Here is a 288,358-nt window from a genome sequence, read left to right as displayed (position 1 = left end):
CTCAGGTTGTGCCCTCCAGTACGTCTCCCTTTCTCTTTCTCTAGCCTCTCACCCAGATGAAGCCTAGTTCATTAAAGGAATCTCAGGTTGTGCCCTCCAGTACGTCTCCCTTTCTCTTTCTCTAGCCTCTCACCCAGATGATGCCTAGTTCATTAAAGGAATCTCAGGTTGTGCCCTCCAGTACGTCTCCCTTTCTCTTTCTCTAGCCTCTCACCCAGATGATGCCTAGTTCATTAAAGGAATCTCAGGTTGTGCCCTCCAGTACGTCTCCCTTTCTCTTTCTCTAGCCTCTCACCCAGATGAAGCCTAGTTCATTAAAGGAATCTTAGGTTGTGCCCTCCAGTACGTCTCCCTTTCTCTTTCTCTAGCCTCTCACCCAGATGATGCCTAGTTCATTAAAGGAATCTCAGGTTGTGCCCTCCAGTACGTCTCCCTTTCTCTTTCTCTAGCCTCTCACCCAGATGATGCCTAGTTCATTAAAGGAATCTCAGGTTGTGCCCTCCAGTACGTCTCCCTTTCTCTTTCTCTAGCCTCTCACCCAGATGATGCCTAGTTCATTAAAGGAATCTCAGGTTGTGCCCTCCAGTACGTCTCCCTTTCTCTTTCTCTAGCCTCTCACCCAGATGATGCCTAGTTCATTAAAGGAATCTCAGGTTGTGCCCTCCAGTACGTCTCCCTTTCTCTTTCTCTAGCCTCTCACCCAGATGATGCCTAGTTCATTAAAGGAATCTCAGGTTGTGCCCTCCAGTACGTCTCCCTTTCTCTTTCTCTAGCCTCTCACCCAGATGATGCCTAGTTCATTAAAGGAATCTCAGGTTGTGCCCTCCAGTACGTCTCCCTTTCTCTTTCTCTAGCCTCTCACCCAGATGATGCCTAGTTCATTAAAGGAATCTCAGGTTGTGCCCTCCAGTACGTCTCCCTTTCTCTTTCTCTAGCCTCTCACCCAGATGAAGCCTAGTTCATTAAAGGAATCTTAGGTTGTGCCCTCCAGTACGTCTCCCTTTCTCTTTCTCTAGCCTCTCACCCAGATGATGCCTAGTTCATTAAAGGAATCTCAGGTTGTGCCCTCCAGTACGTCTCCCTTTCTCTTTCTCTAGCCTCTCACCCAGATGATGCCTAGTTCATTAAAGGAATCTCAGGTTGTGCCCTCCAGTACGTCTCCCTTTCTCTTTCTCTAGCCTCTCACCCAGATGATGCCTAGTTCATTAAAGGAATCTCAGGTTGTGCCCTCCAGTACGTCTCCCTTTCTCTTTCTCTAGCCTCTCACCCAGATGATGCCTAGTTCATTAAAGGAATCTCAGGTTGTGCCCTCCAGTACGTCTCCCTTTCTCTTTCTCTAGCCTCTCACCCAGATGATGCCTAGTTCATTAAAGGAATCTCAGGTTGTGCCCTCCAGTACGTCTCCCTTTCTCTTTCTCTAGCCTCTCACCCAGATGATGCCTAGTTCATTAAAGGAATCTCAGGTTGTGCCCTCCAGTACGTCTCCCTTTCTCTTTCTCTAGCCTCTCACCCAGATGATGCCTAGTTCATTAAAGGAATCTCAGGTTGTGCCCTCCAGTACGTCTCCCTTTCTCTTTCTCTAGCCTCTCACCCAGATGAAGCCTAGTTCATTAAAGGAATCTCAGGTTGTGCCCTCCAGTACGTCTCCCTTTCTCTTTCTCTAGCCTCTCACCCAGATGATGCCTAGTTCATTAAAGGAATCTCAGGTTGTGCCCTCCAGTACGTCTCCCTTTCTCTTTCTCTAGCCTCTCACCCAGATGATGCCTAGTTCATTAAAGGAATCTCAGGTTGTGCCCTCCAGTACGTCTCCCTTTCTCTTTCTCTAGCCTCTCACCCAGATGATGCCTAGTTCATTAAAGGAATCTCAGGTTGTGCCCTCCAGTACGTCTCCCTTTCTCTTTCTCTAGCCTCTCACCCAGATGATGCCTAGTTCATTAAAGGAATCTCAGGTTGTGCCCTCCAGTACGTCTCCCTTTCTCTTTCTCTAGCCTCTCACCCAGATGATGCCTAGTTCATTAAAGGAATCTCAGGTTGTGCCCTCCAGTACGTCTCCCTTTCTCTTTCTCTAGCCTCTCACCCAGATGATGCCTAGTTCATTAAAGGAATCTCAGGTTGTGCCCTCCAGTACGTCTCCCTTTCTCTTTCTCTAGCCTCTCACCCAGATGATGCCTAGTTCATTAAAGGAATCTCAGGTTGTGCCCTCCAGTACGTCTCCCTTTCTCTTTCTCTAGCCTCTCACCCAGATGAAGCCTAGTTCATTAAAGGAATCTTAGGTTGTGCCCTCCAGTACGTCTCCCTTTCTCTTTCTCTAGCCTCTCACCCAGATGATGCCTAGTTCATTAAAGGAATCTCAGGTTGTGCCCTCCAGTACGTCTCCCTTTCTCTTTCTCTAGCCTCTCACCCAGATGATGCCTAGTTCATTAAAGGAATCTCAGGTTGTGCCCTCCAGTACGTCTCCCTTTCTCTTTCTCTAGCCTCTCACCCAGATGATGCCTAGTTCATTAAAGGAATCTCAGGTTGTGCCCTCCAGTACGTCTCCCTTTCTCTTTCTCTAGCCTCTCACCCAGATGAAGCCTAGTTCATTAAAGGAATCTCAGGTTGTGCCCTCCAGTACGTCTCCCTTTCTCTTTCTCTAGCCTCTCACCCAGATGATGCCTAGTTCATTAAAGGAATCTCAGGTTGTGCCCTCCAGTACGTCTCCCTTTCTCTTTCTCTAGCCTCTCACCCAGATGATGCCTAGTTCATTAAAGGAATCTCAGGTTGTGCCCTCCAGTACGTCTCCCTTTCTCTTTCTCTAGCCTCTCACCCAGATGATGCCTAGTTCATTAAAGGAATCTCAGGTTGTGCCCTCCAGTACGTCTCCCTTTCTCTTTCTCTAGCCTCTCACCCAGATGAAGCCTAGTTCATTAAAGGAATCTCAGGTTGTGCCCTCCAGTACGTCTCCCTTTCTCTTTCTCTAGCCTCTCACCCAGATGATGCCTAGTTCATTAAAGGAATCTCAGGTTGTGCCCTCCAGTACGTCTCCCTTTCTCTTTCTCTAGCCTCTCACCCAGATGATGCCTAGTTCATTAAAGGAATCTCAGGTTGTGCCCTCCAGTACGTCTCCCTTTCTCTTTCTCTAGCCTCTCACCCAGATGATGCCTAGTTCATTAAAGGAATCTCAGGTTGTGCCCTCCAGTACGTCTCCCTTTCTCTTTCTCTAGCCTCTCACCCAGATGATGCCTAGTTCATTAAAGGAATCTCAGGTTGTGCCCTCCAGTACGTCTCCCTTTCTCTTTCTCTAGCCTCTCACCCAGATGAAGCCTAGTTCATTAAAGGAATCTCAGGTTGTGCCCTCCAGTACGTCTCCCTTTCTCTTTCTCTAGCCTCTCACCCAGATGATGCCTAGTTCATTAAAGGAATCTCAGGTTGTGCCCTCCAGTACGTCTCCCTTTCTCTTTCTCTAGCCTCTCACCCAGATGATGCCTAGTTCATTAAAGGAATCTCAGGTTGTGCCCTCCAGTACGTCTCCCTTTCTCTTTCTCTAGCCTCTCACCCAGATGATGCCTAGTTCATTAAAGGAATCTCAGGTTGTGCCCTCCAGTACGTCTCCCTTTCTCTTTCTCTAGCCTCTCACCCAGATGAAGCCTAGTTCATTAAAGGAATCTCAGGTTGTGCCCTCCAGTACGTCTCCCTTTCTCTTTCTCTAGCCTCTCACCCAGATGATGCCTAGTTCATTAAAGGAATCTCAGGTTGTGCCCTCCAGTACGTCTCCCTTTCTCTTTCTCTAGCCTCTCACCCAGATGATGCCTAGTTCATTAAAGGAATCTCAGGTTGTGCCCTCCAGTACGTCTCCCTTTCTCTTTCTCTAGCCTCTCACCCAGATGATGCCTAGTTCATTAAAGGAATCTCAGGTTGTGCCCTCCAGTACGTCTCCCTTTCTCTTTCTCTAGCCTCTCACCCAGATGAAGCCTAGTTCATTAAAGGAATCTCAGGTTGTGCCCTCCAGTACGTCTCCCTTTCTCTTTCTCTAGCCTCTCACCCAGATGATGCCTAGTTCATTAAAGGAATCTCAGGTTGTGCCCTCCAGTACGTCTCCCTTTCTCTTTCTCTAGCCTCTCACCCAGATGATGCCTAGTTCATTAAAGGAATCTCAGGTTGTGCCCTCCAGTACGTCTCCCTTTCTCTTTCTCTAGCCTCTCACCCAGATGATGCCTAGTTCATTAAAGGAATCTCAGGTTGTGCCCTCCAGTACGTCTCCCTTTCTCTTTCTCTAGCCTCTCACCCAGATGATGCCTAGTTCATTAAAGGAATCTCAGGTTGTGCCCTCCAGTACGTCTCCCTTTCTCTTTCTCTAGCCTCTCACCCAGATGATGCCTAGTTCATTAAAGGAATCTCAGGTTGTGCCCTCCAGTACGTCTCCCTTTCTCTTTCTCTAGCCTCTCACCCAGATGATGCCTAGTTCATTAAAGGAATCTCAGGTTGTGCCCTCCAGTACGTCTCCCTTTCTCTTTCTCTAGCCTCTCACCCAGATGATGCCTAGTTCATTAAAGGAATCTCAGGTTGTGCCCTCCAGTACGTCTCCCTTTCTCTTTCTCTAGCCTCTCACCCAGATGATGCCTAGTTCATTAAAGGAATCTCAGGTTGTGCCCTCCAGTACGTCTCCCTTTCTCTTTCTCTAGCCTCTCACCCAGATGATGCCTAGTTCATTAAAGGAATCTCAGGTTGTGCCCTCCAGTACGTCTCCCTTTCTCTTTCTCTAGCCTCTCACCCAGATGAAGCCTAGTTCATTAAAGGAATCTTAGGTTGTGCCCTCCAGTACGTCTCCCTTTCTCTTTCTCTAGCCTCTCACCCAGATGATGCCTAGTTCATTAAAGGAATCTCAGGTTGTGCCCTCCAGTACGTCTCCCTTTCTCTTTCTCTAGCCTCTCACCCAGATGATGCCTAGTTCATTAAAGGAATCTCAGGTTGTGCCCTCCAGTACGTCTCCCTTTCTCTTTCTCTAGCCTCTCACCCAGATGATGCCTAGTTCATTAAAGGAATCTCAGGTTGTGCCCTCCAGTACGTCTCCCTTTCTCTTTCTCTAGCCTCTCACCCAGATGATGCCTAGTTCATTAAAGGAATCTCAGGTTGTGCCCTCCAGTACGTCTCCCTTTCTCTTTCTCTAGCCTCTCACCCAGATGATGCCTAGTTCATTAAAGGAATCTCAGGTTGTGCCCTCCAGTACGTCTCCCTTTCTCTTTCTCTAGCCTCTCACCCAGATGAATGCCTAGTTCATTAAAGGAATCTCAGGTTGTGCCCTCCAGTACGTCTCCCTTTCTCTTTCTCTAGCCTCTCACCCAGATGATGCCTAGTTCATTAAAGGAATCTCAGGTTGTGCCCTCCAGTACGTCTCCCTTTCTCTTTCTCTAGCCTCTCACCCAGATGATGCCTAGTTCATTAAAGGAATCTCAGGTTGTGCCCTCCAGTACGTCTCCCTTTCTCTTTCTCTAGCCTCTCACCCAGATGAAGCCTAGTTCATTAAAGGAATCTTAGGTTGTGCCCTCCAGTACGTCTCCCTTTCCCTTTCTTAAATCTTAACATCATATTGCAAAGTCTTAGTAGACCTCCGTATCAGCCCTTACAGCAGGCATCCCTTCTGGATCTTACAGTCAAAAAGGTGTTTCTTGTGGCAATTACATTGGCTAAATGAGTCTCCAAGTTGCAAGTTTTATCCTATAGGGAGCTATTTCTTAAGTTTACGGAAGCAGGGCTCTCATGCACAGTTCTGTCTTTCTTATCAAAAGTAGTCTCGGCCTTCAGTTTCAATCAGGAAGTCCGTTTGTCTGCTTTTCTCCCTACGGGGTCAAAGAATATTGAATGTCAAGTGAGTGCTTCTTCAGTACCTCGAAGTTACCAATGAGTTTCACGTCTCAGATCATCTTTTTGTTCTTCGAGGGAGAAACAGGCAGATACACAAGGACTTTCAGAAGGCGTTTGACAAGGTTCCGCATGAACAACTACTTTGGAAAATTGCGAGCCATGGAATTCGAGGGTGAAATACTCACGTGGATTAAAAACTGGCTGGAGCATAGGAAACAGAGAGTGGGGGGTAAATGGACAATACTTGGACTGGAAGAGCGTCACCAGTGGGGAGCCACAGGGCTCGGTGTTTGAACCCGTGCCCTTCAACATATTTATAAATGATCTGGACATAAGTACGACAAGCGAGGTGATTAAATTTGCGGACGATACAAAGTTATTCAGAGTAGTAAAGACGCAGGGGGATTGCGAAGATCTACAACGTGACATAATCAGACATCGACATGGCAAATGAGGTTCAATGTGGATAAGTGTAAAGTGATGCATGTCGGTAACAAAAATCTCATGCACAAATACAGGATGTCCGGGGCGGTACTTGGAGAGACCTCCCAGGAAAGGGACTTGGGAGTTCTGATCGACAAGTCGATGAAGCCGTCCACGCAATGTGCGGTGGCGGCAAAAAGGGCGAACAGAATGCTAGGGATGATAAAGAAGGGGATCACAAATAGATCGGAGATGGTTATTATGCCACTGTACCGGGCCTTGGTGCGCCCTCACTTGGAGTACTGCATACAGCACTTGTCACCATATATGAAGAAGGACACGGTACTACTCAAAAGGGTCCAAAGAGCGACTAAGATGGTTAAGCGGTTGGAGGAGCTGCCGTACAGCAAAAGATTAGAGAAACTGGGCCTCTTCTCCCTCGAACAGAGGAGATTGAGAGGGGACATGATCAAAACATTCAAGGTGCTGAAGGGGATAGACTTAGTAGATAAGGACAGGTTGTTCACCCTCTCCAAGGTAGGGAGAACAAAATGGCATTCTCTAAAGTTGAAAGGGGATAGATTCCGTACAAATGTAAGGAAGTTATTCTTCACCCAGAGAGTGATGGAAAACTGGAACGCTATTCCGGAGTCTGTCATAGGGGAAAACACCCTCCAGGGATTCAAGACAAAGTTAGACAAGTTCCTGCTGAACAAGAACATGCACTGGTAGGGCTAGTCTCAGTTAGGGCGCTGGTCTTTGACCAGAGGGCCGCCGCATGAGCGGACTGCTGGTTATGATGGACCACTGGTCTGACCAACAGCAGCGGCAATTCTTATGTTCTAATCCAGTCATGCCATAAAAGGGAGGCTGGCATCTAAGGCCTAGATTTCCAGATGGATTAAAATGGCCATCTCTGCAAATGTGGGCTGTGGTAAGCAACTACCAATTGCATTGAAAGTGCACTCCACCAGAGAAGTTGCTGCCTCTTGGACGGAGACTTGGGTGGTTTTGCTTGAGGAAATCTGTAGAGCAGCTTCATAGTCTACACTTCATACTTTTACCAGACGTAGCAGCCAGGAAAGTTGCTGCTTTTGAGTCTTCCATATTGAAGGCAGGCTCGGGGGGCCCACCCTAGACTCGGGACTCCTTAGGCACATCCTTATTGTTCAGGACCCCTAGACACATTGCACTATATGTATATGTAATGAAAAACAATCCTAAATACTGCAACTAACTAGCAGTGCACTTTAGTGTTAATAGCCCTGAAGATTGAAGGGGCTATGGCCTCAGAATCGGAGCCTACGCATCGCAATAGCAGTCACAGGTTAAGACTAGTCTGCGTAGTATACTCGCTCCTGCTCCAATCATCGGCCAACACCAATGCAAAAATTTTTTAAAGAATTTTCAAAAGCATATAAATCTACCACCCCATATGTTTATATGAAGTAAGTGCAAGCCATAATGTAAAGAAACAAAGACCAAAAAAGCAACTTAGCTTTATAGCTGATTTGTCTTTACAGGAAGTAACGGTCACTAGTGTTCGTATGCCTGTATATGTATATGTGTCTGGTGGTCCTGAAGCCCTGCCCTGTAACTGAGCTTCGCTTGCCTTGTGCCTTACAGTCTGGATTTGGAGAATGCTCAGTCTCTCAGATGAGCTGAAGAAAAAAAGAAGAGGAAAACACTGCAGAACATAATGGCTGGTTTAAGTTTCTGCTTGATAGCAGGGCATGCGAGTAGCTATGAGCTCTATATAAAATTAGTGCTAGTTGCATGTGTTTTTGTATCTTGTTTTCAACAGTTAATTGAATGTTATAATGTTAATTGATGTTGATAACAGAGAAGAAGAGCAGTGTGGTGCCGGGGATTTTCCCCATTTCCCTCCTTCTGGTTATGTCTTTCATTACAGTGCTACTTGATTGCTTTTGTACAAATTGAGAGGGCAGGAGCAGCTCCATGAGAAGGCACCACTAGACACATCCACAAGAAAGATTACTGAGGTAAGAACCTAATCTTTCTATATTTTGAAGTTAAAAAAAAAACAACATCTGGAAATGTTCTGGTTTTAGAGGTCAAAATAACATTACTGTTTCAAATAAATTTTTTTAAAAAACCAAATACGGTACGTTAGAACTTCTAAGGCTGAAATGTTTGTGTTTTAACCCTGCCTCCTTCTTACATATTTTTGTCCATTTATTTCTAAAACCAGAAATATCTGTGTTTTTCCATGCAAGAAAGAGAACCAGTATTTTTCCTTTCTCATTTGAGCAAGACCTCTAGTAAAACAGGACATTGGCTTTTATGTGAACTACAGAATCCTGGGGCTAAAACTGGCAGGGCTTGAGCCATAGCTTGGCGTAAAATGGATGACAGACTGCAACATCTCCATAAGAACATAAGAATTGCCGCTGCTGGGTCAGACCAGTGGTCCATCGTGCCCAGCAGTCTGCTCACGGGGGCGGCCCTTAGATCAAAGACCAGTGTCCTATTTGAGTATAGCCTCACCTGCGTACGTTCTGGTTCAGCAAGAACTTATCTAACCCTTTCTTGATTTCCTGGATGTGCTTTCCCCTATAACAGCCTCTGGATGAGTGTTCCAGATTTCTACCACTCTCTGGGTGAAGAAGAACTTCCTTACGTTTGTATGGAATCTGTCCCCTTTTAAATTTAGAGAGTGCCCTCTCGTTCTCTTCACCTGGGAGAGGGTGACCAATCTCTCATTCTCTGCAGGACTCCATAGGAATAAGACCAACTATTTGAAATAAATCCGGATTTAGAAACAAGTTGTGGTGTTTCAAAACTTGGGAAAATCAAGACAGCACATTCCCTGTTATTACAAAGGAATCCAGTTTAAATAAAAGCAGCTCATGATTGACTAAATCAAAAGCCGACAAAAGGTCTAACTGCATTAAGATAGAGGGAATATTCTTATCCAACAAATATTTTTAAAACAGAGTAACAGTAAATGAGTAAAACAGAGTAACAGTAAATGTCACTGCTTTTCCTTCTTCATTGAGGCCTACTTCACTATGAAGCTTAGCATGCATTTTTCTATGCTGAGATGGTCCTGTGCACACAAAAGCTTAGTGCACAAATAAATGCATATACATCATTATTTATTTATGTTTAGTATTTATAGACTAAGTGGTTTACATTAGAGAATGACACGGTGACAAAATTCATCACCGTTCCCGTCCCCGCGGATAACCGCAGGAAACCATCTTCACGTCATTCTTTAAGGAGAGAGGGAAGAATCAGAATTTGAATGGCCACAACCACTGACCCGCAAGCTTTGCTTTGAAGAATGCTGGTGTAGAAGGACTGAGATTGAAATAGACACTAGAAAATGACATGGGATTATTTCCCGCGGGGACGGGAACGGTGATGAATTTTGTCACCGTGTCATTCTCTAGTTTACATTCAGGTACTCAAGTATTGTTCCCTATCTGTCCTGGTGGGCTCACAATCTGACTAATGTACCTGGAGCAATAGAGTATTAAGTAATTTGCCCAGGGTCACACTGCTCATTTAAATCCATTGGTGGCATTCAGTGGCTTACCTAGCCTATGTGACAGCTGGGGCTCATCATTTTTTGACACACACCCCCATCTGTATGAAAAACATGATTTTTAGTAACAATTCACATGTCACAGAGTGTACCTAGGAGCAGTGAGCAGTACATCAATACACCCATTGTAAAACTAAACAAGCCAGACTAGTACAGATCAATCCTACACAGTAAATCCTAACAGAAAACCATGTCTTTCAAACACACAGAACACAGAAAACACCTTTGTCTAGAATGGAATATGTCATGGAATATGTCATCACAAACTAACCCCTCCCCCTTTTACAAAACTGTAGTGTGGATTTTAGCCACAGTGGTAACAGCTCTGACGCTCATAGAATTCATAGCATCAGACCTGTTACCGCCACGGCTAGCGCTAAAAAACACACTACAGTTTTGTAAAAGGGGGGATAAAATAGAAATACGTAGACAAAGGTTAAGTTGAACTACCAAGAAGCTGGACTCTGCATACAATGCAACACCACAGAAACAGCGATGCATCTCCCCTAAAGCAAATAAATAAATATAATTTTTTTCTACTTTGTCTTCTCTGATTTCTGCTTTCCTTGTCTTCTCTGATTTCTGCTTTCATCTTCTTCTCACTCTCTTCCTTTCATCCACTATCTACACTCTCTCTGCCCCTTCTATATGGTATCTTTTCTCCTTCCAGAAACTTTATGCCTCTCCCTTCCATTTCTCCCTTCACCCCATTGGTCTGGCATCTATCTTCTTCCCTTCCCTCCTCCAATAGTCTGGCATCTCTCTCCTCTTCCCTTACCTCTCCCACACCCCTATGGTCTGGCATTTCACTCTCTTCTCTCCCTTCTCCCCACTTCCATCAGCATCTGCCCCCTTTCTTTTCCTCCAACCCAATTCCATCCAGTATCCTTCCCCCTTATGTCTCTCATTTCCCTGTACACCAATTCCATCAGCATCTGCCCCCTTTCTTTCCTTCCATCACCCTTCCATACCACCATGCCCCTTTCTCTCCCTCCACCACCCTTCCATACCAACCTGACCCCCTTTCTCTCCTTCCATACCACCCTGGCCCCTATTCTCTCCCTCCACCACTCTGACCCCCTTTCTCTCCTTCCACTACCTTTCTATGCTCCTCTTTCCCTCCAAACCAGCAAGGTCCCGCGATGACTGCTTCTGCTGCCTCTGCTCCGGAAGAGATAACATCGGAAGGGGTGGGCCAGCAGACGCAGGACGTTGCGCAAAGGTCCCATGATGACTGCAGCTGCCGGTCCACCCCCTCCGACGTCACTTATGTCTTCTGGAGTACTGGCGGCAGACATCACAGGACCTTCCTGCACTTCAGCGCGGCTGCTGACTCTGCTTCAGAATAAGTATGGCAACTGCACTGAGGTGAAGGTGCCATTTAGAGCAGCACAGAAGGTTCCGGACCCGACCGGCCAGCTGTGCACCCTCCTAGGGCTGGCACCTGGGGTGATCCACACACCCTGCCCCGCCCATGGTATGCCACTGGTGGCACTAGCTCTAAAACCTGGATGCAAATAAATGCACAAAAGACCTAAAAGGCTTAATGCATGGATTTCTGGGAGGAAGTTTAGCTTGTGGCAAGAGGAGTAAAAATTAGCTTGTTTTTCTTTGTCCAGAGTTAGTGATACTTTACTGCCAGTTTCTTCTCTTACACCAGCTTGAACTACCCATAACTGCCTTTACTGGAAGAGCTAGAGGAGAAGAAAAAACAGATAACAGAGACCAGGGCATGAAAATAAGAGGACAGAGGCCTGGGCAGCATTAAGAACATAAGAACATAAGAAGTTGCCTCCACTGGGTCAGACCAGAGGTCCATCTTGCCCAGCAGTCCTCTCCCGTGGCAGCCCATCAGGTCTATGACCTGTGAAGTGGTTCCTGACTACTTCTATAACCTACCTCTACTTCTATCTGTACCCCTCAATCCCCTTAAAACATCATCAAATTTTTAATGGATTAGCACAGTGTATCGCAAACTATGTTCCTCCTGAGATTTCAAGTGTGCCGCGACACACTGGAAAGGAGAGGTACCGGCGCCAGCGTCTCTCCTCTCTGGCCCTCTTCCTTGCTGGCACCCCCCACTGGCGGCTCAGGGACCGTCTGGAGGGCCTTCGTGCATGCACAGACATCATCAGCATGATGACATCACGCAGACATGTGATGTCATCATGATGACATCCATGCACTTCCGGATGCCTCTCGACAAAGTTTACGGAACACTGGATTAGCATTTATGATATGCACATAGTGTAATACCTACTGTACATAACTGTACAGTATCTGCCCCTCAGTCCAGTGATTTTCTATTTTTGTTCTCTCGGAAGAATACATAACGAAAAAAGTGGAAAGTTGCTGGACAGACCTTGATGACTGCCCCAACTTTGTTGGTTGGGTTGAGAACTTTTCGGGGCTCCTGTATAGAATCAGTACCTGAGAGGTTGCCCTTTTAACACTGGATAGCTGGCTTCCAGCTTCTTTTTCTTCCCCCTCTGTTTTAACATATGCACACTAAAAGCTGATGAAATTAAAGATCCAGAGCAACACTGTTAGAATTTTTTATTTTTTAAAATCTTTATTGATTTTCAAACTTTGACAGTGCAATATAATTAATTGAACATAAAATGCACTATTAACTACACAAGTAATACATAAAACAATCATTTTCCCCACCCTCCTCCCTATTATTAATACAATATGACATATGATGTGATTACAATATTATAATTAAGTAATTTTAATCCTCAAAATACTTTTCCCTCCCTCCACTCAGCCACCCTGGATGTGTAAAGAAATCTAAGAAAAGGAGAGATATATGACCCTTATTGCAAGGTAACAAATGTAGCCAATGGGTTCTACACGTTAGAATATTATTGTGATATATCAGATTTGAAAAAGAAACGATCAACGGGTTAATTTCTTGAAGCAGAAATCTATAACCGTCTGATCAGAAGCCTATCCCCCCCCCCCCCCCCCTTCCATAATAGTAATTCTCAACCTTACAAGTGCATTAGATGCTATGCCGGTGTCTTTTTTTTTAAGCGAACTTGTGGTTCCTGCTGTCCAGCCAGCCCACAAAGAAAAGAGACCGAGCTCATACGCCAAATACCCTGGCTTAGGAAAGAGGCTCGAGAGTTCCAGGACATGCGCAAAACTAGCGCGCCTGAAATGTCTTCTTTAGAATTTCTGCAGACGAGTTAATCGCCCCTCCCCCAGCCCAATCCTTTCCCTTCCCCCAGCAAAATCCAAGCGCCCTTATCCCCACCCCCATCTCCCATGTGCGGCTTAGTAACGTTTTTAAAGGGTGATCCGATGGTCTGACCCTCTTGTACAGAAGAGGCTTGGGGCCTGGCACGTCTCTTTGCCATTCAAAAGAGCCCGACGTGTTTAGGCTTTCTGTTGTTTTCTCGAACTATCTGGTACACTCCGTGCTGAAGTGCTTACGCAGGTGCTTCGCTCACAGCCTCTACTGGGGCGTTAGGTCACAGTTTCTCCCGTTGGCGCCGTTGGGTCCTAGCGCCTCCAGTAAACGTTCAGACTCGCTGCATAGCGCTACAGACAGACTTACAGAGTCCTATGACGGAGTCTCGCGGTCATTAACCCCTGTTGCACTGCAGTGAATATCAATAGTGGAAAATCCAATCTATTGATTCGATAGATATGGAAAGATTTCCTAAGAATTCAGGGCATGCAGGAGGAGAAAGTATCAATGCCTTCCATTGTGTCCATAAAATAGTCTATGCCAAAAATTATAGGGAGTGAGGAAAATGCTCTCAAAAATATACAGAAGTGAGAGGTCAAAGTCAATAACAAAAATATAACTAGGAACAAGTCTTGTTCCTAGTTATATTTTTTTCATAAAATAGTCTATGCCATACACCTAAAAAAATATTTGTCACCCTGAAGTTCTTAACTGTGTGTATATAAATATGCCTTTTTGTTTTTGTTTGTTTCACCTCCCTGATGAACATATTTAGAAGGCCTCTTGCTGCAGCCAGGCAGCTTTAATTTTAGTCTACTGGAACACATCTGGCCCCTTTTATTTTCATTTCCTTTTATGTCCCAAACCGGTAAACCTAGTTCATAACATCTGTGCCCTTTATTCAATTGTGCATGCTATAATGGGAAAAGGAAATAAAACTTTCTGCTGTGAAATAAACCTCTTGACTGTTCAGTCTTAACGTTGTTACTAAAATAGGTTATAGACAATGTTCTTTTCTTTTGCAGTACAGTAAAACCTTGGAGCATAATTCGTTCCGAAAACATGTTTGCAGTGGCGTACCAAGGGCAGGGGGGGGAGGGGGTCGGACCGCTCCGAGTGCATGCCCTAGGGGGGTGCACAGCCAGCTGGATCTGGAACCTCCTGGGACCTGCACTTCGGCAGGGCTGCTGGTCCACCCCCATGGCTAAGAAAAAGGCTAAGAAGCTGGCGGGAGCAGCGAAAGCGTCCTTTAAGGAACATCCTCCCGATCTGGCTCTATCCCGCCCCCTTCGCGACGCCACCGAACAGCGTTCTCAGCCAATGGTCGACCTTGCCTGGGCGCTGTGACTCAGGCATGGTCGATCAATGGTTGAGAACGCTATCCGGTGGCGTCAGCCAGATCAGGAGGATGTTACTTAAAGGATGTTTTTGCTGCTCCCGCCGGCTTTTTAGCCTTTTTTGAACCGTAGCAGTGGCTAGCAAGGGCATGGGGGGGAGGGGTTAAAAAAATGATGGGCCGGGGGTGTGTGTAAAAAATGATGGGCCCCGGATGTCACATACCCTAGGTACGCCACTGCATGCTTGTAATCCAAAACACTCATATATCAAAGCGAATTACCCCTTAACAAATATGGAAACTCCACAACCCAAAAAGATTAATACAAAATACGGTATGTACTCATATTGCAAGATCTTGCTTGTTTAGAACAGTCACTACACTCCTGCAGTGTCAGAGAGAGAGAGAGAGAGAAGAACCATCAGCTCAGTTGTGATGATGTGATGTGTTTATACTGTATGTACTTGCATTGCAAGATCTTGCTTGTATATCAAGTTAAAATTTAATAAAGTGTTTTGCTTGTCTTGCAAAACACTTGCATGTTACTTGCAATCCAAGGGTTTACTGTATATCATACCACACCATACCAACTCTTGTATCCTGCAAATGTCAGCTAGGAATTATTGCAGCTTCACAATATTTGAATTGCTACAGAGACATAAATATTATATGGAATGCATGGGGGTAATGGTGGATACTTGGGGGTAATGGTGGACATGACAATGAAACCGACGGCACAGTGCTCAGTGGCCGCTAAGAGAGTGAATAGAATGCTAAGTATAATCAAGAAAGGTATTACTACCAGAACGAAAGAAGTTATCCTGCCGTTGTATCGGGCGATGGTGCGTCCGCATCTGGAGTACTGCGTCCAATATTGGTCGCCGTACCTTAAGAAGGATATGGAGTTACTCAAGAGGGTTCAGAGGAGAGCGACACGTCTGATAAAAGGGATGGAAAACCTTTCATACGCTGAGAGATTGGAGAAACTGGGACTCTTTTCCCTGGAGAAGAGGAGACTTAGAGGGGATATGATAGAGACGTACAAGATCTTGAAGGGCATAGAGAGAGTGGAGAGGGACAGATTCTTCAAACTTTTGAAAAATAAAAGAACAAGAGGGCATTCGGAGAAGTTGAAAGGGGACAGATTCAAAACGAATGCTAGGAAGTTCTTCTTTACCCAATGTGTGGTGGACACCTGGAATGCGTTTCCAGAGGGCGTAATAGGACAGCGTACGGTACTGGGGTTCAAGAAAGGATTGGACAATTTCCTGCTGGAAAAGGGGATAGAGGGGTATAGATAGAGGATTACTGCACAGGTCCTGGACCTGTTGGGCCGCCACATGTGCAGACTGCTGGGCACGATGGACCTCAGGTCTGACCCAGCGGAGGCATTGCTTATGTTCTTATGACTGCATGGGAATGGGTCAATACATTGAGAAAAAAAGGTGAGTTTTCAGCAGTGGCGTACCTAGGGTATGTGGCACCCGGGGCCCATCATTTTTTGACACCCCCCCCCCCCATGTAAAAAATTTTTTTTTTTTTTTTTTTTTTTTGCAATAACCATGAAATGGAATAAATGGTCAGAATAGAAACAGGCAGTGAAAATTTTCTTTTATTGAACCTCATATATGTAACCATTATTCCAAACATAACATAACATAAATTATGTCTAAATTGTCATGACATTAGAAGTACATATGGAGTAGTTGCAGGTGATGCTTGGGACAGTTCTGATTGTGTTAGTTCGGTTTTATGTGTTTTTTGAATAGAAGGGTTTTTATTTCTTTTTGAAGGTTTTGCAGTCTGTGGTTGATATCAATTGGTTGTAGAGTTGGGGGTCGAGTGTTGCAGCTCGAATGGCTAGGAGGTTGTCGAACAGTTTTTTTCTTTTGACGTTTTTGGTTGGAGGGTGTGTGAATGGTGCACAAGTTCTCCTATGTCTGTTTGAAGTGGATTGAATTATTTAGCTGAAGAAATTAGTTACCCCCCATTCCACACACATTAATTCTCTTCCATTTTTGTTCTCATTATAAAAAAACACTGATAAGTTCCCAGAAAAAAAATACATTAAAATAAGAAGTGAAAACAAAGGCCCCTACAGATGAGAACATAACATAAGAATAGCCTAACTGGGTCAGACCAATGGTCCATCATGCCCAGTAGCCCATTCTCATGGTAGCCAATCCAGGACACTAATATCTGGTCAAAACCCAAAGAGTAGCAACATTCCATGCTACCGATCGAGGGCAAGCAGACACTTCCCCCATGTCTTAATAACAGATTATGGACTTTTCCTCCAGGAATTTGTCCAAATCTTTCTTAAAACCAGCTACACTATCTGCTTTTACCATAACTTCTGGCCACTTCATTTTTAAGTTTAGATCTTTCCTTTCAAACAGAGACCTTGCTAGATGTCAAATACAGCACAAGGTAACTTCACATGGACTTAGCTGTGCAGGAAATGTGAATCTCCTCATACACCCACCATATAGTGCAAAAATGTGCAAAGGACTGTTTTTTTCTTTCGATCACTACATAGCCTAATGCCACACAAGCAGCGCTGTTACAAACATATTCTGTAGGTCAATGCTAAGGATAACAAAGTTTCCTTCCTTGGACCAGAAGGAGATAAACCACTGGAAGAGATCCCAAAACAACACCCAAAGACCCACTCAGTGTGTGAATCAGTTGAGTGGAGTGGACTAACTGGGGGGTGGAAATGGGCCCGGAGTTTGCTCAGCAGAATTTCCCAGACCACCTCTTCCTCTCAACACATTGACACGCTGCCACCATCACCACTAGGAACACCTCACTGGGTAGGCCAGCTATGCTATAAACTTTATAAAACACATTATTATATTTTCTTATAAAGCACATATTTTAACTGACCTCTCTGACATCCTCAGCCTTTCCATTCACAAAAATAGAAGGAAGAAAAGTTCCCATTTCCTGCTGTCTCATGTCTCCGGCCTATACAATATTTTTTTTCTGCAGACCCTTCAAAAGTCTGACCAAATCCTCGTTTCACTTGCATTATAAAGTACTGAGAATGCCATCTCTCCCCAATCCCAGGTCCTAAAGTCTAAGACAGTAGCGCAAACTAATGCTGCCAGATACAGGAAAAAAAAATTTTGATTCGATTCAGCCCTATTGAATTGGTTTTTCAATTCGATTTTCCTGCCCAGTTGGGTGATTTTTTTCAAAACTCCTGGTGGGTTTTATAGCTTTTTCACCCCCTTTGGCTTCTCCTAACCACACTGGCGCTGTGGTGTAAATAAAATAAAGAAACAAAAAGGACTTTTCCTCTTTCTGTTAAATCCTAGCTCACGTTTGCAGTCCAACACCAGCTCTGGCAGGATACACATTTCAAATCTGACATGTTATAATCACAAAACAGAAAATAAAATTAATTTTTCTACCTTTTGTTGTCTGGTTATATTTCAAATCTTGTTGGTCCAAGGCTCTGGTTTTCTTCTGATAACTTGCTTGCCAGGGTCTCCTTCTTTCTGCATGCTAACCATCCATCTGCCAACTCTGTCCTCCCTTTCCATTTCCCTTCCCTTCCCAGGAAGTCTGGTATCTTTCCTTTTTTTCATCTCCCTCTACAGATCCACCTTTTCTTAAATACCCTTTCATCCGGCATCTCTCCCTCCTTCCCCACCATCCCAGAGTCCACCATCTCTCCGTTTCTTTTCCTAATTACCCTCCTATCCAGTATCTCTATCCCTCCTCCACACCATCCCTTGTGTCCAATTTCTCTCCCTTTCTGTTCCTTCCCTCCCTAAATCCCATGGTCCATCATCTCTCTCCCTCTCCTCTATTTTCAGACCCATTATTTCTTCCCCCCCCAAAGTTTGGCATATGCATGTCTCTTTGAACACCCCCTTCCCTCCGTGTACTTCTAAATCATGGTCCCCCCCCCAAAGGCCTGTCCCCCCTTAAAGGTCTGCCTGTCCCACCTTGAAGGCCTGCACCCCCCTTGAAGGCCTGTCCCTTCCCCTTGTAGGCCTGTCCCCCCCTTGAAGGCCTGCCTGCCTGTCCCCCCCTTGAAGGTCTGCACCCCCCGAAGGCCTGCACCCCCCCGAAGGCCTGTCCCCCACTTGAAGGCCTGTCCCACCCCCTTGTAGCTTCTCCCCCCCCCTTGTAGGCCTGTCCCCCCTTGAAGGCCTGCCTGCCTGCCTTTCCCCCCTTGAAGGCCTGTCCCCCCTTGAAGGCCTGCACCCCCTTGAAGGCCTGCACCACCCCCCTCGAAGGCCTGCACTCCCTTGAAGGTCTGCACCCCCCCCCCCCCCGAAGGCCTGTCCCCCACTTGAAGGCTTGTACTTTTCAGTGCTTTCTAGAATTGGAAGTATGTGGGTGTTTGTCAAAGACTGCCTTGGAGGTTGTTCCAGTTTCTGGGTCCCTGAAACTCAAAGGTCTCAAAGAGAGCCTTCGAACATAGCGAGCAGAGGGGTGGGGTAGTTTCCATCGTTGGATTGTCCTTGAGTTGTAGAAGGATTGTGTGATTTGGATGGCGGATGTGAGACTCATCGTAAACTCATGTTAAAAAACACAAAGAAAAGCCCCAATCTAGGAAGCGGTACCAACTCTTAGTGCACTCTTACTTGAGAAATGAGGCAACAATGTCAGTTGGGTTCTATTATCAAATACAACAACTTGTAATCAAGAAAATGCTGATTCAAGTGCAACAAACCACATCTTTCCATCATTTCATTTACCAGAGATAAACGATTTCAATTAACAAATTGTTGTATCTGATAAATAGAACCCAACTGACATTGTTGCCTCATTTCTCAAGTAAGCGTGCACTAAGACTTGGTACCTCTTCTTTTTTGCCAATTAGTGCCAATAACCGATTGCACCCAATTGTTGGTGCTAATTGGCTCGTTACTCAAATTGCATGCACACATTGGGCACAAGCCCAAATTTGTGCACATAATTTTGAGCACCATATATAGCAAATGAACCATCTTTCTGAGCCTATTTGTGACTGTGCTTTCAAACTGTAGGCACCATTAGTTGTTTGTTTGTTTTTTCTAATATTCTTTATTCATTTTTAAAACTTACAATAAGTGCAATGGAATATAACATCAATTTATATTTAAATATAACACTTAATATCCTATTAAAATTTAATTCAGATCCCATAACCCTCCCTCCCCCATATACAATGATTTTCATCAAACATAAGAAGACATATAATAACCTTCCCCTCTCCACATTATTTGCACTTATAAGAAGACCAAAATACCCCCCACCCTTCTCCCCCCACCTTGGATGTGCATATTTAAGGGGGAAAAATGATATTCATTCATTACAATATTTTGTTAATGGTTCCCAAATATCCTGAAATTTCCTAAAATTCCCCTGCTGCATGAAAATTACTTTCCATTTTAAATGCGTCAGGACCCAGCAATCATCCACGCTTTCAGTATTCTTCAGCTAAGTCCTTTTTGAATATTTGCATATTTTGAAGTTGTTACATATTGAAATTCATTCAAAGACTGGACATTCATACAGTATTTCTAAAGACTCTGAGCATACTATAAGTTCACCTTGTGAGCACTTTAAAACATCTTTTTCATACGGTGCAATGATAGATACCTTAAGAGTTTTCATAGGGGTTTGGTCCCCATACTGAACTCTTTATTTCCATCTTGGAATCTGAGCACCACCTAATGAAAAGAATTTTGAAGTAGCTAGCGGGCTCCTTTACTAGTTTGTTTCTTGATACGGTTCATTTAGGAACCCATTTGCTTTTTGAATTTACCCAGTTGTTTATATTGGCATTTTAAATATATGACATAGGGAGTTAGTTCCACCAAAAGCTATAATTCAATCTATCCCAATTTTTCCAATTTCTCATGATCTGTTGTATGGCAACCCCTGTCATGATGAGTAATAGCTTGTTATTGTTTGACGATAATTGGCTCTTGGCCCTCATTGATGTGCCAAATAACACAGTATCATAAGTTAATGCAACCGGATTTTCCAGCAAATTATTTATTTGCCCCCAAATTAACTTCCAAAAAGAAATAATCAATGGACAATAGAATAGTAAATGATCTAATGTTCCAGCTTCAAGGTGACAGTACCAGCATCTATTAGATTTAGAGCAGTGGTCTCAAACTCAAACCCTTTGCAGGGCCACATTTTGGATTTGTAGGTACTTGGAGGGCTTCAGAAAAAAATAGTTAATGTCTTATTAAAAAAATGACAATTTTGCATGAGGTAAAACTCTTTATAGTTCATAAATATTTCCTTTTGGCTAAGTCTTAATAATAATATTGTCATTTATAGCTAAAGAGACATATGATCAAGAAACTGTTTTATTTTACTTTAGTGATTATGATAAACATACCGAGGGCCTCAAAATAGTACCTGGCGGGCCGCATGTGGTCCCCAGGCCGTGAGTTTGAGACCACTGATTTAGAGCTATCTAACTTCTGTAAACGAATTGGAGTCCAAAAAGCTCTATGCAAAAGAAAAAAACAAGTTTGTCTCATAGACGCAGACACTGTACATCTCATCCTCCAAGCCCAAATTCGTGGCCATTGAGAGGCAGTAATCTGGTGCTTAATTTCAATGCTCCAAATGTCTCTTAGACCTGTTTTCGGTTTCTTATTTAAAAATCCAGATATTAATTTATACCACTGGGCTGCCTGATGTCCCAGGAAGACCACTTGAAAACATAAGAACGGCAAACTATACTGACTACTAAGATTTTTCCATTCAGGGAACCCTACCTGAATGTCCTGCTTCAACTGCAATCATCTATAATTTTGTAATTTATTAAGACCAAATTTGTATTGCAATTGTGAAAATTCAAGCAGCTTACCATCAGAAATAACATCATCCAGAGTACGTATACCTGCCTTCATCCAATATTTCCAGATGACTTTAAGTCCGCCAATTTGAATCTTGGAGTTCAGCCCTATGGTTTGATAAGTTGATTTATTAATTGGAATAGGTGTTAAATTATTCACACATTTTAATGTTTTCCATGTATCAACTAGTATTCTATTGTCCTTGTATAACCTGGGCATCTTGATACTTAACACATGACTCAATCTCAATGGTGACATGAGTTGCCATTCCAACCTTAACCAATCTGGGAGATGTTCCATGAGTTCTGGGAGGATCAATACAAGTTTCAAGTTTTATTTTAATTTGATGAGTCGCATAATATAGGATGAGACGCATAATATAGGATTGAGGGTACCTATAAAAATTAGGAAAATTTATCCCACCCTCCACAATTGGTCTTTGTAAAGATACTAAAGCAATTCTTGCAATTTTATCCTGCCAAATAAATTTTGTCAGCATACTATTCAATTTTTTATAAAGGGACCCCTGAAAAAGATTAGTAACACATCTATTAGTTATTTATTTTAGGTATTTATATACCAACTATCAAAGTTACCTAAGCAGTTTACAATCAAGTACTTAAGCAATTTACCTCGATCTGTCCCAGTGGGCTCATAATCTGTCTAATGTACCTGGGGAAGTGGAGGATTAAATGGCTTGCCCAGGGTCACAGGGAGCTACACTCAGGTCACCCCTCTCCTTATGTCACTTCACTGGCTCCCTCTCTGCCATCGTATACAGTAGAGAATGACACAGGAAAAATATTTATCACTGTTCCCGCCCTGTACCCATGAGCTCGTCCCTGTCCCCGCGAACTCAATCCCTGTCCCATCCCCACCCTGCAAACTGTCAGATCCCATCCGCACAAGCCTCGAATAGTTATGATTTTATACTGAACTTATTTTATAAAAGTATAAAAAGAGACTTGTACAATTGTCATTTTATAAACAGAAATAATACAGAGCAAGAATCAACAAAACCCCAGTCTCCCCTCCCTTTCACAAATATCCACTCTACTATTGTGAAAACTGAACAAACCAAATTACTACAGCATGCTACATAGAAAAATCAAGTTAACAGAATACTTCAGTCACACATGGCAGGAATAGTGTTAGAGGAGTGCAACTAAGACAACTGCCCACTGGTCAGAGAGAGACCTAAGCCAGCTGGAAGCTGAAGAAGCACAGCCTGGGCTTTGCGGCCCCCAGTTATGTCTCATAATACCAGCTCTAGTAGGATACATATTTCAAATCTGAAATATTCTAATCACAAAATATAAAATAATTTTTTTTCTACCTTTTCTTGTCTAGTAATTTTATTCTTCAAATCACATTGGTCTCAGGCTTTGGTTTTGGGTTCCTTCTGTTTTCATTGTGGCATGGCTGGCTCCTGAAGGTAAAATAGGCCCAAGAGGAGCTGGGGAAGTGATGCCGAGTCGGACATGGGCGGAATTTTTTTTTACCACAGGAGCAAGACTTTTCACCCCTTCCATGGGGCGGTGAAAGGTCTTGTCCCCATTCCTGCAGTAAACCAGTTGCAAATGTCCCCATTACTGTGGATTTACTGCGGTGACCACGGTTTACCGCAGTAAACGATCCCCGTGTCATTCTCTAGTGCACAGTTCAAGATCTTATTGCTGACCTACAAGTGTGTTCATTCTGCAGGCCTTCAATATCTCTCCTCACTTCTCTCTCCTTATACACCTCCGTTCCTCAGATAAGTCACTCTTAAAGCTACCCTTCTCCTCCACTGCCAATTCCATACTTCGTTCCTTTCATCTAGCTGCCCCTATGCCTGGAATAAATTACCCAAGTTTGTCCGTCAAGCCCCTTCCCTTGTTTAAAAGCAGACTGAAACCCCACCTTTTTCATATAGCTTTCAATCCTTAACCCTACTCCTCTGCCTTCCAACCCAGCCAGCTGATTAACTGTTCCCCTTAACTGTATCCATAACATCTTGTTTGTCTGTCTTGCCTGTTTAGATTGTAAGCTCTTTCGAGCAGGGACTGTTTTCTTACTCTTTGTGACTCTGTTCAGCGCTGCGTGCATCTGGTAGCGCTATAGAAATAATTAATAATAGTAGTGTGGAATTTGAATGCACAACCACAGGGTGCTGAGGTTAGCTCTAACCACTACACCACTCCTTCCTTAATGTTATACTGAAGGGGATTAATTGTACAGTATAGAAGATGATGTAGTTCTGTGCATGAAAGAACAGCACGGATGGGGGAAGGGGATTAATAACATCTGATGATCTTATGGTGACAAAACCTGTAATTAAAGCAATGGCAAAAGCCAGAAGGATTCATGGGTAGACACAGGTAGGAATGCCTCTGTATAAGTCTCTAGTGAGACCTCGTTTGGAGTACTGTTTGCAATTCTGGAGGCTGTATCTTCAAATGGATATGAACAGGATTGAGTTGGTCCAAAAGCACAGTTCATCATAAAGCATATGGGGATAGACAAGATCTAAATTTGTATACCCTGGAGAAATGAAGGGAGAGGGGAGATACATATGATGGAGACATTTAAATACCTCCATGGTATAAATGCACAGGAGATAGGCCTCTTTCAGCCATAAGATGAAGTTGAAAAGGGATAGAGGGCATAATTAAAAAAAAACCGTCTAAGTCCCCTTTTGGCCTAGGCGCTAAACGCTGAAAGTAGAAGCAGGGAAAATGTTCTAGGCAAAGGAGGGGCCAGTCCTTCGCCTAAAAGCTGGATTCTGTAACCGGTGTCTGTCAAAAAGAAAACCGGTTACAGAATCCACACACACACCCCAGCAACGATTGCGGCAGGAGAAATAGTTCATCCCTGCCACAATGGTGATCGCCAGAACTGCCGCGAACAGCAGCACTTCAGGGTGAGGATCGCAGCAGGAGAGATGAGGCATCTCCCCTGCCATGATTCTCACCCCGAAGTGCCATGGTTCACGGCAGTTCGGGGGATCGCTATCACAACAGGAGAGATAGCCAATCTCTCCAGCAGAGACACAACCCCCCCCCCCCCCACACACACACACTAAAATACTGGCAGGAGGGAGCTCTACTAAGATCTTTATTTGAATGGCAGTACAGTGTTCAATTACTCCTGTTAAACGCTTTCCTCTATGCATATGTCCATATGGATACCAGAAAGCATAAACTACCTTTTCTGTCCTACAATTACTAGAATGTCTCAGGTTAAATTCTTTCCCATTGACTAGATTTTTAAGGATTTATGTTTAAATGATTTTTATTATTCCAGCAGTAAGAAGCAAATACAAACAGTAGTACCATTCAGGAAATAACATTTTCAACAATATAATCAGTTCCCCTCCCATCCCCCCTCCCCTCCCCTCCCTAAGAATCCATGGCCAGTCCAACAGCTGAGAGTGGGAATAAAATCTTAAAGATTCAAAAGTCTACTGCGAGCACGTGGTGTGAGGTCCTGCCAGAAGTGCTCCCACACCTGACAAAATTTGCGACCCGGGCCAAGAGTCAAGTCTCCCACCATGCGTCTCTCCAGTGTTGCATGCACTATCATTAGGGATCTCCATTGTGCATATGACGGGGGATCACGGGAGAGCCAGTTGGTGAGGATGGCTTTTTTTCCCATCAAAAGGGCTCTGGAGATAAATACTGACATTCCCCTGGGTTTGGGCGAGGCTATATTATAAAATCCAAATAACGCCCTCGGTTGCGGAAGCCATCGCCTTCCCCAAAGCGATGTGGTATATAGGCCAAGATGTCTCCAAAACTGTTGGATTGCGGGGCAGGCCCAAAACATGTGACTCAAAGATGCGTGAGCCTGATTGCATTTCGGGCAAGAATGTGACACAGTAATCCCCATCCTGGCTGCACGTTCCGGTGGAATGTAAAGTCTAAGAACAATTTTCAATTGCATTTTCCAGTGAGTAATATTGGGTGACACCTTCTGAATGTTCTTCAGGACCCGTTGTAACTGTTGAGCAGTCAACTGGCAATGCAAGTCCTCAGCCCACGCTGTCGCTAATATATCCAGATTCTTACTTGGTTGGCAATCCCGGATCCCCACAATATGAAATCGTAGAGGAATCCTCTGTTGAGCTGAAAGGCTGAAGAGTTCCGAAAGCGCCTCCCTGCAGACTTCAGTAAGGGCAGCCACTGGGAGGGACTGAACATAGTGACGGATCTGGTAATAGGCGAAGAGATCATTAGCCTGTAGGTCAAAAGTCCGTTGCAGCTCGGCAAATGTGACCAGGCTCCCCTCCTCCGGAAACAGGTGAAAAAGATATTGTAGACCTTGTGCTTGCCACCTAAGAAAGGTGGCATTTTGCATGCCCGGCTGGAAAGCTCCATTGCCCTGTATAGGCAAATATAAAGACACCCTAGAAGACAATTTGGCTGTTTTACAGACCCATCTCCATGTCCTTCTGGCCGGCGTAAAAATGGGGTAGTGAGACACCAAAGGACGCATCCTCGGATCCGCCACATGTAGAAAATAGCTCACATGGAACGGAGCCAGCAAAGATAACTCCAGTGGTGTAGCAGAAAAATCAGATGTTCCTCTAAACCAATCATTAATATGTCTCATCTGACAAGCCATAGCATAACAACGTACATTTAATAAACCATAGCCCCCCCTATGCCTGGGCAGACACATCCGTAGCAAGGGCATACGTGGTCACTTACCACCCCATAGAAAACGCTGTAGCTCTTTCGTTAAACGAATGTTATGGGCATGGGACAGCAGCAGAGGTAAAACCTGAAAGCGATATAACCATTTGGGAAAGAGCACCATATTAAAAAGGGCTACCCGGCCCGCCACCGATTAAGGGAAAAGTGGACCAATTCTGTAGATGTTGTGAGGTGTCTTGAAGCAATGGGGTGATATTGCTGGTGTACAGGGTCGTAAGGTCTCGGGGGATCTGTACCCCCAAATAGCGAATTGAAGTCTGAGCCCACGTAAATGGGAAGTGACCGCTCCATGTCTGTTGTAGTGTCATGGGGCTAGCTAGGGCCATAGATTTCTGGTAGTTCAACGTAAATCCCGAATAAAATTTGAATTCGTCAAGCGCTTGCAATAAATATCGAACAGAGTGAGCGGGGTCAGTTAGCAAAAATAATAGGTCATCTGCAAAGGCCAACACTTTGAGTGAATGAATCCCAAAGTCCACACCCACTATGTCGGGGTCCTGAGACACTGTGCGAAGAAAGGGTTCGAGGTACAATAGAAATAAGAGGGGTGACAGGGGACAGCCCTGTCGAGTTCCCCTCTCAATAGGTATTGGGTCAGTTTTTGAAGGATTTAATAATAATATTAACACTGCATACTGAACATCGGCCACAAGGAAAATGTCCATGAGTATAGTTTTCCTTAATGTTCATAATAGGCCTACTGAAATCTGAAGATACAAGTAAATCCTTAAGATTTTTCCCACATTTTTCCACAAACTAATATTTCTCTTCCTGAAAAGGTTGTTAGTCTCTTATAGAATTCAATTTAAAGCCTTGACTCTTACACACAGAGCATTATTTCATCAACCACCTAATTATTTGCTTAATTTGAATCCCTTATATGACTTCAAGAACCTTAAGATCACTTCAAGATAATAGACTCGTTCTTCCTCCAGCAAATAGAGCAAGATGGGCGTTAACTAGAAATAAAGTATTTTATTTCATAGCCCCACAATTGTGGAATCATTTACCACAAGAATTGAGGCTACAGGGAAATATCAAGGCATTTAAAACAATGCTGAAAACCTATTTTTGTGAAGCATTTGGGGAAGGGGCTGTATTGTCTGAAATAGTACATATATATTAGTGGAAATGGGTCTTTCAGTAGGGTTCCCGTGATATAGAATGGATATAAAAACAAGTTCATTTAATTGTTGTCCTTCGGAATGTATGAATGAATTTGTGTATCTCTTTGTTTTTTATATAGGTCTGTCCTATTTTAAAATGAAGTGCTTTTCCTTTAAATATTTTGTATTTGTAAACCGCTTGGACCTGTGGTAAGAACAAGCAGTATAACAAGTTTTAATAAAACATAAAACATTAGGGGCTCTTTTTACTAAGGTGCACTAGCGCTTTTAGCGCGTGCTAGCTGAAAAATTACCACCTGCTTAAAAGGAGGCGGTTGCGGCTAGTGCGCGTGGCATTTTAGCGTGCGCTATTCCGCGCTTAGGGCCCTAACGCACCTTTGTAAAAGGAGCCCTAGATGTCAATCTTTCTTTAACATCTTTATAATCTCCTTGGATAGGCCAATAAACTCTAAAGCAGTGTTCTTCAACCACCAGTCCATGGACCAGTGCCGGTCCACAGAAATTTCCTGCCGGTCCACAGGGCCAGCACGTGCATCAGGCCCCAAACAGTGTTCTTCAACCGCCGGTCCACGGTGCAATCGATGCGGCGTTGTCTTCGAGCCAGCTCCCTCTTCCTCACTGATTCAGTGCACAAAGCCACGGGCAGTGGCTCCTACGGGCATCCTGCGCCTGAATCGGAAGCCTTCTCTCTGACGTTGAGATGAGGCACGGGATGTGCAAGGTGCAATTAGTACTATTATGGGGGCGGTGTCTGGGGAGGAGATTGGGTAGAGATGGGCGGAGTCTGGCCCACGACAGCCCAGTGTTCCTCAACCACCGGTCCACGGACCGATGCCGGTCCACAGAATAATTCTTTTATTTCTGCCGGTCCATAGGTGTAAAAAGGTTGAAAAACACTGCTCTAAAGTGCACACAACTTTATTACTAGTATTTTTCTCTGATTTTTTAAACAGTTCTGTATGATTCTTATCATTCGTTCTCCTATATCCTTCATTTACCACATAAAGTAGATCACCTCTTCTCTTGGAATATACACATGAGATCAGTAGATTGTTTTTCGAATGCCGAATTCTCTGTACACAATCGTTTCGTCCTTAATCATTTATTTATTTCTAAAAATTCTAAACCGCCTATACCTAAGCGGTTCACATTTAAGATAGTCATAATAGTTCAAAAGACAGTACTTTACATAAATGCATTCAATTACATTACAAATCACATTCCCCCTCTTATACTAAGGCGTGCTAAATGCTAACACATCCATGGAATATAATGAGCGCAGTTTAGCACACTAAATTGGCTAGCACACCTTAGTAAAAGGACTCTGTAGTCATTTATCCCACTTATGTACAAACTGTTTATTGAATTTTCAAAACCAAACAGAAGTATCAGAAACATGTACAGATCAAAGAAAGCAGGGAGAGCCGGAGCAAATGTCAAGAAATTGTCCATCATCGCTTAGCCAAAAACAGATATGCGTCTAACATCAGCAGAATCAAAGCAAGGAAACACAAGAAAGGCACTGGCGATGCGTCAAATAGATATCAACTCTCCAAACTCTCCCCTTCCCGCCCCCCTCCCACCCCATTCCCCCCTCCACCCAACCCAACACCCCTCCAGAAGAAGAGAAAATAAAAAAGAGAAGAAAAAGAAAGAAAAAAAAAAAAAAAAAAAAGAGAAGAGGGGGGGACGGAGAAGCATGAATATGTGCAGCTGATAGCAGAGAACTGTAAGCGCTAACCTATGGAAAGGCATAGACAATATATACAAAGATACCCTGCAAACAGAGCCCTGAACTCTTATGAGCCCTGAGAAGAAATGCCAAACCTCTCCCCTCCCCGTCCCCGAACTAAAATTATAAGAAAGAGAAGTAAAAGAATAGGAGGTCCTTGGCCAAGGAGGGGCACCCCAGAGCAACAACGCCCACCGCTCCAGCAGATCAAAGCCTCAAAGTGTTAAGAATCGAACTCCGAATTCTAGGAGACAGAGAATAAATATAGGGTCTCCAGACCCGCAGAAAAATCTTGGATTGACGAAGGGAAGTACGCACCTGACCTCTCTCTAGTAACATCAATGCATGCAGCCGATTACGCCAGGCCCAATACGCAGGAGGGTCAGCCGACACCCACTCGGTCAAGATAATCTTCTTGGCCACCAAGCCCGCCTTCCGCAGGAATAAACAACCTACTCCAGGCGATAAATGAAAAGCCTCAAATCTGTCTAGGAGAAACCCCACTGGAGTGAGAGGAACAGGACAGCCCATCAGAGCCTCCAAAAAGCGAACCACCCTCTTCCAGAAGGACTGAACAATCGGACAACTCCAAAAAGCGTGAAAGAAGGAGTTTGGGGCAGCATTACATTTCTCACATTGATCAGAGTCGGTCAAAGCAGAGTGGAACAGCTGAACCTTCGTGAAATAAGCCCTATGGAGCACCCGAAACTGACATTCCCTAAGTTCAGCAGAAACAGAGACTGTGGGGATGCGCCGAATAAGACCTCCCACATCCAAGTCCGCCGGGAGAAGGTCCAAATCCCTGGCCCACCGTGCACACAAAGAGTCCCAAGAGCGAGGCGGGGTCAACAAACAAAGAGCTTTATGCAACGCGGAAACCGAAAGCCCCCCATCAGCAAAACTAGCGAAAAATGAGCGAAGTCGGCCACCCAAACCCAGCTGCAAATCCTCCACCCTCAAGGAATGAACGTAATGGTCTAATTGTAGATACGCAAAAAAGTCAGTTTCCCTGATCCCCGTCCGTAGTCGTAGTGCCGGCCAAGAGCAGAGAGTCCCAGCCTCGGTGAGGACATGCTCCAAAGTAGTCAATCCAAGTAGGCCCCAACTCCGAAAGGAAGCCGAAGAAGTACCGGGTAAGAACTGAAGATTCCCCTGCAGAGGCAACTGGTCAGAGGCCCCCGGCCTCCCTCCTAAAAGCAACACCAAACTTTTCCATATATCACGCAAAGATCCCAACAACAAGCTGGAGCGTAAGGAAGAAGGCACGGAAGATCGAGGCGCATGTAATAGGGAGGATAAATGCCAAGGAGAATAGTACGCCCGTTCATAAGCAAAGCAAGTATAGACGTTCTGGTCCAGTATCCAATCCCCCAGATAACGGAGCAGGCAAGCCTGATTATATTTCTGCAAATCAGGGACGCCCATGCCCCCCCTCGACCAAGACCCCAGCAAAAAACGGAGCTGCATCCGCGGTTTTTTCCCATTCCAAAGAAACTTAGAAAGAAGTCTATAAAATGCCCGGAGATCCTTCTGCAATAAGCGTATAGGTAGTAACTGTAGGACATACAGCCATTTGGGAAATATAAGCATATTAAAAAGGTGAATACGACCATGCACCGAAAGGGGAAAAAATTTCCATCGGTCCAGCTGTTGACGAGTATAATCCAAAAGCAAGCGTAGGTTGGTCTGCTTAAGAGTAGCGACCGAAGAGGTCAACTGGATCCCCAAGTAACGAAAAGCACCGGTCGCCCAACGCAATGGGAACATCCCCGGCCAGGAATCCCGAACCTCCGGGGCCGTCGGAAGGGCTAAAGACTTGTCTAGATTCAACCGAAAACCGGAGAAATCCCCATATTCAGCTATCGCCATCAGTAGAGCAGGCAATGAGGTAGCTGGATTAGTAAGATGTACAAGGAGGTCATCCGCAAATGCAGAAACCACGAAAGACTCCCGACCAATACGAACCCCACTAATGTCAGGGTTCTGCAGCACTTCCCGAATCAACGGATCCAACGTAAGAACAAACAACAAGGGAGACAACGGATATCCCTGCCGCGTGCCCTTCCGGATATCAAAAGACTCAGAAAGGATACCATTCACCCAAAGTGCCGCCGACGGGGAAGCATAAAGGGCATTAATGGCCTCGAGAAAGAACCCAGCAAAACCATAATGTCGAAGCGTGGCAAACATGAAGGGCCAAGAGACCCTATCAAAGGCCTTCTCTGCATCAAAACTGACCAACAGAGAAGGCACGCGACGAGAAGCGACAAACTCCAAAGAAGTCAAAAGACGGCGGATGTTTCTGGAGCTCTGACGGGTCCGAACAAATCCAACCTGAGAATCATCGACCAGGTCAGGGAGGACACCAGCCAATCGGTTGGCCAAAATTTTCGCAAAAAACTTGGCCTCCAAGTTAAGGAGGGAAATCGGACGATAGGAACCCGCCAATGTGGGATCACGTCCCGGTTTCAAGAGTAGTACTATGTGAGCATCGCGTAAAGACAGTGGCAGAGATCCCTGTGTAACGTAAACAGTAAAGGTGGATGCCAAAAGAGGAGCTATCTCCATTGAAAGTAATTTATAGAATTCAGCTCGAAAGCCATCCGGTCCCGGCGCCTTCCACAACTGACTAGATTGAATTGCCAGGGCCACTTCATCAGTGGAGATAGGCGCATTCAACCGCTGGAGTTGAAGAGCAGTCACTTTAGGCACAGAAACATTATCTAAATAAAGATCACTAGGTAAGTCCGGCTCGTCAGGCCGGGAATATAGCTTCTGATAAAAGGTGCGAAAAACCGACACTATCTCAGCATCCGAGCCCACCAAGCCGCCCCCCTCCCCCACCACCCGCAGCACTCGACGAGGACCGTCCGCCGTCCGAACCAGATTAGCTAACAGCCTACCCCCCTTATTGCCATGCAAATGGAATTGATGTTTAAAATATAGCATCGAGCGAGCAGAGCGAGCCTGCAGCAACTCATTCAGCGAGGCCTGAGACGCCAATAGATTACTACGTCGCCAATGCGTCGGAGCACAAGCATACCACATCCGAGCAGCCCTCACCTGTTTTTCTAAGCGTAAGATCTCCCGATCCCGTGCCTTCCTCTTGAAACTAGCATACGCGATTATTTCCCCCCGGAGCACAGCCTTGGCTGCGTCCCAGAACAGGACCGGATCATCCATATGACCTGCATTATGAAGTTGATACTCCTTCCACTTCTGAAGCAGATGATCAGGAAACCCTGGGTCTTTGTACAACGCGGGCGGGAAACGCCATCTCCGGGAGCCCACACTGCCCGTCCCCATATCCAAAGTACTCCAAACAAAAGCATGATCAGAAACGCAATATGGGCCAATCCCCGCATCTCTCACCGAAGAAAAAAGGCTAGAAGAGAAGAGCCAATAATCAATCCGGGATTGGGTACCGTGAGCCCGGGACAAATGCGTATAATCACGTTCCCCGGGATGCAATACGCGCCAAATGTCCACCAGATCTAAAGAAGAACACAGCAGGGGGATTCCCCTAGACGAATCCCTGCGCTCATGGGGACGGGGATCAGACTTATCTAAACAAGGCTCATGAACAATATTAAAATCACCACCCATTACCAAGGGTACCCCAGGAAACCCGGTCAGCGCTTTAAACAGGCGAGTGTAAAATACTTTATCATAGACATTCGGTGCGTAAATATTACAAAGGAGAAGAGACTTTCTAGCCAACGTGACATGAGCCAGCACAAACCTTCCTAGTGGGTCCTCATAAACCCCGTGTACTACAGCGTCCAACGTCTTGCGCAAAAGAATCAATACTCCAGACTTACGGTGTACAGCGGCTGCTCCCACCACCCTCCCCACCCACCAGCGAGCAAATTTATCATGTTCCGAAGAGGTCAGGTGCGTCTCCTGTAAGAAGGCAACATCCGCCTTGTGTCTGTTTAGGGTCTGCAATATTTTCTGTCTCTTAACAGGTGAAGTAACCCCGTTAACATTCCAAGATATGAATTTAACCATCAGAAGCCATAAAGGCCCAGAACATAGGACAACCCAGCAACGGAGTATAAGGATGGTGAGGCCGCCCCAGCCTACAGACCCACCAAATCCTCAACTCTATCTCAGCGGTGAGCAAACTCCCAAAATGCTTACTGAGACCTTGAGCCCCGGGAGAGACCCCCCCCCAGCCAGACCTCCAGGCAACTAGAAGAAGAATTTTACTGAAACCAAAAATACCTGAACAAGCAGAAGAAAAAAAAAGAAGGAAAGAGATCCGACCCCAGCAACCCCCCCACTCCCAACAATCCCCCTGTCCCCTAATCCCCATTGGGATAGCCCCCCTGCCCCCCCCGTGAAACATCTGCGTCCCTGAGGACAACCAGGGTCGCCTCGAGCCCCCAGAGCCCCCCTCGTTCTGTCCAATCCCAGCAACAAATGCACAAACCCTCCACATCCCAACCCAAGAACCCTACTAAGAAGCCCCTACTGAAGGGGAAGGGGAAAAAGGGGCTAATCCGCTGCAAAAGAATCTCCCCCCACAGCAAACCCCCCCCTCTCCAAACCCCGAGCAGCCGGAACCAGAGTCAAGGGAAATAGTGGCCGCTAGTCCCCACCATAGAGCAGAAAAAGGTATAGTCATCCGTAGCCCAATTCTACACGTCCCATCAAGCATCCAGTCCCAGAAAGATAAAGAAACAACCTCAGAACTCCCACTCCCACCCTCACAGTTCCACCAGTACACCTAGCACCCTAATACATCCACTACACATACACACCCCGCCCCCACAAGCAAACACCCCGCCAGACACCATTGCGTTCAACAAAAGGGTCCCAAATAAAATAAATTAAAATGTAACAAAGGTAAGGCACAGCAGCCCAAATTGCATAACAGAGAATCATAAGCTGGTCGCAAGTTCCCCAGGCCAGGAACAGCAGGCCCCATCCAAGGGAGCTCCCAAGGAAGAAGGAGGGGAATCCCCTCCCACACCCGGGGTAACCAGCAAAGTCAACAGGGCGGCTGGCAGGGGTGGCAGATTGTAACAAGTCCAAAAGTCACAAAGTCATAGATCCAGCGCATAGGTCAAACACATTAGCTGCCCTCAGCATGGACCCATCAGCTCTATGGGGTAGCAGAGCTGGTAGAGGGGATCGCCATCTGGGCCACAAAGTGTGATGCGGCCTGCAGGGTGTCGAAGAAGTGAGGTTTACCCTCATAAAAGATCTTAAGCTTTGCAGGATATAGCAATGCGAACTGCACGTGCTTGCGGTGCAGATCCGCGCAGAGGGAGGCATAGGCTCGCCGCTGACTGGAGACCCGAGGAGAGTAATCCTGGAAACATAGGACGCGGTGATTTTCATAAAGAAGTGGCCCCTTCTGTCGGATGGCGCGGAGGATCTCCATTTTGTGCACATAGTTAAGGAGCTTAAAGATCACCACCCGCGGCTTTTCAGAAGGGGCCCGCCGAGGTCCAAGCCGGCATTTATCCCACTTAAAAGCAACGTCAGAAAACTCAACGAGTCCACATTAACGATACATACTAAGTAAAGTGCAGTAATCAAAATTCAGAATTCCTATTAAATATGCCTACCATTAACCAACGCAATTTCAAAGAAAGGTCTCAACAAACAATTGCGTCTTCAACATCTTTTTAAACTGTAGTCTATATGGTAGATTTCCTGTGGGCATCAGAGTAGCATTGCAGCATTTAGCGCCCTGGGCTGTGGTAGAAACTAGAGAATGACACAGTGACAAAATTCATCACCGTTCCCGTCCCCACGGATAACCGCGGGAAATAATCCCATGTCATTTTCTAGTGTCTATTTCAACCTCGGTCCTTCTACACCAGCATTCTTCAAAGCAAAGCTTGTGGGCCAGTGGTTGTGGCCATTCATTCTCTGATTCTTATGTGAGCCAAGGATAATGAAGCCATTGTGACATCACTGATGTGATTGGCTCTTAGGCACTGGTGGAATGAGGCATTATGACATCACAATATCTGCTCTGGATACCAGAAACTGTCATTCTGTAGTGTCTATCTCAACCTCAGTCCTTCTACACCGGCATTCTTCAAAGCAAAGCTTTCGGGTCAGTGGTTGTGGCCATTCATACTCTGATTCTTCCCTCTCTCCTTAAAGAATGACATGAAGATGGTTTCCCGCGGTTATCTGCGGGGACGGGAACAGTGATGAATTTTGTCACCGTGTCATTCTCTACCGCGGCTTAGTAAAAAGAGGGGCTTATTTACAGAAGGCTTGTTCAAAATTATGGGCCCCTTTTATAAAGCCGGGATAGTGATTCTTCCACGGCAAATGCACTGAAGCCCCTAGGTATGGCTTTGATGCATTTTCTACTGAAGAATCTCTACCGCGGCTTTGTAAAAGAAGCCCTACTTGTATGTGCTCTAAGTCGGTGTTTTTCAACCACCGGTCCATCTGTGAACCAGCGCCGGTCCACAAAGATTTCCTGCCGGTCTGTGAAAAATTAGTGTCCCCTACAAGCGCTTGTCCATCTTCCTTCTGGCTTGGCTGCTCCTTATCTTAAGCGCCAGCTGCACTTGTTTTGCTGGGACAGCGCACAATGGCTCTTGCACACTGCACGTGGCTGACCCGGGATGGAGACGGGGACCAAGTTCATGGGGACGGGATGGGGACTGAGCTGTGGGGATGGGGCGGAGATGGGGGGGGGGTTATTTCAGTCTTAGTAGTTTGCCAGCCCACAAAATAATTATTTTATTTCCGCCGGTCCATAGGTGTAAAAAGGTTGAAGAACAGTGCTTTAAGTAGTTTTCGAAACATCAAATAAGATGAAATGTTCCATAAAGTATCTAGCAGAGTATTCCACAGAATTGGCCCAGAGATTCTAAATAAAGACTCACAACCTGTATTAAGTTTTATCAACTTGTATTTACCTTAATCGGCAAGATCACAATGAGTGCTGAGGTGTTTAAATTTTCAGAAGAGAGACAATACAAGGTGGAACATCAACATGAAAAGCCTTACATATGAGGGTAAGAATCTTAAATGTTATTCTAAACTGAATTAGTAAACAATGAAGTTGAGATAATATGGGCCTAATATGTAGAATGAGAAATATTGCAAATTAGATGCATGGTGGCATTTTGCACTACTTGCAATGTGCATAAAGATTTTTGGGCAACATGCCATGCCATTCCACTTTCATGAGAATTTAGGCTCAAGGCATCTTTAACATGTCCCTGAATTGATCCTTTTTTCATGAGGATCTGATTTTATATCGAGATGCTTTTATAAGAATTAAGGTGGATATTTTGATTAGAGAATGACACGGGGACCGTTTACCATGTAAACCGTGGGTCACCACCAATGTTCCCTCTAAGGATTGATGAGGTGTGTGCAAAAAAAAAAATGCATGAGCGACAAGTTACATACTCCACAAATTTATGAGCAGGCGCGGAGGACGCATTTTTAAACAAATGTAGTTTATCCTTGTACTCCTTATGTAATTTTAATCATTTATGGATATGTTTGTATGTTTATTGTTCAAATGGTTTTATTTATTTCCCAAAATTTATTTTTGTTATACGCATTGAAAATATTTGATATTGCGTTTAAATCAAAATCTCAATAAACTTGAAACTTGAAACGAGTGCCCGTGAGATTGTGGGAGGGTTAAATACTCAAAGCTTAGAAGAATAACAATTTACTTAAAGTTTTTGCTACGCCAGCTTTCTGGTATCTTTACATACAGTGGCGTACCTAGCATATGTAACACCCGGGGCCCATCATTTTTTGGCACCCCCCCCCCCCCCATCTATAAGAAAAACATGATTTTTAGTAACAAACCACATGTCACACATGAGTACCTAGGAAAAGGCAGCATCTTACATATTGCAGTGAGCAGTACATCAATACACCCATTGTAAAACTAAACAAGCCAGACCAGCACAGATCAATCCTACACCATCAATCCTAACAGAAAACCATGTCTTTCGAACACACAGAATACAGAAAACACCTTCGCCTAGTATGGAATATGTCATCACAAACTAACCCCTCACCCTTTTACAAAACTGTAGTGTGGATTTTAGCCACAGTGGTAACAGCCCTGACGCTCATAGAATTCTGAGCATCAGAGCTGCTACCACCACGGCTGGCGCTAAAAACTGCTCCACAGTTTTGTAAAAGGGGGGATAAAATAGAAATACACAGCTTCAATGCTCTAGCTCAGAGGTGCCCAAACTTTTTGGGCTTGCGAGCTACTTTAAAATGACCAAGTCAAAATGATCTACCAACAATAAAATTAAAAAACACAAAGCACACTATACGCTGAGAAAATGTTAATTATCATTCCTATTCTGGGTTTTTTTCAAAGAGGTCAAGGCAGATGACTCTATGCATTGTCACCTCAGTAACAACCATACAAACATAGACAAATATACCCCCCATCCTTTTTATTAAACCACAATAGCAGTTTTTAGCGCAGGGAACTGCGCTAAATGCCCAGCGCTGCTCTCGACGCTCATAGGCTCCCTGCGCTAAAAAACACTATTGCGATTTAGTAAAAAGGGGGCCATAGTGCAAAATATAGACAGCAGATATAAATTCAGATACATTTTGATCACTAAATTTAAAATAAAATCATTTTTCCTACCTTGTCTGGTGATTTCATGAGTCTCTGGTTGCACTTTCATCTTCTGACTGTGCATCCAATCTTTCTTCCCTTCTTTCAGCCTGTATACTTCCTCTCATCCACACCTCATTCCCTCCCCTAACTTTTTCTTCCTCTCTCCTTGCCCTTTCTTTCTTTTTTTTCCTCGATGCCCCCTTTCTTTTTTTCTGTTTTCCTTCTGTTTCCCTTCTGTCTGCCCCCTTTCTTTCTCCCTACCCTCCACAAAGCCACTGGTGCCACCATCGGGGGAAACAGGCCCCAAAGCCATCTCCGCGGCTGCCCGAAGCTCTCTGCTTCACACCGGGCCGACCAGCTTCCCCCGACGTCAATTCTGCCGTCGGAGAGGAAGTTCCGCCCAGCCAGGCAGCGATTGGCTGGCCCGAACTTCCTCTCCAACTGCAGCCTTAGGGCGGGTGCACAGCCGGGGCGGACTGCCCCCCCCCTTGGTAGGACACTGAAGACGTGGCAGCGGCTCCTCTCACGAATCCCCACCTGCATCGGAAGTCCGATGCAGTCGGGGATCTTGAGAGGAGCCGCCGCTTCCTCTCACCTCCTCCCGCCCTCGAGTGAGCGACAGAGGAAAGCGTATGAGCGACGCCACTGAAAATAGTGAGCGATCGCTCTTGCGCTCACCTTAGAGGGAACACTGGTCACCACAGTAAATCTGCAGGAATGGAGACATTTGTAACTGGTTTTCTACAGGAATGGGGACAAGACCTTTCACTGCCCCGCAGGAATGGGGACAAGACCTTTTACCGCCCCATGGGAGCGGTGAAAAGTCTTACTCCTTTGGTAAAAAAAAAATTGTGCCCATGTCACACTCCGCATCTTCTCCCCAGATCCTCTTGCGCCTATTTTACTTTCAGGAGCTAGCCATGCCACGATGAAGACAGAAGGAACCTAAAATCAAAGCCTGAAACCTATGTGATTTGAAGAATAAAATTACCAGACAACAAAAAGAAAAAGAATAAATTTATTTTTAATTTTGTTTTTTTTTTTTAATTTTTTTATTTATTTAAAGATTTTCACATTATTTAACAAGCATATCATCTTGTACAGAAAGTGCAATTAAGAAAACATAATATTTTATTTTATATTTTGTGATTAGAATATTTCAGATTTGAAATATGTATCCTGCTAGAGCTGGTATTAGGCATAACTGGGGACCACAAAGTCCAGTCTGTGCTTCTTTAACTGGCTTAGGGCTCTCTCTCTGACCAGGGGGCAGTTGCCCTAGTTGCACTCCCCTAACATTATTCTTGCCATGTGTGACTAAAATATTCTGTTAGCTTGATTTTTCTATGTAGCATTCTGTAGTAATTTGGTTTGTTCAGTTTTCACAATAGTGGAGGGGATATTTGTGAAAGGGAGGGGAGATGGGTTTTGTTGAACCTTGCTCTGTTTTATTTGTGTTTATAAAATGACAATTGTCAGAGGAGAAGCTTCCATCCGCACATACGCGACTGCAGGGTGGCACAAGCAGGTTTCGCCGGCATCAGATTCTTTTCTAAAGCGTCGCGAAGGTAAGGGGGAGAGAGGGAGGGAGGGAGATAGATTTGGCCAGAGATGGGGAGGATGGGAGGGAAGTGGCCGCACGCGCGATTGATGACCGCGCGCCTTCCCTCCCTTAAGTTTCTTTACACCGCGAAGGTAAGGGGGAGGAGATTCTCGGGCCGCTGAAGGGCGGTGAGGTGGCGAAAGGGAAGGGTGGATGCTGAGGGGACGGGGCGGTGAAGGGGACGGCGGGGACAGAGCGGTGAAGGGGACAGCGGTCCGGTGACGGGGCAGTGACGGGGACAGATTTTTTCCCCGTGTCATTCTCTAATTTTGATCTTATTTTATAAAGGCAACATCAATAGCTGGAGCAGAGGAGTGTCCTAATGATTAGTACTGTGGCCTAAGAACCAGGGAAACTGAGTTCAATTCCCAGCTACTATATTATAAGGAGAGATGTCCACTCTCTCATGTCACCTCATGCTGACTCTGATTGGCTCAGACACTGAAGGCTCCTTTCCTGGGAGGTGCCTTAGATGGGCTCAAATGATTTTTTTTTTTTTTTTTTTAGGGAAGGGAAAGATTATTGGGGGGGTCATTAGTGTGTGGGGGGGTCACAGTGGCAGGGGGGACCGTCTTTTTTTTTTTTAAATGAGGCAGATATTGTGCGTAACACACACACAACATATTTGCCATTAAAAAGAAAAGAAAAAAGCCCCAACAGCTGAGTGGCAGGAGGCTGCTTTGGGGCTTCCACAAACTGGCTCTGTGCATGTGTCAAAGTTGCTCTCACAGCACTGATCAGATGGGATTACGGCGAACCTTATTGGAACATCGATCATTGTTCCAGAATTGTCCCAACAGGGACTTGCACAGTCTTAACAACTGTGTTTTGTGCATATAGCCCACTGTCTCTCTTACAGGCGCCTAAGGCCCCGCCCATAGGAGGGGCCTTAGGCGCCTGGACCAACCGGAATTGGCCCAGTTGCCTTAGGCCCCTCCTGTGGGCAGGGCCTTAGGCACATGGGCTGAGTTGGCCCCATGTGCCTAAGGCTCCGCCCACAGGAAGGGCCTAAGGCAACTGGAATATTTCCAGTTGGCCCAGGTGCCTAAGGCCCCTCCTGTTGGCGGGGCCTTAGGTGCTTGGCCCAATCAGGCCCTAAGACCCGCCATTCGACAGATGGCGGGCCTGCCGGGCGGATGGGCTTGGGACTCGTCCATCCAACTGATTTTAGGTAAGGGGGGTGTCGCAGGGTCGTCGGTTGGGGGGTGTCGCGGGGGTTCAAACTTTTGGTTATACCTGCTATAGGACTAAGTCTAGGTCGTCCCACTTCCCGCCCTTTCCCCTCCTCTAAAAACACCTCTTTAGAGGCAGGGGGAAATCTGAGCCCACAATGAACAGGGACAGTAGATTAGGGATTTGTTTCTTGGTGATCGGGAGTCCTATTGTATTCCATAGTCACTAGTGGGCTAGTTCTATAAACTGTAACTTGCTTTTGAAACATACTTTTCAACAAGAAGGAGCACGAGAGCTAGTCTCAAAGGGCGGAGTTTAACACGGGGCTGGGAGGCCCTGGGGTTGTATGCAGGCAAGGTAGGAAAGGGGGGGGGGATGAGAACCGTTAGAAGGAGAAGGGTATCGAAGAAGGGGAGGAGTTCGCGCCAAAAGGAGAGGCAGGGGTAGGGTAGTGTAGAGAAAGGGGGCGTTTCTGAAGAGTGTTTTTAGATACGAGCCTTGGAGGACTAAGTTCGTTGCAGGTCCTCCAAGGCAGAATTTGGCTCTTACCGGACGTTTTTTCCCTTACTTGTGCTTTTATGGCGTCTTCCAGTCGGGCGGAGGTCTGTGGGGAGGAGGAGGAGGCAGAATTGTCGTTCTTGGCCGGGGACTCGTTCGCGGAAGAGACGCTGGAGCAGGTGGGTGTCAGCTCAGTAGAGGAGCGTGTTCAACCGGCACGGCGTTCAAAAGTGGAGGCGCTGACAGCATTAGCCATTGCCGGTTCGGGAGGCAATAGGGGGACTTGTTCGGGGTTCCTTCCTGGGGGGGGAAGGCCCGCCGTAAGTCTAAGGCGTCGGGCAGTGTGCAGGGAGCTGTTCCGGCTGGCCGCAGTTCGTTGGATTCGTCGGGGGGCGGGGCTTCAGCGGCGGTTGCCAGTGCTGAGTGTGTTAGCAGGAATGTGCCGGTTAGCAGGGAGGTGGTTGGAGATATTGCTGCGGTGAGTGGGCCGAGTATGGGGGGCAGGGTAGGGTCTATTGCAACAGGAGTATCTGAGCCTCCTTGCTCTGGGGTTTCGGGTGCTAGAGAGCTTTTCTCGGGTTTGTTGGCGGGTGGACCTGGTGATTCATGTGGGTCGCCGGGGGCTTTAGGTTTGGGTAGGGGTATGAGTGCTCCCGGTTTTATGTCCGGTGCCGGGGGGGTACCTGCTGGTCCGTTCCCTGGTCTTTTTTCAGGTAGTTGGTCTCCGGGTTGGGGGGCGGGTTCCTGGGGTGCTACCTCCTCGGGTGGGGGTTTGATGCCTTCAGTTTCTCACTGGGGAGGGGGTGTTCCGGGTAATATGGGCTTGGGGATGATGCCAGGGTGTAGTTATGGGTCTGGATGGGGAGTCCCTGTTGGTATGCCGGGGTTTTGTTTTCCTGGTCCTGCCTCTGTTTCTTGGTCTCCACAGGTGGCGTGTATCCTTCCGGGAGGACAGATGGTGCAGACGGATGGATTGGGAGCAGTAGGCAGTCCCGGAGTTGCTGAGCGACCTGGAGGTTCTGGTGCGGAGTGCGGATCGGCGCTGACTGCTGGTGCAGTTGCTGGCGGAGGCGCTGCGGTTGCTGGCCCCAGTTCATCCCTGATGCCTGAGGTTGCTGTTCGTGGCGGCTCGGTTCAAGCTTCTGATGTCTCTTCCTTGGTTGGGACTGCTGGCCAAGGCGTCTCTGGAGTGTCTGCAGGAGTGTCGGGAGCTTCTACTACTGGTAACAAGGCGCCTGCTCAGGTTGCTGGTGGGGGGAGGGCGCGGCGTAAGAAGCGCAGGCGTCGGCGTCGGGGTTCCTCTTCGTCCTCGTCTGGGTCTTCCTCCTCGGGTTCTACGTCTTCTTCTTCGGTGGAAGCCGGTCCTTCGGGTGGTGTTGAAGCTGCTGGGGTAGGTAGTGGTGAAGCTTCTACAGGGGAAGTTCGGGGTGCCCCGGCTTTAGTAGCACTTACCGAGTTGTGGGAAAAGGTTCCCCGGGATTTGCGGCGGAAAATTCGGCGGCGATCCTGCTTGGATATTTTTCGCCTCATGGAGGGTAGAGCCCATAGGAAGCGGCATAGGAAATCCAAGCGTGACGGGAAGGAGGTTAAAGTTTTTCCGGTGGCTCGTTCCATTATTAATTGGATTCGGGCTTTTTTGCGATTAGCGAGTGTGTGGGGACGCGCTAATCCACAGGATGCTGGTTTATTATTGTCATATGCGGATTCGATTTTGGATTCCTATCAGCGTTTCGGCGGGTGGGCTTGGTTGAATTACGACGAAGCCTTCAGAGACAAAATGGAAGAAAATAGTTTCATGTCTTGGGGTTCTCAGGATGTGAATCTATGGCTTACGCATATGGCTTCCAAATCCGTATCGGGTACGCCAGGGCGGTCTTTTGGGAGTCCTGGGAGCGTCCGGCCCTTTCGCGGAGGGTCGGGGGGGAGTCCTTCAGCAGGGTCCGACGTGTGTTGGAAATTTAATAAATCCAACTGTCCCTTCTCTGACTGTAAATTTCGTCATGCCTGCTCCGTCTGTGGTCAATCGCATTCGGCTATTAAATGTCCCAAACGTGTCGGTGGAGCAGCTGCGGGGGTCGGCAAGTGATGTTGTGGTTGATGTGCCTACTCCGATTCGGGTAGGCGCTTTGCGCCCGTGGCTGCATAGCTATAGTCGGCGGAGGGTGGCGGGTATTTTGGAGGCCGGGTTTACAGAGGGTTTTGATATTCCTTTTTTGGGGGAGGTGACGGCGGTGCGTGTGCAGAACTCATCTTCGGTGTCTGTTTTACGTGGTGTAGTGTGGGATAAGTTGTCTGCGGAGATACAACTGGGGCGTATTGCGGGACCTTTTCGTGTTCCACCTTTTTCCCGCATGAAGATTTCACCTTTGGCGGTGATCCCTAAGAAAGTGCCTGGGGAGTATCGTCTCATTCATAACTTGTCTCGGCCTTTGGGTCGGTCGGTTAATGATGGTATTCCAAAGGATCTTTGTACTGTGCGTTATGCCTCTTTGGATAGTGCATTGAGGCTTATCGTATCGGTCGGACGTGGTGCTTTGTTAGCAAAGGTGGATATCGAATCGGCCTTCCGATTGCTCCCTATTCATCCGCGGGCTTACCCGTTATTGGGTTTTCGTTTCGAGGGTTTGTATTTTTACGACCGGTGTTTGCCCATGGGCTGTTCCATTTCGTGTGCGTACTTCGAAATGTTCAGTTCCTTTTTGCATTGGGTTTTAGTTCAGCAGGTAGGTGTTGACTCTGTTGTGCATTATCTGGATGACTTCTTGTTTATAGGTGCAGGGAGTAGTGGGGTTTGTGCGCGTCTGAAGCAGGTTTTTGAGGACTTGGCGGAGGATTTCGGTGTGCCTTTAGCGCGTGACAAATCGGAGGGGCCGGTTACTTCTTTGGTTTTTTTGGGGATAGAGTTGGACACAGAGGCTTTAGTTACTCGGCTGCCTCTGTTGAAGGTTCGTCAACTGCTCGGACTCATAGAGCAGGTGATTCAGGCTCCTAAGTCTACCTTGCACACGATTCAGTCTCTATTGGGGTCTCTCAATTTTGCCTGTCGAGTTCTTCCTATGGGTAGGGCTTTTTCGCGAAGGTTGGCAGCGTCCACGTCGGGGGTGCGGGATCGTCATCATTTTTTTGCGTCTTCCGGCGGGGGTACGTGCTGATTTGCGTATGTGGGCTGTTTTTCTTCGGGATTTTAATGGTACTGTACCGATGCTGGCGCCTGAGCTTTCTAGTGTTGATCTTGAGCTATTTTCTGATGCGGCGGGTGGTGTTGGCTTCGGTTTGTATTGCAATGGTGACTGGTGTGCTGAGCGTTGGCCTGCGGAATGGGTGCGGTCCGGCGTCACAAAGAATATTACCTTGTTGGAATTATTTCCGCTCCTGGTGGCTTGTGAGCTATGGTCTGGGGTCTTGCGCAATAGACGGGTGGTGTTCTGGTGTGACAATTTAGGAGTAGTGGAGGTCGTTAATCGGCAGGCGGCGCGATGTTTGGCGGTCAATGCGCTCATGCGGGAGTTGGTTTTGCGCTGTTTGCGTCTGAATTTGTTTGTTCGTGCGCGTCATGTTCCGGGTCTGCAAAATGGCATTGCTGATGCTTTGTCTCGTTTCAATTTTTTGCAGTTTTGTCGGCTGGCGCCAGGAGCTCGAGCAGAAGGTTCACGGATGCCAGCGCGTTTGTGGAGCCTGGTCGGGAAGGAGTCTGGGAGATGCTCCGTCTGTCCGTAGCTTCTTCTACGTGGTCCCATTATTCAGCGGGTTTTCGGTCTGTGGCAGCTTTCTTAGCCGATAGGGGCTGGTGTCCGGGAGATGTGGCCGAATCCTTATTAGAGGATTTCGTGTTGTCTTCTTTTCGGAATCGGGTTTCCCGGGGTGTAGTTCGTGGTCAATTAGCGGGTTTTGCCTTTTTCTGCAGGGCATTGGGTTGGGCTTGTCCAGTCTCAAGTTTTTTGGTTCAACGGTTGCTTCGGGCGTTAGGACGTGTGTTGCCACAGCCTCGTGACTCGAGGTTGCCTGTGACGCATGAGTTACTTCTACGTTTGTTGGCGGTATTGCCGGAGGTGGCCCACTCGCCGTATGAGGCCTGTTTATTTCAGGCGGCTTTCTCCATTGCCTTTTTTGGTGCCTTAAGGGTTAGTGAGCTAGTCGTATGTCCGGCTTCGGGAGTGGTTCCGCGGGGCCTTCGGATTCAGCATGTGAATGTGGAGGATTCAGTTTTAAGGCTGCATATTGTCAGTTCTAAGACTGATCAGTATGGGGTTGGGCACTGGGTGGTGCTGCATGCTGTGTCTGGCTGTTTGTCTTGTCCGGTTCTCCGGCTGCGTACTTACTTGGCCATTCATCCCACTAGCTCTCAGGTATTGTTTGTGCATGCGGATGGCGCGCCTTTGACGCGTTACCAGTTTCGGGCGGTACAGAGTTTAGCGCTGGCACGTTGTGGTATGAATCCGGCGGATTTTGGAACTCATTCATTCCGGATAGGTGCTGCCACGAGTGCTAGTAGGGCTGGTATGTCGGGGGAGGGTATTCAGAGATTGGGTCGTTGGGTTTCGAATGCTTTTCGGGGTTATATTCGTCGTGAGGGGGTTGGGGCCGGGAGTCTTGCGGGGAGAGGTTCTCAATAAGGGGATTGGCAGTAGGTGTGATCTGTTTTGTTTATTTTCTGTTTCAGCTCCCAGTTCCTGTTCCTATTCGCTGTGGATCGTGGGCCATTCTTTCATCCACTGGGCTAGTGAACGTGCATGTATCCGCCCGGGTGGCTGTCATCTTGGACTGGGGCATTTGGGACTTCGTGTTTCCTGGTGGGGACAACGCGGGATGCATTGGAGTCAACTGTTGGTCTTATTGACTGATTTGCGATCTCGGACTAGTCATCCTGACATACTTCTGATACATTTGGGGGGGAATGATGTGGATGCATTGACGGGAAAGGATTTGGTCAATAGGATCAAAGATGATCTGCGGGTGGTGTGGGATTGGTTCCCGGGGGTGTTGCTCGTATGGTCTGACATTGTGCCTCGTCCAAGTCGTATAGTGTCCCGGCGTTGGACAAGGGGCCTGGCCAAGCTCAACAGGCAAGTTGGGAAATGGGTGGTGGGTCACGGTGGGTGGCAGATACTGCATGATTGGGTGGACGTTAATTGTCTTGGTTTGTATCATACCGATGGGGTTCACTTGTCGGATGTGGGATTGGATCTTCTGCTGGATGATTTCGCGTCCAGTTGTGAGAAGTTCCTCAGTGATCGTTCATAGTCGCTGCTCTTTTGGGGGAGGGCCTGTATGGTACAGGCCTGTGGCGGGTCTCCCGAGCTACTGGGTGCTGGGGCTCATCCGGCGATGAGCGGTGGGCCGGCTGGGAGCCGTGCCTTGGGGTCAGGTGACCCGGGTTAAAGGGGCATGAGGTCATGCCACCCCTCAGACACTTGCTGTTGGTGGCGGGGTCGGGGGCAAAGGTACTGTCTACACAGGGTAGCTCGGGAGGAGCTTGCTGAGGTTGATTGTTAATTGAGGTTCAATATGTTAATGATGTTAATTTATGCAAGTTAATTTATTGGTTAATGTGATTTAATAAAGAGCTGCGGCTATTTACCACAGTAATGTGTTTGGTGTTATTGATGTGGGTGGGGTGCAGAGAAAGGAGGGATAATGACAACTGAAGGGACTATCCAGATCCCGATGTTAGAAGGAGCACGAGAGCTAGTCTCAAAGGGCGGAGTTTAACACGGGGCTGGGAGGCCCTGGGGTTGTATGCAGGCAAGGTAGGAAAGGGGGGGGGATGAGAACCGTTAGAAGGAGAAGGGTATCGAAGAAGGGGAGGAGTTCGCGCCAAAAGGAGAGGCAGGGGTAGGGTAGTGTAGAGAAAGGGGGCGTTTCTGAAGAGTGTTTTTAGATACGAGCCTTGGAGGACTAAGTTCGTTGCAGGTCCTCCAAGGCAGAATTTGCCCACCCTCCCTCCCTTTAATGAGATTGAGTGGCATGGGAGGCGGGTCTCCCGAGCTACTGGGTGCTGGGGCTCATCCGGCGATGAGCGGTGGGCCGGCTGGGAGCCGTGCCTTGGGGTCAGGTGACCCGGGTTAAAGGGGCATGAGGTCATGCCACCCCTCAGACACTTGCTGTTGGTGGCGGGGTCGGGGGCAAAGGTACTGTCTACACAGGGTAGCTCGGGAGGAGCTTGCTGAGGTTGATTGTTAATTGAGGTTCAATATGTTAATGATGTTAATTTATGCAAGTTAATTTATTGGTTAATGTGATTTAATAAAGAGCTGCGGCTATTTACCACAGTAATGTGTTTGGTGTTATTGATGTGGGTGGGGTGCAGAGAAAGGAGGGATAATGACAACTGAAGGGACTATCCAGATCCCGATGTTAGAAGGAGCACGAGAGCTAGTCTCAAAGGGCGGAGTTTAACACGGGGCTGGGAGGCCCTGGGGTTGTATGCAGGCAAGGTAGGAAAGGGGGGGGGATGAGAACCGTTAGAAGGAGAAGGGTATCGAAGAAGGGGAGGAGTTCGCGCCAAAAGGAGAGGCAGGGGTAGGGTAGTGTAGAGAAAGGGGGCGTTTCTGAAGAGTGTTTTTAGATACGAGCCTTGGAGGACTAAGTTCGTTGCAGGTCCTCCAAGGCAGAATTTGCCCACCCTCCCTCCCTTTAATGAGATTGAGTGGCATGGGAGGCGGGTCTCCCGAGCTACTGGGTGCTGGGGCTCATCCGGCGATGAGCGGTGGGCCGGCTGGGAGCCGTGCCTTGGGGTCAGGTGACCCGGGTTAAAGGGGCATGAGGTCATGCCACCCCTCAGACACTTGCTGTTGGTGGCGGGGTCGGGGGCAAAGGTACTGTCTACACAGGGTAGCTCGGGAGGAGCTTGCTGAGGTTGATTGTTAATTGAGGTTCAATATGTTAATGATGTTAATTTATGCAAGTTAATTTATTGGTTAATGTGATTTAATAAAGAGCTGCGGCTATTTACCACAGTAATGTGTTTGGTGTTATTGATGTGGGTGGGGTGCAGAGAAAGGAGGGATAATGACAACTGAAGGGACTATCCAGATCCCGATGTTAATAGTTTCTAATGGTTTAATGCCACTCAAATGATGTTGCCATTGTATTGTGAATGTGGAGACACAGATCTGAATACACAGAAAAATGTTTCTTTGTAAGAAAGGGTATATGTCAGAAGCTTGGTTCGACTAAAACTGCATTTAATTGACTGTAATAGTGTAATGGTCATTGACCAGAAGCTGTAAAGAGCAATTTGAAGGAGACATTACCAACTGTACCTCTCAGAAAACTTATAAAGATAACAAACCAGCATTAGCATATCAGTTCCTCGCTGTTTTTATGTGCATATAAACGGTACTTTTGAGGGTCTCCATCATATTTCCAAAGCAATCTGCTGATTCTTTATACACGCAGAACCAACTTTTATACCTACAAATGAATCGTTAAACTTCATTAGAAATGTAAACACAGGACCATAAGCTGAACAAAAAAAAAAAATGCTAAAAATAAGCAAATTCTCAAAAAGTCATATAAAAGGATATCGAATGAAATAGAAGAATAAAGATCTTGATTTGTCGACTCCCGATATAAGACTCTTAAAATTATGATGTCGTTCGAGTGGTTTTTTTTTTTATTTTTGCAATTTGGAGAGCTACTGTCGTTAGGATAATGACTAAAATAAGTTTCAATGTTATACTTCCATGTACCTCCCTTTTGAAAACTACTGTCTAGAAGTAGATCTTTTCTTTACATTGTAGATGAACTTTAGCATCAATGGATGTACTCGTACTCATAGTTTGTTTTTTTTGTAATTCTTTATTCATCTTGAAAACTTCAATTGTGCACAAAAGATGATGCATTTACATAAAATATTATCATTACAGCACAATATACTTAATAGAATAAATGCAAGACTTATTTTCCCCCACCCACTTTCCAATTAACCAACACCTCATAAAAATACCTGTAAACAACCCATCTATACTTCTTAACCAATACCAAAACATATCCCTCTCCCCCCTCCCCGGATGTGCATGTTTTCCTCAGTTATATAAATAAATCAATCCTTACAATATTTAGTTAATGGTTCCCAAACTTCCATAAATTTTTTATAATGGCCATAAACTTTTCCATTTTAAAGACATAACATAGGGATTCTCACCAGAATGCATAATTTAATCTATCCCAATTTTTCCAATTCTTTAAAATAAGCGGCATGGCTTCCATGCACCTCCCTTTTGAAAAATACTGTCTAGAAGTAGATCTTTTCTTTACATTGTAAATGAACTTTAGCATCAATGGATGTACTCGTACTCATAGTTAAAAACAGAATGTTGCTGCATCTTTTGTCAAAATGGATGATGGGGCTGGTAAAAACCAGACTGAGCCAGGATCGACCAGTCCCACCAACCCAGCTCCTAGTGTAAACAGTTCAGGCTTTGCACAAAACAGGCTTTGCTACATACAGTATACGTGTGTTTGCTTCTAACAAATTAGAGGCAGCAATCCACTTAACAATAACAAAATCTCTGCTGTCTTCCCAAAGAAAAAACTGCTGATCTGTCCATTTTTCTAGTTTCCCAGAGTTTGCTCAGCCAGCGCTGCAGTTCTAACCTGTCACCACATCTCTTCGTTCGCTTTGTATTACACTCCTAGGTCACATCGAAATGTTGAGGGGGGGAGGGGGAGGTGTTTACATTATTGCAAACCGAGTCGGGCACCTTTTGGTTGAAAACCCGGTCTATAAAATTAAGTTTTAGTTTAGTTTAGGTGTTATATATATAAAAAAAAAATGACGGACTCGTTTCACACGCTTGCAAGCTCTAGGAAATCTGCCCAATGTTTGGGTGTAAGAAGTTGTATGATTTTGCACTGTCCTCTGTGTTATGGGAGAGGGGGGAAGGGTTGATTTAACCCAAAATGCAAGGGAAAAGATAAGTGTTAGGGCAGCAATACTGGCAGTCGGCCATTCGGTTTCTAAAGACATGCCTGGACGTGCTCGCGAGCAGGCTTCCTGAGTAGCTTTTAGGCACGTCTTCAGTTCAGCAATCCAATCCCGGCCCCTACTTTCCTCAGAGATCAAACAGGGAAAGGAATGGGGGAAACAGAGCATGATGAAGTACCAGTAGTGGGTGCAAGTTATCAAATTCTCCCTCCCTTCCACCCCATAATGTGTCCAGAAGACTTATTTTGACAGAAAGACAGCAATTGATGTACAGTGGAACCTTGGTTTAAAAGCATAATTTGTTCCAGAAGCATGCTCGCAAACCAAATGACTCGTATATCAAAGCGAGTTTCCCCATAGGAAGTAAAGGAAACTTGCTTGATTCGTTCCCACCCACCCCTACCCTCCGAGGCCAGCGGCGCTGCTCCACCCCCCCCACCCCTTGAGAACCTGGCATTGCTCCCCCCCACCCGCTCGTGCGAAACGGTACCCCCCCTCCGCCCAAACAGAAGCTTTACCCCATCTGGCCCCAGGACGTGCCGGTGCCGGTGAACGAAGATCCTTCCTGTTGCCTGGGCCTTGAGCATCTGCGCATGCTCAAGGCCTTCTGGCTCTCGCTCTCTCCAAGATTCTCAGAGAGAGCGAGAGCCAGAAGGCCTTGAGCATGCGCAGATGCTCAAGGCCCAGGCAACAGGAAGGATCTTCGTTCACCGGCACGTCCTGTGGGCTGTGTGCCGGTGCCAGATGGGGTAAGGCTTCTGTTAGGGCGGGCGGGGGGGTGCCGGTTCGCGCGGGGGGGGGAGGGAATTCACGAGTGGGGGGGGAGCAATGCTGGTTCTCGGGGGGGGGGTGCTCGCAAATCGAATCAACGCTTGGTTTGCGAGTCACGATTTGCGAGAATGTTTTGCTCGTCTTGCAAAACACTCGCAAACCGCGTTACTCGCAAACCGAGGTTTGACTGTATTTTCCTTTGTAAACTCATGCTTATTTATGTAAGATTATTGTATACTCACAAAGTAAAAAATAAAGGAATGATGTGGCATGCTAGAGCTGGATGAGCCTGGATGGCCTGTGTTGATCGCCCACCGATGACTGACACTAGAAAATTCGGAGGTGGAGGAGGGGGGGGTTGAGGGTGGCCAGGTTAGGGAGGAGGCAAAGATTCAGGGGGAGGGGGACTTGAAAGGCAACAGGAAACAATAAGCTTCCCCTGTAGAGCTGGATGTGGATTCGGTTCAGGGTGTGGGTAGAAGGTTATGGAACTGCTCTGTATTCTGTATTCACGGTTTCAACAATTGCGGTTTCCATTATTCGCGGTTTTTAGCTTGCTGGCTCCTCCCCCAAATTACGTCAGCTTGCATAGAGAAATTGCTGATTCCAAGTGTTCACAGAGAAAATCGCTGATTCCCAGCACTTTCTTCAAGTTTATCAAGTTTATTATGCAATTTGATTAATCGCCTATTCTACATTCTAGGCGATATATACCATGTTTTGCCTCTCCTTCAAGAACAGGCCAGGTCTCCCACCATGTTATTCGCGGTTTCACCATATTCACGATGGTTTTTAATAGAAAACAGCGAATAACATATGAAAAAGTTATTCGCAGTTTTTCTGTATTCACGAGTCTGTTAATCCCCTATCACAGCGAATATGGAGGGAGAAGTGTATTCCTTGGAGTCGGTTTACCCACCTGCTCACCTTATTGTGTTATCTGGTGATGAGTCGTCCTATGATAAGAAAGCTCGATGAGGGCTTATCTCATGGGTCAGGTGACCCAAGAAGGGGCATGGAGGTCCATGCCAGCCTCAGGGCCTAGCTGTCATGGTGGGGCTAAGGGAGCTGGAAATTAAAATGTCAATTGCTTGTTACCTATTGTGGCTCCAAAAGAAAATTGTATGAAGTTAATAATGTTGTTAACTATAATTTTAAAAAAAGCTGTGGCGTAAAAATGCATCTTAAGAAAAGGTATAAAGAGAAAATCGAACAAATTGGTGTAGGCTGGGGGTTAGAGACTATAGAATTTACAGTTGGGGGGGGGGGGGGGGTTAGAGGGCCAGTCTACGATCCAGGAGTTAATACCAACTCCAGATTAGGAAGGGCTATGCTGGATAGGCATAGCTACAAGTTAATATTAATCATTTAGGGACAGATGCCCCAAAATTCCCATTAAATACCGCCTGCTGTGGTTTAACTTACCAGTCTTGAAACAGTAAGTGACATTCAAAGAAAATCCATGCAAATGAGGTGCATAGAAATTTTGCAAGCAGCTCAGTAGGGAAATGCCTGACTCATTGATGCCAGAATTGTCTTGCAGAAAGCATCGATATTTGTGCATGGCAGCATCTCCTGAATGCACTACAGATGGACATCATATGCATGCATCCACCGACGGCAGTCTCTTTCTTTTTATTTGGGTCCAGGATAACTTTTTCACACTACTGTAATGTGCAGGACACACACATGTACAGATACTAATAAAAAAATGAAAGCAGACTGTTTTATGCATTTGTTTTTGTTGTGTTTCTGCTGTTACAGGCAGGACAAACATATACACATTTTTAATACACACATATGGCACATTTCCAACCTACACACATGCAAAAACTATCAAACAATGCAAGCAGACTTGTCCACAGAGATGTCGCCCTCATGCAACAGCAACTCCAGACCTGCTGGGAAATTTTGAATGTTATGTTTAAATGATTTTTATTATTCCAGCAGTAAGAAGCAAATACAAACAGTAGTACCATTCAGGAAATAACATTTTCAACAATATAATCAGTTTCCCTCCCCTCCCCAAGAATCCATGGCCAGTCCAACAGCTCAGAGTGGGAATAAAATCTTAAAGATTCAAAAGTCTACTGCGAGCACGTGGTGTGAGGTCCTGCCAGAAGTGCTCCCACACCTGACAAAATTTGCGACCCAGGCCAAGAGTCAAATCTCCTACCATGCGTCTCTCCAGTGTTGCGTGCACTATCATTAGGGATCTCCATTGTGCATTTGACGGGGGATCACGGGAGAGCCAGTTGGTGAGGATGGGTTTTTTTCCCATCAAAAGGGCTCTGGAGATAAATGCTGACATTCCCCTGGGTTTGGGCGAGGCTATATTATAAAATCCAAATAACGCCCTCGGTTGCGGAAGCCATCGCCTTCTCCAAAGCGATGTGGTATATAGGCCAAGATGTTTCCAAAACTGTTGGATTGCGGGGCAGGCCCAAAACATGTGACTCAAAGATGCGTGAGCCTGATTGCATTTCGGGCAAGAATGCGATGCAGTAATCCCCATCCGGGCTGCACGTTCCGGTGGAATGTAAAGTCTAAGAACAATTTTCAATTGCATTTCCCAGTGAGTAATATTGGGTGACACCTTCTGAATGTTCTTAATTTTGAATGTTAAAGGTAAGCACTCCTTTGTGTGCATTGTCCAGAATGCTCATTTTAATACTAATGAGTTTGTTGTAATACATTTGAATATGATTATTGGTAGCTGCTGCTGCAAATGTTAGAAGAAACACAGAACTCCTTTGTTCGTGACATGCTGAATAATGTATGCACTAGACTAGCTACAGGCAGTCTGAATCAAATGTTGCTAGCAGGTAAGCTTTGTGCCATCAGCACCTTAAGAACATAAGAATAGCCTTATTGGGTCAGACCAATGGTCCACCAAGCCCAGCAGCCACGAATACCTGTCCAAAACCCAAGGAGTAGCAACATTCCATGCTACCAATTCAGGGCAAGCAGTGGCTTCCCCCCATGTCTTTCTCAATAACAGACTATGGACTTTCCCTCCAGGAACTTGTCCAAACCTTTCTTAAAACCAGCTACACTAGCCGCTCTTACCACATCCTCTGGCAACGCGTTCCAGAGCTTAACTATTCTCTGAGTGAAAAAAATTTCCTCCTATTGGTTTTAAAAGTATTTCCCTGTTCGGATCGGCCTCCTTCTTATTGGGCTTGGCATAACCGCTTGCATGCTCTGATGCTGCTTGAGAGGGGTCGAGTGCATCATTCTTTGCGTCATTCGAAGTTTTTTTTGCAGGTATGGGGTTCTTATATTTATTCTCTGTCCCCTCGAGCCTACAGTTTGATTCTTAATACTTTGCCTCTTTGATTCCTGAGTGGTAAGGGGTCCGCGGTCTTGAGGTAGCCTTCTCCTGGCTTCTCTCTGTTGTTTTGGGGGTTTGTTTGTTTTCTTTCTCTCTTCCTTTTTGTTCTTTTCTCTTTTCCCCTTTCTCTTTTTTCCTTGGGAGGTTCATTTTCTGATTCTTTGGGGCTCATCAGAGTCCAGGGCCCCGATTAAGAACATAAGAACATAAGAAGTTGCCTCCACTGAGTCAGACCAGAGGTCCATTGCGCCCAGCGGTCCGCTCCCGCGGCGGCCCATCAGGTCTGTGACCTATGAAGTGATTTCTGACTATTCCATAACCTACCACTAGTTATATCTGTACCCCTCAATATAACCTTCCTTGAACCCCTGCAATGTGTTCTGGCCTATCACATCCTCCGGAAGCACGTTCCATGTGTCCACCATCCTCTGGGTAAAAAAGAACTTCCTAGCATTTGTTCTAAACCTGTCCCCTTTCAGTTTCTCCGAGTGACCCCTAGTACTTGTGGTTCCCCACAGTCTGAAGAATCTATCCCTGTCTACCCTCTCTATGAACATAAGAACATAAGAAATGCCTCCGCTGGGTCAGACCCGAGGTCCATCGCGCCCAGCAGTCCGCTCACGCGGCGGCCCAACAGGTCCAGGACATGTGCAGTAAATTTCTATCTATACCCCTCTATCCCCTTTTCCAGCAGGAATTTGTCCAAACCTTTCTTAAACCCCAGTACTGTACTCTGCCCTATAACTTCCTCTGGAATTGTATTCCAGGTGTCCACCACACGTTGTGTAAAGAAAAACTTCCTAGCATTAGTTTTGAATTTGCCTCCTTTCAACTTTTCCGAATGCCCTCTTGTTTTTTTATTTTCTGAAAGTTTGAAGAATCTGTCCCTCTCTACTCTCTCTATGCCCTTCATGATCTTGTAAGTCTCTATCATATCCCCTCTTAATCTTCTCTTTTCTAGGGAAAAGAGTCCCAGTTTTTCCAATCTCTCAGCGTATGAAAGGCTTTCCATCCCCTTAATCAGTCGTGTCGCTCTCCTCTGAACTCTCTCGAGCAATGCCATATCCTTCTTAAGGTACGGTGACCAATACTGGACGCAGTACTCAAGATGTGGACGCACCATTGCCCGATACAGCGGCAGGATAACTTCTTTCGTTCTGGTTGTAATACCTTTCTTGATTATACCTAGCATTCTATTCGCTCTCTTAGCGGCAGCTGCGCACTGTGCTGTCGGCTTCATTGTCATGTCCACCATCACCCCCAAGTCCCTTTCTTGGGTACTCTCATTCAAAAACATCCCTCCCATCGCATAAATGAAAGCCCGAGACCTTGTGTCAAAGGGCAAAAACGTAACACGGGGCTGGTGTGCCTCCGTGTCGATCGGCTTAGGGGGGGGTCAAGGGGGCGGAGAAATCGGGTGCGGGCTGATTGGGCCTTCAAAGGCTGAGGGACAACTTTTAAATTGATTGGTTGGTGGGGGTTTGCGTGGGAAGCGAGGGGATAAAGAGGAGCAGGCTTGGGAGGACTCAGCCGTTTTGGGTCCTCCAGGAAAAATTTCTTCGACCTACCGCGTTTGTTTTGGTGGCGGCGCGGTCGTGGGGGCGGCGATGGCTGGCGCGAGACGGTCGGATGTGGCGGAGATCTCTTTTAGGGCCGGCGATTCCCTGCTTGAAGATCCCGACGAGCAGGTGGGTACTGTTGTTGAGGCGGCTCGTGGTAGGCCGGAGCGCAGATCCAAGCGTGATGCGCTTTCGGCCCTCGCGGTAGCTGGGATCGCGGGCCGCGTGGGTGGTCGGTCTTCGGTGTCGGGGGCGGCTCAACTTGCGGCGGGGCCGCGTGAAGCGGCTGGGTCAGCTAAATCTGGTGGGCGGGGCAAGTCGGGCGGGCGGCTTCCCGTTCGGCAAGAGAGCAGCAGCTCAGTGGCTTCTGTTTCTATTCCCGGGGCTGGGGGTTTGGCTTCCGTTTCTTGCGCGGCTTCAGGGGATTTGCCTGCACCTTTAGTTCTTCCATTGCCTCCTGCTGGGAGCAGTGCGGCGGAGGTGCAGGCGGCTCTGGTTTCGGGCACAGAGGGGTCTGCTCGTGGAGAGGGGGGCCTGTTACAAGCGTCGCCCCTGCCTTCCACTTCCTGGGGCGCTGGTGCCTGGGGTACTGGGGCTGGGGGGCCTATGGGGTTGCCTTTCGGGTCCTTCCCGGGGGGTCCTGTGCAGCAGGGGTGGTGTTCTGGGCAGCCAGGCTGGGGGCCCGGTTGGTTCTCTCCTTACAGGGGTGGGGGGGTGCCTCTAGGATGGATGGGTGCTCCGTCGCCGAATGGGGCTGGGGGTGCTGGTTGGGGGGCGCCTGGGGTTGGTTTCCTGGGCTCTGTTCCTGGTTTCGGTTTTTCTTCACAGAGTCCGATGCCTGTGCAGGAGTCTCCTTGTGGTGTGAGTGACAGAGTTCCAGGACCTTCATCTGGCAGTGTCGGTGGAGCGGCGGAGCAGCAGCACAGCGAAAGAGCTTCGGTTGTTTCTGCGTCGGAGCCAGTGGCTGTTGGCGGGGGCGCTACTGGTACCTCGGCTGATGTGGTGGTTGCTGGTCGAGGCGTCACTGTTGTGGAGCGTCCGGCGGTGGCGTCCTTGGAGGTTGTTTCCGGTGGCATCTCCGTTCCTGTGGAGGGACCTCCTGTTTCGGGTAAGGCGGCACCTGCTGGGGTTGCTGGGGGTAAGACACGTACTAGGAAGGGTAAAGGGAAGCGTAGGCGCAGGCGTGCGTCCTCTTCATCGAGTCGGTCTTCGTCCTCGTCCTCCTCTTCTTCGTCGGCCTCTTCTTCTTCGGTTCCTGGGTCGGGGGAGGGGGCGGGTCTTGTCGGAAGTAGTAGCGTGCCCCCGCAGAGTGAGGGTCGGGGCGTGCCTGCGCTGGTGGCCCTGACGGAACTTTGGGAGCGGGTGCCGCGTGCTTTGCGGCGTAAGATTAGAAGGCGTTCTTGCGTTGATATTTTTCGCCTTATGGAAGGCAGGGTGCATCGGCGGGGTCGTAAGAAGTCGAAGCGGGAGGCAGGGGCTTTGAAGATTTTCCCAGTTGCCCGGTCCATTATCAATTGGATCCGTGCTTTTATGCGACTGGCCAGTGTTTGGGGGCGAGCTCATCCTAGTGATTATGGTTTGCTGTTGGCGTATGCTGACTCTGTGCTTGATGCGTACCAGCGCTTCGGTGGCTGGACGTGGTTAAATTATGATGAGGCTTTTAGGGATAAGATGGAGGAGAACTCTCATATGTCGTGGGGAACGCAGGATATTAACCTGTGGCTTACGCATATGTCCTCCAAGTCTGGGCAGGCTTCTGGGAGTGGTGGGCGAGTGTCGGTGGGCGTTCCGGGCGGCGGGCGGCCCTTTCGGTCCGGGGCGGGGGCGGGATCGGGCGGGGGAGCGGTCAGTGACGTTTGTTGGAGATTCAACAAGTCTGGCTGCTCTTTCTCCGACTGCAGGTTCCGCCACGCGTGCTCCCAATGTGGGCAGCCACATTCCCTGCTTAAGTGCCCTAAGAAGCCGGCCGGGGTGCCCGCGGGGGCTGGTAAATAGGGGTAGTTCGGGTGTAGTTCCCACGCCTGTTTTGGTAGGCGCCTTGGTGCCGTGGCTGCGTCGTTACCGGCCTGTGCGCGTAGCTGCTCTGTTGGAGCGTGGGTTTTCAGTTGGTTTCGAGATTCCGTTTCAGGGAGAGTTGTCGGGGGCGCGGTCGCGCAATGCGTCGTCTGTTGTTCATTTGAGTGCGGTGGTCCAGAGGAAATTGGATGAGGAATTGCGGCTGGGGCGGATTGCTGGTCCCTTCCGGGATCGACCATTTCCGGTCATGATGGTTTCCCCACTGGCCATCGTCCCTAAGAAGGACCGTGGCAAGTTCCGCCTCATTCACAATTTATCCCGTCCGGTGGGGTTTTCCGTTAATGATGGTATTCCGCGGGATCTGTGTACTGTGCGGTATTCCTCGGTGGACTGCGCATTGCGGCTCGTTCTCAGGGCTGGTCGCGGTGCACTGCTGGCGAAGGTGGACATTCAGTCGGCCTTCAGGTTGTTGCCTGTGCATCCTCGCTCTTACCCTTTGTTAGGGTTTCGTTTCGGTGGGGCTTACTTTTACGATCGTTGTCTTCCGATGGGTTGTTCTATCTCGTGTGCCTATTTCGAGATGTTCAGCACGTTCCTTCATTGGGTGGTGGTTCAGCGTTCAGGGTTGGACGCTGTGGTGCACTATCTGGATGATTTTTTGTTTGTTGGTCCTGGGGATTCGGATGACTGCGGGCGTCTTAAAGGAAGTTTTGAAGCGATGGCCGCTGAATTTGGTATACCATTAGCGCTCGACAAGTCTGAAGGCCCGGTTACGTCCCTGGTTTTTCTGGGGATTGAATTGGATTCTGTTGCGTTGGTGACTCGCTTGCCTGTGGCTAAGGTCCGGCAGTTGCTCGATCTTATCGGGCGTGTCTTAGCTGCTCCAAAGACTACTTTGCATGTGGTTCAGTCCTTGATTGGCTCACTTAATTTTGCTTGCCGGGTTTTGCCCATGGGTCGCGCTTTTTCGCGTCGGTTGGCTGCTTCCACGGCTGGGGTCCGGGACAAGCGCCATTTTTTGCGTCTGTCGGCTGGGGTTCGGGCGGATCTTCGCATGTGGGCTAGTTTTTTGCAGGATTTTAACGGGTGCCTGCCCATGCAGGCGCCGGAGATTGCTAATGGGGACTTAGAGCTCTTTTCTGACGCAGCAGGAGGGGTGGGTTTTGGCCTTTACTTTCAGGGCGCCTGGTGTGCTGAGCGGTGGCCTCCGGCTTGGGTGGCTCGGGGTATCACGCGTAACATCACGCTTTTGGAGTTGTTCCCCTTGGTTGTTGCCTTTGAGCTGTGGCCCGATAAATTGAGGGATAGGCGTGTGATGTTCTGGTGCGATAACTTGGGGGTGGTGGAGGTGGTTAACCGTCAGACGGCGCACTGTCTGTCGGTGAACGTGCTGGTTAGGGCGTTGGTCTTGCGCTGTCTGCGTCTTAACGTGTTCCTCAGGGCTCGGCATGTTCCCGGTTGTCAGAATGGCATTGCTGATGCTCTCTCTCGTTTCCATTTTCCGCAGTTTCGTCGGCTGGCGCCAGAGGCTCACGAGGAAGGTTCAGTGATGCCGGAGCATTTGTGGAACCTGGTCGAGAAGGAGTGTGGGAAATGCTCCGCCTGTCGGTAGCGCCTGCTACCTGGTCGCACTATTCCACGGGGTTTCGGGTGGTTTCTGCCTTTTTGTTCAGCAGGGGTTGGGTTCCGGGGGATGTGGCCGAGTCCTTTCTTGAGGATTTCGTGCTGGATTCAAGCAGAGCGGGGGTCTCAAAACGGGTGGTGCAGGGACGGTTGGCGGGATTTGCCTTTTTCTGTCGGGCGTTGGGCTGGAATTGTCCTTCTTCGGGTTTCATTGTCCGACGGTTGCTTCGCGCTATGGGGAGGGTTGTACCTGCTAGGCCGGATTCTCGTTTGCCTATTCATCATGATTTGCTCATTCAGCTTCTGTCGGTTCTGCCTGACCTGGCCCACTCCCCTTACGAGTCCGCTCTTTTTCAGGCAGCTTTTTCCCTGGCCTTTTTCGGGGCTTTGCGAGTGGGGGAGTTGTTGGTCAGCGCTTCCGACAGGGCGAGAGGGCGCGGGTTGTTAGTTCATCACGTGTTGTTGGGTGACAGCGAGGTTCGGATTTGTGTGGCTAGTTCTAAGACGGATCAGGCCGGTAGGGGCCAGTGGTTGGTCCTTCACCAGGTTGTGGGTTGTGTTTCTTGCCCTGTGGCTCGTCTGTCCGAGTATCTGTCGGTTCGAGTGGCGGTTTCTTCTGAATTTTTTGTTCACGCGGACGGGGCTCCTCTCTCCCGGTTTCAGTTTTTAGCCGTGCTACGTTTGGCATTGGTGCGTTGCGGAGAGGAGCCCCGGAGCTACGGCACGCACTCCTTTCGGATTGGTGCTGCCACCTGTGCTAGTGCGGCAGGTATGTCGGAAGCGGGCATTCGACGGTTGGGTCGCTGGGTGTCTGGGGCCTTCCGCGGGTACATTAGACCTTCTGGGGCATCTCGGGGGCGTGGGGGCAGTTCGATGGGTTGGTAATTGTTGGGGGGTAACGGGGGACTGTTTTGCTTTGTTCTGTTTTGTGCTGTTTGTGCCAATTTGTTTTGCTTTGCAGGTGCTGGTCGGAGCAGATACGTGTGGATTATCGGCCATTCTTTTGTACATTGGGCTGGCGAGCGGGCTTTGGTGCGCCCTGGAGGTCGTCATCTGGGACTTGGCCATCTGGGTGTAAGGGTATCTTGGTGGGGTCAGCGCGGCATGAGATGGCATCAGCTCCTCTCCTTTTTGTCGCATTTGCGGTCTTGCCCTCGGCCTCCGGTTGTGCTCATTATCCATTTGGGGGGTAATGATGTTGATTCACTGTCGGCCAGACAGTTAGTCAACGTTATTAAGGATGATTTGCGAGTTCTGTTTGCTTGGTTTCCGGGTACACGTATTTTATGGTCGGATGTTATTCCGCGCCCGCGGTGTCTTGCGTCTCGGCGGTGGACCCGGGGTTTGGCGAAGTTTAACCGGCAGGTTGGGAAGTGGGTGGAGTCTCAGGGCGGTACACAGTTGTTGCACGGGTGGGTTGAGGTAGGTTGTGGCGGTCTTTTTCATACCGATGGGGTGCATTTGTCTGACATTGGTTGGGATTTGCTTTTAGACGATTTCGCGGTGGGTTGTGAGCGTGTGCTAGGTTTGGGTTAGCCGCTGCTCGGTTGTTGGGGGGTGGCCTGTGGGGACCTCAGGCCTGTGGCGGATCTCCCGAGCTACTAGGTCATTGGGGCTCATCGGGTGATGAGCGGTGGGCCGGCAGGGTGCCGTGCCTGGTGGGTCAGGTGACCCGGATAAAGGGGCATGAGGGTCATGCCACCCCTCTGACCCTTGTTGAAGTGGCAGGGTCGAGGGCACTGAATGTTTGTTTTCGTAGCTCGGGAGGAGCTGTTGAACTTATTGTTAATTAAAGTTGATATGGAAATATAATATGTTAATTTATTATTAATAAACTGAGCTGCGGCTAATTACCAAAATTTGGAGTTGGTGTTTTGTTGTTTATTAAACGGGAATGGTAATGGGGTGGGTGGAGGGATCTAGGGATTGGGTCATGAGGACAAAGGAGCCCATCCAGATCCCGTTGTTAATGAAAGCCCGAGACCTTGTGTCAAAGGGCAAAAACGTAACACGGGGCTGGTGTGCCTCCGTGTCGATCGGCTTAGGGGGGGGTCAAGGGGGCGGAGAAATCGGGTGCGGGCTGATTGGGCCTTCAAAGGCTGAGGGACAACTTTTAAATTGATTGGTTGGTGGGGGTTTGCGTGGGAAGCGAGGGGATAAAGAGGAGCAGGCTTGGGAGGACTCAGCCGTTTTGGGTCCTCCAGGAAAAATTTCCCTCCCACCCTCCCCCTTTTTGTGTTTTCTTGTCCTATGGATATTGCTGGGGGCGGATCTCCCGAGCTACTAGGTCATTGGGGCTCATCGGGTGATGAGCGGTGGGCCGGCAGGGTGCCGTGCCTGGTGGGTCAGGTGACCCGGATAAAGGGGCATGAGGGTCATGCCACCCCTCTGACCCTTGTTGAAGTGGCAGGGTCGAGGGCACTGAATGTTTGTTTTCGTAGCTCGGGAGGAGCTGTTGAACTTATTGTTAATTAAAGTTGATATGGAAATATAATATGTTAATTTATTATTAATAAACTGAGCTGCGGCTAATTACCAAAATTTGGAGTTGGTGTTTTGTTGTTTATTAAACGGGAATGGTAATGGGGTGGGTGGAGGGATCTAGGGATTGGGTCATGAGGACAAAGGAGCCCATCCAGATCCCGTTGTTATTATACCTCGAGTTTTTGCTTCCCACATGCAATACTTTACACTTCCCAACATTGAATTTCATCTGCCATCTCTCTGCCCATTCCCCTAGTTTGTCCAAGTCTCTTTGCAATTCTTCGCAGTCCTCCTTTGTCCGAGCTCTACTAAATAGTTTGGTGTCATCCGCAAATTTTATTATCTCACACTTCGTCCCTGTTTCTAGATCATTTATGAATATGTTAAAAAGCAGTGGCCCGAGCACCGAGCCCTGCGGAACACCACTCGTGACCTTTCTCCAGTCTGAGTAGTGGCCCTTCACCCCTACCCTCTGTTTCCTACCTTCTAACCAGTTTCTGATCCATCTATGCCCTTTAGGATTTTGAAGGTTTCCATCATGTCTCTTCTAAGTCTCCGCTTTTCCAGGGAGAACAACCCCAGCATTTTCAACCTGTCAGCGTATGAATAATTTTCCATACCTTTTATCAGTTTAGTTGCTCTTCTTTGGACCCTCTCAAGTACTGCCATGTCCTTTTTGAGGTGCGGCGACCAGTACTGGACACAGTATTCCAGATGCGGGCGCACCATTGCACGATACAGCGGCATGATGACTTCCTTCGTCCTGGTCGTGATACCCTTTTTAATGATGCCCAACATTCTGTTCGCTTTCTTTGAGGCTGTCGCACATTGTGCCGATGTTTTCAATGTTGAGTCCACCATCACCCCCAGGTCTCTTTCAAGGTTGCTCACCCCTAGCAATGATCCTCCCATTTTGTAGCTGAACATTGGGTTCTTTTTTCCTACATGCATGACCTTGCATTTCTCTATGTTAAAACTCATTTGCCACTTTTTTGCCCATTCTTCCAGTCTCGTTAGGTCCCTTTGTAGGTCTTCACAGTCTTCCGTGCTTCTAACCCTGCTGCAGAGTTTGATGTCGTCGGCAAATTTGATAACCTCACATTTTGTCCCCGTCTCCAGGTCGTTAATAAATATATTGAACAGGAGCGGTCCCAGCACCGACCCCTGTGGAATCCCGCTCGTGACCCATTGCCAGTCTGAGTAATGACCCTTTACCCTGTTCTGCTTCTGCTTGGTTCCTGTTCTGACCTCCCCCCTTGGATGTGCTGGTTAGGGTTTCTGGTTTTTTTTGGGGGGGGTTGGTTCTTGTTGTTGGGAGGAAGAGGGTGGGGGGGGATCTGGGGTTTGGGATATTATTGCTGTACGGCTTTTGGTGCACCTGTGTGTTCTTTGTTGTATTCATTGCCTTTCTCGTTTTGCCTCTGCTGTGCTCCATAAACCAATCGTTTCCCGTACACATGTCAATCGGACTATGGGAGATCAGCTCTGTATTTTTTCACACCATGTTTATTGATATTATGGTCATTTCTTTCACCTTTGTCCTTTGCTACTCTGTTTGTTAGACTTTTTTTTTTTCTAATTTAAAAAAACTTACACTAAAAGTATTTCCCTGTAACTTCATCGAGTGTTCCCTAGTCCCCTAGATGGGATTTATACCCCTCACTTGAAAATATCACTATTTATTTATTATTTATTTAAAAACTTAATATATCGCCTGGAGTCACAGTGGTTTCCAAATAAACATACACAAAGCAAAAGCAAAAACAATACAAAACATTCTTCAAAACATCATCAACACATAAGAAAATCAAATTGACAAATCCTTCAATAACATATTAAAAAGAATGATACAAAAATTGCCAAACAACTGTAGGAAAGACAGATCAAAAATATGCGTCTACAAACAGCTTGGTTTTCAACATCTTCTTAAAGCTGTAAATATCCGCAAGTATGCTTTCTCTTTTACAGCAATAAATTTAAACAGAGACAAACACAATCAAGGCATCCTCACCATCAGAAAAGAAAATCATGTTATCCCAGATCAAAAAAGAACATCCCAAACATTCAATCCTCATTCAGGGGAAGGGCAGAGCAGGGGCATGAGCGATCTTCCTACGCTTCTGCCCCGTGCAGAGCCTTCATCAAAATGGCTGCCATGAGTTCCCAAAAATTATTTGCGATTTTCCCTATTCACTGGCCGGCTCTGCCCCTAACCCCCGCGAATATTGAGGGTCTGCTGTACTGCCTGTTCTTACGACAGGTCCATGCGGTTTACAAATATATAATATACGGAAAGGAACTCCATCTTAAAATAGGACAGACCTGTACAAATCTAAACCAAACATACAGAGCACATTCATTCCAAAAAATAATATGCAAGTACACCTTGTACTAATGTTAAATTGCAGGATACCATGTTTCCCCGAAAATAAGACCTACCCCGATAATAAGCCATAGCATGATTTTCAGGGTAAGTCTTAATATAAGCCCTATCCCCGAAAATAAGCCCTAGTCACTGGCAGCAACACGGTAGAGGAACGGCCCAGGCCACGAAGAAGCCTGTCTAGCTTGCTGCCGACGCTGCCTGTTTGTTATAAGGTACATTTCTTTCTGTCTCGCTGTCAGAGGGAGAGATGGGTCAGCGGGGTGGGAGGGGGGTACGCGGCAGGGTGGGGGTGCACGATGGCGGGGGAGGATAGAAAGATGCTACATGGGAGGACGGGAGGAAGGGAGGGATAGAAGCTGCAAGGGATGGGAGGGAAGGATACAAACTGCAAGGGTTCTACTGCACAAGGGATGGGAGGGGGGATACAAGTTGCAAGGGTTCTGCTGCACAAGGGATGTGATGGAAGGATAGAAAGATACTGCACAAGGGGATGGGTGAGAGGGGAGGAAAGATGCTACACATGTGGCGGAGAGAAAGGAAATAGGAAGAATTGAGGTAGAGGAGAGGAAGGGAGAGATAATCATTGCATACGAAAAAAATATGACATCCCCCAAAATAAGACCGAGTGCCTTTTTTAGGCCCAAAATTAATATAAGACAGTGTCTTATTTTCAGGGAAACACAGTATTAACTGAAAACCCAAATTCCATTAAAATATGATTAATTCAGATGAAATTGAATCCTTCCCAAAATCCTCACGGAAGAAAAAAGTCTTTGGCATAGTTTTAAAAGCCTTAATTTTTTTCTTCTAACCTCAGGTCACGTGATAAGCAAATTGGTGCCAGTCTCTGGTTTCTGTGTTTCCCTGTCTTCTGTTACTCACTTGTCAGAGTCTCTGCCCATTTAACATTTCTTTTTCATCCATGCCTACCATTCATCTTCCCTCTCTGTTGTTACAGTTAAGATTGCTTTAGTTTAACCACTCGGGCATCCAACTTTTCATCATATTACTCAAATGATCCATTTTACTATCAATTTCTCCAAATGTTGAAGTAACATGTTGGGAAAAGTTACAGAGTTTTTGTACTGGGCTGCATAGCATAGATTCAGGTTTTTTTTTCACAACCTTCCAGATATTAAAGTAATTTTAGATGGATCTATTTCCTCAGAAATAGATTGCTTAGGAACCCCCAAAGCTTTCAAAGCCAATAACGATGTTTGTTGAACAGAGTCCAACTGATTCAATGCCATTTCTTCCCCTAAGGTGATTTGACTATCATGAAACTGGCCATTGGTGGGAGAGGATATGGAAGGCATAGGAGGAATGAAGATCTTCCTATCCTCTGAACTTAAAGAAGCCTCTCAGTCCATGTCAGCAAAAGGAGGTAAAACTAGACCTTTACTTAAAGAAACCAAATGTCTCTCAATTGGAGGACCTGGAGTAGAGTGACTACTGGTAGATACAGTAGATGTTTCACCTTGGCCTTGCATTTACCCATATTAACAGCACAATAAAATATTAAAGAGTATCTGATACTCGAGGGAATCACCCAGTTCTTATTCACCATAACTCCACTGAAGCTCCAGAGGGGCTCCCAAGGGGCCTGACATGCCCCTTTGGCCACACCTTGCGGCCATGCCACAAGAACTTGCTGCCGCTTTATTATCTGAGGCACAGCCCAATTAGATGATGTCACTGGGCAGGTTGGCGGAATAGTCGTAGCCCTCTTCCTTTCCTCGGCTACAGGCACTCACTCTCCAGGCCACAAACTCCACTCTTCTCCAGCAGGTGAGGGAACTTGCTGCCACTTTCGCCCCGAGGACCAGCCTGATTAGATGACATCACCAGGCTAGTTGGTGGAATAGTCGGGGCCCTCTTCCTTTCTTCGGTTGTAGGTACTCACTCTCCAGGCCACAAACTCCACTTCTCTCCCCTAGTGGACTCATAACCTAAGTTTTTATACCTGGGGCAGTAGGAGGGTTGTGAGTTGCCCAGGTTCAAAAGGAACTGCAGTGGGACTTGACGATCATTGCCCTGGTTCTCAGCCCACCAGACTAACCAGTAAGCTATTACTCTATGCTATTCAAAACATTTTGAATTAGAGTCTCTAGCAGGAATCACGAGTAGATCGGAGAAAGTTATAATGCAGCTTTATAAGGCAATGGTCAGACTACACTTGGAATACTGTGTCCAACATTGGTCTCCCAACCTAAAGAAGGATATAAAACTGCTGCAGAGGGTGCAGAGACGAGCAACGAAGCTAATAAAAGGTATGGAGAACTTAGAATACAAGGAATGACTTAAGAGACTGGGAATGTTCTCCCTTGGAAAAGGAGACTGTGAGGGGATATGATCGAGACTTTCAAAATACTGAAAGGAATCGACAAAATAGAGCAGGAAAAATTTTTTTTTACAATGTCCAATGTGACACAGACAAGCGGATATGGACTGAAGCTAAGGGGGGTCAAGTCCAGGACAAATATGAGGAAGTTCTGCTTCACGCAATGAGTGGTGGACACCTGGAATGCTCTCCCAGAGGAGGTTATTGCGGAATCCACCATTCTAGGATTTTAAAGCAAACTAGATGAACATGTCCTTACGAGAGGCATAGAGGGATATGGGTGACTAAAATTATGTCAGGTGTACACCTGGTTGGGCCTCCGCTTGTGCGGATTGCCGGACTTGATGGACTGAAGGTCTGATCCAGAGATGGCAGTTCTTATGCTATCTCTGTACCTTTAAAGGAACAGGTTTGACTAGCTCTGCTTGGGAGAGAGGGTTCCCTTTCACCACAACACATCTTTAGAGGAGAACCCCTCCACTCATTTCCTCACTTAGAGGAACTTAAGATATAAATTCAGCTCTGGCTGTGACTGGCTGTAGGGGATCTGAGATGAATCATAGATGAGTAGTTAGTGGATATGTGATAGATTCCTCTACCTTGGAGGCCAGTACTTAATCATAGCACAGACACATGAGTAGTAATGCATAAGCACAAGATGTAATCAAATTAAGCAACCAAAGTTAAAATTCAGGGGAGTAACTATATCTATTATCTACAGACACTGTATGATTATATTTGCCTTTTCCAAGGTTGTTCTAATTGATCACAATAGAAGGGGGGAAACCAGTACCAGAAAGTCCTTCTAACATGCTTCTTATCAGAGCACAGCACTGTAACAGCATTAAGGCATTTCAGACTGAGTGTTATCTGATGTTACCACACTTTCTGGGTAAATGGGTTCCTTCTTCCTTGTACCTCGTGCCACACTCAGCAGCGTGTGTTGTAACCAGTAGTTAAGGTGATCTGCAATATTAACTTTCTTTTCACTAAGCAATTTTTTTTTTTAATAAACTGTATTTTATTTTACATTTAATGGGGGTGCTTCAGGTTAAGCACTATTAACACTGCAGGCAGATATAAGAGCATGCAAGATGTCTCAGGATCCAAGGAGATAAGTTTTAAACTGGGGATGTTCTGGGCATCATCTAACAGAGGTTCCATAGAAACAGAATGATGATTGATGCCTCACCACATTAGATAGATATTATTCTCATTTGTGTAGCACCTATCAAATACATGGAACATTATAGTATACAAAGAAAGCATGGAGTGGGCCACATATGGACGACTATTTTATATGGAGGCCAAACTTAATGGGGGAGGGGTTTGAGGGGGGTGGGGGTTGAGAATTACCCCACGGTTGGGCCTTTGCAGCTGTGGTGACCCAGGTGGGCCTTGCTTGCCAAGGTTTGACAGGGTAGGAAAAAAAATAGGGGTTGAGGGGTGCGGTGTGCTCGATTGGGCAATTAAAACTTTTAAATGCTGCACCAGGAAAGCTCCTCCAATCAAAGCCTTCCCTAGGCATTCAGGTGCTTCCGGGTGGGGGAGTCTTTAAAAGCAGGTGCCTCCAAGATAAAGGATTCTTTCCTGCTCCTTGGAGTCGGTGGGCTCTCCCTCCCTACCCACTGACATTTACGGTAATTGAGCTTGTTACTGTGTTGTTTTTCTTGTCACAGCCTAGGGGGAGGGGTTGTACCTGAGCTTTCATTCATTCCAAAAAGGATAGTGGAGATAGAGGAGAAAAAAAGGGAGGTTAGGGAAATATAGTAAACAAGGGGGTAGGAAAGGTAGGGAAGCACAGAAAATGGAAAAACGCTGTTAGTCGAAGCCTACTAGGCCTAAATTGAGTATGGATTGTGTTTAAATGCCAAAATGAACACACAGGTTTTCGGGGCAACTTTGAATTTCTTGAATGATAGTTCCCCATGTATTTGGAAAGGGAGGGAATTCCAGAAAAATGGGACTGAGAAATAAAAAGTGTGTTGCTCTGTTGACTCTAGTTGTGCTTGTTTAGGGTTTAGTAGGACCACAAGGTGATCATTTATTGAGCAGAGTAGTCAAAGAGTGTAAGGCAGGGGTGCCCAAATGGTTGATGGCGATTGACCAGTAGATTGCAAAGGCAACGCGAGTCGATCGCATTGCCTTTGCGATCTTTTTCTCCCTGCAGCATCCCCGAGCCAGGCCTGGTGCGTACAAGCGCCGGACTCACAAGACTTCACCTCCGACTTCAATTCTGACGTTGGAGTGGAAGTTCTGGGCCAGCCAATCGCTCCCTGGCTAGCCTGGAACTTTCTCCCCGACGTTAGAATTGACGTCGGAGGTGAAGTCTTGTGGGCCCAGCTCTTGAAAGCACCAGGCCTGTAAGGGAAGCAGCAGGGAGAAAGCGTGGTGGTTTGGGGGGTAGGGAAAGAATCGGGTAAGTGGAGAAATCAGCGCGATGGCTTGGGAGGGGAAGGGGAGAGAGAAAGAAAGACAGGCAGGCAGGGGGAGAGAGAAAGAAAGGCAGAAAGAAAGGGGGTGGGGGGGCAGGGGGAGAGAAAAAGAAAGGTAGGCAAGGAGAGAGAGAAAGAAAAGCAGAAAGAAATATTGGCTTTACAGAAGAAGGAAGTGCAGCCAGAGACTCATGAAATCACCAGACAAAAAGGTAGGAAAATGATTTTATTTTCAATTTAGTGATCAAAATGTGTCCGTTTTGAGAATTTATATCTGCTGTCTATATTTTGCACTATGGCCCCCTTTTATTAAACTGTGATAGTGGTTTTTAGCGCAGAGAGCCTATGAGCATTGGGAGCTGCGAGGGACATTCAGCGAAGCTCCCTGCGCTAAAAACCGCTATTGCGGTTTAGTAAAAGGGGAGGGGGTATATTTGTCTATTTGGGTATAGTTGTTACTTAGTTGACATTGTATATTTTAAAGTCATCTGCCTTGACCTCTGAAAAAACCCCGAATACAAATGATAATTAACATTTTCTCTGCGTACAGTGTGCTTTTTGTTTTTTAAAATTTTATTGTTGGTAGATTATTTTGATTTGGTCATTTTAAAAGTAGCTCGCAAGCCAAAAAAGTGTGGGCACCCCTGGTGTAAGATATAGTGAGAGTTGCAAGATAATCTGGGGAAAAAGGACATAGTACTACTCGAAAGAGTCCAGAGAAGAACGACAAAAATGGTTAAGGGACTGGGGGAGTTGCCATACGAGAGGCTAGAGAAACTGGGCCTCTTCTCCCTTGAAAAGAGAAGACTGAGAGTGGACATGATCAAAACATTCAAGATATTAAAGGGGATTGACTTAGTAGAGAAAGAGAGATTGTTCACACTCTCCAAGGTGAAGAGAACGAGAGGGCACTCGCTAATGTTAGGGAAGGGAAAAGATTCCGTACAAACATAAGGAAGTTCTTCTTCACCCAGAGAGTGGTAGAAATCTAGAACGCTCTTCCGTAGGCTGTTATAGGGGAAAGCACCCTTTAGGGATTCAAGACAAGGTTGGATAAGTTCCTAATGGAACAGAATATACGCAAGTAAGGCTAGACTTAAATAGGGCACTGATCTTTGAACTAAGGGCCACCTCGTGAGTGGACTGCTGAGCACGATGGACCACTGGTCTGACCCAGCAGTGGCAAATTTTATGTTCTACTTGTCTTATGAGCCTTGAACATTAAGGATATGAGTTTGAATATGATCCACAGTTCTACAGGGAGCCAGTGATGGGATTGTAATAGTGGGCAGATGTGATCATATTTACAGGCATGGTATAGAAGCCTGATGGCAGTATATTGGAGTGTTTGAAGCTTCTTAAGGGTCCATCGTAGGCATCCTAAGTATATTATATTTCATTACATTACATTTATTGACTTCTATTCCGCCTTAACCTTGCAGTTCTAGGTGGATTACAATAAGAGACGAACTGGTCATTTCCAGTGAAATACAATTCAGTACATATTATAGCGCAGTGTTAACACATCCTGACATATTTCCTGAATAACATATACACATATATAGAGCAGCATTAACACATCCTGACATCTTCCCAATCAAATCTGCTAGGGGGTAGTTGGCAACTACCCACATACAAAACTATGGGGCATTCCTTTGGAGGTCTCTCACTGCACTGTAAATCAGGAGAGGTCTAAACTTTCCCTAGGATAAGCAGTGAGGATCTGCATGATATTACAATAGTCCAGTCTTTTTATTACTAGTGAAAGGACCAGTGAGTGAAAGCAAGGGCTTAATCTTCAACTCAGGACTATTGTTGCTCTTGTTGAGTGTGGTGGAGTAACTCTTGCCTGCTATGCTTTGATTTCCAGACTCCTTGCAGCAAATGGCAGGTAGTCTTTTGGGTTTGTGTTAAGAATTGTTATTGGATTGCTTGGGTTATTCATTTATTGTCTCTCATCAGTAAACAAAGCTGCAGCCTGTTATATTCCACCTGGTTATCTGACTCTTTTCTTAAATTTAGACTGAATTTGATGACTTGTCTTTATATATTGTTTGAAGACCGGAGGGACTAAGAGGGGATTCATCAAGGTGCAAAAAAGGTTCGCCCTTTACCACACATTGATGCTCCAGATGATTCAGCAACTTGCTAGAGGAATAATGCTGCCTGTGAGTTACCTCACAAGAAGCATTATTCCTGTTGCCCAGGAAAATCAGGCTTCACAAAGCCTGATGCTCCACGGCTGCAGCCTAAATTCCTCCCAGCAGACACTCCCCAGCACAGACTCTACCCCTGGAAGAGATTCCTCTTGGTACAGACCCCACCGGGTACAAACCCCCTGGCAGAAACTCCCCCAGCATAAATCCACCCCCCCCCTAGCACAGACCCGCCCCAGCAGAACTACACCCCAACCCAGGAGGGGCAGCCAGGAGCAATACCCCATCACTCCTGGCCTTTCCAGTGCTGGTAACAAAACGGAGCCTCTAATGGCCGTCTCATGAAACAATCGCTAGGGGTCATATTTCCATATGAGGAAATTTTTCCTTATAGAGAAATATGACCCCTAGTGGTCATCTCATGAAATGGGCACTAGGGGGCGTAATTTTGTTACTGGTGCTGGAGAGGCCAGGAATGATGGGCATTGTTCCTGGCTGCAAACCCTGGACCCTGCTGGGCCACTCCCAGACAGTACAGGTAGCCAACAGAGGGATCAGGAGGTTCCTGCCAGGAAGGAATCTCTGCTGGGGAGAGCCTGTTGGGCTGGGTTTGTGCCAGGAGGAATCTCTGCTGGGGGTAGAGTATTTACCAGGGGGATCTGCCGGGGGAGGGGGAGGGGGGAATTCAGGCTGTAGCCTGGGAGCATCAGGCTGTGACTTTGCATGGCCTGATGCTCCCAGATGCTAAAATAACTCCAACAAAGTGCTGTGGTCATTTTGCCATTGCTTTCTGACTCTAACATGACTTGTAATATATTACCAGAGGACTATACACATAGTCCAGTGATTTTCTACTTTTTTTTGTTCTGTATTTTTCTGACAATGAAAAAAATGGAAAATCACTGGACTCAGGTTTGGATTCTCTATATGGTGCCGATATCAGCGGCCACCTATAAAGCCTATCTTTGTCAGGAATTGCACCTATGTAGGTGTTTTAGGTCACCTAAACCCACTGCTTGCATTAGCCATGCCCACAGTGGCATTAGGCAGTCTAAAATACCTATGGAGGCGCAATTCTGGTGCAGATTTTTTAGGCACTCGTAGAAGATTTAACTTTAATGTTTTTCGTCATTTTAAATGGAACTTCTTAACTTAGATGCCCTCAATAGAGACCACCCCAACTTTGTTGGTTGGGCTGAGAACTTTTCAGTGGCCCCCTTGTAGAATTATGTAATTGCAGTGACAATAGATTCTTTTCATAATTTCTGAAAAGTAAAACCCAATTCCTTCACATATACATGGATAAATAATAATAATAATAATAATAATAACAGCTTATATACCGCAATACCATAAATGAGAGTAATCCTTCCAATCCTATATAATAAAAGCTTACCGGCGCATGCGCTGTTAAAACAGTGTGATCCCTGTCGCTGTGGTGTGTGATCCGTGGCCGTGTTTCATTTTAGAACCCGGCGGCAGGGAACACTCTGGCCACTCCCCTCCTCCCGCCCTCACTCACCAACTGCTGCTGCGAGGAAGCGCAGGCAAGCTCTCGAACACGGAGAGATACAGCACAGTCAGTGACTCCCCCCTCCCGCCCTCACTCACCACCAAAACCAGCTACTTTTAAGCCTCCTCCTTCTCGCCAGCTCACCCGCGTTTAAATTCAGAGAAAAGCGCTGCACCATCTTCTGTCCACTGCGGCCCGCCCTCTCTGACTACTTCCTGTTTCCGCTAGGGTTGGCAGCAGTGGATAGAAGACGCCGAAGCCAGCGGTAGTGCGGTGCAGCGCTTTTCTCTGAATTTAAATGCGGCGGCTTGGAAGGGGGCGGTGGGAAATGCTGCTGCTGCACAGGGAAGGCTGGGAAATGCTGCTGCTGCACAGGGAAGAGTGTGTGTGTGGGGGGGAAATGCTGCTTCTGTACAAGGAAGGCAGGGAAATGCTGCTGCTGCACAGGGAAGTGTGTGTGTGGGGGGGAAATGCTGCTTCTGTAAAGGGAAAGCCGAGAAATGCTGCTGCTGCACAGGGAAGTGTGTGTGTGGGGGGGGAATGCTGCTTCTGCACAGGGAAGGGTGGGAAATGCTGCTGCTGCACAGGGAAGTGTGTGATTGGGGGGGAAATGCTGCTTCTGCACAGGGAAGGGTGGGAAATGCTGCTGTTGCACAGGGAAGGGTGGGAGGGAAATGCTGCTGCTGCTGCTGCTGCTGCTGCTGCTGCTGCTGCACAGGGAAGTGGAGGGGACGGAGAGGGAAAGGGGCCTGGGAGCAATCTTAATTTGCTTTGGGGGAGGGGAGACAGAAGGGGGCCATGGAGAGACAGAAAGACAGGCAGGCAGGCAGGCAGCGCATTAGAATGAAAGACAGACACACAGAAAGACAGCAGGCAGGGAGAAAGAAAGAAAGACAGACAGGGTGCCAGAGAGAGAACCAGAAAGAAAGAAGGACAGACAGCAGAAGGGAGAAAGACAGAAAGAAAGGAAGAGAGAGACAGGGGCAGGGAGAGACACAGAAAGAAAGAAAGGCAGATAGACATATATTCTAGCACCCGTTAATGTAACGGGCTTAAACACTAGTGATTTATAATTAACTTCAAAACAATTGCAATCAAAAAGTCAAATAGGGCAGTGTCTTCAGCCAATAGTTGTGTAGTTAAGGCTATAGACTTAAATATTACAAGTTTAACAGAAACTATTTTGTCCAAATTAAAGATCTTTTTTATCTTGTTCCAGATATCAGACCAAAAGGTTTGTAAACTGCTACAGCTGTAGACTTGGGGCTCCTTTTACTAAGGTGCGCTAGCGTTTTTAGCGCACGCACAAAATTACCATGCACTAAACCGCATGGTACGCTTCTAGAATAACGCCAGCTCAATGCTGGTGTTAAGGTCTAGTGCACGCTATTCCGCGCGTTAAGGCCCTAATGCACCTTAGTAAAAGGAGCCCTTGGCGAATGAATTCCAACTTCTCTGAACAACAAAGATCAGTGTTCAAAGTACCACCAGGACAGGATTAACCAATAGGCCAAGTAGGCATGTGCCTAGGGTCCGAAATGGTCAAGGGAGCCCGATGAAGGAGGGCATCAACATTGTTTTTTCCAAATGGTGATGGGCCCCTTCAGCATTGATCAGCAACGCAGGCCCCCCCCCCCCCCCCCGATCAGCAATGTGGGCTCCACCCTGATCGGCAACACGGCCCCCCTCCCATCAACAGAAAGTAAGACAAGCAAGCAACGTGGGTAAGAAAGGCAACGGGAACTGTAATTGTGCAAGCGGTGCTGCTTGCCCAAAGCTTCCCTCTGACGCAGCTTCCTGTTTCCACCTGGACGCATGGTGGGGTGGGGAGGGGCAGGGGACCCAGTGTACTTGTGTGCCTAGGGGACCTTGACAAATTAATCCTGCCTTGAGTACCACACAATTTAGATTTTCTAGAAGTCCAGAGAGCTTGATGTAGGAGAAAAAATAGGGAAGGGGTAAAACGCGGACCTGACGGACCTCGCAGATCTAAACCCGTACGCCTTAAAAATCTGAGGTCCGTGTCGGTCCATGTCCCTGCCGCTTGTAGTTTCTGTCGCTGACAGACCTTGATTGAGATTTGAGCGCTGACGGATCCGTCTCAGCATAGGGAGGGAAAAGTGTTAGGATCCGTCAGCGCTAAAAATCTCTTCAAGGTCTGTCAGAGGCAGAGACTAGTGCTGGAGTTTGGAGACTTCTTTTCCATAACGCACGTCCAAAACCTATGTCCCCGCTCTCTTGGCTTCTGCTCTGGCGCTCCAGCACTAGTCTCTGCCTCTGACAGACCTCAAAGAGATTTTTAGCGCTGACGGATCCTAACACTTTTCCCTCCCTATGCTGAGACGGATCCGTCAGCGCTAAAATCTCATCAAGGTCTGTCAGCGACAGAAATTACAAGCGCCACGGACACGGACCGACACGGACCTCAGATTTTTAAGGCCGTACGGGTTTAGATCCGCGAGGTCCGCGTTTTACCCCTTCCCGAAAAAATATAGTTTGTGCAATTGCAGATGGCATAGATTATTGGTCTCCAACTTTTTTTTTCCCTGTAAAGAGCTTCAAAATGGACACAAAAAAAGTTCCAGGGGCCACCAAAAGATTTTAAACTTACAAATGTAATTTTAAATATGTTTCTGTTTATTTAAGATTTGATATACCGCTCCTGCATTTTACTGACCTAAGCGGTTTACAATGTATCAAACTAAAATGAAATTAGGTACTTGAGAAAATACTGACATAGATGCTCTGACAGAAGCAATGATAGTATATCTTGAACAGGATTATGCCCCTCCAATGTCAATCCTGATGAGATGATGCCTGTTTGAGATGACATTTGATATCTGGGAGTGCTTGTAGATTTGCATGTATTGTGTAAACCTCAAGTAGTGAAAGTCATCCAAAATGTGTTTTATAAACTTCCTTTGCTTTGGAGATTGCATGTTCTTTTAGACCACCTTTACTTTCAACTAGTTGTGCAGTCCTTGGTTTTTCCAACCCTTGATTATTGTCATTTTCTTTACCTTGGGCTTGACATTGCACTCAAATCATTACAGCTTATTCAAAATGCAGCCATGCAAGAAATCAACAGTCTGAGGGGAATTGAACACTTTACTCTGGTCCTATTAGAGTTGCATTAGCTGCCAGTCAGATTGAGAGCTTATTTTAAGTGCCTGTGATTGTTTTTTAAGGATATTATCTAATACTGTAGTAATGAATGAACTTGCTTTGTGACTGCATAATTATGCACTTGTACAATTCTTGCATTCTAGTTCTTTGGCAGTATTAAATTTGCCCACGGTGTCTGTGGCCTTTAAAGAATGTACAGTACGCATTCACAGTCTCTTTTTCATGAAGGGCCTTCATTTTGGAACAATCTACCTGTTTGTATGTGTAATAAACACAGGAGTTCTTATACTAAAACGCTTTAAGATTTGGGCTTAACGCAAAGGAAAGTTTCATGTTAAAACACATTAAGTCCAGATTTTCTGCGGCAATATTTAGGATATTTTAAATAATTGATTTTTCCAGGTTCCCCTGCTAATTTTTCAGTTTCTGTGCAGGACTTGCAAAAAATTAACATGGGAACACTTATTGCCTTCTATTTAGGTAGCATAAGGCCCAAATTCTCAAAACTGCGCTGAAAGTTAGGTGGCGGTAGGCGACCTACCACCACCTAACTTAATTGTTTTAACTGGTGATAAAGAGCACGGTAATTGACCGCATCATTTACAACCAATTAAAATCCAAATTAAAAAAATGTAGGCACTTGCATGTGCCCACAAACGACACTGTCCAACTCCCATCCACATGGTTTACGCCAGAAGTGATGTAGGGGCTGGTAGGCCCCTCTATGGTCGTGATTCTCATTGAAAGTGAGCATTGGAAATGTAGGCGCCTACTTTTCACATGGCTGTGATTCTATAAATGACACCATCATGTGATTGACACACGATCAACACCACTTTTCTAAGCGATTGCCACTAAGAGTGCCATTTAGAGAATCCAAAGCCTAAGCGCATCTGCGTTAAGTCCAGATTATCTGGTGACAGGTCAAATGCGCGCAAGACAATAGCGCGCAGACAAAAACGCGAAGACAACTCAGCGCAAAGACAATAGCGCAAATCAGGTCGGAGGAAAATCGGGTCGCAAAGTGGTTGGGACATGATCGGTGTCCTTAGTGAATCTAGCCCTTTATTCTATAGAGTTATTGCTGGCAGATAGCTGGTGTGTTATTTTGAGTGAAGAGTGTGAGGCAGTTTATAGCTAGAGAACAGAAAAAAAAAGGTTGAGATCCTGGCCATGATTACATTTCTTTATGAGAGCCAAGAGTATGAATATGATACAAGATTTAACAGCGAACCACTCAGAACCCAAAGAAGTAGGTTTAACGCAGAATTTGATGAACAGAAAGAAGATACCTGCTGCCACAATTTTCTCCCCCTCTGCTCTTTTTTTTGGTTAAAGTTACATATTTAATGTTGGTACCTGCTGAAGCAGTTTAATGCAGGGTAGGCTGGCTCCGGAGCTGCACAGTTATGCTGCCCAGTCTCTCCCATACTCCTCTGCACAGCCGCAGTGAGTGGTGGCAGGCTTGAGCCAACGAGATTCTTGAGGGGAGGTCTCACACCAAGACTCACTACTGGGAGAGCTCTGCACATCAACCAATCTGGGAGCACTTCTACAAGGAAGTGCTCATGATTGGCCATCAAGCTCCAGCTCTTTCTCCCTGATTGGTGGATGCATAGAGCTCTCCCATGTGAGTGGCAATCAGCAACTGGTGCGCTGAGGGATCAAAGAAGCTTAGAGGGAACATTGGAATAAAGGTAGGCTGGCATTTCTGTGGGAACCCCAGAGAACCAGCATCCATCCCTGCAGGGGTCCCATGGGCCTAGGGGGGGATCCCCGCGGGATTCCTGTAATCTCCATTCCCATGCAGACCTCTACTCCAGACTCCGCACCTTCTGCCTTGCTGCATCATATGCTTGGAACAAGCTGCTCAAATCCCTATGGCGGACTCCATCTCTGGCAGTGTTCAAGGCCCAGTTAAAAGCTCACCTCTTTGAGAGTGCTTTCAACTCCTAACTCCTCTCACCTCACCCATCCCCAACCCTATATGTCATGTCTGTCTGTCCAAGTTAGATTGTAAGCTCTTCCAAGCAGGGACTGTCTATAAATATCAAAATGTACAGTGCTGCGTACGTCTTTCAGCACTATATAAGTGGTGAGGAGGAGGAGGTTGGGGTAGGGAAAATTCTGTGGGGACTAGGAGATTGAGTGGGAGAGTGGGAAATGAAAATAGAGAGGAGTAAGACCTAGAGGATATGACTGGAGGAGTGTTTGGGTCAAGTCTCAGCCCTTGAGGAGAGAAAAGGGCTGTTGCTGGTCCCCTAGGGAGGGGGGAAAGAGGGAATTCAGTCTGCCTGCTGCAGAGAGGGAGGGATGGATCCCACTTTGTCCCACCCTCCTCCATCTCTCTTTCATCTCCTCCTCCCAGTAGGCTGGCTGAAATTTCCCTCCCCCCCCCTTAGGAAGCCCAGATTCAGCTGTCCTTGGAGAAAAGATGGTTTATGCTACGTCCCTAGGGAAAGAAAGTGGGAATTAAGGCTCCTTGTTGGGAGGAGAGTGGGATGGTGAGAGTGTGGATAAAACTTTGTAAGGAGGTTGGGTGATGAGATATGAGGACTGTTGTTTTCCATTTCTGTGTCAGGTAAGAGGTCTTGTTGCTCATTGGTGGGTGGGTATTGGGGCATTTTGTTGGTTTAATGTCAGTTCTGGGACTGTGAATGCACTAATCTCTGAGGTTTCTGAATTTTGCTGTGGTACAGCAGGAAATGCTTTTTGTTTCTCTTTTTTTTTTTTTCAGTGTTGCACTGCATGCAGAGTCTGGCTTTTTGGGGTTTCCTGTTCAGTCTATTTTTAACCTGTAGTCACTTATTTTATAGATGGTAAAGCTCTATAGATGTGACCAAGGTGAGATATTTTACTAACATGTAATTTCTATGTAGAGAATCCTGCTTGTTCTTTTTTTTCCCGACTAGAAGTCTGTTCTAGGAATCAGTGTAGTATATGCAGTGCTGCTTTTTCATAGGATCTGTGGCCAGATGCAGATGATGTGGCTACTGTGAGAGTGGGTCCCTGGGTGATCACCCCACCTTCTAAGGCTGGCCCTGCTTGGGAGTACTGACATCTTGGTTTTGGGGGGAGTTTTCTAGAAGAAAAGCACTGGCAGTAAGTACATATGTCTTGATTCACAAATAATTTTATTGATTGGTACTGCTGCTCACAAACTTATGCCGATTAATCAACAATTTTCTCTATATATTACTACTGGGCCCTTTTACTAAACGGTGTTAAGCCCTTAATAAACAGCGCATTCTAATAGGCTACTGCAGAACATGATAAAGCGTTTTGCGGTAGTTTTCTAGCTTGCGCACACTAACCCGCATGTTACCTGGGTCAGACCAGCGACACTAGAAAAAGTTCAAAGAAGAGCGACCAAGATGATAAAGGGAATGGAACTCCTCTCGTATGAGGAAAGAGACCGAAAAGGTTAGAGCTCTTCAGTTTGGAAAAGAGACAGCTGAGGGGAGATATGATTGAAGTCTACAAAATCCTGAGTGGAGTAGAATGGGTATAACTGGATCGATTTTTTTACTACATCAAGATTTACGAAGACTAGGAGACGTTCGATGATGTTACAGAGTAATATTCAAGGTCTGGAATGCGTTGCCAGAGGATGTGGTAAGAATGGTTAATGTAGCTGGTTTAAAAAAAGGTTTGGACAAGTTCCTGGAGGCAATGTCCATAGTCTTCTATTGAGACAGACAAGGGTCGGTAGCATGGAATGCTGCTACTATTTGGGTTTTTGCCAAGTACTTGTGACTTGGATTGGCCTCCACGAAGACAAGATACTGGGCTACATGTGCCATTGGCGTTCGTGGGGGGGTTGCGTCGAGGGCAGGAGGGCCTGGGATCCCTCCTGCCCGTATTTTAGTGGGGGTTGGGGGTGTCGCCGGGACAGGAGGGCTTGGGCTCCCTCCTGGCCCCATTGGACTCGGCGGGAGGAGGGGGGGCTGGGGATCGCGGGGCAAGATGGCTTGGGCACCTTCTTACCCCGAACGTAGTCGGGTGTTCGGGCTGCCGCAGGCCAGGAGGGCTTGGGCTCCCTCCTGCCAGGATCGTTATAGGGGGAAGGATTCTGTAACCGGTGTTGTTTTTGACAGACACCGGTTACAGAATCCAGCTTTTAGGTGAAGGACTGGCTCCTCCTTCGCCTAAAAGCCCTTGTTTTGGACATTTGGGGCTTAGGCTTTTTTGAGGTTGATTATATGGTGTTAGTGTAGATGTAGTGGTGATCTGGGTGTTTAAACAGCTGAACTTAGAGGCAAGTCATTATAAAAAAAACCTCCTTTTGGACGTTTTTTTTGATAATGGACATTTTCCCTGCTTCTACTTTCAACGTTTAAGACCTTAGGCCAAAAGGGGACTTAGATGTTTTTTTTGATTATGCCCCTCCACGTGAGTATGATTCAAACCAGCTTCTAATTTCAGGGCTTATCTGTGAAAACTTACTAATCAAATGAAATTAGAGAGGTAGAACTCACCCTGGCAGGAAGAGTCTGTAAATATGGAGTCCACAATATAAGGAATTGGGTTTTTGTTGTTGGGTTTTATTTTTTGCTTTTCTTCCACATGAATCCACTGAAACCCTTTCCATAGTCAAGAGTTTGTGCATTTGATTTCTCCATAACATGAGACTGGGAAAGTATTCCCTCGGGTTTCTCCAGCCCAAATTCATGACCTTGCATTTCTTAGCATTAAATCTTAGCTGCCAAATTTCAGACCATTCATTAAGCTTCGCTAGGTCCTTCCTCATGCGTAGGAAACAGAGAGTGGGGGTAAATGGGCAATACTCGGACTGGAAGAGTGTCACCAGTGGGGTGCCGCAGAGCTCGGTGCTTGGACCTGTGCTCTTCAACATCTTTACAAACGATCTGGACATAGGTACGACGAGTGAGGTGATAAAATTTGTGGACGATACGAAGTTATTCAGAGTAGTGAAGACGCAGGGGGATTGCAAAGACCTGCAATGTGACATAAGCAGTCTCGAGGAATGGGCATCAACATGGCAGATGAGGTTCAACGTGGACAAGTGTAAAGTGATGCATGTCGGTAACAAAATTCTCATGCACGAATACAGAATGTCCGGGGCGGTACTTGGAGAGACCTCCCAGGAAAGGGACTTGGGAGATCTGATCGACAAGTCGATGAAGCCGTCTGCGCAATGTGCGGCGGCGGCGAAAAGGGCAAACAGAATGCTAGGAATGATAAAGAAGGGGATCACAAACAGATCAGAGAAGGTTATCATGCCGTTGTACCGGGCCATGGTGCGCCCTCACCTGGAGTACTGCGTACAGCACTGGTCGCCATATATGAAGAAGGACACGGTACTACTCGAAAGGGTCCAGATAAGAGCAACTAAGAAGGTTAAGGGGTTGGAGGAGCTGCCGTACAGCGAAAGATTAGAGAAACTGGGCCTCTTCTCCCTCGAACAAAGGAGATTGAGAGGGGACATGAGCGAAACATTCAAGGTACTGAAGGGGATAGACTTAGTAGATAAGGACAGGTTGTTCACCCTCTCCAAGGTAGGGAGAATGAGAGGCACTCTCCAAAGTTGAAAGGGGATAGATTCCATACAAACGTAAAGCAGTTCTTCTTCACCCAGAGAGTGGTAGAAAACTGGAATGCTCTTCCAGAGTCTGTCATAGGGGAAAACACCCTCCAGGGATTCAAGACAAAGTTAGACAAGTTCCTGCTGAACAAGGACGTACGCTAGTAGGGCTAGTTTCAGTTAAGCCGCTGGTCTTTGACCAGAGGGCCACCGCATGAGCGGACTGCTGGGCATGATGGACCACTGGTCTGACCCAGCGGCGGCAATTCTTATGTTCTTATCATCCGCAAAGAGGCAAATCTTATCTGGCAGCCCTTCAGCAATATCGCTTACAAAAATGTTAAAAAGAACCGAACCTTGAGGTACACCACTCGTAACATCCCTTTCCTCAGGGGGATCTCCATTGACCACTACCTTTCACTCAATCAGTTCCTGACCCATCTGTCACTCTGTGACCCATACTGAGGGCACTTGGTTTATTTATTCAATCTCCTCCCCCCTCTGAGCTAGTGGTCTAAGAAAGATGGACTATTTTCCTTGTAGCAGTAAATGCGAGTATGTTTAAGTTGTTTCATTTTCTGTATTGCTTGTACAAGAGGAATATTCTTGTGAATAATGAAAAATTTCAATAAATATAAAGAATAATAAAAAAAAGAATAACATACAACAGGCGCCCATTTTGCCTACCACAACAGGGGCCACTTCAAGAATCAGACATAAAATGGAGTGTCCTAGTAGTTACAGCTTCTGCCTCAGCACCATGAGGTTGTGAGTTTAATCCCAGCCTACTCCCTGTGACTCTGGGCAAATCACTGAGCCCTTCATTGCCCTGGGTACCACAGTTAGACTGCGAGCCTGCCAGGACTGATAGGGAAAAATACTTAAGAGTATCTGGTTACTATTCAATGCATTGTAAACCACTTTGGGAGAATCTCTTTATGAAAAGGCAGTTAATAAATCCCATTAAATCAATCAACTAATCAATTAATCAATAAAATGGCTGCTCCCACCGCATATGCAGGCTCATAAACATACAGTCCCACAAATAGTCCTGAATTAACCATTACACAAAATTATTGTTACGTATTTTTTTTGTGTGATGATTTTATGAGTGTTATTTTGTGCTCTGCCTAGAAGGTATGATAAGCGGATTATAAACATTTTAAATAAATAAATAAAATAAGCACACGCTTAGGGCACCAAGAGAAGGGGAACACCATAGAGCTGGGGTAGGGAACTCCGGTACTCGAGAGCCGTATACCAGTCGGATTTTCAGGATTTCCCCAATGAATAAGCATGAAATCTATTTGCATATTCATTGGGGAAATCCTGAAAACCCGACTAGAATATGGCTCTAGAGGACCGGAGTTCCCTACCCCTGCCATAGAGCTTTTTTTCCTCTAGCTATCATGCCCTTAACTCTTTCACTGCCATCTGTCATATCCAGTAGCTAACATGAATTTTAGGGTTTTTCTAATCATTATAAATATAGATGATGTTTTGTTTTGTACAACAATATTTCTTAGCACTTATTGAGTCTTTATGTCTTGTCAGTTAAGCAATGGAAGGGTCAAGGGACACCACTATTAGGCTGTGCTAAGCCTTAAAGGTATCAGTTGGACTAATCCAGCCCTGCCTGCAGATATGTTAGAAAACACTGCCTCAGCAGATCCTTCTTTTGTTCAAGTTCCACATTTTTACATATTACACAAACAACCTATGTTAATACCTGATCATTTGCCTTATTTCATACTGAAGGACTTGTTTATGCCTTTGTGAGAGATTGGGGGGGGGGGGGGGAGAGTATCAAGGTGTGTTATTGTTTTGAAGCAGATCCTTTTCTAAAACACCACTGGAACTGAACACTTCATAACCCGGACATCTCCATTTCAATCTCTACATCCTATGTAAAATGGGGCTCTTAATCTATAACGACTGGCAGTATTTTTGTATATTTAACGTAATGCTTTCTGCACTCCATTGTAATACGAAATTCCTTCTCTACGCTGGTTATAAATCTGGATGCGGTGCTAAAGCCATTGCTCTAGAAAGAAAAAAAAATTAAAAGCTGCAAAATATCTGAATAAATCAAAGATATTATTATCTGTTTCAGGCAATCATGCGGATTTTTTAAAATAAGTAATGGGCTCTCATTTGCAAATAACACTGGTTCATTTTGCTAAACAGTGTTAAGCATTAACATGTGCTTAACTCAGGAAAGATGGCCTAACGCAGGATGTGTTAAATACCTACCTACCTGGCATAAAAGCGCATGAGTCGAGTCTCTTTCATTTGAAAGGAAGCTCTGGAATGAGCTCCGTATTCGCGGTGGATGTGGGCTGCCAATAGGCGCGAATATGGAAAAACCACAAATAACTTTTTTATGTTATTCGCGGTTTTGGGAAAGCGCCATCGTTTTTACTATTGAAACCATGAATAATGTTTCAACTGTTATTCACGGTTTTTGAAATAAGCAACCAATCAGCGATTTCAGGGCAGCCAACCAGTGATTTAATGCATGCTGGGAAGAAGCCTTTTTCTCTAGGGATGCTGGGAAGCAGCGTTTTTCTTAGTGCACATTGGGAAACATGAAAGCAACGATTTTCAGAGTTACAGTACAGTAATTGGTATGTGATAAACTTTTTTATCGGTACTGTACAGTAAAAGGAAAAAACTGGTGATGACGTTTTTGGGGGGGCGGAGTCAGTGGCTGAAAAATCACGAATAAGCGAAACCGCAGATACGGAAACTGAGAATACGGAGGGAGAAGTGTATAGGATGAAGTTAAGAGGTGATAGACTCCAGAGTAATCTAAGGAAATACTTGTTTTTACAGAAAGGGTGGTAGATGTGTGGAACAGTCTCCCGGAAGAGACAGAGACTGTGTCTGATTTCAAGAAAGCCTGGGATAGTCACGTGAGATCTCTTAGAAAGAGAAAGAGATCATGGTTACTGTGGATGGGCGGATAAGATGGGCCATTTGGGTTTTTTTCTGCCATCATGTTTCTATTTTGCATTAGTTGTGTCATTTGTGCATGTTATTTTTGCAAAAATTTTCATGTCAGGGGCTGAGAATGGGTGTGGAAGCACTCTTCAGGTAGTGCATTGACCACCAGCAGCAGGGCCTCCTAAATTGAGCGAGGTACTCCTGTATTAATTTTTAATGTTAACATTGGCGCCCAGACAGAAATTCAACAAATAGAAAAATGCTTATTTTATAGCAATGCTAAAAATGGACTTCGTGTTCAGGAAAGTCCCATGTTAGGGCACCATGCCCAATTTACTAGCATATTATTTTTCATTTCATTTTTTCCTGGTTCAATTGCAGAGAAACAGGGCAGATTGTGGCGTTTAATTAGAAGAGACTGAAGAGTGAGAATGAATAAGAATGGGGACTGGGGACCATCTTGTCTCATGCCTCTTTAGAGCAGGGGTATAGCCAGAAGTCCAGTTTGGGGAGGCCAAAGGTGGACTGAGGGGGCCATTTATTCTTTTCCCCTCCCGCCCCTGCCTGCCACAATCACCACCACATTAAGGCATACTTTGGCTGGCAAGCCCCGCCAGCCGAAGAGATCTCCTGCTTGAGTCCCATCTCTGCTGCCAAGTGAAACAGCTGTGGCAACCAAAATATGACTGCTACAAGTGCTGCTCAGACAGCACAGGTGGGACTCAAGCAGGCGACCTCTGGATGGCAGGGCTTGGCAGCCCTGCCAGTCATTGAAGCAGAGGGAGCCTGAGCTGAAAGTGAGGGGGCTCAGGCCCTGAACTCTCCCTCCCCTGTGACTATGCCACTGCATCCCAGGATGCACCGGGAAGGGGAAGGTCCAGCCATTTTGAAGAGGCAGGCCTGCTGGCAAGAGGAAATGGGCATCCCTCTTGCTGGCTTCTACAATGAGGTGTGGGGGAAGGGCTAGGGGGGGTTCTGAGCTCACCCCCCCCCAGCCCACCAGACTACCAAGGCTGTGTTTTGGATCTTGTTGGTGGGGTGGGGTGATGGGAGGAAGGAGTGGGAGAGCGGAGAGGAGGCCAGTTGCCAACACCCCCACCTAGATGGCAACTGGGGCGAACCCCCCTCCCTTACTATGTCACTGGTGGGGTGGAAATTGCTGTTTTGGGGGGAGTTGTAGTGGAGTAAGGGAACAATCAGGAGTCTTGCTGATTGGCTCCAATGTAGGGGTGGGGAGGAGCAGGGGGTGGGACAGGTGGGAGGCGGGGCAGGTGGGGGCACAAAAGCAAAAGTTGTTTCAGGGCACCACAACCTTTTGAGCTGCTCTGATGGAGGGTAATTTTATAGCAGGGTTACTGGTTTCAGAGGGAAAGTAGGCACCCAAGACCTGCACTGCCACTGTCCTCCCCCTCCCCCTCTTCCCCCTACTTCTCTTTCTAATAAATAAGATCTACATGGTAGAGGGGAGAGAAAGAAATGGACACCACACACTTCTGATACACAGGGCCTAGCAATAAAGGAAGAGGTCCAGTCTCTATTGCTGCTGTCTTCCTCCTAAGCACAGCGATCATTGGGAGGGGGACGGGGACTATCACTGTTGCCAATGCTCCTGTTCTATCCTTTTGCTCTGTGACCCTGTGCTCTGACATGAGCTCAGTGAATGATCTGGTCTTATCAGACACATCCCTGTCCTAAGCTCTCAGTTCTTCACTTCACTAACATGTTCGACCACTGAGCTGGATTTCCATGGCTGTTCTGTTCACACCATTACATTAGGCCTACCATCCCTGCTACTGCCTGAAGTGGTGGAGCTGATTGAGCACTGCCCCAGGTCTTTGCCATTATGATAAAATAAGATGCCCTCTCCCTCCTCAGAAATTACACTCTCACAGCATAGTCAGTGAATGACTAAATACACAGAAATGTTCTTCATATTGCTGGCTGTTTATTGTGTGTTTCACTTAGAAAGAAAGTGAGTGAAGGGTCATTTTATTATAGAATGCTGGGATAAGAGGATTTGAAGGCCCCTATTTAAGCACTGTTTTACAAAGAAAAGTAAACGGCTACTTTTCTGTACAAAAATAGTAACATACGTGGTAGGGGTGGATATTAACACCAACCCAATTGTCATATACTACATAAATTATAATATTTTATAATCTATGCACATATTTGAGCTCTCTGTTCACATTCCATCCCCATGTTTGCCTACTGCCAAAGTACGAGAGGCCACTGAAAAGTTCTCAGCCCAACTAACAAAATTGGGGCAGTCTCCATCGAGGACCAGTGGTGTACCAAGGGGGATGGCGGGGGGCGGTGCACCCTGGGTGCAACCAATAACTTCTCCAAGGGCCTACGCCGGCATCAAGAAATTCTTCCTAGCAGCAACAGCAATGTTCACAATTCGCTGCTCTTGTCAGCATCAGGCCTTCCTCTCTGCCGGTCCAACCTTTGTGGAAAAGGAAGTAGGTGGGACTCAGCAGAGAGGAAGGCCCGACACCAACAAGAGCAGTGAATTGTGAACATTTTGCTGCTGACTGGAGGGTGACAAAGAGAGGGAGGGAGGGAGGGGAAGGGGAGTGAAATTCTGCACCCGATTGGGGAGAGGGAGAGAGAATGAAGAGCAGGGAAGGGAGAAAAGACGAAAGAGAAATGCCAGACCATGGGGGGAGGGAAGGGAAGGAGACAGAAATGCCAGATCAGGGAGAAAGGAAGGGAGGGAAAGGAAAGAAAGAATATACCAGCGCATGGAAACGGAAGGGGAGATAAAAGAAGAGGAGAGAGAAGCCAGGGCATGGGGGAAGGAGACTGAGATGCCAGATCATCGGCAAGGAAGAGAGGAAGGAAGGAAAGGAAATGCCAGAGTGTTTGAGAGAATGCTAGACCGGCACTTGCCTTGAATAAGCCTATTTGGCGAAATGGGACCCGTCTGTACTTTTGGTACTTTAACCCAGTGGTTCCCCACCCTGTCCGGGAGGACCACCAGCCAGTTGGATTTTCAGGATAGCCCTAATGAATATACATAAGAGAGATTTGCATATAATGGATACAACAGGCGTGCAAATCCGTCCCGTGCATATTCCAGGACAGGGTTGGGAACCACTACTTTAACTGCTATTTTGACTGTGATTTATAGCATAGAGTGCATTCATTCAACAGCGCACACAAGATAAGTGTTTTTTTGGTTTGAAATTTATGTGTTGTACGTTTAAAGCAAATATTGTTTGGAGCTCTTGTTAGTCACATTCATCTCTGTTGCACTCTGTTGACTCTGTTGCACTTTTATATCAATAGCGGTTATCATCCAATATACTCGTATTAAGTGCTATTTGAAATACATATGCTGTATAAACAATTAAGAAAAGATTTTTTGTTTTTTGCCACACATTTATAGTCAAAAGGATTTTAAAAAAGACAATATAAAGAGAAAGAAAAAAGTTCAATTAAAAACTTTTTGTACCAATATATCCATAAAGGATTTTCTGAAGTTTTTTTTTGTCAATGAAAGAAAATTCAATCCAGTTATAACCAATGGACATTAATTCAATCTATAGTTGGATTTCTGAGATCCTTTTCCTGCATAATATTGTACTGACATGCATTTTCAATGAATAGACCTCTAGCTGATTGTATTTTTGGTTTATTACCATTTTTTGCTTTGATATATATGGAAGGGAAGCAGCTGCCAGACCATGGGGTGAGTTGGGGTGGGAAGGAGGGAAGGAAAGGAGAAGAGGAGATGGCAGAGCAAGGGGAAGGAGTGGAGACAGAAAGAGAAAAATGAAAGAGACAGAGAAAGAGGGCGGATGCTGGATGGAATGGAGAGTGAAGAGAAGATAAGGAAAACAGAAACCAGAGATGACAAAAGATAGAAATTTTTTGTTGTTGTTGCTTTAGAATAAAGTAGCATTGTAGCTGTATTGATAAACATTTATAAACAGAAAATGGAAATAAGGTAATCTTTTAATTGGACTCATTTTAATACATTTTTTACTAACTTTTGAAGACCAAAATCCCCATCCTCAGGCAGTGGCATATCTGGGGGGGGGGGGGAGAGGGAGAGGAGGCTGAATGCAGCTCCTAGAGGATGCTTCTCAAATCTCTTTTTATATGGGGGTGTTAAACAATGGCCTCGAGTGTCACATACCCTAGGTACGCCACTGGCGAGGGCTATACACTTTGTCCAGCGATTTACCACTTTGTCTCATATTTTTCCAACGGAACAAAAAAAAAAAAAGTGGAAAATCACTGGACTTAAGTGTATAACCCTCGTTGGAGACTTCCCCAACTTTGTTGGTTGGGCTAACTTTTCATCGGCCCCTCATATGCACCATCATGTCATAGCACATACTTTTTAACAGTTGTATTCAGTAAGCAGTCATTTACACACATATATTGCTACATTAAGATGTAGATTATTAAAATATCCCAAAGTGGGTGCACATTTTACCTCTTGAAGTTTGTGTCCCCTTATAAAATCACCTCCATACTGCAAAGGTTTGGTTGCCTCTACTTTTTAATCAAGGGTGGTAGGTGGATACTGGCAGCTAAGCTTCTGCATCTCTAACTCACTGTAAGGAACAAGAAAAATATCAAACCCCATCATTTCAGGACTGTTATTGCATTATCACCGCTTTTACTAAGCTGCGGTAGAAGATTCCTATGAGTGTTGGAGCATTTAGCGCTCCGAGCTGCATTAGAATCCTCTACTGTGGCTTAGTAACCCCCTCGTTTACAAACACATAGCATGGGTTTTAGTGCCGGCAGCGGCAGTAACTGCTCTGACGCTCATAGGAATTCTATGAGCGAAGGCGCTGTTACCGCCGCTGCCACCACTAAAACCCCCGGTATGCATTTGTAAAAGAGGGAATAAAAGAAGGCCTTAGAATTTTTAGACAAACTCTCATGCCAAAATTAATACTTTTCGTTATAGAAGAGGTGAGGAAAAATACCAAAATTGTTTTTCAAAAGTAGGCAAATTACAAGGATGCTTGGTTTCCGTTTCCTATTGGCGAGGAGCTGAAATCCTTTCTCAGCTGATGAAACTCCTTTGTAGGTTTCAAAAATGCCCCAGAATTTCCTTGATGGGAAAAAAAAGACTATGACTGACACCCTGATGCAATGCCGTCTGCGGTTGCAAGTGGCACAGGAAGCTGGAGGCACTAAGACCCGGAGGAGCAGCTCCATTTCATTCTTCTACATGTATTATGTGCAGCTCAGCTCTTGCAGGCTCAATGAATCCCACCACCCTGAAGAAACTAGAAAGAGAGAGAGAGAGCTTCATGTTCCAGTCATATCACCAAGGGGATTCAATAGCAGATTCATATAAAGGGAAAAGCTACTCCACCCCTGCCCATATCCTTGCAAAGAGAAATCTGTTTATTGTAACTTGTCTCTGGCAAGGGAGAACTTCCTACTTTTCCTGTGTAAAATCCTAATATTACAAGCCATTACATAAAGATCTGCAGTTTTTACAAAAAAAAAATGCTACTCAATAAACAAATTGAACTAAAAAAAAAAAAAGGCAATAATTTTATATACATATTTAAGCCTTTTCCTGGGGCAACAAACATGGTAATTGTTTTCCTGGCATTTGCTTAAAGTGACCTTATGTCCCGTTTTGAACGGGACCATCCCATTTTTAGGTAGCCTGTCCCGTTGTCCCCAAGCACAGCTTTGGGACGCCGAAATGTCCCGTTTTCAGAGGCCCGCTGAAGAAACATGTACCATAGTGAATACAGCCCTCTCCCCCCGGTACCTTTTTTTAAATCCCGGCGGCTGCCTCCTGTCCTTTTGTCTTTCACCAACGACAAAGTGTTGCGCCTACCTGGTCCCACGCCGCTCACTGAATGGCTGCCATCAGTTCTCGCAAGTCCCATGAGAACTGACAGCAACCATTCAGTGAGCGACGCGGGACCAGGCAGGTGCGTGAAAAGCTCGCGCCTGCCTCGTGCGCCGCTCTGCCGCTGCCGGAAGACATTAGAACAGGAGGCAGCTGTCGGGATTAAAAAAAAGGTACCAGGGGGGTCTAGGGGAGTCCGGGTACCGGGGGGGGGGTCCAGGTTCCTGTCCCGTTTTGAGAAAAAATTAAATGGTCACGTTACATTTGCTGCATAGTGTTAATTGCATGTGTTCTGGACTGCACAGCATTCCCATTTACAGTAGCTTTTCTCAAAAAATGTAAGTCTCCCTCCAACTTAGGAATCAAGGAAACTCTTATATCTTGGCATCCCAAGTCCTCTAAATTTTCTTCACACTTCTACCTCTAACCCTCTGTTGTAGTTCCTTCCTATTTCTCCTACTGTAAACCGTGTCGAGCTCTACGAATGTGGAGATGATGCGGTATTCAAACCTAAGGATTAGATTAGATTAGATTAGTAGCATAAGTATTAATTTGTGTACAAAACCAGAGACATTTGATATGAACGTGTGTTTCAAAGATCAGTTCAGTAATCCACTTTTTTCACAGTGAGATGGTTATTTATATAAAGGAAGTGTGAATTTATTTGTCTAACAATTTGTATGAGTTGGGGGAGGCTCTACATTTATGAACACATGATGCTTTCACTCCATTTACATGCAGTTATATAGGTTATTTTAGAGTTTTTTTTTGTTTTTGTTTTGGGAACGTTGAGTATAAAATAGTATGAAAGACTTTAATAAGTGTAAACAAAATCCCATTCAAAATCTCTAGAGGCTCATGTTTAATTCCCAGATCTCCAATCTGCTTCTGCGATTATATTAAAAACAACAATAATAACAATAGACTGTGAGAACAGACAGTATGAGAAGGTAGGGGTGGGTAATAGCTCTCGGCACGTCTTCGCTGCTTTGCTCGCGTGCGCCCTCCCCCCACACCACGGCTCCTGTAAAGCAATAAACAACCCCTGCCTCAACAACCCGACTCTTTGCATCAGCCGGAGGAGGGCGGGATCTGGAGATGTAACTAGGCAGGATAGAACGTTTGGAACGTGCGCCGGACGCTGATTGGTAGCACGGGTGACACATCAACACCTCCCGATGGGCGCGGCTTCGGCGGGCAGTTGTTTTGATTGGTCAGTCTCGGAGCGGGCCCCCCAGCGATTTGCCTATATAAGAGAACGAGGGGGCGTGCTCTAGCATCTTTGGCAGGTGAGAGCCAGCGAGGTGGAAAGCTCGTTCTGTGTTTCCAGCACTTACGGGTGTCCCGGTAAGTACTTAAGTTGAAGTACGTAAAATAGTCGCCGAGCAAGAATGTTTCCAGGCAATATTTCGGGCTGTTCTGCTCGTCTTATACACGGATTTAGATATGTACAACCAGAAAGCGTGAATCTCTTTTTCATGTGTTTACTTAGACGTACGTAGTGCTTTTCTCTGATTCTCACGTCTGCTACTGTCTCTGTATTTATTTATGGAGCATCCAGGGATGTTTTTAACGTCAACAATTCGCTTCCCTCCCTCCCGTCTCTCCTGGGGGTTTTTTAACCTCTCTGCCAGATGTTGGTAGTTGCTGCTAACTGAGCTGCCTTCTTTGTCTTTTTGTTTTACAGCGCTCTTCGGACGGTACAGCAGCAATGGAAGCCTTGGGAAGCCTGTCCGTGTCTCTCCCCTCTTCCCCTTCCTCGGACGATGCCTCCTTGCCACGGCGGTTCTCTTTCGACGGTAAATGCCACCACGATGGCAGCCTCCCGAGCTCGGACTGCGAGTCCCTCAGCGGCTCGGAAGATGGTAAGTGAGGACTGGCATCGGATCTCTTATAAGCAATAAAATGCGATTTATCAAGCGCCAGTGTGGCGCAGTGGTTGAAGCTACAGCCTCAGCACCCTGGGGTTGTGGGTTCAAACCCCACGCTGCTCCTTGTGACCCAGGGCAAGTCACTTAATCCTCCATAGCGCCAGGTATGGTAGATAGATTGTGAGCCCACCGGGACAGATAGGGAAAAATGCTTGAGTACCTGATTATAAAACCGCTTAGATAACCTTGATAGGCGGTATATGAAATCCTAATAAAACTTTAAAAACTTGAATATTTAGGTAAGGCAGCCAAGCTAGTTAGCATCTTCCTTGCTTTTCGCTTTATCTTTTGTTGAAATTATCATTTGGAGAAAGGTGTATTACTTTTTTGGTTGGGGGTAGGGAACAAATTTTAAAGGATTCTCTCATTAATTAATTTTTTTTTCTTTCTACTTACACAAGTGTGAGCCCCTCAACCCACTAAGCATTTGCCAGTGTAATTAGACTTGTAATTGTGCAAAACTTTTTGTTTATATATTTTTTACCATCTTGACACATCTGTATTGCTTCAAGAATTAAGATACAGAAGGGAAGGTCCTCTGTCCCTCCTCCCCCCTCCCTCCCACCACCACCACCACCACAGTCTTAATGTTTTGGGCTTGTATATTAACTAACTGAAATGCCACACAAAATACCATAACTCAGAACCATTATGCCTTAATTCACAACCACCTGCTTTTCCCTTATCTTGTGATCATAAATTTCAACATTCATAGGGGCCGCCAACTTGTAATATAGCTGAAATCAGTCTAGGGCCACTAATGGAGATGTTGCAGAGGGCATTGTTCACAGCTTCATAGGGGAGAGGAAATCTCGAGCAGGTGATCAGTCTGGGATTTAAATTCTGGTCCTTTGCATAGTAATACACTGAACCTCCACACTGTCTAAACAGATTTCATTAGTACTGTGCTTCGCTTCAGCAGATGTGCTTTCATAATTCATACCAGGTCAGTTCATCCTCTTCCCCCTACTCCTTCATAGGCAGTCACGTAAACTTCTGTGGGATCACACAAACAAATGAAAATGAATGGGCTATTTTGAAAACTACTTACCCTACGAGGAGCCTCTTGAAAGTTGTCAGCTCAACTAACAAAATTTGAGGCAGTGTCAATCGAGAGCTATACACTTGTTCCACTGATTTTCCACTTTTTTCTTTGTTCTGTCGGAAAAATACATAACAACAAAAAAAAAGTAGAAAATCACTGGACCAAGTGTATAGCCTTCGAGGGAGACTGTGGGCTGAGAACTTTTCAGTGGCTCCTCATACGTACACAGTGGCTGTCCAGATCAAATTTTTTGTTTCAAATGCAGCTGCTCACTCCTGCCCTGGGCAACCGCCTAGTTGTTGAGGCCACCCTGTTTCATCTAATAAACTGTATTGCACCTTTAAGGAGAAGCTAGATGACCTGGAGCTGGGAAGGGGTAAAATACGGACCTGACGGACCTCGCGGATCTAAACCCACATGTCCTTAAAAATCTAAAGGCCGTGCCACTTGTAGTTAGTTTCTGGCTCTGACAGACCTTGATGACAATTTAGCGCTGTCGGATCCGTCTCAGCATAGGGAGGGAAAAGTATTAGGATCCGTCAGTGCTACAATGTCATAGAGGTCTGTCAGAGCCACGGACCTCAGATTTTTAAATTTACTGGGGCTGCAGGAAACCAGTTTAAAGGATTCGTTTTAGAGCCGCTCCAGCACTAGTCTCTGGCTCCGACAGACCTCGATAACATTTTAGCGCTGACGGATCCTAATACTTTCCCCTCCCTATGCTGAGACGGATCCGTCAGCGCTAAATTGTCATCGAGGTTTGTCAGAGCCAGAAACTATAACTACAAGTGGCACAGACCTCAGATTTTTAAGGAAGTGCGGTTTTAGATCCGCCAGGTCCCTTCCCCCTGGAGCTGATCACAGAATGTTTTGCCTGTTTAGCAACTTGTAAACATGTTGCTTCTATTGCTGCAATTAGTAATAGCCTGCTTCCATAATTCTTGCAGATACTGATGTTCTGGATAACACCTCTCTGTTGGACTGCGACCTGTTAAATGACCCTGAAGATGATTTGCTCTGTTCTTACCTGCTAAAGAAGATCCAACGTTGCCTAGCAAAAGCAAAAATCAGCTCCCTGAGATGCTCTGGACTGCTTATCCCAAACCAACTCTTGAAACTTGTAGGCCAAGAACTGATGCACCTGTCATTCAGTGAACCCTGTGGGCTGAGGGGGGCACTGATAGATCTGTGTGTGGCACACATGAAGGAATGCCACAGAGTGGGCCAGGTGACTGTGGATCCATCAGTGGTTCCCACCTTCCAGCTGACTCTGCTCCTCAGGCTGGACTCCAGGCTCTGGCCCCGGCTTCAGGGCCTCTTCAGTTCTAGGCCTACCCTGGTGCCAGGATTCATGGTGTTAAAAAAGAAACTGTACAGCTCAGAAGAGCTCCTGGTGGAGGAGTGTTAGTCTAAATACGGTACAGACTGACATGGAAAGCTTTCTGTTGATCAGAAGCTTCTAGAGTCTTCCACCCCACAACCTCTAGTATGAGAGACAAGAAGTATGCTGCTATGGGGGGGGGGAGGGGGGAAATCATTTTCATCTGTGAAGTATATGGTGCTAAAGTAAGGTTAGAAGGAAAAAAAACCCCCGTAAAGTGGCAACTGCTACTCATGTATCCTGGTGTAGAACATCAGATCTTTCTTAGAAATCAGTATGAACAGAACTGGGAGGCAAAAGGTGATAAAACCCTACACTTAACAGTACATAACCTTATTGCTGGAATAATTGTCAGGGTCAAAAAAAAAATGTTAGGAATACCCAAGTGACTGGTAATTATTTACCCCTTCCCCATTCCACCTTATTTTTTTATTACTGACATCTTCTAGGGAGGGGATTGGCAAATGAGGGCAGCGGGTCTGCTCTTGGGATGGCTGAGCGCCAAATGTTTACTGAGCTGCTAGCAAGCTCTGTACCTCACTTAACCAGTGTTTTAAGAGAATTAGAGCACTTGCTTCAGCAGGGGAGCTGCCAGGACAGCTCGGAAACACAAGTTTGCACTATGCAGGTTGAACAAATTCTTGTAGGGGGCCGAAAACCCAAAGCACTGCTGTATGCCTCCTTCATAACTGCTGTGGCAAGCACTGCACAGGTGTTACTTTGGGGACATGAGATCTTCACTCTGTTAGAACCAAGGTCTTGCAAAGAAATGTGCTGCCTTAATTCATGTGTAAAACTGCTGTTTCCTGAATGTATAAGTGCTTTCATTGATATTAAACAAATATGCTTGATGTTCAAGTACACAATCCACACACCATGTGGCCTTTTTTAATATTTTCTAATAAACCAACTTCATTTAAAATGCCTGTGCTGTCTTGTCTTTTCAAAAATAAAGTGGGTATATTTTCTCCAAAGGCTTGAAATTTGTCACATTTTCAGACCTTCTATGCCAGCATTCTCAAACTCAAACCCTTGGCAGGGCCACATTTTGGATTTGTAGGTACTTGGAGGGCCACAGAAAAAATAGTTAATGTCTTATTAAAGATATGACAACTTTGCATGAGGTAAAACTCATTATAGTAACTATAATGAGTTTTATCTCATGCAAAGTTGTCACATAGTTGTAATCTATAATAATAAAATGCTAAGCGCGCATGCGCACTCTTATCCCATGTTCCTTGAGTCCTGATCTGTCGGGATGTGGCCACAAGCGTGCGCATGCGTGCTTACCACCATCTCTCTCTCGCAGCGGGCTTCAACACTTGCAATTACCTGACAAAGTTCATTTTTTAGCTCAAGCTGCCGCCGCGGCTCCTCTCTCGAACCGCACCAGGCGGGGATCGAGAGAGGAGCTGCAGCGTTGGCTTTGATCTAAAAAATGAACTTTGAAAGTGGGCCGGGGACTGCAGCCAGCCGCCGATTGCCTCTACGAGCGAAGTGAGGAGCCGGCCCGGGTGGCGCAAGGTCCATGCCCAATCCTGGCTCTGCCTAGCGCTGGCTGCATGGCCGAGCTGCTGCTGTTGCTGCTCCGCGCAACCCTGGCCTCCCCGCGAGCCCCGGCCTCCTCCACCTCCCACAGATGTGTGCGCACAGACGGGCAGCTGGTCCGCAGACAGGAGGCTGCCGAAGCCGTGGCGGAAACGCATGAAGCTTCCCCGGGGGGGAGGGGGAACGGCGCACGATGGCGAGGAGGGAGTGGGGCAGGCCGCGGCGGCTTGAGGCGGATGTCGGTGGAGGGCAGACAAAAAAGGCCATGGGCTTGAGAGCCTGATCACCAAGGGAAGGCCTGCCTTTGACCTGGCCATCTATGCCCGCATGAGTTATCCAGGTGACTATCAGGAAAATAGCATAGTCTAGCAAAAAAGTCAATCCTAAACCTGTCCAGATAAGTTATCAGGATCGCAGCTAAATATCTATGCTTTTGGCACCTCACTGTACTATCCAGATATTCAGCGGACAGCCACTGATCAAATACTGCTACTGAATATCCAGATTATTTTCAGCTGTAGAGGCTGGCATTAAAAAAAAAAATGTGCAGGCCAGAACGCGGGAAGGGAAACGGGGGTAGGGGAAAGGATGTGCTGTGGCTGCTGCACAGGGAGGTGAGGGGGAATAAATGCTGCTGATGCATAGGGGACAGGGAGAGAGACACATACAAAGAAAGACAGACAGACAGCGAGAGTGAGAAAGAAAGGAAGAAGGGCACAGGGGCAGGAAGAGAGACAGAGAGACAAAGGGGGCCAGGGAGAGAGACAGACAGAAAGAAAGACAGACAGTGGGAGGGAGAGAGACAGAAAGAAAGACAGACAAACATATTCTAGCATCAGTTAGAATGGACAGGGGGAGCAGGCAAGGGGTGGTGGTGGACAGCCAAGGAAAAAGAAAGACAGAAAGAAAGAAATACAGAAACAGGCTAAGGAGAGAGAGAGAAAGAAAGAAATACAGACATACACACACATATTCTAGCACTGTTAATGTAATGGGCTATAAGACTAGTATAGTTTATAAATTTTAACTAAAGTCATATAGTTGTAATATAGTTTTTTAAAATAAATCTTTCCTTAATTGCTTCTGATAATTTCAGCTATACACAGCTGAAAGCAGTGCAACATGCAGAAAGTGAGAAACTTATCAAAGTAGCAACTGCAAGAGACAAGATTTTGGACCAACTATTTTGAGGCCCTCAGTATTATAAAGAGCTAGTTTTTAAGCCCGTTACATTAATGGGTGCTAGAATAGATGTGTAGACTTAAGCATTTCTTTCTTTCAGTCTGTCTCTCCCCCATGTCCAGCAGCACCCCTTCCCTGCTCCCCCTGTCCAGCAGTAGCCCTTCTCCCTTTTACCTCCCCCCTGTCTCTCCGAGGCAAGCTCTCCTCCCTATTACCTTCGGCTCCTTCACAACGCAGAAGATCCGCAGTCATGTTCCAACATGCTCTCTGGGTGCAAGCAGCGTGCCTTGACCCCTAGAGGCCTGGACATTTGCTGTTCGTTGAGGTGCAGGGTGGCTGGGGTGTGGGAGAGGGGAAGCCATTGCCACGTATGCGCATGAGAATGAAACCGCTGCAGGCTCCTACTGCGCATGGAGTCACAGATAAGAACATAAGAACATAAGAAGCGCCATCTCCGGATCAGACCTTCGGTCCATCAAGTCCGGCGATCCGCACACGCGGAGGCCCTGCCAGGTATACACCTGGTTTATTTTATAGCCAACCATACTTTATATGCCTCTCTCAAGGAGATATGCATCTAGTTTGCTTTTGAAGCCTAGGACTGTCGATTCTGCAATAATCTCCCCTGGGAGAGTATTCCAGATGCCAACCACTCTCTGTGTGAAGCAGAACTTTCTGACATTAGTCCTGAACTTGTCCCCCCTTAGCTTCATTTCATGTCCTCTTGTCCGTGTCAAATTGGACAATGTAAATAATCTTCTCTGCTCTATTTTGTCGATTCCTTTCAGTATTTTGAAGGTCTCGATCATATCCCCACGCAGTCTCCTTTTCTCAAGGGAGAACAATCCCAGTGTTTTAAGTCGATCCTCATATACCAGTTTCTCCATACCCTTCACTAGTTTGGTTGCTCATCTCTGCACCCTCTCCAGCAGTTTTATATCCTTCTTTAGGTAGGGAGACCAATGTTGGACGCAGTATTCCAAGTGGGGTCTGACCATTGCCCTATAAAGCGGCATTATAACTTTCTCCGATCTACTCGAGATTCCTTTCTTTATCATGCCCAACATTCTATTTGCCTTCTTTGCCGCTGCCGCGCATTGTGCTGACGGCTTCAGGGTCCTATCTATCAGTACACCCAGATCCCTTTCTTGTACACTTTCACGGAGACACACAGATTGAAGTGCACATGTGCGCTAAGGGTTTTATTATAGCGAATGATTCTTTATGGAAAACTTGTGCCTTAAGTGTCTGGTGGTCACGTCTGCAAACGCTTTCAGCTCTCACCTCCTCCAGTACCGGACACATGCACAAAGCTGAACTGCCTCCAATGGTTACCTTACGTTCTGGAACGTTGCCCGCCTCACTGCTGTAACCTCACACATGCACTTTCATGCGTCTGCATGCAATTGGACTCCACCTCACAATCGCGTACAGATGCTGGAAAGCGCTTGTGTGAGGTTAAGGCACAAGTTGTCCATAAAGAATCATTCTTTATAATACTGAGGGCTTCAAAACAGTGCCTGGCAGGCCGCGAATTTGAGACCGCTGTTCTATGCCGTGAATTCTGGAGTAGCAACAGGTTAAATCAGTGTTTAAAGCAAGCAGGAGCCAGGATCTCTACTCAAAACCATATTAGAACTGAGTTTTGAATAAGAATTTGCTGTAAATCAGCGGTCTCAAACATGCAGCCCCCCAGGGACTATTTTGCGGCCCGCAATCTGTCCTCACCTAAAGCAGGGGTCCCCAATCTGCTTCCCTTCCCACTGCCCTCCCCCAAGCCACCACAATTGGGCAACAGGCTAGCGCCCGAGGTCTTAGCTCTCCCTGCATATCTTCCCCAGCTCGGAGCCGACCAATTCTCGTCACCCGACGTCAATTCTAACGTCGGGGAGGATGTTACGGGCAGCCAATCGCTGCCTGGCTGGTCCGGAAGTTCCTCCCCAACGTTAGAATTATAAACTATAAAGAGTTTTACCTCATGCAAAGTTGTCATTTCTTTAATAAGACATTAACTATTTTTTCTGCGGCCCTCCAAATACCTACAAATCCAAAATGTGGCCCCACTAAGGGTTTGAGTTTGAGACCACTGCTGTAAATGTATTGTAGCTACCCTTGCAATTTTGATATGGTTTGGAAAATCATAGTTCACAATAACATGCTCTTGTAGCCTTCAGTTCTATTATTGTATCAAAAGCAATCACAAATCAGTCTGGCTATAGTATGTTGAGACAAGTTCGTGGTAAAAGAATCCAGTGCTTATTACTGAGATACGGTTTAACAACCATGATATAGTACTGTACAATACATCATTGTCTCTATTGCATGTGTATATAGCAGAGAATGACACGGTGACAAAATTCATCACCGTTCCCGTCCCCGCGGATAACCGCGGGAAATAATCCCATGTCATTTTCTAGTGTCTATTTCAACCTCAGTCCTTATACACCAGCATTCTTCAAAGCAAAGCTTGTGGGTCAGTGGTTGTGGCCATTCATACTCTGATTCTTCCCTCTCTCCTTAAAGAATGACATGAAGATGGTTTCCCGCGGTTAACCGCAGGGACGGGGACGGTGATTAATTTTGTCACCGTGTCATTCTCTAGTATATAGAGCAACAGTTGCTGGGCTGAGCCTCCCCAAAACCCTATAATCCCCTAACATACTCTCAGCTTGGCCTTGTCACAAATCAGCAAAGTGCACAGCAGGAATTTCAAATGTTTCTCTTGTGGCCCTTAGAGCTAGGCTGAGTCACTGGCTCATGTCATAGGGATGTGAACTGGTACCTTAGAGGTGGAATTCTCTGGAACATTTTCCCCTGTCCCCTTCAGGCCCCACACTCTGTGCAAATGTACTCAAACAGCAGGATGCCTGTCCTAGCATGGCAGGAGATTCTTGAAACAAAGGTGTGGACAATAGTTTTATTCCGCATCAAAAAAAAAAAAAGAAAGAAAGCAATGTAAATCAAAGTATATGAGCAAATAGGCTATTTAATGAAGTTTATTAACCACCTTTTATGAAGAAATTCATCGATGACTTTAACAGCCTGTGCCATCTTTAGAAGGGACTAAATATATCAGAAGTATCCAAATCAAAATTTTAGTGAATGAGAAAGCGCTTTCACATATTTAAAATATCAAAAAAATGTGACCTCAGACAGCATAGAAAAACACACCCAATACCACTGGACTATCACAGGTCTCCCCCAAAACGCCACTCTTGCTACTAACAGGAACTTATGACAAAACAGTCCTCTTTTCTATTCACTGTCCATCTTCAATGGGCTTCAATAGCACTGCATACGAAACTATGTGGTTATACATTCATGTATTAGGTAAGTAAATATTTTTTTTCCAGCACAGCTATCTGCGTTGCACTGTGTCTAAGTGGATGTTGAGAGTGTCTCTGACATTGTAGCACATGTGGCGTTTTGGGGGGAGATCTGTGATGGTCTAGTGATATCGAGTGTGTTTGTTTTCCTACACTTACTGAGGTCTCTTTTTTTCCTCCCAATTTTTTTATTTTTATTTTAAATTTGGGAGCCTCTCTCATTCACCAGAATTTTGATGGCCTTTTAGAGAGGGAGGAGAACCTTAAACAAAGCCCCTCTGTCCAGAGAAGCTTAGATCTTTTTATCAATCAGATTTTTTTTTTCACACTGCTCTAGTGACCCAGAATCCTCATAAAAAAAGAGAAACACAAGCTACTTCTTATCGCCTTCCTCAGTTACTTTCTGTCAGGAAAGGGAAAACAATTGTCTCTGGTTTCTTTGCTGCCCTGTGTGGCATCCTCTTGGTGCTCTGCCATCTTCAAAGAAAAACCAGCAGCAGCCAACATGAACATGATCAGAGCTGTGTAAGTACACACGGAGAGGCCTTCTTGCTCCAGGAAGGACTGATAGATGAGAACAGGTGACTGCTTGTTGGACAGCTCACATTGTGATCAGGCAGTCTGCACGAGGAGGGCAGCATCCTATGGTGTGTACGAGAGCCTGGTATCTGCATCTTTGCTGCCAATAATAAGCTTTAGAAGGGAAGAAAAACAGGATGCAGTGAATCCTAGCACAGTTATTCCCTGTCCATCTCGGGCTAGTTCATATTCCTGAAACTGCAGTAGGTTGCCTGCCAGATCCTCTTGGATGCCAGCCCAAGTCAGAAGGAACACTGGCCAGGCTTTTGAGGCACTGAGTGAATATTAAACTACTAGAGGAGCCTTTGCTTCTTTGCAAGGTATTCTATGTTCCCACCTGATCTCTTGGAACAATTATACCGAGATTCTAAGAACAGGAGCCTGGTTCTCCAGGGAAGCTATTCAGATGAAGCCCAGCATATGAAACTCAGTCCTACAATCAATCACTTCAAGGACAAATGGAATGGGAGCCTGGGCTTTGAGCACAACCATTCTGAGAATATTAGCTTGGACCACAAAAGTGGTTATTCCAGAATAGAATAGGAGTCTAGGAGCCTGGGCTCCAGCCCCAACCTCATCAAGCCTGAGGCTCTGGGGATCCCATGAGTAGTCATTCAAAAGAAAATCCTCAAATATTTGTAAAGAAATGTAAGTGGGTAAATGAATAAATTAAGATGAGGGTAATACTTTTGGTTGTGTTTGTACAGAGTGATACAGTATACATCTCTCTTCTTTTATGAAGTCTGTGTGATCTTTGGAGAAATATTGTACTTAGATGATACCACTGCATCTGCCCATGGAAATAAAAGCCAGAGTTATTAACGGGTGCTAGAATAGATGTGTCTATCTTTCTTTTCTGTCTCTCTGTCTCCTTAGCTGCTGTCTGTCTGTCTTTCTTTCTCGCTCCTTGGCCGCTGTCTGTCTGTCTCTCTGGCCCCCTGTCTGTTTGTCATTCTTTCTGTCTGTGTCGCTCCCTGGCCCCCTGCCTATCTCTCTCTGGCCCCCTGAGCAAACCAAGATTGCTGCCGGCCCCCCTCCCAACACACCCCTCCCCCCAAAGCAGCCCCTTTTCCCTCTCCCCCTCCACTTCCCTGTGCAGTAGTAGCAGCCGGACACCTCGCAGCACTTGCTTCTCTAACCATTGTGCTACTCCTCCATATACCTTTCCCCTTGCCCTGGTGTAAAAGTTTTACAAAGACAAAACAGAAAAGGTAAAACTAGAGCAGATAGATTAGAATTGTTGATCAATGTGATGGATGAGCTTGTTTTTGAGTGCAAATTAATTCAAAATGTGGCTCGATAGCCAACAAGCAAAAACACACATTTTAACATTCACATCTGCAGTCATTCTCTTTTTTATTAAATTTAAATTCTGTCAGAGCTGAAAATCCAAGTTCACAAAGTTAAGAAGACCCAAACAGTAACAAAGCCTTGATTGCTTTGTGCTCAAGAACTAAAATTACTTGGCATTAGTTTTCAAGGACCAATCACATCAAAGAATGATGCTTGTCTAGGCAGTTGTTATCTTTACACACACAGATACTCATAACATTGACAGACTCTTGCATATGCGACATACTTGTCAACTATTCTAGTGTATACTTATGAAGGGGATTTTTAAAAATAAAGTAAAATTCTGGAGTCTCCCGTGGCACACCTGGAATCTCTTCGGGCCTTGGCAGACAGTTTGAGAGACACTGCTCTATTGCCTCAGGTACAAGCTTAGCTGGTGAGCCCTCCATTTCATTCCATCTTTTCAAATATGTATTATTGGAATTGAGCACCCATGCAATTTTTAATGGGTGCCAATTAACATCTACATTGGTTGTTAACACTCAATTATTGAAGATTCAGAGCTCGTTATTCAATTGGCTATACACTCATCCTGCACCAGGAGTGCTATAGGCTAGATTCACTAAACTCTTTTTTTGGGGCGATCCGGGTCCGAGTCTTGCTGGGCGACTGATTCACTAAAAAGTCCCCATGCAAATGATCTGATCGGACACATGAACACAAGCGAACCTACAAATCGCTGCAGAGCGATCCAGATGCATGCGCAGACCATCCTCTCTGCCTGGAGATGTAATCCGCGCATGCGCTTGCTCTCTGCACAAGCTTAAGGTCAAAACAGAAAGGGGGGGGGGTGGCTGCACTCGCTAGCCTCACGAGAATCATTTCAAGGGAACAGAACACGCTTTACAGCCAGACTAGAACACACCTTAGTGCATCCCTACTTTAAACCCACGGGTTAAAAACACAGGCTTGAAGAGAGGCAGGGCGGCAGAGAGCAAGGGTGCTTTTTGCACAAGGGAGATGTTTTTTATTTTGATGGTTTCAGGGCAGCAAGGCTGGGATTTCAGGGCAGCAGAGAGCAGGACAATTGGCAAGGACGTGAGCAACTGGTCCTCAGCAGTCGCTTCTTATTGGATCGGTCAGCCCAATCGGTGTTCCTTCTTCTGTTTAGTGAATCACTGCCTTCCTACTTTGTATGCCATTTCCTCTTATTTGCATGTGCGGATCTGATTAGGCAGAAGGTTAGTGAATCGGGTCGGAGAAGGCTCGCAAAGCTTAGTGAATCTAGCCCTTTGTAATTTAATCAGTTCCTTATACTTTGTAAACTGTATAAACAACTTGCCTTCAGTTTAGCCTCAATTTATTCATCCTGCTAGAACTATACCAAAGCCATAAATCAGGACTCCAAAAACTAATCAAAAATATTTTAAAAAAATATTTTTTAAAAAACATGAAAAATAATAAAAAAATTTTGTTAAATAAATTACATACGTAATGAAGGAAGTGCTCAGAACCATAAAACTTTTACTTAGTGGAGGCAAGATTGCTAACTGGCAGTAAAGAAAGATATTCTTCAGTATAACACAGTAAGACCACAATAGAAAAAAATATTAATTTAAAGGTTTTTTTTTCTGGAGAGCATCTATGGCAGTGGTTCTTAAATCTGTCTTGGGGGACTCCCAGCCAGTCGGGTTTTCAAGACATCCCTAATGAATATGCATAAGATTTGTATGCCTGTCACCTCTAATATATGCAAATCTGCCTCCTGCATATTCATTAGGGATATCTTGAAAATCTGGCTGCCTGGGGGTCCCCCAGCACAGTTTAAGAACCACTGATCTATGATATAACAAAGGAAAATATCCATTGAATGAATGTGATTTCCTTGAAAGTTAATGAAGAGAAGAGCAGGTTACAGATCAGGTTAGGTCAGTTTTGTGAACCAGTTGTTTACTTAAAATAGATATTCCTAGCAATGTGAACATAGTCTGTTTATAACGTATCATTAGTTAGCTGCTTTGGCGTGATAGTTTCAATGGTTGTGATATAAAGGTACAATAAAAATTAGGGGGTCCTTTTATCAAGGCGTGATAGGGGTTTAACGCGCGGATACCATGCGTTAAACCGCCTGCCGCGCTAGTCGCTAACGCCTCGGTTTAAAAGTTTAACTTTAGAAAAGGTCCCATATAGGATAATACTCAGTGAAAAAAGTAATAAGCAGAAAATGAAAAACACAAAAATGAAAATGAAATCAACTGGTAAAGCATTTATCCACGTTTTCATGATGGAGGATATGATCTCAAGTGAAAGATTCAGTAAGTTTCTCATTTGAGAAGCTAGCTATGTTTATCCCCATTGAAACATTGGATAGGTACCTGGAGGACAAAGGGATTGAGGGGTACAGATAGGAGTAGAGGTAGGTTATAGGGATAGGAATAGAGGTAGGTTATAGGGATAGGAATAGAGGCAAGTTATAAAATTAATCAGGGACCACTGCTCAGGCAATAGGCCTGATGGGCCGCCGCGGGAGCGGACCGCTGGGCGAGATGGACCTCTGGTCTGCCTCAGCGGAGGCAACTTCTTATATAGGAATCTGTTCCAAAATGCACCATTTCAATTGTGAAAAATCATGATGGTAAGTGTGATTGTGTGTCACCATTGGAGTAGTAAGTTTCCCTGTATTATGACAACTACAATTAATCTAGTCCTGATACTACGAGTGGTACAGCCCATATATATAAGACCTCAATGGCAAGATATGACATATACCACAAACTTAGACTCACAAGAGATCCGTGATCTAAGATAAGTGGATTTTTTTGATGAACTTTTCACAGTACAAGTAGTGCTATCAACTTCATATTGGTGCTATGAACTTTTAAATTTATGGAATTTCTTGATTTTTCATTTTCACTTCTTATTACTTTTTTATAATTGTTTCATTTTTGTCCTCCCCCTTGATGGTAAAGTTATTAAGGTATTGATTATTTTTTATGTACACTGATTGAGTGTTAATATTTATATGGACTATATGATGTATGGGGCAACCCTCATTAAGTTTGGTGCTAGACATCTATGAGGTACTGCCCAAACCTATAGTCCCTGGTCCATTTATAAAGGCTCATACTGATGTCCATTATTTAAGTTCCAAGCCTTTACATTTCCTTCAAAGGAGAGGACTGTAGCCAATTCTTGATTTATATTCCAAAAGAACACAGAGAATAATTATTAAAAGCTTTTTTAAAATAAATATGTTTCCTGAAAAATTTTGAAGTTTTGCAGTGACTTTTCTAAATATAACGTTCAAGGAAGACTTTTCCAAATTGTGGGTCCAACAACACTCAAACAGGATTCCCTGTTCAAATATCTTTATTAATTTTAAACAGTACAGTAATCACCCATTAACATCTTCACCTATGCTTTTTGAAGATGCTTTTGCAGCGCAACTGTCTTTTTAAGGATGTTCTCTTTTAACCAAATAGTAGAATTTTCTTTCTGACCAGCCTTTCTGCTCAGAAAATCTGCTGTGTCCACCCTGCCTTTTGTTTTATCCTTATTTGTTCTTTCCTTTCAAAAATATTGTAGTTCTTCCCCCTCCTTTTTGTGCCAGTATACTCGTATGTTTTAATGCTTAGTTGTCATTGTCATTGCTGGTTTTGTTTTTGTTCTGAGTTTTTTTTTTTTTTTTTAAAATAATGTCATTTTAATATTTGATGTCTTTTTATTATTCTGTCTTAATTGTCTTTACCCCACTCAAATGTTTTATGAATGTTATCAGCTTTGAAACTTTGAAAAGGCAGGATAACAAAATTTAAATAAACTTGAAACCTCCCTTCCAACAAAAGTACAACCCTGTCCTGGAGGACCATCAGACCAGTCAGGTTTTCAGGATAGCCCTAATGAATATACATGGAGCAGATTTGCATGCCTGGCACCTCCATTATATGCAGATCTCTCTCATGCATATTCATTAAGGCTATCCTGAAAACCCGACTGGCCTATTTGTCCTCCAGGACAAGGTTGGGAACCAGTGAATTAGGAGATCAGGATTAAAAAGAGAATTGCACAGCATGTAATCTACAAGAGCCCAAACCCTCTGAAAACATGGAACCTTACACCACCTGACGGCATATGGATCTGGAATGGCCTTGTTGTCGTCCTCCTTCCCCACCCTTCCCTTCCCCACTTAATTATAAGGCCCACACTGTACTTAATGAACAGAGCTTACATAACCCCTGCTATAGTGACAACAGTAAATGGACCACAGACACGTTATTGATGGTAAAAACCATGCCGCAGTTTTGTATATTGGGAAAACAAATAAATATGCAATCAACAATCGATTCACCTCCTGAGCTACAATACATTGCAATCGACCAACTCTGAATTGTAATCCCCAGGCCCTGCCATGTCAGCTATAACCTAGGAGGTAGGCATGTACCTCCATGCCCTCATTCCATGCTGTCTGCCTCAAAGAATATTTGCTCACCTGAGTTCACTTCCCCCTAACTGCTCATCCCCCGATGAGCCCGGGGAGGGGGGATGGGAGAGTATGCATGGACCTCCAAGACACCTTTTAGGATCACCTGACCCAAAGCATCTCTTTAATTTGTACAATGTGAAGTTTTTATTAATTTGTTATTTTATTTTATACAATTTGCATTATAAGCTGCTTAGACACATTGTAATTTGCGGGGCATCAGAAAATAATAAATTTGAAGCTTGAAACTTGATGTAATTACAACTTGACACAGCGCAGCTGTAACAGTAGGGAGGAAAACCCTTTGCACTTAGGCATTAATGATAGGGAGGAAAAGGGAGACCCTACCAATGCCTACGTTAAGTGCAAAACACCATTTAAAAGACCTTTTAAAAGCCTTTTCAAGGTGCCTAAAATATGGCACCGGAATCACGTCTAAGGAGGTGCTATATGATACCTAATGCCACTGTAGGCATGGCTAACACCAGAAGTGGCGTTGAGTGTCATAAAGCGCCTTTGTATGTATGATTCACGTCAGAGGTAAGTGCCAGAAATTTAGGCCTTGAAAACCCTGGCCTATATTTCCAGGTGCAATTCTCTAAATGGCGCCTAAGCGTGATTGACACACATCTGGCTCCATTTTTCTAAGAGCCAGCTGATTTAGACTCCCTTTATTTGATCAGCCCCTAATTCTATAATGGCATCTCAGTGCCCAAGATGGCATTTATGTGTCAGCATTTAGGCATATCCACTTATGCCATGTCAAAAGCAGGCGTAAATATGAACAGCTTTACATGTGGTGGCACTTTAGCACATAACTTATAGCAGTGGTCTCAAACTCGCGGCCCGGGGGCCACATGTGGCCCGCCAGGTACTATTTTGAGGCCCTCAGTATGTTTATCATAATCACAAAAGTAAAATAAAACAGTTTCTTGATCCTATGTCTCTTTAGCTATAAATTACAATTATTATTAAGACATAGCCAAAAGTTAAGATTATAAACTATAAAGAGTTTTACCTCATGCAAAATTGTCATTTCTTTAATAAGACATTAACTATTTTTTCTGAGGCCCTCCAAGTACCTACAAATCCAAAATGTGGCCCTGCATAGGGTTTGAGTTTGAGACCACTGACTTATAGTATTCTGTAAATTATTCATGTAAGTGTGGAACCCACCCATGCCCCCCTTTCAACAATGCACTCAGCAAATTATGCGCCTATGTTATAGAACAGTGTTTCTCAACCTTTTCAAGCCAAGTACACCCTAAGCCTAACAAATACCAATCAAGTACCCCGCCCAAGCTCCGCCCCAGACCCACCCAAACTCCACCCTTGACTCCACCCCTATAATAATAGTATTAATTGTAATGCAATTTCTTCCATCCATTTTTCATATACACACAATATAATCTTATTAATATATAATGGTAACCACAAAATTATAAAAATACAAAAGCACACTATACGTAGAGAAAATGTTAATTATCTTTTATATTTGGGTTTTTTTCAAAGAGGTCAAGGCAGATGACTTTAAAATATGCAATGTCACCTCAGTAACAACTATAGAAAAATAAACAAATATACACTTCCCCCTCCTAATCTGCGGTTTCAGCATCCACGGATTTGGTTATTTGCGATTTTAAAATTAAAAAAACATTTAAATTTTTCAGGCTAATTTAAGCCCTGTAAGCCCCCCCCCCCCCCTTAAGCCTTACCTGGTGGTCTGTGGGTTTTCGGGGCAGGAGCGATCTTCCCACACTCCTGCCCCATGCAGATCGCTTATAGGAAATGGCTGCCTTGAGCTCCCGTCGTGTTCACAGATGAGCGCTGTGTTACAAAATAGCAGGAATCCGCACCCAATTTGTGCATCAATTCTCAGCTAGAGCAAGTCCTCACACCCATAATTCAATGCTGAATTCGGTGCTCAAAAGTTGAGTACCAAATATGTCTCTTAATGCTATTCGATAGTGTTCATTCTAAAACACCCTTTATAAAATAGGATTGAACATCGAATTTTATAAGCACTGAATTTCCAGTGTCATTTATAGAATCTTGCTCTTGGCGCCTAGCTTTCATCAATCCGCTATAGGACGAGAGAGTTTGTGCTTCAACCTTAAACTTCCCATTGAGAAACAACTTAAAAAGGAAATTTTTCTAGAGAGATAAAATGAAAAAATATTTATTTTGTGGCTTAGATGATGCATAATGTGCTGGTAACACTGGATTGGGAGAGAGAGGGTCTGTAGGGTTAATTTATTGTACAGTATGGTGACTAAGGATGGGAGAAGACGGCCAGGAGTAGTTTACCATCAGTGTATGATTCCCAAACTGAAACCCAAACTGAAAGGTATTACTGACTCATGATTTGGCGATTAGCTGTAGCCTAAGGCACCAAGGTTCACACCCTTCCAGCCTCTAGTGACTGAAACCTGTAACAGGGAAGTTCCCTGAGTCACCATGAGTATAGAGGCAGATCCTCATACACACATTAGTTTAAAAACAGGATATGAGGTGGGGCTAGATACCCTATTCTTCATATACTGCTTACCTCTTTTTTGGGTTTTTTTTTTAGCCAGGTGTTATCTTATGTAATAGACTAGCAGAAGGAGGTGAAGAATGATACATTGTCAAATCTGGATCTGAAAACACCTTTCTAAAAATACACATGCATTATTCTGAATAAAAATATCCTGCAAATCCTATTCCAACCTAACAAACTCAGTATCTGTATTGAATAGTTCACATGCAGGTGGACAGCGCTGCAATATAAAAAATCACATCCCTCAGTTTCAATGGTTTCAAAAATTAGCAAATTCAGTGTATCAAAATTAATTAATTAAAAAAAATATTTTCGAAGGAATAGTTCATGAAACACATTTGGACACTGAAAGTCTTTTGTTACCACAGCAATACAACAACAAATCCATACCCTTTTCATAATTGCAACAACATTTTAACCTTCCATCTAAAAATTTTATCAGATGGCTTCAATTGAAGCATTGTATTGAAAACTCTACTATTTATGACTGTTAGGGCTAGATTCACAAAGCCAACCAATCGTGTACCGATCGGTTTATGACCCCTTTAGGATCAAATTTCCCTCCGGCCCCATTCACTAACCTCTCCAGCGATCTGCTTCGAATCTGTGCATGCAAATGAGGAGAAACGCATGCAAAGTAGGCAGGTACACGATTCACAACACAAATTTCATGATCCGACTGGGCTGGCCGATCAACTCCAGAAGCGACTGCTGGGGACCAGTCGCAGACCATGTTTTTCCACTCTCCAGCGCCGCCCTGCGCTCTGCTGCCCTGATCTCGCTGCTTCAGGGGCTGCAGAAGCCCTGGGGCCGGGATGGACTAAAAGCTCATGAATAAAAGATGCCACAGTGCATGGCCAGCAGCCAAAGAACCATTATTGCAATGACTGGACCAAAATAAGCTGGGATGTGATGTAACAGCAAATGAAAGGTAAAGTACCAGATCCCAGCTCTGATTCTAGTTGAACTGGAAGTCCAATAACAAACTGCTAAGCCCAGAAAAGGGAACCAGGAAAATAGAGATCACAACAGAGAAACTCCAAAATTCCTCTCGCTGCTCAGACTGATCTCTGCTGCCTTCCCTGCAGTGCAAGCCTGTGGGTTTAAAGCGGGGCTGCACGCCGCAGTGCAGTCCCGCTTTAAACCCGCGGGCTCGCACCATAGGGAAGGTGGCAGAGAGCAGGAGAGTCTGGGCGGCAAGATTGGCTGGAAGGGGAGAGCAGGAGAGCCAGTCTGCAGGAAGGAAAAAGTACAAAAAAAAAAAAAAAGTTGCGGCTGGACGAGCATGCGCAGACCATCTACAGATGGTCTGTGCATGTGCGGGGATCGCACAACAGCGATCCATGCCGGATCCATGCCATCCTCCGAATGCCCCCATCTGCATATATTAGTTTTAAGAATTCGTCAGATCTGCCCTGGATCGGGCAGGTTCATGAATCCAGCCCTTAGTCCTGAAACTCCAGCTTTTCTAATAAAAAGCAAATGCCCTTATTTATTCAAGACATATAGCAGTGTCTCTCAAACTGTGTACCGTGGCACAGTGGTGTGCCCAGAAGACAGACATTCACGAGAGATTGCAGAATTTTACATTATTTTTTAAAATTCCCTTCATAAGTATACACTAGAATACAAGAAATTTATTAATTTTATTTATTAAAAAAATGTATATACCGCATACAACTATGTGGTTTCCATATCACAAACATAAAATTTTGTTTCCCTGTGATTACCACTTATAACATAGACATGTTCGTCACATACGCAAGAGTCTGTTAATGCGTAAGGATACAACCGCCCAGACAAGCATAATTCTTTGACATGATTGGTCCTTGAAAACTAACAGCAAGTAATTTTATTTTTATTTTTTTTTATCACGAACTTGGATTTTCAGCTCTGACAGAAATTAAATCGAAAAAAAGAACGACTGCAGATGGTGGATGATGAAATGCGTGTTTGCTTGTTGACTATCGAGCCGTGTTTTGAGTTAATTTGCACTCAAAAACAAACACATCCATCGCATTGATCAGTTCTATTCTATCTGCTTTAGTCTTAATGTTGTTACAATTACCCATACACAACTTAAATAAATAACTCTGAAATGTAATTTTTTGATGGTTTTGCAATTTTATAATTTCAATTATAATATGCCTCGAAAACATTTTCTCCGTTTAGTGTGTCAGAGCTAAAAAAACAAAGTTTGAGAGACACTAACGTAGAACCTCAACCATTTATAAAATCTTGTTATTTTTTCAACCATTCCTGGATGCTCTTTTCACTCAGCTTTTCAGAACAATTAATCTAAGCAGATTAGAAACTGTTGTGCTTATCCTCATCAGGACATCACCAGGTGCCACCCTGATGCTTGTGGAGCATGAAAATGGCACAGGCCACTGAAGAGCAGATTTCTGTTAGAACTGTACTCCAGTGTCACACCAATTCACAAAAAGCATAAATAAGGCTTAAACAGCAGAAAAGTGAGTTTAGAGGAGAATTTCTTAAAATATCAATACATAAATAACAAGAACTGTGGGCTGGTTTGGTAGCTCACTGCTAGCTCGAGTCTAGGCCATGTAGGAGACCTGGTTGAATGCCTACCAGGCCTCTGTTCCCAAGGAGAGAGGGAACAATCAGAGTCTGAATGGGTACAGCCATTGACCCTCAAGCTAGTGTAGAAGGACTGAGGCTAAGATAACGAATGACATGGGATGGTTTCTCATGGCTATCTGCGGGGGCGGGGACAAATTCTGTCTCTGTGTTCATCGCTTTGAAGTATGATTAAGCAATTAATCAAACTCTAAATAAAACTTGAAACTCTAGGGAGCTGGAGTCTACACAGTCACTCTACAGTGACATCTAGAGGCCAGACAGGGTAATGTTAGTAGAATTCTGAAGTGTTCTCAGTTTGTGGCCCCAGGCCCACCATTATGGCTGAGCTCAGTTTGGAGGAGGATATAGAAATAGGCTCATAGTGTCAGATCACATCTCTAATGACACATAAAATCCAAAGGAGTAGGAGGAAATGGCTGGTATCAATCAAGGGCTATGTGTATGTTGGGGGTACAACAGGCATGTGATGTGTGGGAGGAGGAGCATCAGTTATAGGCGGGGTGTCTGGGATGATGAAACAGTGTGGTTGTTTGAGAGAGTGACATAGATCTGAGGGAATGTCTGGTGTACAATGGGGGTGTGGTATGAGGGGTCTGAGTGGGTTCTGATCTAAGAAAAGTATATCCACCTCAGACATATACAAGGGGTATAAGCAGGGAGGGTGTTTAGGGTACAGTGCAAAATTCATCCTTCCCACCCCTTCCCATCAATTGCACCTTCCTCCTACTTCTCTTCCCCTCTCTCTCTTCCTCCGAAGTCATAGATAAAACCACTATCCAGGCAGGGACACTGGGTGGAGGTGAGCATGGTGACACTCAACTAACCTCCAGCAGTGTTGCCAAGCCACCTCCTGATCTTGTTTTTCAACCAGTCCATACAGCCCTAACAGCAGAACTGACAAGGTAAAATAGTAAATGATGGCAGATAAAGATCCAAAAGGTCCATCCAGTCTGTCCAACCATACAAGCTCTATAAATTTATAATTTAATTGGTCCTTTTTCTTCGATATTTCTGGGCCAGAAACCCAGAGTTCTGCTCGGTAGTATGCTTAGGTTCTATCTACTGGAGTCTCTGTCAAAGCTCACTCCAGCCCATTTAGATTTCAAATATTTTATTGGTATTTTGAAATAAACAAGGAACAGTAAACAAAAAAGAATTAAGAAAGAACAAGGTTAGCTAAGAACAACCTCACAATGCTTATGCATCCATTGTAACAATACAGAATCAATATATATTAATTTGCAAGGAAGTTCTATTTGGGGTAGGTTCGCAACCTGGAGAGGAAAAGAGAGAGATAAAAGGATAGAGAAAGAGAATAATAATATCTTAGTGTAAATAGAGATATGTATCATAGATATTCAATAGGTCCCCGGCAGACGTGAGATAAGGGGTGCTGCTGGACAGGAAAAGAGACAGTGGGGGGAGAAAAAGGAAGGGAGGCCATTGCTGGACAGGGGAGAGCGAAAAAGGAAGGGAGGCCTACTGCTGGACAGGGGGACAGGAAAGAGGTGCTGCTGGACAGGGGGGAGATTAAAAAAAGGGAGAAGGGCTGCTGCTGGATAAGGGGAGCAGTGAAGGGGTGGTGGTGGACACAAGGAAGGTAAAAGGAAGGGAGAATAGGTGGACAGCCGAGGAAAAAGAAAGACAGAAAGAAAGACAGAAATACAGAAGGAGAGGAGAAGAAGGAGAGAGAGAGAAAGAAATAAAGAAAGACACACGCACATATATTCTAGCACCCATTAATGTAACGGGCTATAAAAGACTAGTAACATAATAATTTATTGATATACTGCAGTACCTTAGGAGTTCTATGTAGTTTACATAAGAAATGACCTAGAAATTACAAAAATTTCTAAAATAAGTCTATTTTCAATAATTTCCTGAACTGCTGGTAAGAGTCAGAGCTAACAGATTTACAAACTTTTTATCACAAGAAAAGATAGGGGAGTCATTGAAAATAGCTCTTGCATAAACAACCCTATACCGATGGAAAAGCAAACAAATTACAATTACATCTTGGGCGTTGTGAATTAATGAATAAAAAATGATCCAGGCAAACATACATTTGTAGGCCCCCTACCATGGACCCTACTACTTACTTCTTTTTTAACCTTTCCAGTCATATTTACTTTCCTTGCCTCCCCCCCCCCCCCCCAATCTTCACGCAAGGTTTCCTGCCCCTCCCCCATTTCAACTCTCCAGATCAGTGTCTCTGAAACTTTTATAGCTCCGGCACACTAAATAGAGCAAATGTTTTTCACGGCGCATTATAATTGAAATGATAAAATTGTAAAACCAACAAAAATTAAATCTGAGATTTATTTAAAGTTCTGTAAGCTCCGTATGGGTAATTGTAACAACGGTGAATTAAAATAGAACAGAATTGCTAAGCATGGAATGGACGTGCTTCTTTTTGAGTGCAAATTAACTCAAAATGTAGCTCCAGTCGACAAGCAAACATGCATTTCATCATCCACATTCTGCAGTCATTCTCTTTTTTTCTTTAATTTAATTTCTGTCAGAGCTGAACATCCAAGTTCAGAAAGATAAGAAGATTCAAATGGTAACAAAGCCCTGATTGCTTTGTTGCGCAAGTTAATATAACTACCTCATAAAAAATAAAAATAAAATGACTTACCGTTAGTTTTCAAGGACTAATCACATCAAAGAATGATGCTTGTCTGGACGGTTGTTTTTTTATTTATTCAATTTTCTATATCGTTCTCCCAGGGGAGCTCGTACATGCATTTATTCAGGTACTCAAGCAGTTTTCCCTCTCTGTCCCGGAGGGCTCACAATCTATCTAACGTTCCTGGGGCAATGGGGGGATTAAGTGACTTGCCCAGGGTCACAAGGAGCAGCGTGGGTTTGAGCCCACAACCTCAGGGTGCTGAGGCTGTAGCTTTTAACCACTGCGCCACAGACACTCATAACATTGGCAGAATCTTGCATGGGTGAAGTACATATCTATTCTAGTTGTATATTTACGAAGATAATTTTTAAAAATAAAGTAAAATTCTGGAATCTTTCATGGCACACCAGGAATCTCTTCGGGGCACACCACTGTGCCATGGCACACAGTTTGAGAGACACTGCTCCAGATTTACAGACTAGGGGAAAATGCTTGAGTACCTGAATAAACACGGCATAAGTGCCACACTGTACAACTCTTGTGTAATCCGCCTTGAACCGCAAGGTAATGGCGGAATAGAAATCACTAGCGTAATGTAATGACCACGTCACACCATTTCTACGAGCAGCACACTTGTTACCAATTACACATAGAATAACTTTTAAAATTCTACTGTTAACATTTAAAATTCAACAATCTAATGTTCCAATATTTTTGGATCGTCTCTTGATACTGTATTCCCCACTCAGGGTGCTTAGATCAACATAAGAACATAAGAACATAAGCAATGACTCTGCTGGGTCAGACCTGAGGTCCATCATGCCCAGCAGTCCGCTCACGCGGCGGCCCAACAGGTCCAGGACCTGTGCAGTAATCCTCTATTTATACCCCTCTATCCCCTTTTCCAGCAGGAAATTGTCCAATCCTTTCTTAAACCCCTGTACTGTACTCTGCCCTATTACTCCCTCTGGAAGCGCATTCCAGGTGTCCACCACTCATTGGGTAAAGAAGAACTTCCTAGCATTCGTTTTAAATCTGTCCCCTTTCAACTTTTCCAAGTGTCCTCTTGTTCTTTTATTTTTCGAAAGTTTGAAGAATCTGTCCTTCTCTACTCTCTCTATGCCCTTCATGATTTTATAAATCTCTATCATATCCCCTCTAAGTCTCCTCTTCTCCAGGGAAAAGAGACCCAGTTTCTCCAATCTCTCAGCGTATGAAAGGTTTTCCATCCCTTTTATCAGACGTGTCGCTCTCCTCTGAACCCTCTCGAGTAACGCCATATCCTTCCTAAGGTACGGAGACCAATATTGGACGCAGTATTCCAGATGCGGGCGCACCATCGCCCGATACAATGGCAGGATAACTTCTTTTGTCCTTGTTGTAATACCCTTCTTGATTATGCCTAGCAGAACAACATTTACTGACTATCCCTTCTTTAAAAGTAATAGGGACCAGGAGATCTACTATTTTCTCGGTTATAGCACCCCAGCTCTGGAACAATTTACCAATTTACTTCCGCAATGAATCCTCTTTAGAAAAATTTAAACGTTCTTAAAAAAGTTTCCTGTATAAGGATGCATTTCGGATATAGATAGTGTAACTTTCCAATCATTAAATCTCATGATCTAAAACTTAGATTTTAATTAGACCTAAGCAGAGGTCGCAAACGTCTCTTCCTTCTTTGCTATGCTTATTTTTGCTTTTATATCCCTTTTTTGTGTTTTTCCATAAATGTTTCTTCTTTTTCTTTAAAGATTGCACTTCATCCCCCTTATCAGTTATTTATTTGTACGTATACACTTTTAATTGTATAAAACTGTTTTGTCCCCTATTTTTAAAATGTTTTATGTATTGAAGTATTTGACATTGCGTGTACAACAAACCTTAATAAAACTTGAAACTTGATGGAAACCGTTCTGAGCTCCCTTGGGAGAACGGTATAGAAAACTGAATAAATAAGAGCTTGGCAGCAGTAATAGATATAAGCAAGCATGGGGACTAGGCAAGTACATGCTTTGGACTAGAGCAGCTTAATGGTTGAAAGCTGCCAAGTTACCCAGTTCCAGGAAATAGATGATAGGCTAGTCCTAGATTTCTGGCATCTCAACCCTCATGCATTATGAAACCTGCAGTGCCAATTTCAAAGGGTAGAATCAGCCACTACAAACTAGAGGTCTGCACAGGAAAGGGCATCGCGGGAATCCCGAGTCCCGCGGGAATCCCCCCTAACCCACGGGACTCCCACGGGGACCCCCCACTGGCCCAAGGGACTCCCATGGGGACCCCCCACTGGCCAACGGGACTCCCATGGGGATGGAAGGCTTTGGAAGCAGGGTTCGTCCATATAACATGTTTAAATGATTTTTATTATTCCAGCAGTAAGAAGCAAATATAAGCAGTAGTACCAGTCAGGAGTTAACATTTTCAACAATATAATCAGTTCCCCTCCCATCCCCCCCCTCCCCTCCCCTCCTCAAGAATCCATGGCCAGTCCAACAGCTAAGAGTGGGAATAAAAACCTAAAGATTCAAAAGTCTACTGTGAGCACGCGGTCGTCCATATAATATAAAGGACACTTCAGCCTTAGTAAAAGAGGGGGTTTATACGTTAATTACCTGAACAGAAAACAAAAAAAGGGTTCCACCAAAGAGATTCCACAAGGAAAACAGCAGCGCAAACACAAAAGAAACTGTGGAATTGATGATCCTGTCAGAAGTAATTGCTGCTTTTTATGGGGACGGGCGGGGCGGAGGTAATTCCTTGCGGGGATGGGTGGGGATGGAGAGGATCCTGGTGGGGACGGGCGGGGATGGGTGGGATTTCTGTCCCCGCGCAACTCTCTACTACAAATAGCACATTGAATTGGGATGTATGTTGACAAATAGGACTGGCCAAAAAGTCTCCCTTCTGGAACTTGGTAGCTGTGGAGTAGTGGGCTGAGAATCGAGGAAGCTAGGCAAGCCCTTTTCACCGTCCAGTGCTCCCACTTAGGGTTACCATATGGCTCCAGAAAAAGGAGGACGGAGTAAGATAGCTGGGTTCTATTTCCATTGAAAGCAATGGAAGTAAAACCTAGATGTCTCAACCCATCTTCCTGTTTTTATGATTCCTGGTTTTTTTAAGTTATTTGTACGCTTATTAAACTATAAACTGGTACATCCGATCTGTTCCACAATATTTTTGTTTTGCTGCTTCATTTCCTTTGCAGAACCTTTTGGTGCCATTTGGATTTTGTTGACTTGCCTATATTAACATGTACTGGGTTTCCCCGAAAATAAGCCCTACCCCGAAAATAAGCCCTAGCATCATTTTCGGGGTAGGTCTTGATATAAGCCCTACCCCAAAAATAAGCCCTAGTTCTGGGATTTGCCGGCAACTCTTCAACCCGGCCCTCCCACCGTGCAGCCGAACCCCTGATGACCCTCCATCCTTCTCTCCCCGCTGACCGAGAGCGAGCGCTCCCTTTATGCGAAGCAGTGTTGGGCTGGCAGCACTCTAAACAGGCTGCTTGGCCTTATCCGTTGGGGATTTCACTCTGCAGCATTATTGATGATGTCATCATAAACGCAGCAGAGTGAAATCCCCGATGGACAAGGTCAAGCAGCCTGTTTAGAGTGCTGACAGGCTGACGCTGCTTCTGATGAAGGGAGGGCTCGCTCGCAGTCGGCGGGGAGGGAAGGATGGAGGGTCAGTAGGGGTTCGGCTGCATGGTGGGGGTGGGGGGGTGCTCAAGGATTCTGCTGCACAAGGGATGGGTGGGAGGGAAGGATAGAAGCTGGGCAAACTTCTGCTGCACAGGGGGATGGGAGGGAGGGAGGGGAGGAAAGATGCTGTACATGTGAGGGAGAGAAAGGAAAGAGGAAGAATTGGGGTGAAGGAGAGGAAGGGAGAGATGATCATGTGCATACCCCAAAAATAAGACCTAGTACCTTTTTTGGGCCACAAATAAATATAAGACACTGCCTTATTTTCGGGGAAACACAGCATAAGTGCCACATTGTACAAAATTGGACAACTAAGAAGATACAAGTGAATAAATTTAAAAAAAAATAAATAAATTTTGAAGTGTTCTAAAACACCAGAAAAGTAAACATCTTTCACTCTCAATCACTTGTGCAAACTCCAAGCCTAGTAGAGAAGTTAACTGATGTGTACTATTGCCTCAGAGTGGGTATTGATGATGTAGAGAATGACATGGTGACAAAATTCATCACCGTCCCCGTCCCCATTGATAACTGCGGGAAACAATCCTGTGTCATTCTTACGTGTCTATCTCAACCTCAGTCCTTCTACACCAACATTCTTCAATGCAAGGCTTAAGGGTCTGTGGTTGGGCCCATTTATACTCTTGATTCTTCCCTCTCTCCTTGAATAATGACATCGAGATGGTTTCCTGCGGTTATCCACGGGGACGGGAATGGTGATGAATTTTGTTACAGTGTCATTCTCTAATGCTGACATCCAGTTTTTTTTTTTAAAGTATGCAAATATTGCCATTGTGAAATTGGAAATACATACCCATGAAATGCTCTCTTGGAAATGTTGGAGAGCAACATCTATTTAAGTCTAACTAAAAAAAGTCTTCAAAGACGTCAGCTAATTTGGCCAAGTTGATCTTCGCAAAAAGCAAATTTGATCATGTTTCCCCACTTCTGTCCAAACTTCACTGGTTTCCAGTAATTCCCAGGGTTCATTTTAAATGCGCCTGCCTAGCTTTTAAGATCCTATAAAGCATCCTTCCTCCCCTAATTCCACTATCTTGGAACTCCTCAAGTCCTGATACCACCAGGTCCACCCAAAAACTTAAACTATCCTTCCCCTCGCTAAAAGGCATCCTCTATGCGGGAAAATTGGGGAGTTCTCTCTTCTTCAGAATCACAGGGCTTTGGAATAATCTTACTGTCCCATTACGGAATCTGGGCTCCTTCCAACTATTCCGAAAACACCTGAAAACTAGGCTATTCACAAAAACTTAACGCTCTCTTCCCCCCTATACTTTTCCTCCAACTCCATTATGCTGTTCCTTCCTATATTAAGTTCTTGTAAACTGTGCCAAGCTCTATAATTTATGGAGAGGATGCTGTATATAAACTTAAGATTTAGTTTAGTATAAATAGCAACTTTCTAAATTCACTCAGTGGTCTAGTAAAGTAGGGGCGGGGGATGGTCTGCCCCTTACACTGTCTTGCTAAGGGCTTGGCATACCTCCTCCTCTCCGCCCCCCCCGCTCCTATCCTTGCTTTGCGCATGCGCTGCTTGTCTTCCACGCTATGATGTTGCTGCCTGAGTCAGCATCGGCACTCTCTCTGATGTCACTTCTGGCACCTGCACCTAGGAAGTGATGTCAAAGGGTGAGCTGACACCGAGGTGGGCATGCTGCTCACGCCAGAGAAGTTGAAAAGGTACAGGGAAGAGAGAGGGGGAGGGGGCGCCACTGAATTCACTATTTACATGTGTTGGTCATTTACAGCATATGAAAATGTCTCTGTTTACACATGTAAAAAGCCTCACAAAACTTCTAAAATGACTTCCATTTTGTTATATCAGCCTATCTTGTACGAGAGGCCGCTGAAAAGTTCTTAGCCCAACCAAGAAGAGAATGATGTGGAGCCATGAAACTTACAAGTTATTCCACATTTTTATTTCAATGAGGCAAATGCATCTAGCAAATGGGCAGAAGTATAGGGAAACTAAGCCATTGTGACATCATCAAAGAGGTTGGCTCTTAGGCATTGGTGGAATGAGGCATTATGACATCACAATACAAGGAGCAGCTGAAAAGTTCTCAGCCCAACCAAGAAGAGAATAATGTGGAGCCATGAAACCTACAAGTTATTCCACACTTTTCTTGACACTTCATTTCAATGATATGAAATAACATGAAAAGAGTGGAATAACTTGTAGGAATAACTTGTAGGTTTTCATGGAATAACTTGTAGGTTTTCATGGCTCAACATCATTCTCTTCATGGTTGGGCTGAGAACTTTTCAGCAGCCCCTTGTATGTACAATATGGTCATAGTGTCATCGAAGATTACTATGTTTTCTAAGAAAGGTAGTTATCAAGCTTTACAGCAATAACCCACATTATTTGCCTCTTAGCTTGTGTTAAAGGGCTCCAACGCTGGGTTTGGTGCCATAATGCATTATTATTAAGGTAACCGTAGGCTATACTGTATAATAAAGAGATGCCCTTATAGGGAAACATGACCCCCTAGTGGTAGTACGAAACCAAAAAGAGTTGTCCCCAAGGAATCCACAGAGAAAAGAATCCAAGGAAAACCTGAAGAAGACTATCTTGTCGAAATGCGGACTTTGTTGGGTCCAACGCTTCCAGTGGACTAGGTCCTTTAGGGGTTGTTGTTTTTTTAAAAAAAAAAATCTTTATTAATTTTCAAAACTAATACAAAGTGCCATAAATTATATATACATTAATAACAAAATAAGCACTTAAATTCCATCAATAACAATGAAGATAATAAATATCCCTCCCCTCCCATCCAACAATTTGATCAAGAAATAAACCAGAAATATATCCCCCCATCCACCCACCCCGTCCTGGACATGTATAAAAATAAACAAAAGATTTTTAAACCAAGAAACTATGTTGAATTAACAAAGGATGTCAACGGGTCCTTTAGGTTTTTATTTGAATCATTTTATTTTCATGTGGATTGCTTTATTGTATTTTTGGAAATTTTTATATTTTTAATAAAGTCCATCTCAAGAACATCATCACGCCACAGTGTTTTTTTGGTTTCCCTAGTGACAGTACTGCAGAATTTCTTCTAGGAGTCACCAGTACCATTTTGAACACAGTACCAACAAGGGCAAGAGTGACTAGGGGCCTCCTGCCTTTGCTGGTGGGAATGCGGGCTAGCAAGTGAGGTTTTTAAGACTAGGGATGTCTCTGGTGAGGAGGAACACTTATGAGGTAATGACCTTGACTTGGGGGTCTATATTTGGAAGGGGGTCTCAGGAGGGGCTTTGTGCTCATAAGCAGCATTATGTATGTACCACAGGAGCTAGTAACCTTGTTAACTTCCTTCTAAATGCTGACTTTACATAGAAATTTTCATGATTTCAATAAAAACATATGAACACAAAAAGGAAAATCCAGTAAGATGGTCTCAGTTGGAGATAGTGGCCTGGCAGTGGGGTCCATCATTGCTCTGCTGGGATAGTTTTCTTCAGGTCAGTCCAGATCACACAGGGTTGCAAAACTGTTACCTCTGGACTGTAGAACAAGTAGATAAAGGATTTGTGACTTAATCCAGCATGATAACCTAAGCCAGAGAAGTTTGTTTGCTGATGTCCCCTTCTCTCTTTGCCTCCTCGTACTCCTGTCTACAGATCAAGAATGCTCTGGAAAGGTGTTTGAACTCTGAATGGTTATGAAAGATTAGCAAATGCAACTAAACCCAAGATTGATTCGGCTACTGCCCATTTCCAATTTATGCTGATTCAACCAATTCTGGGGGAAATGTTTGCACTTACTGTATGGGCCGCAGTATCAGAGTTTTGCTTCCGTGTAAAAGCTGTTCCAGGCTGCATTGGTTTTATCCCCATAAAAAAAAATGTGAAGATATTTTCATTGCTAGCTCTGGAGGATTTTTCTTATTGGGCACAAAGAGTTTGATAAATTGCACACTGATGGACAAATAACAGCTGTCATGTTCCTCCCCAGCAAGGGCTGCACATTCCATTAGTTGTAACTGGCTTTGAGCTGCTCAGTGTGCAGCTGCGGCCAAAATAGCAAACAGAGTGTTAGGAATTATTTAGAAAGAAATAGTGAATAAAACCAGAAATATACCGCTTCTTTATCACTAAATGGTGCTACTGCACTTTGAGCTCTGTGTTTAGTTCTGGTCACCACATCTCAAAAAAGAAATAGCGTAATAAAAAAGATACAAAGAAGAATGACCAAAATGATTATAGGTTGAAAAGACTCATATTAGGAAATACTAGAGGTTGGGGCTTTTAAGTTTAGAGAAGAGAGAGCTGAGGGGAGATGCAGTCTGACAGAGGCCTATAAAATTCTGTGTGGAGTAGAATGGATAAATGCAAATTAAAATTGGTTACTTTTTCAAAAAGAACAAAGATTAAGAGGACATGCCACGAAGTTGCTAATCAGCACATTTAAAACAAGTCAGAGAAAATATTTTTTTTCACTCAACATATTGTTAAGCTGTGAAAGTCATTGCCAGAGAATGTGGTAAAAGTAGTTAGCATAACAGAGTTTAAAAAAGGTTTGGACAAACTCATGAAGTAAAATCCATAAACCTTTATTTAGATAGACCTGGGTAAAGCCACTGCTTATCCCTGAAGTTAAGTAGCATGGAATCTTGCTCTTTATTGGGATTCTGCCTGGTACTTGTGACCTGGATTGGCCCCTGTTGAAAACAGAATACTGGTCTACATGCAGTGGCAAAACTAGGGCAGTTGGCACCCGGCATGGTCTCACCATGTGCCACCTGCCCCCGCATACCTCTTGAGATATTCAACGACGTGAGCAGCATCTTCCACCTGCTGCTCACACCCCCTTGAAGATGGGGCCCGGGGCGGTCCACCCCCTCTTACTACACCACTGGATACATAGGCAAGTTCCTGGAGGAAAAGTCCATAGTCTGTTATTGAGAAAGACATGGGGGAAGCCACTGCTTGCTCTGAATCGGTAGCATGAAATATTGCTACTCCTTGGATTTTGGCCAGCTACTAATGACCTGGATTGGCCACTGTGACAACGGGCTACTGGGCTTGATGAACCATTGGTTTGACCCAGTTAGGCTATTCTTATGTATGACCCCGTATGTCAATTCTCATATTCTTATGTTCTTATGATATGTCATGAGAACTTCTTGAAGAGGACTTTAGAATTAGTTTCTATATGTAATATTTATTGTATAATATAGTATGTTTCACCACTGTTATTCTTTTCTTGTATATCTATACTTGATATGTAGAATTGAAATTACTAAATTAAAAAAAAATAAAGAAATAGTTTGGAGTTAGAAGTAGCCCCTCTGGGAGTAAATTCCAGAGAGTGGGGGCTACTCCCAAGAAAGCTCGCTGGCGGGTATCACATCGTACAATTTCTTATGAGGGTACAGATAGCGATGCTCCTTGAAAAGACCTCAGAGGTCTCAAAGCTTATTCTTTAAGTGATCTGGCCCATTTAGTTTTTGCATGAAGGGTGTAATGTGTCATGCCACTTGCAGCCTTCTATCTTTCGGGCTGAGTGCAAATGAAAACCAGCAGAGAAGGAAGCAGCTGCTCCTCTGCTCTTCCTGCCAACTGAAGGACAATACTCAGGGTGTGGATAGGAGAGGCTTCTGTAGGCAACAGTGGCTGTGATCCCCTCCTTCCACCTTTTATTTCTGCAGCCGACTTGCTCTGGCAAACATTTGCGTATTAGGCATGCACCTTCTTTGCTTATGTATTAATCCTGCCCTGTACATGAGTACCTTCATTATCAGAGTTTGCATGGGCTTTTGAAACTAAGGACTAGGCTAGGCTGGTCTTTGCAAAAAAGGAAATTTGATCATGTTTCTCTGCTTTTGCTAAAACTTCACTGGCTTCCCAATATTTCTAGAGTCTATTTCAAATGTGCTTGCTTTATATTTAAGATCTTGCATGGCATCTTTCCTTCCTCCATTTTGGAATTCTACAAGATCTGAGATTACCAGACCTACTCAAAAACTTAAATTAGCCTTTCCTACGCTGAAAGGCATCATGTATACTGGAAAACTAGGAAGTCTCTTCTTTTCAAAATTACTGAGCTCTGGAATCATTTTCCTGTCCAGTTGTGTGATCTGGGCTCTCTCCAATCATTCCGTAAACATATGAAAACTTGGCTTTTTACAAAATCGCGATCTTCGTTTCCCTCTCTATTATCCCTATCCCTATTGTATTTTTTTTTTTTTACATTACATTAGTGATTTCTATTCCGCCATTACCTTGCGGATTACATAGGAAGTTATCTGGACATTTCCAGAGGAAGTTAGAGTAGAGCAGGTTGCTTCTGGGTATTGAGATGATTCCTGTGGTGATTAGTTTGTTTTCAAGTATTTCTTGAATAGCAGAGTTTTTATTTCTTTTTTGAAAGTTTTGTAGTCTGGGGTTGTGATCAGTAAATTGGAGAGTTGGCGGTCTAGTTTTGGTGCCTGTGTGGCCAGTAGGTTATCGTACAGTTTTTTTTCGTTTCACGTCTCTGATTGGAGGGTAAACCATGTCGAGCTCTATTTTTATAGAGAAGATGCGGTATATAAGCTTAAGGTTTAGTTTAGTTTTAGCTTAATTATCAATGTGGGCTGTTGTTAAGATGTGTTTCTTCACCACTAACTCATGCTATTTTAGTACAGGCGACAAAACAACAAAATCCAAAGAGCGCCAAAAGGTTCCACAAAGGAAACGAAGCAGCAAAACACCAAAAAGATTGTGGAACAGAAGATCAGATGTACCAGTTTGTTGTTTAATAAGCGTCCAAAAAAACATAAAAACTATCCACAAAAGGTGTATACAGTCACAAGTGACCCACAAGATAGAAACCAAATAATATATACAATAAAAATGATCCAACATGGGCTGTGTTTCAGCAAAATAAAAATGCCTTCCTCAGGTGTCTTTTAGGATCCTAAAAGATAGATAGATAGAGAAGATTTTAAAAAAATATTTATTGATTTAAATAAATAAGAATAAGTGGTGGTGCACGTGTAATAAAAGTGTGAATGATGAATTACTGTGTGAGGTGAAATGAAATGATGAAAAAGACAATGAAGGAAAATGGTGGTAATTAATAAAGTATGGTAATGAAAACTCTAAAAGAGGTGAAACGTGATGGCAACATTGTGAAAAAGACTGTTAAAAATGCTCAGTGAAAATGAAAACCCAGAAGTGGTATTTTAAGACCACATACCTTGGCTGCAGTGGCATAGTGCAGACCGCCCTGGGTGCCAGGTGGGTGGGGGCACTGGCACTTCTTTGCCCCGCCCTGCCACATCACCCTCATGCCCCCCCTTCCCCCACCATACCTCCATCTTATCTTCGCTAGCACAAGCAACGTCTGCCTATTGCTTGCTCCAGCCTGGTTCCCCTCTGAATCACTTCTGGGTCACGGGGCCAGGAAGTGACAGAGAGAAATCCAACGCTGGCGTGAGGAGCATGCTGGTGAAGATTAAGAGGTATGGGGAGGGAGGGAGAGCACAAGTGTGGAATTGGGGGTAGGAAGGAGTGGGGGGCGCAGAAGGAATAGGGATGCAGAGAGGAGAGAATGGGGGGTGCCTACTACCCTTACTACTCCACTGCTTGGTTGTCTTAAATATAAAAATAAAAAATAAAAAAGTCTATAAAGAAGGAAAAAGAAAACAATAGATGTAAAAAAAACCCAAAACCAACTAGAATGAATGCAGAAAAGAGAACTATTTAAAACATAAGAAAGAGGACTTCCGGCGGAAGCATGGGGCTGTGAGCAGGACAGGCTCGTGGCTCCGGTGCGCCCGCTGCAGATAACTAGCTAATCGGCGTTGAAAATCTCAGCCCCGGGGTCGGCGTGCAGGGGAGTGCGGTCGGGCGTCTCGGTTGAGATCTTGAGGCTGTCCGTGGGATGGCCGCGCGTTCGGGCAAGACGGACCGTGAGCGCCGAAAGCAGCCGGAGCTCAAGATGGCGGCGCACGTGGCACCTACATCGCCGGAGGCGCCTGAGACCCCCAGCTCTCTATGGGTCGCGGAGGTCACTGCCGAGGTGCAGGCCGCGCTGGAGGGCACGCTGGGAGCTAAGCTCCAGCACATTTTAGACAAGCTGGATACGCTGGATCAGAAATTTGCAGCCCTGACTTCAGAGGTTCGGGAGACCCAGCAGAGAGTCAGTGCTGCTGAGGACGCGGTGCAGAGGATCTCCCAGGAACAGGAGGGTCAGTCTACTTCTCTGGCAGCGCTCCGGGCCAAGGTGGAGGATCTTGAGAACCGGTCCCGCCGCAATAATTTGAGGTTCGTGGGCTTGCCGGAGTCTCTGGGGGACGCGGATCTGGGGGACTTCCTGGAGAAGTGGCTGATGGAGTCCTTGGCCCTTCCACAGCAATTGGGTCCCCTCTATATTGAGCGGGCGCATCGTTTGGGATCCCGGCGAGATGGAGTGGAGCGCCCGCGGGTGGTTATCTGCCGCCTGCTCAACTATCGTCTCAAGCTTGCGGTTCTCCGGGCCCTACGACAGGGGAAGAAGCTGCTCTATAACAACAAGCCGGTCCTCTGTTTCCAGGACTACTCGGCGGAGGTTTCGCAGGCTCGACGCAAGTTTTCTCCTTTGTGTTCCAGTCTAGTCCGGCGCAGTATTCCTTTCTCTCTTCAATATCCTGCTCGGTTGCGGGTGCTGCATTCCGGTAGGCCGCACCACTTTGATACTCCAGAGGCGGCTCGGCAGTTTGTGGAGGAGAAGTTCCCGGAGGTGGCGTCGTGATCTGCGGCTGGACATCTGTGGTGGAGCTGTCCCCGTTGGGAGCTGGATGCTGAGGATCTAGCTTTGGAGAGAGCTGCGGAGATTTCTTCGTGGGCCTTCCCTCTGGGATGTGGAGGGCTTCTGCTGATTTTGCTCCTCGGCCTGAACATTTTTATTGTTTTTACTTTATTTCATGTGTTGGGTTTCCTGCACTCGGAGTGTGTTCATCTTTGCTATGAGTGTGAGTGTGTGTGTGTGGGGGGGTCTGCGTGTTTTGTGACCTGAGGCAGCGGTGGGGGGTTGGAGTGGCTGTGGTTTGGATCGTGGGGGGTCTGTCTAAGGGGCGTCTTTGGGAGGTTCTTTTGTATGATGGAGGGTCTGGGTTGGTCATGGCGGTGTGGATGATGTGAGTATGGATGCTTGTCTGGAGGGGGGGTTGTTGGGGGTTCTGTTTGCTTGTTGGATGGTTGGGGTGCTGGCTGCGGTATTCTTTTTTAGGGGGGTTTATCTACTCTGGCTCTTCTTCGGTGGCAGCCCTTGGTTTGTTAGTTTCAGGGTGGGTCTGGGGGCTGAAGGGATTAGTGTGGGACCTGCAGTGGGCGTGCCTGCTTCCAGGAAGTAGCACCAATTGGGGTGCGGTACTTGGTTTGGTGTGGGTTTTGGGGGGGGAAGGGGACTGTTGGGGGGGGAACAGGGGGGGTGGGGGGTTTGGGGGGAGCTGGAGATCTCTTTTGGGTTGGACAGGTGGCTGATAGGTGGTGCATTTTGAGAGAGTGGTTAGAGGGGTGGTGGCTGGGACGCTCCTCTGGCCTTTTTCGATGGGATATTCTGTATCTGCTTTTGGCTCTTTTTCTAGTCTTTCCTGGAACATAATTTGATATCTTGGAATGTGGGGGGGATACATTCACCGATTAAACGGTATAAAATATTGCAAGCCTTGAATCGCAGGAGGGCCTCCATCGCTTTTCTCCAGGAGACCCGGTTGACGTCTGTGGAGCATGCTAAGCTCTGCTCTTGGTGGGTGGGCACTCATTTGGAGGCTCCGGCTCTGGGGGGTAAGGGTGGGGTGGTGATACTTTTTCACAAGGGTCTGCGCCTTCAAACTCACAAGGTACTTCGGGATCCTGAGGGTCGGTATCTTATTGCCTCGGTCTCTCTTAACAATAAACCCTTATTGCTTTGTAATCTGTATGCTCCTAACAATCCCTCTGCCAGGTTTTTTCGGAAGATGCGTAACCTCTTGTTACGTTTTGGTGATATTCCGGTGCTTCTCGGGGGCGACTTCAATGAGGTCCCGGATCCGCGGTTGGATCGGTCTTCTTCCGTGGGACAAGAGTCTCTGCGGGCTTGCACGGGGGCTGGCATGCTGATTTCCTCTTTGAATTCGTTGGATGTTTGGAGGGTTCTTCATCCGGTGGAGCGGGACTATTCCCATCTGTCTCGTGCCCATGGGACGCTTTCTCGCATTGATTATATTCTTTTGTCCAGGGACCTTCTCCCGGCAGTTCAAGAAGCCATGTTGGGCCCCATTGAAATCTCGGACCACGCTTGGGTGGGTCTGCGTTGGCTTTGGGGGTCACTGAGGGTGGGGGGTGCTTCCTGGCGGTTTCCCTGTCATTTATATCGTAATGTTCGCTTTCATGACTTTTTGTTGGCTAAATGGGGGGATTTCCAGACTGCCAACAAGCAACATAGGGAGGATCCGATTCTTTATTGGGAGGCTGCGAAGGCCGTGCTGAGGGGAGAAATCACGTCGTTTGTCTCTTTTGAGGCTAAGGCGCGTCATAGAGAGATTCTTACTTGGGAAACGAGGGTTCAGGCTTTGCGGCGGCGCTTCGCCAGTGCCGCTACGTTGACGCTTAAAAAGCGGCTTTTGGAAGCACAACAGGTTTTGAATGAGCTCCTGCACAGGGGGGCTCAACGGTATAGGGAGCATTATCAATTTCAACTTTTTCGGTTCGCCAACAAGAGTAGCAGGATGTTGGCGCGTTTAGCTCGCTCGTATCGGGGATCCGCGGGTGTAACCGCTCTGCGAGATGCGAGGGGAGTGCTTCACCATAAGACTGAGGACATTGGTCGAATTCTGCAGGACTTTTTCGCTGACTTGTATGCTTCGCCTGGCCCGGATTTTCTAGCAGGGGGGGGTCTATTTGGACAGCTTGGATTTACCCCAACTCAGTGCAGCTGACTCCGCCCTGTTGGAGGGCCCTGTGCGGGCGGAGGAGGTGGAGTGGGCGATCCGTGCCAGCCCGTAGAGCAAATCTCCGGGGCCGGATGGCTACCGGGGCGAATTTTATAAGTTGTTGGTGGATGAGATAGCTCCGTTGTTGTCGGAAATCTTTAATTTGAATGTGGCTAAGGGGTTTTTGCCCCGTTATTTGAACTTGGCGCAGATCATTGTTCTTCCTAAGCCGGGTCGGGACCCAACCTTGCCGGACTCCTATAGACCCATCTCCCTGCTCAATTTTGAGACTAAACTAATGGCTAAGGTGCTGGCGAATCGGTTGGCTCGTGTGCTACCTTCCCTAATATCAGACCAGCAGGTGGGGTTTGTACGGGATCGGCCTGTTTCTAAGAACCTTCGCCGTATCTTGCTGGCTCTGGAGAAATCTGGAGTGGATGGAACCCCCGCGGTGCTGGTGAGCTTTGATGCCGAAAAGGCCTTTGACCGGGTACGGTGGGGGTTCCTCTTTGCTACGCTGAGGGCGTACGGGTTTGGCCCCTTTTTTCTTGGTGCTCTTTGGGCCCTCTATAGTGACCTGGTGGCACGGATTTCGGTGAATGGTGGCTTATCTGACTCCTTTTCTATCTGTAGGGGGACCCGCCAGGGCTGTCCCTTGTCGCCTCTGCTGTTTGTGCTTTCCTTGGATCCCCTGATTCGGGAGATTCAGGCCAGCGCGGACATCAGAGGCCTTCAGCTGGGAGCTTCTCATTTTAAAATTGCGGCCTTTGCTGATGATCTTTTGGTTTTTTTGACTAACCCGCAACGCTCTCTGTCCACCCTTTTGGAGAGTATTAGGGAATATGGGGATTTTTCCGGGTTCACCTTAAATTTGAGGAAATCGGAGGCCCTGGCTTCATCTGGGGATCTCCGGCAGTCTTGGAGGGGGACTTTTCCACTGCATTGGGCGGATTCATCATTCCGTTATTTGGGAATTCAGCTGTCCATGGATGTTCGGGAGCTTTATAGGTTGAATGTCGCTCGTTTGCTTTCCACTACCGGCTCTGTGTTGGCCGCCTGGCGTAATTTGCCTCTTTCTTTGATGGGGAGGGTGCAACTTTTTCGGATGGTTTTATTCCCTAAGTGGCTTTATGTACTTCAAACGTTGCCTTTGTATCTCTTGCGTAAGGATATCCGGGCCCTGTCCTCTTTGTTGTCCAAGTTCTTTTGGGGTGATCGGCGACCTAAGTTGCGGTGGCAGTTTTTGGTGGGATCCTGGAGGCGGGGAGGCTTTGGGGTGCCTGATATGGCTCTTTATAACCAGGCGTGTCTGTTGCGCCACGTCCGAGACTGGGTTCTGGGTACGGATCTTTACACTGATCTCGGTCTGGAGCGCGATTATTACTATCCTTTTCACCTTCTCTCATTATTGCATGCTAGGCTGGCGATGCTGCCAGTGTTCTGTCGGCGGAGTATTTTGTTTCGTCCCCTTTGGGAGGTATGGCGACGGCTGCTACCGTTTTGGCGGCAAGATCCACATGTTAGTGTGTTACTGCCTTTGACCGGCAATATCTCCTTCCCTCCGGGGCTCTTCCCCTCTCTCTTTGGGCGTTGGCGAGCTAAAGGGTTTGAGTATCTTTTTCAGTTACTGCGGGAGGACGGCACGCTTTTTTCATGCGATGAGTTGTTGGGTAGGGGTCTGCCTTCCTTAGGTCTTTCATTTGCTCATTGTCAATTGAGCCATTACGTGCGGTCTCTCCCTCGGAGCTCTCTTTCTTTGGAGTTTGGGATTCGGTTTAGAGATTTTTTGGAAGGGGGGGAGGATTCAGCGTCTGGGATCTCGGTTTCCTTGTATCATAGACAACTTGGGGCGCTTGGTCCACCGCGGGAGTTTTCCTTGGTGCTGATGGCTTGGCAGAGGGATTTGGGGCGGGAAATCGGAGCGGGCTTCTTGCTCCGGGCTCTTCGCGGGGTCCCTGCTTTGGTGCATAGTGCGGAGCTTCGTGAATGCCATTTTCGGACCTTGCTGAGAGCCTATGCTTCCCAGAGCCGGGCCTACCATATGGGATGTGTCAATACTCCTTATTGTCTCACCTGCCATACGGAGGTGAATTCTTATTTTCATGGTCTTTGGGGTTGTGAGAGTGTTCAGAGCTTTTGGGGGGCCCTGGCTTCCTTTCTTCAGGGTCTCTTGCGAGTTTCTGTTCCTGTTTCTGTTAATCATATGTTATTTGCTCATTTTTCCTTGTTTTCTGTGTACACATCTGCGGAGAAATTGTTTTTGAGCAAATGTTATATTTTGGGGAAAAAATGTATCTTGAATTTTTGGCTGGCGGAGGTTCCTCCCTCCTTTTGGTATTGGCGGAATAAATTACATGGTCTTCTTGGATGGGAGGCCCTCCTGGCTTCTTCCTCTCGCCGCCGGAGCAGAGACTTTGTGCACATTTGGACTCCTTATTTGGACAGTTTGTCTCCCCGGGTGCGCAGTCGTATCTTGAATAGCCTACATGCATATTCTATCCCGCCTGTCTGATTTGGGGGGGTGGGGTTGGGGGGTGTGGGGTGTTGGGCGGGGTATTTGGGGGGGTAGGGGGGGGTTGGGATACTATGTAACCTGAGAGGACATCAGAGTCCAGTCCTCTTGGGGGTAGGGAGTTCTGTTTTCTATATTTGAAATGTTTTTGCCCTGCTGTGTCTTTGTGATCTGGTTGTTGCTTAATAAAAACAGATTTCACATAAAACATAAGAAAGTGTAAAAACCTCCAGTGCTGCAAATGTACACATATGACTATCTATAAAATGCATATGTGAAAAAGAGTCATTTTTATTATATACATTATTTGGTTTCTATCCTGTGGGTCATATGTGACTGTTTACACCAGGGATCTCAAAGTCCCTCCTTGAGGGCCACAATCCAGTCGGGTTTTCAGGATTTCCCCAATGAATATGCATTGAAAGCAGCGCATGCACATAGATCTCATGCATATTCATTGGGGAAATCCTGAAAACCCGACTGGATTGCGGCCCTCAAGGAGGGATTTTGAGACCCCTGGTTTACACTCTTTGTGGTTTGTTCTAACGATTGTTTTTTGGACAGTTTGGACAAACTGATACATCCAATCTTCTGTTCCATAATCTTCATATTATTTTAATACAGGACCCATTTTATGCAATAACAGTTTCTAATAACCTGGGTTAACAATGAAATAACACATCTTAACAATAGTCCATGGTGATAACTCCTCCCACACACACACAGACACACACTAAGGGCCCCTTTTATAAAGCCATGGTAATGATTCCTAGGATTACCATATGGCTCCAGAAAAAGGAGGATGAGTAAGACATCCGGGTTTTACTTCCACTACTTTCAATGGAAGCAAAACTCGGATGTCTTAGTCCGTCCTACTTTTTCTGGAGCCGTATGGTAACTAGTGATTCCCCCCCCAGCAAATGCACCAAAGCCCATTCAGTTCCTAAAGGCATTTGCTGCGGAAGAATCACCTCCATAGCTTTGTAAAAGGAGCCCTAAGTGTCCTGCTGAAATCTTACCCTGAAGTTTATGCAAATCTTCCAACATTATTTCTGTTCCAGCAGTGCCAGATGCCAGACTGTGCTTAACGCTTTAAAGGTTTTTTTGCCATTATGTTGCCTAATATAACAGGATTCTTCTCTTTTGCTAGAATTATTTTTCTTTCACACCACTGCAGGCAATTCTATCATGATGCGCCAGGAGCTGTGCTGAATGCCCCGTGCTGCTCCCGATGCTCAAAGAGATCCTATGCGTGTCGGGAGCAGTGCGAGGCATTCAGTTGCTGCTCCTGGCGCTAAAAACTGCTAGCACAGTTTAATAAAAGGAGGCCTCAGTCCTAGACTTGGGTAACTTTGTAGCTTGGCCACTGCAGGTTACGAATGCAGGATTTTTCATCAGAAGTTTACATTTTGCCTGTCGGTCACTGCTCTTCTTTAAAAAACTGTACTGGCTTATTGGCATTTCGACGGCTGATAAGGTAGACTCCTCACTCTGCCTGAGTGATTCTGCAATAGAAATGGAATCTTTGCTCGCCCTCTAGTGTTTGCTGGTTGTAATCTCATTGTTTTGCTACTTTCAATTGCAAGAGTGAACATTTTCCTTCTTCTCCTAATCATTTCTATAATGCTACTAGATGTATGCAAGCACTGTACACATTATGTACAGGTGCTTTCTATGTCCCTAGTGGGCTCACTTTTTTAAATCTAATCTAAATCTTGGATTTATATATTGTGTCATCTCCCCAAAAGGAGCTCGACTTGCTTCACATAAAAATCGATAATTGAAGTGAAAGTAATTAGATTTGAGAGAAAATAATTTAGAGAGAAGAATAGTCATTTTCCTTAGAACATTTTTCTAAGAACTGTTGAAAAAGCAATGTTTTCATAGATTTACGGAAAATCGAAAAAGAGAGAAGAGTTCTAACACAAGAGGGAATCCCATTCCAAATCATTGTAAAAGTATATGAGAAAGATCGAGTAATATTCCTGATAGATTTTATTCCTTTCAATGATGGAAAGGACAGTCGACATTTCTGAGTTTCTTGAATCAGAAAATCTCTGATTATTCAAGGATAGAGGAATCAAAGACAAATAGTTTTTGGAGAATTGCTTTTAGCGGCACCTAAGTCACGCTATGTCCATAACACCACCCACTTAGGCCTTAGGCGCCACAAAGCGCTATGCAATAGGCCCCTACCTTTTATAGAATCAGGTAGGCACCTATCACCCAATTAATTTTTTTTTTTCAATTATTGAAGATATTAAGGGGATTTTGTCAATTATGTTAGGTGCCCTTTAGAACAGTGGTTCCCATCTTATCCTGGGAAACCCACAGCCAGTCGGGTTTTCAAGATATCCCTAATGAATTTGCATGAGAGATATTTGCAAACCTGTCACTTCCATTATATGCAAATCTCTCTCATGCATATTCATTAGGGATATCTTGAAAACCCGACTGGCTAGGGGTCTCCCAAGCTAAGGTTGGGAACCACTGCTTTAGAGAATCTGGGCCTCAGTGCTTATAATCAGTGTTACTAAGTGGTTAAGTGCCACTGAATATCAGTGACTAGCACAAGGGTAGGGAACTCCGGTCCTTGAGAGTCGTATTCCAGTCAGGTTTTCAGGATTTCCCCAATTAATATGCATGAGATCTATTTGCATGCACTGCTTTCAATGCATATTCATTGGGGAAATCCTGAAAACCTGACTGGAATACGGCTCTCGAGGACCGGATTACCCTACCCCTGGTAGCACAACACAAATTTTTGAAGTGGCCAGGAGCCTCTCCTGGCTGTTTAAATTGCTTTGAATATCAACACATATATGCTTTTAGAGAAGGGCCAGTGCAATCTGTTTTGCCATACGGTTTTCCCCTCATCCTGAAAGGAGGCATTGGCAACAGCCAAGCCTGAAGCTCTATTTCACCCCATTCATTCTTCTACTTGAGTCAAGTGTGGGAAGGAGAATTTAGCTAATTAGCTGCAGGCTTCAGGATACACCATTCTGCTGCCCCGCTAGGAGAACTGCAGAAGGCAAGTTGAAATTCCAGCTCATGGACTTCATGAACTTGGAAAACTGCCAGATATTTTATTTCCACCGGCCACTTCAGACTCTACAGTCTTCAGAGAGAAATTGAAGCGGCTTATAAGCTAAAATAAAGATATACAGAGAGAGAAAAGATTTTTTTTTTAAACACAAATAACTCACACCACATAAGAGACAAAAGGCTAATGGGGCAGGAAAGAGTTAAAATTTGAACAAAGGTATCTGGAAGGAAAAGCACCAATAGGAAGCATGGTTGGTTGGCTGACTGAAACACATGATTGAAGCACGGAGCCCATCCACTGCTCCAGTACTTTTGTTCCTGTGGCTTCCTCTAGCTTCTTCCTCCCTCTCTAGGGGTTACCATATGGCTCCAGAAAAAAAGAGGACGGATTGAGATATCTGGGTTAAACTTCAATTGGAAGCAATGGAAGTATAACCTGGATGTCTCAATCTATCTTCATTTTTCCTGTTAGCCCAGGAAGCACAATTTAAGCTAAAGAGCTTTCAGTAGCCAGACAGGAGCAAGAAGCTGCAGAGATCTCTGCCTGCCCTAAGTGTATGGAAACACAGTGCTGCTACTACTATTAATTATTTCTATAGTGCTACCAGACACATGCAGCACTGCACAGAGTCACAAAGAAGAAAAAAAACAGTCCCTGCTCGAAAGAGCTTATTCTTCCACCCCTCTGGAAAGACTGAGGAGATTTAAGGGATAAGCTATTTCCACCTGGTAATGCTAGCTGGGCAAAATACCGGGACCTTAATCCATCTTATTATTAGTCCTCAATAACACTGAGGCTGAGGGAAGAAAACATCTTAACAGAATCAGTTCCAGAGGTGTTCCGGATATTACTTGCCACAAACTAGGGGGGGAGGGGGGGGCGTATGCAAAGATTTTTGGAGTGGATAACCTGTAACCCATTCTGAGCTCATTGGGGAGAAATAACTAATCAATCAATGCAGTCAGTGTTTACAGTGTAAGTGCAACATGTTGCCTAGTTTCGGCCTCTGCTAAGACTGTCCTGTTGCTTGATTCATAATAACATATGGTACATAGCATATGGATTTGTTGAAAGTTCTTCAGTAAAGGCTAGAATTGGTTCAGAGCACAACTACACTTCTCCCTCCGTATTCGCTGTGATAGGGGATTAACAAAACCGCAAATAACTTTTTCATAATTTATTTGCTGTTTTCTATTAAAAACCATTGTGAATATGGTGAAGGGTATAGAAAAAGTAGACAGGGACAGATTTTTCAGATTACGGGGAACCACAAGTACAAGGGGGCACTCGGAAAAATTAAAAGGAGACAGGTTTAAAACAAATGCCAGAAAGTTCTTTTTCACCCAGAGGGTGGTGGACACATGGAACGCGCTTCGGGAGGCTGTGATAGGCCGGAGCACGTTACAAGGCTTCAAAGAAGGTTTGGATAGGTTCCTAGAGGATAAAGGAATTGAGGGGTACAGATAAGAGTAGCGGTAGGTTATAGGGATAGTCTGGGGCCATTGCTCAGGCAATGGGCCTGATGGGCCGCCGCGGGAGTGGACCGCTGGGCGAGATGGACCTCTGGTCTGCCTCAGTGGAGGCAACTTCTTATGTTCTTATGTTCTTATGGTGAAACCGCGAATAATATGGTGGGAGACCTGGCCTGTTCCTGAAGGAGAGGCAAAACACGGTGATGTAAGTGCTGGGAATCGGCGATTTTCTCTGTAAATGCTTGGAATCAGTGATTTCTCTATGCAAGCTGATGTAATTTGGGGGGAGAAGCCAGCAAGCTAAAAACCGTGAATAATCAAAACTGTGAATGCTGAAAACGTGAATATGGAGGGAGAAGTGTAAACAGTTTGTTCTAAGATTAAGTTATTGAATGAGAGAGACATTATAGTGAGTGTTCTGTAATTGCTATTATTTTTTCACCCTTCTGAAGAGGTCTCCAGTCACAGCCCACACCCCTAAATAACCGTGAACCAGGAGAAAGCTCTAATATCAGGGTTCACCAAGGCAGCTATTTAGAATGCCTGTTACCAAAACCTGCATCACTCCCCGTCCCTGGCTTAAATTGTACCCTTTCAGGCACAAACAGTTTAAATGACTAAGAACATAAGAACATAAGCAGTGCCTCCGCCGGGTCAGACCATAGGTCCATCCTGCCCGGCAGTCCGCTCCCGCGGCGGCCCAAACAGGTCACGACCTGTCTGCATCACCAGAAGGGGCTCCCTTGCCACCTTGGTTTCTCATTTAAGTCCTATCTTCCCATCGTAGTCCTAACCCTCCGGTCTTGCACATGTACGACCTGTTGGGTTTCTATACTTATTACCTGGTTAGCTTTCTATACCTGTGTTACATCCCAGCATCTCTCTCAGTATCCCACGATCCCTTTATCCCTCAGGAATCCGTCCAATCCCTGTTTGAATCCCTGTACCGTACTCTGCCTGATCACTTCCTCCGGTAGCGCATTCCAAGTGTCCACGACCCTTTGGGTGAAAAAAAACTTCCTTGCATTTGTTTTGAACCTATCTCCCTTCAGTTTCTCCGAATGCCCCTTCGTACTTGTTGTCCCCTTCAGTCTGAAGAATCTGTCCCTATCCACCCTCTCTATGCTCCTCATGATCTTGAAGGTCTCTATCATATCTCCCCTGAGCCTCCTTTTTTCCAGAGAGAAGAGCCCCAGCCTATCTAATCTCTCGGCGTATGGGCAGTGTTCCAGCCCCTTTACCAGTTTCGTTGCTCTCCTTTGGACTCTCTCAAGTACCGCCATGTCCTTCTTGAGGTGCGGCGACCAGTACTGAACGCAGTATTCCAGATGTGGACGCACCATCGCTCGATACAATGGCATGATGACTTCCCGCGTCCTGGTTGTTATGCCCCTCTTTATGATGCCCAGCATCCTGTTGGCTTTTTTCGAGGCTGCTGCGCACTGATACTATTTGCATTTTTAATCCTGTATGGGTTAATGCTTATGCATAGGATTCATTTTTTCACTCAGCTAGTATATGTATATTAACTTTGATTACAAGTAAGCAATTTTGCTTGAGGGACACTGGACCAATTAATTGCTAGAGTTATATAGGACAATATCTCATGAACTTGGTGTAATTATAGACAAAGATTTAACTTTTCATGATCAGATTAGTTCAGTAGTACAAATCTACTTCTATAAACTCTGGCTTATTCGTTCTTTAACTTCTATTCTCGAAACCAAAGCTATTACAACCCTTGTCCATTCATTAGTTATCTCTCACCTTGATTACTGCAATTCTCTTTATAGCGGAATTCCTCAAAAAGAATTACGACGTTTACAGCTCATTCAAAACACGGCAATAAAACTCATACAAAAATTAGGGAAATATGATCATGTTACCCCCCCTTCTGAAAGAAGCCCACTGACTATCTATCACACACCGCATTACCTATAAAACACTTATGCTAGTCTTTAAAATAAAACTCTCATGTCTTCCTCCCTTTCTGGACAAACTCCTCATCCCTTTCTGCCCCTCTCAGACTCTTAGATCAGCAGATCAGAACCTACTATCTGTTCCCTGCTTATTACACTAGGAAATCCAATTTCTCTGTTGTCATCCCAACTTTATGGAATGCCTTACCTCCTCAACTTCGCCACAAAAATCTCCTAGATAAATTCAAGATTAAACTAAACACATTTTTATATCAAGATGCATTCCACAGCTCCTAAACTTCTTATTGCCAAGTCTGCCAACCACTTTTAAGAAGCTAACCAATCCCTAATGTTTTATCCCTCTCCCTCTCTCTTCTTTTTAACCCTAGTTTTTTTTGGAGGGTATTCTCTTTAACAATGTAACTTTACCCCCACCTTTCTTCTTCAATCCCCACTTTCATGTATGTCTTTGTAAAACGTCTACAATGTTCACTTTTCCCCCTTTTATAAGCATTATTTTAATTCTTTATTTTATCATAGCGTTGTAAACTGGCTAGATAGTTGTTGATGGTCGGTATATTAAAAATAATAAAACTTGAAACAGATTCAACAAGCAGTGAAAACCAGGTTATATCAATGTTGTATTAGAATTTAGGAGTTGTGATAGAAAATACCTTACTCATTCTCATATTTCAAAAGTAGTCTCTTCTTTTCTTGCTCTTTATCAAATTCACTCAATTCGTTCATTTTTTCAGCCCAGTTCTCTTCATATTTTTATACACTCTCTAGTTCTATCAAACCTTGACTACTGTAATTCTAAACTATCACCTACATCGGTTACAATTAGTACAAAAAACTGCAGTCAGAGTACAGTATTTTCTCGCATATAATGCACGCGTTATACGTGGTTTTTACATACCGCACATACCCTTGCCGGGGGGGGGGGGGTCGCCAGGGCCAGGAGGACTTGGGCTCCCTCCTTGCCCGATATTTACGGGGAGTTGGAGAGTCGGCGGGGCAAGAGGGCTTGGGCTCCCTTTTGCCCCGATCGTGTCGGGGAGTCGGGGGGGGCAAGAGGGCTTGAGCTCCCTCTTGCCCCGATCGTGTCGGGGGTGCCGCGGTTGGGTGGGGCAAGAGGGCTTGAGCTCCCTCTTGCCCCGATCGTGTCGGGGAGTCGGGACCGCCAAGAGGAAGCAGCAGGACACCGGTAGGAGCTTCTACATGATGGGGGGGGGGGGTCGGGAGGCTGTGGGGGTGCGAGCGGTCCTTCAGGGTGGGGGTGCGGGTGCGGGTGGGAGTGCGTGCGAGCGGTCCTTCGAGGTGGGGGTGCGGGTGCGTGCGAGTGGTCCTTCGGGGTGGGGGGTGCAAGCGGTCCTGCGGGGGGGGTGAATCAGACATCGGGGGGGCATCAGGCTTTCAGGGTGGGGACAGGACTTCAAGGGGGAGAGGAGAGTTGGGGCGGGCGAAAGGAGAGTCGGAGTGGCCAGAGGAGAGTCGGGCGGCGACGGGAGAGTCGGGCAGCATGCGCGGTATACGGGTGTGTGCGGTATATAAAAATTTCTGTACATAAATTTGTGTTTTTCGTGCGCTATACCCATGTGCGCATTTTACACGGGTGCGCATTATCTATGTGAAAATACGGTACTCTATCATGGCTCCAAATTTGACCATGTTATACCTCTTTTAAAAAACAAACCGATATACTCATATATGGAATAGCAGAACATATTCTTCCTCTTATCAAATACCATTTAAATGCAATATTCTTTCTTTTCAGATCCTATCCCAGAGGTTTTCCTTCTCTCCTATTCAGCTTCTTAGTTCAGTACTCCCCACAGAGAAGCCTTCACTTATCCCATCATTTCTTGATAGTTCCCTCTGAAACAGCTATTTCTCAACATCCATAGAAATTCCTCTTTCTCAATCATGGTCCCTACTCTCTGAAACTCTCTTCCCTTTTACATTCGCACAGAAAGCTCATTTCCAACATTCAATGCTCAATTAAAGGCTTATTATTTCGCACAGGCCTATTGTTCACAGTCTTATTCATACTCTTTATGCATAAAGAATGAGCTTATCACTGAATAAGAGCATTTTATTCTAATATTCTCCATTTTTTTCTTTCCCTTTGATTTTATTATAACCTTTCTTTACTGTTCCTTTCCTCATGTTTCAGTGACGTCTATGGAATCATTGTTAGTCCTGTGGAGGGGCATAATCAAAAGAAACATCTAATAACCCTTTTTGGCCTAAGTCCCTAGGCGCAAAAAGTAAGCAGCAGGGAAATGTCCATTCTCAAAAAAGTCCAAAATGAGGGGTTTTTTTTTTTGAGAATGGCCTACCTCTATGTTCATCAATGTAATCATCCAGACTGCCACTACGTCTATCCTTACCACACATTCCCGACCAAAAATCGACCAACTCCCAAAAACCCATAACAAGACCTTTTAGGCGAAGGAGGGGCCAGTCCTTCATCTAAAAGCAGGATTCTCTAACCAGCGTCTGTCATAAACAATACTGGTTACAGAATCCTGGAACCGTTCCCCCCCCCCCCCCAATGAGATGCCTAATGCCCCAACTATGGATGGGGCCTTAGGCACATGGGCCAACCGAATCTTTGCACCAGGAAGGGTCAGTCCTGCAATTCAGAGGAAAGCAAGCCTGACAGCTGGATGGAGGGAGGGAGGAACCGTACATCCATCCATCTATTAAGGTTAGAGAGGGGAGAAGGGGGGTTAGGGGGGATCCAGCATAGTGTGGAGAGAGGGTACAGGGGGGTTTGGGTGTGCATTCGGAGGGAAGGGGGTTCAGGGGGAATTGTCTGGCAGGAGGGCTTGGGCTCCCTCCTGCCGATGATCGGTGCAGGGTGGGGGGTTCTTCGGCAGGAGAGATTGGGCATCTCTCCTGCTGATGATCAGAGTGGGGGGGGGGGAGGTGTTCGGCAGGAGAGATTGGGCATCTCTCCTGGTGATGATTGGTACAAGGGGGTTCTTCGGCAGGAGAAATTGGGCATCTCTCCTGCCGGGGAGGTTTTGGGGGGGGGGAAAATCACGGGCGGGGGAGGGGTATTCTTCGGCAGGAGAGATTGGGCATCTCTCCTGCCGGGGAGGTTGGGGGGGGGGGGAAATCACGGGCAGAAGAGATTAGGCATCTCTCCTGCCGGGGAGGTTCGGGGTGGGGGGGGTGTGAATCACAGGGAGGAGAGATTATGCATCTCCCCTGCCACGATTGTTACCAATCAGACATCTAAATATCATTACCGATGCAGGGGGGGGGGGGGGGCAGGTTGTCTGGGCTGCTGAGCTGAGCAGCTGCTTCAGAACTTGTATCTGTTTTGACTTGGCCTAAGTCAAAATGTATAAGTTCTGTCTGGCAACCTGTCAAACCTTTATGGTTATGGCTGCCAGAAGACTAAGTCCAGGTCAGCCCACCTCCCACCCTATCCATTCCTCCAAAAACGCCCCTTTTTGCTCTAGGCGTAGAAAGGCAGGGTAAAGATCTAAGAGGGCTTGGGCTCCCTCTTGCCCTCATCAGGGGTTGGGGAATCGCCAGGGCAAGAGGGCTTGGGCTCCCTCTTACCCTGATTGTTGTAGCGGAGGGGGGGGGGGTGGAATTCTGTAACCAGTGTTGTTTTTGACAGACACCGGTTACAGAATCCAGCTTTTAGGCGAAGGACTGGCTCCTCCTTCGCCTAAAAGCTCTTGTTTTGGGCGTTTGGGAGTTAAGCTTTTTTTAGGTTAATTATATGTTGTTAGTGTAGACGTAGTGGTGGTCTGGGCGTTTAAAAAGCTGAACGTAGAGGCAGGCCATTATTTTTTTTAAAACTCCTTTTGGACGTTTTTTTTGATAATGGACATTTTCCCTGCTTCTACTTTCAACGTTTAAGGCCTTAGGCCAAAAGGGGACTTAGACTTTTTTTTTTAGTATGCCCCTCCACACATTTACTGGAAGAACCTCTGATTTGCTCGTTTATTTTGTAACCAGAGAATTTTCCAAATCTATCAATCAGATCTAGTAAATGCGGAATGGTGGTTTCAGGATTCCTCAAATGAAGCAATATGTCATCTGCATAACAGATTCCCGACCTGTATCTCCTCTGCCTGCTGAATAGCCAATAACAAGTATTGGATGAAGGCCGGTATATGTACTTTGGATGATGTTATTTCAGATGGTAAGCTGCTTGATTTTTTACAATTGCAACACAAATTCGGTCTTAATAAATCACAAAATTATAGATGGTTGAAGTTGAAGCAGACCATTCAGGTTGGGTTCCCTGAATGGAAAAATCTCAGTAATCAGTATAGTTTGCCACTCATGCTTTCAGGTGGACTTCCTGGGACATCAGGCCACTCAGTGGTTTATATTAATATTTGGATTTTTAAATAAGAAACCAAAAACTGGTCTTCGGGACATTTGGAGCATTGAGATCAAGCATCAAATTACTGCATCTCAATGGCCACGTATTTGGGCTTGGAGGATGAGATGTACAGTGTCTGCATCTATGAGACAAACTTGGTTTTTTCTGTTACATAGAGCATTTTGGACCCCGGTTCGTTTACAGAAGTTAGATAGCTGTAAATCTAATAGATGCTAGCACTGTCATCTTGAAGCTGGGACATTAGATCATTTGTTATTCTATTGTCCATTAATACTTGCTTTTTAGAAATCAATATGGGGGTCAAATAAATAATTTGTTAGATAATCTGGTAGCCTTATCTTATGACACCGTATTGTTTGGCATGTCAATGAGGGCAAAAAGCCAAATATCCTCTAATAACAATTAGCTTCTACTCATTATGACAGGGGTTGTCATACAACAGATTACAAATAATTGGAAAAATTGGCTTAGGTTGAATTATAGCTTTTGGTGGAACTCTTTGTGTCACATATTCAAAATGGAAAGGATAATTGCCATGCAGCAGGGAAATTTTAAGAAACTTCAGGTTATTTGGGAGCCATTAACAAGATGTAAAGATTGAAGTTACTGCATAGAATAAATATTAATTCTCTTTTGTTCATACACGTCCAGGGTGGGATGGGGGTGGGAATATTTTATGATTTCTTTTGCTTACTGCTGGGTGTAAGGGAGGGGGGATATTTGATGTGAGTTAGAATTCGATGATATATTAAGTGATGTTAAAGTATAAATGTTTATATTATGTTACACTTATTGTGAGTTTTAAAAATGAATAAAGATTAACAAAAAAAAAAAAGAGGGAGAGGAGGAGGAAGGAGTTATTGTTAACAAGAAGTGGTTTTAGTTCTGGGTGTCTGTGGGGAACACCATTGCATTTCAAGAAACTTTACATGCATGGAGTAGTTCCCCAACACAGCTGGGAGGCGAAACAGGGAATCGCTGCTGGATTTAATGCTGTGGAATTGAACTTTGCAGGATATGATGCCATATATTCAGTGTTTGGAAAAGTTTGAGTTGTCATGGGCATCGTGACTGTGGAACCAAAGTTTGGATCATAGCTAAGTACTCTACATATACACATTTCATGATGGGATTTGGTATATGTTTTTTTGGTAAATTTTTGAATTTTTTAACTGTGCACTCAAGATACTAACAAAAGTCCATGGTACAGCCTGTAAGACTGAACTGCCATTTGGTTTATAATAATCATTATTGAAACTGGAGTATATAATGTTGCTGTACTCAATCTAGGGGGAGTTTTTTCTGACCCATGAACTTGAACTACGGTCTTTTTCTCCCCTAAAAAAGTTTTTTTCCCAGGATTGGGAGGGGTCGTTTGTGATACTAATGGTGCATTATTTAGTGTTAGTGATGGTCTGAAGAAACACTTCTTTCCTTATATTAGACAGTAATTGAATTCACCCATTATTATACTGTTGACCAATTTTCCAGCTTTCCTAATTTCTGTAAACATTTCTTCATCTATCTGTTCATTCCCAGTGGATGGAAGTACAACCCTACCAGTACACTCCTTAACATGGAATTTCTATCCATAAGGATTCCTTGCTACAGTAGACTCTCAGACTTATCCAGCGCACACTGGGATTGGTAGATGCCAGATAACTCTAGTTTCTGGTTACTTGAGTTACTCTAAAAAATAGTATTGTCTCCCTTCCTAACTCACTCTTTTCCTCCCTCTATCATCTCCCCAGCCCCATTTGTAGGTCCAACATCTGTTCCTCCCTTCCGGGTCACTTTCTCTTCCCCTCCCACTTATGAGTGCAGCATCCACCCATCTCCTCTCCCCTTCACCCTGCTGGACCCCCCCCCCCCCCAGGTCTGCCCTCCTGGACCCATCTCAATTAACTGAAGAGCAGCAGTGGCCGATCAGCAGAGATGTAAACAGAGTACTTGTGGCCAGCCCCGTTAGGGCCTTTCCTCTGCTGCGTCGAAGTGACACAGCAGAGGAAAAGCCTTGCTGCTTCGGGTATTCTAAACACAAGGTTTAGAATCTCACTGACATTAGCAATGTTGTGATGTTGGGCAGGCATCTGGTATGGCAGTAGTCTGATTGGCTACAGCCCCTGGATAGCTCTTTTTTTGGTATAGGGAAACCTGTGTTCCTCTGTGAAGCATGTTAAAACTATTTCTTCTAGGGTGACACTTTACATCTTCTCTCTAGATCAGTGGTCTCAAACTCAAACCCATTGCAGGGCCACATTTTGGATTTGTAGGTACTTGGTGGGCCTCAGAAAAAAAGTTAATGTCTTCTTAAAGAAATGACAATTTTGCATGAGGTAAAACTCAAGTTTATAAATCTTTCCTTTCGGCTAAGTCTTAATAATAATATTGTAATTTATAGCTAAAGAGACATATGATCAAGAAACTTTTATTTTACTTTTGTGATTATGATAAACATACCGAGGGCCTCAAAATAGTACCTGGCGGGCCGCATGTGGCCCCTGGGCCGCGAGTTTGAGACCACTGCTCTAGATGAACCTATGTTTCTTCAGCATTTGTGGGGCTAATTTTGTTTAAAAAAATATAAAAAGAGAAAGACATCAACTCAGAGGGTCCTCCTTCATGATTGAGACACCTTTGATCATAGTTTTATAGTTCACATTGACCAATATTTCTCTGGAGAAATGCTGTATTTTCAGGAGGAGGAAAGGAGTGGGGTTGGTGGGTCAGTACTGTTGCTGCTTCAGGACTGGAGAGAGGGGGTTGAAGGGTCAGGACTGCTGCCGCTGCTTCAGGTAAGGGAGGGAGGGAGGGAAGGAAGGAGGGGGTTAGCAGATCAGGACTGTTGCTGTTTTGGAGGCAGGACAATTTTATTTATTTTTTGCCAATTGCTTGAGTACCAGTTAAATTGGGATCTACTGCAGTTTAATTTAGAATGTTTATTCTGTTTGACTCAATTCTCTCTTTAATATAAAGTGGTACCTCGTAATCCGAATGCCCCAGAATTCAAACAACTTGGAATCTGAACTTTTAGTAAATTTTGTCTTGGAATCTGAACGCTACTTCAGAATCCGAACTTGTGAGAGAACCCTGAATACAGCAGAGGAGCTTTCCGCAAAACTCCTCAGCAGCTCCTGATAGCCTGTACACATGGGGAAAAAGCCAGCTCCTATAAGCTGTTTTGCAGGCAGCGAAGGAGAAATTAAAAGTGGCAGATGCTAGTTCGCCGATAATAGTCACCCCCTCCGATCTCCTGTGTAAGCCAAGCTGACAGAGAGGTGGGGAAGGTAAAAGTTTTGTAGGGGGTGGGGTGGAGAGGGAGACTGGATCTGCTGGGGCCCTCCTTGCAGCTGCCGATTGGGCTCCTCCAGCCCCTTCTCGCCATGCCTCCACCTCCTGTCTCCAGCAACCCTCCCAGACGCCCTGGCGATCTCTACCACCCCTCCCCCACCCCCGTTCTCCCTGTTTGTTTTGAAGCACTTCTAATGTCTGATCCTTTTTTTTTTGGCTGTACCTTTATTCCACCTCTCAGGCTGAAAATCTGTCAAAATGCTTTCTTCCTTTTTCATATTGCAAGGTTTTCCTACTCTGTTTCGGATTCCAAGATACCACTGTATGGTGTAAACCCACCCCTTCAATTTAATTCGTTCTATCATGCAATATAATTTAGACCCTGATAACATAGTATCTCTCAATTATCCTCCTTCCACAACATTTCTGAGATGCCTATTACATCGACCGCTTCATTTAATGCTATATACTCCAGTTCTCCCAATGTTACAGCACAGTCCTGCTCAGCCTTGAAGCAGCATAGACAGTTACAGATTAGCAGAAGCATAGGCATGTGCAGATGTGCCAGCGCACAGACATGTACAGATTTGCAGCAGTACAAAAATGTGCATAATTGTAGCACTATGTGCATGGGCAGATTTAGAACAGAATAAACCAGGAAGTTTAAAGCCACACCGATTTTGCAGACTGAAAACAGCACGGATATACGGATGGGAACAGCACAAAGCTGTGTAGACTTGATTACAAGAAATCCATGCTAACATTAAACATCACCGATCTGCATAGAGATCAACATACAAATCTTGAAGAGATAAGGATCACACAGATAAGTAGAAGAAACCGACTTGAGGAATAGACAAGTCATACTGACTAGTGCAGCAGAACTACTGTCAAACTCAGAAAGGACAAACTATTGAGAAATAAAGGAGATGTACAACTCATTGCAGTACAGCTGAACACCTCTGCAAAAATTCAGTGATCTCTTCCCCCCCCCCCCCCCCCGGCAAGGTAAGAAGATCTAAAATGTAGAACCCACAAGAAGTAAGGTGATTAATCCATAACCTTGAGCTGATCCAAGCCACTTGTTCCAATTACAAATAAACTGTGTAGGTGCACTAATAAGGTGAGAGGGCTGGAATTTTTTTTCTATTTTTTATTTAAGAGAATTATGTTGCTTGAATTTCAAGAAATATTAAATGGTTGTACCTCAAGCTGCCACATATAAAAACCTACAAGAACCCAGCAGTACAATAGTGCCAGGTGAACATAGTGACAAAAAATGAAAGGAATTAACCCCAAAATATCCATAGAGAAGAAAATCCAGAGAAAACAACAAAAAAAAAAAACTCTGTGGAGTGACGATGTTCCAAAATGGACTTTATTTGAAAGTGTCAAAGTTCCAAAGGTACACGGAAATCATCCATATAAAATAAATTCTTCTACATAAAAATTAATTAATCCACATAAAAATAGGTTATCCACATAAAAGCCTTAAAGGACCTAGTCTGCTAGGGATACAGGACCCAACATGGTCCGTGTTTCAACAAAAAGTCTTCAGGGGTCCCTGGAGGTCCTATAAAGGTGAATACGTGGGAAATAATTGTGTGGTGAACCGGAAGTGAGACACTGCAAACGCAAACAATATCACTTCCGGTTCACCACACAATTATTTCCCACATATTCACCTTTATAGGATCCCCAGGGACCCCTGAAGAAGACTTTTTGTCGAAACGCAGACCGTGTTGGGTCCTATATCCCTTCTGGACTAGGTCCTTTAAGGCTTTTATGTGGATAACCTATTTTTATGTGGATGAATTTATTTTATGAGGATGATTTCAGTGTACCTTTGTAACTGACACTTTCAAATAAAGTCCATTTTGGAACATCGTCACTCCACAGAGTTTTCTTGGTTTTCTCTGAACATAGTGATAAATCAATAAGCTAATAATATATGTGATAGTATGTGGTACTTAAGACCAGTAAAATCAGAAGGTAGAAAAAAAATCAACTCCTCAGAGAGGAAAAGGTGGGTCAAAGCACAGTGAAAACAAATTTGTGAAGAATCCCGTCAGGCCCTGGAAGGTTCCATAGTGCTTGTGAGGAGTACCGAAATAGCACCAAAAAGAAGTGGTGACCAACAACAAGAAAAGGATTCAAAAGGAGACCAAAATATTAAAGAAGGTTGTAGCAAAAGACATTCTGCCTTCCAACTGTCCACTGAAATTGAAACCAGAAACAAACTGCCAGAGAGTTTTCGATGGTTGATTGGACAGCAAAAGCAGAAATTACTTTAGTGCAGTGAGAATAACCCCCTCTTCTACGAAACTGCAATAGCAGTTTTTAGCGCGGTGAGCCGTGCTGAATGGCCCACGCTGCTCCCGACACTTATAGAGTTCGTTTGAGCATCAGGAGCAGCGCGGGCCATTCAGTGCAGCTCTTTGCGCTACAAACCGCTAGTGCAGTTTAATAGAAGAGGGGGTAAATGTAGAAAAAACACACACAAAAAAATGACTTATAACATAAAGGCAGTATTGTCTCAGTCAAAAAGCAATATACAGCAGATAAGCAAGGTGAGGTGAGGATGGACTTGGCCCCACCAAGTGTCACCCCATTAAAAGGAACAAATTCTGCCTGCAATACAATTCTCTTCTCTACTAATACTAAGGGCTCCTTTTACTAAGGTGCGCTAGCGTTTTTAGCGCACGCAGGATTTTAGCGCGCGCTAAACCCACTACGCTTCTAGAACTAATGCTAGCTCAATGCTGGCGTTAAGGTTTAGCGCACGTGGCAAGTCAGCACGCGCTATTCCGCGCGTTAAAGCCCTAACGCACTTTTGTAAAAGGAGCCCTAAGTCATAGAACTGAATTAGGAGAATGGCTAAGGAGCACTGACAAGGAGCTGCAAGGTTCATCTACCATCTGCTGGAGGCAGAAAACAATGCACCAGACCCTTATAGGGTAAATCACATGGAACTACTTTGTTTTTTATATCTCCATCCAGGCAGACATAACAGCCACTTGTTTGGACTGGTATTATTATGGGTGACAACGAAAGGGGAGCTGCAAATACATTTGTACATGTCAGTTTGATTTATGTGGAATCAGATGGGGAGCAAATACAGTGATTCAAGAAGGGGGATGCTAAATGAACATATCGGCATCAAAGGAAAGTAAATCATACCACAAAGTCCAAGCAGAAGGTAAATGAGAGAGATCTTTCAGTGGCAGATCATGAGAAGCAGGTTGCAGTAGTCTACATGCTAGCATGAGAGGAGGTCTTTGACTTCAATGACCATTGTTTTCAGATTACTCTGTCACCTCAGTCTTACATAGCCACAATCAACAATAAAATGTTAAGTGGTAAAAATAAATTCCTGATAACAGAAGCAGCTAGGTGGGCAACAGAACCAAGGCCCTTACACTAGCCACAACCCCTTCTGCATTGTGATGCCATCACTTAGGAAGATCTGCACAGGACTTTTGAAGGTGGTGCTTCTGACATGCAAACTGAATCATGCTGAGATGAATGCAATGTGCGATGCATCTTTTGTAGAACAGCCCCTTGAGAAGCATGGCATGAAATGCTTCTGTTTAACATGCCCTGTACTGCAATCAAACCAATAAACTGCAAACCTCTTAAACGCAGAAAGGGAAATTCTGTAAGGGTCACCTAAAGTTAGGCGCCATCAGGTACCAAGATCGTGCCTGCCCGCGCCAACTTAATTGTTTTAATTGGTTTTAAGTGTTGTGATAATTTAAAAGCCAATTAAGATACAATTTTTTTTAAAAGTCTAGGCGCCTCTCTGGAGATGCGGCTAACACCCAGGCACCTAGCGGCATTGCCTAAGTAGGCATGTTGAGGAGCGGAGTTGGTCTTCACTAGGCGCGATTCTATGATGAACCTAGGCCTACTTTACCAACACTGAAGTTTGTCGTCAGGTGCCGGTTGCTGCAATTTTCTAAGTGCTGCTTGAACGTGATTGACACGGAGCAGATGCCATTTTTCTAGGCGCCTGCCATTTCAGGCCTCACTTACAGAATCAGCCCCAGAGTGTTCAAAGGCAGTGATCATACTCCTTTTTTAAGTATTTTTTGTCTAATTACAAAGTAAACCTGAAAATGAAAGAGACATATTACACACCTCTTTGATTGATACAAAAATTATTCAGATCCATATAGATAACAATCATTGTGCAACTGCCATAACCTGTGATATACTTTAAAAATAAAGTTTAAAAATAAAGTTAAAAGACTTTATCAATCCAACATGGATAGCCTATGCTACATACAGTACAAGGAACTGAAATATGGAGGCTGATCTGGGCTACACCCAGCTGTGCAGCAAGGGGAAAGGAAGAGCTAAGGAAAGAGCATTGCTTCAGGTCTCAGTTCATCCTGGAGACTTATCACAAAGCAGCACAATACCAAAAAAAAAAAAAAAAAAAAAAAAAGCAAACCCACAATCGAGCGCAACTGCGCTTTGTCTAGGGTAAAATATTTAAGAACCACAAACAGAAGAATCTAAAGTCGCATCTTTCTAATGGCCAAGACCCCCTGCATCTCTAAAACTCGCCACCTGGCTCTCACCCAAAGGAAAAATGGTTCAAAAAGTTCCAACTATATTACATAATTGTTGATGTGTTTTTAAAGATAAGAGCTGAGACAGGGATGGGAACTGATAGCTCCGCCAACATCAGCAGAGCTCATACATCACAGTTGAATCCAGGTGGAAGAGAAAGCCTGCTAAATAATTTAATTCAATCCCTGTATAGTATTTAAAATTACATCATATATATATAGATATGTACACAAAATGCTATAAATTAATTCTATATATATTTTTTTCCTTTTCTTTCCAATGTTTTTCTTATACAAGTTTGATTTTTAAATTCTTTCTTCTAAAAATCTTCTGATTTCGCTCTCTTTCTCTGTGTCCTAGAGTGGGGTATGGAAGCAATCCATGACCGGGCCAGTTGCTGAGTTGCTGTCATCTGTGGTCACAGTTGTAAGGATACTAGATGGAGCAAAATCTAACGCTGTTGGAAGGGAAAGCAGGAGGCAGCTGAGCCACTCATCCCAGCCCTAGACACTAAATACCAAGGGACAAGAGCAGCTGGGTCCAGCGGACAGGTCCAATTCTAGATCCTAAGTTTGGGTTTTTGTGTCTTTTAGTTCATTAAGTCTATCAAGATGGCTCAATGCACTGCACCAGGAATCTCCAGCTGATTCCAGAGGCTAGAACAGAAAAAAATAAAAAATAAAAGGTTACAAACTTCATATTCCTCTGAAAGTTAATATTATCAATGTAATAACAAAGATTCAGTGTATAGAACCCACAACATCCATAATGAAAATACAAACAAGCCACTAAGAAGTAGAGAAACTTGCTGTGATGAGTGCCTTTAGCTACATAACATATCTTTTGTACAGTCCCTTGAAATAGGAATACTGTTGAAACATCACTGACTAATAATAATAATAATAATTAATTTTCTTATATACCGCCCAACCGGAGGGTAGTCTGCGACAAAAATGATAAGGGATGGGACAACTTCCCTTTGAGGAAAGGCTAAAAGTGGTAGGGTTTTTCAGCCTGGAGAAGAGAGCTCAGGGGAGATTTATTTATTTTTTATTTTACTATTTATATACCTCACTTATAGCCTAAGTGGTTTACATTCAGATACTCAAGCATTTTTCTCTATCTATCCCGGTGGGCTCACACTCTATCTAATGTACCTGGGGTAATGGGGGATTAAGTGAATTGCCCAGCATCACAAGGAGCAGCATGGGATTTGAACTCAAAACCTCAGGGTGCCGAGGCTGTAGTTCTAACCACTGCACCACACACTCCCCTATAGAGGTCTAACAGGTAGATATGAATCACTTGTGTACTCTTTTCAAAAATACTAGGCCTAGGGGGGCATGCAATGAAACTACTTAAGTAGTAGATTTAAAACAAACAGGAGAAAATATTTCTTCACTCAACATGTAATTAAACTCTGGAATTCATTGCTGGTGAATGTGGCAAAATCAGTTTGCTTAGCAGAGATGAAGAGATTAGGTTCTTACTTTGCTAATATCTTTTCTACTGTAGTAGAGAGGTGTGTCATTCTGGACAGTACAGTATTCTCCCCATGCTTGTGAGCTGTGCAGAAGGATTCTCTCTTCCTCCTTCTCCAGAGGGCTCTGCTGCCTCCTTCAGTTTAAACCAAAGCAGGCGATAACCATATATAGGCACACATAAGGAGGGGTACGGGGAGACTCCCTGATCTACAAATCTGTTCTGCTCTGAAAAGTATTACAAACATGTTAATTGAACAAATCAAAACATCAAAATAACCATACTAATCAGAAACTGTCCTATGTTCGTCTTAATTAGATTGTAAGCTCTTTCAAACGGACCATCTCTTGCATGTTTGTTGTACAGTGCAGTGTGCATCTGGTAGCGCTTTATAAATAATAAACAGTAGTAGTAGTAGTTGTAGTAGTATTTATGGAGCTCAAACAATCCCCCAATGTGTTATAGCAATAGATTATTCTTCATACCCTTAAGATCCGACTGACTTCAAAATCTCAGTTTTGACTTGAACTTCCTGGCTGAGACATTAGGCAGGCAGAAAAATATTTACAGGGTGGGGGTTCCAGAATGACACACCTGTTGCACTAGAATGTTCTTACTTGCTAATATCTTTTGTAGATAGGTGTGTCATTCTGGACAGTGGGGACATATAAAAAGGAGTCCCAGAAATCTAGGAAGGGACCTCTGTGCTTGCTTGTAACACTGAGGACTCAAAGATGGTGTCCTCCCATGGTGTAGAACTTGAAGAACATATGCATAGTAGACCAGGTTGCTGCCCTACAAATCTCCTCAGGCAAAATCAACTGATCTTCCACCCATTAAGAAGCCACGTTTCTTGTGGAAAGTGCTTTCAAGGAAACTGGCAATTGCTTGCCACAAGCAATATATATCAATGAGATGGCCATTTGTATCCATCTTGAAATGGTAGCCTTAGACACTGGTCTACCACATCTAGCCTGACTGGTGAGCACAAATAGATGGTCTGACAATCAGAACTCACTGGTGACCTCTAGATAACATAGGAGGACTCTCCTCACCTCCAGCTTCCTCAGAATCTGGTCTTTTTTCTTTGACCCTGTGGTCTGGAACATTGGCAATCTTACCTCTTTTTCTTTTTTAGAAAAAAAATTTTTATTTTGAATTAATTTTTTTATTTTTTAATGTTTTATTAATTTTATAAGATTAGTGAACAAAATATACAAATATGATTTGCTTTTTGTTTTACTTGATATGTACAAAGTAATAAATGCAAATACAAATCAATTGTGTGCATATAAATCTATATAATTACATAAAATGTAAATAGCAAATGAACATGGTGGGATCAGCACATCATATCATTGGCACATGGTAAGCAGCAATCATATTAAAATGTAATGAAACTTTCAAGAGGCACCACCAGCTAAATAAGTTAAGGATAGCAATATATTCTGAAACTCTGTTTGTCAATGGTCTAAAGCACAATAGGTTTGAACAGGGCTCCATAATTTGAGAAATGTGCTAGTAGCATGTTGTTTCCCTGCCATTATACTTTCATATTTGTTAGTGATACATACATTGTTCCACCATACCATGAATTCTACTTTAGAAAGAATCTTCCAACATTGCAAGATATTTTTGATGGCCATATGAAATGCTGAAACAACCTATGGCAAAAAGGATGGGACTGCCTGCAAGGAAAATCCCGTCTCCATGATCTTGTGGAAGGGCTCCCTGCAGCTACGACAACTTGTGTCTCCTGACGTAATGGCCATAAGGAAAATGATCTTGACAGCAAAGTCCAACAAGGAGCTTGACTGAGGACATGCAAAACCACATTAATGTTACTGGTGGTCCGAGTCTTAGTGCCCCCTTTAGGAATCTGGCTATGTCCGGATTAGAAGCCAAGGGAGCTTTGTGTCCAAGAGCTCTGAAGCACGAGAGGCCCGCCACTTGGACCCCGAGACACACCACTGTGAGGCCTTTGTTGAGATCTGCTTGGAGGAAAACTAGCACCACCTTGATTGGAGCACTAAATGGCTTCACCTTCTCTTTAGTGAAACAGTGCTGAAACATTTCCCTTGTCTTAGCATAAGCAGAGACTTTCAAAGGCTTCTTTGCTCTGATGAGAGTAGCAATGACAACATCTGAGTATCCTTTATGCTTTAGTGCCACGCACTCAAGGCCCAAAGCGATCCGGATCTTCTATGATCACACGGCCTTGAGTCAGAATGGGCTGTACCTGCAGTCTGAGACCCTGGTTCTTCTGAAGATACCCTAGGTCTGTGTACCACAGCCTGCATGATCAATTCAGTGCTACAAGAACCATTCTCCTTTAGTGGTTTACTATACTGTCAAGTATTCACCCTATCATGGGCTATGGAGGAAACATGTACAAGAGCTCATTTTTTGGCCATGGCTGGACTAGAGCATCCAGACTCTTACTTCCAGGCTTGGATCTTCGACTGAAAAATCGGTCTGCCGTCTTGTTCCTTGATGTAGCGATCAGATCGAAAGAACGATGGACTGGAACACTGCTGAAGATAATGTCCATTCTCTCAGATATTAGGTCTGCCTGCTGAGGTAATCGGCCTGAATATTGTCCACTCTTGTTGCCCACCGGAATAAGAGGGCTTCCAGGCTCAGCTATGCACTCTTGGTGCCTCATTGGCGACTGACATATGCCACCGCAGAAGAAGGGTCTAAGAAGGCTCAGACCGCTCAGAAGGCTCAGACTCTTTCCCAACCTTTGTAATGTCAATCAAATGGCCTGAAGTTCCAGTCTATTAGACTATTTTCTCTGGGAGGCCTCCCGAGCTGCACAGGCTGGCATCTGTTGTGAGAATCACCCCTGAAATCTGTTGTAATAATCACCCACAAAGTTATTCTGAGGGCATGCCCCATAATGATGACTGTGGATGGAGCCACCTACTCATACTGCACTGGGATTCCAGAGTCCATGGGAGAGTCATTTCAAGGGATTCTGTTGTGGGGACCACCGAGACAGGAGTGAGTTCTGGAGAGGACATGCGAGCCTTCGCCCAAGAGACCACATCTATAGTGGCTTACATGGATCCTAGTATTTGGGCGGAGCTGTCTATTATCTGAGTGCAAAGCTTCTGTCTGCGTGCCTCTGAAAGATAGACTTGGTCTTCTGTCGTGTTAAATAGAACACCCAGGTATTCCAGGAATTAGGACAGAACCAGTTGGCTCTTTTGAAAATTCATTATCCATCCCAGGCTCTGCAAAATCTGGACCACTTGAGCCACTGCTTGTTCCCCTTCCAATAATGATAGAGTTGTGATCAGCCAGTTGTCCAGATATGGATGCACTTGCAGTCCTGCCCTGCAGAGATGTGTTGTTACCACCACCATCACCTTGGTGAACATGCTAAGTGCTGTTGCCAACTCAAAGGAAAGCACTGAGAACTGATAATGTCTCTCCAGCACATGGAATCTCAGGAATCTCCTGTGTTCTGAAATATGGGAATGTGCAGACAAACTTCCGTCATAGGGAAGCTAGAAATTTCCCTGCAACGACTGACCACACAGTTTCCATGAGAAAGCATTGAATCTTCAGGGCCTCGTTGAGCAGTGTTAAGATCCAGACTGGGTCTCCAGTCATCTGATCCTTTCTTGGGCACTATGAAGCATATGGAGTATCTGCCCGAGCCTGATTCTTCTGGCTCTATGGCCTGAATTTCTAGAAGTCTCTGTACTGTTGCCAAGACTCTGAATGACCTTTCTAGTTGCCCCACCGGTGAGTCCACAAACCAGTATGCTAAAGAATGAGTGAACTCGATATTGCACCCTTCCCAAATGCGCTTTCTTGGAGGCTGATGTGTGATAAGAACCGGAGGCTTGGTTTTGGCTAGGTCCTGTGAATCTCTGTATTGATCCCTGATAGGATGAGATGAAGCTCCTTCCGACTAATGTCAAAAGAGCCTCAAATTACAAAAATTTGACCACTCAGAACCTCTAGAGGTTCACATTATGCTGTCAGGCAGAGATTTTGGTCAGCAGTCTGCCATGCTGGCCATCAGATCATCCAGACCCCTTCCGAACAACATCTGTCTTTTGAAAGAGAGACTACTGAGAGCAGCCTTGGAGGTGGAATCTTCTGACCATTGCCTGATCCAGAGCATTCTGTGGGCTAAAATGGAATAAGCCGAGACTTTGCTCATGACTGATGATGTTCATCAGCTACATAATCCACCCCTACTCCCATAAGCTGAGGCAAAGACTCATCCTCTGCCAAGGTGAGCCCATGCATCTTCTTATGATAAATGCATGCCACAAAAGACCCTGCTGCAGCTGCTTTGATCCCTAAGGCCAAAGTTTCGAACTGCCCTTTTAGGACCACATCCACTCTGCAATCCTGCATATCTTTTAATACTATGCCTCTCTTACTTGGCAGGGATGTGCGCTTGTTTACCTGAGCAAATAAAGAATCCACCTGAAGCTGAGCAAATATCTGTTGACACTCCTGCACCATAGGATAAAACCTAGTCATTGTCTTGGCTACTTTTAAAGAGCCCTCAAGTATCCCAGGGCTTCGTGACTATAACACTCATATCAGGATGCCAGGGAAAAGCCATGGGCTGAACTCTCACTCTACTCAGGGTAGAATATTGAGTGGAAGGAGACTACTGGAAATCTAACTGAACTCCCGCAGAGAGTCAGTAATGAGCTCCAATGGCATTGAAGGCTTGATCAGCTGGCGTACTGTGGAATCCTCCCCGATGGTTGAGGGCCACCATTGCATTCTGCATACTTGTTCCTGTCTGCAACCCTATATCACCCAGCAGGGAAGACTTGCTCTGTGACAGCAAGGGCCTACAGAATGACCCTTCGCTTTCCAAATCCTTGTCAGACAGGTCCACCAGTTCCTGGTCAGCCTCTGCCAATGATCCTGAGGTGCCCTGGGAGCCTATGCCTCCTTGTGCGACCCTGGCTCACTGCCAGACCTCAGATGAGGATCCCGGCAATCCAAATAAGCTTGTCACATTAAATTAACAAATTCAGGGGAAAAGGCTTTACTAGGCATCACCGAGTCCCCTTTAGGTAACTACACCTGTCTCTGGGGTTCTGCAGCTTCCACGCTCTTAGGTATGTCACTATTCCTGGGATCCGATAGGGATTTTCTTCTGGTAAACAGGTCTCCCGAAGGATCCTCAGCCCTAAATGGGAGACTAAGCCCAATGCTCCTCCCCACCTTCATGTGCTGCGTGGCATGTGGCACAAGGGCACTCTTTCAGCATCCTTGCAGCACAAATCTGGCATTAGAGTTTTGAGGCAAAACGAGGCGATTTAAAGGATCTGAAGAATTTTGAGACAAAAATTCAGGAAATCCAAGATGACCATCATGGCAGCATTTTAGTGCCAAAATCAGCTCAAAAATGACCTATAGTTAAAAACACAGAAAACCCCAAAAACAAAATAAAATAGGATTTTGGAGGTGGAGGATCCCACAGAATGTGGCAGAAACCTTAAAAAATAGGTTTTTCAGACTCCCCCCCCCCCCCCCACACACACACCAAATTTGCCCATAGGCTGTAATAGTCTTACTCAGTGACATGTGCTATGAAGGTGCTGCAACCTGCCTCAGCACTAAGCAGTAGCTGGATCTTGGAGAACAATCTGTGCCTGAATTAGCCAGTCCTCCAATACCAAGATCTTCGGTCTGCCAGCTGGACCGAAGTCGGACTGATACTCAACCCTTGTAGAACCACGCACGTGAAGGGGGAAGGCGAAATTGCAGCTGGCACACTGAAGAGCCTCACTGAGCCCCCTGCAGATGCCGAACAGTCTACACTCAAGTAGGTGAGCTAAGCTACTAAGGATATGGACCCTGAGCTCCACAAAGTTTTCTGCAGGCTGGCCAAATAGTTCCACAAGGAATTAAACTTGCTGGCTGCAGACCCAAGCCTGCTTCTTCTCCACACAGGCAGAGCTGAAAAAAACACGAAAAATACCGAATATAATGAAGAATGATGGCAGGCTCCCCAGGCAAGGATGGATCAAAGGTTAGGAAATGCTACAAGAGAGATAAACCAAAATGTATCCATGACATCCTGTCTCTCTTGTGTGTTTAGACTGTAAGCTCTTTGAGCAGAGACTGTCTCCTTTGTGACTGTACAGCAGAGAATGACAGGGACAAATCTGTCCCCATCCCTGCAGGAATTCAATTTCCCCATCCCGTCCCAGTCCTATTCCTGTAAGCTCTGCCTTAATCGCACAAGCCTTGAACACTTATGATTTTAAAGTGATTGAGGCTTTTGCAGATGAGGATGGAGCTTGCAGGAATGGGGCAGGGACAGGAAAAGAACTTGCTGGGACGGGATAGGAAAATGTGTTCCCGCGGGGATGGGAAAAAATTTGTCCCTGTATCATTCTCTACTGTTCAGCGCTGCGTGTGTCTGGTAGAGCTATAGAAATAATTAATAGTAGTAGTTCAGCTAATGCTACCTGGTGGAAAACCTAAGTGAGTGGAGGAGGCTGGAGCACAGAGAACGTATGCATGAAGGTGAGCTACAATGACAAGTGAGGGAGGAGGAGCTGCATTAAAGATAAGGAACAGAGAAGTGCAGAAGATGAACTAGGCAAGGGAGGGTTTCAGAACAGTTGCAACACTGCTAATAAAGAAAGGAGAGAATGGCACAGAACTTTGTTCAAACAGTACATGGAACACTCAGCTTTTTGCAAACGTTTCATAACTGAGCAAGATCTTGTGTATGGTAATCAATAGGAAAGCAAAGAAATAAATCGCTGCAGAACCTGACCAGTTCCGTTCCATCAGCTGCTAGAAGAATCTCACCAAATCTGAATACACAGAATCAGCACGGATCATTAGCAGCTCATCCAAAGACAATTTACAAATGTTTACTGACGTTCTTGCAGCTGTTTTCGATAGGAGCATATTTCCAGATGTAACCATTCACAGTGTAAAGGCACATTTTGTTCTGAAGGAATTGAAATGAATTTTCAACAGCAAGAAACAATCCTCAAACAATGCCTACAGTGAGCTGTGTGCAAAAAACAAAAATAAACCTGAGAAATAGTGGGAAAAACCCAATGGAAAAAGTGTTGGTTGACAGAGACTACCCAAGAAACTTATACAACAAAATTATTTTTAAAATAACAACCACGTTGAAAAGAGCTCTGGTGATGTGCATCCAATCAGCTCTGTGGAAAGGCAAAGACTAAGGAGGTCCTTCCTGCATGACAAGCGGAAAACATGAAATGGTGTGCGTGACAAAAGCTTCTAGTACTTACTATGCTGGAGAAGCTTTTCAGTGTGGACTTTCAGTGCCGTCACCCATGCTATCATTATGAATTAAAAAGGGTTACCGATTGTGTGCCACAGGGATCTGTCCTTACTTTGGTTCAGTTCAATAGTTTTGTTAAATGATATTACAGAAGGGCCATTAAGAAAGGTGTTTGTGATCCAAGATGGCGACGGCATAGGAACGCTGTGCGATTGCTCCTGATAGCTTTTTCAAACTGGACATTATTTCTGTAAATAGAAACGATTTCCTACCTCTGAGATGCCCAAACGGAGAGGGAGAAGCGCCGCTGGGGCCTCACGGCGCCCCGAGACCTCCGTGATCGGCAACATTGAAGAAATTATCTGGCGCATGCAGGGAACGTCGGCAGGATCAGGGCTACCCCCGCTGGAGACGCTGCAGGAGAACGGCACGCAGCAGTCCTCCCTGGGGCTTGAAACCACCTTCAGCCCTGATAATCGAGCACCTCCCCCGCATCCACGAACGGCTAGTTCCCCGAGGGAGGGGGAACTTCCGGGAATCGGAGTGTCTTTTCCTCTGGAGGCAGTGGAGATCAGTCCGGGGGACAGAGATTCGGTTTCCCAGTCTCTTCTAGGAAACCTGAATATGGAATTCGAGGTTATAACAACGGCGGGAGATGGATTAGCCCAGTCTGGATAGACATTGGAAGACTTACCAGTGGGTGAGCATAGGACTTTACATTTTCAATTTCCTCAGTTAACTAAACCCCAGGAGGTAACATTGGACGCTCTGTGGGACCTGGTAGTTACTATTCCTAAAACTATAGCGTCCCAACTAAATCAAGTGGAAGAACGGTTTAAATTGTATGATAAGGACATTCTAGAAATACGGAAAATTACTATTGAAAATAAATCACAGATAGGAAATCAACAACAGAATATTAATTCCCAAAAAGCAATACAGGAGGCTTTAATCAAAGATAATACAAACTTAAGAAGAAAACTTGAGTCACTAGAAAATTCTTCAAGAAGTAATAATCTTAGATTAATTAATTTTCCTAAGATTACAACAGTAACTCCTAGAGAAATGATTACTCGTTACCTGACGGAAATATTGGGAATTTCTGAACCTTCTATACCACCTCTTACTCAGGTGTATTACCTTCCTGTTAAAGACATTAAAGATCAAATAAACTTACAAGAAGTAAATCAAGAGCCTTTGGATGTTACAGCTTTATTAGAATTCTCAGATAGGGAAGTAGCCACACCGGCAACTTTGCTTCTTTCAGTAGCTCTTACAATAGATAAAATATGGTTACTGAAATTATACTTTAAAAATAAACAAAGAATTTTTGGGACTGAAAGTTCAAATGTTTCCTGATCTAGCCAGAGACACACAGAAGCGGAGAAAAGAATTTCTTTTAATGAGACCAGCAGTTATAGCCCTGGGTGCTACTTTTTTCCTTCGGTATCCTTGCAAATGCATAGTCCATTATAAATTGCAAAAATTTGTTTTCTTTGAACTGTCTTAACTGACAACATTCCTATCAATGTCAAGACTGGAGAAAGCTCAAGATGGACAGAGATAGACGACTGTTAGCACAGTTCTACCTATAACTGTTTTTCTTCTTTAATTGATTACTTAAATTCCGTTTATTTTCAATCTTGGATCCAAAATAAGAGGACTTGAGTGAGATTAAAGATATAATTATTTCTTGTTTTATTATTATGTTTAGAAATTTTTGCCTCTTGAATTTTGCTTTTCTGTACAAGTTTATACTTGATTGTTATATTGAAAACTTATAAATAAATAATAATTAAAAAAAAAAAGGAAGGTGTTTGTCTGTTTAGAAATTTTATTAAAATTGTGTGGTGGGTGTGAAAAATAGGAGTGATTTAACAAAGTTTGACGGATGGTGTATAGCCATGATCATTAAAAACATAAGTATCGCCATACTAGATTAAAGGTCCAGACTCAAAAGTGAAGGGGAGGAATAAGTAGAAGCTGATAAAGAAGAGGCTGAATTGATTAACAAATATTTCTGTTCTGCGTTCACAGCTGAAGCACCAGGAGCGGGACAGCAGAAGACAAATGTGAATAGGGATGGAAGAGTGGTAGACCCTGATCAATTTTCAGAGGGTTGTGTTCGTGATGAGCTAGCTAAATTAAAGGTAGACAAAGCGATGGAGCCAGATGGTGCTCATCCGAGGGTGCTGAAGGAACTTAGGGAAGTTCTGGTGGCTCTGCTAACTGACCTTTTCAATGCTTCTCTAGAATCGTGAGTGGTACCAGAGGACTGGAGAAAGGCGGATGTGGTCTCTCTATACTCTTATACAAGGTTTCTTTGAAGGGAGAGCTAGAAATACACAAAGGGCCTGATTCTATAAACAGCACCTAAATTGGTAGGTGCCTAGGGATACGGCACCTAGTACAAGTCATTCAAAGATAGGCGCTGTTTATAGAATCACACCCAACGATGCCTAACTCACTAATTAGCTAACTCAAAGCTAGGTGCCAGTATATCAAGCCAGAGTTTTCTTGGCCTAAAATACCGCTTTGGCAAGGCTTTGGCACTCCAGGCTTTAACAGGTTTTATATTGTGCCATTGCTTTTATCGGCATTTTGTGCCTTCAAAAGTTGTATTCTCAAAGCTTGGGACCCCTGAAGAAGGCATTCCTAGCTGAAACACGGACCGTGTTGGGCCCATATTATTTATTGCTCCCTTGGGCTATGCCTGGACATTTTTTATATGCTGGATTAGAATAAACAAAGTGGAATTGTCCCAATCAGAATGGTTAGCACTAAAAAAGTGTCCTTCAACTCATCTGATGAATACAAATATCTTTATTGGTTCAATATCTTGTATATATATCCAAAGACTCAATGACCCGACATGTACATGTTTCGGCCCAACCGGCCTGCCTCAGGAGTCTTATGAGCCTTTAAAGGTTTACAGCACGTTCATGACGTTCAACCGCTATCCATGCTCCTGAGTTACTCGCTTTGTAGAGTGGTGTGCTACTTTGTATCCCATGTGATTTTCCCATACAACCTTTAAAGGCTCATAAGACTCCTAAGGCAGGCCGGTTAGGCCGAGACATGTACATGTCGGGTCATTGAGTCTTTGGATATATATACAAGATATTGAACCAATAAAGATATTTGTATTCATCAGATAAGTTGAAGGACACTTTTTTAGTGCTTACCATTCCGATTGGGACAATTCCACTTTGTCTTTTTGCGTTTGAATTTGTGGTTTTGCTTCCCCTGTTTTTTTGTTTTTTTTTTGCTGGATTAGAATAAACACCTGCATCAAGAATATCTACTCCACAGTGTTATTTTTTTATTCTAAAATACCAGTGCCTAACTCATTCCACCCCCAAACTCTGCCCCTAACCATGCCTACTTTTCCGGTAGGTGCCTCGGTGTCGATGCCTGACAAATTAGTGTTTTTTAAAATTGGTTTTTATTGGTACTTTCAATTTGTGCCAATTAACCAATTAAAAGAAATAAGTTAGGTGCCCCGATCTACCGGTAGGCGCCGTTTATAGAATCAGCTTAATTTATCTCTATGTATCATCAATGATTATTTGTCAAAAGACTGGGGAAGACCAACAGAATAAATAAGGAAGGGGATAAAAAGCACCTTCCTATTGCTGGTCAACAAGCAGTGCTCGTTGGTATAGGCTGACAGAGACTGCAATAAATAGTTTACATGAATCGGGCACAAAGCTCAAGAAGGCACACTATAGGATTTACAAAAAAGGCAAGTTTTTCTATCTGCTAGAGCTGCCAAACAAATGTAGAGTCATTGTCAACTTACACAAGCCGAGCTATTCTCCCTCAGTTCAGGGAAACACTTACCTACATTTCCTGAGGTGCTCAAGTCCAGGATAAAGACACAGGGCTCAATATTCAAAAGATTTATGCTCCCAGCTTTGAGAGTTATGCTCATAAATTGTCCTCTTTGAAAATTTACTAGGGATGAGTGCATAAAGGTTTATTCAGAATTTCATAAAATTTTTAAATTTAGGAGCATGAATGGATTTGAGGTGGGGAAAAGCTTAGTACTGATTTTCAGTTATTAGGCCAGAGTCTCTCAAACTTTTCTAACTCCGGTACACTAAATGGAGCAAATGCTTTTCATGGCACATTATAAATAAAATTATAAAATTACAAAACCAACAAAGCATTAAATTTAAGAGTTATTTATTTAAAGTTTTTAAAGCTATGTAAGGGTAATTGTAACAGTCAAACCAAAGTAGATAGAATAGAATTGCTAATCAATACGATGGATGAGCTTGTTTTTGCATGCTAATTAACTCAAAATGCACTCAATCGTCAACAAACACGCATTTCATCATCCACCATCTGCAGTCGTTCTCTTCGATTTAATTTCTGTCAGAGCTGAAAATCCAAGTTCGCAAAGATAAGAAGATCCAAACAGTAAGAAAGCCTTGATTGCTTTGTTGCTCAAGTTAGGATAACTACTGCATAAAAAATAAAATTACTTGCCGTTAGTTTTCAACAATCAATCAGATCAAAGAATGATTCTTGTCTGGACGATTGTATCCTTACGCACGTAGATGTTCATAACCTTGACAGACTCTTGCATACATGACGTACATATCATCTATTCTAGTGTATACTTACAAAGGGAATTTTTAAAAATAAAGTAAAGGGGGGGCCGGATGTAAGTGATTATTTGGCGGATGCGGGGGTTCCTCGTTTGTCCTCTCCTGATCGACAGCTTTTAAATAGGCTTATACAAGGGAAGGAGCTCCAGACAGCTGTAACTCAACTTAAGAACTGTACTTCCCCGGGCCCTAATGGGTTTTCCCCGGAGTTTTATAAGATGTTGTTTCCCTCTATCTGTGGCCCCTTGGAGGCTTATTTTTCTGCAGCACTTGAGTCTGGTGGATTCCCTGATAGGGCTAATCATGCTTATATTACTTTAATACCTAAACTGGGGAAGCCTGACCTGGACATTGAATTTTATCGTCCCATTTCATTGATAAATGTTGACATTAAGATTCTGGATAAGATCTTGGCTAATCGGTTGGCGCAGTTACTGCCTGCATTGATCGTCCCTGAGCAGGTTGGTTTCATTAAGCATCGTCATTCTGCGTTAAATGTTTGCCGGCTGCTAGCGGCTGTGCAGCGCGCTCGGGATGCTGCACTTCAGGGGGTCTTGGTTGGCCTAGATGCTGCCAAGGCCTTTGACCAGGTTAATTGGCATGACCTTTTTCAGGTACTCCAATATATGGGCATTACTGGTTGGTATTTCGACATGGTTCGGTTGCTTTATATGCACCCTACGGCCTGTGTTCTGGTCAATGGCAGCCGTACATCTTCTTTCTTGATTGCGAGGGGCACCAGGCAGGGGAGTCCTTTATCACCCTTACTGTTTCTCCTTTACCTGGATCCCTTTTTGCGCACTTTGCAGAAGGACATTGATTTGCAGGGTCTGCCGGAGGGTGATTCGCAATTGAGGGTGTTGGCATTTGCGGACGACCTCCTGTTGACTCTGGGGTCCCCACAGAGTTCTGTTCCTCGAGCTCTGGAACTTTTAGACGAGTTTAGCATGTACTCTGGTCTGGTGCTCAACAAACAGAAATCTTTGGTGCTGGCTTTATTTTCGGAGGTACAGAGTAATTGGCGAGGTCCTTTCCCTTTGGTCTGGGCTCCGGGACGATTGAGATATTTGGGTATCTGGGTTTCCCCGGACCTTTGTCAGCTTTACCATTTGAACATTGATCCACTGTTGACCGCCACCAAACAAAAATTACAGAACTGGCAGGTTTACCCTCTTTCGCTCATGGGGAAGATTGCATTGTATAATATGGTTTTGGTTCCACAGTGGCTTTATGTTTTTCAGATGTTACCTGTTCTCCTTTCCTCTAAGCACGACAAGGAATTGAACACCTGTCTTCGTCGTTATTTGTGGAATGGGAGGAAAGCGAGATTATCCCTTCCAGCTCTGTACAGACCTAGGGACCAGGGCGGACTGGGACTTCGCAGCTTGAGGATGTTTTCCGTGGCATGTCAAATGAGACATCTTAATGACTGGAATCGGGGAACGGGACATTTTTCTGCTACAAGATCAGAATTGTCTCTTTGTGGACAGTATCACTTTAGTTTTTTACTCTACGTGAAGCGTTTGCCCCCGAGGACATCTTCTGCTAGAGACTTATTTTTGTTGCCTTTGCGTCGTGTCTGGAAGTATTTGTGTCAACGGATGCACATTCCTTATACTGTTACCCCTCATTTGCCCTTACAGGGTAATGGAGATTTTGTTCCAGGGATGTCCCCGGTGGCAGCTACGGTGTGGAGGACTGCTTCTACTCAGTATATCTTTCAACTTGTCCATTCCAATGGCACTTTATACTCTTTGGAAGACCTCATCCAGGAGCATGGCTGAACAGCTCAACATTGGCTCCCTTATGCCCAGCTATCTAATTACGTCCGTTCCTTGCCACAGGACTGTCTTACAGATAGACATATGGAAACAATTTCTGAAACTTTATGTTTGTCCGCGCAGACGTTGATACCATTATGATACCATCATCGTTATCTACAGGAATCTTTGGGTGATATGCCTTTTGGCCACTATGCGAACAAATGGTCTTTGAACTTATCTTGTGAGGTACCGGATCAACTAATTGCGAGAGGACTTCGTCGAGTGGCTAAATTGACCCCTCGAGTGACCTTGATAGAACTGAATTATAAGTTCTTGCTTCGCCTTTACAGATCTCCGGCATATATGTTCCAGGCTTCTCTCTGCACCTCTGCTGCCTGTCTTAAATGCAGCCATTCTCCGGCTACCCTTGGACATCAATTTTGGACGTGTGCAAAAATACAAACTTTTGGCAGGAGGTTCATCAACACATTATGGCCATGTGGAAACATAAATATGCCTTTGGTCCTCTTAGTCTCTTTACTGCTGACTTTTTGCCGAGACCCTCTCCAAGGGGTTTCAGGAGCTTTTTGGAAAGAGCAATACTACTGGGCAAGAAAGTGATTCTTCACTGTTGGATATCATCTAACTCTCCGACTTTGGCACATTGGCGCACTCTGATGATCGAATTGGCATCCATGGAACGCCTTAGAGCGCCTTCCTTGGACACTCCTAGGGGGCGAGCGTATTGTTCATGCTGGGAACCTTTTTGGACCACTTTGACGCCCAGGGCGCGCAGTCACTTGCTGAATGTTTAATTATTTCTGTTCACGACACACTGGAATAGGGATTGTGCATTGACTTCTGTTTTATGGGAGGGGGGTGGATGGGTGGGTAGCAGCATAACTTGGTGAAATATGATAAGAATTTTGGATCTCATTTTTGTGCTTTGTACACTGTGGTATTCTGTATTGGTTTGGTTCTATTTGAAATTTAATAAAATATATTCTTCAAAAAAAAAAAATTAAAGTAAAATTCTGGAATCTTTCGTGGCACACCACTGTTCCGTGGCATATAGTTTGAGAGACACTGTATTAGGCTCAAAGCTAGGCAAACAAATGGCAGGCTTTCAATTATGAGCATAACTTTTAAGCTTCTAAAAGAAGAATTTTCAGCTGGGAAATTATGCTCCTAAGTGTGACTGAAAATAGGGCCCAAATTTAAGAAGCTACATCAGGAGCATAAATTTCGGAGCTCAGCATTTTTTCTGAATCGGGCCCACAATTACCTACATCCTTAGTGCTGCTCAGCTTTTATCAATCCAATGCTTGGCTGCAAATCAGGATCTCATGTGTCACAAATATACATTTAGGTGAGAAATCATTTAATCTTGTGTTTGTGTGTGTATATATATATATATATATATATACACATATATATATACATACATACATACATACAGTGTTCCCCCGGTCGTTTGTGGTCGGCGGTCCCGGTCATTCGCGGTATTGGTCCCGGTCATTCGCGGTATTTTCCGACCGTGAACTGCTGACAAGGAGAAGGCAGCGGGAGAGCGCCGCAAGTGTAGGAAATCACTCGCGGTATGCTCTGACCGCCTCTTCCTGTACTAAGTCGGGCCTTATCCAATCAGGAGCTGCTTGTCAAAGCCCGATAAGGCCCAACTTAGTGCAGGAAGAGGCGGTCAGAGCATACCGCGAGTGATTTCCTACACTTGCGGCGCTCCGGCTGCTCTCCTGCTGCCCTCTTCAGGCTCCCCCATGAAAAAACATATTAGCGGTTTTTAGAGATTCGCGGGGATTCCTGGAACAGAACCCCCACGAATATCGGGGGAATACTGTATTGCACTTTATGTACTGCATTTTTGCATTCTTACAAATGCTAAATCCTCCTACTTTGAAGCTCAGTAGAGAGAAGTGGTTAAGTCTAGCCATGTAGAGAGGCTTGAACTTCTGAAAGTCTGCTACAGCTGGGAGTTCCCATTCTCTGTGCTCTCTGGTATAGGTCTGAATCTCCAAAATAGCGAGCCCGGTACAGCAAGCCTTCCTCTGCAAGGAGAGAAGGGAAGCAGTGAAACAGTGCTACATATAACATGGGAATCCTGTATTTATAAAAAACAGAAAAGAGCACCCTCCATAAATAGCACAAATTAGGCATTCTTGTCTCTTCCTCAGTCTGTCTCCTCTTCTTCCCGTATCCATTTTTCTCTCCCCAGCCTTTATGGAGTGAAACAGTACCCACAGTATTGCCAGTCCACACTTGCTTGTTTGGACAGGACCATCACCATCAACCTGGCCTAAATCCACTGGAGATGCTGCTTAGGAAATCTATGCTGGCAGATGATGGAATAGTAAGAATAGGGAGATAGTAAAAGTGCCAGGGGAAATCAGGGCCTGGGACCTTTAGTCAACTATCATGTCTTGCCTTGGACACTTTGAAGGAACGGTGCATTTTATTTTGCATCTTTAGTTTTTCCATTTTTAAAAAATGTTTGCAAACAGCCCAACAATTACATTCACTGTCCTCATTATCTTTCGCATTAAACCGTTCCCATGTTCTCCTGCCCTCCCCCCCCAGTACTTACAACCTGTCTTATACCGTGTTTCCTCGAAAATAAAACAGTGTCATATATTAATTTTTGGTCCAAAAAATGCATTAGGGCTTATTTTCAGGGGATCTTTTTTTTTTCATATACAACAATCTCTCTCTCTTCCTCTCTCCTTTCTCCCCCCTCCCTTGTGCAACATCTTTCTATCCCTCCCTCCCATCCCCTGTGCAGCAGAACCCCACTGACCCTTCCATTGTGACGCGGTAGAGAGAAAGCCCCAACAGGGAAGATTATGAAGCAGCCCATTCAGAGTGCTGCTGCAGCTTTAGGAGGCTTCGGAGCTAAGGTATGTCAGGTCTCGTCGGGGTGGGGTGGGGGTGGGGGTCGCTGAATTGATGAGTCGATTTTTTTTGGCGAATCTGGCAGCACTAGTGTCAGGAATGGAGTCGGAGAGTGTCGGGGACATCGAGGATGGGGGCTTTGGGGGTTGAGCTTAACTAGGACTTATTTTTGGGGTAGGGCTTATATTAGGATCATCTTTAAAAATCATGCTAGGGCTTATTTTTGGGATAGGTCTTATTTTCGGGGAAACAGGGTATCATCTTCATAGAGATACCCAGAATTGCTGAAGATATGATAAACAAAGTACAGATAACTCAAATTATCAGGATGTATGTAAATCTAAGATGAACACAGAACATGATACAGGTATTATGTGTGCAAATAAGTAGGATTTAGTATGAACATAGTACATGACACTAGTATTATATGTGTATAATAATAATAATAATAATAATAATAATAATAATAACAACAGTTTATATACCGCAGTACCATGAAGTTCTATGCGGTTTACAAAAGATTAAAAGACGTTACGAATTGAATGAACTTAAAAGAGGTGAAGGAAAGTGGTTAATAGGTCAAGAGAACCGTATTGAGGAGAAAGAGATGTAAGGGTCAGGTATATGTAGGATGAACGATTATGGTATAAACGTGTCTGTATTGAAAACCATCTCAAAAAATACCGACTCTGTATTGCAACAACTTTATAGAAGCTCTGTATTGACTTCCTAATCATTAGTAGCAGTATAGAAGCTTTCAATATACAATATATCTCTATAGGACCATCCATTCCTTTTCAAATTTGTCATATTTAGTATGGCAGATTGTTGTTAATTTCTCTTTCTTAAAAAAGAAATTAATTTATAGAGTTTCAAAATTAAACACAAAGAACAATTTCTGCTATGTATACTGAATAAAGAAATTAAATAAAATAGAAACATTCACCCAACACATCAATAGTCTGCTAAAAAAAGGGGACATGCCTAACACATGCATGAGAAGATGCAAAAAAAAAGAAAATTAACTAAAGAACAAGCAGGTACCTGATATCATTAACAATACCTTAAATTCAAAATACCATCATGCTTGAATTATCAATAGCTCTAGCATCTATGAAGGATCACAGTTGAGATAAATGAAAGAAATAAGTCAAATTATTTAAATTTATAGATCATTGACATGGAAACCTCAACTGAAATCTGGCCCCGTAAGACCTCTTTCCTCTCTAGATAAAAAAAAGTTTCCCTCCTCTCTTGAGTACTACGAGATACGTCAGGAACAATCTGAAGGTGAGAGCCAGAAGGTCTTGAGCATGTGCAGATGCTCAAGGCCCAGCAGAAAAACGGCAGTAGGCACTTTCCAACACCAGTGGCACACGAGTAAGGACAGGGCCGGTCAGTGGGAGGAGGAGGCGATCGCAAAGGTGGCCTCAGGGGAGCAACAAAGCCGATTCCCAGGGGTCGGGTAGAACAAATCATCCAAATTGCCATTATGGCCTATGGGGAAAGTTGCTTTGATATACTAGCACTTTGGATTGCGAGCATGCTTCTGGAACGAATTATGCTCGCAAACCAAGGTACCACTGTATTATAAATGTGTTAAGAGCCACTTCTAGTTTTTGTATTTAATTGTTTGTATGAATTTTTATTGAGAGTATCTGAAATAACGCATACAGAAAGAAATAATTGCAATACAATTTGTATACCATAGTACTGTCCCCAAACAAAGTAGTAGAATCTTTTTATGGTAGAATTTGTGACTCCTGATGCAGGGGCGGGTGTCCTGTCAAGTCTTGATTTGATTAAACTTTATATTGGATTAAAAAAAAAAAGTGTCTTGATTAAACTTTACATTGGCTGGAAGACATTGTGTCAGACCCCTATTCTTTTACTTTTTTGTTGGTTTTATGTGGGGGCAATCTTTTTTACTCTCCTGGGTTATTTTTTTTACTTACAATCTACAAAATGAAGCTGGGCATCATAAATATAGTAGTATCCTGAAATATTACCAGTTTTGAATCAGCATGGTTAATGGCTGAGGAAGATGTTGAAAAGAATCAGAGATGGGAGAGAGCCCTGCAAGACACCATAATCAAAGGAAAGTGGAGGAGAGGTGATGGCCAACCAAATTGGATTTATCAGCGAGATGAAAATAAGCCAGCTTAGAACCTGGCCTCAGAAACTGATAAGTCATCAGACTGTCTAGGAAAAGATCATTATTAAGACAAAATGCTGAAGAAATATCAAAGGAAAAAGAATGCTATTGGCCCTTGCAACCTAAGCATGTCTAATGTCACTAAATATGGAAGTCAAAAATGTTTCTGTGTTAAAACTTTGCCTAAAGCCTGACTGCCAAGGATGTAGGGCATTAGGTAAATGCCAAGAAAAAGAAAACCGAGAGAAAATTTCCTTTCTATCACCTTAGAAGCAAATGGTAGGTTGGAGAATAATCTAATATAATAAAATGCGCATGCGCACTAAAAAAAACGTGTTCCCTGATCCGTCGGGTTTTTTTTAGTGCGCATGCGCAGGTTTACGTCACCAAACTCGGCAACTTGGACAACAATCGCGCTTATGCTCAAGCCGCCGCCACGAATCCTCTCTCGAACCGCACCAGGATCGAGAGAGGAGCTGCGGCGGGGGCTTGAGCATAAGCGCCATTGTTGTCCCCCTACCTAGCTGCGAGGCTGCGGCGGCCTTCCTCACGGTTTCACGGTGCTTGGTCCGCCAAACAATTCCTGCCGTTGACCAAATTTGCCCCACCGTTCCTTCCCTTCCTCCATCAGGTACAGTTCAGCTCCGCCTATGTTAAAAGCAGCTGCTTTGAAATTGGAGTCCTGCCGCCACCGTAACACGTTCCCTCTGCCGCGGTCCCATATGTCAGAGAAGGGGCGGGACCAAGGCAGAGGGGAAAGTGCTACGGCAGTGGCAGGGCTCCGATTTCGACGCGGCTGCTTTTAACATTGGTGGAGCTGCACAGCACCTGATGGAGGGAGGGAAGGAAAGGTGGTTGTGCGCTGTTGAGCCCCTCTGCACGGGCCCAAACCAAAAAAGGAGCCAGGACTCTTCCCAACCCGGCGCCGCCAGACCCAACAAAACGGCCCTACACTCACAGACCCGCGAGCAGGGTTGCCATGGAAACCTAACCGGAATTACATGCAGTCGCGCAAGGGTCAGTGAGAGGGGATCAGGAGCTAAAGAGAGATTGAAAAAAACAAACAAACAACAGTGCACAAGTAGAGAGAGACACACAGACAGTCACAGAAGGACAGGGGGCTAAAGACACAGATTGAAAAAAATAACAAAACACAGAGGACAAGGAGAGAGAGACACAGGAAAAAAAAATGACAAACAGACATACAGCAGCCAAGGAGACAGACATACTTACATACAGCGTCCAAGTAGACAGACAGAGAGACAGCAAAAAAATACAAACAGCCAAGGAGACAAACAGAAAAAAATAAAAATTACAATGCCCAAGGATAAATTCAGGAAAAAAAACCTTCCAGACATACAGTGGCCAAGGAGTTAGACTGAAAAAAAGGCATACAGACATACAGCAGCCAATGAGACAGAAAGACTGACAGCGACCAAGTAGACAATCAGCAAAAAAACACAAACACACAAAGCAAAAAATTAGAAACATACAGCGGCCAAGGAGACAGGCATGCAACAAATAGGAAAAATAAAAAAAACTTTTAATAAATCAACCATACATGAAGAAGGAATAAAAAAAAAAAAAAAAAAAAAGGGAAAAGACACCTACAGGGAAACACAGGATCAAGAGCATACAGAGAAAACAGAAGTTTGCAGGAATCAGGAAGATATAGAGAAAGGAGAGCAGAGACCCCTGCAAGAAGAGAAAAATAGCAAAGAGACTGGGGATGAGAAAGAGAGCAGAGATGCTTGCAGGGAGAAAAAGCTAAGCAGTAATGTTACAGCTTGAGAGTGCAGACTGAGGAAGAAAGCAGAGACAGCGCTACACAGGGAAATGGAGGGAGGAAAGAGACAGAAAGAAAAATACAGACAGACATAAATTCTAGCACCCGTTAATGTAACGGGCTTAACGACTAGTAATAATAATAATAACTTTATTTTTATATACCGCCATACCTCAAACAGTTCTAAGCGGTTTACAAGGGAAGAGACTGTATACAGACAGCGACATTACAGAGAACTTTCAAAATTACATGTTAAGTTTAGTCAGGTTTATCTGGAAGTGTTTTGGAAGTACATCAGGTTGAGGTACATCAGGAGAATGATCCAGGCAGAGGTAAAAGGGTCTGACTTAGGGGCTTTAAGGCCTAGTCTAATAATGGCCTGCTTCCAGAGACATGGGAATCCTCCTCATAGCAGTCTGGTGTTGCTGATAATACTAAGGTGGGATAGATAAGCCAAGACCTGGATTCTTTACCAAACAAGGGGAAAAGGGATCAGCCAATGTACAAGTAGTTCGCATTGTAGGTAAAAACTTCTCAATACCCAAAGGACAATTCAGCCCAAAGGTGGACCCACTGATTGACTGGAACCCCCATGGGGAAAGCATGAGTAGACTTTCAAAGTGGGTATAGGACAGGAGTCTCAAAGTCCCTCCTTGAGGGTCGCAATCCAGTCGGGTTTTCAGGATTTCACCAATGAATACGCATGAGATCTATTTGCATGCACTGCTTTAAATGCATATTCATTGGGGAAATCCTGAAAACCTGACTGGATTGCGGCCCCCAAGGAGGGACTTTGAGATCCCTGGTAAAGGAGGAGTAGATTGTATTTACTTTGTTATTCAATAAGTCTGCCAGGGAGACCACAGACAGGGAAGCTGGAGGTAGAGGATTAGATTCTGCAAGGACATTGAAGATGGAGACAAACATATATAGTTTTTTTGTTGTTTTTTTTTTTTAATACAATTATCATTCAAGCATCTGCTATCTGAGCAGAAGGAATGTTTGGCTCCCTTTATAACTAAGATAAGTAGAGGCCCTTTCCTTAAAGATGTAGGTCAATTTCTGTTTGTGCCTTTGTCTTTCAGATCTGTGCACTTGACACTTAAGAATCAGCAGACCTCCATGAAACCAGGGGCATTACCACCTCTTAGGCTATGAGCTATTCCTCAGTGCAAGAGCATTTGCCAGAGTCTGAGCCCAGATTTCTGCCTATCAATCAGGCTCATAAACAAAGATCTGGAGGGAAAAAGGCAGATAAAGCAGCTAATGAATCCCAGCTAATTTTATGAAGGTTCCTACCAAGAGAAGTGGAAACAGAAATACGGAGAAGCAAGGAGCATCCACATAGGGAGAAAAGGACTAGAAGGCCATAGATCCAGGAAAGTGATGAGGTGATTAAAACTGGCCAGCTTTATGGGTAGGAAAGGTCACATATTTCGAAAAAGTTTAAAAACCTGGTCGTTTTCACAATAGTTAATTTGATTTTAGTTGTCATATAGTAATTTTAAGCAATTCAACTTACTTTTTTCTAACTTTTTCCATCCATCTAATCTAACCAATTTCTGCTTTAATCCCACAGTTTTTACTTGTTATGTTTCATTTTTTAACAAACTGTAAACCGAGTCGCGCTCCTTAGGGAGTAGATTCGGTATATAAAATGAAGATTAGATTAGATTAGATTGTGTGTAACCCAGATCAACCATAAAGGAAATAAAAATCCATATCTCCGAGTTTAGATAGGGTATCAATTTTTATATTCAGGCTCCCAAGTGAATCCATTATTGACAGCGAACCTCTCTTTGGCATTTAGGCAGTGGTCATACTCACTCTGCTGCTTTTCCTTCCAGCAGTTATTCCTGAGGTTAGCAATGTAATCATCTTCCACACTGCGCTCCACGCTCTTGAGGTTTACACCTGTGTATTCCTCAGAGAAGCTGTCTGCGACATAGAATGGCACCTTCAAGTTTTCTGTCACTCTCTTGTTTGTGTGTCCCACAGACCTAGAACAGAGAGAAAACAAAAATGAATTAACATTGCTGCAAGAGCCTCTAGATAAGCGTTACAAAAATACAGAACATAGGAAATGACAGCAGATAAAAACCATTTGGTCTAAATAGTCTGCCTATCTATACCAACTACTAGACATTACAATCCCTTCTCCTCCTTACCCCATACTTCCTTGAATTCGGATTCAGTTCTGGTTTCAATTCATTCATTATACCAGGGCTACTCAAATAATTTAAGCCAAGGTCCAGACATAAACATATTTTTAAGATGGAAAGAGCAATAGCAGTACAAAAAGGGACATATAATAACTTTGTAAAGATATGGGGGCCATTGGCAAAATATTGTGATGAATAGTCATCAATTCTTTTCTTTTCCTTTTCTTTTCTTTCTTAGTTGTATTTAGCACACTCAAGGGGGGAGGGGGGAGTTGGGAATAATTTTATAAGATATGTTATAATATGTTATATAACACATGTATATTTCTATTTTGGTTGAAAATGAGATGAAGGGTGGGTGGTTGGTTGGGGGTTATTACGTGTTAGATATTATAGTGCTATATTGGAATTACTTGTATAATGTATTTTTGTGCAGTTGTTGTTCAATTTGAAAATGAATAAAGATTAAAATAAATAAATAAATAAATAAGCCAAGGTCCAGAAACTTTGGCTGTCAAAGCCAGGGTCCACAAAAAGTACCATGTGTATAACTGTTGTACAGCACCATCACTCCCAAAGTAACGGGGACCTAGGGGGGGAGGATGCACATTTCCCAAAGGTTGGCTGAGATAAGTACCAAATATACTTTTACACTTATTTAACATAGAAATAACACGTTTAAACAACAAGAATTTAAAGATAAGACTACAAAAGAGATATCAAATTGACAGCCAATGATGAAGCACCACAATTTGCTTCCCACGGTTTAAAGTTTATTACAGTGGAGGAGTGGTGGGGCTGAGGCGTCCTTTTGAATTCTGAAGAGATGTACTAATACTTAAGAAATCCAGAACCTATACATATTGTTATAGAAGTTGACATTTCCCAAAGTTGACATATTAATAAAATTATTAAATACGGTACTTTTTTCCTAACACAAGTAATAGCCCTCTCTTACTGCCAGTTACTCTCAGAATAAAGCACCCCTCCCAACCAGGACAATTGCTCTGGACCCCCAGGCCAGAAAAGGCCCCAAGCCTGCCTGAAGCTGAAGATACAATCTGTTAAAAAGTTGACAAATTCTACATTCCAATCACTCAATAAAAATTAATTATTCTTTCTAACTTTGTTGTCTGGTTATTATTATTTTTTTAAATTATTATTATTATTACATTGTCTCAGTCTCTGGTTTCTGTGTTCCTCTGTCTTCACTTCTTTTCTTCCCTCATGCCCAGCATCTCCTATTGCCTGTACCTCCTTGTGTCTAGAATCTCCACCCATTCCTTTCCTCATCAAGCATCTCCTTTGTAGTGGGCGTGGCTTGGACACGCAACTGAATGGTCGGGTAGTCCGTTAGCTCCGTGGTAACAGGCTATTTTTACTAAAAATAAGCTATCAAAAATTGCAAATTGGCAAGATATAACATTTAATTACATCGGAAATGGCTTCATGAAAGCAAAATAAGAGCGATACGAGTGCTGGAGGATCGGGGATGAGCAGTAACAAGCGGTCAAAGCCGGAACCAGCAACTCCTTCTAAAGTTCCGTTGCTGGCAGAAGAAAATCAAGATATTATAACTGAATTGAGGCAGATCAAAGAGATTGTTATGGAAATCTCAAAAAAGTTACAAAAAGTAAGTGATGATGTGGAAATCCTCACTAAAAGAGCAGATTTATCTGATAACAAATTAAATCTGTTGGAAGAAAAAACGGAACAAATGCAAACTGAAATGAAAAAGAACAAAATGATATGGAAGGAAATGGAAGTTGTTAAAAAAGATCTTGAAGATTGCTTGAATCGCGAAAGAAGATGTAATTTAAGGATCATTGGAATGCCTGAAGGTGTAGAAAAAAATGATCCTATCTCTTTCTTGGAAAATTTTCTACCTAAAGTCTTGCCAATTAAGTCAAAAATCCCTATTGAAATAGAAAGAGCGCACAGGATACCGACCCAAAAAGTTTTATCTCAAAAAGGTCCAAGAACATTAATATTTAAATTGCTACGATACCAACACGTTGTGGAAATTTGTCAACTTGCCAAAGAAAACCGGAGCCTCAAATGTCAGGATACAAGAATACACATTGTACCTGACTTCGCTAAAGAAACTGCATTTAAAAGGAAACAGTTCTTGGCTTTGCGTCCCAAATTAAGAGCATTAGGGGCAAGATATGGACTGTTATATCCGGCAGTAATGAAGATTACATTGGCAAATAAAACCCAGAATTTCACTGACCCTTCAAAACTGCAAGAATACTTAGAAGATTTAGAACAGCCAATGACTTCCTAAATATTATTTATAATTTACTGGACATATATACCTGTGACATAGAAAATTATATTTATTATTTAAAACTTAATCCAAATTTACTAATGGATATTTTCACAACAGGATCTATTTATGGTTTGTTTGTGTTTTTTTTTTTTTTTGTGTTTTTTTTTAACTGTAACTCTAACGATCCATGAATGGCACGAGAACAGAAGCTGATGGAACAAACTATATTACTGTTAGAGATGAAGGAAACGGTATGATGGATTTGTTTACAACTGTCACAATTCTTGAATGGATATAACATCTTTTGAATGAAAACGAGAGATCTCAATGCTCAACCAATAAAAACACACCGAGATGAACTTGATTGGCTATCTCTGACGTGCAGTACACAGGAAGAAAGTAATGAAGAACAGCGACATGTTTTATAGAACAGAAAGACAGAGAACGAAGTAATTCATCGTACAGACTTTGGGAATAAGGTTTAATAACATTTACTACACAGAGAAAACATGATTTCTATGAATGAGAAGATCTCTGATGAAAACACACCAAGATGAACTGGATTGGATATCTCTGATGTAATGAAGAACAGCGACGTGTTTTACAGAACGGAAAGACATAGAACGAAGTAATTCATCGTACGAATTTCGGGACTAAAGTTTAATAACATCTACTATACAGAAAAGAACATAATTTCTATAAATAAGAAGATCTCTGATAATATAACACATGAAGCTTCTTTTCAATTAATATCTGCGCGAAGGAATGGTCTGTATACAGTAAAGCTCACAGATAATTACATGACTCCTTTTGAAGTTGATGGAACAAACTATACTACTCTCAGAGATGAAAGAAACGTCATGATAGATTTATTTACAAATGTCACAATTCTTAAATGGATATAACATCTTTAAAAAAAAAAAAAAAAAAGCGAGAGATCTCAATGCTCAACCAATAAAAACACACTGAGATGAACTTGATTGGCTATCTCTGACGTGCAGTACACAGGAAGAAATGAAGAACAGCGACATGTTTTATAGAACGGAAAGACAGAGAATGAAGTAATTCATCGTACAGACTTTGGGACTAAGGTTTAATAACATTTACTACACAGAGAAAACATGATTTCTATGAATGAGAAGATCTCTGAAGATATAGTGACACGAAGCTTTCTTTTCAGTTAATGTCTGCGTGAAGGAGTGGTCTGTATACAGTAGAGCTCACAGTTAATTACATAATTCCTTTTGGTCAGTAAATGGTTATATGGATAAGTAAGGGGTAAGAGAAACTATAAAATGGTGGGATGATAAAAGATAAGCTTAATTTTTTGAAGATAAAAGTTCATTATAGGTTAAGCAACTTCTTCCTTCAAAAGTTCCTACTAATAAAACAGAAGACTAAAATCTTTTATGTAATATACTGAAGAAGTTCTATATCTAATTGATACTATATGGTTATCAGGTAAATCTTTATTGGTTTAAAAGAAGAAATAAATGGGAAAAGGAAGGGTAAAGAAAAGGGAAAGAAAGATGAAAAGAAAGAAAAAGAAGGGAAAAAAGGAAAAAAAAGAAAATTAAAAATTAAAAAAGGGGGGAAAAAAAAATACAAAATACAAAATAATATTATAATTCTCATTCTATATAACTCTACAACACAATAATATTATAGAGTAAACAAAATCACATACAACTTTCTTTATATTTATTCTATTTTTAGGATTATACAATATATAATCATTCACTAAGAATATATATCGGATGTCATTTATTATATTTAATAATTAATTGATATAAAATATTAATTGTTTCTAAATTTATGAAAGTCTGCTTTAATAAAAAACGAGAGTAGATCTTTGGGGTTTTTTGACTTAATTGGATTTAGATATTTTATAATTTGATAAATTTAGATAAAATCTTTCCACAACTTATGAGCAATTATATAAATTGGGATTTAAGATATTAAGTTAATTGAAATTGTCAATTTGGATATATCCTTTTATTTATCATATACATTTTTCCCATAATCTATATTATAACAAAGAAACAGGGGTGGATATTTAATTTCTTGATAGAATATATATAAAATTTTAGTTACATCATATATAAAATTAAAGATAGCTATTTAAATTTGAGATATTAGCTTGTGAGGAGTTATTTATACCTGATCTTACTTGCGTTTCCAAGTTTTCGTATTTAATTGGGGATGGATGGGAGGGAAAGGGGGGGGATGGATAATGAAGGGTGGGGCATAAAAAGGGGGGATCATCTAAATATTATTGTTTGGGAAATTAACTTATTATTCAATATTCACAATTTAACTTTTGATAGAACAAGTGATGAGATTACCTAATGGAAATTAAGATACTATCTTTAAATGTTAATGGTCTTAATCATCCGATAAAAAGGAAAAAAGCTATGTTATTTTTAAAACAGCAAAATGCGGATATTTACTGCATACAAGAGACTCACCTGTCTAATATAGAATCTCAAAAGCTAGAAGGAGGATGGATTAAACATTGTTTTTTCTCATCGGCTGTTGGGAAAAAGGCTGGTGTTGCTATATTGGTAAATAAGAAATGTTCTGCCTCCTTTAAATTTAAGGCATCGGATTCTCATGGAAGATGGATACATCTGGAAATGAGCATGGGAGATACTACCTTGTCGCTTTTTAATGTATATGCCCCTAATTCGAATCAACCAGAATATTTTAAGACTCTACAACAACTAATTCTTCCACTGGCTACATCCAAATTGATAGTAGCTGGGGATTTCAATGCTGTCATGGATCCTCTTTTGGATAAAAATCCTAAAAGATTTATAAAATCTTTGGGATTAGATAATTTTGTACAATCTTGTGATTTGAAAGATATTTGGCGTATACTTCATTTTGATGGCCGGGAATTCTCTTTCTGTTCTCATGTTCATAAATCTTTTTCTAGAATAGATTATATTTTTGTTTCAAATCAATTAGTACATCAAGTTACACAGGCTGCCATAGATCCAATTATTTTATCAGATCATGGTGGAGTGTGGATTGAACTTAAAGGCAATGAACAAGATATAAACAGACCTATATGGAGATTTGATAATACATTGCTTGCTGAACCAAATTTTTATGAAATTATGTTAGAAAAAATAAAGGATTACTTCCAACTTAATGAAACAGATGAGATCTCTATGGAAACATTATGGGATGCCTTTAAGGTAACCATGAGAGGTGAACTAATTTCCTATTCGGCTCACCTTAAAAAACAGATTAAGAAACAGTTTTCTGATTTAGAAAAAGAAATTAAAATTTTGGAATCAAAACTAATAGAAAAATGGGACTATTCTACGCAACAGGAACTTTTAAAATTTAAAGGAAAATTTCATGAGATTTCATCTAAATTGATTAGAAAGGATTTATTTTCTCAGCAAGCTTTATATTATGGAAACTCAAATAAGTCGAGAAGAATATTGGCAAATTATTTAAAAGCAAAAAAAAGAAAGACAAAAATAGTTGCCATTAAAGATGAACTTGGAGGTATGCACAATCAAAATAATTCAATTTTAAAACAATTTTTACAATTTTATAGATCTCTTTATTCTTCTGAGACTTATTTAGATAAAGAAAAAGATGGCTTAGAGTTTTTGAAAGTATTAGAGGGTCCTAAGGTTCCCGAGCATATAAAAAGAAGTTTAGAAGAACCAATATCACTAAAAGAATTAGGAATAGCTTTGAAATCCCTTAGAGTAGGATCCGCTCCAGGTGGTGATGGATATACAGTAGAGTTTTATAAATCTTTTCAAAATACCCTATTACCTTATTTATTAAATTTATACCAGACTCAACTAACTAAGGGTTGTATTACAGGCACTATGGCAGAATCTTTAATCATAGTTTTGCCCAAGCCAAATAAAGATCCCACTTTGGTTTCAAATTATAGGCCTATTTCCTTAATCAATGTAGATAATAAACTTTTAGCTAAGACATTAGCTTTAAGATTGGCTAAAACTCTCCCTTTCATTATAGGTATGCATCAAACAGGATTTGTTGCTCAAAGACTTTCTTCTCATAATACTAGACTGGCTTTTCATATGTTATATTTGACAAAAGCCATGAAAGATCCGGCTTTTTCTGTTTCTTTGGATGCAGAAAAGGCCTTTGATCGAGTGGAATGGACATTCATGTATCAGGCAATGGACTGGTTTGGTATAGGTTCAGGATTTATACAAATAATTAAAACGTTGTATAGCTCCCCTGCTGCTAGATTATATATCAATAATACATTTTCAGAACGTTTTAATTTACGGAGAGGAGTTAGACAAGGTTGTCCATTATCTCCTTTGCTTTTTGATATTGTTTTGGAACCCTTACTGTTAGCTATTCAACAGGTAAAGGAGATACAAGGTATTCCCCGTTCAGATAGGGAATATAAAATATCAGCATATGCAGATGATATCTTGCTTTATTTGAGAAATCCAGAAAATACCATTCCATGTTTGCTTGAATTAATTGAAAAATTTGGAAAATTTTCAGGTTACAAAATAAATTGGAATAAATCAGAAGTTCTTCCACTAAATGTACATTGTACAAAAGGTCTATTTGATCCATTTTCTTTCATTTGGAAGGAAGATGGTATTAAATACTTAGGAATTTGGATTGCAAAAACAATAGATGATACAATGAAAATTAATGAAAAAAATGTATTACAAAAAGTAAAAGAAATGTGTGAGCAATGGAATCCTTTACACTTATCTTGGTGGGGAAGAATACAAACTGTTAAAATGATGATTTTACCTGTAGTTTGTTACCAAATGGGTATGATACCTATTTTTTTTCAGGGATCTTTTTATAAAAAAATAAATAGGATTTTAACCAATTTTATTTGGCTGGGAAAAATTACTAGAATTGCTTTAGTGTCTTTGCAAAGACCTATTGTGGAGGGTGGGGTAAATTTTCCAAATTTTTATAGGTACCATCAAGCCTATATTTTGCGACAAGGTATGTATTGGATCCTCCCAGAGCCCATTGACAATATTCCAGATTGGTTCTGGTTAGAATGGAGACTTATGTTTCCACTGCGTCTTGGTCACATAGTTAGTATCAAAATGCCAAGGTTATATAAAGATCATAAAATATTTATGGATACCTGGAAGACTTTAAGGTATATAAGTAATCTGACTCCTATTCCGATAAATAAATCAACAATTCAAACAATTTGGTTAAACCCCAAGATCAAAATAGGCGGTTTTAAAATCATTTGGAAGCATTGGATGTTAGCAGGGATACGTACTATAGAAGATGTAATAACTAATGGTAAACTGCTTGATTTTTCACAATTGCAACATAAATTTGACTTAAACAATTCACAATATTTTAGATGGTTGCAATTGAAGCAGACCATTCAGGTGGGGTTCCCTGAATGGAAAAATCTTAACAATTATCATAGCCTAGAATTCTTATGCTTTCAGGTGGCTTCTACTGGACACCAGGCCGCAATGTGGTATAAATTAATATCTGGATATATAAATAAAAAACCAAAAAATGGTCTTAGAGACATTTGGAGCATTGAGATTAAGCATCAAATTAATGCATCTCAATGGCCATGAATTTGGTCTTGGAGGATAAGATGTACAGTTTCAGCATCTATGAGACAAACATGGTTTTTTCTTTTGCATAGAGCTTTTTGGACCCCCGTTCGTTTACAAAAAATAGATAGTTCTAAGTCTAATAAATGTTGGCACTGTCATCTTGAAAAAGGGACATTAGATCATCTTTTATTCTATTGTCCATATATATTACTATTTTGGAAATCAATTTGGCCTCAAATAAATAGGATGATGGACAATCCAGTAGCCTTGACTTATGATACTATTCTATTTGGTACAACAATAAGAGCAAAAAGTCAAATTTCGTCACACAATAATAAACTTTTATTCATATTAACTGGAATAGCAATTCAACAAATAACATGTAACTGGAAAAATTATGACAGACTTAATTATAACTTCTGGTGGAATTCGGTATGCCATATGTATAAAATGGAGCGCACAATAGCAACACAGAAAGGATATTTTGGTAAATTTCTAAAGATTTGGAGACCATTAATAGATTTTTGTAATGATTAATAACATTTTCCCATAACAAGAGATTTGATAAGCGGGGATATGGGTGGGTACTATCTCATTTATCTTACAATATATAAGAATTAATTAATGTATTTTCAAATACTATGTTAGAATTTCTGAAATACGAAGGGAGGGATTGGGGAAGGTTATTTTATATATATATTTGTCATACATATTAAATGAATCATATATTGTATTTAAAATATTCATGAAAGTAAATCAAGTGTGTATTTATAAGATTATATGTATTTTTCTGATACACTTGTTGTAATATGAAAAAACGAATAAAGAAATTAAAAAAAAACAAAAAAAAACAAGCATCTCCTTTGTGTGTACAGTGTTTCCAAGTATCCAGAATCTTTCATCAATCTTCCCCTTTTGGCCCTCCTCCCCCTGGCCAGGATCCCACTCTGAGCATGCCCTATCTCTGCCCTTTCCTGTGTCCAGAATCTTCCCCATTCCTTCCCTATATCCTTTTTCTCCCCCACCCCACGCCCAAATCTAACATCGCCTCTATTTCCCTACATTCGTGTGTCCTTATTCCTCCCTACCCTGGTGCCCTTACATCTTTCCTCTAGGTCTGCAACTCATAACACTACTCCCAACTGCCCTCTGCTCACTACTCTAGCCAGCAGTTTAACCATCCCCACTAACTATAACCCCTACTCTGGCATCCTGTTTGTCTTGATTGATTGAGAGCTCATTCGAGCAGGGACTGTCTCCTTCAAGACTCTGTACGTCTGGTAGTGCCCTATAAATAATTAATAGTAGTAGCTGACATTTCTTTGCCAGCACCCACCCCAGCTCTTCCCTAGATCATCCTGTCCCCTGCAGCAGCTAGCCTTACCGGGGTAAGCCAGCAGATTGCCAGTGTCATTCCTTCCTCTACTGTCGCTACTGTTTGTATCAGATCAACTGAAGATATGCAGGCAGCAGCCAGATATCCTCAGAAGGCAGCATGGGACCTTTCCAGCTACATGTGCGCTGATGCATTTAATCCCGCCTCTTAGGACACGAGTTTCCCATTTCCCTGAGGTTAGGATGCTGGAGATTCCTCAGCATGCATGCAACTATAAAGGTCCTGCCTTTTGAGGTTGACTGGCTGCTGCCTGCATGTTTTCAGTTGATCTAATACAAACAGCAGCAGATTGATATTGGAAGTGCGCTGGCTTCCTAAAATGAAAATTGAGCACCCCCACGGTCCACTCAGGAAGGCTCTGGGGTCTGGACCTCAGAACACAGTCTGCCATTTGAGTAGCCCTGCATTATACCAAATCTCTTGCTCCTGATATCCCCAGACTAGACTGAAACTGTGATATATGACTTTCACTTGGCTCTTAGCCCTAGATGCACTAAAGCAGGGATCTCACAGTCCCTCCTTGAGGGCCACAATCCAGTTGGGTTTTCAGGATTTCCCCAATGAATATGCATTGAAAGCAGTGCATGCACACAGATCTCATGTATATTCATTGAGGAAATCCTGAACACCCGACTGGATTGCGGCCCTCAAGGAGGGACTTTGAGACCCTTGCACTAAAAGTATCGACTTGATCACTGTTTCTCTGGCTGATTCTCCAGCAGCAATCAATGAACTATAAAGTTTGCATGCAAATGATTTGCTTGCAAATGTGTCTGATCAATCGCTCAGTGAGCGATTGACATATGTATAGAGCCCCAACAGCAGTGACAGGGGAAGCAGTCTCCTGTCACTGCTGTTAGGGCACCGCGACCCCCCCATGGCGGCGAAAATGGCAGGATGATTGTCTACTTCCTCCTGCCAATGCGACTCCTCCCCCAGCGAAGGGATGCCCTTTCCCTCCTGCCACCGAATGCACACTCCCGTGCCAGGTGCGCCCCCAAAATCCTCTACCCTCCCCTTACAGCGGCCTAACTTAGAACTTCGGCGGCAGGCTGTTTCAACAGCTATACGCGGTAAGCATAATGCCAGTCAGTGGGGGGAGGAGTGAACAGCAGTGTGAAGGGAGGAGAGTAGTGCCAGTGGCTTCGGGGGTAGGGTTTGAGTGTTGGGTAGCAGCAATGGTGGCTTCGGGAGGGGGTTTGGAGTGTTGAGTAGCAGCGACGGAGGCCTCAACAGGGGGGGGGGGAGATTTTTTTTTTTTTTCCTGGTTGGTTGAGTGTGCTGGTTAGTTGAATGCCGGTTAACTGGAATTCTACTGTATATACTAGTGCTGCCTGATTCAGGAAAAAATATTTCGATTCGATTCAGCCTATTGAATTGATTTTTTTGATTCGATTCGATTTTCCTGCACAATTGGGTGTTTTTTTCCAAACATCCTGGTGAGTTTATTTTATAGCCTCTTCACCCCCTTTGCCCTCTCCTACCCACACTAGCACTGTGGTGTAAACAAAATAAACAAACAAAAAAGACTTTTCCTCTCTCTGTTAAATCCTAGCTCATGTTTGCGGTCTAATACCAGCTTCTGGCAAGATACAAATTTCAAATCTGACACATTGTAATCACAAAACAGAAAATAAAATTATTTTTTTTTACCTTTTGTTGTCGGATCATTTTTCAAATCATGTTGGTCCCAGGCTCTGCAACAAATGTCTTCTGATAACTTGCTTGCCAGGGTCTCTTGCCCATTTGTCATTTTCTTCTTTCTCCATGGTAAGCATCCATCTTCCATTTCCCTTCCCTCCCCTGGAGGTCTGGCATCTTTCCTTTTTTCCACCTCTATTCCCGTAGCTGCAGCAATGGACCCCATCATACCCAGATCCACCATCTCTCCTTTGCTCAACTATCCTTTCATCCAGTATCTCTCCCTCCTTCCCCACCAGCTCTCCCTTTCTATTTCTAACTACCCTTCTATCTAGTATTTCTATCCCCCCCACACACCATCCCTTGTGTCCAACTTCTCTCCCTTTCTGTTCCTTCCCTCCCTAAATCCCATTGTCCACCATCTCTCTCCCTCTCCTGTTTTTAGATCCATTATTTCTTCTATCCCTCCCCGCCATCTCCCCTCTCCATGATCTCCCCCAAAACCATCTTCCCCCCTCCACCATCCATCTTTCCCCCTCCACCAAGTTCATTTCTCCCATCTATCTTCTCCCCATCTCTCCTCCAGTCCACCAACTCCCCATCTCCCCTCTCCCTCCATCTACCTTTATTTTGACGTTACAATGTGTTGCCGGTAGTTATTTAGCGATCCACTCCTGCCACCACTCCTTGCGTCTTCTCTCCACTGCGGCCCGCCCTCAGTGAAAACTTCCTGTTTCCGCTTGGGCGGCCGAATGGAGAAAAGACGCCCAGAGTAGCGGCAGGGTAGTGAATTGCATTCGCTACCGCCGCTTTTGCCTGACCAGGAAGGAGAGGAGAAATACTAACGCCCGTGAAGGAGAGAGCCTTGCTGCCGCTGATCTGCACGCAGAGACCCATTCGGGCTTTCCCTCTGCCACCGGAGTCCTTGCTTCGATGTAACTTCTGGTTTTGCAAAACTGGAAGTTACATCAGAAGCAAGGACTCCGGTGGCAGAGGGAAAGCTCGAACGGGTCTCTACCAAGGGGGTCGACGAATCGTAAATCCGATTTTCTTCAAAAACAGATCGATTTGAATCGATTCACCCGAAGCATTATAACTACGTGGGAATATATGCAAAATACATCTTGGATAATGCAAGAATCACTTCATTAGCTCCCTACCAGTGTCCGCATACAGTTCAAACTCCTCTTACTGACCTACAAGTGTATTCGCTCAGCAGCAACTCAGTATCTCTCCTCCCTCCTCCCCCCCTTCCCCGGGCACTCCATTCAACGGAATTCTCTCTTGTCTGTACCCTTTCTCCTCTACAGCCTCTCCTCTACAGCCAACTCCAGAATCCTTCCCCTCTACCTTTCTGCACCATATGCCTAGAACAAACTGCCTGATTCAATGCATCAGACTCTGTCAACTAGATTGTAAGCTCTTTTGTGCAGAGATTGTCTTTTCTGCCTGTGTCTAGCAGCGCTATAGAAATGATTAGCAGACAGATCTAGAAGGATGAAGACAGAGTAGAGGCCATTGGATCTGGCCAGGAACAGGTCACACTGCACAACAAAGTTTTTGCTTCCTGAACACTGCTGGGTGTTTCTTATAGAATTTTGGGTGCTGATCATGAATATTACATCAAAAATTACCCATCACGTACCATTTCAGAGAAATCTTCAATTTTGTCGTGATTTTTTCTTATATTTGGATGCAAACAATTTTTTCTCCCATAAGTGTCTTATCAACAACGGTTTGTGCCGCCTGGGTATGTCCATGCATAAAATCTAGCCAGGTTGGAAGCTGTTTTATGGAAGATGACATCCTGGGCATGTCTGGGCAGGTCTGAACGAGCTTGCGCTGTCTCACCATGCTATAATGGTGGCTTCCATACACCGATCCTGCTCATTTGGTTAATATAGATAGTCCGTGTGTGTATATAGTATCAGTATAGTAAAGTATAGTAGTATAGTAGCTGTATAGTAAGTAAGCTTGATGCTATAGACGTTTTGGTGTCGGGCAATATGTCTCGTCGGTGTCGTAACAGCCGCGACACATTCTGCTATATCTGTGGGGAATATACACTTACGCCTCAGAGACGTTCGATGACTGCCCTTGTAAAGAAAGCCTATCATCTGTATTTTGGCTGCAAAATAGGTGATCAAGACAAGCAATGGGCGCCTCACATTTGCTGTGCGACATGTGCTGTTAGTCTGAGAGCCTGGCTCAGAGGTACTCGAAAGACGATGCCATTTGCTGTTCCGATGATATGGCGAGAACAGAAAGACCATGTGACGGACTGTTATTTCTGTTTGACTAATGTGTCTGGTTTCTCTGCCAAAAACAAGAAGTCAATTGAATATCCTAATCTGCCTTCAGCAATGAGACCCATGCCACATGATGACAGTCTTCCAGTTCCGAAACCACCAGAGGATTGGACCTTAGACGAACCAGATGAAGAAACTGCAGTGCAGGGTTCTAACAGTGACATTGACCCGGATTTTGAACCATCCTCATCAGGCGATCCACATCTGATAACACAGTCCGAATTGAACGATTTGGTCAGAGATTTGGGTCTGTCAAAAGCAAAAGCTGAGCTGCTAGGTTCGAGACTGCAGGAATGGTGTTTGCTATCACCAGGTACGAAAATTTCTGTGTTTCGAGACCGGCATCATGATATAACCAAATTTTTTGCACAAGTCGACAGTCTCTGTTTCTGTTGTGACATTGAAGGATTGTTCTCGGTCTTTGGTTGTGATCACAACCCGGAAGAGTGGCGTCTTTTCATTGATTCGTCAATGTTAAGCCTGAAAGCTGTTCTGTTGCACAATAGCAACGTTTATCCTTCAGTACCTGTTGGCTATGCAGCACATATGAAAGAAACATATGAGAATATGGAAATGTTACTAAAGTATGTCCAGTATACCAGGTATAACTGGAATATCTGTGGAGACCTCAAAGTCGTTGCTCTGTTACTAGGACTGCAGCTTGGCTATACAAAGTACTGCTGTTTCATCTGCGAATGGGACAGCCGAGACAGAGAGTCGCACTATTCTAGAAAGAACTGGCCACTCCGTAAAAAGTTAGTTCCAGGACAGAAAAATGTAGCACATGAATCGCTTGTTGACCCGACAAAGATATTTTTGCCTCCTCTTCACATTAAACTGGGACTCATGAAGAATTTTGTGAAAGCAATGAACAAGGAAGGGGAAGGTTTTCGTTATTTAAGACAGATGTTCCCAAGAATAACTGATGCCAAGATCAAAGAGGGTATTTTTGTTGGCCCCCAGATCAGACATGTTATGAGTGACAAGCGATTTGAAGATCTGTTAGTTGGGCCGGAAAAAATTGGCTGGAAAGCCTTGAAAGACGTTGTTGACAATTTTCTGGGCAATTACAGAGCCCCAAACTACATTCAGCTGGTAGACAAACTTCTCAAAGCATACAAGAGAATGAAGTGCAATATGTCACTCAAGATTCATTTCCTCCATTCACACTTGGACTTCTTCCCCGCAAATCTCGGTGCTGTGAGTGACGAGCACGGTGAAAGGTTTCATCAAGACATAGCTACGATGGAGAAACGATACCAGGGCAATTGGAATCCGTCAATGCTTGCCGACTATTGTTGGATGCTACAACGTGATGCACCAGACACTGAATATAAAAGAAACTCGGGAGCAAAACACTTTTAATTCTGTTTCATTTAGTCGCTTGTGCGAAACGTAAACTTGACTATATATTTTATTGTCAGTAAACATAAAAATGTCTATTTCTCATAGTTCTTACGTGATGCAGTAAAACCAAAACCATATTTGAGCATACCAAGTTGGTACCTGTCATAATCACCAAAAACTTTTCAGGAATCAAGACTTAACCAAAAAATTGTTGTGCAGTGTCATTAGAGCTTTTTAGCAAGGGCAGTTTCGGTAGAATGGAGAAGGTGAAAGCCTGATTGAAGAAGGAAAAGAATATCTTGAGAAAAAAGGAAGTCCAGGCAGTGGTAATGAACAGCACGTTCAAGTATCTTGGATAGCAAGGGGAGGAGGAAGATGGGACGATAGTTGGAGGAGGATGTGAGGTCTAGTGAGGGGTTTTTTGTGGAGAGATGTAACTACAGCATGTTTGAAGGCATCAGGAACCTTTGCAGTGGAGAGTGATAGGTTAAGGATGTGACAGATGGGACGGATGACAGTGGGAACGATAGCTCCGAGTAGATGGGTGGGAATCAGAAAAGAGGAACAGGTGGTTGGTTTGGAGGAGAAGAGAAAGTGAGCAGTTTCCTCTTCAGTGACTTCAAAAAAGAAGGAAAAGGTGGCGGGGTTGAAGGGAGGTTGGCAGAGCAGACAACTGAAAGGGGTAGGAGGGAGGTGACTTGGTTGAGAATTCAAGGCATATCTTGTGAATCTTGAAACAGACAAACTCTGATATCGTCTGGGGGAGAGTGAGGAGGGGATAGGAGGTGGGGGTACTTTGAGTAGAGAGCTGAGTGTGGCAAAGAGACGGCGAGGGTTGTCACTAAGAGAGTGTTAGTTAAATGGTTGTAGTATTCTTGTTTGACAAGCAAGAGGGTAGACTGAAAGGACATCAGCATGAATTTGAAATGTATAAAGTAGGCATGTGTGCGGGATTTAAGCCAAAGACTTTCAGCAGCTCGGGCACAGGAGCACAGATAATGAATGTTGGGGGATCAGCCAGGGCTGGGGTTTGGCATGTCTGAAACAGGCTGCCAGAGTCAATACGTCATGCTCCATCTCTAGCGGTATCCAATTCCAAGCTAAAAGTCCACTTTTTTGAAAGTACTTTCAACTCACTCACCTTCAGCTACCTCTACCCACCATATCATTCCTTTTGCTAGAAAACACCCCAATCCCGAGATGTCCTGTCTGCCTGTCCAAATTAGATTGTAAGCTCTTCGGAGAAGGGATCATCTGATGAATGTTAACTGTACAGCGCTGCATACGCCTTTCAGGACTATAGAAATGATAAACAGTAGTGGCAGTAGTAGTATGAGCTAAAAATTAAATCATCACTTTCCCTCCCCCATTGAATCCCACCCTTATGAAACCGCACAGTCGGTGCAATCTTTTTTCAGGAGTCAGTGGAAGGAAGACACTTATTTCCCATGACTCACACAGTAACAAGTATGCTGACACATAACTGCCTAAATGTTGGTATTCTAAACATTTATGCAGGTAAATGTTAGGCTAGGTTACTTCAGTGGATTCAGAATGCCGCGGCTAAGCTTATCTTCGCAAAAAGTAAATTTGACCATGTCTCACCGCTCCTGTCCAAGCTTCACTGGCTTCCAGTAATCTCCAGGGTCCACTTTAAATAGGCCTGCCTAACTTTCAAGATCCTACACGGCATCCTTCCTCCCTTTATTCCACTTTCTTGGAATTCCTCAAATCCTAATACCACCAGCTCCACCCCAAAATTAAAACTATCCTTCCCCTCATTAAAAGGCATATCCCATGCAAGAAAAATAGGGACCTCCCTCCCCTTCAGAATCACTGAGCTCTGGAACAACCTCACCTCCCCACTTCGGAATCTGAGCTCCTTCCAACTTTTCCGTAAACATCTGAAAACTTGGCTATTCTCAAAAATGTAATACTTCCTCCCTCTCTGGTACACTAAGCCCCTCTAAACATTCTTTATACTAAGGCCTATAACCCTTCATTAGAATTCCTTTTCTATCCCAGCTCCTGTAAACCGTGCCGAGCTCTACGATTGTGGAGAGGATGCGGTATAGAAACCTAAGGTTTAGTTTAGGTTACAGAATTGCCCCGATAATGCTTGTACCTGGTCTTCCAATTTAATCAAAAGATAAAGTGCTGCCTGTATTATCAGGTCTGCTCTCTTCCTTTCTTTTGCTTGTCCATAAGGCTTACTCCTCTCATACACTGTCACTTCTCAGCTCTCTCACCTTTCTCTACCATCACTGCTCAGAGTACCACATCAGACTCCCAACAACTATTGGTGCTTTCTTCCAATACTCCTGCTGACTACTTCACGTGGCTCTAATTTACTCTATATTCCCACATTTTTCAGTTACCACTATGTTTTCTCCATGGCAGAAAGCAAAGGGTCTACTGCAGCATCCATGTTTCCTCCAAGCCCCATATGACAGCAGAAAGCATATATCCTGTCATCTCTAGGATTGGATGTACGTATTGGAGGGCTGGCATAGGGATACAATATCCATCACCTCTAGCACCAAAAGGCAATCAGCGATATTCATCCAGAGCAGCTGAACATGGAGCATAGTTTAATACAATCAAAATGAAAAGGAGTAGTGGAAGCTGAAACGTAACCTGTTCTGTCCCCTTTTCTCCTACATCCAGTAAACATATGATGACTGGGGGGAAGGGACAGTGAAGGATACTCACGGTCGTATACTGAGGCTGTATGGGGGACTGGAGACCATCATCTGGCTTAAAGCAGACACAATGATTAGGATTAAAATCGGCATCAGCTGCACAAAAAGACCAAGGCCACCCTGGGGAAGGAAAGGAGCAAGATAAAACCTGGTTGACAAAAAGATACTATACAAAAGAAGCTGCCAAAATTACTGTTTAATACCATTCACAGACATAGCAAACTCACGATTCATACTATCCTCCCACCTCCATTGAAGCTCCCTCAATGTAAGTTCAAGTATACAAACCTTGAAGGCAGAGACGCAAACAAAGCAAAAGATTTTTTATCAAGTTTTCTTGAGTACCTACAAGCTATGACCTTGCAATAAAAACAAAGTTCAGTAAGGCCTTGAACCGTGAGGTAATGGCAGAATAGAAATCTCTGATGTAATGTAATGTAAGGCAACCACTACTAATTAAGACAGACCAGAAGTAAACAGACAAATTCCCACTGGCCTCACATTACCCACAATTTAAAAATGGGGCCCAGCACAAGAGCTAATGTTTGGTTGCAACAATAGAAAACCTTCAGGTGAAGATAACACCTCTACTATAGATTATAGGCTATACGTTCATGAACTTTCTGCAGGAGAAATCACACTACCACAGCTAATGAAACAATTATGAGGCCCGAATAAGTCAAATGGACCTCTGAAAATAAAACGGAACTGAACTACTGCTATTTTTATTCTTTCCAACAGAAGCTGGAAAGAATTATTCAAAACGGGTCAAGAATATTTGTGGGCAAAATACGAGGGTGGTTTAAAAAGTTTGGTAAAAAAGCAAGTTAAACAACGCAGTCTTCATTGAGGGCTATATACCTAGTCCAGCGACTTCCCAGTTTTTTCGCAAGCTGTTTTTCCTATGATAAGAAAAAACTGGAAACTTGGTGAACTAGGTGTATAGCCCTAAATCAGGGGTAGGCAATTCCAGTCCTCAAGAGCCGGAGCCAGGTCAGGTTTTCAGGATATCCACATTAAATATGCCGAGATAGATTTGCATCTCAAGGAGGCAGTGCATGCAAATCCATCTCATACATATTCATTGTGGATATCCTGAAAACCTGACCTGGCTCCGGCTCTCGAGGACCGGAATTACCTACCCTGCCCTAGATGAAGACTATGATGTTTAACTTGCTTTTATATCAAACTTTTCAAAGCACCCTCGTAATTCTCCAAAAATGTAACAAAATGGGATAAAACTTAGCATTTGGAAACAGGGAAAAAAAGACACTTTGGAGCCAATATTCAATTGGCAGCAAGCATCACCAAACCCAGAAATTCAATATCGTGCCACTTCTGATGATTGGCATTGAATTTCAGGTTTCACTTTTGGCCGCCAGGACTTAAACCTATTTTATTCGCTAAAATCAATGCTGAATATTAGTGCTACCTGTCTATATCGTGCAATATAGCTGGTGAGCCACTATTTGCTAACTGTTAATATTTATCTATAAAGAAGACTGACTTCAGTGAAAAAATTATCTCCAGAGAGTAATCAGTTTATATGTAATACGCTCAGAGATAAGAAATTCCAAAAGAGAGGTGAGTTACCACTCTCACAATAAGAGTTCACCTTTCAGTCATTGCGAACTTGTATATACAGTGGTGCCTCACACAACGAACTTAATTGGTTCCAGGAGCAAGTTTGTTATGCGAAACGTTCGTTATGTGAAACGCGTTTTCCCATAAGAATACATGTAAAAAAAAATAATTCGTTCTGCAGCATAAAATATGCTAAGATGACATAAAAAAAGATAAATTTTTGTTTATTATTTTTATTTAGATACATCTAAAAACATAATTGTTTTTTAAAACAACACACATTTTTTAAATTTAAAGACAGACTAAGTAGAGTCTAATTTTACAGTGAGAGAGGGCAGAGTCTCAGCGGCAAAAACTGGGACTTAACTGTTCATTTTTTTTTTTTTCTACCGTGTTTCCCCGATGATAAGGCAGGGCCATCAAATAAGACAGCCCCCCCTTTTTAGAAAAAAATGTAAAATAAGGCACCCCCCCCCCCCGCAAATAAGCCACCCACCGATACCTGCGCTTACCCGAATCGGGTGGTACGGTGGGTGACTCCGTGTGGTCCCTGGCACCCCCGACACGATCGGGGCAAGAGGGAGCTCAAGCCCTCTTGCCCCCCCGACTCCCCGACACGATCGGGGCAAGAGGGAGCCCAAGCCCTCTTGCCCCCCGACACGATCGGGGCAAGAGGGAGCCCAAGCCCTCTTGCCCCCCCCGACTCCCCGACACGATCGGGGCAAGAGGGAGCCCAAGCCCTCTTGCCCCCCGACTCCCCGACACGATCGGGGCAAGAGGGAGCCCAAGCCCTCTTGCCCCCCCGACACGATCGGGGCAAGAGGGAGCCCAAGCCCTCTTGCCCCCCCCGACTCCCCGACACGATCGGGGCAAGAGGGAGCCCAAGCCCTCTTGCCCCGCCGATTCCCCAACTCCCCGACAATATCGGGCCAGGAGGGAGCCCAAGTCCTCCTGGCCACGGCGACCCCCTAACCCCACCCTGCACTACATTACAGGCAGGAGGGATCCCAGGCCCTCCTGCCCTCGACGCAAACCCCCCCTCCCCCCAACGACCGCCCCCCCCCAAGAACCTCCGACCGCCCCCCCAGCCGACCCGCGACCCCCCTGGCCGACCCCCACGACACCCCCAACCCCCTTCCCCGTACCTTTCTGTAGTTGGCCGGACAGACGGGAGCCAAACCCGCCTGTCCGGCAAGCAGCCAACGACGGAATGAGGCCGGATTGGCCCATCCGTCCCAAAGCTCCGCCTACTGGTGGGGCCTAAGGCGCCTGGGCCAATCAGAATAGGCCCGGGAGCCTTAGGTCCCTCCTGGGGGCAGGGCCTGAGGCACATGGTCGGGTTGGGCCCATGTGCCTCAGGCCCCGCCCCCAGGAGGGACCTAAGGCTCCCGGGCCTATTCTGATTGGCCCAGGCGCCTTAGGCCCCACCAGTAGGCGGAGCTTTGGGACGGATGGGCCAATCCGGCCTCATTCCGTCGTTGGCTGCCTGCCGGACAGGCGGGTTTGGCTCCCGTCTGTCCGGCCAACTACAGAAAGGTACGGGGAAGGGGGTTGGGGGTGTCGTGGGGGTCGGCCAGGGGGGTCGCGGGTCGGCTGGGGGGCGGTCGGAGGTTCTTGGGGGGGGCGGTCGTTGGGGGGAAGGGGGGTTTGCGTCGAGGGCAGGAGGGCCTGGGATCCCTCCTGCCCGTAATGTAGTGCAGGGTGGGGTTAGGGGGTCGCCGTGGCCAGGAGGACTTGGGCTCCCTCCTGGCCCGATCGTGTCGGGGAGTCGGGGGGGCAGGAGGGCTTGGGCTCCCTCTTGCCCCGATCGTGTCGGGGAGTCGGGGGGGCAAGAGGGCTTGAGCTCCCTCTTGCCCCGATCGTGTCGGGGAGTCGGGGGGGCAAGAGGGCTTGGGCTCCCTCTTGCCCCGATCGTGTCGGGGAGTCGGGGGGGCAAGAGGGCTTGAGCTCCCTCTTGCCCCGATCGTGTCGGGGAGTCGGGGGGGCAAGAGGGCTTGGGCTCCCTCTTGCCCCGATCGTGTCGGGGAGTCGGGGGGGGCAAGAGGGCTTGAGCTCCGTCTTGCCCCGATCGTGTCGGGGAGTCGGGGGGGCAAGAGGGCTTGGGCTCCCTCTTGCCCCGATCGTGTCGGGGAGTCGGGGGGGCAAGAGGGCTTGGGCTCCCTCTTGCCCCGATCGTGTCGGGGAGTCGGGGGGGCAAGAGGGAGCCAGGCGGAGAGAGGGCAGTTAAGCGCAGTGCCTGCGCGGAAGGATGCAGCTCGGGCGACTTCGTTGTGTGAAACGAAGTTCGTTGTACGAATCAAGACATAAAGTTCGTTGTGCGCAGCGTTCGCTGTGCGAGGCGTCCGTTATGCGAGGCACCACTGTATATCTGATCACTCTCTGAGACTTGATGGAAAAGGTAAATTTTACTTTTTCAATTGTTCAAAATGTTTCATTTCTTTTCTTCATATTGTTGAATAATTTATATTAAAAAAAACGAAGAAAACACTGGATTATTTGAATGTAATAAGCAATTCACTTAGCTTTTAACAGCAATCTAAAGGACCTCACAAAATATCCCAGCACTCTAAACAGTCCCCACAACTGCTCAACTCTATTTCATGCTATCCTCACTTCCCCAAAACAACTCCCCTAAAACTACCTCTCACCACACATGCACATTACAAAATTCTGAGATATGCTGCATTTTTTTGAAATTTTGGTGTATATTTTTTTTTCTTGTCAACTACAGTACTGTGAAAGCTACTGACTGAATCATAATTTTCTTGGTTGCTATGTGTACTGCTAAGTATTTCATGTTGTTATGGGCAGGGCACAATTAACATATTGGCAAACTAGGATGATACCTAGGGTCCAAAGTTTAGGAAAGCACCGTCTTATGTGCTCAAGGCTCTAGAGATTAGGATCGACAACTGTCGAATTTTTTCAGGTTTCTACAAATTTTTACATTAACATCTAGAAGCTAGAAGGATGGCTTTTATGTCTGGATATTTTTCAAATTCAAACAGTCTCTCTCGAACTGTGTGCCACGGCACAGTGGTGTACCTTGAAAGATTCCAGATGTGCCACGAGAGATTCCAGAATTTTATTTTTAAAAATTCCCATCACAAGTATACTGTACACTAGAATAGATAACATGTACATCATGTATGCAAGAGTCTGTCAATGTTATGAGCATCTGTGTGGGTTAAGGATACAACAAAATCTTTTCCAGAGAAAAGAAAATGGTAAAACCAGAGGACATAATTTAAGGTTGAGCAATGTTAGGAAATTCCACTTTACGGAGAGGGTGGTGGATGCCTGGAATGCGCTCCCGAGAGAGGTGGTGGAGAGGAAAACGGTGACGGAGTTCAAAGAAGCGTGGGATGAACACAGAGGATCTAGAATCAGAAAATAATAATAAATATTGAAGAACTAAGGCCAGTACCGGGCAGACTTGTATGGTATAAGTCAGTATATGGCCCTTTGGTTGAGGATGGGCTGGGGAGGGCTTCAATGGCTGGGAGGGTGTAGATGGGCTGGAGTGAGCTTTGACGGAGACTTCAGCAGTTGGAACCCAAGCACAGTACCGGATAGAGCTTTGGATTCTTGACCAGAAATAGCTAAGAAGAAAAAAAAATAAATTTTAAATTTAAATTGACTCAGGTTGGGCAGACTGGATGAACCATTCGGGTCTTTATCTGCCATCGTGTACTATGTTACTATGTGATGTAACTGCCCAGACAAACATCATTCCTTGAAAACTAATGGCAAGTAATTTCATTTTTATTTTTTATGCAGTAGTTATTCTAACTTGAGCAACAAAGCAATCAAGGCTTTGTTACCATTTGGATCTTCTTATCTTTGCGAACTTGGATTTTCAGCTCTGACAGAAATCAAATCGGGGGGGGGGGAGGGGAGAAAGAGAGCAACTGCAGATGGAGGATGATGAAATGCGTGTTTTCTTGTCACCTATCGAGCAGCATTTTGAGTTAATTTGTACTCAAAAACAAGTTCATCCGTCACATTGATTAGCAATTCTATTCAATCTACTTTAGTTTCACTGTTGTTACAATTACCCATACATAGTTTAAAGAACTTTAAATAAATAACTCCCAACTTTAACCCCCCTTTTACAAAATCCACAAAAGTGTTTTTTAGTGCCGGCCGGTGCGTTGTGCGGTGCTCAGACGCTCCTTGAGTTCCTATGAGAGTTGGAGCAATGCACAGTATTCAGCGTGCTGGCTGGTGCTAAGAAACGCTTTTGTGGTTTTGTAAAAGGTGTGTGAGGGGTATGTGTTAAATTTTTGTTGGTTTTGCAATGTTATATAATGTGCCATGAAAAACTCTGTTTATTGTGCCGGAGATAAGATTGTTTTTTTAGACTACCATGTTTTTCAGCTGTAACTTTTTCAAATTTGGCAATGAGACATACTGTGTTCCACCAAGCATTAAATTCAATCATGGTGAAATCCTTCTAATGATTAAGTAGAATTTTCAGAGCAAGGTTGAGTAGAATTCGCAACAGTTTACCCTGTTCCTCGGAGATTATAGAGTTTAGTCCATATTTGCCTAGTATGACAATATTTATACTTAGAGGTTCTTGAATATTTAACAAGGAGCATATTGTAGACCATACTTGTTGGCAGGAATGTCATAATTGAATGCAGGAAAAAGAGTAGATGAGGGAGTGTACCAAACTCTTTATTGAAAGACCAACAGGTACTCAAGTCTTTGCTTTAATTTAAAAGGAGTCCATGCAGCCTTATGCAAGATAAAGAAAATGGATTATGTAATCACCGCAGATTTTAAAGAATAGCCATATTGGGTCAGACCAATGGTCCATCTAGCCCAGTATCCTGTTTCCACAGTGGCCAATCCAGGTCGCAAGTAACGGGCAAAAACCGAAATAGTAGCAACATTCCATGCTACTGATCCAATGGTAAGCATTGGCTTCCCCCTTGTCTGTCTCAGTACCAGACTATGAACTTTTCCTCAAAAAACATGTCCAAACGTTTTTTTAAAACATCTACGTTAACTGCTGTTACCACATCCTCTGGCAACACGCTCCAGAGCTTAACTATTCTCCGAGTGAAAAAATATTTCCTCCTACTGGTTTAAAAGTATTTTCCTGTAACTTCAAGAGTCCCCTAGCCTTTGTAATTTTTGTTGGAGTAAAAAATTGATTCACTTGTACCCTTTTTACACCCCTCAGAATTTTATAGACTTCAATCATAGCTCCCTTTAGCTGTTTCTTTTCCAAGCCGAAAAGCCCTAAGCTCTTTAGTCTTTCCTTATACGAGAGGAGTTCCATCCCTTTTATCATCTTGGTCGCTCTTCTTTTTTGCTCTAAGGCAGGAGATTTAAAAACTTTTCCTTCAGGAGCATGACACTGTGTGGAATGTTGGCTACGGTGCCTATGATAGCATCAGAAAGGACTCCTATGTCTCCTTTGATAATGGTTCGACATAGATGAGGAGGAAGTGTGCCGATGATTTGCATCGAGGAGGAGACTTTGATTTCCTTTCCATGAGGAGTCAGTGCAGCAGATGGCTTCAATTGGTCTCAAAGCATAGCTGGTAGCTCCTTAAGAAGCAGCTTGCAAAGTTTATCCTGATTAGTAAGTTGTGGTACTGAAGGTGTCGATGGTACCATTGGTGCAGAGTGTCGAGGCACTGGTGACCTCGATATAGAGACACCTAAGGAGAGACACTTCCTTTAATGATGGAGAGCGAGACTTCTTTTATTTATTTATTCATTCATTTTTCTATATTGTTCTCCCAGGAGAGCTCAGAACGGTTTACATGAATTTATTCAGGTACTCAAGCATTTTTCCTTATCTGTTCTTGTGAGCTCACAATCTATCTAATGTAGCTGGGGCAATAGGGGGATTAAGTGACTTGCCCAGGGTTACAAGGAGCGGCATAGGTTTGAACCCACAACCCCAGGGTGCTGAAGTTGTAGCTTTAACCACTGCATTGACTTACTTGATGCTAGAGATGCTGGCATTGTGTGGCGAGGTGAGGTGAGGCATGGGAATTCTTCTTAGCCTGTTTACTAGATCACAGTTCTTCAACCGCCGGTCCGCGGACCGGTGTCGGTCTGCAAAAAAATCTTGCTGGTCCGTGAAGGATTCGGGTCCCTGCCGCAACAAACTTCCTGTTGCCGTCGCTATGCCGGGACTCCTGCCTTCCACCACCGGGACTCCTGCTGCTTATGTCTCCTGCTCCTGCCTTTGTCTTCGCACTCCCAGACCAGCGGCGGCAGTTCTGTGTGCTTTTAACTTTGGCACACAGCTGCCCCTAAGCAGTATTTTAGTCGCGGTTTCATGAGACAGCCTCGGGCCTGGCCCGCTTCGATGATGCAATGTGGGCCGGCCTACCAAAGGCCCCGAGGCTGCCTCATGAAACCGCGGCTAAAATACTGCTTAGGAGCAGCTGTGTGCCGAAGTTAAAAGCACACAGAGCTGCCACTAGCCTACATAGAGGAAACATTTGCTGGAGAGGGAAGGAGGGAAGGGAGAAGGGGTACTCCTGGACAAGGGAGGGGAAGGGGATACTGCTGACAGGGGAGAAGGAAAGGGAAGGGAAGAGAGTTACTGTTGGATAAGGGGAGGAGGAAAGGGAGAAGGGGTATTCCTGGACAAGGGGATACTGCTGACAGGGGAGAAGGGAAGAGAGTTACTGTTGGATAAGGGGAGGAAAAAAGGGAGAAGGTACTGCTGGACAGGGGAGAAGGAAAATTGAAAGGAAACAGCTGGCAGGGAGATTAGAGGAGGGGAAGGAGTCAGGATGGAATGGAGAGATCAGATGAGGGAAAGGGGAGAGACAGAGGAATGACAAAGTAGAGAGATTGATGCTGGGAAGGGGGGTCAGATGAGAAATAAGGAAAGAGGGACAAAGGAAAGAGGGGCAAAGAAAGAACGCAGATACCATATGGGAGGGGGAGAGGGCAGACAGTGGATGGAAGGGGCAGATGCTGGACTGAAGATACAGAGGGCAGACACTGGATGGAAATGTGAAAAGACGATGAAAGCAGAAACCAGAGACGACAAAAGGTAGAAAAAAATAATTTTATTTCTATCTTGTGATTAGAATATATCAGATTATGAATATGTATCCTGCTAGAGCTGATATTAAACATAACTGGGGAGTGCAAAGCCCAGGCAGTGCTTCTTTAGCTTCCAGCTGGTTTAGGGCTCTCTCTAACCAGGAGGCAGTTGCCCTAGTTGCACTCCCCCTAATTCCATTCCTGCCATGTGTGACTGAAGTATTCTGTTAGCATGATATTTGTGTAGCATTCTGTAATAATTTGGCTTATTCAGTTTTTTTGATAGTAGAGGGGATATATGTGAAGGGGAGGGGAGACGGGGGTTTTATTTGAGGCTTGTGCGGATGGGATCAGATGGTTAACGGGACCGAGCTCGCAGGGACGGGGCGGTGATGGGGTTTTAAAAAATTTCAGTCTTATTAGTTTGCCAGTCCATGAAATAATTATTTTATTTCCGCCGGTCCATAGGTGTAAAAAGGTTGAAGAACACTGTAATAGATGATGTCAGCATCTGTACCGAGGAAGTTGGTGCCAAACGATGTGGCAATTGTGGTGCCGACTGTGCCGCGGCGTTGTCAACATCGGAAGTAGAAGACATCTTTGATGGATCTTGGGGTCCCAAAAGTTTCTCCTGCTGTACTGCAGACTTCAAGCCATCAAAGAATGTTTTTGTAACTTTGAACAGCAATGACAAGAGTCTACTCGGTGCTCAGGATCAAGGCACTGAAAACACCTATTATGTGAATTAGTGACCGATATGGCCCTGTTGCACCAAGACCATTTCTATGAAGCTGCTAGAAGGCCTCGACATAACGGGAAAAACTGCTGATGCGAGATCGAAAGAATTAATTTTTCCTCAGAATGTCGAATTATTTAGTGACTGAAAAAGAGTCGATGCCACCAACCTGGCTGAAGGGGGACCTAAGGTCCAAAAACGTGAAGAAAAAATTTTGAGAGAAACTCTCGAGAAATTAAAAGACTACAAAAATAATAAAGAACAATCAAAGAAATGAAGAAAACGACCCAGGAAGGTACAAAAGAAATAGCGCAATTGGAGAGACTTCAACGACACACATCTTAGCTCTGTACAAAGCTGTCAGGGAAGGCACTCAAACATGCGCGGTATGGACGTTCTCAAGGCTTCTAAAGACGTTAAAGTGACAGTAGTACACTTTTTCACTGTCCATACCAGGGTTCTATGGATGAAGTCACCCATTTGTGAGAATATGCTGCCTGCTTGTCCGGGAATAGCAACAGATTTAATGAACAAAAGCTGTTGACATACAAAAATAAATGGTTATCAAGAATCCATCCTTAAACTAAAAATCTAAATCAGCACCTACAGCAGACCAGCCAGATCGGGACCGGCGTGGGAGCCCTGCTCCGCCCCCCCCGATCCAGCCGGAGGACACACACCATTTAAAAGGCCCAGCGCCCGCACCTACAGCAGACCAGCCAGATCGGGACCGGCGTGGGAGCCCTGCTCCGCCCCCCCCGATCCAGCCGGAGGACACACACCATTTAAAAGGCCCAGCGCCCGCACCTACAGCAGACCAGCCAGATTGGGACCGGCGTGGGAGCCCTGCTCCGCCCCCCCCCGATCCAGCCGGAGGACACACACCATTTAAAAGGCCCAGCGCCCGCACCTACAGCAGACCGGCGTGGAAGCCCTGCTCCGCCCCCCGATCCCAGCAGGAGGACACATTTAAATTTAATCAGCGCCAACGGCGTACCGCCGTTCGGTGCGCCGGGAAGCGACTGCAGGGACGACTGCCGAATACAGAAACTGCCAATACCACCTAACTTAGAGGTGAGTGAGAATAGCCACCAACACCACCAAGAAATCACTCTAGACCACCAATACCAAAACCCAAACAAACAATTACTAGGTGACCCAACTACAAACAGGAACTCGACCAGCCTATATACCGAGACCCTCCAAAGTCCCAGCAAATCCCACAACAACTTCTCTCAGCCACACACAGAATGGATACAAGCGCACCCAAACTCATCCTTGCTATACTACTACTATCCCTCTTCATAGACAAATGGAAAACAGCAGGATACCACACACAGCCAATCCCAATCATCACAGTACCACACAAATCCGTTCTACAAACCAGGAAACTCCAAACCCCTAGAACCTTGATCCTCTGTTCACCATCCAACCAAGCAAACAATCCCACAATCTGGGGAAAAAGACATACAACAAAAGCCAAGATAAGTTCTCAAAGACCTCAGACATCACAAAAAATACTATCAAATATAGCTCCCACCCCCTCCCCACTCACAAAAATCTCACAAATAGCATGTTCATACTTAAATATACGATCGGTAGGTCCAAAAACAGAACTAATCAAAGACTGGCTAATCAAAGACGACCTAGGATGCCTCTTCCTTACTGAAACCTGGCTCATATCCGACACAGACCCTCACATTATTGAAATCTGTCCCAAAGGATACAAAATTGAACTAGTATGCCGAGCTAACAGAAGAGGAGGAGGGCTAGCAATCATAACAAAAAACAACTTCAACATCAAAGTCCTAGCCAAGCACTCCACCCCCCATTTAGACCTTCTAGCCTGCCAACTCTCTGACACCACCCTTACAGGAAATCTAAACTGCCTTCTATGCTACATCACCCCAGGAAAATGGAACATCACTATACATGAGCTAGAAGAGTTCATCCTCCAGAACTCTCTCTCCTCTACAAACAACCTAATCCTTAGTGATTTAAACCTCCATCTAGAAGACCACACCTCCAAACAAGTAGTAGACATTATATCATACCTCAGTACCCTATCGTACCAACCCGGAACCAACACATGAAAAAGGTCATCAACTCGATATTGCAGCATACTCATCCCCTAACCTCAACTCACAAAACATCCAAATCACCAACGGCACCTGGCAACCCACCCTATGGTCGGACCACTATAAATACAACTTCACCATCAACTGGGAACACAACAAAAATAAACCCACCCCCCTCAAAACAAGCTTTATGACCAGACAGAAAATCGAACCGAACACATTCTGGAGCGCAGTGGACCCAGCAATAGATTCCAGCAACCCTAGTGAATTCATAAAAACCTGGCGGTCTCTCAGCGAATCGACCTTGAACAAACTAGCACCACTAAAAGAAAAAAACAAAATACACAGACAATCAGATAAATGGTTTGACACCGAACTCCTACAACTAAAAAGGAAATGTAGACAACTAGAAAGGGCATGGATAAAACAGAAACAAGAAATTACTAAAACAGAATGGAAAACCCAAATCAAGCAATACAAAATCAAATTGAAGGAAAAACGCAAAGACTATTACTCCAACCTCATAGGCACCGACAAACCAGACACAAAAAAATTGTTCAACCTAGTAAGAAACCTTACCGACACTAAACCATGTCAAGCCACCCAGGAAAACCTAACACCTACAGCCTCCCAACTAGCAGACCACTTCAAAAATAAAATCATCTCAATTAGAACAACATTCAACAACTCACAAAACAACACAGACAAGACTCTAATAAAACCCATAACAGATGAAGCAATATCAGCAGACAGACTCTGGACCGACTTCCCTACAACCCAGTGGACTGAACTGGACAGGCTATACAAAAAATATTGCAAATCATCATGTGATCTGAATAACTGCCCACCATACCTACTAGCAACAGCTTCCACCAACTTCAAAGCTAGCTACACATTATGGCTGCAAACCACACTCAGGGAAGGCCAGTTCCCACCAGACCTCGGAGAAATTATAATCACGCCTATACTGAAGGATCCCAAAGGTCTAACAAATAACCCATCAAATTACAGACCAATCGCTTCTATCCCAACATACGTCAAAATAATAGAAGGACTAGTTGCACAACAAATGTCCACCTACCTTGAAGCCCATAACATCTTACATCCATCCCAATCCGGATTCAGAACCAACTACAGTACAGAAACTCTCCTGGTATCTCTACTAGACATAGCTCGAAGTCATCTCAGCCAAGGAAACAGACTGCTAATCATCCAATTTGATCTCTCAGCTGCATTCGATCTAGTGGACCACTCCATACTTCTCCAAAAACTAGACGCAATAGGAATTTCAGGTAAAGTTCATAACTGGTTCCAAGGCTTCCTTAAAACTAGAACATACAGAGTCAAATCTAAAAACATTCTATCTGAACCATGGTCCAATCCATGTGGAGTACCACAAGGCTCTCCCCTCTCCCCCACACTTTTCAACCTATTCATATCCTCCCTAGGCAACACCCTAGACGACCAAAACATTACTTCTCTCAGCTACGCAGACGACATAACCATCCTCCTTCCATTCGACATACACAACCCAATCTCCACAGAACGCCTGAAAACTACATTAGAAACAGTGGAAAAATGGATGACAGATCACAAGTTGAAGCTGAACTCCGACAAAACCAAATTCTTATTACTAGAGAAGGACAAAAAACCATCCCTAACAGAACTGGAAGTAAACTCAATCAAGTACCCTATACAGAACTCCCTCAAAATCCTAGGAATACATTTAGATAGATGCTGCACAATGCAAACACAAATCCAAAAAATCACCCAAAAAGCATTCTTCACAATGCGAAATTTAAGAAAAATCAGAAAATTCTTTAACAAAGACCAATTCAGGATCATTGTCCAATCCCTTGTGCTAAGTATTGTCGACTATTGCAACAGTCTCTACTTACCTTGCCCGTCCAACACAATAAAAAAACTACAGACCATCCAGAACACAGCCCTCAGACTCATATACTCACTCAGCAAACACGACCACATTACCAATGCATACCTAGAATCTCACTGGCTACCAATAAAAGCAAGAACACAATTCAAACTCTACTGTCTCATTTTCAAAGTAACCCATGGCACGGCACCCAGTTACCTAATTAACCGTTTTCATCACTACCACCCACCAAGAAAAAGGAGAACACAGAACCTTTTCACCTATCCACCACTCAACGGTACATGTCGTAAGAAACTCTACGACAACCTCCTGGGGACACAGGCAGCTAAAATAGACTCTGACATCTCAAAATTACTGACCAAAACAACAGACATAAAAGAGTTCCGCAAAGAAATAAAAACACTACTGTTCAAAAAATACCTCCCATCATTCTAACCACCACCCAATGAGTTCCCAACCAACGACTTCGGAAACACCCATCTAAACTATCTCTTTGTCCATGACCAAGAATGTACTGTAACTCTTCTACATCTTCTGTTATATGTAATAACTTCTGTGATAAGTATTATCTTCTGTGAACTTGAGGTATCATAACTCCTTACTATTACTATAATATACTCCTATCCGAAATGTAACTCTACTGGAACTACCCAGATATCTTCTAAAATGTAATCCGCCTAGAACCGCAAGGCACAGGCGGAATAGAAGTCCCTAATGTAATGTAATGTAATGTAATGTAAACCTGGGGAAAGCAGCAATTGAATTTGCAAAAAAAAAAAAAAAAAAAAATTGTACAAATATACAGGGTAGGCCAAAAGTAAGTCAACAGTATTTATTCATTATTTCTTTTTATTTTACAAGTGTCACAAATAACATTCCTGTGAAGTTTTTGTATTAGTTACTTCTCTATTACCCTCCAGGTACTTTAGTTAGATTGTGAGCCTTCGGGACAGTAAGGGAATTTTTCAAGTACCTTTCTTATTTCTAATCTTAATGTATATTTTCTGTAAACCGCTTAGAACCTAACGGATGTAGCGGTATATAAGAAATAAATTACATTACATTACATCGTTTCGCTTTTACTTGTTATTGTACTTATACAATAAAAAGAAATAACGAATAAATACTGTAGACCTACTTTTGGCCCACCCTGTATTGGGAAACACAGAAGTAGCATTCGTCTAAATTGTGGCTTAAGAATGAAGTTCATTCCTATCATGATAATGCACCATAAGATCAAATGATCAAAACATACCTAGCCTACACTATCTCCCAATTGTTTCCATGTACTCACATCTCCCTGATGTTCCCTCCGATCTTGTCTCTGATGATAGGTATAGCGCATCCTCCCATTACTGTACACATGAACATTACCTGTCAGCAAAGAAACCATAGTTACCTATCACATTTTCTAATAAGCGTTGCTTCTGGAGATAGTTCCTCCTACTGACATTCTGACAGACTGATCAGCTACAGCAGGAGCATTCTATTTCTAGATATCACTAAAATTGTACTAGCTTTACTCTCATGATGAAACTGTAAATCTGAGTGAAATCTGCCACATATTGTTACTTCATATGCATAGTGGAAAAAGGAGACCCACCCGTGCCTCACTGTATTTGAGATATGGTGTGAAATCACAGAAACATAACAATTCCAGTCATAAACTTCTTACATTAGGAAAGATGCAAGTCAGATCAAACTGGAAGAAGGGACAAGGTTCCTTACTAGAAGGGAAGCCACCACCAAAGAACATATTGAAGAGATCTTCAGGAGAGATGTCTGCCTCAAAGCCTCGGTGAAAGTCTGCGTGGCCATGTCCATGCCGGGATGCTTGTGCTTTTTCATCTCCAAACTGATCGTATTGCTTCCTCTTGTCTGGATTGCTCAGCACTGCGTAGGCATTTCCAATGGCTGAAAGATACCAACATGGAATCAATTGGTAATATGACAGTAAAAACTCCGGTCCACATCATTCAACACTCCTAACCCGCATTACACTATACAAACTTTATAGCCTGTGGACAATGAAAACTGAAAAATCTGGTTCCTGACAAATTTAAAATCTTCTCCTTGCTACTTACCTTATTTTTTTAAGCCACTTCTGCGCTTTGGGAGAAATTCTATAAAAGGCGCCTAGTTAGGTGCCTGATTAAATTAGTAAATTGGCTTCAATTATGAGCTTTAACATCAGGATGAAAACTGGCCTGGACAAAAGTGCTAAGACAACCTACACTACAAGTTCACAATTGAAATAAATAAAATTGGGTGACAGGTGCCTATCTTCTTAGGCACGATTCTACAAAAGATAGATAGGCACCTACCACATGGCGCCTAATGATATCTAACTCTAAAGTAGGCGTGTTTAGGGGTAGAGAAGAACTCAGGCACTACTAAGCACAATTCTCTAAAGGACTTAAGCGCCTATAATGTAGGCCTTTAAAACTTGGCCTATATTATCATTATGTGTGATTCTGTAATAGGTGCCTAAGTAACAAGAGATAGGCACCTATATTATGAACATAAGAAGTTGCCTCCACTGGATCAGACCAGAGGTCCATCGTGCCCAGCGGTCTGCTCCCGCGGCGGCCCATCAGGTCCATGACCTGTGAAGTGGTTTCTGACTATTCCTATAACCTACCTCTACTTCTATCTGTACCCCTCAATCCCCTTTTCTTTTAGGAACCTATCTAGACCCTCCTTGAACCCATGTAGTGTGCTCTGGCCTATCACAGCCTCCGGGAGCGTGTTCCATGTGTCCACCACCCTCTGAGTGAAAAAGAACTTCCTAGCATTTGTTCTAAACCTGTCCTTTTTCAATTTCTCCAAGTGCCCCCTTGTACTTGTGGCTCCCCACAGCCTGAAGAATTTGTCCCTGTCTACCTTCTCTATACCCTTCATGATTTTGAAGGTTTCTATCATGTCTCCTCTAAGTCTCCGCTTTTCCAGGGAGAATAGCCCCAGCATTTCCAATCTGTCAGCGTATGAGAAGTTTTCCATACCTATCTTTTTAGATGTCATTTACAGAATTTCCCCCTTTGTACAGAATCGGGCCTACATCTGCCCAAAGTTAACCCGATTCTGTAACCGACGTCCATGTTGGAGACACCGATTACAGAATCGGGTTTAACATGCCCAACCCCCCTCCCCGCCCCCCCCCCCCCCCAAAGATCACCGGCAGGAGGGTGCCCAACTCCTCCTGCCAGAACCCCCAATGCAGAGACAGCTCCAACCATTTTTGTATGTTATGTTGGTTGACTATTATTTTGCACCATTAGCACACTGGTTTGTGCACTAGGTACACGTTTGATCACATACGGATGAGCTCGGGGATGTAACACAGGTAACACCCTCTGTGGGTATATGAATGTGACAGCTGGCACATTAGGGGTTTTGTCCTCACTGTGAGCTGTGTGACTGAGGGCTCCCCGTTTATCACAAAAAACGTAATAACATTTTTATAAATAATTTTAGGAGTTCATTGGTTCGCGCTGTCTCTTCCTCTCACCCCTGTCTTAGGGTTAGGGAAGATTTTCTTTTTTCTATTATTTGGGCTTCTTCCCAGTTTTGGGTTTTTTTGAATATCTTTGTATTTAGGTGCCTGACAGAATTGCCCCATATATGATCCTAAATACATTTTGGGTCATCTGACTTATGAATGGCACTTTCTGTTAATGAAAACATTTTCATGTGATGTGGCAATTCTGTGGAAAACTCTGCCTAACAAACTGAAGACAATGAAAGATACTATAGAGTCTTGCAGAGTACTGAAAACTTGGTTGCTTTTCCCAGACTTTACAGAGGAAAGAATTTCTAATTTGTGCAAAAAATGAACACACTGTTTTCTAATTAAGATTATCTTTCTTTTCTGTATGAAGGATGTTTGCTTCCTAGATGGATCTAGGAAACGCTTTAGGATACTCCCTTCTGTAATTCTTTGTACATTAAACCATAAATAATGTTGTTTATCTGAATTTGTTTCAAAAGGTGCATTAAACACTCGCAATAAAAGCCTATGTTTTAATTGGTTCATTAAGAAATGACTCATTGCATTGCATTGATACTTTAGCACAAACAAGAAATTGGAAACTGCATGTAATTAAATATATCTATTATTATTAACAATCATCTGGATTGAGATTCAGCTCTGACATTCCTTCACTCAATCCACTAATGAGATTTGTTTTTTGCTTAGCGTTTCTTCCTCTTGCTTTGTATTTCCAGTAGAGAGCTGCACAGGAACAAGGCTGATGGGAATCCTGTGGGGTTTCCCCCTTGGTCTTCAAGGATCCCGCAGAGACAAAAGCACCTCTGGCAGGGCTCCCATGGTGTGTACCCATCTCCTGGCATCCTCCTCTTCCTTCCTTCTTACATTTTATAATTTACATTTAGAGGCTCTGGCAGAGACCCATTTACAAAGTAAAGTCAAACCTCGGTTTGTGAGTAACGCGGTTTGCGAGTGTTTTGCAAGATGAGCAAAACATTCCTGCAAATCGTGCCTCGCAAACCGAGCGTTGAGTCGATTTGCGAGCCCCCCCCCGCGATCCGGCATCCCTCCGCTCTGTCACCCCCCCCCCCCCGCCGCAATCCAGCATCCCCCACTCACAATCTCTTATCCCGATCTGGCACCGGCACCTGCACCAACGCACAGGATATGTCGGTGCCGGAAGATCCTCCCTCTTGGCTTGGGCTGGGCCTTGAGCATCTGCGCATGCTCAAGGCCTTCTAGTTCTCGCTCTCTCCGAGATTCTCAGAGATCTCCGAAAGAGCGAGAACTAGAAAGCCTTGAGTATGCGCAGATGCTCAAGGCCCAGCCCAAGCAAGAGGGAGAATCTTGGGCACCGGCATGTCCTGTGCGTTGGTGCCAGATCAGGGTAAGAGATTGTGTTTGGGTGAGTGGGGGGATGCCGGATCGCAGGGGTATGTGGAGCAGCACCAGTGGCCTCCGGGGGAGGGGGGGTTTAAGGTGGAGCAGCGCCAGTGGCCTAGGGGGTGGGGGTAAGGTGGAGCAGCACCAGTGGTCTTGGGGGGGGGGACAGGACAAATCAAGCGAGTTTCCCTTACTTCCTATTGGGAAACTTGCTTTGATATACGAGTAAATTGGTTTACAAGCATGCTTCTGGAACATGTAAACCAAGGTTACGCTGTATATGTTCTTCCCAATTAATAAAGTTTCTTTGCTTATTTGTAAATGGGTCTCTACTAGAGCCTCTAATTCAGTGGCATAATTAAATTAAATAACTATTTCTGAAGTTTATGGGGACTGACGGAGACAGATTCGATTCCAGCTGGGACGGGTCTGATGTCCCCTCACAACTTTCTAATTTCTAGCTATTCTGAATTCATCTTTACTGGATTACAGTGCTATACGACTTCATTCTTTCCCTCTGTTCTGTAAATACCCCTGCTCCTATACAAACCAGCCATCACAGTGATATAACTTAGTCAGGAATCAGCCATTTTCAGAACTCTGAGTGCAAAAATCCATGTCTGGCCACTAGAGGATGCTATTGTGCCATAATGGGTACCGCTTTTCCCTATGCCTTGCAGACATAAATACTGCCCAAGCAGACCCCCCAGTGGGTGCAATGCAGAAAGTTACTGCAAGCCTAACAATGCAATTAGCACACAACATTACTGGCTGAGCAATGCAGACAGGGGTTGAGAATTAAATCACACAGAAAATATGGTTGCAAAGTGCATTGAAATAGATGCTAGTAAGAACATTAAGCGTTCTATTGCAATGCACAGAAAAAGGGTTGCTCTAAAGTACAGTTACCATAAGAAATTTTTCGCCAGATCCAGGGCAGCAAAAGCTCAACCTGACTCCTGATAGCTTTCCTGTCGTTTTCCTAGCAATGATTGGCTCAGGCTCCGACAGGAAAGATAACAACAAAAGAAAAGTAAAGTACTTATGGTGGTGTACTTTGCTCCCTCCTCTCCCCCATAAGCCTCGACAAACAAATCTCCGATAGAATGCATCTCGGGTGTTTAATGCACCTCATCCCGATTCCAAGTAAAAAAATAAAAAATAAACACTTTTCCCTGGTGTCTATTGCACCCCTCAACTCTCTTTAACTACTTCCTTCCCTCTCCCCTGACCTCAACTATCACCAAAAGAAACTTTCCCCGGTGTCTGGTGCTTTCCCCACTCCCTCAACACAACCCCAGGCCCCATGATTCTCTCCCCCACCCTCCAGTTTGTACCTTAAGGGAGGAAGGACCAATATACCACACAAATAAGGGAATTTTCCTCATATTTACTAGTTAGGTGCAGAGGCGTACCTAGGGTATGTGACACCCAGGGCCCATTGTTTTTTGACACCCCCTGCCATCATTTTTGGCACCCCTCCTCCAATGTAAAAAAATATTTTTAGTAATGTTCCCCCCCAGGTGCCAGCCATGAAGGGGTGTTCCCAGCCCAATAGTCATGGGGAACTTCCCTTCTCACGGCCCGGTGCCAAGGCTTTGGATAGTCCCTGTGGCCCAGCATGTTCCCAGCCTTCTCTCCCTTTACCTTCCGTGAAGCTGAAAAAACTGACGGCCTCGGCAGTGATTCAGCTACGTCGCCCGCGGCTCCCCTTCCTGCTTTCCATGTCTGCAATCCACCCGGGCAGAAACAGGAAGTTGCGTCATTGGTGGGAGAGGAGTAAGGTAGAGAGAAATGAGAGGGAGAAATGTTGGATGTGGTGTTTGTAGAGGGAACAGTGGGACAGATGCAAGAGGGAAGAATGTTGGACCTGGTGGTGGAGGGAATGGAGGAAGAGATGTCGCATGGTTCTGGAGAGGGGTAATAGAAGGAGAAATGTTGGGCATGGGGCTGGTGGGCAGGGGTAAAAGATGCTGCACACAGTCCGGGGGGGATGAGAGAGGGAGAAATGTTGGATGTGGCAGTAGAAGGAGTTGGAGCGATATACCCTGGATCCCTCTATCTTTCTTTCCTCACTCCCTTTACAGCAAGGGAAGGAATGAGAGAGGGATGGTGGACATAGCACATGGGGGTGGAGGAGAAATGCTGTGCAAGGTGGGGAGGGGTAAAAGTGTGCTTTGTGTAGTTTAATTTTGTGGTTACCATTATGTAACCATCCACTCCGCAAATGGATTTCCTAGCGTGTCAACTCACAAACCCAACACTAAAAAACTCTCTAAACTGCTTGCTCTGCTACATAACACCAGGAAACTGGACCACAGTGAGACCTGAATTTGAAAACTTCATCTACCAAAACTCACTAACAGCTGAATATAACCTCATCCTAGGAGACCTAAACCTACACCTAGAAGACACAACCTCCACACCAGCAAATAACTGTCTATCCTTCCTCAATGCCTTATCCTTCCAGATCCTAAACCCACAAACCACCCATGAAAAAGGTCATCAACTGGACATTGCTGCATTCATGTCTCACCAACCATCCAATCCAGCAATCCAAACTCCTAACGGAACATGGTCCCCATCCCTATGGTCAGACCACTACATTTATAACTTCAACATCAATTGGACCAAGACCAAACACACACCTCAATCAAAAAAAACCACATATACCTCACGCAAACATATCGACCCAACCATTTTCTGGTCAAATGTAGACGAAACTATCCAAGACTGCGACCCAAAAAACTTCATCTCCCACTGGAAAAATGTATCCACCAACATCCTTGATGATCTGGCACCCCTACAAACCAAAACCAGAACCAGCAGGAAATCAGACCAATGGTTTGATAATGAATTACTCCAACTCAAAAGACAGTGTAGAAGATTAGAAAGAAAATGGAGAAAAAAGAACCAAGATCAAACAAAAACCGACTGGAAAAAAATCAACAAACAATACAAAAATCTACTAAAAGATAATCGTTCCTGATTTCGCTAAAACAACGGCAGATAAAAGGAAAAAATTTCTAGACATGAGGCCGAAGTTAAGAGAAATCGGAGCTAGATTTGGCCTGATATACCCTGCGATTATGAAAATAACTATTGACAACAAAACTATGAGCTTTGATGAGCCTGTGAAGTTGGAAATGTTTTTAAATCAAAGGGAGCAGCCGATGTCAATTTAATTTGACTTATTTACTTCCTGGAGTTGGAGTTGATTCTTCTTGGTTTTTATTTGATTTTATTTGTTATTCATTTTTAATATATTTGAGAATCTGCTAACTGACAGTTTGGCTCTGTTTATTTTGAATGGAAACTGTGAAATGGAATGTTGATGAAAAAGGCAGTTTGTTTCTCTGTGAGCATTTAATATCTCTTTCTCAAAGGATGACTTTTAAAGTTGAAATGATTTGTTCCTTTGCTGTTACATATCTTATTAAGATATTAGAATCTCTGATATATGTTATTGCAATATATTCATGAAGATAAGATATTAATATACAGAGCTTATAGTGGCAGATTTAGATCATAGGTTATGATGAGTTAATGGAGGTTGTGATAAAAATTCAGTACAAAAGATTTCAGTTAGCAAAGATTTTCAAGGGACTCTAGTTTAAGGTTTAGTAGGCTTCTTTGAGAATATTTAAGGGGAATATATGTATTTAAAAATAAATAATAACAATAATTAAAAAAAAAAAGGAAAATATATTATTAATGCTTAATTTTCATTTATAGGTTTCTTACAAGTCTGATACTTTTAGCAGACAGAGTTTTACATTCTTTTTTATCATTTATAATGTGAGTGGAAGATCTTTATTTAGTTTCTTATTTTGATTTTTTAATATTTTGAGAATATTACATAAATTATTTATAAAAATACATATGATTATTACATACAATATTGTTTTATAATTGAAGTCTGTATAGAGCTTTTAGTTTAGCTTTACTTGGTCTTGTATGTGCAGTTCCAGGTTTTATCAGCCAATATTAAGGGTGGGAGAGGGAGGGATGGGAGGGGAGTTAAAGGGATTTGATAATTGGGGTAGAGATGTTGGATTGGGAGATATAAATGAAGGTGGTGTTTATTCATTTCAAATGATTTCAGTTTTTTGTTCAGATATAATAATTGGAAGAACTTTTGTAAAAATTATTTGGATTGATGGAGATTAAAATTTTTTCACTCAATGTTAATGGCCTTAATCACCCAGTAAAGAGAAAAAAAATGTTAGCATTTTTAAAAAGGCAACAGGCTGATGTGTATTATATTCAAGAGACACATTTATCAGTGGTTGAATCCAAAAAGCTAGAAGATAATTGGGTGAAACACTGTTTTTTCGCTCCCGCAATAGGGAAAAAGGCAGGAGTGGCTATATTAGTGAACACAAAATGTTTAGCTTCATTTAAAATGATAGATTTTGATCCTTTAGGGAGATGGATACGAGTGGAAATGAGAATGGGAAATAATACTTTGACTTTATTAAATATCTATGCCCCGAACTCGAATCAAAATGATTTTTTTATTAATATACAAAAATTAATACTCCCACTGGCTGCTTCTAATTTAATAGTAGCTGGAAATTTTAATGCTGTTATGGATCCTTTTTTGGATAAAAAACCAAGCAAAAATATAAAATCATTAGGGTTAGATAATTTGGTGAATACTTGTAATTTGAAAGATATATGGCGTATTCTTCATTTTAATAATCAGGAGTTCTCTTTTTGCTCACCAGTTCATAAATCTTTTTCAAGAATTGATTACATATTGGTATCAAATTCCATAGTGCAACAAGTGACACAAGCTTCCATTGATCCAATTATTTTGTCTGATCATGGAGGAGTGTGGATTACACTTTCACTAGATAATAATGAATACAATAGATCATTATGGAGGTTTGATAATACATTGGTTTCAGATTCAACTTTTCTTGAAGAAATTAAGTTAAAAATTTTGGAATTTTTCCAAATAAATACCTCAGCAGATATTAATGCGGAAATCTTATGGGATGCATTTAAAGCTACTATAAGAGGTAATATTATTTCTTATTCTGCGTATATTAAAAAACAACTTATTAAACAATTTTCAGATTTGGAAAAAGAAATTAAATTGCTGGAATCCAAATTAATAGATGATTGGAATCACGAAAATTTGCAAACTTTATTAAAGGCTAAAGGCAAATATAATGAAATTTCTTCAAAAATGGCAAGGAAAGATTTGTTTTCTCTGCAAACCTTGTATTATGGAAAATCTAATAAGGCAGGAAGTTTACTTGCAAATTATCTTAAAGCAAAAAAGAGAAGAATAAAAATAAGTGCAATAAAAGATGAGAAAGGAAATATGCATAATCAAACTAATAACATTTTAAATCAATTTTTGGCTTTTTACAAAGAGTTGTATTCTTCCGAGTCTTCTATTGATAAAGTTCAAAAAGGTATGGAATTTTTAAATCTTCTTGAGGGTCCAAAGCTTCCTGATCATATAAAAAGAAGTTTAGAAGAACCTATATCATTAAAAGAATTAGAAACAGCATTGAAGTCTCTTAGAGTTGGATCCGCTCCAGGTGGGGATGGTTTTACTGTGGAATTCTATAAAACATTTCAAAATTCTTTATTACCCTATTTACTAAATTTATATCAGTTTCAACTTAATAAAGGTTGTATTAAAAGTACTATGGCAGAATCTATGGTGATTGTTTTGCCAAAGCCAAATAAAGATCCCACTATGGTTTCAAATTACAGGCCAATATCATTAATTAATGTTGATGGAAAATTAATGGCTAAAACACTGGCATTAAGATTGGCAAAGGCTCTTCCTTACATAATTGATGTACATCAAACAGGTTTCATTGCTAACAAACATTCTTCTAACAATACAAGATTGACATTTCATACATTAAATTTAACTAAAATGATGAATGAACCAGCTTTTGCTCTTTCATTAGATGCAGAAAAAGCTTTTGATAGGGTAGAATGGTCATTCATGTATCAGACTTTGGATTGGTTTGGTGTGGGTCCTGGTTTTGTTCAAATGATTAAAACTTTGTATAGCTCCCCTATGGCAAGATTATACATTAATAATAATTTATCTGAGAGTTTTAAATTACATAGAGGAGTTAGACAAGGATGTCCATTATCTCCTTTGCTGTTTGATATTCTTTTAGAACCCTTATTGATAGCTATTAATCAGACAAAGGGGATACAGGGTATTCCCTTGAAAGAATGGGAATACAAATTATCTGCTTATGCGGATGATATTTTATTATATTTGCGCAATCCAGGTTCAACTATACCATGTTTGTTAGAATTGATTGAAAGATTTGGAATGTTTTCAGGATATAAAATCAATTGGAATAAATCTGAAATTCTTTCGCTTAATGTGCATTGCATAAAATCTATGTTTGATTCATTTCCTTTTGTATGGAAAGAGGATGGATTAAAATATTTAGGAATTTGGATTAAAAATTCAATAGAAGATACAGTAAAAGAAAATGAAAAACTTTTATTAAAAAAGGTTTCGGAATTATGTGAACAATGGAACCCATTACATATATCTTGGTGGGGAAGAGTTCAAACCATAAAAATGATGATATTGCCTGTGGTTTGCTATCAAATGTGTATGATTCCGGTATTTTTTCAGAACTCTTTTTATAAAAAATTGAATGCAATAATTATTAAGTTTGTTTGGCTTGGCAAAACACCTAGAATTGCTTTGGTATCTTTACAGAAATCAATTAAGGAGGGTGGGGTAAATTTCCCAAATTTCTATAGGTATCATCAGGCCTATATTTTACGTCAAGGTATGTATTGGGTCCTCCCAGATCTCATTGAATACACTCCAGATTGGTTATACTTGGAATGGCGACTCCTGTCTCCTTTACATCTTTGTCACATTCTCAGTATCAAGATGCCCAGATTGTATAAAGAAAATAAACTTTTATTAGATACATGGAAAACTCTAAGATATGTAAGTAATTTAACTGAAATTCCTATTAGTAAATCGACAAATCAATCTATATGGCTAAACTCCAAGATTCAGATTGGCGGAACTAAGATTGTCTGGAGGCATTGGTTAAATGCAGGAATACGAACTTTAAATGATGTTATTTCAAATGGAAAAATGCTTGAGTTTACACAATTGCAAAATAAATTTGGACTGAATAAATCACAATTTTATAAATGGTTGCAATTGAAGCAGGCCATTCAGGCAGGGTTCCCTGAATGGAAAACTTTAAATTTTCAATACAGCATGGAATTTTTATGCTTCCAGGCAGATTTTCTGGGTCACCAGGCCGCACAGTGGTATAAAGTTATTAGTGAATTGGTTAATAAAAAACCTAAAAATGGTCTTAGGGATATTTGGAGCATTGAGATTAATCATCAAATTTTGGCATCTCAATGGCCACAAATTTGGTCTTGGAGAATAAGATGTACACTGTCAGCATCTATGAGACAAACTTGGTTTTTTCTTTTGCATAGAGCATTTTGGACCCCTGTTAGATTACAAAAATTAAATAGTTCAATGTCTAATAGATGCTGGCATTGTAAGCTTGAAGTAGGGACTTTGGATCATCTTTTATTTTTCTGTCCCTATATATTAGCCTTTTGGAATTCGATCTGGGATCAAATAAATTCTTTATTAGATAATCCTGTAGCATTAACTTATGATACTGTGATATTTGGCATATCTATGAGGAAAAAGAGTCAGATATCGGCAAGTAATAACAAACTTTTATTGATTATGACAGGAGTTGCCATGCAACATATTACTACAAATTGGAAAGATCACACAAGACTTAATTTTAATTTCTGGTGGAATTCACTATGTCACATATATAGAATGGAACGTTCAATAGCAATACAAAATGGAAATTATAAAAGGTTTAATGAAATATGGGGGCCATTGACATTGTTTTGTAATGAATAAACACCATTTTATTAACATTATTTATGATTGGAAGGGAAAGGAGAGGGTTTATATAAATGAAAAAAAAAATAAAAATGTAAAAAAAAGAAATATGACAAAGATTGATTCAATTAAATAATTGTATGGAAAGGGAGGGGGGAAGAAGGGTTTAGATATATATACCTTTGTTATGATCTTGATAGATTTATCAAGTGATGTTAGTAAATCTATGTATTACTTATATTGTACACTTGTTGAAAGTTTAAAAATGAATAAAGAATTATAAAAAAAAAAAAAAGATAAGAGGAAAAGCTACTATACTAATCTCATAGGCACGGAAACCCAAGATTCCAAAAAAATATTCCAAATCCTGAAAGAATTAACAGACACCAAACCATACACTACCACCACGAACACACCTCCACCATCACCCACCCTCTTAGCAGAACACTTCAAGAACAAAATCACCAACACCAGAGCCACACTCATCCTTAACCCATCCCATCAAAATCCAATCACAATCCACCCTACAGGAAAAGAGGCAACCGCAGCAGACAGAATTTGGACTCAATTCCCTAACATACAATGGTCAGAATTCAACAAATTCTACAAAAAATACAGCCATGCCTCCTGTGACCTCAACCATTGCCCCTCATATCTCCTTACCACCTCTAGTGTAAAATTCCGCACCATAACTCTACAATGGATCCAATTCACGCTCACAGAAGGCACATTCCCTGCTGACCTCAGCGAAATTGTCATCACCCCAATCCAAAAAGACCCAAAAGCACCACAAAACCTCCCATCTAACTTTAGACCTATAGCCTCAATTCCGCTATATGTCAAAATTATAGAAGGCCTAGTAGCCAAACTCCTCACCAATTACATAGAGGACCACAACCTACTCCACCCCATGCAATCAGGCTTCAGAACAAACTTCAGTACAGAGACACTACTAGGCTCCCTTATGGATACCGTCAGACAACAACTTAGTACAGGGAAAAAAATGCTACTCATACAACTGGACCTATCGGCGGCATTCGACTTAGTAGACCACAACATCCTTCTACAGATCTTAGATGCAATAGGCATCTCAGATAAAGTATACTCCTGGTTTGAAGGATTCCTAAAACTCAGAACCTACAGTGTAAAATCAAACAAAGAAAAGTCAGAATCCTGGTCAAACCCCTGCGGCGTACCACAAGGATCTCCACTATCCCCTACCCTCTTCAATCTCTACACTGCCTCTCTAGGAACGCATCTGGATAATCTAGGCATAACCTCCTATAGCTATGCGGATGACATCACCATCCTCGTCCCATACGATCATACTAAACCTACCATGACAGACAAACTTCACCAAACACTTGAAACAGTCACAACCTGGATGAAAAATCACAAACTTAAACTCAACCAAGACAAAACCAAATTCATCCTCCTAGAAAATGACAAGATCCAAACCACAACCAACCTAGACATAAACGCAATCAAATATCCCATCCAAACCACCATAAAACTACTAGGCATGACCATAGACAGATGCTGCACTATGCAACCGCAAATAAATAAAACAATTCAAAAATCATTCGCAATCATGAGAAATCTGAGACAAGTCCGAAAATTCTTTGAAAGAACACAATTCCAACTTATAGTACAATCCCTAATACTAGGTATATTGGACTACTGTAACATACTCTTCCTCCCATGTCCTGCAACTACGATAAGACAACTCCAAACAATCCAAAATACAGCTTTGAGACTCATCTACTCTTTGAAAAAACATGACCACATCACTGAAGCCTTCATCAACTCACACTGGCTCCCAATCCAAGAAAGAATCCAATTCAAATTCTACTGCATATTATTTAAAACCCTACACGGAGACAGCCCATCATACCTGAACAATCGCCTCATCCAAGCACCCAGTACCAGACACAGAAAAACGCACTCCCCATTCATACCCCCCCCAATCAAGGAAGTAAAAAGAACAAAACTACACGACGGCCTCCTAGCCACTCAAGCCGCAAGGCTGGACAACCAGATCTCCAACCTTCTGATGACCACCCCAGACTATAGGACGTTCAGAAAAGAAATAAAAACCACACTTTTCAAGAAATTCCTGAAGCAGCAATAACAACACGACCTCTAAATGCTCTTAAGATCTACAACTTACCTCTCTAGCTAATCATTGTAACTCTGTTTTTTTAAATTAACCTTTTGTAATCCGCCTTGAACCGCAAGGTAATGGCGGAATAGAAATCCCTAATGTAATGTAATGTAATGTATTATTAATAAGATTATATTGTGTGTATGTGAAAAAATGAATGGAAGAAATGGCATTTACAATTAGTACTATTATTAGTATGGTGGCTGGGTCTGGGGTGGAGCCTGGGCAGTGCTTTTGGGCCCCCCCAAACAAAAAAACATTCCACTGACTGGACCTAGTGTGGGAGGAGAGATGGTAGACCTGCTTGGAGGAAGGGGGACGAATGACCGCATCCCAGAAATTTTGGCATAATTTTACATTTTCAATTTTAAAAATCCTTATCTCCAAGATGCAAACCGAGCTATTTTCTACACATAGCTATTTAAGTTTTTGCATACAGGCCCCTTATATTAGCTTTTTCACTCCTTTATATTCATATGACACAAGTTCACCATTTTTTTAAGTTTTCTCTTCCTCTTTTTTTTTTTTTTTTTGTGCACTCAGCATCTTGAACATCCCTGTTTACTGAGTAGACATACAAATTTTGGTTAGAAATGATTCACAATTATTATCCTAACAAGAGCTAAACAAACTTTAAATAACTTTACAGTAACTTCAAATCCTGGGGGAAAAAAAATACCACAGAACTACTGTACCTGCACATTTTTTCCAGTAACAAATTACTAAATATAAAATAATATCAAAACATATCCACAAATTAATTTTGGCCCTTTGAAACTGAGTAATCAGTCATATCAATCACTCAAACCCCTATAACGTACAAGGCCAGACCAGTCCACCTGACTTCTACTACCGGCAACCCCCTTCGCACAATGATGTCACCTACTTGAGCTCCCGGAGATTCCTTGTTCGCTACAACGTAGGTGTGGCCTGGCAGTCAACTCTGACAGGAGGGTGTCAAAAGTGGGCACATGCTTGCCATTGATCACCAATTTCTTGCCAACGAAGAAAGGGTCCCCGTTACAGTGGAAGACCTGCGTCGGGTAGCCATTGTATATCCTGCGATAACCTGTACATGATGATGATTCGGAGAATGGGAGAGGGGGAATCGGCGATGAACTGGTATCAAACAGGTGGTGACCACGCTTTCAGCAGCAAGGTTGCGAAGGATAGTGTGGTAGAGAGTGCGAGGTCTGATTTGTTCAGTTTCCTGTCCTGCACCATAGGCATCCTGCGCTGCGGTGAAGTTTCCACACGAGAGAAGGGGAGGCTTCCCTTGCACTGTGACTTTTTTTTGCGTCATTAGGCATAGGTCAGCGACGGATGGAAACTTACAACTTGCTTCGGGCCTTCTTCGTTGCCGGGTCCTGCCTTCGCGGAAACAGAAAATAGGCAGGGCCCGGCAGTGAGAAAGGCCCAAAGCAAGTTGTAAGTTTCCATCCGTCGTTAACCAGTTTTCTGCCTGTCTCCTGCCTTAGCCCGTAGCGAACTCATGCTTCGGGGCTCTAAGGTGTGCATGCCGGCTTCCCTTCTCTTCCAGTTTCGGAGGGAAGCCGGCACGCACACCTTAGAGTCCCGAAGCATGAGTTCGTATCTCCAAGCCAGTGAGAGATGGTTTTTGGGGGGAATTTTTTTATGTTGAGCGGCAGCAACAGCAGGATTCCTGATAGATGACAGCTGGGCGGTAATCTAAATTAGCTGGGCGGACCGCCCGGCTAAAAAGCTCTGGGGAGAACACTGTATATTACAGCAGTCTGCATTATTTCTCTCTCCCCTGCACCCCCCTCCCACTAACCAAACACAATTCCATGCTTGGATAAACTGACTCCTAGCCACCATACATGTTTTGTGGGTAATTGCAAGATTACTCCTTTCACTCCTTTCCTAGCAGATGGATCGTTTAATAAATAATCTACTGCTACCAAAGCAAAGGTGATTTTACAGCTCTTATCACAAGACTTGGCCCTACCAGGAGGAGATGATACATCTGAGCATTTCTCCGGCTACTGGAAGGAAAGGGAAGGTATTCAGCTAGATTTATTGAATGAAGGTGTTGTGAGGCCAAAAGGCAACACTGTGAAAATACAGCTGTTATGTTCCTCCTCCTCCTGTAATGTTTCAAGGCTTTGTGGTATAATGGAGGCAGTACCATCTCCCTGTGATGGAGTCTGGGAGGGTCTGCGTACCACTTACGATCTATGCAACTTACGATGGTTCGACTTTACGACGCGTTTCCCCCATCTCCCATCCCAGCCCATACTAACTATGTTTTATCCCTCACCGCTGGACCACCAGGGAAAAGGTACATGGGGAGGAGTGAAAAAATACTGTAGTTAGTATAGGCCGACTTACGTCCAGATCGACTTGCGACCTGTCAGTCGGAACCAATTGCGGTCATAAGTCAATGAGGACCTGTATATACACCAACACAAAATAAAAGTAAAGCACTTATTAGATGGAGAAAAAAGACCTCACATAACATTGTGGAACTTAACATAACAGTTACTGCTGAAAGCAAATAAATTCACTTAGGTCAGAAAAAAACTCCACCTCTGCAAAAAAAAATTTCATATGTGCCTCAAACCAACAATAGGAAAGTTCACAAAAGTGGAAATACAGCAGTAGAAAAACTTGGGAATTTCAGCAGCAATCTTCAAAGGACTTTGAAGATTAACAGAAAGATTAAAGACTAACAGAAAGATTGAAGATTAACAGAAATTATAACTCATAAAAACCAGCAAAAAAATAGTAGTCACAGAAACCCCCCAGTAGTGTAGTAAAATTAACATTTTTTAGATTACAGCAAATTCGTTTGTCTCTAAATGGTTAGAACCCAAATTGCTTAACATATTGATCCACTCGTTGGTCATCTCTAAAATCGATTATTGTAACGCTCTATTTCAGGGTATTGCTCAAAAAGAGATTAGACACCTCCAACTAATCCAAAATGCCTCTATTAAAATTATTATGAAAGCAAAAAAATTTGATCACATCTCCCCACTTCTCAAAAAAATCTCACTGGCTCCCGGTATCACATTGAGTAAATTATAAAATACGTCCGTTAACCCTTAAATCGCTGCTTTACAAAACCTCAAACTTCATTGATAATGTCCTGATCCATTACTTTCCCACCAGAACACTTCGTTCCAGTGATCAACATTTATTGACCGTTCCTTCACTTAAATCCATGAACCTTTTCCTATCGTAATAAATTTTACGTTACGCTGGTTCCAATCGTAATTATTTTAGCAAAGTTTTGTATTATTCACCGTTATCATTTACGGCTATTGTAAACACAATGGCCCAATAGATGGGACAAATGATAGGTAGAAGGTGTCCTGTATGTCCCATGCCATGGGACATACGATGGCAACGACATATTTTGGAATGTCCCGTCATCCGGGACACACGATAGGAAAAGGTTAATACATGTAGACAATACATTTTTTTCAGTCATGGATCCTCAACTGTTGAATTCCTTACCTATTTATCTAAGGTAAGAAAAACATAGGGCAAGTTAAAATGCTTTCTTTTTAAAGATGCTTTTGACTGTTAGATCCCTTAGTCAAGATCGCACACCTCACTTCAGATTCCTGATTTTTTAGCCCAACTTTAGATTCCTGACTTCTTTTAAGCCCCTCCTTTTGTTGTTTTCTTAATTGTCTCATTTGTATCAATTACTGTATTTCTATTTCTGCCTTTCCTAGTGGTTCTGTTAGTCCCGTAAGTCATGTTTGTAGCATTTGTATTACACCCTTATTCGTTGTTATAAATTATCTTAGCATTGTACATCGCCTTGAATATATGATTAGGCGATTAATCAAATTTTTTAATAAACTTGAAACTCGGGGGGTCCGTAAAGCAGAAAGTCTTTTTTTTTTTTATCCAGCACAAGGCAAATAAAGTTCAATAAATCACACCTTATGCAGTACTTAACTTTCAATTGAGTTCTGCTCCCTGAAGTCAATGGCTCCCATGCAGCTCTTACTAAGTCCGGTATTATCCTTAATCCATTCTTGTCCTTAGTCCAGATCAGAAGCACAATCCCAAGTATCCAAACAGGAGTACCCCATTTCGCAAAGCGTCGTCAGGGGTTATAAACTTTAATGGCTGCTCCGGCTGTTTCAGCAACAACGTCACTTTTAAAGCAAGTCAGCAACTGACATCATCAATTATGTGTCTCCTACAGGAATGCTTTCCATTCGATAGCATGATTCATGCCGGTAGAGAAATAGACTGCAGTAGTAGCAGCAGTCGCCGCCTTTATCCCTAGAGCAAGAGCTTCAAGCTGCTTTTTCAAAATTATGCCCACCTTGTGATCCTGAGCATCTTTCAGCACAACATCACCCTCGCTCAAGAGAGTCACATATTTGGTGACCTGAGTTACAGCCGAGCCCAACTTTGGTTAGTCAAATAGTTACTAGAACTCCTGTGTCATGGGATAAAGCTTTGACATGGCCCTGACAACCCTCAGGAACCCCTCTAGGGTTTCCTACAGCTCTGTAACTAAGGCAGTAATGTCCAGATGCGCAGGAAAAAGGAGGTCTAAGCATGAGAGCCACTCAAAACCATACACTGGGAAGTAGAGGTTGGAACTTCCAGCTTCAATTCTTTAATAGCATCGGTAATAAAGTGGTGGACAGAGAACGACTTGAAGAGGCAGCAGATCCGAGGGATATCCCCCTAGTCAGGAACCAGGGAGGCCTCTTGTCTTCTGGATCAAAACAGGGAACCAGAGTCATCCAGGACTGTTTCTAAGCCCTGAGACAAAAGCAGCATGAAGTCCGACCTCCAATCTGCTCAGTCTGGCTCTGAAAGGTCACTGGAGCCAAGGCCTGCCTTGCTTAACTGAGAAGCAGACACCGGAGGACACTCCTTGGGCCAATGGCTGCGCGCACACAGGCTGCACTACCTGTCCTGGTCTCATCAAAAGATTTATAAATTCTGGGGAGAAGCCTTGTGCAGGGAAAGCAAATGAAGCCTGCAGAACCTTCGGCTAGACTCTCATGAGTTCTGCAGACTGTGCATCTCCACATCATTGTGAAACAGGGGATCCAGATAGGACATTCTACCCATTTCTTGGACTCACAGCTATTCACCAGCCCTGGAAGACATGGATGGAACTAAGTTCTAAGTTCTCCCCCACCCTCGCGTGTGCTGCAGCACATGATACACGGACACTACTCCACCAAACAACCAGAACAATTTTTACAAGTAATGGTGTCCTACCATCCTGAAGAGTCCATCCCTGTCAATTATGATCAAAATTGGGGGGTTTTGAGACAGCTAGAGGCTTTTGAAAAAAAGATTGACTGAAATCCAAGATAGCCACCACCATTAAAATCATGCCAAAAATGGCCCATGGAAACTTAATTGAAAATTCAAAAACACAGAAAAAGGGGTTTTGGAGGTGGGAAACCTAAATCCTAACCCCATAAACTCTTAAAATTAAGATTTTCAGCCCCCCCCACCCATTTTCCCATAGGAAATAATGGGGCTATACCAGGGGTGGGCAACTCCAGTCGGTTTTTCAGGATTTCCACAATGAATATACATGAGATCTATTTGCATGCACTGCTTTCAATGCATATTCATTGGGGAAATCCTGAAAACCCGACTGGATTATGGCCCTCGAGGACTGGAGCTGCCCACCCTTGGGCTATATTCAAAGTGGAGGTGCCTGCCTGTCAGCTTTTCTGTGCAGCTGGAAATAAGGAAAGAACTTTTTTCCTCAGACGCTTCCAAATCCAACTCCAAACCAAGAACTCTTCGGGCTGCCAGTCGGACCACACAGACAGAGACCTCCACCCCCAGGGGTAGGTAAACTATGCAGCCAGCACCCTGACACCCCAAGGGTTCTCACACAAGGTGGCCACAGCCTGCGCTTAAGCCACTGAAAAACTCAGAAGGCAAGCTGGCTCCCAGGGGAAGAGACCCCGAGCCCTGATATCTAACAGCAGGCTGGCTTCCCAGATCCACCCATAGGGCTTGCCCTGCTGAGATGCAGTCCTGCTCTGCAGAACCTGCATCCTTTCCCAGGCAGAGAATCACCAAGAATGGGGGTCTCAGGGCACCGCAGACTCAGAAAGAAAAGAAAGTTAAGTCTGAAAAGAAAAGGAAACTAAGCAGAGCAGATCAGAAACATCTCTGCACAGTTCACTTGCAGAAGAAAAACTAGAGTGGGGGACTGTGTTCCACCTCTATGTGGGAGGTGCCCCAATCTTAAGTATCCACAATTTTGCGAGAACGGATTGATCACCATACGTATTGGCTCCTGAGTAGATGCAACAGAAAAATGTTTGTAAATGGACTTCAAAACACCCAGCCAACGTGTTCACACTAGCTTCAGGCCCTATTTCATCTTCGGTTCAAAGTGCTCTCTATCCTAAGATTCCTGAAATAGCTGTCTTTCCATACATATGTGAATTTCACCACTGGATACATATGCCAATCAATTTGACTCAGGCCTCAAAGCAGAGATTTGGTGTGACAATTACAATGCCTTGCAACAATTTTGTCTAGCTACTATCAAAGCATACCTATTCACCTGTAACAAGGGTTCTTTGAAGACTGTGAAATAACCAATTACACATGTATGGATGCTGGAAGCTTTCCAGAGATGTCTTCAAAATGTTCCCAAAAAACATTTGGGCATGCACTATGCTTCTGCTTTAGAATTCAGCTCACTTAATTCATTTACAGAAGGGGAGGTAAGCAGGGACATGTGATTGATGATTTCCTCATCTCAAAAGAACTGTTAACGATTAAGTAGCTTTGCTTTTTATAAAAACAAGCAGAATAAGCAGGCTCACCTATGGGAATCTCTAGCTAAAAGCTCATCGTCAACAAAAAAGGAAATATTAAATCAACTCTGCTAAGTCTAACCCTAAGAAAGACCCTGGAGAACAGTGCCCATATCTGCTATTGTGTTGGGAGTAGGAAGCAAACAGATATAAATGTGTGAATCAAACTCTAAACAGAGCTTAGCAAAACTCTTCTCGATTAGTTGAATTGAGATGAACTACCACTGCAAGCTCAGAGCTAACATTACCTCTCTAAAAGTTCAAATCTTTGGCACAAGCAAAATATATGCAGTCAAGATACCCTCCTCTGGTACCAAAATCCTGGATTTGGGGGCAAAAAGAAACAAAAAAGATGAGTGGACTTCAAGTCTTTTCTCCAGTCCAGACAGAAGATATTAAGGTCTGGACTGTAAACTGAAAGCAAAAGGCTACAAGAACAATTGAGCATTTAATGTGAAAATCCATCACTATTTCAAGCAGGAACTTAAGATGTTTGCTGTTATGTTATTTAAAGTAAAGTTGAAGTGTTACTAGGGCATGCAACGCAATGACTTTGCACATAAGCTTTTGATATATTAACATTAACATCCAATGGCATAGCACAACAGTTTATAATCCTATATAATAAAGAGCTAGCCGCGCATGCGCACTCCTATTTGCGTGTTCTGTGCGGTGTAGGTCTGTGGCCGCAGGAGTGCACATGCGCGAGTCCCCAGCCTTGGCCGCGGCTTGAGGCGTATGCGCCAGTTAGCTGCATCGGACGACAGGAGCGGCTCTGGCAGCGGATGGCGGGAGGAGGGCTCATGGTCCTGCCGCTGCTGCCGCTCCTGTTCACAGCGGCCTGCACGTTGCCGACTCACCCCCTCCCGCAACAACCGCTACCGCTCCTGTTCTTCCCCTCCCTCCAGTCACCGCTGCCATTCCTATTTAAAACGGCCTGCTGAGGTTCGCGGCCGGCTGTAACGAACCTCGCAGGCCGCTCTCCACGTGGTAGCACGTTCCCTCTGACGCGATCGCTTGGAAAAGCAGCAGCAGTAGTGGCAGGAGGGAGGTGCTATGCAGCCTTTTTTTTTTTTTTTTTTTTTAAAAAAAGGGGTAGCCACACAGCTTAGAGAGAACATTGCTAATTATATAAGGAACTTAGAGGGAGGCTAGATGTGGGGAGGGTTGCCAATAAAGAGTACCTAGTACACTAGCACAGAGATCTTGATCGAGATGCACCAAGACTGGGTAGCCATTGTTTGTTTGGGGATTTTTTTAAGAGGGAAGAGACATGGTCATATTGGCAAGGATTGTAAAAGCGTTTTATAGCAATAGACTGGATAAGCTGTAAAGACGTGGGAACTGAGGGAGAGGCATTCAAGATCAAAAGCTCAAGAAACACTTATCAACTGTGTTGACATCACATACTTGATATTTTATTGGAGATGCCACAGTAGCCAACATTCAAGCCATAAAGGCAATAAAGTGGCATAGTAAGAGTGAATGGCGGTCGAGGCACACGCCCCCCCTTCCCCGTACCTTTTTAACTTCTCCGGCATAAACAGCATACCCACATCAGTGTCTACTCACCCTTTGACATCACTTCCTAGGCGTAGGTCCCGGAAGTGACATCAGAGAGCGTGACGATGCCGACGTGGGCAGCAACCTCGTGCCAGAGACGTAAAAAAGATATGGGGGAAGGCAAGGGGTGCATGTGAGGCAAGGAGGAGGGGTGCTACGCCCTTAGGAAGACCACACCTGGGCAGACCGTGTGTCCCCCCCCCCTTTTACCATGCCACTGAGGCAACAGATTGGTGATCAAGTGAAGAAATATTCCCTGGGTTTTGCATACTAACAAAATTTAGTTCTCTAAATCAACGTATTTGGAAGCTAGAGGCATTTTCCAACCAAGAAAACTGCCCCCAGAATAAAAAAAAAATACCCCAACATTCCAAGCACTTTGAACAACATTTCTGATTTTCAATGGATTCTCCTGCTAGACTAGGGGAAGAGAACTCTAGTCCCTTGAGTCACACAGTTCTGATCTTTACCACATCCAAAGTGAATATTCATTACATACATTTGCATATTCTTGGTCTAAGACTGCAGCTAAATTAGTTACAAGAGACACACCTGCTTTTAGCTCTCAAGGACTGAGATTGCCAATGCCTGTGCCAAATGAATCTCACAACAGCTCAAACTGACTTGTGATGTCACCTTTTTCTAACTTCTACAGTGCACTGTAAACTCCTCACTGAAGTCTGTGAACTCATCTCCGACACAGAGCACTATAGAGTTAGCTTCAGAAGCAACTGGCAGCATCAAATATGAAGGAGGATGGCAGGTAACCTGTGAGGTACAGAATGTAGACAGCTCTTATGCCAGCCTCACCTTTGAAGGCCTCCGTGGCACCTGGTGCATGGTTTTTGTCTGGATGGAACTTCAATGCCAGTTTGCGGTATGCTTTTTTCAAGTCCTCCTCAGAAGCGTCCCTGCCTACTCCCAGGATCTCATAATAATCCTTGCATTGTTTCACCCTGCAAAAGAAAGAGAAGGAAGGGTGAAGTGTTTAAAGGAGGAGAAATTTCCTTCAGTCTCCTCCCTCTCACACCCTGCATATCTTAGTTTTCCAGACTCCAGGCTCAGTGACTCTCTCTCCCCTCTTTAAGAAGCAAACAGCCTAAAGCTTGTAAATTCAAACCCATTCTACAACTTTCCTGCTATGATATAAACCCAACTATTTCCATCTGGAAAGTAACTCTCATCTTCTGACTCTACGCAGGGGTGTCAAAGTCCCTCCTCGAGTGCCGCAACCCAGTCGGGTTTTCAGGATTTCCCCAATGAATATGCATGAGATCTATTTGCATGCACTGCTTTCATTGTATGCTAATAGATATCATGCATATTCATTGGGGAAATCCTGAAAACCCGAATGGGTTGCAGCCCTCAAGGACCGACTGACACCTGTGCTCTACAGGGACACCTACTTCTGAAAAATGCCAGTTAAATTATAGGTTACCTTCTAGGCCAGATATGTCAAACTCTGGCCCGCAGTGCAATAAAATTTGGCCCGCCAGACAATTCCTGCCGTCACTGAGATTTGGTCCGCCATTCCATCCCTGCCTACAACCAGCGTAATCACCGCTGCTCTTCATGAGCATCTGGGAACACAGGAGGAAGATGAGCTTCGGACATTAAAGCAGCCTGCAGAGGATCACTATCAGCTGTAGCGATCCTAGCAGGTTGCCGTAGCCTCCTCAGCACGTTCCCTCTGCCGTGGTCTCCTGTACATCAGAGGAGGGGCAGGACCGCAGCAGAAGAAATGTGCTGCGGAGGCCGACTGCTAGGATTGCTACAGCTGATGGCAATCCTCTGAAGGCTGCTTTATTTTGTTTAAATCACAGATGGTAGTGATCAAAATGGTGATGAACAGAAGCATTCTTAGGACAAATAAAGCAAGTGGCGATAACAATGAGGAAGAGAGGTGGCTGGAGATTGAGTATTAAGGTCTAAGGTGGAATAGTAGAAATGATGCAATTGGACAGGTTAGTAAACCAAGAGGATATTTTTTACTGATGAGATTTACAAGGTTGGGGGCTTGGGGATGCTAGTATTTGGGGGGACTGGGGGAGGAGAGGTGGAGGTAAGAGGAAGTTTTCTCTGTAGAGAAAACAGTGAGAGCGATCTGGATAGAGGAGAATTGAATGAGGAAGGGGGAAGAAAGAGAAGACAAATGATTGAGCTGTTTGGAGAGTGATGAGTTGGAGAGTCAGGAATGGGGGGGACAGATGAGTTAACAGAGCTTTACAGTTGTTGCAGTTACTATGTCTAGGTATGGTGAGCTGGAGCAGAAACACGAGCAACAGCAGGATGTGACATCACTAAGTGTAACAAAAGGAAGACCGCATGAAAGAAAGAGGGAGGTGATGAGAAAAAGGAAAGATGCTAGACATCGGGGGGGGAGGGAAGGGAAACAGAAGAGGTAGACAGAGATGGAAGATGAATGGTTAGCACATTACATTAGTGACTTCTATTCCACCTGTACCTTGCAGTTCTAGGCGGATTACATTTGAAGATAACTGGACATTACCAGGAAGTTACAAATTAAGGATTGGATACATAGGAGAGGTTTTAGAATAAAAGGGGATGGGAAGAAATTTGAGGAATATCTTTAGGGGAGTTGCGGTTGAGGGGGAAGGTTACAGGTTAAGAGTCATTGAGGGGGAGTTACAAGAGGGGAGGAGGACGACGGGAGAATTGCAAGAAAGGGGGGAGAAGAGAGGGAGGGTTGAGAAGGCTGGATATATTTTTTAAATAGCAAAGTTTTGATTTCTTTTCAAAAAGATTTAAAGTCAATTGTTGCTGTCAGCAGGTTGGAGATGGAGGGGTCCAGTTTTGCTGCCTGCATTGCTAGGAGGCCGTCATACATCTTCTTGCACTGAGTGCCCTTGAGTGGTGGGTAGGAGAAAAGGATCTGGGATCTCCTAGGTCTGGGAGAAAGGTTTCTAATTAGGTGGTTGATTAGGTAAGTGGAAGCAATTCCAATTTGAATTGAATTCGGGCTCGTAACGGTAGCCAGTGGGAGTCAAGGTAGGCATTGGTGATATGGTCAAATTTTCCAAGAGAATAGATCAGTCTGAGAGCTGTATTTTGAATGGGAGACCCTGGCAAGCGAGTTATCAGAAGACAACCAGAGCCTGGGACCACATGATTTGAATAATGACCAGACAACAAAAAGGTAGAAAAAATAATTTTATTTTCTGTTTTGTGATTACAATATGTCAGATTTGAAATATGTATTCTGCTAGAGCTGGTGTTAAGACAGTAGGCGTGAACTAGGTCCTAAAAGACAGAAGAAAAGTCTTTTTTATTTATTTTGTTTACATTACAGAGCCAGCGTGAGGTTGGAAAGGTTGTGACCCTATACTTCTACTAAGATTACGGGGTCCTTTTATTAAGGTGCGCATTTAGCGCGCACTAAATCAGTTAGCGTATCTTAATAAAAGGACCCCTAAGTATCTTAACAAAAAATTTGGCCCGTGACTTAGCCTATGTTTTAGATTTCGGCCTATTATGTAATTGAGTTTGACCTTCCTGTTCTAGGAGATCTTAGTCTCCATAGCCAGTGTGAACTCAGCCTAGGCCCTCCCACCTTCCCCTCATTCCACCCAAACCTAGGCTCACATTACATATATAAATCCAATCACCCTCCACTCGTTACCCAGCCAATCCCAACCTACACAGAATAAATTAAAATAAATTAAAAATATAAATTCAGCAACCCAAATGCTATACCTTAAACTTATAATAACCTTACCCATCATGTGCTTTCCTATCCCAGTCAATCAGGGCAGATATGCTGGCCCAAAAAAAACTCCCCTCAGAAAAAAACCCTCCCAACACAGCCCCCACAACCTAAGAGAAATCCTCATTTTCCCCTCCACCCTGTTCCCCCAGAGGGGGGACAGGGCACACCATTTGGTTCAGACTTTTTTTCTTGATTTTTCCTCTTCTACATGTGGGTGCGTCTTATAGTCAGGTGCATCTTATGGGGGCAAAAAATGCGGTATATAATATGTATGTTTAACTTGTAAGCTGTTCTGAGTTCTTTGGGGACAACGGGATAAAAAACAAATTAAATAAATATATACTATGGTTTAACTATTGCCACAATACACAAGTATAGTTTTACTGACTATGCTGAAAGCAATATCCTAGCTCCCAGCCCCGCCTCATCTACTACCTCGGATTTCTTTTAAATCTTGCACATAATATTCCATATATTAGTTGATCAACGCAGGTTACAAGAATTGGGTGACTTACAACCTGCTTTGTAGTTTGAGCAGTATGGTGAGAGCCTGAGAAGCTAGGTTTCAAGTCACATTATCCCTATCCCTGAGATTACAGGAAGCAGCAGCAGATTGTTAATGCATGTTCTTAGTGAATAAGCCCCACTGCATAAAATAGGACTTACAGTAAATAATGTGTGTTAACTCACATTAGCACAATAGTGCACTTCAGTAAATCTAGCCCCAAGAATGTATGCAGAGTCCAAACCATTAAAATGATGATTTTGCCTGTAGTTTGCTACCAAATGAGTATGCTGCTGGTTTATTTTCAAGGGTCCTTTTATAAAAAATTAAATGGTATTCTTACTAAATTTATTTGGCTGGGTAAAACTGCTAGAATTGCTTTAGTATCTTTGCAAAAACCAATTGCAGCGGGTGGGATAAATTTTCCAAATTTCTACAGATACCATCAAGCTTTTATTATGCGGCAGGGTATGTATTGGATCCTTCCTGAAGTCTTGGAGCATCTTCTGTATTGGTTAATATTAGAGTGGCAACTCCTGTCCCCATTGTGATTGTGTCATGTTTTAAGTATCAAGTTACCTCGGCTTTACAAGGACAATAGAATTTTATTTTCCACATGGCAAACTTTAAAATATATTAATAATTTAATACCTATTTCGAGTCATCAATCCATGTGTCAATCCTTATGGTTGAACTCCAAGATTCAAATTGGTGAGTATAAGATCCTCTGGAAGCATTGGCTGCAGGCAGGCATACGTACATTAGATGATGTACTATCAAATGGGAAAATGCTTGATTTTTCACGACTGCAACACTCATTCGGTATTTCAAAGTCTCAAGCATATAAGTGGTTGCAGTTGAAGCAGGCCATTCAGAAGGGATTCCCTGAGTGGCGTAATTTTAAAAAATCAGTATAGCTTGCCGGGCCTATGCTTCCAGACAGATTTGCTAGGGCATCAGGCAGCCAACTGACATAAATTAATATCTGAGCATCTGAATAAAAAACCTAAAACTAGTCTAAAAGATATTTGGAGCATTGAGATAAAAATGGCAACGGATTTGGTCTTGGAGGATGAGATGTACAGCGTCAGCATCTATGAGACAGACTTGGTTTTTTCTGTTGTATAGAATTTTCTGGACTCCTGTTTATTTGCAAAAGTTAGATAGTTCTAAGTCTTTTTTTTTTTTTTTTTTTTAAATATGTTTATTGAGGAGTTCTAAGTCTAATAGATGCTGGCACTGTCATCTGGATGTAGGGACACTGGATCATCTGCTGTTTTACTGTCCCTTGATACTTAAATTTTGGAGATCCATATGGAGTCAAATCAATATGATATTGGGAGTCCCATTATCATTGTCATATGATGTAGTGTTTGGAACATTATTAATTTTCAAGAGTCCAATCAATGCAAATCAGAATAGATTGCTTCTCATCATGACTGGAGTTGCTATGCAACTTATCATGGAAAAAATGGAAAAATTGGGATAGGTTAAATTATAACTTTTGATGGGAAACCTTATGTCAAGTTTATAAGTTTGAATGTATGAATTTGATACAATTGGGACACTATAATAAATTCAAAGAAATTTGGGATCATTAGTATTTCCCTTTGATTGCTGATTTAGGGCTCCTTTTACGAAGACACGTTAGGACATTAATGCACAGAGTAGTGTTGCATCAGAGGAGAAGCTTCCGCCCACACACGCACGCGACTGCACAAACCCTCTGGCGGCTTTCGACAAGCTATTCAAGCCTTAAAACGCACCATGAAGTAAGGGGGAGGGAGGGAGATGCACAGACCGTGCAAGGGGTGCCGAAGGGCAGTGAGGCTGCAAGAGGGAAGGGTGGATGCTGCGGGGACAGGGCGGTGAAGGGGATGAAGGGGACGGGGTGGTGAAGGGGACAGTGGTCCAGTGACGGGGCAGTGACAGTTTTTTTTCCCGTGTCATTCTCTAACCCTGATAACGTTTCAAAGTACAAACTGCCTCTTTCAAGGAGAACCATAACTGATCGGCAGAATGAATTAGCCTTTAACTTAACAGAACAACTTCATGCAAATACTTCAAAAGGAAAATAGATATTATTCAATCGCTTTGGATGAATCAACTGATACTACTGACTCGGCACATGTTTTAATCTTCATTCGGGTCACAGAAGATTTTCTTTGCTACCAAGAGTTATTCACTTTGGGCACTCTTGTGAACAGAACAGGGGGAATAGAGATCTTCAACAACTTTTAAGATAAATGTTGTAAAGTTGGACTGAATTTGGTAAATTTTTTTTTTTTTTTAATTGAAATTTTACATAATTCACAAGAATATTCCTCTTGTACAAGTAAAACAGAAAAGAAACAAATTAAACAAACTCGCATTTACTGCTGTCAGCAAAAATTCATTCTTTCTTAGACCACTAACTCAGGAGAGGGAGGAGATGAATATATTGAAGAGATAACAAGCATAAGTAATAACTATAATCTTGAAAGGCTTAACAGTCTTTAACTCCCTCTTTTCTTCCTACTCTTAAACATTTCGGGTAACAAGATTCTTTAAATCTAAAAAGGTGCGTAGCTGTTCTGGTGCATAGTAGACATATTTAACATCTTGATATTTAATCAAACATTTGCATGGATATGCTAATAAGAATGTCGCTCCAAGGGTCAAAGTCTCTACTCTCATTGCTAAGAATAATTTTCTTCGCTCCTGTGTTGTTCTCGTAACGTCTGAAAAAATCCATGCTTTCTTTCCCAGAAACATTTGTTGAGGATTTCGGAAATATAAACACATAATTGCATTCATATCTTGTTCGAAGACAAAAGATATGAACATTGTGGCCCTCTCTGTGGATTCAGAAAGAGTGGTTTCTAATAGTTCAGTAACATTTAGAGCGTCTATTGTCAAACGTTCCTCTGGGTCGGTTCCTTCCATTTTCTTTTTCGGCCAATAATAAATTCTATTAAGTGCAGGTATATGGTCAGGGGAAAACTTTAATACTTCAATTAAATACCTTTTCCACATGTCAATAGGTGTAACCCCCAAGGCCTTCGGAAAGTTCAACAGATGCAAATTCAATCTTTGGTTGTAATTTTCTATTTGTTCAATTTTTTTACTCAAAATTGTTCTTTCCTTTATCAAATTATTAGTTATAGCTTGAATATTTACCACATTGTCCTTAACTTCTTTTATCTCCGTTGAAAATTCACCTTTAGTTTTCTCCAAGGATTTCCCCAAAGCATCCACGGTACTTACAAGGGTTGTCAATTCACGTGAAGATTTGGCTACCTGGTTGTTTAACATCTCGAGAGTCCCAAGTCTTCTCGAGGGTAATCGCCTCTGACTTAGCTGGTTCAGAGCCAGTAACAATACTGGCTCTCACTTCTCCCTGCTCTCCTCCTATTCTCGCGAATCCTTGCCCCTGATACGGGGTCTCCCCAGTGTTCACTTCCGCAGAGGAAGCCTCCATTCGGGCCGCGAGTTGAGCAGGGGGCGGGGGCAGAGCAGCTCCGGAGGGGAGAGAGAAACCTCCTGCCCGAAATCTCCAGCCGCTCTTCCGGCCGGAGAAAGCCCGAGTCTACCTCCCAGAGTATCGGGGCCAAAAGAATCCGCGGCAATGTTCAGGATGGAACGTTGAACGGGGGTAGACGTCCAAGCCACAGAGGGCTCAGCACGGATGCTACCCTTCCGTTTTGAGTGAGGCATCACAAGGTAGGAGAAAGAAAATTTCCTGGACCGCTGGTGTGATCGCAGGCTTCACGCTGCTGCCATCTTAACTCCTCCTCCCCTCCAAATTTAGTGTGTGTATGTACAAATGGTGCACCTTCCATGATAGGAAAACATGAAGGGTTTATTGCACAGATCAAAATATAGTTAAGTTTTAAGTTTCAAGTTTTAATATACCGACTATCAAATTAATATCTGGCCGGTTGACAATAAATTTAAAAGATAGGAAGATTAAGATTAAATTAGCATATTAAAAATATTATGTGAACATGAATGACAATTACAAGACAAACTAGAGAGTGAGGGAGAGGGGAGAGGAGGGGAAAAGTTACATATTTGAGAAGAAGAAGGGGATAGTGGGGTTAGGATAAGACATCGTGGGTGGGTTTGCTTTATCAAAGCGGTTTGTTGCTGGTAAGAAGATGAAAGATGAGGAGTCTAAGTGTTAGCGAATGCATCGCGGAATAGAAAAGTTTTTAGACCTGTCTTAAATTTATCTAAACGTTGTTCATCGTGGAGTTGCTGTGGTAGGGCGTTCCATAGGGTTGGGGCAGTTACTGCGAAATTTACTTTTCGAGTATAGTAAAAATCTTTTATGGAGGGAATGAAAAGGAGTTTTTGATCAGTTGATCTTAATGTGCGTGGAGAACATTGGGGAATGAGAAGTTTATCAAGGAATGAAGGCAGATGAGAGTTTTTTATTTTGAAGGAAAGTAAGAAAATTTTATAGGTGATACGGTGAGTGATGGGGAGCCAATGTCCTTTTTTTAGAAGAGGAGTGACATGGTCATATTTGCCAATTTTATAAATAAGTTTTATTGCAGCGTTTTGTATTAGTTGTAGGCGTCGAATTTCTTTTTGAGGGAGACCATTGAGAAGTGAATTGCAGTAGTCTAGATGGGAGATGACTAATGAGTGTATCAGAATGGTGATTGAGTTGATCTCTAGGACAGAGGTTAAAGATCTGATGATACGTAATTTGAAAAAACAGGTTTTAACAACTGAACTTATATGGTCGTGGAAGGTGAGATCTCTGTTGATGGTGACGCCTAATAGTTTTATTTTAGTGTCCATTTGAATTGGAGTAGATTTGATTGAAATATTTTCCAGTAAGGATTCTGTGGGTTTGATTGGAAGTAGGAGGCTTTGGGATTTGTCTAGGTTAAGGGAGAGTTTATTTGTGAACAGCCAATCATATATAATGTCCAATTTGCTATATATATTTTTTATATCAGAAATATTTGATGTGTTGATTGGATGGAGAAGTTGTATATCGTTGGCGTATGCGAAGATAGTAAATCCAATGGATTGGGCTAATGTAAGGAGAGGAGATAGAAAGATATTAAATAATAGTGGAGATAGGATCGAACCTTGAGGGACACCGTAGGATTGTGTTGTAGCTGCTGAAGTAGTGTTATTTACGCGAACTATATTGTAGCGTTCGTTAAAGAAGGATGTAAACCATGTAAGAGCTGAACCTGTGATGCCACAGTCTTTGAGTCTGTTGATGAGAAGAGAGTGATCGATGGTGTCAAATGCTGCTGCTAGGTCAAGGGAAATAAGGACAACATATTTTTGATGGTCATGGTAATATTGAATAGTAGAGATAAGACCTATTAGTGATAATTCTGTTGAATGGGATGAGCGGAATCCGGTTTGGTAAGGATGTAAAGCATGGGTTTTTTCGATGAACTCAGTAAGTTGGGAGTGGATGATTTTTTTCAGTTAATTTGGAGATCATGGGTAAATTAGCGATGGGGCGGTAATTTCTAGGTAGAGATGGATCTAAGTTGACTTGTTTGAGTTTGGGAAAAATAAGAGCTGTTTTCCAGGCATTTGGTACGATACAGTCGGAGAGAGATTTGGATATCATTTCTGAAATGAATGGGCCGAAGAAAGAGAAAAATTTTTTGAGAATGGAAGGGGGGATACTTTCCATGGGATTGTTGGATGTGTTTAATGATTGTAAGATAAGGTGAAGATTTGCCAAAGAGGGCATTTTGAAGTTTGAGAGAGTGCTGAATGAAAGTTGTAAAGAGTTATTAGGGATTTGAGAAGAGGAATCTGGGAGTAGTGGTCCAAGGTGTGATCTGATGTTTTTAATTTTAGTATCAAAAAAAGATGATAGCTCGTCTGCGTGAGGTTGGGTAGAAGGAGGTAGGTTTTTTTTTCCTAGAGTATTTTGAGAGTGATTGGGCTATATTAAAGAGGATAGAAGAATTGCGAGTGGAGGTAATGAGTTTTGAGCAGTGTTCCCGCTAAGGTGCGTTGGCCTGCGCGCGCGCACAAAATATTACATCGCAGCGCAAAGTTTCTCTTCACAGCGCACACACGCGTCGCAAAGGTAAGGGGAGGTAAGGTAAGGGGACGCATTGGGGGGATTGCACTTCCCCACAATTGCCATGCTTCGGTTCCTCTTCTTCCTTCCTTCCTCCCCCCCCCCCCCCCCCCCCGCGGGACCCTGCGGCACCATCAACTCTTACTCCCTCTAATGTCGGCCCTGCAGCTCCAGACTTCCTCGCACCTTCTCCCCTCCCCCTTTGGATCGCTATTATTTTAAATGTTATAGCCGCGGAGCTGTATCCATCAGTGGAGATGTCTAACCTCGGCCTGCCCCGGAACTCTTACTGCAACAGTGACTTCCTGTTCCTGCCTAGACGGGCGGCTGCTGCAGTAAGAGTTCCGGGGCAGGCCGAGGTTAGACATCTCCACTGATGGATACAGCTCCGCGGCTATAACATTTAAAATAATAGCGATCCAAAGGGGGAGGGGAGAAGGTGCGAGGAAGTCTGGAGCTGCAGGGCCGACATTAGAGGGAGTAAGAGTTGATGGTGCCGCAGGGTCCCGCGGGGGGGGGGGGAGGAAGGAAGGAAGAAGAGGAACCGAAGCATGGCAATTGTGGGGAAGTGCAGAGCTGCAGGGAAGAGTGTTGCGGTACCCAGCTGGAGGGAGAAGGAAGATGAGGGAGGGAATTAAAGGAGATGCCAGGGCTTGGAGCATAGGAGGAAGGTATGCCAGTCTAAGGGAAAAGGAAGGGGGAGATGTGAGAGCATGGAGGGGGAACGAAAGATGGAAGAAAAGGAAAGGAGAGAGATGCCAGAGAATCAGGGAAGGGGAGATACCAGACTATGAGGAGAGGTGTGGGAGAGGGAAGGCGAGGAGAGAGATGCCAGACCAATGGGGTGAAAGGAGAGATGGAAGGGGGAGGCATACAGTTTCTGGAAGGGGCATAGAAGGAGAGAAGATGCCATATAGGGGAAGAGAGACGGCAGACAGTGAATGGAAGGAAGAGAGTTACAAGAAGATGAGGAAAGGAGAAACCACAGAAGACAAAGGTAGAAAAAAATTTCTATTTATTTATTGCTTTAGGAGACATGTGTCACTGTTTCTGTGAAGCATTGTATGCAGAGTCCAGCTTCTTGCTGGTTCAATTTAACCTTTGTCTATGTATTTTTATTTTATCCCCCCTTTTACAAAACTGTGAAGCGTTTTTAGCACCAGCCTTGGTGGTAGCAGCTCTGATGCTCAGAATTTTATGAGCATCAGAGCTGTTACCTCCGTAGCTAAAATCCACACTACAGTTTTGTAAAAGAGGGAGGGGTTAGTTTGTGATTACATATTCCTTACTAGGCGAAGGTGTTTTCTGTGTTCTGTGTGTTCGAAAGACATGGTTTTCTGTTAGGATTGACGGTGTAGGATTGATCTGTGCTGGTCTGGCTTGTTTAGTTTTACAATGGGTGTATTGATGTACTGCTCACTGCAATATGTAAGATGCTGCCTTTTCCTAGGTACTCATGTGTGACGTGTGGTTTGTTACTAAAAATCATGTTTTTCTTACAGATGGGGGGGGGTGCCAAAAAATGATGGGCCCCGGATGTTACATATGCTAGGTACGCCACTGTATGTAAAGATACCAGAAAGCTGGCGTAGCAAAAACTTCTAAGTTTTGAGTATTTAACCCTCCCACAATCTCACGGGCACTCGTTTCAAGTTTATTGAGATTTTGATTTAAACGCAATATCAAATATTTTCAATGCATATAACAAAAATAAATTTGGGGAAATAAATAAAACCATTTGAACCAGTGTTCCCGCTAAGCTGCGCTGGCGTGCGCTGGCGCACAAAATATTACATCGCAGCGCACACGTTTCTCGTCACAGCGCACGATCGGAAGAGGCGTACGGCAGATGGCAGGGCGGCGAGAGGAGAATCGGGCGAGTTGGCTCATAACTTGCTGGCGCCCGATATTTTTGGCTCACGGTGAAAAAAGTTTGCTCACAACACCCGCCCGCTTAGAGGGAACACTGGTTTTGAGTAATATTCTTTTTTAGTTATTTGAATGGTTTTTTTATAATGATAAGCTTTTTCCTTATACATAATGAGAAAGTTATTTAGACGTGTTTTGCGCCATTTGTGTTCGATAGAACGAAGTTGTCTGCGGAGTAAGGCCAGATTTTGGTTGAACCAGGGTTGTTGTTTTTTATGGGTTTGTTTTGAAGAGGAGTGTTTTTCTACTTGAGGTGCTAGAGAGTCTAATAAGGATTTGGTCGAAGTCTCCCAAAGGGAAAACTGTTCAGAAATAGAGAGAGGAGAGAAGTCTTTAAGGTTTAGATCGAAAGAAGTTTGAATTGCAGACAGGGTTAGATCATTAGTCTTGCGGATATTATATTTTTGCGTTTGTTGTGTTTGACTGATTGGTGTTGGAAAATCTTGGTGCCATGTAATTAGAGTATGATCGGACCATGGTAGAGTATAGAACTGGAAATTTTGAAAGAAATGTGTAATTAGTGTAGAACAAAGAATCATGTCTAGGGTATTTCCTGCAGAATGGGTAGGCACTGAAATAAGGGGAGATAATGCTAGGTCAGAGATTAAAGTTAAAAGTTCAGAAGTATTGGAATGGTTAGGAGAATTGAAGTGAATGTTAAAATCTCCAAGGATTACGGAGTCAGGGTAAGCAATGTTGAAATCTGATATAGTGGAGATAAGAGATGAGAGTGATGATTTTGTTACTGGCACAGAGATAGATAAGAAGAAAATTAAGGGGAAGAGAGTATTTTATGGAGAATTGAAGAGTTTCAGAGGGACCGTAGGAAGTTAAGTTGGAGGGATTTGGTTGAAGGGGAACAGAATTGTGATAAATGACAGCTATGCCTCCTCCTTTTTTATTTGGACGGGGTTGGAAAATTGACTTGTAGTTAAGAGGGCAGGCTTGGGTTATGTAGGCTTCCTCTCCCTCAGTTAACAATACTTATAACTTGTTGCAAAGTGTCCTTTAAAATAGTAGCTTTAGCACAGAGATTTTGCTGATGCAAGATACAATGAAAAGAAATGAGAGCATCTGGATCTGTTAATACTTTTTTTGATCTGTGCAATAAACCCTTCATGTCTTCCTATTTTAAAAAATAAACTAATTAATAGGGAGATAAAGTTCTGTAATCTGTGATAAGAATCTTCGACTACTATTTATCACAGCTCTAATTAGATTATGGACTTCTTAAAATAAATCCTTAATTAATAGTGAAGTGCTCAGACCTTACAACCAGTGCTTTAGTGTTGTCACTAAATTGAGGTTGACAAGGGGGACCATCATCGCCTTCACTGTCCCCTACCCACCCTAATTGTCTGTGACCTTCGAAATGTACTTATCTGGGTCGGGTGGTTTATTTCTTAGTGTTCATCCTCAATTGTGATAAAGTGCCGATAAACAGTGCTGGTGAGTTAAAACAGGCTAATATTAGCCAATCTTCCTATGTTCCCTGTCCCCCCGACTCGAGTTTCATCTCTTCATCAGGGAGGGATGCTGATACTACAATTCATATAAAACAAATGTTTATTAAATCAAATAACTATAAAAGCCTGGATATCTTTATTATATATGTAATTCCACTTAAACAAAACTCCTATAACAAATTGAATAAATACAAATTCATACCTCTGATAGGCTCACTAGGACAGGACTAACCCAAAGCTTGGGGTGAACTGAACCTAAGACTGCAAAAGACATGGTTTTATAGGGAAAACTAACGGGGGAGGGCTACACAACTCCGATCCGGAAATGATGTCAAAATAAAGAGACAGGATTAACTCAGAACTTTTAAATTAGTAGCCATTCAATATCTAAATTTAAACCTTCCGGTATTAAAGTTCGCCAGTTGTAAATAAAGCGCTGTTCTTTTTGAACCAAAAGTTTTGAGGTATCCCCTTCACTTTGTTTAATGTGTATCAACACTGTGTATTTTAAATCCTCTATAGAGTGTGATTCATTCAACCAATGGGAAACGAAGGGGGCGGAGATTCGTCCAGTGCGGATGTTGCTCAAATGTTCTATAATGTGGGTCTTGATCTTACGAACCGTTTGCCCTATATATATTTTATGACATGAGCACTGGATGTAATATATCACTCCCATCGAATCACAATTGGTACCAGTATTTAATTTGAAGTGACGACCTCCTGAAAAAGGTATTTCCACTTGCGTGGCTTCCAGAATGAAATCGCATACCCGGCATTTGCCACATGGCTGATGGGGAGACCGTATAGTGAATCCTTTATCAATATTATTATGTTTTAATTTTTCGCCCAAATTTGGGGCTCTCAAAAACGCAAATTTTGGTCTGTTAAACAATGTCGGATAATATTGAAGAATTGACCAATGCCTTAGAATAATGTGTTTAATGGCGCTACTATTGCTAGTATACGGCATAACACAAACAGTGTTTTGTTCCATTTTTTTATTCTGATTTAACATCAGCCATGGCCGGTGACAATTTTTTGCTCTTTTCCAGGCTCTTCTGATGATTTTCCCGGGATATCCACGATCCATAAATTTACTATACAGATCTCTGGCTTGTTTATCGAAGTCTGCCTCCTCAGAACAAATTCTTCTTAATCGAAGAAATTGACCAGTGGGGATGCTATTTCTTAATGTTCTTGGGTGAAAACTTCGATATTGCAGTCGAGTGTTACGATCTGACGGTTTTTTGTGCAGAGTGGTGGATATCAGATCATCATGTTTATAAATTTTGATGTCTAAAAAAGAGATCTGATTTTTGTCATAAGTATAAGTAAACTTAATGTTAGGATCTTTTTGATTGATCTCTTCTAAAAATTTCTTGAGATCCTCAATACCACCACTCCACACAAAGAACACGTCATCGATAAATCTTTTCCAGCAAGTGACAAATTGGAAAAAGGGGGGAACTGTAGACAAATGTATCCTCAAACTTGAGTCATATATAGGCAGGCAAGCGTTGGAGCCACTGTGGCCCCCATCGCTACTCCTTTGGTTTGGAGATATATAGTGTTCTCAAATTTGAAATAGTTATTCGTAATGACTATCTCTGCCATTGCATTCAGCATTGATCTTTTCTTATCTGTTATATTTAGTTTGAGCGATTGAGATCTAACTAATGACAATGCCGCCTGTTGGGGTACATTTGTATACAGGGCCACCACATCGGCTGTTACCATAATGGAATGTTCCATTGAAATTTGATTCGATAACCGATCTATGATCTGTAAAAAATGAGTTGAATCTCTTATGTATGACTTAGCCTGGGGAACAAATTGTTTCAGATGACCATCTATATATCGTGATAATGGTTCCAAAATGGAACCTGTCCCTATTACAATAGGGTGCCCCAGGGGGTTATCAACTGATTTATGTATTTTTGGTATGAAATGAATTTTGGGTATCCTGGGAAAATCACTGGTAAGAAACCTGGATTCTTTCTGTGATATAACTTGTTCTGCTTTTGCTGTATGTATTATCCCGTCTACCTTTAGTTTGACATCTTTTGTAGGATCATGTGTCAATATGCTATAATATGAAATATCTAATAGCTGTCGTAATGCTTCATTGTAATAGTCTTGATAATCTTGGATGGCAATCCCTCCTCCCTTGTCTGCCCTAGATATTATTATAGAACAATCCCTCTGGAGGTCCTGAATGATCTTCCACTGGTTGTATGAAATGTTGGACTGTATGTTAGTAGTGTTACTAGATTCTAGTGCCTGGACATCCCTAAGCACCAAGCTTTCGAATATGGTTATTAAGGGGTCCTGGGGCCTGGAGGCATCCATGTTGATTTACACCTCAGACCCGCAGGCAAGTCCGATTCATTACCAGCGTCATTTTTGTTTTGAAAGAACACTTTCAATCTCAAAGTCCTGAAAAACCTCTGAAGGTGTGGTCTGGTATCAAAACTGTCATACTTAACACTGGGTACAAACGAAAGACCTTTTGATAGTAATTCCTCTTCTTGTTGGTTTAATACTCATGATGATAGGTTAAATATTCCTCTAGTAGACTTCACGGAAGTTTCTTGCTCTTGTTGGTACTGCGGGTTTCGATTCTGTATGGTTCCTGAATGGACCCCTCTTTTGGCGGGAGTCTTAAAAAAAACTCAGATAAGGTGTTAAAGTCCCCTTGAAGGTTGGTAGCCAACTGGACTTTAGATGCCTTGTTGTCATTGTCTGACGATGAATCGCTCGTTGATAAGTTCAAGGCTACTTTTTTAGAATTATTAGCATTACGTTGTTGTCTTGTTTTAATATTGCGGTTCATCCATGGATAAACGTAACCCTTAGTAAAGTCCAACTCATCTCTGCGGAATTTTTTAATCTTGAGTTGGCGTTGTTCTTTTTTGTATTTGTCCATGGCTGCCAGATGATCTTGATAGGTTTGAATGAATTCCTCATCTGTGTTCTATTGTTTAATTGACTCCAATTTGCTAACATTTTTGTGCTTCCATAATTGGAGCTAATGCAGCGACTGTGAGTAACATAAGATCAATAGAACATCGCATTAATGTTTCGTTCCAGTTTTTAATATATTCAGTATTGTCCTGAAATCTTGGTTCCTTGTACAGGCGTAAGCCTCTGGGTACTCTCCTTGAATGGCAGTACTCCACTAGGGCAGCTGAATGGAGTTGGGTTCTAATTAGCGCCTTATGAGAATATTTAATCTCTTCCCAGGTCTGGTTCGTTCTCCCCAAATAATCTTGTACTTGCCAATAAGGAGGATATATGTTCTTCAGTAAGCCTTGACTTTGATGTCCAGCCTAGAGATGCCATGCCTCCCTTATTGTACCAAATAAACTAATTAATAGGGAGATAAAGTTCTGTAATCTGTGATAAGAATCTTCAACTACTATTTATCACAGCTCTAATTAGATTATGGACTTCTTAAAATAAATCCTTAATTAATAGTGAAGTGCTCAGACCTTACAACCAGTGCTTTAGTGTTGTCACTAAATTGAGGTTGACAAGGGGACCATCATCGCCTTCACTGTCCCCTACCCACCCTAATTGTCTGTGACCTTCGAAATGTACTTATCTGGGTCGGGTGGTTTATTTCTTAGCGTTCATCCTCAATTGTGATAAAGTGCCGATAAACAGTGCTGGTGAGTTAAAAGCACTAATTCCTATTTTAAAAGACACTTTGCAACAAGTTATAAGTATTGTTAATTATATTTGTGCAAATGCAAACACAGCATTGTCAGTTTCAAAGCATGCTAAAGTTGAATGATGAGTATTCAATGTGGATTTGTCATATCATTCTAAAGTGCATTGGCCATTGTAGGGACAGGTGTTAGCCAAAATTTTATCTCTGCAAGAACAGATAGTTAAATTTTATGAAGAACAGAATCAGCAATGTGAATTATTAAAAGAAGATTTCTCTAGCAATGCTGCATTTCTATGTAATATCATATCAAATCAAAACAACTTGAATATTTCTTTGCAAGGTAAAACTAAGGGGCTCATTTTCAAAGAACTTAGACTTATAAAGTTAGCAAATGTCACCTATTAATTGGAGAATACAATGAAAGGTTGACTGACTTTGAGAATCATGACATCACACTCAAATTAGCATTTCAGCCTCACCTAGTTAATATCACCAACGCACCTAAAGAACTACAAATGGAACTGATTGAGCTCTCAGAAGATGACATTTAAAAGTCATTGTTTGATGCTAAGAAAGATCCAATTGAAATATGGAAAAATGCAGTAGAATACTCACACCTTCAGCAAAATGCCTGAAAAATGCTTTCTTGCTTTTCAACCACTTACTGCAGCGAATCTACATTCTTTTACCTAATCCAAATCAAGACACCCTCAAGGTCACAAATGACCGATACCATCTAGAGCAGGGGTGTCCAATGTCGGTCCTCGAGGGCCGCAATCCAGTCGGGTTTTCAGGATTTCCCCAATGAATATGCATGAGATCTATGTGCATGCACTGCTTTCAATGCATATTCATTGGGGAAATCCTGAAAACCCGACTGGATTGCGGCCCTCGAGGACCGACATTGGACACCCCTGATCTAGAGGATCAACTGAAACTGTGGACCTCCATGCTGCAACCAAATAATCAAATGCTTTCCGACAAAGTTACAGAGCTTAACTATTCATCGAGTGAAAAAATATCTTCTCCTATGTAAGTTACACAGAAGCACATTTAACTACATGGAGTGTTCCCTAGTCTTTCTACTGTACTTTTTGAAAGAATAAAGAGATTAGGTTCTTACCTTGATGATTTCTTTTCCAGTAGATAGGGATGGTATGCTGAACCAAGTGTCTTTCATCCGCTCCCACGAGTCCATTGCAGGAGATACTGATCACTGTTTTCAGTACCTCCTCCTCCTTGCTCTCTGCTGCCCCCAATCAGTCAGTTTCAAAGCAGGTGACAACCCTATAGAAGAGAACAGGAAAAGAAGAACAGGGAAGACCCTCCTACCCCAACAGGAACTTGGTCTGCTCATACAAAATTACACAATGCTAACAGACTGGCCAAGGAAAGGAAGGGTCAAAATTAACTCTTAATAACAAGCCACAAGGAACTGTGGAACTCAAGGAAAACCGCCCTATGGAACTATATACATGCAATATACAATTTCTTAAAATAAGAACAGCTGGTAGAAAGTTCAGAGTTGTAGCCTCCAAGCAGCAAACAGTCCAGGCAGGCACATCGAAAACGATGGGCGGGGAGCAGTTTCAGCATATCATCCCTATCTAGTGGAAAAAATAAGATTCTACCTATTTTCCAGTGTAATAGGGATGGTATGCTGAACCATGGGATATAACTAAGCAGTCCCCGAAACCCCAGGTGGGAGAGATAAGCCTGCTCGCAAAAACTGAGGCTCCAAACAAGGAGTCTTCCTGTGCCGCTCTATCCACCCTATAAAATCTGGTGAAAGTGTGAAGACATGACCAAGTTGCCGCTTGACAAATCTCATCTGGCGGGATTGTTCTAGATTCAGCACAAGAAGCAGCAACCCCTCTGGTTGAATGCACTGAAAGAGCGAAAGGAGGCTGCTTATCGCAACCAATACAGGATGACAAAATAGCTGACCTAAGCCATCTTGAAATGGGAGCTTTGGAAGCCGGTCTTCCCTTCTTTGCTGGATTCATCAGAACGAAGAGATAGTTGGAGAGATGAAAATCATTTCTGACTTCCAGGTATCGCCAGATAGCCTTCCAGATATCCAGCACCTTCAGTACTTTATCTTTCTTTCTAGACCCAGAGGGTTGGAATGTTGGAAGCCTAATCTCCTGGTTGATATGGAGTGCTGAAACCACCTTTGGCAAGAAGGAAGGGATAGTCCACAAGAAGATCTCTACATCTGTGATATGGAGGAAAGGTTCTCTGCAGGACAAGGCCTGAAATTCTGAGACAAGTGTAGCAGAAGTAATGGCTACCAGAAAGGCTCTCTTGAAAGTCAGTACAATATTTAGGATCCAGGAAGGGCAGGGTCGTCAAACCAGAGGCCTAAGCTTCACGGCACCCTTAAAGAATCTGATAATATCCAGGGGAGTAGAAGAGAAAACCTGTTTTCCTTGGCTCTGAAAACAAGAAACTCCAGTCTTGAACCTTTAGAGAAGAAACCATACATGTCCAAGCCTTCTTGAAGGAGACATAGCACTGATAACACTGAATCCATGGTTAGGTTCATCTTCTCCTTGCAACATCAACATTGGAAGAAATCCCATGCCTTGGCGTATCCAGTGAAAGTAGGTGGTTACTTGGCTTTCAGCAGCGTACATACCACCAGATCTGCATAGCCATTCTGGCTCAAGGCTGAGCGCTCAAAAGTCTTACTGTAAGACCAAAGGACTCCGGATTTAGAAGCATGACTGCACCCTGAGAGACAAGCCCAGAGGGAGACCGTCCAGTAGCTGCACTAGATCAGCATACCACGGGCACTAGGTCTGGTCTGGAGCTACCAGGACTCTGCCTATCATGGGCAATAGCGGAGACCCAGAACTTGAAGATAGTTCCAGGCTGACGGAGTTGGATGTCCCTGGAGAGCTGAAATTTGGCCCCAATGCTTCTGTTTGTGTGACTCTGCAAGAAAAATTTGTCCTTTCTCTATGTCAAACAGGACACACAGATACACCATTGATGGGACTGACCGCAATAGGCTCTTTATTAAGTTGACAATCCAGCCCAGACTCTGAAGGGTCATCATGATGGCCTGAACTGCCCTCTCCGCTTCCTCTCTCAAGGGGGCTCTGATAAGCAAGTCACCCATTTTGCAGAGGTGGGCTGCCACCACTATAACCACCATAGTGAAGGTCCGCAGAGCCGTGGCAAGACCAAAGGGTAGGACTGTGAACTGAAAAAGCTGCTCCATGACATGAAAATGATGGAAGTGTCTGTGATCTGCCTTCGTCAGATCCAGAGCTGCTAGGAACTCCCCTAGCAGCACTGAGTCAATGACTGATCAAAGCAACTCTATATAAAAGCTAGGCACTTTGACAGCCACGTTGATGTACCCGACATCCAGAATCGGCCTCCAATCTTCGGAGTCTTTCTTGGGTAAGAAAGTATTTGGAGCATCTGCCAAAGACTGAGTCTTCATCTGGCATTCGTTCAATGACCTGAATGTTGAGCAACATGTTCAGGGTCATCTGGCCATAGATGGCTCTTTCTGGCTGGCCCACTGGGGAGTTCATGTACCAGGCAAAGAGAAGATGGACGAACATCAAATTCCTGATAACTTCCTATGCCTCCAGGAAGTCTCGCAGCTGGCCTCTGATCTTGTATGGAAGGGAAGCCTGGCGTCATTGTGGTTTCTTGGGCTTTCTGTTCCCGGTAAAACTCTGCCTTGGCTCTGAAAGGATGACTATGACAAGGATCCAGAAGAAAACAGGCATGAACGGCGCGAGCCTCGAAAGGACCCATGCCTTTGCCCTTTTGCAGCCCAAGGTCTGCTGTCCAGAAGCAATTTTGGACAGCAGTCCTGGACACTAGCCATGAGAACATCCAACTTCTGGTCAAAGAGCATTCGACCCCTGAACAAAAGTTTACTCTGAGTGGCTTTGAACAAGGTCCCCAGCCCAATTCCTGATCCACAAAATCCAACAGGCAAACACCTTGCTCACTACTCTGAGTGGGTCTTACAGAGTGTCAGCCATATAGTCTACTACCACCAGCAACAGCTGGGACAGTGGCTTTGAAGTCGCCCCTTCTGAACTATGCAACTTAGAGTAGCATGCTCAGGCTACAAAGGAGGCTGCCACAGCAGCCTTAACCGATAGAGACAAAGCCTTAAACTGCCTCTTGAGCAACATGTCCAGTCTACTATCCTCTTGATCCTTGAGCATCATGCCTCCCTCACTGGGAAGGGATGTACACTTGGTCACCTGAGCCATCAGACAGTCTACTTTAGGCATAGCAAACATCTGCTGGAACTCCTAGTCCACAGGATATAACTTGGACATGGCTTTGCCACTTTAAGGGAGCCCTTAGGGTTCTCCAAGGGCTTAGAAGTCAGAACTTTCATATCTGGATACCACAGAAAGGTGGCAGGCTGAGAGCGGACCCTGCTGAGCACAGAATATTGAATAGTAGGCAGAGGAGGATCAATCTTGAGCTTCTTCAGAGACTCAATAAAATGGTTCATCAGGGCAGCAGACTTGAACAGCCTGCGAACAGAGGGGTCCTTGCCCTGGTCTGCAGCAGTACTTACTCCCTGATCTACTTCGCCCAGAACCATGTCATCTTTGACTAAGGCTTCTCTCTAGGAAAGAGGAAAAGTGTCCAAATCATTATCCTCAGTCAGAGTCCAAGAGAGACACAGATCTTCTTAGCAGAAAAGACATGGGACCTCAGGAAGGCTGCATGGCCAGTCGCTGTCCAGCTGACCCAGATGGCTTGCTAGCTCTGCCGACATAGGCTCGCCAGAGCAAGTTCACAAAGTCAGGTGTAAAGGGCATAGAGGACTGAGAACCCCCTACAGGAGGAGGGTTAGAGCGCTTTCTTTTCAATCTGGAGCCATCAGTGCCCTTACTAGGCGCAGGTGCCACATTTTGGGAATCTGAGAGGCCTGAACAATCCTCCAACCATCCCAACCATTTGGAAGCCTTAATGAGATAGTCAGAGGCTGAACCCAAGATTCCTGCCTCTCCATCTTGTGCAGAACATATGGCGCAAGGGTGCTCTTCTGGTGCCCAACTGGAACAAACTTTGCATGAATTCACGGAGCCAGAGGACTTCATCCCTGGTGACTAGAATCAAAACCAAGGCTTTTTAAAGAAGTTTGAGAACTCGGAATTCAAATCAAGAAAAATCTAAGATGGCCACCACCAGGCTTTCCCGCTGAAAAACGGCTGTAACTCCAATGGAGGGTAGCAAAAAACCCAGTGATTTTAGGATTTTGGGGCTATGAGAACAAGGCTACATCACAATAAACTTCCAAAACCAGCATATTCATACCCTCCTTCCCCCCCAGATGCTGGAAAGAAATGCTGAAGCCTTCCTCAACTCCTCTAAGGGTAGCTGGAAACCGGAGAGGACCTCTGCCACCAGGAAAGCTGGCTCTTCTGAATCTTCAGCTGCCAGTCAAGCCTCAACTCTCGGGACCAGGATCCGAACGCCACAAGAAGGGGATAGGAAAGTGCTGACGACATTGTGTGCGCTCTAAAAAAATGAAACTGGTGTCTGTACAGCCTATGCTAACACTCCTGATCAAGTCAAGGAGTAAGTAAAACAGTGGGGGAAAACCCCGAGCTCCACAGTTCAAGCAGGTCCTACATGATCCCCCTGTCAGCTGCTGACCAAAGCCTGCTCGTCTCAGACAAGCTAGGCATTCACTGGAGCTTTACTGGAATGCAAATTTCCAAGTAAAAACCACAAAAAGCAATAAAGAAAACAGAGACCAGAGTTGCTCCTGCAGGCTTGCAGAAGAAATAACTGACTGGGGGCAGCAGAAAGCAGGAAGGAAGAGGTGCTGAAAATGGTAATCAGTATCTCCTGTAGTGGACTTGTGGGAGCGGATCATCAATTCATGTTTACCTATTCTACTCCACTATTTTATAGACCATTATAATATCCCCTCCCCTCAATCATCTCTTCTCCAAACTGAAGAGTAGAGAGCTGCACGGGAACGGGGTCGACGGGAATCCCGCAGGTTCCCCCTTCGGGTCACGGGGATCCCGTGGGGACGCCTCCGAGGGTAGCGGGGTTCCTGCGGGGCTGGATATACTAAGTCGCGCGGCTTTTCTCCCTACCTGCTCTGCTTGCAGCACAGAGCCGAACGGAAGTCTTCCCAACGTCAGCGCTGACGTCGGAAGACTTCCATTCGGCTCTGTGCTGCAGGCAGGGTAGGTAAGGAGGAGTAGCCTCGCGGCTCGAGTGGCTACCAAGGGAGGGGGGCGGTCCGCCCCGCCCCGCCCCGGGTGCAGCACAGCCGGCCAGGTCCCCTTACTTTTGTGGCGCTTCCCCGACTGACCGACAACAGCCCTGGCCCGACAAACCTCCCTGCCCTTAACCGCGAATCTAAATTACCTTCTTACAGCAACTGTAAGAAGGAAATTTAGATTCGCGGTTAAGGGCAGGGAGGTTTGTCAGACCGGGGCTGTTGTCGGTCGGTTGGGGAAGCGCCACAAAAGTAAGGGGACCTGGCCGGCTGTGCTGCACCCGGGGCGGGAGAAAAGGAGGGGGGAGAAGGACGCTGAAAGCACTGGGGAAGACAAAGGGGTGGAGAAGGACGCTGAAAGTCCAAGGGGAAGACAGGGGGATGGGTGGAAGGACACTGAAAGCATTTGTGGAAGACAGAAGGGGGAGAAGGACGCTGACAGGACATGGGGAAGACGGGGGGGGGGGAGAAGGACGCTGAAAGCACATGGGGAAGACAAAGGGGTGGAGAAGGACGCTGAAAGGACATGGGGAAGATGGGGGGGTGGAGAAGGATGCTGAAAGGCCATGGGGAAGACGGGGGGGGTGGAGAAGGACGCTGAAAGGCCATGGAGAAGACAGAGAGGGTGGAGAAGGACGCTGAAAGGCCATGGAGAAGACAGAGAGGGTGGAGAAGGACGCTGAAAGGCCATGGAGAAGACAGAGAGGGAGAAGAACGCTGAAAGGACATGGGGAAGACAAAGGGGGGAGAAGGACGCTGAAAGGACATGGGGAAGACAAAGGGGGGAGAAGGACACTGAAAGGACATGGGAAAGACGGGGGGGGGAGAAGGACGCTGAAAGGAAATGGGGAAGAGAGAGTGGGGAGAAGACGCTGGCAGGGAAGAAGACAGAGATGCCAGACTATGGGGAAAGCGGAGGGAAGAAAATGGGTGCCAGACCAATTTGGAAGGGGGGAGAAAGGGAGAGGCACAGTAACAGAGCAAATGGAAGACGCAGAAGGAAGAGAGACAGTGGATGGAAGGAACTGAATGAGAACATGAGGAAAGCAGAAACCAGGCAACAAAGGTAGGAAAAGAATTCTATTTCTTTTTTTTTTTTTGCTTCAGGATAAAGTAGTATATTAGTTGTGTTGATAAAAATGTATAAACAAAAGAGGCTCTGGTAGAAACCCGTTTACAAAGAATGTATTCTTCCCAATTAATATTTCCAAATTAATAAAATCTTTTTGCTTATTTGTAAATGGGTTTCTACCAGAGCCTTTAATTCAGTAGCATAATTAAATGAAATAACTATTTCTGAAGTTTATAGGGACGGGCGGGGACGGAGGGGATTCCTCACGGGGACAGGTGGGGACGGAGGGATTCCTCACGGGGACGGGTGAGACTTTGGCGGGGACGGGTGGGATTTCTGTCCCCGCGCAACTCTCTACTGAAGAGCCCTAACCTCTTAAGCCTTTCCTTATATGAGAGGAGTTCCATCCCCTTAATCAATTTGGCCACCTTTCTTTGTACCTTTTCTAATTCCACTCTATAATTTTTGAGATGTGGAGACCAGAATTACACAAAACACTCAAGGTAAGGATGCACCATGGAGCAATATAGTCATTATCAAGGCCAGCTTAAGAGATTACAGTGCCCCGGTCCATGCCCCGTCCTCTGGCCAGTTCTCTCCTCAGACGTGACTGCCTAGTCCTGGCAGGATGTGGCTTCGTAGGCCAGCTGCCATGAGGAGAGGCCAGTGTCAGTGTCAAGCAGTAGTATCACAAGAGGCAGGAAGGAAATGCTGCACGTCCCTTCTTTGATGCGGCAGCTGGCCTATGAAGCCATATCCCGCTGTGACCAGGTAGCAGCATCAGAAGAGAGGGGGGGGGAGTGTTCAAGCTGTAGCTTAACTCAAGAGCCAGCAACATCACGTCTCTGGGCGTTTGGCACCCTTTAGCACCAGCGCCTCACCTGGTAAATAGGTTAAACTGGATCTTGTTATTATAATATTGTTTTAATTTCTAACATTCTGTTCATTTTTTTGACCACTGCCGCCACACACTGATCAAATGTCAATGCATTGTCAACAATGATACATAAATCTTTTTCTTGGGTAATGATTCCTATGTGGAAACTAGTATTATATAGCTGTAATTTGGGTTATTTTTCCCAATGTGCATCACTTTGAACTTGTCAATATTAAATTTTTATTTTTTCCAGGCAGATTACTGCACTTGGGCATCCTGCCAAAAAAGCGGGTCAATCCAAAGGGCGACCTGTACCCGTTCAAAAATTCTTCTCACATAATTCGTGAGGACTCGGGCGTCACCCCAAATCATTATTTTTCTTACTCATCATTTGCCATTTGGATGCCTGGCATAGGAAAAGCAGATGCATTCACCCAAGTGTCACCTCCATAAAATGCACCATCCTATCTAGTATCAGGATTGCTGAATTTAATGATGAAAATATCCCCTACTTGTAGGTTTCCTCATGAGGCAGACTAGATCTTTGAGCAGTGAGTCATCCAGGGTACTTCCACCCCCCATACTGTACCTCTTTACTGCATCCACTTGGTCCGATGAATAACTCTTGCCACCCTCCCCGCCAGCTTCTCCATTGGCTGTAGGGGTCTCTGCGCCCATTTTCCTATGACGAGGCTTTGTAGGGTCACTGTATTCAGACTGGCCACCAGATGGCTTCCCATTCTGCGTGAGCGATTCAATTAGGTCTAAAAAAACAAAACAAACCACCACCAAATTAGTATGTTTTTCATGTACTTATAATTTTTTATTTTTTTTAAACCACCCTCATGCTTCATTCAAGCTCTCAGTATGATCTTTGCTCCATTCTGCTTAGGCTCCTTCTCTTTTAGCTAAGCTTGCTGATGACACAGCCCTCATAGACCTTAGCATGGGTTAAAAAAATTCCCAAGCCCAGGTCATCTGAAAAGGTAAGTGTCGTAATCACATTGCTCCTCTTTTCCCTTGGCCTTCATTGGCTACTTATTTTGTTCAGAGTTCAATTTAATATCCTTACTTTCAAAGCCCTTCATTATAATACCCCCGATTATCTTTCCAATTTGACCATCCCTTATGTTCCTTTTTATTTGCTTCATTTCCTTAATGACCATCAACCCCATCCCAATCAGGTTCATTGGGAATCAACTTGAAGATATACATGTTTTTTTCTGGCCCCCTCTTTGTGGAGGCATTTAAAAACAGATGTATTTACTATAGCTTTCCAAGAAAGTTGGATGAACTCAAAACCAACAGCAGAAAAAGAGATTAGGTTCTTACCTTGCTAATATATTTTCTAGTACATAGGTGTATCATTCTGAACACTAAAGTATTCTCCCCATGCTCGCAATCCGTGCAGAAGGAATCCATGCCAGGTTTTCAACTCCACCTCCTTCTCCAGAGAGCTCCGAGTTCCCTCTCGTCGGTTCTCTGACCAGCTGCTCCATGAAGCAGTCCTGGATTGCCTCCAGGAATCCGGTTTCCCTAGCGCATCTGGAGTTTACAAGATAGTTGAAGTCTCCTATGACAATGGTGTTACCATTTTTGCATTCCCATCTCATTTCGGCTTCCATTTCTTCGTCGTTTTCTTTGGTCTGCCCAGGTGGACAATTAGTACAGGCCCATCCTTAACTCGGGCCCGTTCCTTCCTGGTATTTTAATCCATAGCGATTCCAGTTTGTTGTTCGCTGCCACTGAGTCCACTCTGGTCGAGTGTATGCTATCCTTGATGTATAGGGCTATTCCTCCTTCTTTCTGATCCGACCTATCTTTGCAATAGAGTTAGTACCCTGGCAGTACTGTGTCCTATTTGTTTTCCTCATTCCACCATGTTTCAGTGACCCCAATGATGTCTAGGTTCTCTTTTATGGCCATGACTTCCAATTCCCACATTTTGTTCCTTAGGCTCCTCGCATTTGTTTACATGCAATTTAAGTCCTGGTATTTTCTTGTCTTCTTTTCCTTGTCCTGTGCCACGTCCTTCTTATCATCCTTTCCTTGCCATGTCAACTCTTGGTATTTGTCCACTTTATCTTCCCCCTGGGTTATGTTCTTGTTATCTTCTTGGTCCGTCAACCCTCATTGTTTGCCTGATATGTCTTCCCTGGATTTTTCTCATTTGGTATCTTCTCGGGATACCTTCTTCCAAACCATCGACTCCAGGTCGACTGTCGGCTTCCCCCTTCTTTTTAGTTTAAAGCCTGGTCTATGCCTCTCCTGATGTTGTTTGCTAGAAGTCTTGTTCCAGTTGTGCTCAGGTGTAGTCTGTCCCTCTTGAAGAGCTTGTTCTTGCCCCAAAACATAGTCCAGTTCCTCACGAAGTGAAATCCTTCCTCCTCACACCATCTCCGCATCCAGGCGTTTATTGATTGTAGTTCCGTCTGTCTCTTCATGTCTGCCCTTGGTACTGGTAGGATCTCCGAAAATGCTATCCTCCGAATCCTCAACTTCAACTTCCTTCCCAGCATCTTGAACTGATCGATTAGTGTGTTCCTGCTGTAGTCCCTCATACACTTAAGTTCCGACATCAAAATCTCAGTTTTGACTTGAACTTTCTGATTGAGACAGTAGGCATGTGGAGTAAATAACTGACAGGATGGGGTTCCAGAATGACACAAACCTAATCTCATTTTCTAGTGAAGGGGTCCTCAAACCTTTTAAACAAGCTGTTGGGGGCCAGACTATAGTTTGAAAAACAAAACAAACGAATTCCCATGCACACTGCACATATCTTATTTGTAGTGCAAAGAAACCATGAAAGAACAATACAATATTTAAAATGAAAAACAATGGGAAGTGTGGGCCTGCTTTTGGCTGATGAGATAAGTCAATGTTCGGTTCATGTTTGTCACTGCCAGTTGTAACAAGTGATGCAAGTGTGCATCAGTTAGGCTGAATTTAGTTGGCGATTTCAGATGTTTCATTCGGGAAAAAGTCTGTTCACAGACACAGGTGCTGCCAAAGATGGTTACTGAGATTAAAATATGTCACAGAAGGGAGAGATATATAGAAATTAGTAAGGCTGCTTGACTTGAATGTGTCTTTCAGAGAGTCACAATTCTGTAGTTTGGCCAGTTCCATTTGGTAAATCGGATCAACAATTTCAATGTCAACAGAAAATGGGTTCCAGAAAAGCTGTATGTCCTGTTCATGAAGATAAAGCTCTTGAAATCTCATTTGAAACTCCCTTTGCAACATTTCCAGTGAATCCACACATTTTTGGTTTGGGAATGCAACTGTTGGTTTCTCACCCAACAGCTTTTGAGTAGTAGGGAGAAGGCAGAAGTTTTCTTCCTTCACTTGTTTAATAAGGAGGTCCAATTTTACTTCAAATGCTTTCACATGTGAATGCATATCACAAATGAGCCTCCCCTTTCCTTGACTTTGCAAATAAACTGTTGAGTAGTTCTGTTACATCTGGCAGAAAGGCAAGGTGCCATTTCCATTCTGCATCTTTAAGCTCTGGTACTTTGGGTTTTTGAAAACAGAAAAGCAAAAACCTGTGGAAGTAAATCAGAAAAAGGTTTCAAAACTCTCCCTCGACTCACCCAATGGACTTCTGTGTGGTACAGAATATCTATATAGGCAACATTCAGCTCAGACAGAAATTCCTACTCTGGTTTAGTGCATGATGCCTAATGAAGTTAACACAAGACATTACAACTTTCAAGACAGAGTCCCACTTCAGTGATTTATTACACAACGCTTGTTGTTAGATGGCTATTGGACGCAAGTGGTTGTATTTGTTCATCTCTTGGTTAATGCGTGCAACCATTCCTTTCATAGACCCCACCATGCTAGGAGCACCATCAGTTGTCACACTGACTGGTTTAGTCCAGTCCAGCTCCAAATCATTCACAGTTTGGCAAATCTTTTCATAGATATCTTCTGTTGTTCCTTTGGTGCTTTGAAGTGCAGCAAATTCTTCTGTAACTCTGAAATGATCATTTGTCCCACGAATGAAAATTAGAAGTTGTGCAGAATCACGATAATTATTGCTTTCATCGAGTGCCAATGAAAAATAGCAAAGTTTTTTTGAGGAGTTTTGCAAATGCAAATCCTGAAAGACTCACTGTACTAAATAAATTGGCTTTCTCTAGACACATCTCTCTGGCAACAGAAAGAACATAAGCATTGCCTCTGCTGAGTCAGACCATGGGTCCATCATGCCCAGCAGTCCGCTCTCGCGGCGGTCCCCTCAGGTCCCTGACCTGTAAGTGATCTCTTTACCTAAAACATTTCATTCTCTAATCATCTGATATCCTGTATATCAACCATCTAACTATACCTTTCAATCCCATTTTCCTTCAGGAAATCATCCAATCCCTTTTTGAAACCCAATAAAGTACTCTGCCCTACCACCTCCTCTGGAAGCCCATTCCAGGCATCCACCACCCTTTGAGTGAAGAACTTCCTAGCATTTGTTCTGAATCTGTCACCTTTCAATTTTTTTGAATGCCCTCTAGTTTTTGTTGCCTCCGCTAGTCTGAAGAATCTGTCCCTCTCTACCTTCTCTATCCCCTTCAAGATTTTATAAGTATCTATCATGTCCCCTCTAAATCTCCGCTTCTCCAGGGAAAAGAGCCCCAGCTTCTCTAGCCTTTCAGCATATGGAAGATTTTCCATGCCCTTTATCATCCTTGTTGCTCTTCTCTGGACCCTCTCGAGTATCAACATTCTTTAACAAATGCTCCCGCTACGAATGGTCTGCCAATGCATGCTATTAGCTTGGCAACTTGAAAACTTGCTCGAAGTGATCAAATATTTAGCCGCTTCTGCTTCACGAAAGCATTTTGCTGAGTTGTCAATCCGTTTTTCAGTATTAATATTTTGTCTTTTCTCACTTGTCTGACCAAACAATCATATTTGTCTTTATGTTGCATTTCGAAGTGTTGACGCAAATTGTAGAGTAGAAGGAAAAGTCCCCTACACAGGCCCCGCAACTCAGCCTGCTTGAGACTACTGTACTTAAGGAATCATAGTCTCTGACCCTGTCCCTCAATAGAAGGATAAAATAAAATTTTATCAGAGACAGCTAAAAGAATCTAGTGAGCCATGATGGGAATATAGCAGATGCATCTCCAGGGTAAAGAGAGGCAGGAGCTTCCAACAGACCCCATTACTTAAGACCCTAAAAAGATGTAAGTAACTTTTGAAGTTGCCAAAACTGATGCAATTGAAGAAATGGATATTAAGGCAGGAATCAGTTTGAGGCCAGTTTAAATTATTTTCACAGTTTTGAGAGTGATTGCTCTGCCAGTGGTTTCTCAGGATGGCCACTGGGAGGAACCTGTGAAGAATGGCAAGAGGGCAGGGCCTTGCCATTAACTAAAACCCCCAGAGATGCAAAGGATCATAAGGAAATTTGGAAGATACCTAAGAGAGGATTGTACTCAATATGCATAAGCATTTCTCAGTTGACGTTATGGGAGGGTGGGCGATACAGCCAGTAATTACAGAGCCACTAATTACAGAGAATACAAAGAATACAATAGAAAATTGTGTGGGATTTTCTTGCAACCTGGACTAGAGGATGGAAACACAGCCTGGAATTTCATTGACTCAATTGTAAACTTTGACAGGAACAAATAGTAGAACTCTAAGCTGAAGGAAGAAAATTGTTGCAGGCTGAACTCTGTTGTTAACTTATAGTATAAATTGAACTGGTTATTTGGGGGCCTAAGGAAACTGTGCACAAGGGCCCAGGATCCAGCAGACACACTAATGCTTTTACTCTAGGAGTAGCTATAATCAAGTGTATAAAGGGTTTTAAATTTTTTTTTTGAACTTTATTTAGAACATATTTGCAACTCTGGACATTCATAATTGGAGTTTCTGAACAAATACTTTTAATAAAAAGACTAATTTAAAAAAATATACTGCCTTTCCAGAGAATCTGGTGAGCCATCGTTTAACAATCCAGCTTGGCTCTTCTCATACACAGGACCATTACTGCAGGACTCTGTTCCGCCACCAGAGGGCAACAATACCCAATCAAGTCTGAGTAAACTTCAGCCCAAGATAGAAAAACTTGTCCAAGATCATAACCTGTGGTAGAACTGGGAATTCAATGTTGTTCCTAGGAATCTTCTCATCTTGTTGTTCACTGATCTAAATCACAGCTCTTTTCGAGCTAGGAAAGAGAAAACAGAATTATGCAATAAGTAGACCTCAACCTTAACTTACAAGCAAGAGTCCAAAATCTGACCACGACTTGAAAAAACTCTCTCTTTAAGCAACTTACATGCAGGTACTATTCCTACCCAAGTCACAATGAACAGTTTCTGCACTGAGTTCTCCTGATTTACAACAATCACCCAGCTAGCAAAGCAAGTCCCCTGGGGAACAGTGCAAAGAACAGACACAGCTAAAAATATACTTAATTATACTACGAAATAGAAGGAAACAAATATGCAGAGAGAAAGGAAACGCAAACAGTGTATGAGCTTTACAAACTCATACAGTTTGTAACTAGTATATATCGTGAGGGAGACAGAAGACTCACACAGCAGTATGAAGCCTGCTAATTTAAGCTGCTGCTTGTAGAGATATATAGAAGAAGAAAATCCAGGAATAAACAGAATATTCAAATCACCTTGCAGCTGCTGAGAGGTTCCTTACCATGGGTATTTTAAAATCAGTACTTTTGTTAATTGGTCACTATTAATAAGGAATAATTTTCTATACATCAGAACTGACTATCAAACTTAAATTACCTTTGTACCAATCCCAGAACACTGTGCCTGAAAACCCTAGTAGAGTTCCTATAGCTTATTAGCACTCTTTCCCTGGCACTCCAGATTTTGTCCAGCCCTATATAAGCAAATCTGTCAAAGGCAGTCAGGCAGGTTGCTCAGCAGCTTGAAATATCTTACATAAACTGCACAATCTGGAGTGAGCCAAGGTCTTGAGGAACGTGTTTTTGAACTCAGAAAGGCAGAGAAAAAATACAGACTAGATGATTACAAGCCATCTAGGAAGAGTTAAGAAGAGCAGAGAGCCATTGATGCCCTTAGTAGGTATAATGTTCTTGAAGATAAGAATGCTACTCAGACAGCAGAAGCAGTAATGAAGAGGAGATGGTAGTCAAGTCCACATTGATTAAATAAAGATGCATGTATGAAACAATCCAAGTTATTGCTACATAGCACTGGGCTATGGATTGGCTCTTGTCACTTGGAAAAAGAAGTTCTTTGTGTCAATGGACAGTCCCTGAAAAATACCAATTCAAAGTGCAGCAGCAAAAGGAAATACAGCGTTAGGATTCGCAAACAAAACAAACACATTCTGTCATTTTTCCATTACAGATCTATGGTAAACAAAGCAAAAAACACAAAAGGAAAATCCAACACAATCTGCAGTGAAAACAAAACAGCACACGGAAAACAAGGAAAAACTGCAGATAAACGTACAAGATGTAGACTATGTTTATTATATCTACTAGTTTTTTAGCCCGTTACATTAACGGGTGCTAGAATAAATGTGTAGATTTAGGCATGTCTTTCTTTTTCTTTCTTTCTGTCGCTCTCCCTTCCCCCATCTGTCTTTCTTTCTTTCCGTCTCTCTCTCCCTGTCTGTCTCTCTCTCTGGCCCCCTGTCTGTCTGTCTTCCCCCAGACAGCCACAGCGCCCGCCCACCTACCAGTCTCGCGCTCCCAGCCGGGGCTTCTAAACGCCGTCGCCCCAGCCAATCGTCGGCCACCTTGGTCTCGGCCACTCCGCGGCGTTAGGCGGGCGCAGCCAATGCTGCTATCACGCAAACCTGCGGCCGAGCCAGCCAATGGACATTACCCTTGTGGCTGGCGTTGTGAAGGGGCGGCGCGGGGCTTTTCCGCCTCCAGTTTCGCCCCGCTCTTGTTTCCGTCGCACTACAGGCCCGGGACGCATCGTAACGGTAAGTAGCATGCTCGGGAAGGCAACGGCATAACTCCGCATTCGCTCCCTCCGCCGCCTGTGGTGACGTAGTAAGCGCGCATGCGCACTCTTGCCGCCACATCCCGACAGATCAGGGATCAGGGAACACGCAGCAAGAGTGCGCATGCGTGCTTAGCGTTTTATTATTATAGATTGCTCTGCTGACAAATATACAAAGGAAGCCTATTCCATTCCCTAGGACGCAGGCATGAAAAAAATACTGTCATGGGACACCTGTAGCTTCAACTCTTTAACAGTTGGAATATATAGTTCCACACAATCGACAGATCGCAACTCCTGAGGTGGCACACGAACTGAGCATGTGTAGGGTACCAGCATTGGCGGCTCCAAGCGCTGACTGCTGCAAGCTTTCAAAAGGGGTTCACATCTTTATTGTGTGGCTGATGTCTTCCACTGGCAGGGCTTGAAGATTCCTGCTATGGTCTTCGTCACTCTAACGGCCTCGCCTCCCACCCCTGGACAGCCACAGCGCCCACCCACCTACCAGTCTCGTGCTCCCAGCCGGGGTTTCTGAGCGCCGTCGCCCCAGCCAATCGTCAGCCACCTTGGTCTGGGCCGCTCCGCGGCGCTAGGCAGGTGCAGCCCATGCCGCTGTCACGCCAACCCGCCGCCGAGCTGTCCTTCCGCCTCTGCCAGCGAGGACCGCCGGGGCCTTGGTGTGGCGGGGAAGGGGGGTCTTGCCTGGCCAGGGCCGGCCGAATCCCGGGCCTGCTCTCCTTCCCTAAGTCCCGGCCCCTCACTCCACACCATCTAGCGCATGCCGCTGTCACGCCAACCCGCCGCAGAGCTGTCTTTCCGCCTCTGCCTGCGGGGACCGCCGGGCCTGGGTGCGGCGGGGAAGTGGGGGGTCTTGCCAGGCGGGGCTGGCCGAATCCCGGGCCTGCTCTCCTTCCCCTAAGTGCTGGCCCCTCACTCCGTGCCAGCTAGCGCATGCGCACTCTTGCCGCCACATCCTGACAGATCAGGGATCACGCGGCGAGAGTGCGCATGCATGCTTAGCGTTTTATTATTATAGATTATTAAATGCGGTTATTGTTACCACCTTTTAACAAACCAAGGGACCCGACATGGTCCGTGTTTCGATTAACACGCTTTCATCAGGGGTCTAAGGTTGATAAGATTTCAAATTATACCGCAAATAGAAATAAACATAGGCCTGTGTAAATCAAGGGTACTTCTCTTTGAAAAGGCAGACAGAAGGGCAAAGGATAATTAGTGGATATGAGCCAACTGCCTGTCATGCATGGAGATAACCAATGCAAGAATCCACATTTTAGGGAGTGGGAGGGGGCAGTGCAGTGTAGTGTGCGCGTATTTTTCCTTTAATTTTCTAGTCATGGTAAATCTTTCTTTTTTCTGATTTCTAAGGATTTAACTTTTTCACTAATGAAGACGTACATATTAATTATTTATTTATTTTTTTAGTTGACCTATTTTATTTCTTGAATTTTCTGGTCTTGTTTCTCTTGGATTTTTCATTTCTACTTGAATATTTCATTTGTACTTGAATAATTCTCAATTTCTAGACATAATTAAACTGAGTGTTGGGAGAAGTGGGCCATTCAGCATAGTTCTCTGCGCTAAAAACTGCTAGCGTGGTTTCGTAGAAGAGAGGGTAAATGCAGGGTGTTGTGGCACAATAAATATAAGCAGACACCTTTTTTGTTTAGACTGGGTTTTTTTTTAATTAATTTTTTGTATATGTATATGTATCTGTAATAATAAAATGCTAAGCGTGCATGCGCACGCTTAACGCCGTGTTGCCTGATCTGTAGTTCTGTGGCCGGCAGATTGCGCATGTGCGCTTACCACGCATCTCTCTGTCTCGCAGTGGGCTTGCCAGCTCCGGCCAGACAAAGTTCAATTTTTAGTTCAAAGCCTCCGCCGCAGCTCCTCTATCGAACCTCATCAGAGTCGGAGAAGACTTCCGACTCTGGCGGGGATCGAGAGAGGAGACGCACAAACACATATATACATACAGTAAAACCTTGGATTGCAAGCGTTTTGTAAGACAAGCAAAACATTTTATTAAATGTTAACTTGATATACAAGCAATGTCTTGCAATACATGTACATACAGTATTTTGTATTAAAGATTTTGAGTTGTGGAACGAATCGTCTTAGTTTCCATTATTTCTTATGGGGAAATTCGCTTTGATATACGAGTGCTTTGGATTACAAGCATGCTTCTGGAACGAATTATGCTCGCAAACCAAGGTTTTACTGTATACAGTATATATCAAAATTCAAATAAACCTGTAAAACACATACCTAAGTATATCTAGCTAGGATGCATTTGAAGCTATCAATATGCAAAAAATACAGAATTATAAAATTATGTAATGCAAAAGTTTTCAACGCAAGGCCCGTGAGTCAATGGTAGCCCTTGGAGAACTCTTGAGTGGCCCATGCAGCCTGTCCAGAATTCCATCCCTCCTCCCCCCACCAGCTTGATCCAGTACACTTTTACCTTTGTTTCCAGCAGTGCTGCACTCTTTGGGCCACGGGCAGCATGAGTGGTAAACATGCAGCCTTCGGCGGCCCCAGAAGCTTTCCATCTGTTACAGCTTCCTGTTCCCACTTAGGCAGAAAACTATAGTAGAGGGAAAGCTTTCAGGGCCAAAGGCAGCATGTTTACTCACCCATGCTGCCCAAAGAGTAAAAGAGTGCAGCGCTGCTGGGAACAAGGTTAAGAAAGTGCTGAATCCTGCTGAGGGAGGGGAGGGTAGTAGAGAGATGCTGGACTGTAGGGAGGGCAAAGGAAGGAAGGCAGAAAGACAGAGATGCTAAACCTTCGGGGGATGAAAGGGAAGGAGAGGGCAGACCACAGAAGGGGGCAAACAGATGTCAGACTATGGGAGGGAGAGATGGAGGAGATGCTGCACATGGATGGAAGGGAGGGGAAGGGCAGAGGGATGCTTTGCAATTCCCAGTTATGTGTAACACCAGCTCTAGCAGGATACATATTTCAAATCTGAAATATTGTAATCACAAAGTAGAAAATAAAATTATTTTTTCTACTTTTTATTGTCTTGTCATTTTATTCTTCAAATCTTAACTCACTTGCCAGGATCTAATGACCATTTGACATTTCTTCTTTCTCACCATCCATCTTCATGTATTGTTCCCCATGTTTAGCATCTCCCTTCTCTGTCTCCTATACGTCCCTTTCTAGTATTTCCCCTGTGCCCAGCTACCTGCTTCATTATCTAAAGAGAGCGAGCAAGAGCATGAGAGAGATTTTTCACTATTGCCCACCAGCCCCGTGCCTAACATTTCTCCTTCTATCACCCTTTTCCAGCATCATGCCACACCTCTCCCTCCATCACTATGTCAACATTCCTCCCCCTTGCATCCCCTTCAATCTGTTCCTCTGTTCCCTTTCCACCACCATATCCAACATTAAACCCTCTCATGCTTCTCTTCCCCATGTATCTCTTCCTCTCAATTCTCTCTATGCCCAACAATTTTCCTCTTTCTTCCTTTTCCCATGTGCACCATCTTTCCCTCTCATTTACACTCATCCCCAACAATTTTCCCTTTCTATTCCCTCCCTTCCTTCTGTGTCCCGAGTTCGTGTTCACCCCTCCCTGCCTTCCAACCTTTGTCCCAAATTCATGCCCATTCAATGTCCCATGCTCCTCCCCCCCTTCCTCCCTTTGTTCGTTATCCCTTCTCTCCCTTACTTGTTCAGGGCCGTCCAGCTGGGCATGCCCCCCTCCGCTGAATCAGAACTGGCAGCTTCCTTAGCACTTGCAGCCGCCCATGAGTACAGCAGTCCCCCACCCTCACACAAGGCCCCCTCTGTCGAAGCAGACTGAAGGGCTTCCCTCCAATGTCAGAGCTGATATCAGAGGGAAGCCTTTCTGGTCAGCTAGGGATCCCAGGCAGTTACCTTGACTGTCGGGCACCATCTTTCTTCCAGCATGGCTGCTCGTTATCTTCAGCGACAGCCGCACTTGTTTGCCGGGACAGCGTGCAGCGGCTCTTGCAAGCTGCTGACCCAATTCCGGGTCAGTCACGTGCAGCATGCAAGAGCCACTGTGCATTGTCCCAGCAAACTGGAATGAAGATGGTGTCTGACGGTCAAAGTAACTGCTTGGAGGGGACTGCTTGCAGGGGACACAAATTCTTCATGGACCGGTAGGAAATTTTGCAGACCACCAGTTGAAGAACACTGCTCTAAACCATCTCTCTTCCCTTCAATCTGTTCAAAATATAGCTCACATAACTCCTCTCCTCAAGTTACTTCATTCTGTTTCTGTACACAGTTCAGACTCCTCTTACTGACTTACAATTGCATTCATTCTGCTGTTCCTGACTATCTCTCTTCTCTTACATCTCCCTGCTCCCCTCCCTGGGAACGCCAGTTATCAGGTAAATCTCTTATCTGTACTCTGCTCTTCCACTGCCAACTCCAGACTTCATTACTTCCATCTTGGAATAGACTTCATGATTCACTATATCATGCTCTGTCTTTGGTCCTATTCAAATCCAGGATAAAACACCATCTTTTTAAGGCTGCTTTTAACTCGTAATTCCTTTAATCATTTGTTCAATACTCATGTTTTAGTCACTCCCAAAAACAAATGTTAACTCTAAGCCCTTATCTGTCCTATTTATTTGTTTTGAATAGATTATAAGATCTGTTGATCAGGAACCAACTCTTACATATTTGCATACAGCGCTGTGTAGAATAGTAATGCTATAGAAATTAGTAGTAGTAGTGGTGGTGGTGGTAGAAGCAGTAAGTGGTGCCTGCCACGGCAGGTACCTACAAAACAGGCGCCTAGCACAAGTAAATTACCATCAGGCGCCACTTCCAGAATCGCGACTTCCAAGGACCCTAGGCGCTGGAAATGTAGGCCTTTAAAACCCTAGCCTACATTTCCAGCACCTAAGGTCCTTCCTGAATCACAGCTAGCATTGCCTAGCAATGCCAAAGCCCTGCATCACCCCTAAACACGCCCATTTCTGAGCTTTGACGTCACTAGGTGACACTAGGCACCACGGACCTAGGTGTTGGTCCAATAGGTCGCCTTGCATCATCTAAGTTTTGTTTTCATTAGGTTTTAGTTGTTTTTTTAAATGGCACAACCAATCATCGTGCCATTTAGAACCAATTAAAAACCTTAACTTAGTCACTGATAGGCATGATCTAGGCACCTGCTGGCAACTAACCTTCGGAGGCTTTTTGAGAATCCGGGCCCAAGTGCACCTTCACTTTTTCAGATACAATAAAAGCAGAAAACCTGTGAGGGAATCCACAGGACAGTTGGATCATCAAGGAGCAAAGGGATAAAGACATAGCATAGAGACTAAATGAATTCTTTACGTTGGTCTTTACAGAAGAAGAAAATGTAGGAGGAAATGTTTTTCAAAGCTAATGATGCTGAGGAACTGAAAGAAATATCATTGAACCTGGAAAACATACCAAGCCAAATCAAAAGGCTAGTGGAGGAGGTTTTGAAAACGGCAGAATGGATAAAAATCAATGATTTTTTTTTTTTAATTGACTTTTTAAAAATTTAAATTGGGATTTTTTTAATAAAATGCTTTATCTGAGGAAAATTCTATAAAGATAGTTTTTGATTTAAGATAAATTATAGTCCAAAGGTTATTTATCATGAAATAAGGATTAGTTTTAATTAGGTAGCATGCAATGTTTAATTTTTTTGGTAAATGAATTCCATTAATCCATTCATATCATCATGGGCAATTTTTTTCTACCTAGAAGATATTACCACAGATGCTTGGTTTTGCACTTCTTAAAACTGTGAATTTATGTCTGCAGAGATAACATGCTTCTTCACAGCAAAAATGTTATAAAATATACAGAGAAAAAAGCCTTAGTCCTATTATTCCTTTGCAAAATCGGTGATGCACACAGAATCGACCCCTTACCTCTTAAGTGCTAAGTTTATATATCTGCAAAAGGAGTTAAGTGTGAGGAGGGAGGGACAAGCAGTAAAAAAATGAAAGTGAAACCATTTAAGTACAATACTCCACAAGTCTTGAGATCTTTGTGAATATAGCCTAAGGTTTATCATATTGTTCTCCCCATGGAGAAATCCTATAAAATGGCAGCAGGCCATAAAAGAAATCCAGTTTGAAAATATTTTAATGAGGTTTCTCTACCTATGGATAAGGCAGGCAGGCATGCATTCAAAATGCAAACATTCCAACAAAGAAATGCAAGGCCTGATGGCCCAAATGAAACATCACGAGAAGTACTTTGATGAAGATGATAAAATGAACATGTTTGAACAAGCAGGATCTTCTGGTTAGTAAACGTTTTGATTTCATCATATTTCTATTTCTTAAGGAGTGCCTTGAAGAATTTTCATATTTAAGCAAAAATGGAAAAATGATGTTCTTACCTATTAATTTTCTTTCCTTTAGACGCAGCAGATGAATCCAGAGACCAATGGGATAGCCCACATCTACTAGCAGGCGGAGATAGAGAAACTGATTAACAGGTGGTCTTATTGGCTGGTAAGCCTCCTGCATCTCCAATATAGCTCCTTGCCCAAGCATCCATAATCATCAATATGCTTAGCATGTAAAAAACTTCTTTCCCATAACAAATCCCAAAAGATAACAAAACCGAATACAACATCAACAACAACAACAACAACGGACTTCAAACGTTGCAAAAGAAAAAACCGACAGACGATATCATATTTGAGCAAAAATATATTTGTTATTATTGCATGTTACTGTTATTTTGATATAGTTGTTATGAAGAAATAAAGCAAAATATTTATTTTTAGGGAAGTACTAAGTAATACTAAATAAGCAGAAATTGTACCAATAATAAAATAACAGCTATCATCAACCTAAAGGATTCTGGAAACTATCCACCTTCAGAGTTGTCTGTCTAGGATAGTGTTTCAGTCATATCATACTTGTATATACACTTCTCCCTCCCGATTCATGGGTTTAGGACTCTCAACTTGTTATTCACGGTTTTCTAAACCTGGAATCACCCCACCTCCCTCCCGGACCTCTCCACACCTTACCTGGTGGTCTAGCAGTGAAGCAGGGCAGTAGCAATCATCTTACAATCCTGCCCCGTGCAGAAACGTCCACAAAAATGGCTGTTGTGAGTTCCCGTGGTCTCACGAGACTACAGCAGCAATTTTTTGGACAGCTCTGCATGGGGCAGGAGTGTAGGATGATTGCTACTGCCCCGCTTCACCACTAGACCACCAGATAAGGTGTGGAGAGGTCGGGAAGGTGGGGTGAAGGTCAGAGTCAGCCTGAAAAGTTATTCGTGGGCCGGCTTTGCCCCTATCTCTCGCGAATATTAAAGGAGAAGTGTTTACATATCCATAGTATGTATAGATAGATTGGATAGATAGAGAATCTGACCATCCAGGAATCACCATAGATATGTTTGTGATAAAATCCAGCAGATTAGGAAGAGAGGTAAATTGATTTAAAAATATATATATATTGCCCAGTTTGTTTACACAACAAACTCTTAGTTCCGTCTGATTAAAAACTCACACTTCATTACAGGGTAGATTTGATTTAAAATCACTAGTCAGAAAGATTCTTAATATTTACAACCAGATGTTATCAGAATAAGCCAGTTCTTGATATATGGCTCAAAACAGTCCATCTAACATCTAGTAAGTGTGTTAGTTTGGTTCCACCCATTCTTTTCAGAGCTGCTGCAAAATGATTGTTATGGAAGTATTTAGTAATTTAAATTACATTTATTTCTGGGACACTGAAGTCTTTGGGTAGAAGGTGCAGCAAATGAGCACTGCAGCCCTATGTCATTACCTTGGTACTCTCTTCATGCTTGTTTAAATTTCTTCTCATCTTGGATAAATCTGCAGCATTGTCTGTGACTATACTATATACTAGAACAGGGGTGCCCACACTTTTTGGGCTTGCGATCTACTTTTAAAATGACCAAGTCAAAATGATCTACCAACAATAAAATTTTAGAAAACACAAAGCACACTACACGCAGAGAAAATGTTAATTATCATTTATATTCCAGGTTTTTTTTCAAAAAGAGGTCAAGGCAGGTGACTTTATGCAATGTCACCTCAGTAACAACTATAGAAAAATAGACAAATATACCCCCTCCATTTTTACTAAACAGCGATAGTGGGTTTTAGCGCTGCTCTCGACGCTCATGGGTCCCTGCGCTAAAACCCACTATTGCTGTTTAGTAAAAGGGGACCCTAGCGCAAAATATAAACAGCAGATATAAATTCTCAAAACGGACACTAAATTGAAAATAAAATCATTTTTCCTACCTTTGTTGTCTGGTGATTTCATGAGTCTCTGGTTGCACTTCCTTCTGACTGTGCATCCAATATTTCTTTCCAATATTTCTTTCTTTCTTCCTCCTGCATACTTCCTCTCCTCCAGGCCTCATCTCCTCCAACTTTTTCTTCCTCTCTTGCTGCCCCCTTTTCTTTCTGTTTCACTTCTTTCTTTTTGTCTCCCTGCCTGCCCCCTTTCTTTCTTTGTCTTTCTTTCTCCTTAACCTCCCCCCCAAGCCACCATCAGGGAACAGGCCCCCAAGCCACCACTGCTTAGTTCTGAGCTCTCCCTGCTTCCTGATGCTGTAAACAGCACGGCCCACCAGCCTTCCCCCTGACATTAATTCTGACGTCGGAGAAGACGTTCCGGAGCAGCCAGGCAGCGATTGGCTAGCCCGGAACTTCTTCTCCGACATCAGAATTGGCATTTGAGGTGGGGGAAGGCTGGTGGGACCAGCACTTCTGTTGTCCTTATGGTGTCAGGAAGCAGGGAGAACGCGAAGGCAACACAAGTCTATCACGGAGCCCAAGATGGGTTCCATGATCGACTAGCGTTGCCTTCGTGATCTACTGGTCAATCATGATCAACCTTTTGGGCACCCCTGTACTAGACATTTGAATTCTTGTTCATAATTTATTATAGTTTTTGCTGCTACTTCTGCAAGTACATTTCCTGAAGTATCAATAGTTTCTGCAAGAAAGACATTCCCTTCTTTTGTTATACAAGCACATGCAAAAAACAAAAGGAATTGACCCCATGCAACAGGACAATTGTGGACATTACTCCACCCATCCAGAGTTACTACAAAAATTTAACATTGTATGAATATACAGCCTCATGTTACAAATTAAAAACTAATCCTTATTTAATGATGAATAACTTTTAGCATATAATGTAAATAGAAAACTCTCTCTAGATAGATTTTTCCTTTAAAAAAATCATTGATTTTTATCCACCCTGTTCATCAATATGATTCAGTCACTGATACCAGGATACAGTCCACCCAGCAGATCAGATGCTGCAGGGAAACAGCTGGATAAAGTGTATGACAGAGAACTGGAGCAACATACAACAGGTCTAGAGGGTAAAATTGTTAACTAAGGGCTCCTCGTGTTAAATTCCCGAGCATGCTAGCCACTACCGCCTCCTTTTCAAGAGGTGGTAGATTTTCGGCTACCGTGCACTAATTTTGTGCGTATGCTAAAAACCCTAGCACACCTTTGTAAAAGGAGTCCTAAGTCTTGGGTGGAGTAATGTCCACAATGATTCTGTTGTATGTACTTGTGTAACAAAAGAAGAAGAAGAAGGAGGGAATGTCTTTTTTGCAGAAACAATTGATGCCTCAGGAAATGCACATACAGCAGAATACTTACAGGAAGTAGCAGCAAAAGCTATAATAAAATGTGAATAACTACTCAAATATCTGGTATGCAGTTTAGTCACAGACAATGCAGCAAATGTATTCAAGAACAGAAGAAATTTTTTGAAAAGTTATTTTTTTAAAAAAATGAAACCTTCATCTGGCTGTAAATATTATGATTATACCAGCAAAAATGAGTCTTTCTATAGAAAACCACGATTTAAAATCAAATCTTTCTGATTATTGATTTAAATTGATTTTATTTAAATCAAATCCACCCTAGTTTGGCAAATTCCCAATGGATAATTATTGCTTTACTTAGAAAGGATATGAACATTTTATAGGTGGATGAAGATCAAGTCCCTACTACGAAAATTTAATAAGTTATCTGCCCCCTTTTATCAAGCCACATTATGGTTGATTTTTTAATGCGACGGCCGCAGTAATAAAAGCTCAGACGCTCAAAATAATTCCTATGAGCGCTGGACCTTTTACCATAGCAGCCGGTGATTAAAAAAACACAACCTAAATGTGGCTTCATAAAAGGGGGCCTCTATTTGGTATAGCAAAAATCATGTGGAGAGATCAAATTCTTAGCTTGTGGTTTGGCTCAGACCTGGTCAGAGGACCTAGAAACTGAGCTTACAGAACTGACTTGGAAAAATTGTGGCTGATGAGGAGAAAGCTGTTCATTTTCACAGCATTTCAGGAAATTTTGTTTAAAATTATACATGGGACATATGGGTTATAGGATTATGATCGCTATCTTAGATGTAAAGTAAGGAGAGGTACTTGGGATGTATTCCTTTCCTGACTGTCCCCATCTTAAAGGGTTATGGACACAGGCTTTCTGCTATTAAGTTGTAGAGGAGAGAATAGAATGGTCTTATGATTTATTGTTTTAGGGATACTGGGAGACTCATGAGACTGGGACTAAACTGACAAGGGAAAGAAGAAATTTGTATTAACTAATGTGTTTTCTTTACATAAAGCTCTATTGCAAAGATGAATTGTACAGAACCTCCATTGTTTAGTCACTGGTTGACAAATATTAAGCAGATGTCCCAGTTTGAGACAGAGCTACTCAGCAGGAGAAGAAATCAGTTGTAGTATGCTATAAACATTTTTGGACTTGGATGAGAATGACCGAATAGAATTGCTAGCTAGAGCTTGGGAGGGGGGAGGGATTTGAATGAGAGAGCTGTGTGGAAATCTGGTTTTATTTTTATATATTAAAAACTGTACGGCTCTTTATGGATCTGAGTGTACTGGAGGGACCTCATCGATGTACTGTATTGTTCAAGTTCATTCTTTGTTATAAGTTTGACATTCATTATTGTACTAAAAGTAATTTTTTTTAAAAAATGAAAAGGTAAAGAAATTTCCAAGTTTCAAGTTCAAGTTTCAAGTTTACCTTTATTTGATGAATCGCTTATCACAATACCTAAGCGATGTACAATTAAAAACCATCAGAGTGTGGCAATACATTTAGTTAATAAAAATCAATTAAGAGACAGACATACATTTAGTTGACAAAAAATCACTTGAGAAACTGACAAAGATTGACGAACATGAAGGGGTGGGAAGCAAGGGAAGAAGTTACAGTTTTGTTATCTGTTAAAGTTTAACATTCAAGGGTAAAAGCACATTGGGTAAAGATGGGTTAAGATGAAAAAAAGAAGGGAATGGAAACCTAAGAAAGACTATGTTTTATAGGTCAAATGCGTCCTGGAATAAATATGTTTTTAAAATTTTCTTAAACGCAACAAGGTCTTTTTCGTTTTTGATAAAATTTGGAAGGGAGTTCCACAGTGTGGGCGCTTTTACAGAGAATATATCATTGCGTCTTGTGCCTATGATTCTTAATGAAGGGACTGATAGCAAATTAAATGAAGAGGATCTTAATGAACGAGCAGATTTGTGTGGGACAATCATTTTTGCAATAAATTGGGGTTCATTGAAGCTTAATGTTTTGAAAACCAAAAATAATATTTTAAAGGTAATTCGGTGGGTTATAGGAAGCCAGTGTGATTTAATTAGTAAGGGGGTAACATGATCAAATTTCTTTGCGTTGAATATTAATTTTACTGCTGTGTTTTGGATGATTTGGAGACGTCTATTTTCTTTTTGAGTTATGTTAATAAAGAGAGCATTGCAATAGTCCAGTTTGGAAATGATAAGAGAGTGAATTAAAATATTGAGTGATTTTGCTTCCAAAAAAGTAGAAATTGAACGTAAGAGACGTAATCTATAAAAACAGGATTTAACTATTGCGCTGATATGGTCATGAAAAGATAGATCAACATCGATTATTACGCCGAGGATTTTCAACTTAGATACTGATTCTAATGGGATGTTATCAAGTATGAATGGTGTTTTTTGAAATATGTCTCCTTTCCAATTGAAGAGCATGGTTTTTGTTTTTTGGGTATTTAAAGCCAATTTGTTATTATTTAACCAGGTTTTTATTTTTTCTAGTTTGTCAGTGATAGTTATTATTTCTTCTGTGTTTTCTGGATTGAGAGGGTGCAGTAGTTGAATATCATCAGCGTATGAAAATGTTGTGAATCCTAGTGACTGTGACATGGTGATGAGTGGGGATAAAAAAATGTTAAATAGCAGAGGGGATAGTATTGATCCTTGTGGAACTCCGGAAGATAAAGAAAAGTTTTCAGAATAGGACTCATTAAATTTAACTCTCGAAATTCGGTTTGATAGAAAGGATGTTAACCATTGTAAGACTTGGCCATCAATCCCTAGTGATTGCAGACGATTAAGAAGAATTTCATGATCTATGGTGTCGAAAGCTGCGGATAGATCTAAAGGGTGCTTAAGGCAATACTCAAGTCTTCTTGATCTTTTTATAGTTTTATAAAATGGTCAATTGAAATCAATCATGTTTTAGAGCATATCAAATAGCATAATGCCTGCACAGATATACATCATGATTTTTGCAGGTACCCTACACAGAAGGAGCAGTAGAGATTCCTGGGCTAGTGGAAGGAGGGCAAGGGAAGAGAGAGGGAGCAGCTTTCCAGCAGTGAGGGGTGTGGGGAGAGAGGTGCTGGCCCAGGTAGGGTCACATAGATAAGATGACTGCTCTTTCCAGAGCTCTTTTTAGGTCAAAATTTCTCAACTTATAGTCTAGTACAAGGGTAGGCAGTTCCGGTCCTCGAGAGCCGGAGCCAGGTCAGGTTTTCAGGATATCTACAATGAATCTGCATGATAGATTTTCATCTCATCCATCTCATACATATTCATTGTGGATATCTTGAAAACCTGACCTGGCTCCGGCTCTCGAGGACCGGAATTGCCCACCCCATCTCTAGTATAAACAGTGTTGTGTGCATCAGCTTTATTGTCAATGCAGTTAATGTGGCAAGTGTTTTTTTTCTCTGCTTTAACTGTACGGCAAGAGACTGGGCATGCACTCAACAGTTGACACATGACAACTGCAAATCTTCTGCATTAATTTTGACATTGGCACGCAGGAATTGCAAAAATTCTACTAATGTGCCTTAAAGAGGACCTAATAAAAATTCAGAAACCCTGATACAAATGTGTTAACTTACTTGCAGTGTAAAAAGCATTGCATAAAATATATTAGAAGTAAAAAAAATGAAATAAAATGTAGAGTGTATTAGTGGGAATAGAAGAGAGATTGGGGGGAGTGCGGCAAAGTGGTTAAAGCTATAGCCTTGGCACCCTGATATTGTGGGTTCAAACCCACACTGTTCCTTATGACTCTGGGCAAGTCACCTAGTTCCCCCATTGCCTCAGGTACATTAAATAGATTGTGAGCCTGCTGGGACAGACAAGGAAAAATGCTTGAGTACCTCAATAAATTTATGTAAACCATTCTGAGCTCACCTGGGAGAACAGTATAGAAAACTGAATAAATAAATAAATTTAACAACCAATGACATGACAGCTTTAACAATGCTATCATCATCAAGTTTGTGCTGACCTCAAAGAGATTAAGGGCTCCTTTTACTAAGCCGCGTTAGGGCTTTAACGTGCGAAATAGCGCACGCTACATTGCCCTGCGCGCTAGACCTTAACGCCAGCATTGAGCTGGCATTAGTTCTAGAAGCGTAGCACGCGGTAATTTCCTGCGTGTGCTAAAATCGCTAGCGCACCTTAGTAAAAGGAGCCCTAAGAGTGGCAGCTGAAGAAACACTAAACCAGTGTTCTTTGCTAATTTTTAAGCGAGGGCATTTTTGGAGCCAAAAGGGCTGAAGGAGAGCCGACAAATCAAAAAATGCACCAGGAAGAGGAAGGCCCACCATTTTGGTATAAGCATCCCTCCAGCCAGACTTTCTACCACAGAAATACGGGGGGAAGGGGGGGTTGAAAGGGAGGACTTAGGGGTGCTGCTGGTTGGGGAGGGGTGGTGGCAGGAATGAGTAGGCATCCCTCCTGCCAGCGGACTTTGTGTGTGTGTGTGTGTGTGGGAGGGGGTTCAGCAGTTCTGGCAGGAGGGAGTGAGCATCCCTCCTGCCAGGGGACTTCTTGGGAGGGGGGCGCCAGAGGTTCCAAAAAGAAGGAGTGGGCATCCCTCCTGTCGGGGGACTTCGCAGGGAGCTCCCTGCCGCAGCCACTCAGTTGACTGTGGCAGAGAGATTACCTTGCCATGACCAGCTCAGCGGCTGCGTCTATTTGAAATTTGGGCCAGCATTTTGCTGGCCTATATTCCAGGTGTCTGTCACAGCCCTAGGAAGACACCTAGGGCTACTTAAGCTCACCCTAGGCCACTTCTGGGTGAAACCACGCCCAGTCTTGGAGGAGCTTAAATATCCCGACACATCTCCCTCAACTGCAATAAATGCCTACAGTGTAGGCGTCCTTCCTCAGGGTTTATAAACATTTTTTTTTTATGTGCATCCCTTCCCACATATAATCAGTATGGTTTGTCCTTAGTCTGTAGATGTCTGTTTTTAATTATTGTATCCCTTATTTTTATTAATATTGTACTCTCGCCTAGAATTTTGATAGACATGTAATCAAATTTTAAATAAACTATGAAACTATGATTGGTTGCTAGACAATGGTAGGATGCCTACCGCTGCTTACAATCAGGATGACCGTTTATAGTATCTGCCCCTTAGAGTATTATTTTGCAGAGGTGGAGGGGCATAATCAAAAAAAAAAATGTCTAAGTCCCCTTTTGGCCTAAGGCCTTAAACGTTGAAAGTAGAAGCAGAGAAAATGTCCATTATCAAAAAAAAACGTCAAAAAGGAGGTTTTTTTGATAAGGGCCTGCCTCTACGTTCAGCTGTTTAAACGCCCAGACCTCCACTACGTCTAAACTTACACCATATAATCAACCTAAAAAAAGCCTAAGCCTCAAACGTCCAAAACAAGAGCTTTTAGGCGAAGGAGCCAGTCCTTCGCCTAAAAGCTGGATTCTGTAACCGCAACCCCCCCTGATGACATCGGGGCAAGAGGGATCCCCAACCCCCCACCTCCGAGACCAATGGGGCCAGGAGGGAGCTCAAGCCCGCCTAGCTTGCGATCTCCAACCCCCTCCCCCACTACACGATCCGGCCAGGAGAGAGCCCAAGCCCTCCTAGCCGGCGACACCCTCTAACCCCCACCCCCAACTAAAATATGGGTAGGAGGGATCACAGGTCCTCCTGCCCTCGACGCAACCCCCCCCACTACCACCCCCCGAACCCCCGATCGGCTCCCCCCGCCGACCTGCAACCCCCCCACCCCATCCTCCTTCCCCGTGCCTTAAAACTTGTTGGTCGGACGGATGGGTGCCAAGCCCATCCGTCCAACAGGCCAGCCATCTTGGGAATGGCTGGCCTTAGGGCCTGATTGGTCCAGGCGGCTCAAACCCCGCCCACAGGTGGGGCTTGAGGCGCCTGGGCCAACAGGAATCGGCCCAGTTGTCTTAGGCCCCTCCTGTGGGCGGGGCCTTAGGCACATGGGCCGGTTGGGTCAGCGGGGGGGGGGGGGGGTTTGCGGTTCGACGGGGCAAGAGGACTTGGGCTCCCTCCTGCCCTGATAGTGTGTGTGGGGGATGATGTATCGCGGCAGGAGAGTTTGGCCATCTCCCCTGCCGCGATGTGATCACTCCTCTACCCGAACTGCCACAACCCGCGGCGGGAGAGATTGGCCATCTATCCTGCCGCGGGTCGCAGCAGTTCAGGTAGAGGGGTGATCACTTCGTGGTAGGGGAAATGAAGCATCTCTTCTGCCGCGATGGTTGCGGTGGGGGGGGGGTGGGTAGGTTGCCAGGCCGCTGAACTGATCGCACCAGCCGCCATCTGCTCAGCAGCTCCTTTTTCGGCACTTATACCTGTTTTGACTTGGTCTAAGTCAAAACGTATAAGTGCCGACTAGGCAACCTGTCAAAATCTTTGGTTATATGTGTTGTATGCCTAGGTGTAGGTCGGCCCACCTCCCGCCCTTTCCCCTCCTCTAAAAACGCCTCTTTTCTCTCTGTGCGTTTAGAGGCAGGGGAAAAGCAAAAGCTGGTTTTAGATACGTCTAAAACCAGCTTTGATTATGGGTACTTGGACGATCAGGCTTTTTGATCGTCCAAGTACCCTTTTAGGCCACTTTTTAGACTTTTTTTTTTTATTATGAGCCCCTTAATGTTTTACACCAGGGATCGGGAACCTATAGCTCAGATATGGCTCTTTTGATGGCCACATCTGGCTCGCAGCCAAACGATGGAGGGTGTCATTAGTTGCTGCGGGCCGTTCGCCTGCGAATGCTGTGATGCTGAAGCCGGATGTGGACGCGATGGAGGGTGCGGCCTGCGCTCGGGGGATATTCTAAGCACATCATCTGAATTTCCAAGTACCTATCTTATTTATTTTTATTTATTGTATCTTTTAATGCATCATTTTTGTAAACCACTTAGAAACCTCACGGTTATTAGCGGTATATAAGAATTAAATTAAATCATCTCCACCGAGTGCAGGCCACGCTCTCCATCGCGTCCGCATCCGGCTTTGGCATTGCAACATCCGGCTTCAGCAAAGCAGTATCCGGCTTTGGCATCGCAACATTCACAGGCGATCCATCGCCCTACCTTGCAGCATCCGTGGAAGAATGGGCCGCAGGCACAAATTGAGGCTTCGGTCTAGCTAAAGTTGGTAGCCCCCACAGCCAACATACAGCCACAAATTGAGGCCCCCACTTCTGCCTAGCTACAGTTGCGGCCCCCGCAGCATCCATGGCCGAAAGGCCTGAAGCCGCATCCACAAATCATGCCACTTTCCACCAGTGGCCGAACATCAAGCCCCCGACTTGGGCCTAACCTGCCTTGACAGCCTGTAAGGGTCCATCTCACCAGCTACACCCACAATTGGCTACCCTGCCTTCATTACCTCTGCCCTGCCCCACAGACCACTACCTGGGGTGGTATCCTCCTCACCTCAGTCAGCTAGCTAATTGCAGAAACCCTTTTATTGAAGAAGATGGCTAAAAGAAAAAAAAGATGAGGAGTATCGTACTTTTCAGTATGAATGGACAGAGGAATTCGCCTTTGTGGAGAGAGCAGGTTCTGCAGTGTGTCTAATATGCAATGATAAAATTGCATCGATGAAACGGTCAAATATAAAGCAGCACTTCGACACACACCATACTACATTTACATCGAAATATCCTGCGGGGGACAGCAGGAAGAAAGCATGTCAAGAGCTACTGTGCAGAGCGCAAGCTAGTCAGCAGCAACTCCGTGTTTGGACCCAACAAGGTGACTGGGATTCAGCTAGCTTTGCTGGCGCTTTAGCAATTGTGAGAAACGGAAAGCCATTCACAGATGGGGAGTATGCCAAAACATTCATGCTTGATGGTGCCAATGAACTTTTTGATGACTTTTCGGATAAAGACAAGATAATCAAACGAATAAAAGACATGCCTCTGTCGGCAAGAACTGTTCACGATCGTACCATCATGATGGCAAATCAAATTGAGGCAACACAAGTGAAGGACATAAATACAGCACCATTCTTTTCTCTCACTTTGGATGAATCAACAGACATGATTGCAAGGTAGGCTGTCGGTGACACACTACATGAGGAAAGTCTTGCTGTTTTGCCTATGAAAGAGACAACAAGAGGGGAGGTTTTATTCAAGTCTTTCATTGAGTTCGTTAAAGAACAAAATCTACCGATGGATAAACTTGTTTTGGTGTGTACTGATGGTGCTCCGTGCATGGCGGGGAAAAACAGAGGATTCGTAGCGTTTCTTCATGAACATGTAAAGAGACCCATCCTAAGTTTTCACTGCATCCTACATCAGGAGGCGTTTTGTGCTCAGATGTGTGGTTAGCAGTTTGGTGAGATGATGTGGCTGGTCATTCAGGTGGTCAACTTTATTGTTGCCCGAGCTTTAAATGATTGCCAGTTTAAAACACTGCTGGAAGAAGTGGGGAATAATTATCCTGGTCTGCTTCTGCATAGCAATGTGTGTTGGTTGTCAAGAGGGAAGATGCTCAGCCGTTTTGTGGCTTGTCTGAGCGAAATCTGGACTTTTCTTGAAATGAAAAACGTCAAGCATCCTGAGTTAGCCAACATTGAGTGGCTCTTGAAGTTCTACTATCTCGTGGACATCACTGAACATCTGAACCAGCTCAATGTGAAAATGCAAGGTGTTGGAAATACAGTCTTATCCCTTCAACAAGCAGTGTTTGCATTTGAAAACAAGCTAGAACTCTTCATCGCCGACATTGAAACAGGTCGTTTACTACACTTTGAAAAACTGGGGGAGTTTAAAGATGCATGTACAGCAAGTGACCATGCTAAACATCTTGATCTTCAGCAGCTAGCGGGCTTTACATCTAATTGCCTGCAGTCATTCAAAGCACGCTTTGGAGAATTTCTTGAGCGCACTCGTCTTTTTAAGTTCATCACCCATCCACACGAGTGTGCAGTGGACAGCGCCGACCTGAGTTACATCCCCGGTGTCTCTGTCAGAGATTTTGAGCTACAAGCTGCTGACCTGAAGGCCTCAGACATGTGGGTGAATAAGTTCAAGTCACTGAATGAAGATTTGGAAAGACTTGCACGACAGCAAGCAGAGTTGGCGAGCAAACACAAGTGGGGAGAAATGAAAAAACTGCAAGCGGTGGACCAGCTGATTGTCAAAACTTGGAACCCGCTTCCCATCACATACCACACACTGCAGCGTGTGAGTATTGCTGTACTGACAATGTTTGGCTCTACGTATGCATGTGAGCAGTCTTTCTCACATCTAAGGAACATTAAGACCAACCTACGATCAAGTTTAACGGATGGAAGTCTCAACGCCTGCATGAAACTTAACCTCACCACGTATCAACCAGACTACAAAGCCATCAGCAAATCCATGCAGCACCAGAAGTCGCATTAATGGTAAGAAGTACAGTAGTACCTTGGATTACTAATATAATCCGTTCCAGGAGCATGCTCGTAATCCAAAATGCTCGTTTATTAAAGTGAGTTTCCCCATAGGAAATAATGGAAACTTGCTTTGATGCGTTCCCCGCCCCCCCCAAGAACCGGCATTGCTCCCCTCGAAGGCTCCCCCCTGCCTCGAACCGGCACCCCCCCCCCCGCCACGATCGGCACCCCCCCCTCGCCGACATGATTGGGCACACCCCCGACACGATCCGACATCCCCCCGACACAATTGGGCACCCCCCTGCCGCTTCTTACCCTCATCTGGGAACTCTAGAAGATTGGACTCCTCGTCTGCTGGGCCTTAAGCATGCTCAGATGTTCAAGGCCCAGCAGACAAGGAGTCCGATCTTCAAGAATGCCCAGATGAGGGTAAGAAGCGGCGGGGAGGGGGGTGCCCACTTGTGTCGGGGGGGTGTCGGATCATGTCGGGGGGTGCCCAATCGTGTCGGGGGGTCGGATCGTGGCAGGGGGGTGCCTAATCGTGTCAGGGGGGGTCGGATCGTGGCGGGGGGGTGCCGGTTCGAGGCAGGGGGGGTGTCGGATTGCGGGGGGGGGGGTGCTCGTAAATCGAGTCATGCTCGGTTTCCGAGGCACCGATTTTGCAAATGTTTTGCTCGTTTTGCAAAACACTCGCAAACCGGTGCACTCGTAAACCGAGATACAACTGTACTTTATTCATCATTGGTTAGGCACAGCATAACAACATTATTAAAAAGAATTCAGAGACTTATTGTACTTTAAAAGTGTTGGTCTTACCTAAAATGCACACATTTAATTGTATTTAGGTTTAAAATGTAATTCCGTGAGAGCCATACAATATGTTTAAACTTTAAACATATTGTATGGCTCTCACAGAATTACATTTCAAAATATGTGGCGTTTATGGCTCTCTCAGCCAAAAAGGTTCCCTACCCGTTTTATACTATAACTCCAAAAAATACTGCAAAAGGTACTAAATAGATGCCACACAAAGCAGTGAATAGTCTAATAGACTTTCAAGGAGACCCACTCCCAAGCACCAAATCTTCAATACAAAATATAATATATGAAGGAGGGATCCTCAGTGTGAACGGTAACTAAAGGGAGAAGGTTCTCCAGCGCTTTACACACACTGGTGAAGATATAATGATGCCATAATGGCCAAGATAGTGGCAACAGGTTCCTGAGGAAGTGACCCAGTCTCCAAAAACTGGGCTTGGTAGAACCTGATCCTGGCGGTGGTTTTCCTGCCCCACCGTTGATTCCAGTCCTACGGACCATGCCTTCAAGCTAAGTCTGCTGTTTTTTACCTAGGAGTCGGCTGGGGGACTCTCACAGTGTCCTACTCTGTCTTTACTTTAGCACTGTAGTATTGTGATTAATTACTTCTCTCGCTGATTTGTGATTTAATTTGAGCACACCGGAGGGGTCCAGTGATGGTGTTCAGGTGGAGGTCATACGTAAAGCGCTGGAGAACCTTCTCCCTTCGCTTACCCTTTACACCAAGAATCCCTCCTTCACATATTATATTTTGTATTGAAGATTTGGTGTTTGAGACAGAGTGGGTCGCCCTGAAAGTCTATTAGACTATTCACTGCTTTGTGTGGCATCTATCGAGTTAATGTTTTAAGCATCTAGATTTCAGCAACCCACTGGATGGACAATTCAGGTCTTTATCTGCTGTCATCTACTGTGTTACTATGTTGTTGCCAGCAAAAGTGAAAAAAAAAAATAGACTTCAGATTATACAAAACACTGCAGCTTGGATTGTAGCTAGGAACATTAAGTGCCACTTTTACAAAGCTGCATAGCGAATCCCACCCAGCAAATACAATGCAGCCCATTCAATTCTGGCGGACTGTGTCACATTTGTCATGCTGGGACTCACTACCGTGGCTTTATAAAAGGTGCCCTAAATAAGCAAGTACAAGCCCAGTGTTAAGTTTAGCTTAGTTACCAATAGAGAGACATTTCAGATTTAAGATACTGATACTAGCATTTCAAGTATTGTTTTTAATTGCCCTTTCTAGAAGATGGTCAAAATGTCTATGAAACTGTGATCTCATCAGGGTGGTTGTTTGGAGATTGTCACTTCCCTGTACAAGAGTATCTTCAGTAGTGATCCTACAGACTTGAAAAAACCTTCTCACCAGGAAATCATATGCTGCCTGTGGGTATTACACTATCTGAACTCCACAAGCAGCTCAGTTTGAGCAATAAAAATGTTGAAACATACATACATACATGAGCAGTGACCCAAGAGATTAAGAAAATACTCTGTCATGTGTGAACAAAATTTGCCCACATGGAAACATTGCCATGAGAGGAACCAATTGTTTTATTAGGAAAACATGACAACTGTTTCGTTTCCTGCTATTTAATGGTTCAGAAGATGTGTAAAATGGAGGTCTGTCTCTTTCTTCTGCTGGTCCAGTCAGCTTCAATAAGTTCAAAGGACTTCCTTTTACCAGGAGTTGAATGGAGGTTGGGTTACTTTACATTTGGATGTTAGTCTTGTTATTATATATATTTAGTGTGTTCCATTTCTAATTAATACACTGCTTCAATTATTTTTTTCTGTGATTTTTTGTTTTGTTTTAAATAAACTAATGACTATAAAATTGTATACCACCTAGGTCAATATATTCTAATAAATAAAGTCACTGACAGATGTTGTAATTACATAAGGCTATAAGACCAAGGGGCAGAATTATCAATGTCAGCTACGGTTAAGAAGTGTTATTTTACTGTTAACCTCAGTTACTGGTATCTTAAGTCTCACTGCATAAAATGAGATCTATAATAAAATAGCACATCTTAATAGTAGCCTTACACTCCTAAACCCCTCTTTTCTTTAACTTATCTCAAATAATTGTTACTTTACAAGTTACCTTGTTTCATAAAGGAGATCTAACCTCATCATAAGGCATTACGGAACCTGCAGTGCTGATTTCAACAGGCAAAATTCACAGAGCTTCCAAGTTACTCAGCTCCAGGATGGAGATTTTAGTCCAGGCCTGGATTTCTGCTAACCTTATCCTGAAGCATTATGGGACCTGCAACATAGTTTTCAATGGATAGAAACAGGGACTATAAATATCATACTACTTTGAGATGGAGATTTAAAATCAGGAGTGGCCAGTCTTTCTGGGTCTGTGGGAGTGTACGGTGCAATGGTTAGAGCTACAGCTTCGGCACCCTGAGGTTGTGGGTTCGAATCCTGCACTGCTCCTTGTGACCCTGGGCAAGTCACTTAATCCCCATTGCCCCAGGTACATTAGATAGAGTGGGAGCCCGCTGGGACAGTTAGAGAAAAATGCTTGAGAACCTGAATAATTTGTAATCTGCACAGAATTGTAGGATAAGCAGAACATAAATTATTAAAACAACAACAACAACAAAAAAACAACCCTGGGTAATTTGGTAGCTCTGAATTTATTCAGACTGGAAACCCTACACTGCTTGAAGTTCAAAAACCAAGTCTTGTCAAAAGTCTCCCTCCTGGAACTGGTTAACTTTGCACCTCTGTTGACACAATAATACAGTAATTGACTGCAGATAAAAACCAGCAAGATCCATCCAATCTGGCCAGAATCGCTAACGCATCTCGAACCCAGTACTAAAGCAGGGCTAATAGCAGGATGTAACTCTTAATTTATATTGCTTGCCCTAATATTTTGAGCCGAGGACTGATTACACACAGCCTCCTACACTCAGAGTCATTGCAGGTAGGACTATCTATGGATAACTATTCGGTGTAGGTTGCTATCAGATTATTTCGGGATTTCTTCAGTTTCACGCACAACCCATTCTAAAATGATAGGAAATGGACAGGAGGCACAGGGTGTCACCAAAGCACAACCAAAGGCTCGAGGACTGAGAAGGGGCTCCGGCCACTCATCCCACCCTATAGCATTCGGAACGCGGCAGACGATCGACGCCAGCCCCCTACCGCCAAACACTAGCAGCCGGGGCCTGGCATAGCGACCTTTCTCCCTGCCATCGCAGGAACTACAACTCCTAGAGAGCACCGGGGCGCTCCGCCCACAAGATGGCCGAGATCCGGCGTAGTTCCCTAGCCCCGCTTCCTCCATCAAATCTCACAGTAAATCAGAAGGATGGAGCGTGACCATTTTCTCCCGTGCGAAGACACCATCCTCACTCCCTATTCCGCGCGCTTTCACTTACAAATCAGCAAAAGCCTTCCATGGGAGTTAGAGCGAGGCCCCAGGAAACACTTCAATAACCGTCGCTCCCTGCGCGGCAGCCAGTCCTGCGCGCAGGCGCAATAACAGCAGGGAGCGCAGCTGTGAAGGGCCGCTTCTGGGGGACCGTCTACGCTCGTCTCTTTCCCCTTACCGGTTCCCTTCATACACTCACCCCGAGCCCGATCTGTTGGGAAGAGTTTCTGAGCTTTCGCCAGAAAACGTAGCGCCTTTTCCGTGTTCCCGTTCTTGATAGCGGTGACGGCAATGGCGATGCAGCGCTCCGCCTCATCTCTGTTCCATTCCATGACGGAAATGGCACTCGAGTAGTCTGACGCCGCCTGATGATATCACGGTGGGGGTAACGCGGCGCTGCTTCTTGACGTGTATTCCTTTGGAGCAAAATGTAATGCTAAGCACGTTTCCCTTAGACACGCTATAAAAAGAAGGGGAGGGGTTTGCATCAAGGAGAAAAATTTTAGGCTATTTCTAAATTTTTGGGAACCAGGCCAGATTCAAATGTACTGATTAGAAGCAGGGGATACAAATAACCACAATGTATTGGGGTGTGGGTGTAACTATAAGATCTGAAAATCGGGGGGGGAAAAGTTCAATATCTCCACGCTCCAGATAAATGGATGATGTTAGAACAATTGGTGTCCTAACTTTGGACCATTTAACGATCGTCGCTAAACCAGTTTGAATTGGTTTAGGCCTAGATGAACTAAAGGTTCCAATTGCTAAACCAGTTTGCTTGGTTTAGCGACCAACCATATTTGACAACCTGATGTTCAAAATGGCTCACCGTGTGGTTTTCTGTGCGTTCGTACATTCTCCACTCTGGCGTGCAAACAACCTCATTACTGTTAAAATGAAGTCATTAATAGATTTGAAGAAATCTATTGCAATTTAAAAAGTTGCCTAAGACCTATTTGTTCAAGCTTTTTTAAGCTAATATTCTGCTTCTTGAATTAATACTTTACTTTATGAATATCATCTTTTTTGCAGATTATCAGACTTGTGGTGCTTTATTGAAGTAGATGAGCGGTTGAGATGGTATCTTATGATTTTTGCTGATGTATGTGATTTTTATGTTGTGCAAATCCTGAAATGTGTATGTAATACTGAAAGCTGCCTTGGATAAAGGCGGATTAAAATGTTTTAAATAAATAAATATTAAAATGAGCCATCCAATGGATGGCCTAACATTGCAAATCCATAAGCGGACAGCTAATACTGACCTGAAAAAATGACAGGTCTGCCATATTTTTTTCTTTTTATTTTCTATGGGCACAAATGTGTGTGTGTAAAACACGCACCATATCTACCCCATAAAAAAAATCAACCCCCCCCTCTGATTATGTCCCCCTGATGACCCCCAAACAAAAATAGGCAGGAGGGATGCCACTCCCTCCTGCTGCCCTGAACCCCCCTGCCAACCCCCCACCCCATACTTTAATAAAATTCAGCAGAAAGGATGCCCACTCCCTCCAGCAGCCGTGAAACACCCTCCACCACCAAATCGACCACCAGGACCCATTCCCCATACTTTATAAAAAATCATAAGGAGGGATGCCCACTCCCTCCTGCCATTGGATGCCCCCCTCAGTCCCTCTCAAAACCACCCCTGTACCTCTACATGAAGAAGACAGCAGGAGAGATGCACAGTCCTTCCTCCTCACAGACCTGCCACTCCAAAGTTGCAGACCTTCCTCTTCCCAGTGCATCCTGGGATGCACAGGGGAGGGACCTAAGGTCCTGATTGGCTTAGATGCCAATCAAGGGAGAGGCCTTCCTCTGTATCCCAGGCTGCAGGGGGCCTAAGGCCTTGATTGGCTCAAACGCCCTCTGGAGGGGCCTTAAGCATCTGAGCTATGTTCTATATGAACAAACATGGGGGTATAGGATCTTGCTATCTCTTTCAAGAAGTGATCCAGATCTAGTCCTGGACAATTCCTCAAAACATATTCCTCAAAGCAGTCTACCTAGCTGGATGACAAAATCTCCCGGCTAACATTTTGAGCAAACGACTATAACTGCATAAATGGTCTCTCATTTCCATCAAATCTTTGCAGAGTGGGGGTCCTCAGAAGTGGACCTCTTTGCTTTCCCCTAAAAACACAAACTTCCCCTCTTCTGTTCTAGAGTCTGCAGTCCTACTCGGCTGGAGTCAGATGCCTTTCTGCTCGATTGGCGGAACAAGTTCCTGTACACTTTTCCCCCAATTCCTCTGCTTGGGAAAACTCTACTCAAACTTCATCAGGATCAAGCCACCATGATTTTCATAGTGCCTTAATGGCCATGTCAGCCATGGTTCCCTCTTCTACAACTCAATGTTTGGGAACCCATCACACCTCCATTCTTTCCAGTGTTGCTCTGACAAACAACAGCTCTCTCTTCCATCCCAATCTATACTCGTTAGTTCTCACAGTGTGCAATATTGGCTCCAGTGTCAGTCATCCTTGAAGTCTCTAAGAAACCTACAGTTGCCCCCTCCCATCCGTGCTGGACTATCTCTGGCATTTCTCCAACTCCAGCCTCAAGACCTCATCTGTCAAAATTAATTTTCAGTGCTATTAGTGTTTTCCATACTCCTCTAGACAGAAAGCCATTATCTGCACATTTTGTGATTTTTAAAATTATAAAGGGCTTGCTCAGTACTAGACCTCCAATCAAGCCTTCAGCGGTGACCTGAGATTTTAATGTCATCCTTTCTGCTCTCATGCAGCCTCTTTTCAAGCCACTTTCTATGGCGTCTCTTAAATATCTCACCTGGAAGGTGACCATCCTCATATCTCTCACCTCTGCATGTCCGGGTCAGTGAGTTTCAAGCCATTGTTTCAGATCCTCCTTATAAGATGTTTCACCATTACAAGGTTCTCCACACCCATCCAAAATTCCTCCCAAAGATCATCTCGAAATTCTACCTTAACCAGTTCATTGTACTCCGGTCTTCTTTACCAAACTGCACTCTCAACCAGGAGAGGCAGAACTCCATACCTTGAATTGTAAATGTGCTCTGGCTAACTATCTAGATCACAACAGACCTCACAGAAGGTCCACTCAACTGTTCCTTTCCTTTGATCCCATCACCAAGATAATCATCTCAATATGGCTTGCAGATTGCATCTCCTTTTCCTATGCTTGGATTGGGTGGACTCTTAAAGACCGTGCCAAGGCACATAAAGTCCAAGCAATGGCAACTTCAGTGACTCATCTACATTCCACTCCCATTGAGGATATTTGCAAAGCAACCACCCTCAATCCTCTATTGCTTGGAAAAAAATTCCAGTCAAGATAGTTCAGCCAAGCGATACTGCAAAATTTATTCTCCATTTAGAAGCCAATTCCCCTGCAACCCTCTGGGGTTTACTAAGCTCATAGTAGTTCTCAGTAACCCTCTAATCAAGGTCATAACCCTGGCACTAGGGAATCCCACACATTAGAATATATTGCCTGCTTGTCTTGGGATAAAGCACAGTTACTTACCTATAATAGGTGTTATCCAAGGACAACAGCCAGATATTCTTACAACCCTCCCACCTCCCTTTTTTGGCTTTCTAGCTTGTTACTAAACTGAAGATCCTGCGGGCCACACAGTGCAGATGGTCTTGACACCTTTAAA

The 288,358-nt window shown here is 43.9% G+C and overlaps 2 protein-coding genes, 1 long non-coding RNA gene and 1 other non-coding gene across 5 annotated transcripts; 2 read left to right on the top strand and 2 right to left on the bottom strand.

Moving 5' to 3' along the window:
* The first annotated feature begins 56,265 nt into the window (after positions 1-56,265).
* Positions 56,266-59,889, top strand: LOC117360009. The gene is made up of 2 exons (XR_004539343.1): positions 56,266-56,321; positions 59,814-59,889. It is a non-coding gene; the product is annotated as an uncharacterized LOC117360009 (long non-coding RNA).
* A 31,019-nt stretch (positions 59,890-90,908) lies between these two features.
* DDIT4 (DNA damage inducible transcript 4) lies at positions 90,909-94,909 on the top strand. The gene is made up of 3 exons (XM_033940208.1): positions 90,909-90,973; positions 91,314-91,491; positions 93,550-94,909. The coding sequence occupies exons 2-3, from the start codon at positions 91,338-91,340 to the stop codon at positions 94,008-94,010; spliced, it is 615 nt and encodes a 204-aa protein (XP_033796099.1). The 5' UTR covers positions 90,909-90,973; positions 91,314-91,337; the 3' UTR covers positions 94,011-94,909.
* A 52,286-nt stretch (positions 94,910-147,195) lies between these two features.
* DNAJB12 (DnaJ heat shock protein family (Hsp40) member B12) lies at positions 147,196-285,158 on the bottom strand. 2 transcript variants are annotated; one of them, XR_004539208.1, is made up of 9 exons: positions 284,909-285,158; positions 254,104-254,278; positions 228,783-228,928; positions 206,398-206,583; positions 205,964-206,043; positions 191,359-191,468; positions 173,774-173,946; positions 166,993-167,164; positions 147,196-150,632 (listed from the first exon to the last, which is right to left on the bottom strand). XR_004539208.1 is itself a non-coding variant. In XM_033941928.1 (9 exons), the coding sequence occupies exons 1-8, from the start codon at positions 285,039-285,041 to the stop codon at positions 167,043-167,045; spliced, it is 1,125 nt and encodes a 374-aa protein (XP_033797819.1). In that variant the 5' UTR covers positions 285,042-285,157; the 3' UTR covers positions 147,198-150,632; positions 167,012-167,042. The 2 variants fall into 2 exon arrangements, 1 of the variants encoding a protein (XP_033797819.1); XM_033941928.1 differs by having other exon boundaries at positions 147,198-150,632; positions 167,012-167,164; positions 284,909-285,157.
* Positions 253,765-253,912, bottom strand: LOC117360165. The gene has a single exon (XR_004539374.1). It is a non-coding gene; the product is annotated as a U12 minor spliceosomal RNA (small nuclear RNA).
* Positions 285,159-288,358: the final 3,200 nt, after the last annotated feature.

Source organism: Geotrypetes seraphini, chromosome 4 (assembly GCF_902459505.1).
Source record: "Geotrypetes seraphini chromosome 4, aGeoSer1.1, whole genome shotgun sequence".
NCBI lineage: Eukaryota > Metazoa > Chordata > Amphibia > Gymnophiona > Dermophiidae > Geotrypetes > Geotrypetes seraphini.
The sequence above is the reverse complement of the archived record's forward strand: the minus strand, read 5'-3'. Positions and strand labels throughout refer to the sequence as shown.

Coding starts and splice junctions, on each gene's coding strand:
- DDIT4 (XM_033940208.1), top strand. CDS start 91,338: ATGGAAGCCTTGGGAAGCCTGTCCGTGTCTCTCCCCTCTTCCCCTTCC. Junction 91,492..93,549: donor CCTCAGCGGCTCGGAAGATG/GTAAGTGAGGAC, acceptor TAATTCTTGCAG/ATACTGATGTTCTGGATAAC.
- DNAJB12 (XM_033941928.1), bottom strand. CDS start 285,041: ATGGAATGGAACAGAGATGAGGCGGAGCGCTGCATCGCCATTGCCGTC. Junction 254,279..284,908: donor CCCAACAGATCGGGCTCGGG/GTGAGTGTATGA, acceptor TTGTTTTTTTAG/ACCTAATTGAATCGCTCACG. Junction 173,947..191,358: donor TACAGCCTCAGTATACGACC/GTGAGTATCCTT, acceptor TCTCTGTTCTAG/GTCTGTGGGACACACAAACA.